The sequence below is a fragment of the Periophthalmus magnuspinnatus genome, chromosome 13 (assembly GCF_009829125.3).
Source record: "Periophthalmus magnuspinnatus isolate fPerMag1 chromosome 13, fPerMag1.2.pri, whole genome shotgun sequence".
Lineage (NCBI taxonomy): Eukaryota > Metazoa > Chordata > Actinopteri > Gobiiformes > Gobiidae > Periophthalmus > Periophthalmus magnuspinnatus.
In genome coordinates this window covers 8,847,536-9,129,242 of record NC_047138.1, presented here as the reverse complement: position 1 = coordinate 9,129,242, position 281,707 = coordinate 8,847,536, and the positions used below count along the sequence as shown (strand labels likewise).

The following is a 281,707-nucleotide window of genomic DNA, read 5'->3' as shown; positions in this document are numbered from 1 at the left end:
CTCCCAATTTTTCCCATTCATGGGAACAATATTAGTTTCATGGAATAATGTCAAATTTTGCACCAGGACTCTCTAGTTTTCCCAAATGTTACCAAATTTGACACAAAATTCCATTGGGTCATCCTGATCAAAAAAGTCAATCAGACCCATGTCATATTTTTCACTGGGTTGCCATGGTGATGCGCAAAACAGCCCATGTTATCCTAATGGGAAAATTTCCAAATTTTCATACATTTCAAACTCTTATAACGACTTATTACCATCAATGACGAAAATAAAATTTGGCACAGTGATTCTTCAAGTCGTCCCCGTCAAAAAAGTCCAGGGGGCAAGTTTGTATTTTGCACAGTGTTGCCATGGCGACACCTGGAAAAACCCTTATTTTTCCATTTTGTGCATCAGCACTTCACATGTCTTTTGACTTTGTTTGGTGCCAAATGCAGCCCAAAGCCGCAATAAAACAGAGGCAAGTGGCGCGTTAGCGCCACCCACAGGGAGTGCTGGGTCGGCCGAGTGCAAAGCAAAGACCGCGAGGGCCGTTCGATGCCGCTTGCAGCTTTAATTTTTCTTTTCTTTTTTTATTTATTTTTGCTGTTTGGAGCAAATGAAATATACAAGAAATAGTATTCAATTATAAATATAGTGGACAAATGATAAAACTTACATGTATCCTGCAGTCATCATCGACAGGAAACGAGCCCAGTAAAGCGTCATTATCTTCAAGTTTCTGCAAAAACTCGTCTCCAACATTAAACAGCTCCAGCTCCATGCTCGCGGCAGAGGCGCCCACAATCATTTCCAGCTTTCCCTGAGAAAGACCACAGTCAAATAAACGTAGTAGCGAATAGCAATGATTTAGACCACGTTACCTTTAATTCTGCTATAGTTATGCCTCTGTTAAATTTTCCTTTCGACTCAAACGTTGAAATTGTGCTTGTGAGTCGCACATTTACAATAGGGTTGGTAATAATCACGACACCGTCCATCTCGAAGGTGCAAGTACAGCTTGATTTCTGAAAATGACAAAATATGTTTAGTCAAACATGAAACCCAATGCTCAAAGCATATAAAATAAAGCATGTGTTGTACAATTATTTAGCTTGTTATAACAAACGAGCTCGCTTTAAAAACTTGCTATGATGCTACGCAGTTCGCAGCATGCAGTCACGTTGGACTGACTACGTTTAACGGCTGCCATAGTAACTTACAAATGTATAAATCTGTCGATCGTTTTATGTCTATAAAGTAACCAATGCACTTCCATCAGTCAAATGCGAGTCAGGTCGATGAAAAAGCCATGATAGCTAATACAAAAACCGCTGCAAACCTTGAGACGGGACCAGATGTACAAAAACAAAATGTCCAATTCCTGCTACGCCCAGATCTGGAACTTTCTACCCGCCCACTAACTGTAAACTGCCAATCAAAGCCCTAACTGGCGCTATCAGCCAATGATGTGCGTGTGTTGACGAGGATGGGCGGAGACCTGTGTGTGTGTGTGTGTGTGTGTGTGTGTGTTTATTTCTTGGGATAGGTGTGTTAAGATGTTTTTTGTTTTTTATTAATAGTTTATTATTAATTCTTGTCTTCTATATGTAGGCTAGATTTATAGAGTGAAAATTTAGCCTAATTCTGCCAACTGAACAAAAGTTTTCTCCAATTGACTTTATTGAGCTTTCTTAGTGGAATGGGACCATGAAGGACTGAGGGATTGCAGACACTGTTTTGAATAATTGCACTAGTACTAACTGCACTAGTATTAACTCCAATTATAGTGTTTTTAGGATGGCAATTTTACCATCTTTCCACCTAGAAGATGAAAATAAATAGTAGACACCATGACAGATTTTGAATCTATGGATTAGTCTGACATTCGCCGTACAGAGGTCCATTGTGGAAATACCTGTTTGCAGACGAAATGTGTAGTATTGCAACAAGTCAATAGAAATAAAAATCTTTAAATCATGATAGGACAAGGGCGTTGCGAGACTGTGGCCTGTGCAGACTGTGCGGTTTGGTCCAGTGGCAGCCCGGGCGAGGGAGGGGAGAGAGGCGGAGGAACTACTGCAGGGAAAAAAGTTAAAAGTAAAATGGCTTCCTTGTCTTTGGACTCTGAGGAACAATCACCAAAGACCAAAGACGAGCATACACCAGCACATGTCAAAGAAGAGGAAGATTTCGGCCGATCTGTTGCATCGGAAAAACAAAGTTTACAGAATTCGGAGCTGAGCTTTTCCACTGACCAAGTGTCGTGTCTGTGCGAGGCCCTTCTGCAGGCGGGTAATGTGGATCGCCTGTGGAGATTTCTCTCCACGATTCATCCCTCGTCCGAGCTGCTACGTGGCAATGAGACCCTTCTCAAGGCCCAGGCTCTGGTGGCTTTCCACCGCGAAGAGTTCAAGGAGCTTTACGCGATTCTGGAAAGCCATGACTTTCACCCGTCTAACCATGGGTTCCTGCAGGACCTGTACCTGAAGGCTCGCTACAAAGAAGCAGAGAGGTCCCGGGGCCGCAGCCTGGGTGCTGTGGATAAGTACCGTCTCAGAAAGAAGTTTCCCTTGCCCAAAACAATATGGGATGGAGAGGAGACCGTGTACCTGCTCAAAGAGAAATCACGTAATGCACTAAAAGAATGTTATAAAAGCAACAGGTATCCCAGTCCGGACGAGAAGAAAAACCTGGCCAAAGTTACAGGATTATCTCTCAAACAAGTGAGCAACTGGTTCAAAAACCGGAGACAGAGGGATAGGACCCCGTCTGGGACACACAGCAAAAGGTAAGTTTGTTTCAAATTGAGACTCTAATAACATTCTGGCGAGCACTTGCAACAAAACTTCTCAGAAAAAGTCTACGATCGATCGAGCGCGTGAAAGACAATTGTGTAATTAGTTTTAAGAAGGTGTCTCCTGTGCCACACACAGGTCTGCAGGAGCATGTTGCTTTGTTGTGAAATGTGAGCTTCAGGGCCAGGAAACTGGTCGCAGCCTTTTGGCTTATAGCAGAAAAATTACGATTGCACCAATGATATGCCATTCTCCACAACAAATATATCAGAAGTCAACTTAATTATGAGCCTGGCCAGAGTTAATGATGCGTCTCTAACCTATAGAAATAAAATGTATTTTTTGTTGTATATTATATATTTTTTTATTATATTATATATATAATATATATATTTATTTTTTTTACATTTTCAACATTTAATTATCATGTCATTTCCTTTTAGTGAGTCTGATGGTAACCACAGCACAGAGGATGAAGCAAGTGCCATGGACGATGTCCCAGAGCAGTTAGAGGAGCCTTCATCTATCATCTCTTTTTCTGCAGTTTCTGGTAACACAGGAGGGCCGCTCATTCTGAATGGATCCAGTGGATTTCTCACTGCTCCTCAGCCTATTCTCCTAAATGGGAATTCCCTTATTTCTGGTGCTGGAGGTGGAGTCCTCATTAATGGCTTAAACCTTGGGGACTGTCAAACTGTAACACTAAGTCCTGTTGCAGGGAACTCTTCTTTGATATTAGATGGTTCTCAGGTAATGACAAAACCAAATGTACAGCCACAGCATACACTAACAGTAGCAAAACAGGAGGATGAGCTTGATGTAGACAAGCCTGTCATTGTTGCCACAAATACAACACATGCCTCAAACCCACCATCAGTTATTTCTATGCCAATCAAGACAGACAGAGACACATTGGACTTCATCAGCATTCCTAAAGAAAGGCAGACCAAACCTAATATACTACGCCACCATACTGACTCTTCGTCTTTTTTAACATCTACACCCTTTTCATCCACTGTAAACAGTGCGCCAAAGTTACTGTTAACACAAACAACCAAAAATCAGGAACTGATCTCTCTTCCAGCATCTATAGCATCTGCAAGAACAGTCATTTCTTCATCTCTCTGCAGTCAGGAGGGCAACTTTGTTGTTTTTGCCACTACCAGCTCCACAATAACCGCCTCTAGCTCAGTTGTTTCGTCCACTCCCTCCCCCTCTCAGGTCCTCTCTCTCCCCCAGGTAGTTCCTTCTATTCAAGGCATACCTGTCTCCCAGCTGGTACAACATTCTTCAGCCACTCAGGGGTCCCAGTGTCCTCAGTTGGTCCCTGTGTCTCCACTTTCACCCCCAACTTCACTGTTGCAAAGCACAATAACTGCAGACCACAGACTACATCAGCATGAGGCAGCGTCAACTCTGCCTGAAGTTGGTATAACCACAGTGTCCATTTCACAACATGCTACAAATCAGCTTTCACAGCAGTTAAGTAGTCAACTGGTGGACCAGAATGGTCCAATTGCTGCAGTTGGAAAAATACAAGTTCCACAACTCCTTTCCATTTCTTCTCCAACACAAGTGTTTCCCACTCCCAAAGGGGCTCATGCACAGTTGGTGTCTGTTTCACTGCCACAGCTGGTTCCAGTTTCATCCATCCAAACATCTAACACAATCTCGTTTCCACAAGTGGTGCCTGCCACCCCATCACTGACCGTGTCTTCTGCTGGACCACCTGTACAGATTCTGGCATCTGGCCCCACTGCTCCTAGCCTAGGACAGGCCCCCCTAAGGATCAACACCATCAGCCCTATTCAAACTGTAGCTTCTCCAGCCAGTGTGGCTCCCAGTGTGCAGCTGTTAAACTCTGGGATCATTCAACTCCCTGCAACTCCACCAGGTACTTTACACTTTCTATTGTATTATTAATGTAGTGATTGATGGGTAATTGTATGTTTCTCTTGTAGGCAACCTGCTCCTCAGTGGAAGTCCATTCTTAAGTGTTCAGCAAGGCAAGCTAATATTGACAATTCCAGCGGGAATTCAACTTACAGGTTTGTCCTCAAAACCAGAGGTTTCCTCTGTGTCCAGTAATGGGGTTGGCCCTTCAGTTGCCTCACAACCTTTAAGTATGCCAAGTTTAACTAGCAGTTTTACAACATCTGCCTTCACTACAAGCCAGACACCAATCCACTCTACTACAGCATTAGAGCACTCACTTTCCACCACCCCCCAAAATGCCCTCACCCCAGAGAGCATGCTAACCCTTTGTCCCACATATAGTGGATTGACATCAAATGCACAACTGTCTCATTCTGCCTCTGCCTGGAGCCCAGCATCAAATATGTCTCAGCTGTTTGATGTCCGTGGCAAAAGTGATCTTCATGTTGATCCGTCTTTGTTAGCAGGCCTGTCTGGAGGGGAATCCCTGCTTCTCGGGAGCCCTTCTCCTGAGCAGGGAATGGATACCAGCTCACCACTTGCTAGCTCAGAGGACATTGAAGGCGAGTCCAAAATTCTTACACAACTACAATCTGTGCCTGTTGATGATGATGATTTGGGTCTGTAGACCTTACTTCATCCTCAACAAAAATTTGTTAGTGCCTGTAGAGTCAAACCTTTTGGTAACATCATTATAAAGCACTGCTCACTCAAACCTTAGTGGCACTTTTAAGTTCTAAACTTAAATTTGTGGTGACCAGAATATAAAAATCACAGGATATTGTGTACCTTTATGTATGTTTGGTGTGCATTAACCATTTTAATGTCAAAATGGGGAGAGCATAGATTTTTCCCACACCTGCATGATTATTATTTATGTTACTTGGGTGACTGATGTTGACCCGCCACATTGCTATTTTCTATGAAGTAAATGCAATGTTTTGGTACTACATAGGATAAAATGACTTCATAATCTTTGATGATGAAATCCTTTAGGAAACACAGTGGTGCATTACAATTTGATGTTTGCAGTCTTGTTGATATTGTGATTTTCACAAGTGCCTTAAATTGTATTATAGGTTTGTATATTTTGCACATTGCATTTTTAGTGTTTACACTAAAGTTCACATGGTTACAAAGGGCAGATTTTATACTGACTGTTTTTTCCTTTTTTTTGCCAAAGCAGATTTTTTTTTACCTGTCCAAACCTGCCAATCTTTAGAAGTAGATGTTAATATGGCAATTTTAATGTAAAGTACTGTATATGTTCAGAACTAAGGACCATTAACTTCATGTACTGCACATCAATCTACATTGATATCAGTACACGGCACTAATAAGTTATAGATCAGTACAATAGGGAAAAATGCTACATGGTAAAAAATGTTCACCAAAGCTTTCCTTCAAGTTTTCAAATGGCCTTGGAACTAACAAACCTTGCTTTATAGTTCCAGCCAATAATGCTAATGCAATCTCGTTATTCAATACGACTGTGTGCTTGTTGTGTCTTGGCACAGTTCATATCTGGTCAATAATGGTACAAAATTATTATTATCCTATTTAAAACGTTACAATATATATTTTTACAAGCTTGTTTATATTTGTGTATTCTATGTACTTTGGTTTTGAAGCATATGTCAATCAATTATGGTCTTACTGTCAAATGAGAAGGTCGGCATCGTGGCCAGTGTGAATTGTGATAGTTTTACACTTCATCACAAATAAAGGGAAATGTATCCTGTGAACTGTGAACGGCATGCTAGGTGTCTGAGATGTAATGTACTGTACATTTCTTGCCAAAAGAGGAGGATGTTTGTATGCACATGTTATGCACATTTTATCCAGTTTGGTCTTGCCAAAAACTCCAGTTTTAACCAAAGATTATGTTTGATCTTTTACATTTTACTTTTGATAGTTTGAAATGCATTGTTTTTTATATACATGTTTAATTCATTATTAAAATTATATTTTTTATATTGCATATTGTAATAATAAACTACATACACCAACTACTGTTGTACATTCTGTTGTAGAGTGTTGCTAGAAGTTGTATTGTTCTCACAATGTGATATATGGATTCATGAAAAGCTCATCCTGCCCTCTTGTGGTTATCCAACGACACAATTATTCCTATTATAGGCATGCGCAACATTTCTGCTTGCTGAGAGCAAAGTACCCCAAACCTTGATTTGATTAACATATTGAAATAATCAAATGTGATCATTCAATTACAGGTTTTATTTTTCTTTATAGCTTAATTTAATTTAGGGTTTGGGGCTGTGGAGTCCATAATGCGATGAGCATAAGGGTAACCCTGAGTAACGCTGGCTTGTTATTGGAGGAAATCCTTCATTTTTAAGGATGAACTTGTATAAAACATTTATAAAAAATGACATACCTGTAACAAGAATATTTATGCTCCTGCAAAGTCACATGATTTAGATTTTAGGAGAAATGGTCTATTGTTTTTGTTAAGTTTAGCACTCCTTTTCTCAAAATCTGATATCATTACACTAATACAATCCCAAATATTCTGCCAGGAAGACGGCAAGAATCTTTGTTAGGTTTTCCACAGTGGGGCGATGCATATTCTCCTCTGTGTCATCCAGTGTATGCCAAAACTGAGGGAAAGGTGTAGCAATGACGTGTAGCACGGGAACCCCTAGGTACAAAAGAGTATATGTTTACATTAGAGGCCTGTAAATAATCATGTTGATTATTTGATATAAACACTATAACCAACCTCTGTGAAGAAAAGGGATATGGTCATCTTGAACAGGCCCTAGATACACGTCTTTCCTGAAGTAAGCTTGTTCAGAAGGATGTGAAGCCAGCAGACCCTGTCGATGGAGTCTCTTTTCTTTAAAAGATTGAACCGTTAGAATATTAAATAGTTTCTTATTGGTTCTAACTCACTAACTTCTAATATTTACCTGCTGTAATAAGACGATCGAACCAACGGGCAGTGTTATCAAAGTGATTTACAATGAGAGGAGTAGGGGCTCCGAGCAGATCCAGAAGCACAAAAAGATCCTATAAGTACAAAATAAGTTAAAATACTATATACAGTAAGCAGGAGCAATTTTTTTGTTATGTTAAAGATGTAGTTTATGCAAAATTCTTGTACCAATTTACCAAAGTTTTTAATTTAATTTCTTTATTTAGTACTGTTACATTTTTCAGTAGATTTTTATAGTCATTTTCCGTAATTTGTTTAACCTAACTTTCTATCATTCATGTCTTAGCACGTTTTGTTTTGTATTTCCTTTGATTTGGTTTAATCCATGTGGCGCCTACTGGATAGAGTGGGCTATTACAGGTAGATCAATGACCACTTGGGCGGGCCTGTGGTTTAACCTAGTTAGGCAAGAGAGGCAGCAAGTAGGCCTGAAATCACGTAACCTCGTTGTTTGCCAGCCAACTTGGAAGTAAACTCTATGAAACTGCATTTCCAAAGGACTTTGATTGTGTATTGCATAAAGTAAAATGAAGACAAATATTTTAACACAGACCAAAATATGTTATGTTTTAATGAAGTATGGTCAGTCTTTTTTTGCATGACTTAACTGTCAGATAAATATGGATGAAAGCAGACCCGTTCCTTACCACAGCCTGAAGCATCGTGGTGTGTGCAGAGCCCCTGGGGTGAGGTGTGGTGGCCATTTGTTCAGCCATGTACCGAGAGCCATAGAGTGAATCACTATCAGTCCATTCTTCAAACGATTCTTCACCATCAAAAAACACCAGCTGAAGTGTTACTGGGAGTTTCTGTGGTAGGAAAATGAACTATGATTAAAAATTGACAGTGTATTCAACAAGAAAGAAATAACCAGAGCCAGAACCAGAGCCAGTCAGAATCAAATATTTTAAAAAATCATATTTGTCTTTCACATTATGGAATGGGTCTCAAGAATTTCAAGAAAGCAGAGAAAGTGTCCACACACCTGCTGTTTAAATGTTTTAAGTTGTGCATCTAACAATGTTGCAAGCTCCAGGATCATGGCACAAGGCACTGCTGAATCACTGGCACCCAGAAATACCCTCTTTGGGTTTCGCGGGTCTGCGGGAAGGGATTTAGAGTCATAGTGGCAGGCTAGTAGTAGTCTGCGAGGTGCTGCAGGGTCCAATGTGGCCACAATGTTTGTGAATGTCACCCGGCCACGTGGAGTTGGAGACTGGAAAGAGTCTAAATCAATACTCCAGCCTGCCGACAGTGAAGACAGTGTGGAGGTGATATGCTGGAAAGAGATCATTGAAAGTGATTAATACGTGGATCACCCAGTGCTTCTACAAATAAAACATTATCAAAATGTACACACACCTGCTGCACTGCCAGGCTGCCTGGAGTCCCAGGAAGTCTCTCTATGAGAATGGGCCTCAAATGGGTCTCCCATAAACGATTTCCATCGACTTGAGAGGCCAAGTACCGAATTTGAGCAGTGGAGCACTTACTTGGCTTATGAGACAACTACAGAATATAATAAGATGACAATAAACAAAGGGATCACTAGGCACACATGTTAGTGATAGACAGGGCATGTGAAGCCTGAGAACTGACAAGTAACAGCTGTTAAAAACAAGCATATAATGTTCCCTTCTGACCAAGCAAAGACATCAAAAGGAAGAATAGGAATGAAGGAAAAACATGTGCACTTACTCTGCCTTTTATCCAGTCTGTTTCTGGAAAGCGGTTCGCAGAGTTTCCATCGATGGAGTTGTTGGATAAGAATACCTCCAGCACCATGGCCAGCACCAAGACCCCGATTAGACAGAGCAAGAGAACGCGGACACGAGGCATCCACACGCGGTCACAGCCGGGCACAGAGGGGCTGCTACAGTCCTGCGGCGGAAGCTTGTATCGTCGGCTGTGCCGGGACATGACTTGTCATCTGACAGCTTGGTTGTGTGCTAAAAGCTACGTGTCCAATGCGTAGTGTTGCGAATAGGAAGAAGTTAGCAGCTATGCCAAAAAGTAAAGCTTCACAGTATTTCCCCAGGTCTTCACTATAACGATGTGATGTCATTTACGTTACCTTCTGAGGTTTGTAACTCATGGGACGATTAGCCTGTAGTCATTTTGAATCGCAGGGTGCCCCACACACCATACTATTATAAATACAGATAAATAGATTGCCAAACTCAGAGGGACCCATAAAAGCTCACATAATCACATTCTAACAAGTTGAATACACACGTTAGGGGAAGTCATGGGTGCAGACTTCCATGCGAACCACAGTGAATCGTGGTTAATCGTTTTTATGTGGCGCATTCTTTGGGCTTTACTGCGACCTACAGCCGCGGAGTCCAAACGACAGATGCGCTGCTACAAGATCCACAACTCAAGTTATCTCCGCGTATTTTCTGACAGGATAAATCAGGATAAATGCAGTTATAAGTAATTACAAGCTACAAAAACAAACACCGGTGACCCACTTTTTCACATTCTTACTGGATCCCGCCCTCAGCACCTCGCGCTTCCCCGCCACATTTCAGTTGACGTAAAATCCAACGGAACGGAACGTCACTTCCGGCCGCACATCATTGGTCTGATAAAACACAGTCCTACATTTCCTTATCACCGATTGGTCAACGGAGGCGTCAATTACAGTTTCACAACAGTTTCCCAAACGTACAAATAGCGTGTTAGCGGGTTTTTTAGGATATTCGCGCTTTCTTTGTCAGTGGCACTCTGGTTGGCGGTGTTAACTCCACTCCATCTGCGGATAAGTTGTATTTTGTGTCTGTGGTGGAGCTGCATCACTCTTGGACAGAATGCATGTCATCAAAAGAGGTCTGTTTTCTTTAGCGTTGAGTAGCTTCCGCGTGTATTCGTGTTAATATAGATAACTCTAGATTCACCAATATAGGAAGTCCAAATTGAAAACGTGTATTTCTTGTTTTAAAAAATGACTGTTGGAACTACAGCGATTTTGTTAGCTTTTGTTTGTTTGAAGCTAAACTGTTGTAATTTGCGCAGTGTTGGCATGTCATCTTGAGTAAATCTGTCTGAGCTGTGCTAACTGCTTCAGTTGGCGCCAAACACTCTGATGCTTTGTATTGTTTTCCTTTTTCGTACTTGTGTCCCAATTATTGACAGGTTTTACTTGTTTGGTTATACATTATGTATAATCATATACATTATGTATAACCAAACAAGGAATTTTGTATAATGTATTGTCCACTAGATTTATTATGCTTAAATAATGGATTTTATTTTATTCAAATCTACTGAATAAACGAACCACCGTTTCCATCTGTCATTTGTCATTTAAACATGAAAATATGGCATAACGTAGCTTGAGAGATATTTTACAATAAATGTATTAAAATATTCATCCAGTCAAAATGAGGGTGCAAACTATTTATATGATTATTGTTTTAATGGCATTGGCAATCTTGTCGTTTTTCAGATGGACGCCAGGAGCGCGTCATGTTTGATAAAATCACCTCTCGAATCCAGAAGCTCTGTTATGGGCTCAATGCGGAGTTTGTGGACCCCACACAAATCACGATGAAGGTGATCCAAGGTCTGTACAGCGGAGTGACCACTGTGGAGCTGGACACACTTGCTGCAGAGATTGCTGCCACACTGACCACGAAGCACCCAGATTATGCCATCCTGGCTGCACGAATTGCTGTGTCAAATCTCCATAAAGAGACCAAGAAGGTGTTCAGTGACGTCATGGAGGATCTGTTCCACTATGTCAATCCTTTAAATAAGCGCCACTCCCCCATGATCTCCCAAGACACCCTAGATCTTGTCCTTGCAAACAAAGACCGCCTCAACTCTGCTATAATTTATGATAGGGATTTTTCTTACAATTTCTTTGGCTTTAAAACGCTAGAGCGCTCTTACTTGCTGAAAATCAATGGTAAAGTGGCTGAGCACCCACAGCACATGCTCATGAGAGTAGCTGTCGGAATCCACAACTCTGATATAGATGCAGCCATTGAGACCTACAACCTGCTGTCTGAGAAGTGGTTCACTCATGCCTCTCCCACTCTGTTCAACGCAGGCACTAACAGACCCCAGCTCTCCAGCTGCTTCCTGCTGGCCATGAAGGATGACAGCATTGATGGCATTTATGACACACTGAAACAATGTGCTCTTATCTCTAAATCTGCAGGAGGGATTGGTGTAGCAGTTAGCTGTATTAGATCAACAGGAAGTTACATTGCTGGAACAAATGGTAACTCAAATGGTCTTGTGCCGATGCTGAGAGTGTACAACAACACTGCACGCTATGTGGACCAAGGTGGCAATAAACGACCGGGTGCCTTTGCCATTTACTTGGAGCCATGGCACTTTGATGTGTTTGACTTTCTTGAGCTGAAGAAGAACACTGGTAAAGAGGAGCAGAGGGCGCGAGACCTCTTCTATGCCCTATGGATCCCTGACCTGTTCATGAAGAGAGTGGAAAACAACCAGGACTGGTCTTTGATGTGTCCCAGTGAGTGCCCTGGGTTGGATGAGTGTTGGGGGGAGGAGTTTGAGAAGCTGTACACACGATATGAACAGGAGGGTAGAGTGAAGCGGGTGGTCAAGGCTCAGCAGGTGTGGTATGCCATCATAGAGTCTCAGACAGAAACGGGAACACCTTACATGTTGTACAAAGATGCCTGTAACAGGAAGAGTAACCAGCAGAATTTGGGCACCATCAAATGCAGTAACTTGTGCACTGAGATTGTGGAGTATACAAGCAAAGATGAAGTAGCCGTCTGTAACTTGGCCTCAATTGCTCTCAACATGTATGTTACTCCAGAACGCACCTTTGATTTCAAAAAGCTTGCCTCAGTCACTAAAGTAATTGTAAGAAATCTCAATAAGATCATTGACATTAACTACTACCCAGTTCCTGAAGCAGAGAATTCAAACAAGCGCCACAGGCCAATTGGGATCGGTGTGCAGGGTCTTGCAGATGCCTTCATCCTCATGCGTTATCCATTTGAAAGTTCTGAAGCCCAGCTGCTGAATATCCAGATCTTTGAAACCATCTACTATGCTGCCCTGGAGGCAAGCTGCGAGTTGGCAGAAAAGGACGGGCCTTATGAGACATACCCAGGCTCCCCAGTGAGTAGGGGCATTCTGCAATACGACATGTGGGAAAAGGTGCCCACTGAGCTCTGGGACTGGAAGCTGCTTAAGGAGAAGATTGCTAAACACGGTGTGAGGAACAGCCTGTTGTTGGCCCCTATGCCCACAGCCTCCACAGCGCAAATACTTGGCAACAATGAGTCCATCGAAGCCTACACCAGCAACATCTACACACGCAGAGTCCTGTCTGGAGAGTTTCAGATTGTAAACCCACATCTGCTGAAGGACCTAACTGAACGGGGGCTGTGGAACGAGGAGATGAAGAATAAGCTCATTGCTCAAAATGGATCCATACAGGTAATCTTTCATAGACCATAATCTTTTGTAACCCATATGTAGCTTTGAGGTTTAATGTGAACATTTCCTCCACAACAGGATATTTCTGAAATCCCAGATGATTTAAAGCAGTTATATAAAACAGTTTGGGAAATATCACAGAAGACTGTACTCAAGATGGCTGCCGACCGCGGTGCCTACATCGACCAGAGCCAATCCCTAAATATTCATATTGCAGAGCCAAACTATGGCAAATTGACCAGCATGCACTTTTATGGTTGGAAACAGGTGAGGGGAAAAAGTGTGCAAAGTAAAATGAAAAACTTAAATGACAGTCAAAGTAATGTTTTTTTTTTTTGTGTTCCAGGGTCTCAAGACTGGGATGTATTATCTGCGTACCAAGCCAGCGGCTAACCCTATCCAGTTTACTCTGAACAAAGAGAAGCTGAAGGAAGTGCATCCCACCAAAAAGTCCCAGCAGGAGCTGAAAGAACTGAACACTGCAGCCATGGTGTGTTCACTGGAGAACAAGGATGAGTGCCTCATGTGTGGGTCATAGGCTTTCTAGGCCATTATTCACTGTCACTCATTACTGTATGCACTAAGAAGACTATCTTAATACTTATTTCAATGATGATATGCATTTTGTACATTAATAAATGTTTTAAGCTTGGAAAAGTTTTCATTCTATTAAAGTTGCAGGTTAATTTAAATGGAATCTTTGTACCGTCAGAGTATTTAAGGGATTCTGCATGATGCAATGCAAATGAGTACCTCTGATGGACTAGATATCTGGCAAGTGAAGCAATACACATGAAGCAGTGTTCAAAAGTTAATTTTATAAAATAAAAAGCAGATTTACAGTTTAAATGTACACTTATTACAACCCAAATAAATTGTCATTGCATCTGATATAAAATGCAGTCAACATTTAGAGCTCAGCAAGAACAGTACCCTCTTCACAAATTTGCAACATTGGCCAACAGGTTAAAATAAATTATCAAAATATTTACTAGCTATTAACATCCTACTTGTACAATACCATTAACCACAATGCAATGATTGGTTTAATGAGTCATTGTGTATGCTATAAATATCTTAAAATTACAACAACGTATTGACCCCCTTTACACAAATTACATAAAAAGTAAGACTGAAACACAACTGAGGTGAGGGGGTAAGACTGAACTACTGTTATGGAGATGTGGAGCTGTATGTCCAGCTTTCTCTTAAAGCACTTGTTCCCTATTTAACCAAAACACAGTCACATTTGTATTATGTATTGACAGCTTATCTCGAGGAACCTGAGAGTTGGGGAAGTTTTAATAAAACAGTTCCAGTCAGACCAGGGAGTTGTGGTGCTCCACAAGTACAGAAGAAGGCAAAATTCAGTACAATTTAGTGATATTTACGGAAGTACAGCAGTGAAATCGATTTTTGCACCAACTGCAAAAATATCCAGTCACCACCAGCAAATGGAAAAAACAAGTATTAAAAATAGATTTTATACACATTATAATTAGGCAGGCTAGGAGTATAAATAGTTCTGTTTAGGCGTACAAATTGGTATGATAAAAGCTTCAGTGTTGACAGGTTTTGTGTAAAAATGTTATACTAGTTAAAAGGAGATTATTTAATTGATGTGTATGAAAATACAGCATTTTCCTACTCCGTACCATGGCTTGATTTCACATCACTGGACCGCTCTCATCCGTGTAAACAAAAACAGAATGCCATGGGCTAATAAGAAATTTACAATAACTTTCATTTATTCTCATACTAACTCTTCCATGTCTCACACAGTTACAGAAAAGACAGGTGCACAACCACCTGTGCAGTAATGCTTCGGAGTATTTAAACTACCCTCAGTCTCACATAGACAACAAGGGACCATTTTGACAGTATTGGTTGTTTCCAGTCGTACCAGTCACATTTTATCTGCAGTACGCTGCCTGTGGAGCATTGAAACTCTAGTGCATTATGGGATATGTGGTTTGTAAAGTCTTTTTTTTTTTTTTGGCTGATAAGAAACAGTATTAGGCCTCCAGGAAAAGTAGTGACTATGGTCATACTCTTATTGGTGTCCTTGTGGCATAGCTTTATATCACAAGACTTGAGTCTCTTTATAGAAAATAATGCGGCTCAGACAACTGGGATATAGTCTATATGAGGGTCTTTAAGGCTGTCCAGTCAAATCTGAAGTTGTGACATCATTGCCACCAAGTGTGCAAGAAACCATGAGCAAAATAGAAGACAAAAATTTTGCCATGTCCCATACATACACTTTTTCCTGTGCAGCGGTTCACTCCCTTTGTGAGTCTGTTTCATGTCCTACAGTGTGCTCTTCATGCTCACTTTCCACCTTATTGAGGTTGGTAAAAAGCAAGCTGAATTTCCGCAGTTGCTCACTGGCCGTGTGACTTTCCTCTTGAAGGCGCTGATTGTTTTCTCTCAGATTTGCCATCTCTGCCAGCAGGACAACTTTATCCTTTTTCTCCTGCAGCAAAAGGTCAATCGTAAAATTTTTATGATAAACTATGTTTGGGAACTTTCAGTTTAGGACAAACTTACTCTCTCCAGATCGTTGTTAAGTTGTTTCAACATCACTTCCAAGTGGAAGAGCCGTCCAGACAAATCATTTGGCGTTTCTTCTCTATTGACAGAGAATTAGTTTAATTCACTGAAATGTGATAATTCAAATAGAGACCTCTGTGTAACCTCACGGTCATCCAGGTGGGATGCATAGCACATGGACCAAATGTTTTCTGTTTATTATAAAACTTGGCCCAGTTGACCTAATGCAACCTTGTTTTGCTATAGAGTAAGTAGACTTACCCACTGAGGGTTGGAGTTGTCCGTGGAGTCTGAGGAGTCTGAAACGGGACCGGACTACTGGCTGGTCTCAAATCTGGACCAACCAAAGGCTCATTCAATGAAAAGAGAGACACGGCTCTTTGTGCTGTCACAAAAAAGAGACTTTGGTTTTATAATATTTGAATTTTGGGCATTCTCATTGGTGAGGCACAGTGAACACTTACCTTCATAGGCTTTAGCAGCATTCACCAAACTAGACCACTCTAGCCCACAGGCTGTATCGGGCAGAGGCATCAGGCCAGGGTCTAGCCTTCTCAGAGGGGGAACCTTGTCTCTCACTTCAGAGAGTGACAGTTCCGACGCTGACAGAGGGACTGCGCACAGACAAAAATATTAGTAGAATTAAGTAGAAACCTCAATCTTTGTACAGTAAACATACCCTTCTTGTTCTGAAGTTGGCTGGAGTGGTTGTTGGAGGAGGCTTGTCTGCGTGTGGGTAGAGTACAGGTGAAGAGCACATCAGTGGGTGTGCTTTGATTCTCAGAGTTGGCAAAGCTAGCGTCTCTGCGTCCACTGCACAATGACTCGTCAGAGAAGGTACGTTGCAGTGTACATCTGGGAGACTGAGAAACAGGAGACCAGTGACTTTCTGTCAACATTTGAAATGACAGATCATATATTATTGTCGTTCTCACAGTTTCTCTCTCTGGAGCTTCTCCAGGGTTATCCATTATAATGAGTTTCTTCAAGTCATCTTCTATTGTACTCTTGTATGTTCGTCTTGGAGATCGCAAATCCCTCAATGATGCGCGCAATCGTGGCTGACCAAATACATTCTTTGAGTTTGTGTCAACTTGTCTGGAGACAGAGAGGCAATAAAAGTCAATGTTCGTACATCAATATATAGTACAGAGAAGATATAGGTCTCAATTTACTTTTTTTCAGAAGTGGAGTCTTCCACCTGCCAGGTTACAGGCCTACTTTTCCCATAGGAAGACTTTGGAGCAGAGGTAGACAGAAGGGTGGAGCTGTGTTGAGCTGAAGTTGGTGTTGTGGTAGCAGCTCGCACAGGCCGCGTCTTCTCTGCTGCCGGAGTCTTGTAACCCTGAGGAGTGTAGGCCCTGAATGGAAAACAAAGTTTTTCATCTGAAATTCACCAACAACATAAGGAAAAGAACATCTGCCAGAGAAAAAAAATCATAGTCAGGTTTACTGCCAATTGTGGGAAGTATATATGATTTTGATAAGAGACAAAACTGTTGCTGTAAACGCAGAGTAAAGTAATGCAGCAGCACAGGATCTCTTTGGATCATCAGTAGTAGGATTAAGTGGTTTTAATCCCTGATGTATCCGATGTGAATACATAATGAATATGCATATCTGATTGATATGTTATTCTAATTACTTTCTTCTGGAGATAGTAGTAATTACAGTGTCATAAATTCTGAATAATAATTTTACCTCGGTTTATACATGTCCCTTTTCTCAACACTTGACCCTGGAGGTGGAAAGGTCCTTGTGCGATAGCCTTTGGGTGATGATTCCCTGCTCTTGCTCTCCCCTGTGCCGCTGCCCCGTCCCACCGAAAGCTCTTGGATGGCATTATAGGTGGCTGAGCTGTGCATAGCTTTATGTGGATGGTTGTTGGGCATGCTCCCGTGTAGACTGTTATTGTAGTGTGTGGAAGCGTCGATGCCACTGTCATTGGAGCCCCCCTTGTTTAAGTCTGGGTCAGTCTCAGATGGGTCAACTCTCTCTCCAGCTCCATCAAACCAGCGCTCATCACTGTGATTACTGGAGGCGTTACTGGACAGTGTATTACTGCTAGAGTGGCTGGAGTATTGAATCTCTCCCTGCAAAGATGACACATTTTAAGCAAACTCACATTCAAACATCTATTTAAAATAGATATAACTAAAGAGGAGGCTATACTAACCTTAGAGTGTCTGTTCGGAGAGTCTTTCACAGCAGCATCCTGCCTTAGTCTTCTCTGCCCCGCACCAGGCTGACCACGGGACGAAGAGGATGGGACATGCCAGAGAGGCTCTATACACAAAACACAGACCCACAGGATTAACGCAAATTACACCAAACCTCCACAGTTGGCAAAGAGGATTAAATACTTATGGCACATTTTAACTCTAGCGTCCCCCACCAACAAACACACAATTACACTCAACTATTTCTACATGTAATCACTCAGAGCAAAATCCATGAACTGAACCTGTTTTGCAGCGCTCCATGGTGCTGTCCTGACTAGTGAAGCCAGATTCACTGGAGTTGATGTCCACACTAAAATGGGGCTCAAAAGGCAGAGCTCGAGGTACTGTTCCAAATCTGATAAGAAAAATGTTGACATAAGTCACACAAACTATAGTCATCAAATACAAACATGACGGGGAATACAGTTGAAGTTTACATACACTATATAAAAAGACACATTTGCTTTTTGTCGCCGTCCAACATAAAATCAGACTAAACCTTTCCTGTTTTAGGTCAATTAGGATTACCAAAATTATTTGCATTTGCTAAATTCCATCCATCCATCCACACACACACCCACACACACAAACATACACACATACATACGGCACCATTGCCTTTAAACTGAATGACTTGGGTTAAACGTTTTGGATATCCTTCCACAAGCTTCTCACAATAGTTGGCAGGAATTTTGTCCATTCCTCCCGACAGAACTGGTGTAACTGAGCCAATTTTATAGGTTGTCTTGCTCACACATGCCTTTTTAGCTCTGCCCATACATTTTCAATAGGATTGAGAGCAGGACTTTGATGGCCACTCCAAAACATCGACTTTGTTATCCTTAAGCCACTTTGTAACCAGTTTGGCAGTATGCTTCAGACTATTGTCTGTTTGGAAAACCCATTTGCGCCCAAGCTTTAACTTCCTGGCTGATGTCTTGAGATGTTGCTTCAGCATTTACACATAATCTTCTGTCTGCATGATGCCATCTATTTTGTAAAGTGCGCCAGTCGCTTCTGCAGCAAAACAATCCCACAAGATGATGCAGCCACCCCCATGTTTCACAGTTGAGTTGTTGTTGGGTGGGTTTTTTTCTCCAAAGATAATGATGCTTATTATGGCCAAACAGTTCAATTCTATAAAAGCAGTGCTTGTTTCACTGTGGATAATGACTTACCAGCATCAGCAAGCATCTTCACGATGTCTTTTGCTTTTGGTCTTAGGTTGATATGCACATTTCAAACCAAACCGCATTCATAGGAGACAGGACAAGTCTCTTTCCTGAGCAGTATGATGGCCGGACATTCCTATGATGTTTATACTTGGGTATAATCGTTTGTACAGATGAACGTGGCACCTTCAGGCATTTGAAAATCGCACCCAAGAATGACCCAGACTTGTGTCTCTTCCTGATAGCTTGGCTGATTTCTTTTGACTTTTCTATGATGTTACACAAAGAAGCAGTGTGTTTCAGGTGTGCCTTCAGATACATCCACAGGTCTGTCTCTAACTCAAATGTTGTCAATAAATGTTGTCTAAAAACATGACATCATCATCTGGGTTTTCCCAAATTGTTTAAATACATAGTAATCTTACTGTATGTAAAGTACCAGTATGTAAACTTCTGACTGTGAAGAAAGTGATAAAAAAAAATTCCCTTTGGAAAATCCTTCTCTCATTATTCTGGCTTTTAGCAAACATAAATAACTTTAGTAATCCTAATTTACCTAAAACATAAAAGTTTAATCGAATTTCATGTCAGACAGTGATAAAAAGTGTATGTGTCTTTTTTATAAAATTTTGTTATATTTATTTTAGTAAATATCTGGTCTCAACTGTGTCTTGATAAAAAAAAATAAAAAATTCTGCAGGTGGAACTAAATCGTATTAGCCGCCAGATTGTCAGGAAGAGCCACCCACACAGCAGATCTTTTATTTCAGTGTCTCAAAATCAAAATCATTAGACCAGTAAAAGATTAAAAATATTAAAATTCCATATTCAATATGTGAATGGTCAGCAATACTAATGCACACCCACCTGTCAGGTGAAGGCTTGTAGCGTACAAATGGTCCAGGTGTGATTCCTGGGTGTACCAGTGAAGAGAGGCCAGAAGAGGGGGAAGAAAAACTGGCTGAAGGATTTCTGTACGGTAGCATCCGGTCACCTCCAACAGGTGACAGGCAGTAGTGGTTTTCTGGGTAACTTACTGGCCTTGAGACAAAAAAGCAGACCAAGGTTTAACCAGAGGATAACATTTATACATATTTGAAACATGAGGGTGGTGAATTTGACTATAAATATACTGAGCTATGATTTATTTACTAACCGAAAATACACTGGCATTTTTAATTACCTCTTAGGATTGGTGTGCTGAGGCTCCCTATATGGGATGGGTATCATTGCCTTATGTTGTCGTGGTAACGCTGGAGGTGGAGGTCCCATGGGCGTCCAGCGCTGTGCATTAGGTGTGCTTTGGAAACCTGTGGGAATGGGTGGGCTATCCCAACGCCACATGGGTCGAGGGGACGGCCGGTACCCAGCTGCCAGGGGCTCGGGTTCTGGTTTTTGTTCCATGGTCTTTATCTCATACTCCTCAGTGCAGCCCCTGACAAAACATCCAGTTCATTATAAATTAAAGAATGACAAACTAGCTGTTATTACTTTGATCTCAAGCTTCATTTCTGCGCTATATACTTGAATACATTACGATGCTCTCATAACGTACATTTTATTTTATATTTCACAGCTCACAAAACTATATCTATAGATTCTTCCCCTAAACCTTATCCATCTGCAGTATATTCATTAAGTTCAATGATAGATATAGTCACACAGGTCAAGTGAACATGTTGGTGATCAAAGGGAAAAAAGTAAAAACAAACAGACATTCACGACAGTATTTTCCCTTTGTCTTCTATGACGTAATAATATTATGACAATCATTCTCATCAATTATGAAGTGCCTAACCTTATCAAATATAAAATTGGAATACAGACTGTAATATGAGAATAGAAGCATTGTGCTGCACACGGCAAACAAATTGGGGTGGGCAAAAAAGACAAACCAGATGGCTGACAGGAACAGTTGCTGCCCAGGCAGACAAAATGGGAAATGCAATGTTAATGAGAAAGATTGTAGAAATTTTACAACAACTATAGCACAAATCATTTCTGAATAAAATGCTGTTTGCAAAATAACTAAATAAAATAGCCTGACAGTACAGACAACATGCATACTTAACTACAATACAAATTTGCAAAATCAATAGATTTTGCTACTTGCACCTGACAAGTGGAACACATATGTGGAGATGTCCAGCCTCGTGTCGTTGTTTAAAATGGCCAAAATGATGCACAAGATTAATCCCATATTCTCTGGTGCAGGATTATCCATTGCAATTGCCCACAACTGAAGCAGCATGCATAGGAAACACACTAACAACTCTTTCACTCTTCCACCCACATCTTTCAGTCTCATGGTGCTGAGACACATCCTCCTCACAGAGCACTCCTCTTCCTAACTATATGCTCCAGCCTTCTCCTTTTTTTTTTTTTTTTTTTAACCATTTTTCTTCTGTATAACACAATTATGTGCATAGTTTTGTGTAGATATGATGTAATGTGCTTGCCTGTCACACAAAGACAAACAAGTCAAAGCGAGAGAGAGAGAATGCAGAGAACAATAGTTGGCATTCATGTTACATCACAACATTTTTGAATTTTAGTTTAAAAATGCTGTTAAAAATCTGATGTTTTCTCCTGATTTATTGTCTCTTTCAAGAGAAACTAATTAAGATGAACCTTATAAATGTGGTGGTATTACTAAAACATAAGCATTATTGTTGCCTGTTGAATGGATTAGGTTTACAAACATGCCACATAAAACGCGGTCCAAACAAATAATGATATGGTTCAATGTTTGAGGATCTGCTGTTTGGATCATTCCTTCAAAAATGGTCATACTTATACTTATTGTGTTCAATACAAGACTTATGTATTGTGTAAGCCTGTGATGTGGTCTGTATTTGACAATCAAAAGCATTTTACAATTACCAAACTTATTATATTAAACTATTATTTCAGTCTATTTCAAAAAATAGCAGTCACAATGTGAGAATGTATATGGTTTGCAAAACATTGATCCAGGAAGCAACAAATTATGCTAAAATAATAATGAGTGTGTTGAATTAAAAAAATTAACAAATGCAGTTTCACATACATGCTTACACTAGTTACAAAAAGAAAAAAATCTCCTTAACCCACCTGCGAGGCTTTCCTTCTTCATAAGGTGGGATAATGACCACTTTGACAGTGACTGAAGTCCTGAGGAGGTCAATCATCTGCTCATGGGAAAGCGTCACAGCTGCAACTTTGCAAATCTCCACTAAACGACTGCCTTGCCTCAGTCCTGCCTGCCACGCAAAGCCATACTCCTCAACCTGTATAGCAAACAGAATGCTCCTTTACACTGTAGTCTATGAACTGAATCAAAGCACCACAACTGAGGATGATGGATCATACCTCAGCCACTGTTCCATCCAGACGCACATGGAAGCCCAACTGGCCTAGACCATTTCTTCTCAATGTCATATCGACAGTCTCACATCCCACTGTTAGAGACTGTTCAAAAATAGGCAAAGGAAATTAAATAAGGTAATACATTATTTGAATATACTCAAAGCAACTTCAATATGGATTACGCTTGTTTGGATTTCACAACTGAAAATAGGACCCAACCTTTAAGCGTTGCACAATTTCCCTGATATCTTGTGCACAGCCTTCTGGGACTCGCACAGAGATGTGGTCCCCTCTGCCATAGAAAATCTTCAGAGAAAGTCTCTCTGGTGTCCAGCCGATAACATCGGCACAGAAACAGTTGAAAACCACTTCTTTGGTGGAGCAGTCGATTAGAAGCACATATTCTGCTGACACACCCAAGGCACAGGGCAGCTCAGTCCCCCCTCCACTAAAGTCCTGAGCCTGGACCCTCCAAGCCACTGCTCCAGCAGCCCCCAGCTCGGCTCCCTCTCGAGCCTTTGAGCGCTCACGTTTTTTAGATGCCAGAGAAATAAGGTTATTCAGTTTACCCACTGAGTCCAGTGGTGTGCTGCTGATATAGTTTTCTGCTAGGTCACGAAGGTATTCCTGGCGTGTTCGAGTTGCCATAGTGTGAAACTTCTCTGATTTATGGGCAGCATTCTCCGCATTGATAACTTTGGCTAATAAGAAGTTGCGAAAGGTTTCTGGGTCACGAAACACAATGCCACTTGGTACAGGTGGCCCAAAAGGTGGCACATCCTTCATTCTTGTCACAGCAACACTGAAAGCATAAACGTAAACACCAATAAAAAATGTCCAAAAATAGTTAATACACATTATCAGTGATTAGGGACTGTACCTGTAGCAGGTGTTTTCAGAGCAGGGATTATGCACTCGGACGATGACAAAGACGTGTTGGAAATGTGAGCGTATGTTCTGAGGGGTAAAGGGCAAAGCTCCAGGTTCTTGAAAGATGATAGTCACTATGTCATTGCCTATGTGTCTTTTTCTTAGGAGCTGAAACAAGACAAAAGCATGAAATATTTTCTCATTATACTATTAAGGACATCTTCAAAGTTCTGTGATAGATCCTGTGATTGAAAAGTCTGTAAATTAAAATGATCCAGACATTCACTACAGGACTGCTATTTTAACAACAGCTCAGTGTGGGCTTCTGTGTTCAAGCAGGATAATGTGAGGCCTGCCAATGCACTTCATCTGCAGCGGGAAGTGTGAAAAAAAACAAAAAACACTTATGTAATCTGCTCCACTGTGGACTGACACAAACCCCTACTGCACATATTTGAGCACTTTTACTCCCACACCAGAGCCGATGTAAAGCTCTGAATTCTTAAAAATCTAAATTTTTAAGTAGGATTAGGCTCTTTTGTACACAGAAAAATACAGGTAGACAAACTATTCTCATAACAATGCTGCCATCTAGAGGCTCTAATTAAGATATGCTACTTGTAGCTGTTACTTTATTAAAAGCACATTTTTTGACATATTGTTATGGTATGCCGATACATATGTATAGGTTTTGCCTCAAATGAGATATACAATAAAAATGCAGTTTTCTTAAACACACAAAAACTATATAAGTCAAGACGACAGGACATGGTGTTTGAAATAAAATATGAAAATTTAATAGAATACAAACTCAAAAGTAAATTTTTACCTGCTGTGGGTTGTTGGGCATGTATGGTAGCATTGTGGATACATGAAACATGATCTCATAGCCTTGATAGGAAGTGTATAGGGAGTGAGTACCAGTGGAGTCAGCTAGAAAGATGACAAAAATACATTATTACCTAATTTGACATTTTGTTTGTAAATAGTTCTTATACTAGTGCATACTTTTTGTGTCAAGCTGCGCAGCATATTTGGTAAATCCTTTGAGAAGCACCTGCTCCCCCAACAGCTCCAGGAATGTAGCGAAGGCGGGGGACGCCTCCTCATTGTTGTACATCTCCTCTTCTGTGCTTTGGCCGGCACGGCACAGCAGTACACCAACTTTGTGCTTTTGACTCAACTAAACATATCAGAAACATAGTGCACAACATATTATTAGCAACATATATTAATCTAATAGTGCTCTTGTACTTCTCAGATTGTCTAGCGCCATGTTAAGTCAACACACTCAACCCAAATGTTGCCTTGTACTACACTGGTTTGTAAGGCAAGATAATGTAGACAAAATGTAATAAGAATAATAGTAATTATTATTAGACAAACCAATCACTAGCTGATGCAACCCAGTGTCTCAATTATGGGTCAATAACCTACCCCTTGTTCGTCGAGTTTGAGGAGCTGCTCCGTGGCTTTGGGTGTGCCCAGGGAAAGTCTTAAGCAGGACACACTAAGCTCTGGGACCACCTGCTCCAGGACCTCCTTCAGGGGCAGACCCCTCACAGTGCCATGTCGTGAGGTGGATGCGACTGCATCTTCTAAAATAGACCCTCGTAGAGTGACCAGCTGTAAAAGAATATATACCAGCATTACAAACTTTTTTTTTAGACACACAAACAATAATAATAATAACGATACATGAACATATGAACATTGATCACATGAAATCATGGCAGTCAATCACTAGTCAGATCCGGTAGTACTCCTTTGTGAAAATTGGTTCAAAAGGCTTATGACATAGAGATGCACTCTAGAGGATTTTAAGGTGTTCTTGAACAGAACTACACACACATGGCTTCATAAAAAATTACATTGTAATAGTAGCAGAGGCCATAGACAAGAGTGTGCCACAAAGGAGCCAAACCTGAGTGAGAAGCTTTTCTACTCACACTTCAGTCGAGAACAGTGCACTCAGCTGGGTGTGCTTGTGTAACATGACTGAGGCCTTCCACCTTGCTGTGTCAGGACTGTTGCACACAATTAAATGACTTATGGTAGATATCTAAGACACAGCTTCAAATGGGAGGGAATAAAATCCACACTCAATCACTGGCTCAATGTGGGAATAGCAGGCCCAGTGTGTGCTATCTGAGCTCTGTGTACTTAGGCAGTGGAGAGGCTCCATTGTTAAACGAGAGCTAAGATGATGAGGCCAGGCAGCTATGTAATCCACCTAAAATAACCTGGCACCAGTCACAGACAGGTCTGCCACACAACAATAAAAGTGACCTTTTTAATAAAACCATATTCTTTGGTATGTTTAGTATTCATTGTATTACAGGTAATCCAAATTGATCATGGAGCTTTGGTTTCAATTAGGGCTGGGTGATATGGTGATAAATACTGAATTGTGATTCCTGTGACAATATGCTTTTTTGGTGAACTCGTCATCTCATGATTCTCAAATTTGGTCACCGTCAACATTTTGAATAAGCAGGTAACTTAGCTTACCTCTTCATGGCAATGTAAAGATACAAGAAATAAAATGTGATTATTAGCTTTATGTATATTTTTATAATGTATCCACATACCTCACTTGTTCTGACAATTAAGCGGTACTGGTACTGGTCTTTAAGATCTTTGGTGTCGTCCAGTTTCTCTCGGCGGATGCTCACCGCCACAGGGCCCAACTTATCATCTGTACCAAAATAGTTTGAATGCTCTGGGAAAAGCAAAAATAAACATGTAATTACAGTGTTCATTTTCAGTTGAACAAAACTCAGTATATTATAGTATAATATAGTATATCAGATTTTTTACGATTTCTGGATAATGAATGATCAGTGGCAGTGGTGTATATTCAATAAAAGGTGACAAAACTGTCAGAAGTGTGCATTGTGCATTTCTTTTCTGCTATCTTATAAAAAGGAATCTGGACAGACAAGTATTCCTCCACAGTTAATTAGACTAGAAGACCAAACCAACCAGGTGCTCATGAGCACACAGCACTGCGTAGCTTCTTTTAATGTCTTTAGACAAAATATGTCAGCCAAATGTCAGCGGACAGAGCAAAGAAACTTGTTTTTGGAATGATAATTTTTATTGCAGTGGCTCCAGGCCTCATTCATACTCTCATATATCCACTGTTTCTGCTTCTTACATTTTCTTTGAAATTACCAAAACAGTTTGATGTATATTTTCTAAGAATGTGAGCAGCAAATGCACACTGTTGTATGTTTTCATCATTTGGTGTTATGCAAGGTCATGCTAGCTGTATGCAGTGAATGAGTAAAAAAAATAGCCTGTAAACTATGAAGTTACCTTTTCCATGGAAACAGTCTCTGTAGTAGCGAGCCCCCAAGTCTACATGTTCAATGCAGTACTGTTTCAATCTTTCAAGTCTGGTTACTTGTTGTTCAATAGGCACTTCCAGCACCGAGACACTGGCATTACTTTTCCTAAGCCAGCCTCTCGTGGCCTCTCCACCAGATTCTCCTCCTCGCTCGGAAGAGGAGCTCAGAAAGCTGATGTTACGCTCCCAGTAGTCCCCCGTCTCATTGAGGAAATGGGGACAGGACAGTAGCATTTGGCTTGGGCTATGTGCTGCAGTGGGCCCATCCAGAGGGTCCAGCCCCAAAGATGATCCATATGATCCGGGGTCAACACTTAGGGGAAGATCCTCAATGCTAGAATAAATGGGCTCATTGTTAACAGGGACTGACGATTTAGAGACAGACAGGGACGCTGAGGCAGCAGAGGCTCCTGTTGCGGTGTTCCTTCTCTGTGCCACATAGCCACGCTGAGCTGCAACCTCATGAAGGTCAAACAAGATACTCTGAGCGTCAAAGTGAACTAGACTCTTTGGACAGACCCATGGCCTGTAGGAGGAGTCCAAAGCAACTCGTCCATCATCTGTCTCTCCTCTTCCTCCGTCAAGCTCTCCTCGGCTCGAACTCCGAAGTTTACGAAACAATGAGGAGGTTCCCAGTGATGACTCTGTTCCACCACTTTTCTTCCTAACTCTTTCTGCCCCATCCCTCCTTCCTGTCACTCGATCGTCCACACTGGGAACAGGTGAGGAGGACGGGGGGAGGGGTGCACTAGGTGGAGAGTCTGGGGCGCTCAGGAGCTCTCGGAGGCGAACGGGGGCAGAGCTGCGCTGGTCAGGCCTCTCCTGGTGAAACTGGTTGAGCATGTCAAAGAAACTCTGCTCAGGAATGCCTTGGATATCAATGGAAGAAGTGCTGCCATATTCTCTAAAAAGGGCCCCCATGCTACCTCGCACCTCCACCTGAAACAAACCAGTGGATAGCAACGATTCATCCTCTTTGTTTAATGCTCTAATGTAATTTCGCAGTTATTTGTAACAATGAAAGTAAACTCTTGAATCTTAACTTACCTCATTCTCATCTTGTTCACTGAGTGTGATCTCACTGTTGGAGCGCTGTCTCAGAGGGGGAAAAACACGCAGGCTTAATGGGGAACCCCTATCCATGACAAACCCTCCACCTCTGAACTCCACGTCTTTTGAGCGTCGCCTTGGCAACCGGGCAACTCCTCCCCGCACAAGTCCGATTTCTGATGAAAGAACCGATGACGTAACAGAAGTGGAGCTGTCGTCTCCATGGTGGTTGACTCCACTTTGACCGTTTTCCAGCAACGACTCTCTGGACTGAGCACGTCGGGGTGGCCATTCAGCAATACGGGCACGCACACCCATTTTCGGCACAGAGACGCGTGGCTGGAGGGAGGGGTCAGTGGCGTTAGGAGCAGAGTGGCCATTGGACGTGTGACGAAAGGGAGTCTGTGCCCCTCCGCCTCCATCCAGAAGGTCCGAGGAGGTGCATGTGACTCCTCTGTCTCTGTAGCTGTTCATAGCACGCCAGGGGAGCTCAGGGCAGGACAAGCACTGCGTCCAAAGGGGGCCAGCAGCCCATATTAGATGGGCTTCTGGGAGAGAAGACGAGCAGGGGCCCCAGATGCACGCCGCGGATGTAGCAACAGTCCTCGGCTTGTAGAATCATGCCTTCACGTGACGGGGACTTCAGGGGTCCATCAAAGACCAGCAGAACAGTCAACCCTCTTCTTCTTATTAAAACTAAATAACTACAGATCTGAAAGCACAGAAGAGAAATGACTATTAGCTTTCACAAACATTTTCTACCTTCAACAGTCAGTCTAAAGGTGGCAAATCGTGATAAAAGCAAGTGAAGAGAAAGAGAGTGTGGTGAGGGAGGATAAGGTGAGGTGAAGTGACGTGACAGGGGATTTCTTCCATTGAGACTAATCTCCCAAGTGCTGATGGGTCTAATATGACACACTGTAATGGAACACACAGTGAATACATACAGAACTCTGTACACTTGCAAAGTCAAAATCAGGAATAAAATAATTATAATCCACTTCTATCAGTACATCATTTCTAAAGACCACAGAGGGCGCTTATCCAAGATTCACATTTACATTTTTTAAATGACAAATATTTCAAAAACAAGTTGGATTTGTTTCAAAATTGACAAGATTTCATAATTGTATTCACTCAAATCAGAAAACCGCACAGTAAATAAAATCCCTGTACACGTGTTAAAGTAGATGTATCATGCCTTTGTTTTGTAGGCCCACGCGCACAACCAGGCCAAAGACTCCAATTCTGACAAAGTCCTTCCTCATCCGGAGCACTGTCCTGTGATCTACTCTCAGGACCAATCCCAGATTATCCAGGCCCAGCTGCAGAGGCTGCAAAAAGGCTGCATTGTGAGTCTGAGGTGCCTGATGAGAGAGCCAATGGAGCGCGCCTCAAAGTCACTGCATAGTGCTGCTTAGTAATACAGTCCTGAGCCTCTGTCAAACTATACATGGTAGAAAAAACCTAAACAAAAGGTTTATTTAGTGTTTGGTTTCTTTCTAATTTATTAGAAAAAAGAAGAATAGTTACATTTTCGATAAACTAGCGTAAACTGACGGTAATTAATGCACTGTCATAGTGACCTAGGTAAAAGACACTTCACATGCCATCTGAGTGTTCTTTCAAATGGATGTAAACATGTAAGTTGGGTCAAAAGGATGTCCGCAATAAACTGGAAAACATTTTATTAAATGTAGTACTAATCACGATGGCTCCAATGAAGCATTTTATATAGGCAGACATCACAAGGTAAAACTATGAGCCATGCCTTTTAATTACTCAGAGGGAATCTTGGCCTGAGGTATACCTCCTCATTCAAGCTTTTCTTCCCGCGCTCGCTGCGACTTGCAGCACAGAATAATGCCAGCCCTTCCCAATCACCACAAACACACAGCAAACTGCCTAATTACACCAAGACAGAGCTGGTAATGACAGAGTCAGGAGAGGATACGACTTCCACAGGAATGACTGTACTTGTCAAAATGGAGCTTATGGGTCACACCAGCAAAAGCAACATCTGCATGCTGAAGAATCTGAGTGATGATCTTACATGCAAGTAATCACAATGTATTCACTAATAAGTAAAATTGATAAATAAAAATATACCTTGATTCAGGTTCATCTAAGGTGGTCTAAATATTAAAGCTTAGATTTTTCATAAATACTTTCTATAATCGATTAGTGGTTCCATCATTGAACTGTGAAAGCTGCCGTTACTATTCTACTGCTGCTGTCGCCCTGTACATTACTCACAACCATAAAAGGAAAATTCCTGATTATTGTAAAAATTTCTTATCAGTTCTGACAAAGACATAAAAGTTTGTAGTCGTAAACAAGGGCGTGTGCAGAGCAGATGAGATGGGTTTCACGCACACTGGGTCCACTGGACTGATTTGTCTATTGCTGTGGAGACAGAGCAAAGATGCCCTGGGGCAGTCAGTGGCCTCAGCAAAGATACCCTGCATTAACACTGTATGCCTCACACAAGAAACAGGGGTCTGCACACAGGGTGCGTTAGGGCAACTCAAGAGTGTCCTCACAGGGGTCTGCACACAGGGGGCATTACAACAACTCAAGTGTGTCTGAACGGGTTTGTACACAGGAGGCATTAGAGCAAATCAAGTATGTCTACACAAGCAAAGATATGCTAGGAGAATGAGAACCAAGGGGAACATATATATTTTGGGGGTGGATTATTGACAGATACTGAAAGGTGAACTGGGGGCTGCTGACATCTTGTCTTTAGGGGGAGGCTGATTACTATCTAACAAATACAATTTTAATCAATATAATCGTTAGATGTCCACTTACTCTTCCACTGAACACACTGTGTCCAGGTCTATGACCTGAAAGGATCAATGAGGATTTGAGTGTTTTGCATTAAAGGGCCTATATTACTCTAAAAGTCCATACACCATCATTTAGATGATTTCAGCCTGGAAATTGCCTATCTCTACAAAAGGTAAAAGGTGGCTGTTAACTTGAAAACTACAAGCATTTTGAGCTTTGAAGATGTAAACAAATAAATAATAAAGGGTTACTCAAACATGTGTGAATGAAACAAAACTCCAGATATGTTTTTGATGAGATGAGGTAATATTCTAACGTGGCTTAAAGCTCACAAGAGTCAGTTTTGTGTAATATAGGACCTTTAAAGTAACCATCTGCTGTATCAGTTCGTTTTGAGGCAGTAGTTTCATTCAGCTGCACTGGGACTCAAATTAGATTGCAAGTGAAAACTTCACAACTTTTGCTGCAGTAGAGGCTCCATTTAAGAGATTACTGTATACAGCTACTCAGAATGGTTGTACTGTGTTAAAAGTATGGGGTACCACAATGTAAACAGAAAAAGTCATAACAATTTCATTGAAGACCTCCTGAGTGCATGTAAATGCCAGACTTTTCAAAAAAGACATCCACTGAAGCGGTGCGTAAAGTAACCAGACAAAACAATGATTGCACAGATAAAACTGATTAGGCACCAATTCCACTATCTACTGATAAAAAACACATTTGTGACAAAAAAGGTTATATTAAGTATGATACTGTGAGAGTTTAATTTGCATATTATCCTTGAATGATACTGGATATCATAATAAGCTCTGTACTTTGGAGGAGTGTACCCCCTGCAGAGGGGGTGGGCTGCACCATTCACTCACACAGACTGGCACACTTGATTTCTTTTAGGTCGTTTTCACACTTATTAGTGGCTCTGCGGCGCGACCCTAGTGCACACTAGGTGTAGTTTTGTTTATTTTTGTGTCGGTCTTGTTCACATACACCGCGCATCATTCACCCCAAACACCATGAGTGAGGCCATCAGCGCAGAACGCGCTTCAAGCAGACCAAATATACATGCACGCGCTTGCTTCTGCTATACATGATAATCTTTTCTTTCCCCTGTGACTAATTACACCGTGAGAACTGTACGCGCTGGTGGCGGAGAAGAAAAAGCTTTTTGAACGACACAGACAGACCCACTCTCCCCTGTGCAGACAAAGGCAGGAGGAGACTGTCGCTGATATTAAGTTGATCCAAATTGCCTTGTCAGACGAACATGTGAAACAGCAGCTCTGCGGCGCCCATTCATACAACTATATACGATCCCAGTGCTTTTTTTTTTTATCCAATTCCAAGCACTTTTACTTGCACTGCGGACTGCATAGGTCGGCCCGAGTTTGGCCGTGTTCACACCGCACTTGCCTCGCTCCAAAGTGCGAGTGGAGCCGCTCCGAGACCACTTACTTCAAGCGCGCTCGGAGCGCTTTTAATGCGGTCCAGAATGTGACTGTTGGGTTCACAGTGGCCCAAGTGCACAGCACTCGGAGCAAATGCTTTTTCACGTCGATCTAGCTAGTGCCAGTGTGAAAACAACCTAAGCTAATATAAAACACAGGTACTGCATTTAAATGGTAAGCAAATTTATGACTTTTAATCTTCCCTTCTCAAATCCTCAGAATAATTACTCGCTTGAAAACTGTATACAAAATAAAATTATGCATAAAACTGCACCACCACATATGGTCAATAGACCAAACCTCTTAGAAATGCTCCTGAGCTATGGATGGCTATGCTGCTGCAGGTTCCCATAGAAACGGGAAGGTGCGCCAACAAAAGACACAGGATGTAGGCGGTGGGCCACAGTCAATCAGGACCCAGCACCTGAGAGCAGAGCTGTAAATAATACCAAACAAGGCACATCGCGGCAGCATCCACCACTTACTGTGCAGACACACTGCTGCACAATGCACAGGCTCTCTGTTCTTAAACCACATTATACTGAAATATCCTGTACAGTTGTTAATTATTATCGAAAGATCAGGAAAAACAAACAAAACCGTAACCTTGAATCCTCCATGGTGGCTGACCACAGTTTGTATCCAATTAACTGATTGGGTCTAATGTAGTCTGACTATGAATGACCATACGCTAAAGGCATCATAGCATTACTCTGATTAAACTCACAGCAAAAAGGGTCTGTGCCGAGTATGCACGTTTCTCCCGGTGTCTGGGTGAGGTTCCCCCAGGCACTCCCGTACTTAGTGCTAAGTACCGTAACCTATGAGAAATTTATATGGTTACTAGCCAGGCGACAAAAAGATCATCTGGGATTACCTGGAATTAGGTGACTCTATACAAAAGATGAGTCATCTACTTTCAATTGTTATGACAACAATTAACAATCTGCAAAAGTCTTTCCTGGGTCAGCATTTTCTCGTAGGAGCATTTTTATTTGGTCTTGATGAACTAAAATATAAAACATAATTGTCAATACAAAGAATTCTCCCATGTCACCCCAAGTCATTGGGGTCAGTGTCAATGACAGGTGACTCATCTTTGTTCACAACTGTTAGTCCCTGACTAATCATCGAGGTGTTGAATGAAAAGGTCCAGCTAATGGAGCGACACATTTTTTCTTCTAATATGCTTATTTGATCGATTTTAACTTTAAAACTAATTCTAGTTTATTCATTATCGTATTATTTCATTTATTCATTCAAAGACGTTTTGTGTTTTGTGAATGCAAACTCTGAGATTAAACGCAGATTGCGGGATCACGTGTGAGGTATAATTTGATCAAAAACAGATATTAACTTTATATATTAATAGAAATATTAAGATGTGCAATTAATCAAACATGATTCAACTGATCAAATCTGATTTGCTTGGGGCACTTTAACAGACAGGTCTACAAATATGTTTGGAGCACATTTCAGACTTGAGAAGAAAAAAAAAAGCAACTGGAAAGCACTCATTTGTGTAAGCTGTTGTAAAAGATCTATTATAACTAGGCTATAAGAAATAAAATCTAACTGAAAAATAATCATTATAATTATTGTAACTGTTGTTATTATTAATAGCTTTGCCCTATCTCCTAGCCCCATCCATAGCATACATAAGGGTTAGTAAACTGACACAGTTAGGAAAGACACTGTCATCTATGCGAGCCAGAGCTCCCTGTAACTTTATCGGGACAATGACAGACTAACAAGTCTAAATGATGAGATCTTAAGCGAGCGACTGCAGCGGGAGAGGAGTGCCAAAGAGCTGGAGACAGGCCATGGCTCTGTTCAACACATTACAGACCACTATAAATAGAACAGGACAGATTAGCTCAGGACTTTATTGATCCAGTGCGACAAGGAAAGTCCAGTCTAAATAATGATAATGATCAGTGTGAAACTACGGTGTATATTAATTTTTGTTATTGAAGGCCATTAACTACAAATCTTCATTCTGTTCATAGCCTGCTCAGGAGTGATCAGCTTTTACAAGTACAAGTTATCAGTATAATGCAATTAATAAATTATTAAATATTAAAAATAAAGTTGGGATCTGTAAACATTTGAGGATGAAATGTTTAAGAATATGGCCTGGTGTGTAAATTTTAAACTTTAAAAAATGTTTAATATAATAACAAAAATTACTATTTTCCATAGCAGCAGCCTTACAAATATGAGCTGTTAACATTGCCTGGTCTGACAGTGGGCATGGTGCTTGGTGACATTACACCTTTAAAAGCAGATGACAGATAGTAGCTGCGTGAACTGTTTTTAACTTGTCCCATAAATGTCTCTGCTAAACACTACACAGTACACCCACAATGCCTCTGGAGCAATGGGGTCATCACACAAAGAGGGGCCTCAGCTCTTACCCGACCCACCTCACATGGACTTGGTCTTTTTTCCACTTTTCTTGTTTCAATAGTGCCATTGAAAACCAACTCCCAGAGGACTGGGTTGGTTTTCAGTGACAAACTTTGCAATGGACTCCAAACTGACATACGTTACGTTGCCATAGACAGTGCAGTAAACTCAGGATTTTACATAAAGAGGAATGACATTACGGTAGTTCTTCTCTGGTGTTGGGAAGCTGCCTGGGCCCAGCATGTGCCGCTTGGCTCAGATCAGACAGATACTGAGAGATACAGCAGTCAAATCAAAACAGAAGATTTCCGGGCGGCGCCTCTAATGTTGGTGAAATCCTAAAAGCTCCTGGGGATTTTTTTCAGGCCAGTTGCATCAAGTCACTAAACAAAAACATGTTATTACTGAAAGAGGAACATTGAAAATATGAAGTGAATCATTTGTTACTTTCACTATTAAATTTATGAAAACCCTTTATGTGCACTGTATGATACGTTTACATGATATAATCACATGTGTTCTCCAATACAAAGAAAAATAACTAATTATTACTCTATTTAAGTACAAACATTTTGTGAAACATCTATTCGCAAGTGTCACAAAACATTCCTAGTAAAATATATTAGGTTAGACTTTTTCTACAGATTTGAAAGAATAGAAGTAATCGATTCACATAAGTGATTGAAATGCATTATAATCGTAATTTATGATTATATTTGTGCCATAATCAAGTAGAGCTACAACAGGCCTTACTTGAGGAGGACAGGTAGATATGTACCATGTGCCATCACAACCTTTTAGGTTCAAAGTGGAGCTGGAAGGTGCCCTCAGCATGAGGGGGCATAGAGGAGGGTTGGGGATGGGGGGGCGTACAGGGGGTGTGCACGCCGCTCACTCCTGTCACATGTTTATCACAGACTCACAAGAGTCAAGGCCTGAGCCTGGAGGCAATAAATGAGGGCAGCACAAACAAGAGCAGACGTAAAGGGCAAGTTCAAAAACAAGACATAAATCAGGCACAATATCACAAGACTTGCTTGGTGAAACATTTTATTATTGTGTAGTTAGTATGTAATTTAATAATACTTATTAAATAAAACATCACAGGCTCATTGTTTTGACTGTGTGCCCATTCGACTCTTTTTGCCCATGGACAGAAGGTATACATTTGTATTTGTATGTGTCACTGACTTTGTTAGTAAAATGTATTGTTGTGTTAAATTAACTATATTCCAGAATTTTAGAAACAAATAATTTGGAGTTTGCTGTGGTCAAAAGACCAGAGTTACAAGGCTTATGCCACTTCTATATGCCACTTCTATATGCCACTTCTATATGCCACTTCTATATGCCACTTCTATATGCCACTTCTATATGCCACTTCTATATGCCACTTCTATATGCCACTTCTATATGCCACTTCTATATGCCACTTCTATATGCCACTGGGACGAGAGAGGAGCTGGAGGTTTGGAGGAAATTAGAAACACATCCACCACTCCCTGGTTCCTCCCTCAGCCATGGCTCAGCCAACCACTACAGTGAGCTTGTAAAGTCTGAGCTCCCCACATCGTATATTTAGACTTACCAGCCCAGAGTTGGTAGAAAAGCACTAGACTAGAAGAAAAGGAGCAAAAAAGTCCACAGTAAATGTATGTAAACGTCACACTTTCAAACACTGCTCCAGCGGTCAGGTGGAGGGAGATACAGTACAAGATTCCCTTTAAGCCAAAGAAAATGAAATGTGAACAAATACAAGGGAGCCAAAGAAGAGGCATGTAAAGTATGGAAGGCTCGGGGAAACCCTAAAGTATGAGCTCCAATATTTCCACAGCAGTTTGCTGACTGTCTGCTTTGCCTTGCTCCACCTTGGCCTAGTGTTATTTAATAGTAAGTATTTTATATATGATAAGATGATTACAATCATGGTGGATTGAAGTAAACAACAAGGGTAAGTGGCCTCAGACATCAGAGAAAGCCAAAGTAATCACAGTGGCTCTCATTTTAATCTCAGTGAAACCACAGACTGTTAATCTTCAAGTTTGACTCATGCCTCAGTGTGTTAAACCATGTACACTGCAAATCACTATTCAAAGTATGTTCAGGCATACTCCAAAAAAATTATGTCCAACATTTCACTCACATGAATAGATTCAAACCATTCAACGCCAAGTCCAAATAAAGGTGCATGCAGTTGAAAACTTGGCTAACAGGAAATACTACTTCATGCAGAAGCCTGTACAATAGTAATGACTGTGCAACCATGACATTTGTTTCACTGATTCACACACCTCCAGCAGAAAGCACACTCAGTGTGGGCCTACATCGCAACACAAAACAGAAAACATGGGGTCTGAGGTCTAGAGGAAACATTTAACATTATAATAAATGTACAGTTCATCATGTCAGTGTGTGTACACAATCTACTGACGTTTACACACAGAGCGGTGTGGTGGAGCTCAAGTGAAACTAAAGCATACTTTAGTTCAGGTGTTTCTTATGCACTCACCAGGAGGAGAGATGAGCAATATAAGAACACTGGTGGGCGCTGGATGCATGCAAAAGATGTGCTCTCACTTCCATGTTATAAATCATCACAGGTTTATCAGCCATAATTTTTCACGTACGCGTGCACACACGCACACACACACACACAATGGCAATGTAATCACACCACTTGAGTTTACAGAAGTCATTCATGTTTGTTCCTATGAAACTGCCATTTGATTTGCAGCAGATGGAAAAGGTCACAGAAGGCAGATGTTGACTGGTTTATACAGGCTCACTTTCAAACAGGCTGCAACCACCTGCACCTTAAGTGACTGATACAGGATTACATACAGTAATTATGGACCAGGCAGCTGTGCATATAACCACCAACGACTGTAAATAACCTTTTATGGAGCTATAGCAGTGTAGCACATAGCATACAGATAATGTAGACTAAAATGATCAATGAACAGAGTGCAGAAATGTGTATTGAGCACCAAATTGAGTGTGTCCAGGTTTAGTTTAGTGGGCAGGTGTGAGGCATGGACATTAGAAGTGTCTACGTCACTCACGGTGCAGATGGTTCAAAGTGTAGAAGACTGTGGGGCCATCTGTTTACCCGGCCCGGCCCTGCTTCATGTCACTGCAGCTCTGCTCATGGACAGAACTCACATTTAAATGTGTTTGCATTCACCGGGCCACTGAGGAGCAAAGCATGCAGATTTAAGAGATTTTGTATATTTGGGGTATAGTAAAAAAAAAATGTGTATACTGTAAACACGACTTTACAAAATGGGGGAAAAAAAATCAATGACCACTACAACAGCCTTTAGCCTTTCTGCAACTACACATTGTTTTTTCCACAATGTAATGCAAAGTACATAGTAAGTTCAAATAATGTCACTTAGCATTTGTGAGTAATCAGTATCCTAAAGAAGACAAGATGCTTATGCCAAGAGACTGTACAGTTGTCTGAAAACATGTACACACTACAGGCTGCAGAAGTTGATTGCTGGTGAGCAGTTTAAGAGTTGCCATCATATGTGATCATATGTGATCTTACAAGCTCTACACAGTAGGCCTCTACTTGATCTCTCCTCAGACAGTTGTGTCATTCACTGTAGAAATCAGCCATTGTTAATAAACCTCATTGTCTGTTCTCCTCTTAACGGGTGGTGGGGGTGGGGATTTCCCACAGCCGACGTTTGTGAAGACAAACAATGTCAGGAGATACAGAGGGTGAATAAAACCAGTTTTCTGAACGACAAGGTCAAACAAGATAGCTATCATAAGAGTTTAACACAAAAAAGGTGTGATTCATTTGGTCAAAGGAGCTTTAAAATGCAGAAATAACACTGACCCCAATTGTAGCATGAAGAGGGGGAGCAGACGTAAAGCTATAAAGACAGCTCCACTATCCACAACACACCCCCACCTCTGAGTCAGCCATGCCCTATTTGCCCCTACATTACATCAACAAGCTACATTCAAACTGTAGGAAACATAAAAGAAATGCTGGTGAAGTAAAATACTTGAAAATGCAACAAAACCATTATTATATCACCAACCAAAAAATACTGCAAAATTGTGGTCTACAAACATTTAAACGACTACATAGTAAGAGCTTTGTTCTTTTCATAGCAGTGTTAATGGTCTATCCAAGTTAGCCATGCATGTGAGGACGGCCCGCACATGAAGAATGCGAGGAACGTAGCACTAGGAGCCTGTTTTATTAAGAGGCAGCGGTCGGCAGTGTGTGGGGGACTGACTGCTGATGCTGCCTGTGAGCTAAAGAGGAGCTCAAAGTGGAGGCAAGCTGGACCCCTGGGGCAGAGGCCAGATATCCACAGCACTGGAGCAGTCTGAGAGGGGTGGATAAACAGGCCTGCAGGCAGACAAGGCTGCAGCCAACCAGGAAACCCACTACAGAGCTGGGCTACTCCTCACAGTTCTGATCAGGAAACTCCCAGAAATTAAACAGAAACATGAACAAAAAGATAGAAATCTGGAAAGTAAGACAGCTGCATAGAACCCTCAGACTGAACTACTGGGGGATTAAAAGCACAAGCTCACTGTTTTGGCAAAGACTCAGTATGGTGTGGTAAGTGGGTTAAGACGCACCCCATCTCTAATCGTTCCCCCACTCCCCTCTTCTGCCTTTAGCTGCCAAACCCAGCTGAGGATTTCCACAACAGAAAGTCCAATAGAAGTGAGCAGAGGCCATCAGAGCACATCAAAATGATCAGGACAGTACAATGTATCACAAATGGATCAAATATTCGATTGCAAAATGTAAAGGCAGTCATTATTTATGTAATGAACTCAGCAATATGTATGCATGTAAGTCTATGTGATACTTGTGTTTTAGTTTAGCATTTCATATCTCAGTGTTTAAAATGTGCAGTGTGAACTCAATCCTGATTTGAAAAGATAAAAGGCAATTCTAATGAGAATCACAATACTCAAATTAGACTGTTACGGCTGCGCGATTTTGGGTCTACGAGTCCAACTTCACCAACTGTAAAAAGCATCCACTATTATTCCTGCCTCCATGGCTCTCTTTAGTCTTTGCATGAAGGGGACACCAGTGCACCAGGCCCTCACCCACTTCTCACACAATGTCCCAAGCCAACAGTGCCGTAACTTGAGGCACGATTAAACCGTAGCATTGAGTGGAGCAGGCCCTGGAGAGAGCAGCCACTGTTTGTCTGCAGGACTGAGAGCAGGGAGAGCAAACACAGTACAGTAGGTCCATTGAGACTCCAATAAAACAGAGCAGCAAAAAGCACTATACAAACCAGCCGTGTGAGAAAGAAGGAAGAATGCTCGTTGAGTGAGGGGAACAGGGCCAGAGCAAATAACACCAGTCGCACATTTTTCAAAAGGCCACTGCCAACTTAGCGCTCTGTACCCGAATGCACCAAGATCATGTGGAGTTCAGTCAAGGCTTGCACAATTTACAATTGCCTTTAATTCTTCAAAATCAAGAGTCATTTACAGTCGGTGTTCAAACAAGTCCAGGAGGATTAACGGTATAATAACATATTGACAGATATGAACTGCAAAACAAATTCAAGAATAAAATGTTTTTACAGTGTGTTTGTGGAGGTCCAAACTGCAGGACATTTTATTATCAAATAAATGTATCCTTTGCTACAGCAGTTTCAATTCAATCGTAATTAATTTTGCAGCCTCTTCAGTCTCTGCTAGCTGAGGCATTTATAACCATCAAAACTTGGTTATTATCTTGAAGAGTTGTTAGTAAGACGTTAAGACTGAGTCTTAACGTCTTAGATTTGAGTGGTACTACACTTTAGTCTGAGTACAGCAGCAGCTTAGTGATGGTGAAGTCCACAGAGGACAAACCTGAGCCACATAAGGGCAGCTGGTGAGCACAGGTGAACAGCCTATTCACCAGACGTTATAGAGAGGGGTTTGTCTTCACTCAAAGAGGATTACAGCAGCAAGGTGTGGTCCCTTTAGCCAATAGACGCATTGTACCCTATGCAAAGAGCCATTTGAGCGTTCAATAGAGACACGGGATCTGAATGGCAGCAATCTTCGCGTCTAGAGGTCAAATCCACACCGTTTTTCTTTCTGGAAATAGAATATGGGTCACATTTTACATGCAGTTGTTGATTTACAAGTCACATGATCAGTGACACTGTGCTTTACTCGTGTTGTAAGATCAGCCTCTCAAAACTATCTTAGGCATCTGGCTTGACACCGGCCGGCGTCCTGTGGTGGAATTTGGCTCGTAAAAACAACTGAAGAGGTGTGTCTGTTGGAGCAGCGTCAAATTCAGCTTCAGAGGGACTGCAACAACACATCACCGTGTTTGTATAGACATGGCAAACATGTCACATCACCTCTATGTTTCTTTTTAGGACAAAGCACTTTCACAATAAACTGGATTTGGGGCACATTTAGTCTCACTTCCTTCTGAATATACTGAATTTTATTATCAGGTAATTTGTTTACACACTAAGATGTTTGATTAATAAGTAAAGATGAATTAGAAACCACAGAAATTAGTTTCAGTGTTACTTCAGAGGGTGAGCTAACCATTGTTTTGCTCATTTTTGCCTCTGAAATGAGCAAAACAGTGGCTGAACATAATCTTATAAAAAAGTACGATTATGTTCACATTATCAATGATTCAGCATTAACATTTGAAATAATAATATGAACTGATAATACTAATACAAGAATGAGATACATTTCACAGCATATTTGTAGAGGTCTAAATTACAGTTAGAAGATATTTCTAAAAAAGACAGAAATTCTATCATCTAAATAACTGCAGCCTTTGTCATAAGTTAATTGTGCCAACACAAAATTGTGAATTTGAACGCAATATATTGTGTTGTCCTTGAGCCAAGACGTGTGTCCATAGTGCTTTGTAAAAAGACAGCTTGACACAGTGACATAATGTCTTTCTGTCTTGTGCTGAAACTAAGCAAAAATGTCAAGGGTCAATTGAGTGAGTGTCGAGGGCATGAGGTATTTAAAAAACAAGGGTTAAAACAAATGTAAAACAGCACTGTATTTCAGCTATTGGAGTAAATGTGTGGAAGATGAAGATATCAAAGATTATAGAAATTTGAGCAGTTTCAAAAGTTTGTATAAAAAGAAAATTATAACTTCATACAGTGATGCTGAATGCTGAATTATGTTATTTTTCTTTTTTCCTTCTCTTTACTGTGTACATTGTGAATGCAAGACAGAAATGTCTGGAAAAAATAAAACATAAAGTCATAAATCATAAGTCATAAGTGTCCTTCACAGCACACACCTGGAGCAGCAGGTAAACAAATGTCCACTGTGAGACAGGCCTCTACTTTGACAATGTTTAAATCCAGGCTCAAAACAGTTCTGTTTAGCTGTGCATACGACTGAAAGGTTTTTATTCTGCACTTTTGAACAAGGCAGGGGGACTCACTTCTGTTTTATTCACTGGCCTAACTGGGAGAGCCATTGCTTTTATCAGGGCTTCATTTTATTTTATACTGTCAGGTAAATCTCTCAATAAACCCCCTAAAACATCATTGACTAAAGCTCGTTGAGAAAGTGCTGAACAAAAAGGGAGGATGAATCAGTAAAGAGAGGAAATGAGAGGAGGAAGATGAGCCCAAACATGAGGCGGTTTCTTGTAACAGAGCTCTCCCTCCCGGCACTGCCCTAACTGCTCCTCTCTCTAACTTATCAGGTTATCCCTCGAACCCTCTCCCACGATGATAAGAGGCGTAACTGTTGTGTTAAGAAACACCCAAACTTCAGCTGCCTCCCTCTACAGACATCTCCACAGGGACAGTTCACAGGGATGTCCACGCTGCTGTGCACAAGTAAACATTCCCGTGGATAAACTTTTCAACACTCTTCCAATATAGAAGACAATAGGATATTAGCCTGTCCTCCTGGTACAGTACAACTGGAGAGGTCTCTCATTCCTCGAGGGCTGTCAAAAAGTATCAAAACTAGATACTCAATTTGCAGTATTAATACTGAAAAAAACCCACGAAGATATTAAAAGGTGATGTACAAGAGTTTTAACATCTTAAAAACATGAAAAACTAAACTAGTTTATTTTAAATAGTTTACGGCAGTCTAAAGTTATTTCTCACTTCTGTTATGCATTTATAGCATCCTAGTTATTCCCCACCATTGAATTATAAGTCCTTTCATAACGTTCAAATGACAGAGTAGGGTTTTGTTTATGCTGGCAGCACACAGGGGTCTAATTTTTTACTCTAAGAGCGATTTTTAGAATCTGTACAAATTTTACTCTATTACATGACAAAAATTTGGTACAGTTCCTTTAAGATGAGATAATAAAAACAGACAATTAACATAAAAATAATATTAGTTTTATTAATATTAACATCATGGTATTGCAATCGAGTTTCAAACCTTTTCCTCAAAAAGCATTACCTGGCCAGACAGATCCACATGCTTTGACAAAACCTTACAAAGACTGTCTCCCTGATTCCAAATGTGTGATAGACAAGAGATTACCCAATCAGAGAGAGGCATGCTTCACTCCGGTAAAAACAAACCTGGCAGCCTGAGAAACAGCGGATTTCAGCAGAATCAACAATTAAAGGACAACGCTGTTATTTATCTCATTAGCTCATTTATCTCAAAGAAGTTATAGATTTTGCTATGAATGGTAGAATTTTGCGCAAGGATGTTTTCTGCATTTGAAAGATGCGTGATACAAATGAGCAGCTGTGGTCGGACCGTCCTATATTTGGACATGGCTTTTTCATGCTCTATGGTCTGATTCCAGACTGTTCTGGATTCTATAAGAATGTAGAAGAGACTGACTGGTTAGGCAACAAAAAACAAATACTAAAATCAAGTTTGAAATTTTAGTATCATGACAACACTACTTTCCATTGCAAAAGTGAAATAGCATGTGGTATCAGAGCAGTTTTATTACTCATTTAGGCCCTTTATTCGCCAGTATACTGAGTGCAGAGATAACAGGGCTGTCTTAGGTTGATAAGAGTGAGGAATTAGATTTAGCTTATGACTGGACTAAATATAGACATTTTATATTAAACCTAATTTGAGAGAGGAGATTGTATAGTCCAATGGAAATTGTACTCATAAAATTAAAGAAACCACTGTACTTTATATAACTGCCAATGGTTTCAAAATTATAGGTTCATTAATTATAACCAAGCAAATTCAGCTTTCACTATTATTTCACCAACAATGTTCAAAAATCTAAAAAAAAAAAAATGCATAAAACAACGCACAGCTCACATTTTTATGTCAGGTCATATCCAGTCCTATATCACAATGAACATTACCTTTGAGATTTGACCACGAAGTCATAAAACACACTCTAATCTGTGTTGCATTTTTCCAGCATCAAGTATGTAATAGCATTGCTGATATTCCTTTTGTGTGATTCCTGGTGCCCCCACTCATGGCCACCATTGCACGCATCCTCCATAGCTCAGCCACTTCCTGTTCTAACATCAGGCGGGAATGCTCCAAATAAAACACAGATGGACTTTAACAAGCCGTCAGAACAACAAGGAAGCTTTTATTGCTCTAGGAAGATACAATGAAGTGACTATACACGCATTACTCAAATCTCATTGGCGCATTTGACGTAGAGGGGAAGATGAAGATAAAAGCTATTGTACAAGAGTGATTCAGTGCGTGAGTCAGAAACAAGCCTTGAATACTTTCTCATTTACACAGAAAAGTAGTTTAAGCAGTGCTGCCTTAGTCACTTTAAGATCCTGCTGGAAGGTAATTTACACCATCTGACACAACATCATGGCCACTGGCAGGTGGAGGGAACAGGCCTATAGTTTCTTCAGACATTATCATTATACAAATAACAATTTTGCTACTTTAGCTTTTACAATGTTAACATGTCATAATATTAAAATGTCAAACTCAATTTTGATACTCAGGAAAAGGCTCATGAAAAACTGTAGATTACTCTAGATTAGATACTTTTTAAAATTCTTTTTATGAGCGGAAGACCAAGCCCCTGTATCATTCACAGCAGAATTGAATTATTATTTCAGATCAGACCATATTTTGCTATTAATTGGCGTAATAATTGATATCACAATGAAGTATCCAATGATATCCTCTTTGAGGAAGTGTGCCTTTAGCATGCAAGTTGTTGTAAGCATTACAGTAATGGCAAAACTTCACTCTGGCCTCAGGAAGTTGTGAAGTGCACCTATAAACTTATTGCAATAAATCATTTGGATGCTGGAAATGTGTTAGGAAATTGAGGAATAACTTTAAACTGTTAAACAGTTTTTCATGTTTTTGGAAGATAAAATAAGACAAAAAAGAGACAAGACAAAAGGCACAGCGTCTTTAACAGCATACACTAAACACATGTAATATTGTGATACATTAATGATGAGGCTCAGACAGTTAACATGAGCATATGATCTAACAGGTGTGTAATGGCTGGGCCTCAGTGGAAGTGGGACAGCCAAGGTCAATGGTCATCTCTCCATAAAAACAGATGGAGACAGAATCAGCTGTTTGTCCAGGGCTTCCGTGCAGGATTTCCTCTTTCCAGGACATTTTGGTCATGTAGCCACACACAACAGGCCTCACTGTGCACAGACAGAGCACCTGCCGGCAGAGGCCAGTGAACTCAAAAAATCTGTATTGGTGCATCGCTATATGTTTCAGTTTCGATGCCGATATTGATATTAAGGCTTTAAGTATTGGCTGATACCCGATATCAGTCATTATATATCTATTTTAAATTTATTTCCTTTAAACACAAACAGGATAAGATAAACTTCAGTGACAACAGAACAGCTATGTAAAAATATACGTCTAATATTATAAGACATTTTTGGCTAACACTGGCCAGTAAATCGTCTCTACATTAATTAATAAGCCAAAATGTAAGCTGATATCCGATCCACCCAAATTTTCAACATTGGTGCTGATATTTAATACCAGTATCATATTGGTGCATCTCTATATATGACAGAGGCAGACACAAGATCATGAATGTTAACATGCAAAGAAGGAAAGAAATAAAATTACGTTCACTGTTATCTGAGCTTGGTATAGGTAGGATTTTTCTGGAATACAGTAGTGTAACAATAATTTATTTTGTTATTTTGTCTGTACTATTGAACTTGATAACAAACAACAAAGTAGCCTTTTAAGCTGTTAAAAAAATGTGCATAGCGACTGTACGTCTCAGGCACACATTAGCGGGGGCATTACAAAGCAGGAGTGATAAGCACTCTTACTGTTATGGAGATAGGTTCATTTGGTAGTGTGGGCTCTCTCCATCACCGCAGTGCAGGCTGCAGTCACCATCCCAGAGCAATACTTTTGGTTTTCTGCTTCTATGTTTGTTGCACTTTGTTTTACTTTTTCCTTGCATTTATTCCTTTCACTTTTAAGCAAACTATCATCTTAAATTAATAGTTATACATTGAACTGAATGTCAAAATCTTGTCCAAAAGGTCTGGTAAGTGCATTGTGGTCAAGATGAGCGCTGACCAGGCCAAACTGTGGCAAGAAAGGGCTCCTCCACATCTGTGTTTATCCTCTGCTCAAAGCAGCAGGCTATATTTACCCCGGTCAAACAGCAGCACACAGGTCCAGAGCAAAAGGATGTGGCTTCAGGACAGGGCCCCTGCCGAGGCTATAGGAACTGCCCTGTAATATATTTAGCCTCAGAAGTCCATCTTCGATCACATCAATAAACACACAGCTGTTTGCTTAAACAAGCGCATTTCAATCATGTAATGCCTGCAGCGCCAGTCTCTGATTCATTTTTGTTCGCAGATTGGTAAACAACACCTTGAGGGAATCTGACCTCTGGGGGAGGATGAGGAGGCGGCCTTCATAGATCAACTGCCTACTGAGTGGATGTGTTATAGCCACACAAGGGTGGTAAAGCATGGGCTCATTTCAGAAGCCTGCTGCTGCGCTCTATCCCTGTAAATCTCAGACCTCCTCACACTGAGAAGCAGACTTATGAGTAGAATCCTCAAAGGATGTAAATATATCACGAAGACCAGACTCAGGGAGTGCAACATCACTGTGTGTCATCTATAATGATACCACTGTGCATCCACTCTCACCTCAGCAACTATTCTGCCATTCATTTGTTAGTATCAATTTTCACCATTAGCGATAATTCAAATAGACTTAATTTCCACAAGGGCATTGTCTGACAGAAAAATGTGTAATGTGGGCCATAAGCCAGCCACTGTTGCTAGAGTTTACTACAGAGCAAGTTCAAGGCCACATTCGAGCTTACTTTGTGCACTCGTAATGAAACTGCTGACTGTCAAGAATCCAACAGTTGATGAGTCACAAAAAATAGTAAATTGATTTGATGAAATGTTACCACCAACATAAACCACTCAGTGGGCAGGATTGACATGCAGTGGTAGTAAAAAAAAAAAAAGAGAGATAGAAAATCATCACAGACTTGTAGTAACGTGTTACTGCACACACTGTACACATGCAAGTCAGATTCAAGTCAGAGCCATCATATTAATATTTTTCCACTGAAAATGAAAACAATAATTGTAATATTAATATTATTTAAATGTCATAACAAATGGGAAGTATGGCAGAGCATACTTATAAATTATATTTGTGTGTTAAATAAAATTAGAGTCTGACACTGTCTGTGCATTATAATGTATTCGTGAAATGGGTCTCTAAATGACATTTCCATTCTAACAAGAAAACAAGAGCTATTGCTGGGAATCTCGACTTGTCCAGAGGTCAACAGAAATGCCTACTATGGTTATACAGATCTCCACAAACAAAGCTAAGTCACCTAACAGCTTTCTCTCATGGGTGGTTTTCATCGAAAATAATTATTCCATGGATTCCGCTTGGTGTCCATCCAGAGTAAATGATGCCATGAAAACGTGCAGAGGTGCAGAGCTCTGCAGAGCTGGGCTGCTCGTGCACATCCGTCATCCTGATAGCCGCGTGTCATTTCCTGATGTCTGGGGAATACAACAGAAACCCGGGGGTCTCCACCAAAAGAAGCGACAGGTACAGCCATAATCAGCCCTCAGTCAGCATTAGCACGCCGACTGCTGTAGGGAGCTTTATAAAACACACATGCAGCATTTGGGGACCTCTGTAACCACAGCTATCTGTATATAACACAACATGTTGCATACCAGACATTTATTAAGAGCACCTATCGAGCCATGGACCCGAAACAAAAGCAAATATTGGTGTAGGCTACTCGAGACAAATCATTTACCAAGACAACTTCCGGTTGCAACACAACTACTCGAAATTCAAAGCTCGTACAGGCTAAATAGCTAGCTGTTTAACCCCCAAACAAAGCATCTATTGTCTGGAACTTGTAGTTTTACGGGTTACTCTTGGACCCCACAATTGTGATTAACTTATGTACAGAATACTACAAATCAAAAGCCTGCCGAGCACAAAGAGAAGCGGATTGCAACCACGATGTTGGGGAGATTTTGTATTATTTTGTAGACTGCTTTATTATTTTGATCAAAGAGCAGTAGCTTTCATACAAATGGGTGTTATAGAAAGCTAATAGCCAAGTAACCACGAAGAGGAGCAGGCCCTGGATCCGATCGGAAGGAAAACTCACAGAGTGGAATGGTAGTGGTGAAGCTACTCAATCCCTAGACTGAAGTTCCTCAGGTTGGGTGTTTGTGTTGGAGGCGAGGGTTTACTTCAGTCACTAGCTACTTTCAGACGCTTTTGAAAAACCTGCGCTGTACGAGTGATACAGGAGGAGAGATGAAAAAGAAAACACCCTACCTTACGACGCAACGTTGTTTTAACTCCACTCGTAATCCATTAAAATAAAGCAGATGACATTGTGGAAACAGTCGTTGGCCGTCGGTCCACCGCCTGTTCAACGAGCACTGAAACCACGGCTGCGCCCGCGCCTTCTGCGCATGCGCCAGGTCATTAGCGACGCCAGCCCACTGTAGTAACGGAGTAACAGCTCCACGAGCTCAACGGTACACACACCGCACACACACCGCACACGCAGCTCAGACACCCCGCACACACACCGTATCCCACATATGTATCACGGAGGAAACAGCGGATGAATTTCTGTTACAAACTTGACTCTGAATTATTCCGCATTAACAGTGGATTAGCTGTGCAACGCGCACGTGTCTAGCATCAAATTAAACGGAACGTGCCTTAAGGGGTGTGTTTCAAATGAGCAAACAGCGTCATCTTCTGGTTGAAATTAGTATTACCATCCGTCATTTATATTTCCCAATATGAAGTTTACACTATTCCTAAGCAATTTTGTAGGCCTAGACCAGGCTGCTTTAGATTGGTCGTTTTCCATCTCAGAGAATTTTCAGTCAGCCTAATGTTGAATCAATGGAAAATTTAAGTTTTAAGATTGCATCAGCACAACTTTCAGCGTTTACTTTGTGTTTACTTATTTGTGCAGCTCTCTGAGAAAACTTTGGTATCATTAGACTATGCAAACAATACATCAAAATGCCAAGAGGGACTTCGAGAGTTCGTTGTTTATTATCCTGCGATACGGCATCTGATGTAGACCGATTTCTTAATTAATAGACAGCAGGTGTCACTGTGGTGAAAGTAATGGGGAATTGATTTAGGTTATAATCCAATTTACTAGGTTATATTGTGTTATCCTCGTAAAATGTGTTGGAGATTTGAAATAACCAGGCTCTGTTTGTAGAGGACTCAAATACCCTAGCCCTGAACATCGGCCTAAATGTGTACTTTTTAATGTTGAGTCATAAAATATGGCCTCATTGATTTTCACGTTTTAAGGTACAGTCCTATTTAGGCGACGGCGTGAACTGTCCTTTAAGACTAGGTTATGTGCGCCGCTGAAAACATGATGATGTAGGTCAGTGACCATTAATTTAGAAACAACATAACCCACAATGCACTAGGGCTCTCTGCCTCCCGCACAGTCAGTGTCGCATGTGCAGATCTGCATGTGATGTGGATGGGTGGGGGGAGCTCATTTTTCCTCATCCACGTAGTTTGTAGGTCAGTGACAAGCCAGGCACTTGTCCCCGCGTCTGTGAACGACGCCCCGGTGCGTTTGGATGTGTTGGACGCAAAGTCAACAGACTGACAGCTCGATGCCTCAAATGTCAGGTATTGGGGACATACATTTGACAATCAATGGACGTGTTATGCTTTAAAGTACCAAGTCAAAGAAGAAACAAGGCTTACTCTTCGCTCCAGTGGGTTATCGACTGGTGTCTCTTATTGGATGCAAACCTCACGCCCATGCGACGGTGATAGTTGGATTGTTGCAGCCCTCCGTCTCCAGGTCGGGTTACACTGAGCGTTGTGTTTACGGATACAGCTGATCGTCAAGATGCGCTGAATTGCTGGCTGTGTGTTTATTGCGGCAATCCACAATTAGACTATAGGCCTATGATTATGATATTACGCGTTTATACGTCACTTGGTCTATGTAAGGACGGAAGGTTTTAAATCGATCCTAAAAAAAACACAAATGTAATCTTAGTCTACCCCACAAGGACTGCAGTAGTGGCTTTATGCCTTATCCTTCAATGACAGCCTCTCCAGCTCCTGCCTGTGGTCTGGGACACTACTTGCCTATACAGGCATAATAAGATAATGGTAAAGAGTGGACAACGCTTTCTCTTGTCACCGACGAACTATCTTTTTTCTCAACCAGGAGCAATTGCCGTCACAAATGTTACCCAGTGGAGGCGAGCGAACCAGGCCCAGACCCAGCGCCTGACGCGGGTTTGTTGTGCACAGAGTCGGCATGATGCGGAATATGGTGCCTCTTTGCAGCTTTGCGTCTACCTGCCACACTGCTGTCATCTCTCTGTAATTTCCCTGATGTCTTAAAATGGATGAGCGCTTTTACTGAGGGCGCTTCAGGGACGTGAACCAGCTCTCAAGTGGCCATGCATGTTGGATTTAGCCTTGGCCGGCTTGTCTGAATGTAGAGCGAAAATCCGGGATGTTTCTACACACTGAACAGCGACAGCAGCCCACGTTCATGGAGATGGCTGGCGGGGGAGGTGCACCAGCTCTGGGACTGATGAGGAATAATGAGGACCCCTGTCCCGAGGATTTTGTTCAGTTTATTCAAAGATTCCAGTGCTATAGGGAACACAAACTGTAGGCTATAGATATATAGGCTGTAGACAAATAAAAATCAACCTGGCTTTCCTAATGTAAGTCTATGTAACTGATAGTTTCAGGCTTGGCTATTTCATCCAGTTCAACCCTTGGTTCAGGCTTCTAGTCCACAAGCTACAGCATCAAAGGCAATTCATTATTTATTAGGAGCACAGTGTGTATATAATAGCAAGCCAAATTGCAATGTATTGTGTTCATTAGGCACCAGTGCACACCACGTATTTTTAAAGAACCTGCTGTTTCAATGTTTCAATCAGTGCGTCATTGGGATAGTGCCATGGATTTTAAGTGTCATTCTTTGACCTAATGCACATGTCCCTGGATGAACTTGCCTTTGAGAATACATGTTACTTAAACACTGCATAGTAACAGCACATCAGCTAGTGACAGGATTTGGCACTATTTCAACAGCCGGATGTACTGATGGGGGGGTCCCTCCTGTTTTTTTGATCCTCTGATCTCCACCCTCCCCTCGTGGTCCCCCATCTCAGTCAATGGGCCCTCTATGGATTTTGTGCCTGAGTTGACACAAGTGTCAAACAGCAGTTGAGCTGCTATGAATCCATATGGTGGAGTGAGAAGTACTGCCCCCCTGTCCTGCAGCAGCTGTGGGGGCTGCTGCTCCCCACCACCTCCAAGCCTCATCCCTCCCGGTCTCCCATCATCTAATACCTCTGCACCCTTCAACATGACCCCTTCACCACCCATGTTTCCTGCACCTGTTGTCCAAATAGAGAATGGCAGTACCTGGATCTCTTTGTCCCCGGATTCTGGTCACCACTGTGGGGCAGGCAATCCATATTGGACTGCAGTGTTTGACTATGAGGCCACAGCAGATGAGGAATTAACATTACGGCGTGGGGATCTACTGGAGGTTTTATCAAAAGACTCCAAAGTATCTGGGGATGAGGGCTGGTGGACAGGCAAGATTCAGGATAAGGTGGGTATTTTCCCCAGTAACTATGTGACAAGAGGTGATGCTGCCAGCTACCAGCTGACTGCAGGAGGCCTGGTGCCCAGCGGAGTGGGCGAGTGCCCCTTGGAGATAGACTTCTCTGAACTGCTGCTGGAGGAAGTGATTGGAGCTGGAGGATTTGGGAAAGTTTACAAAGGAATGTGGCGAGGAGTGGTGGTTGCTGTAAAGGCCGCCAGACAGGATCCTGATGAGGACATTAGTGCGACAGCTGAAAGTGTACGCCAGGAAGCCAGACTGTTTTGGATGCTGAGACATCCCAACATCATTGCACTTAAAGGTGTCTGCTTGAAGGAACCCAACCTGTGTTTAGTGATGGAATATGCTAGAGGAGGGGCTCTGAACCGGGCTCTTGCAGGAAAAAAAGTACCACCAAGAGTTTTGGTAAACTGGGCTGTCCAGATTGCCACTGGGATGGACTATCTGCACAATCAGGCATTTGTACCCATCATCCACAGAGACCTCAAGTCCAGCAACAGTAAGTGTCCCAATTCTACTATTCTATTACATAATGATGTGGAGAGTTTAAGGTGCTAAGACTGAGGTAAAACATATTATAAATTATTGAATTAGCCAGTTAGCCATAAATTAGCATACTCATTATTGTAGAGTAGCATTTTATAGATTCATTTTCATATAGTTCAGAGGCATGATATTTTGTTAGTCTGTGTCATCTTTCTGTTATTATTTTTTTCCCTGCTGCTCCTCCTGCTCCTCTTCTTCTGTTCTGCTCTGCAACTCACTGAGCTATTTTTGGTCCATTGTGCCACTTGCTGTTTAAAGATGCAGTTGCCAGCACTGTACGAGTTACAAAACACAAAATTATATAGTTTACAGGCCGTGGATGAATTGTGAAGAATGTTGGCCTAAGCTATTAGAGATCAGAAAGAGTAAAGGTTTGGTGCCTGCCTATTCAACTTATTGTCTGTTTAAGCTCTAGTAGATTTTATATGTTCTGAACATCTGAGTCAAGGCAACAGAACCATAGCACTAGGGCGGTGGAATTAATACAATTTTAATCCTATTGAGACCCAACCGCTTCAAATCATCACAGATCATCTTGGGGGTTTGAAATGGAGAGGTTTACCGCCACTTCTCTGTCAGTAAAGGAGAGTTTGGATTTTGGAGGAAGAAATTTCACTTATTAATGTTAAATGGCATTCATTTAAAATGTCTCTTGTCTATGTTGAAATAAGAATTCTTAATTTCTTTGCCATAGCCCTAGCATTGTCTGGGTATGAGCTTTGCTTCTGTGCCAGTGAGTCATAGAGCTGCTAGCCTCTATCAGCTGCTGAAAATGTCAGTCCACCAAATTAGAGCATTGTGCATGATAATAGCAACAAGTAAAGGCAGGAATGCATTTTATGTCGACTGAGACTGAAAAGTGTATGATAAAACCATGACTCAAGTCCACAGTGAGAGTACATTAGTGTGGCAGTAGTCATAATAGGAACAGCCAGTGGAGGCACACGAACTGAGAGAGATTTGGACCATCAAGGTGTTGGTATAAGAGGCTATAAACAAGAGACGGAGGGTGCGGGGGATAAACACCTTCGGTTAGGGTTACACTTCAACTCATTGTCCAGGTGCAAGAGTTTCAGGTGACTTCTCTAAACCACAGACCACTCAGCATCAGAGCTACAGAGCTGCACTGGCCCCAAGCTTCTACACTGTCACATTTCCTCTGTCAGTAAAGTCTTGTACTCCCACATTCTCTCACAGCGTTCAGAAGAAATTATCAAGTGCAAAACATACAAGCCCCATTTCTATTTTGTGCAAGACTTTCTAAATTTAGACTAACAATCTTTCATCTGTGTGAGTTTTTGAGTGTTGCTGTTGACAGGCTTAGCTGTAAGTGTGACTGTGTAACTTTGATAATCTCATTACACTTCTTAGGAATGTTTATGGGCTGACAGGTCTCTACCTCCTCAGTCATGTCATAGCTGCTCTGTACCGCAGTCAAAAAATAATTCTGAATGTAAAATAGGACACTTTTTTTTTCTTTTAATGTCACATTACCTTAGTAAGTTATGCTATACTAGAGGTCGTATTAGACAATGGTAATGAAAGTGAGAAGATTGTCTTGGTGTCAATAATTGTGAATAATTATAAAATTGTGATGTTTATTCTCACAATAATTATAACACTCAAAATGAATGTCCCAAATATTGAATGAACATATTTAACAAAAAATATAGTTCATCATAGCCATTTTGATTATTTGAAAATACAACTTGAAAATATATGATTTGATCACTTTAAGTTTATCTAAGTGATATATTTGTTGTTCGTGCTCATTTATAGATGAGTCATTGTTAATTACTAAAGTACCTGTGTTATTTGCCAAAGAGAGTCACTGATACTGTTGTGCAGAGCTCTATAGAGTATTAAGGCTGCTAAATGTAAGGCAATACATCTGAACCTATCACCTGTTGCTAACAACACAGATGCTGCCCAGCCACCAGGAGTTTTACAGTAAATATTCTATGGAGGTCCTTTTGTATTACGGAAAACAACATTACATCGATCACATAAGCACTGAACTGCTGTTATCTACAGGTTAAAGTGCAGTAGTTTAAATTGGAAGTTATGTCTACATAGTCAACAAACACCAGAATTGATAGAGCCATACTCACCTTTCAAGTCTGTTCACACTGTATTCCTATTTTAAAAATCACCAAGGAAAAGTATTGCATATTTGATTTTCTTTACAATCCTTTTTAGTCGCAGATTGGCCAGGTCAGTCCAAATTCTTGTGTTACATCATAAAATATATGATGTGTTGTCAGTACACACTTGACATTGTCAATACCATGAAAATACTATAGCCATGTTATTATCACAATATTACATACACGATACAGTTTGTCTGAACCCAGTTTACATTTGATAACTACTGGCATCATGTGATGTGTTGTACTATTGTTGTACTAATAGTATACAATTTCCATAACATTACATTTGTCATGATAATTAGCACTATTTTTTCAGCAGTATTTGGTGAGCCAGGCCAACTACAAGGGCAGTTCTTCAGCCACTTATGTTCACTTATGTTTAACCATGATAATAGAGCAAAGATTCACCCTGCCTGGTGCACTGATTGAATTATTTAAAAATAATGACTTTTCATCTTTTTGAGTCAGAGAGTAGTTTCCCACTGCAGCATGATCATGACTTGGTTGTATAGTTATTGACCATGTCTAGCAGCTCTGTGCATGTGCACTGCTTGTGGTTGTAGGCTGTCCAGTAGGGAGGGCAACAATGACCCCATTCTCACAGAGCAGCGTAGCCCGGGCGCAGGCAGCTCTCACAATGGCAGGAGTCACTGCAGGGGAGTGGGTGCACGTGCAAAAGACAGACACTACAGACCTCACAGGGGCAAATAGAGGAGCTATACCGTGTTATGTCAGTATTTCAACTGTAATACATCTTAACAGATAACTAGGTGAATGAATGTATTTTAAGCTAACTGAACAATAATTTGTCTGTATTATCTGAATAAATACATCTAAATTGAACTGGGTCAAAATCTGTAAAAATGTAACCTGAAATTAGCACCATATTCAAGTTACAATGACACTTTAACAAACATGAATGATATTGCACCCAGATAGATGACAGTAGGGTGGGTAGAGGAGGAATGCTGTGGATGTGGAGGAAGCCCTCCAGCCTTCAGGGGAAAAGAAACACAGAGATGGATGGGGGAGGGAGGATTGTGTGTTGGTTTAGCACTGGTAGAAGACCAGTTTATGAAGAGGTCAAACTAATGTTTGTATAAAGCACTATTGGATTGACTATGAATAATTATGGTGAATTATTTAATTCTTATTGTTGATTATACATGCTGCATTATTCTTTTATTACTCAGTCATTCCATGTAAAGCTACTTCTGTAGTAGCAGCGGCTCTGCAGCAGACTGACAAAAATGTAACTGCCCATAGCATCACAGCCTCTCTCACCACAGTCACACTTATACACAGACATGAAGTGACCAAATACACAGTGTAGGGCCAGAGTAGGGCCAGCCTTATGACCACTAACCACTATATCACCTGATCTATGACCATCTTTTATATTTTGTTATTATTATTATTATCTTTTATGATTATAGACAATTTATTTAATCTGTAAAGATAATAGCACACAACATGCGTATGCTTGTTGTGTTCGCATTATATACTCTCTCTCATGTACATGCACTTTATTTAATAGCTGCATTATTGTGAAAGAGAGGCGGCCTGGTCCCACGAATCTGCCGGCTGCATTTGTTCACAGACAAAGTGAATGGCTGCAGGGTGAAACTGTGCCACTGCACGGCTCAGGATTAGAGCCACAATGGCCTGTAGTGGTACGAAGAGAGAGCCAAGCCTGGGTATCAGTGACAGAAGCAAAGTCAATGCTACTATATCTATTTTTTTATTTGTGGAACTCTGTAGTGCCCTACACTAGACTCTTTGTTGTTCAGGGGTAAATGCTTTTATCTCTCAAATCTCACAAAATGTTCTAAAAATGCCTAAATCATTTTGTGTTCTTTTAGTGACTCTTTAGTGTCTCTATTGAAACAAAACTGTGACTGGAAAATAATTTCAGGTATTTTGTCTTTCCTGCATGCAATAAAAACAAAATTATAGATTACATTTACAATTTTTGCTACCTTGAAAAAAACATAATTGCTTGACACTCTCACTTCAACAAAATCTAAAATATTGAGAGGGGCAAAACATGGTGGTGTACTGCGACACAAAGCCTTGTGGTATGCGCTGCTAGTACAATGGCAAAAAATCTCCCTGCAGTCATTTCTCTCTACCTCCATTTTTTCATCCAGTCATTATTGGCCTCTTCCTCACTGCCCCCCTCTCTCTACTCCTCCTTTTTACTGCAGCTGCCTCTTAAACCAGCTCTTCATTCCTCATCCCTGGCCTGGATTCTGCTCCCTTATTTTTTCTATGTGCCTTGTCATTTTTGCATCCCACCTCCTTCACCGCTCTCCTATGCAAGACTGCTACTTTCCTCTGCCACCTCATCTTCGTCATATTACACACACAATTGTGCAACTACTTCATGTTTTTATGTTTTTGTTCTGACCAGCTTGTCACTTTGTATAAATTTGAGTCAGCATAGTGACACTGAACACTGAGCACATATGTAACAAACAAGTCATACCCAAGATCTATATGTCTAAAGCACTATGAATACTCATAATTACAAATGTCTTATTCTAAAATCATTCAATTGGTGTTCTGGAAAATAATGACTTGCATAAGACTTTCTGACACTTTGACCATTCTGATTGAACTTTTGTCTAATCTTAGAGGGCATTTGCAAACATGATGTTATGATTTGGCATTAATTTTTTTCAATCATTTCATTTGAATGTGATCTGTGAATCTAAAGTGATGCCATAACATTGAGAACACTAGTCTTTCAAACAGGAGAAGCTCTTTACATTTTAACTCTGATTTGTAATCTGTCTCCGGTTACATAGATATATCGTTTAATTACATAATTTCCCTGCTCTGTGAATAAGAAAGTCGGGAGTAAAATTGTTTCATAAAACTGTCTATTTTTACAGAAATGGAATATTATACACTTGAATGAAAACTGAACTGTTAGATTAGTTTGTAGGCATGTTTAATGTTCTGAAAATGTTAAAATTGTATAGATATGTCCAGAGTATTCTGCGAGCATCGTGGCTGCTTCTGGGCCGTGCTGTGACCTCTGTCCTGTTGCCATAACGACGGTTAATGACACAGCACAGTAGATTGATCCTTGGGCAGAAAAACACTTGTGGCATGAGCAAACTGTGTGCCATTGTGTCCACATCAGCCCTGAATGCCTCCTTACTCTGAAATATGGGCATTAAATACTGAAGAGTCTTTTAATGGTACTTGGTATAGACTCTCCACTAAAGAAATAGACCATTTTTCACTTCAACCTATATTTTTTCTTTCATTCAAAAGTATTCTCACAATATTGAGTGATGAATGTATTTACCAGTAGTGACCCAACAGTTTATAGGGTTGTTGTATAACTCTTTTGTTTACATTTTATATTGTTTTTATTGTATTTCTATGGACATTTGGCATGTCTAACCAAGATAAATTTTTTACATTTGCTTCCAGCTCTCTAGTTTAGTTTTGAGCTCTTAATTATTGTCTTCTCTGGACGGCTAACTGATAAGAAACTGAGACAAAATCCAAATGTCTATGGTCAAATGCGTGTAACGTCAAACAGCTGATAGTAACTAATTTTCCACAAGCCACACCCTCTATGTCTCTTTAGTTTGTTTATTAAAGGAGTGTTCTCACTTGGTAACTTATTTGGACCAGGAGCAGGTGCATTCCTGTAGACTTTGAACTTTTTGTTCTGGTATGTCAAGTTTGTGGGCTAATGTGTCACCCGTGTTTGATGTTAACTTATCCTTATCAGTGTTTAAACTCTGTCTGGGGGTATTTCTGTGCACTCTGCACAGGGCAGGGTTCAAGGACAGAAACTACAAAAAGTTAGGCACACATTTTTATCATAGGAAAAAAGCTGGAGGAGTCAGTAATATCAAAGTGAGGTTTTCACAGCTGATCAAACATGGATTTGTTGTTGATTTAACTTGTTCATCTTTTGACATCTGATGCTACCTATATATGAGAAGAAATTAATATGAATGGATACTTTCTATGACAATGATATTGCTTGACACCCTCATGGTGTTCAGAGTCTGTTCTTCAGGTTTCTGCTGTGAGCTAAAAACAAACATGTTTATCTCTGCATAGGAAGAAAGGAGTAAATGCGGGCTGTAGTGGAGAAGAAGCTGCTTGAAAATGTTGGAGGAAACTGACTTAACATATTACAATAAGATGGCTGCCGAGATCACTACCAGAATACCAACATCAATACACTGTTCATTTCACTCTTTTAACCTTCTTTATACGCTTTATTTCTTTGTAGTCTATTCTGCTAACTATGCCTGAGTTCATATACAATAAGCACCATGTACTGTCACACGCACTAGACAAACGTGGAGAAAGAGGACACACCCAACTAAACATGCAAACATGCTGATTTAGCCCTGACCCTGACTGGCTCCAGCTCTTACTCCTCAGGGAGCAGACAGCTATCCTTCAACAAACAGCAGGTCTCTGAAGATGATGTGAGGATTGTAACGAGGAGTGTGACAGTGAATATTATAATATAGCATATGAAAGTAGTAAGTGTTTACCTTGATTTTAGTGTAATATTACATACCAGTACCTTAAGGCTCTAACACTGTTAACAAATCGAAATGCCCATATACCCCATGTGCCTATCTCAAGCCTAAAAAGAGAGCTGTGTGTGTATCAATAGGAGCCAGGACTGTATATATGTAGCCCTATGTAAAGTGGGGGTGACTGGTGATTGGTGAATGGTTGTGATCGGAGGAGCTGATGGTGCAGATTGGTAGCCTTGTTTCTGCCTGTCTATCCCAAGGCAGATGTGGCAACAGAAGTATAGTTTATCGCCACAGGGTGAAAAAAATAATGAAACTTTTGTAAAGTGCAGTCCAAGTGTAAGGCATTGGACTGCTAGCATTACTAGCATTATTAATATGATGGAGTTTATCAAATACATATTATGAGCTGCACACTAAGATTTCATTAAGCAATAGGTACAAATTAATACAAAAATCTATTTCAAATATTCTGTCATTTGATGTTTGCTTTGAGCTATTATGGAAACTGATGTGGAGTGAAAGACACACCTTTTGCTGAGTGCGGGTGTGTGTGTGTGTGTGTGTGTGTAGGTGTGTGTGTAGGGGTGTGTGGGGGTGTGTGGGGGTGTGCGGGGGTGTGCGTGCGTGTGCGTGCGTGCGTGTGCGTGCATGCGTGTGTGTGTAAACAAAGACAGTGCTGTGTAGAGCCCTGCCCTGAGCCTTTTGCATACGGCTGTAGATAAGTGACAGAGAGCTCCACCTGCTCCTGATGCCCTGTACTGTGTACACTCCAAACATTTCCATAGCCAGCACCAACGCAGAAACCAACAAGGAAGTGCCACATGCAGAGAGGGACAGCAAGACTGTATAAACCCATGATGTGAAGAGACAACTTTTGTCTAAACATCGGAAAATTATACATACATGATGTAATGCAATGATTTTGATGTAGAGTGCTGCACCAAAAAGCTGCTGGCAAATGCAGTGTCAAAGCAGAGTAAATTTGACTACAGTTGTTCTGTCAACAGATGCAGTGCATTCATATGACACAATTCATATGCATGTTTTTATCACATTACTTATTAAATACAAGAATTTGACAGTTTAATATGTATATACTTACATAATATAATTTATTATTGATATATTTATTATTATAAATTCTTAGTCTGTGTTTTTTTTCCTCCCTTTTCCCAGTACTGATCCTGGAGCCAGTGACATGGGACGACTTGAGCGGTAAAACCCTAAAGATCACAGATTTTGGCCTGGCACGAGAGTGGCATCAGACCACCAAAATGAGTGCTGCCGGGACTTATGCCTGGATGGCCCCAGAGGTCATCAAACACTCCTTGTTCTCCAAGAGCAGTGACGTGTGGAGGTAAGTACAACTATGCACAAAATGAGAGAACTCAGTACTCGTACCATTCTGTATTGACGTATGTGGTTATGCTTATGGTTTTCTACAGTTTTGGTGTGTTATTGTGGGAGCTGCTGACTGGAGAGGTCCCATACAGGGAGATTGATGCTCTGGCAGTGGCATATGGAGTTGCAATGAACAAACTTACTCTTCCCATTCCTTCTACTTGCCCTGAGCCTTTTGCTCAGCTGCTGACAGGTAAGAACTGAAAATATAAATGATTACACATTGTAAGCATATTTTATTGCATTTCCACCCAACAGCAGCTACCCATTCATTATTGTTCACAAATATAAAAGGGATAAAAAGGTTACAAAGAAACAAAAATCAACTGCACATATTTCATCATATGCATATTTTTGCATATGATGCAATATATATGATACTATATGTCTGGTATGAAACCAGAGTAAACTTTTCGTGTTTAGGATTACCAAAATTATTTCCATTTACTAAATGCCAGAATAATGAGAGAAAGATTTTTTTTTTTTTTTTTTACATTTTTTCATTACTGCTCATGACAGCTTGCCCCAGTCACATTGAATGGTGTGTCAAATGCAGAGAACAAATTTCCCTATCGGTACAATAAATAAAGGAATTGTGTGTAGCTCTCCTGGTAGATCTAACAAAGTTTCTGTTTAAGACATTCAGGCATAGAAGATGGTCCAAGATTATCACTTGTGCACTTATCGCTTATGTTGTCCAGAGTGCTGGAGTCCCACCCCCCACAGCAGACCCCCGTTTAGCAGCATCCTGCGGCGCCTGCTGGCCATTGAGCAATCGGCCATGTTTCAAATGCCCCTGGAGTCGTTTCACTCTCTGCAAGAGGACTGGAGACTGGAGATCCAGCAAATGTTTGATGAGCTCAGGGCCAAAGAAAAGGTGATTATTGTCAAACATTGGTATTGTGAAGCTTTCTCTGAAAACGCCACATAACCAAAACAAAATAGACTTATTAGTTGTATTTTTGCTGTTCTTAACATTGACTTAAGTAAGAAAATGTGATAGTGTAGAAATGTATTGTTTGAACTATTACTTGCAGGATGTAGCTTGTGTTTTTTTCTCATTCTGTTACGAGAAATTCATGATAGACAGAGGTGGTAGCACTTATTAACACCTTGTCTGTGCCTGTTAGAGGTGTCTTTTTCACTTTACGTTACCTTAACATTGAGAGGCTCATCAGACGAGGTGTAAAGAGAGGTGGTGCTGTGCTAACTGTCTGTCTGATTCTGTTTCCACTCTAGGAGCTGCGGTCCTGGGAGGAGGCCCTGGCCCGTGCTGCAGAGGAGCAGAGGGAGCAGGAGGAGCAGCTCAAGAGGAGAGAGCAGGAGTTGGCTGAGAGAGAAATCGACATTGTAGAGCGTGAACTCAACATAATCATTCATCAAATGTATCAGGAGAAGCCCAGTGTCAAGAAAAGAAAAGGCAATTTCAAAAAGAGTAGGCTGATAAAACTGGGCCGAGACAGCAACTGCATCAGTCTGCCCTCTGGTGGGTGATCAATCAAACTGCATGTATCAGTTCTTTTTAAATATCTTGCATAAAATACCTCACAATAATTTAAACCTACATTACCATGAAGCCAATAACATAATGATACCAATCATGTAATTTGAGCATGTAATGTTTCATTAAAATTCTAAATGAAAACATATCTGCAAGAAATTCACAATGAATTCTTTCCATAAATAAACATTTTTAAGATCCTCCCAAAACCTCCAGGAAGTGCAGTTAATAACAGTTTGCTATTTTATTCTTAAAGTTTTAAATAAACAATAATAAAACAATAATAATGATGTACTTTTTTTTACATCACGTTACGTGATATGGTTCATTCATCTATTAATATCCTAATAGTGCTAAAAATGTATTGTATTTAAATATTGTCCACATTGGTTGCATGTATCTTTACAGAAATTATGACAATAATTTTTTCAAGAATTTTCAACTCTTTTCAAATGTATTTAACGTGAATAAAAAAGGTTATAATAATACATTAAAAGCCCTCTTATTGTGAAACAATGTTTAAATATGTCTGTTTCAGGTTTTGAGCACAAAATTACAGTGCAGGCCTCTCCGAGTGTGGACAAGAGGAAACCGCAGGGCAGCGAGAGCACCACACCACCAGCTAGTCCTGGAGTCATCCCTCGCCTCAGAGCTATTCGATGTGTGTGACCATTGCATTCAAACTACAAACTGCACTGTTGGAGACTGTACACGGTCTTAATTATTGTCTTTTACTTTATAGTAACCCCCAGTGATGGCAGTAAGACATGGGGCCGCACTGCTGTGTGTAAGAAAGAGGACATGTCCTCAAGCAAGAAGAAGCTACGCACTTGGGGCCCGAGCTCCACACAACCAAAGGAGAGGGTTGGAGGAGAAGAAAAGTATGTGGTCTTTTTTTCTTTATACTTTATGGTAGTTCAAATTAGATGCAGATGAACAAGACAACTGATATTTTGAGTTGTAAGGCAAATAGATTATAATAATGGAACTCTATATTCTTTGTCTTTCAATGTACAGACTGAAGTCTCTAGGAGAAGGTTCTAAGGTTTGGTCATCCAGTGCCCCAAATCTGGGAAAGTCACCCAAACATGCCCCTATGACGGCAGGGTTCTCCAGCCTCAATGAGATGGGTGAGTTCCACAGTGTTTGAAAAGAGAGAAGCAAAAGACACAGTTCTCATGTGTGTATTTTCACAGAGGAGGGCTCTGAACTGGAGGAGTCACCCTGCTCGCTCATGCCCTCAGACAGCAGCAGTAATGGGGCAGTGGATGACTCTGGGTCCATGTGGAGCTCACTGGGCTCTGGCTGTGTGCACGCTCCTGGGATGTCCATCGTGGGGGTATGCCAGGGGGACACACTGCGGCGCTGCAGCCAGAGGAAGAAGAGTGACATGTTGCTGCTTGGCTGTGCCTCTTTGCTGGCCTCTGTTGGCCTGGGACAAGACCTCTACCAGATGGGAAAACTACAGGTATCTGACACTTTTCTTTAATGGTCGCTGGTAAACGTACAAAAATTCTCTGTAAACATTTGTTCGTTACCTAATCTGATGGTCTGTGTCACTCAGGTGCTTCAAGATGAACAAGATGTCAGAGAGAAGAAGAAAGAGGGTCTGTTCCAACGGACAGGACGTTTCCGCCGCAGCACGTCTCCACCGAGTCGCAACCTGTCCTTGTCCCTATCCCGGCACCAGGACTCCAGTCTGCCCTGTCTGGACCCCTCACCTTCTGTCACCCTCCTTTCTCTGTCCTCTCTGTCGGACTGCAACTCCACCAAGTCCCTGCTCCCCTCTGACCCAGACGAATATCCAATGACCCCGGTGACAGGGAAAACACCAGCAGGCTCTGCTTCTGCTCTCAACCCACTTCTGGACCTGCGAGCGGAGAGCTTCAAGAAGGAGCCAAACCAGTCTCTCACTCCCACACATGTGTCGGCTGCCATGGCTATGAACCGAGGACACAGACGTACGCCATCAGACAGCGCCATCCGGCCTCGCGCCCAAACGCTGGGACACCGGCGGTCCCCATCAGATGGCAGCATGCCCATGCCTCCTCCGCCAGGAGCACAGATTTCCGGCACAAGCAGAGGCAAGATACAAACATTTCAATAGATGTTAACTGTTTTATACCATTTTTTTCTGCAATTCATGCTCAAAATCATTTGCAAAATGTTTTTTTTAACAGGTGGGGCATCATTAGACATTCCTCGACTCCCTGACCCTTTCCTTGTTCATCCAGCGCCCCAGAGACGTAAAGCTCCTGCTCCCCCTCCTCCTTTGCCTGTCTCAGATCCGGACCCTCTCATCAGTCCCTTGGAAAGACCTAAAACACTAGAGTTTGCCCCACGGCCAAGGCCCACACCAGCCCGGAAAGCAGACCCCTGGAAGTTGAGCTCCCTTTCGTGGACTTTGAGCTCATCTCCAGGCAGTGGCTGTGACAGCCCCTTGGGGTCTGGGGACAGTAGTGCGAGCACAGTCAAGCCCAACCTGATGGACATGGACATGGAGGGTCAGAGTCTGGACAATACTGTTCCTCTATGTGGACAGCTACAACCAGCAGCTCTTTGTGGACAACAGTACCTATAGTAGCACGCTTTAGGTTCAAGTGCACTACCTGCTACAACGTCTTACAGCCATGTTCTTACAGTCAGAATAAAATGCATACTGATGTCTGAGCCGAGTTATCCCACTCACCACTGTTGGTGAAAATGAACTGTATGTTAGACACTTACTGGAGTGCGTCCTTGGTGTATGAACAAGGTGTGAAACCTTAAACAAGACTTTCCTATTCATTACACATGACGTGGCTATCACTAGGGCCATAGACACCTTGTCAGCCTTTTAGTGCTCACCATTCTACCTTACTGACACTCCTCTCCCACCCTGAAAGCCATTGCTCTGCTCCACAAGGTTGCCACCAAATTGCACCTTCTCCAAGTCTTGTAGAAAATACTCTAAAAGCCATTGAAATGCTTAACAAGACTATTTGACTTTGCTGAAATGTACTTACTATCTGCTTGTATCTTTGCCTTTCTTTCCATTGCTTGCATCTTTCCATTCCTAGTGCGTCAAATGTAGAAATATTTTCATTCACAAGTTCATTCTAAACATTTTGTGTTATAAGCCCAACTACAAAACACTAACGGATTTGATTTTTAGGCAATATCATGCTATTTAACATGCAGATGTATGTAATTTCTCCAGATTGGTACCCCCTTGGTAGTGGACCCTATTTAAGTTATTTTTGATGTTCATGAGTAGAAGCAGTTTTACATGGGGATTTTCTAAAACAAAAATTATTTTATGAGGGATGGTGCTTTTCAGTGCATGTCATTTTTGTAAGAATGTTGGACAGATAAGTACACCCACTAATTCAACATTGATAAATTCCTCTGCAGTTAGTAGCATTTGAACCTATCCATTTCATTGGACAGAATTACTGTATTTCCATTAATTCCCCAAATCCGATGGACAATAACTATACCTGACAACTTTGACCTCACATTGATGTCCCTCAACTGCTGTATCCAACATCAGTGGCACTTTAGGAGCCGTGCTGTGCTCTGGTCATGTCTGACAAATCAGCTTTTGCGTCTGGAGACGTTTTTTGGACAGTGTATTCTGCAGAGTCCCTCTCGGTTGCAGATGGTATTTACTTGACTGTGCAAATATCTTTGCGTGTGTGTGAATGTGTATGAGGCTATAATTATTATTTCAGTGGGATCCCATTTTCAAGTGAGTCCAGACTCTCTCTCTTTGTGTGTTTATCAACACTGAGTATTTATTATTAAATTTATTGTTATTACTGAAACATAATATTATTGGGGATATGTGTATATATATTTGAACCAAGGAAGTGGACTACTTCTTAAAACGTCCATATATTGTCTCATATTTCTGATCTGTGTCATGTCTGGTGAAAAGAAAGTGTGAAATGTGATGAATGATCGGAGAGTTGAATAAAAACAAAGACATTTTTTTGTTGGTCAATGTTTCCTTCGACAGACAAAGAACACTGTAGTAGCAGCGAAAGTCCTCTAGATGGCAGTCCTTTGAGCGATGATGTCATTTTTTCCTCCCTCCTTGCATTCCTGTAGTGTAGTCTGACCATAGGCCTGACACTGCACTTCAAGAAAGACGCAGAATGAGGCAAATGTGGTGAGAAATGAGTGTATATGTATAAGTATGGAGCGTATGTTTGCCTGATTAGAGTGTATTAGGCTGGTTCATTTAGGAACACCAGCTCAAAGTGAAATAAAAGTGGGACAGTTGTTGAATGTGGCACATGGATCCAATGACTGCAACAGCAATAACGTTATATTTATCATTTACAGTTTTTACCAACACAGAGAGAAATTGGATTAGCAATAGTCTCAACATATTACAACCCTGAAAACCTCAAAAAGTCTTGATTTCCTTATAAGAAAATACATTGTAGTATCATGGAAAAAGAGATATAGGTGCTCACCCTAGGTTAATTACGCCTGACAGTAATCATCCTTGTTTCTTTATTCTAACATGAGTGTAGATTTAAACATATGGTGGTGATTTTGGTGACACAAACACGCTGTGCCCCTCACGTGTCTCTGTGGCCGCCAATCAAACACCTCCTAGACGCCAGCCTGTTCCCTAGCAACCTCTCCTCACTTCTGCAGCGATGCTATTAAAAGCCCTAACAAAGAAAAAGGATCAAAACAATGATAATGTGCCTGAAAATGGAGTGAAGAGCAGGTAGAATTGTTAAATAAATGAGCCGTGTGGCACTAACCTACATCTTTGTCCAGGGATACAGCTTTTATTAAGCCTGCTGTCATGTTTGTCTTTTACTCAACCTCTGAACTTACTAAGGACCTCATGCGACCTTTTCCCTGCAGTATTCATCCTTCCATTTCGATTTCTGCATAATAATATACATATTTGTATCTTTTCAGGGGGCTACTGCGAGGCTCCTGTTTTGTAGATGTTAAGTTACAGCTAAATACTTGAAACGTGCTTGTCAGTTTGTTTTTAGGATGTCTTCTTTGCTCAGACAATCCATGGGTTTTAGGGTGATGATAAATTAGGACTGTTTTCATAGCAATAAACTATTAAAAAGTAAATATATCATTTGAATGGTGAAAAGTCCTCAAAATATACGCATATAACAGGAAGATGAAACCCATGACTAGCGACAATCTCTCAAGCATACTTTCATTTATCACATGACACTAGGTTTATACAGATCAGAATGGTGTGTGTCAAAAGCAAAAGCAGACAGATTTTTTTTTTATGCCAAACTTTATTCATTATTGATATTTACCAATCAACAGTGCATTCTCAGGCTAGCGGTTCATAAGGACCAGTGAGGGAGGCCTCTGATGTTGTGACTGGAAGAAGGCCTCAGCAAGAAATATTCAGTTCAATAATCCATTCACACTCTGGATTGTTCAAGTTCAGGTCCCTCCTCACATCTTTTTTTTTTTTTTTGCAAAATTCTTCAGAAAAGTTCTTCAGAATGTTTTGCCCCTGTTGGCCGTTACTGATGAGTCCGTCAGTTGTGTCAAAGGGCGTTGCACAAACTTTGAGCTGGCTTGATATCCCATTTTATCAAAGAGATACCAACAAAAATATCAACACATACAGACACAGTTACAACAGCTCTGCAGTGTTGAGCCTTTGAATTCTCTTTTGTATCCACTGATTTTCTATTCAGTTGATGAACTAAGTTCTGTAAAGTAAAGCTTTACAACCATAAACAATACAACCATAAACCTTTCCATTTTTATTTATTTATTTATTTATTTTGTATATTTGTATTATATAGTCACAAAAACTACTTTTGACATTTGACAAACATTTACCTCAAATGACATCAACATAAAGAGCCAAAAGTATCACAACAGTAGTGTGACTCCATCTCATTTTCTTGTGCTTCTCTCAGAGCTACACAGATGAACAGGTCCTGTAGTGTGTAGTGTGTTGTCAGCTCACTATTACAGCCTCTGAGTCAGTTTTGTGTTTACAGGGAGAACCGATCTGTCCTCCCTCTGGACCTTCATTGCACACTGGACTGACTTAGCACAGCAAGACATAAACAAGATGGCTGCCTGGTGCCATGGAGAGAGGGACATGATGGGAGGAGACCAATCCCTGAGAGGCCTGTTGATGAGTGAGCAACCATAGAGACAAGTGCTGCTGTCCCAAAGTGACTTGAACATCCTCCTCTGGGGCAGACACAGGAACAGGGCAGCAGGCTTCATCCTGATTTTGGTTCAATATGTGCGCCTACGCCATATTTACTGGCAATAGCGATATTGATAATAATGTGCTACAAGGTGTGTGCCAATAACCACTGTCCTTTGTGGTTTGAAAACCATCCATTTTTGTCTGTTACATTTGTGCAGTTCCGTGACTTTACATGTCTGCCAGAGCTGACTATGGCCTCCTTCTCTCTCCACAGAACCTCTCTGAATCATGCCGGTCTCCTCAGCATATGACACCATCTCTCCAGAGTCTCATTGACACACATAAGTCTCTCTGTACCTCCTACCAGTCCACTTAAACGGAGAAATCTTTCAGAAGACTCATTGATTTCTATGGATTGGACTAGTTCTTATCTCAAGCCTTGGCAAAGGCACATGGAGACTTAATTTCATCACTAACTTTTTGTAGATATGTCCTTGATTGTTTGTTACACTAGATACCACCTGCTGTGTCTCTATGAGTGGAGAAAGTACGGGAGGATTAATGAGAAAACTGTTGAGTGGCAGCATGCCATGACAGAAAGCAATACACAGTTCTATGGCTCATACAATGAAACTTTCCACAGCCGCGCTTGTACATGCAGAAGGTGGGCTTGCAGGAAACTTCAGTACAATATGGTCGCTCAGCTCATGCGCTACAATTTGACATTGCAACCTTGTTTTCACAAGGCGGGTAAATCTATGCCTGTAAAGGTATCCTATAGATGCTATTGATGAGTAAAATTGTACAGGAGAAGCAATTGTCAGTATTTAGGATGCATGGCACTGAAAGCCACAGTATCAACAGCAGAAGTGGTAGATAGTTGTATTATTATCAAATGAAACTGTTAATATTTGTCAATAATGAATCTACCAATTAAAAATAGGGATAAGAAATCTTACTTGGTAGACTGATTAAAGTACTCCAAGGCTTTGTGTCAGACTCACAGGTTTGCGGAACTACCACACTATGTAGTATTTGGACTGTGAAGTCAGCATTTGAAATTGCAGGTCATTTCTCATCCTCTGCCTCTTGTCTTCCTCCTATCCGTATGCAAGTACATGTAGATAGGTCACTCTCTATGTAGCTTCCAGGGTTATGTAGCAATGCTACATTCATGTACTACTAAAACATTTTTCAAACATTTTCAAAGTCCAAATACTATACTATGTTTCTCTCATTGCTTCTTTGAGAATCGCATCATACACATTTCTACCACAGTTGCTAGGACAGTTCACAACCCTAAGAGCGGACTTGGGACAATTATTAGAAGACAGTTTCACCCCAGTTCACTTACAACCAAGACCTGTACATTAAACGCAAATTAAAACACTATAATTATAAACAATAGATTTAGCCCTTGAATAAAAAAAATGTCCATTAACTGAGACACAAGTCATTCAATAGAAACAGAGACGCAATAGTATCAAAGAAATGCAGGCATTTCGACTCGATTGAAATATGCAATGATTTCCTGTGCCAGTTATCCATTCTGTACTACAAGTAGGATCCATGGACAATCAAATGTGTTGATGGTTTTGTGGTTTGAAAATCCCCCACTCTAATTGGACGTCTTAATCCGATCCAAAATTTCCCTTTCCATCCGAAGGCAGAAAAAACGTTGAGCTAAGGCATGTAATTGGAATCACACCTATTTTTCTATATCAAAGCTCCTTATCCAACTGCTTACTACTATTATAATACAGAATTCTTGTCTCAAAAGGGAAGAAGACCGAACCACTGCACCTGAGGGAGGAAACGAGGGAAATGGAGGAATTTGATCGGTTTCCTGTGCGTCCAGTGGTGGCGTCGGATTGTGACTGTGATCAGAAGGTATGTGCAAGGAGAGAAGGGAGGGTCAAAGTCAAGGGAAGTCATCAGGGTTAAAAAATCAAGGGTTAGCTGGGTTCTCTTTGACACTCTCCCGCTGTCCGTATTTGCTCATCTTCATCTCTGTCAGCTGGATGTACCGGAGCACGTTGGTGTCTGGAGAAATTATATAAAATGAGTCATGTTGAAAATGTACTAAAACACACTCAGAGCAAGATGTGCATGTGGCAGTTAGATGAAATGAGTAGGGCTATAGTCCTTTATTTTATTAGGATTAAAAGGTTTTATATGGATCACAGCAGAAGGGAGAATGCATGGAGTGAACTAGCTGGAGTTGTGGGTTTTACTGAACCTTTAACCTGCTTTTTCACTCCTGAAGATTTTTTTTTTACTATTACTTGTACTAGTCCCCTTTTAGTTGACACATCGATGCACAAGGCATGTCTTTAGTCAACCAAGAATTTCTTTAGTCAGCTACAGCCCTAGAAATGGGTGGTGAACCATGTCATGTATGAATGGAAGAAAGGGTGGACTGCTGTGATGATTTATTTTACATGGTTTAGAGACAGGAGCAGAGCTTGACGTCACGTGCAGTACAGATGAGAGAAGGAAGCACTGTGTCACCTGTTGGTTCCCGGTTCTTGGCCTCACGCAGGTAGCGCAGAGCACATTCGTAGTCTCCCAGGTGGTAGAAGGCGATGCCAGCTCGATACATGGCCTTGAAGTGGTCCCTCTGGTGACTCAGCACCTTCAGACAGTACTCCTTTACTCTCTCATAGTTCACCAGCTCCGACTGCAACAGGCATGCTGAAAGACACCAATATCAACCAGACTGTTGAGTGAGAGAAAAATGACACTGACCCTGTGCAGAAAACTGGACTCCAAAGATCTGGTGACATTTGCACTGGGTGTAGTCACCTTAGGTCTACCCCAGATATGTTACCTAACTAAAATAAATAACACAGCTACCGACAGACCTGTTTTAACCCTCAAGGCTCGCAACCAAATGTCTCAAAACATTGAGTCAAGGAATTTAGACACAAAGATTGCAGTATAAATATATGAGTACTGAGTTGTTCAGTGGTTATTTTCTCTCAATTTTTATTAAGGAATAGACACGTGTTTATTTTTAAAGAGGTAAACAAAATCTGGGAATATTTTAATATTAAAAACAACATGATTTTTAAATTTTGTAAGATTTTAAGATGATTTACTTTTGCAAATGACAAAACATAAAATTTATGTAATTGTAATAATAACATAACAGCTTTTAATAGCTAATAAGAGCTTTTTCTAATAATTTGAGTGTAGGTCTGCCTCTCATGATCTATTTTTGTTTTGTGTCCAGTCGACATCTCCTTACACAACTGCCCTCTGTCTCTCTCCTCTGTCCTTGACACCTCAGTAAGCAGCATGAGTCAGAGACTATTAGCCGTGAAGTCAGTGATGGAGGTGATGGGGGGGCAGGAAACACTATTGCCCTGTTAGATTTGAATGTGCTCTACGGGGCCACTACAAAATGAGATCTGTGTTTAGAGGACATGAAGGAGATAAAAACTGGGAGGCTTTGTGGCATCTAACCCTCTGTGTCTACAAATGATATTTAACAGTATAACTGGAATGGTGTAGTATTTTTTACCAGTGCATTTAAATAATTTATTGATTGGTCTTAATTTACATCCTGTTTATGCTTTTGTTAGTTAGATTTGTACGCCAAGATGGTTCGGACCAGGATGTGGAAAGTTTAAAGTTTATTGGATCAAGCTCTTTATACACACAATGCATATAGATGCTGTTTCCTCGAGCAATACACCTCACACACGTGGCCTGTATGAATGTGTTAAGACTGATTGTTGGAGTCATGTGTGCCTAATGGCAGCCACAGTTGTATCACATATTGTTCATACCAAGTTAACATATATTGCACTAAATGATCATACAGCCTAACTGTGTAGAGTGCATTGTTATTATTATTTTAACATTTATTATTATAACAATACATTTATTAACCTGCATTTTGTTTATTATAAAAATTTAAAAAGCAAGTTTCTGCTGCATTCTTTTGCCCGTGAATACAATACCTGAATACAGGTGTCAGAGTAAAATCAACCCCTTTCATTTCTCCTCAATGCAGTTTAAATGTGTTTCACTTTAACACTTGTACAATATGATCACTGCATGTTTCCACTGATAGTAGCAGTGGGTTTGTGTTTGGCCTATGACATACATTCCTTCATTGTAATGGCTCATACGTTTAGAGCTCCAGGAAGAACAGCGGCAGCACTATCATCTTATCATTAAAATTCACCATGACTCAGCCCTGAGTGGAGTCGGCAGGTTGGTATGGAGCTGTGTCCTTAGAGGACCTTTTATATTCTTCTCTATGCCACTGATAGACACTTTTTGTTTTCACCACTCATCCATACCCTCCTCCTCTGCCTCCAGTCGTGATCAACATGCTTTCAGAGGATTGTGTTACAGCTCATAATGATCTGATGAGCTTAGCCGTTGTAGGGATCAGTATCCTTGATACACAGAACATACCCAACCCATTTTGGATTCAATCTTGAATAGTTTCTGATTTGCAGTTAGATTTCTGCTAATGGCAATGCATACTTACTGTTGTGTCCTTGGGCAATATACCTTAGACATCGTGCTTAGAATGTTAGTGTGATTGTGTTTTAAGGTGGTTGGTGGTTTGCAGAGTACAAAGTCATCTTGATGAAAATGTAAAGCATGAGAGAATCAAGAAATCTTTGTGCAGTTTATAAGATATGCCTAATAGTTATTAGTTTATTTGAGGCATTGCAGCATAAGAGTGCATTAATAAAACATGTAAGGTGGGGACTGTCTGACCGCGCCCTACTGGTCCATTAGGCAGATGGATATCAGAAGGGGGAAATGTGGAGCGTGGTGAAATGCATTAAGGGTGTAATAATGACAGGGTCATATGAGGGGCCAGGATCAGACTAAAGGGCCAATAAACCAGGGGAATGGTCTCAGTCAAAGTGTCGTGGCTCAGAGACACAGACACATGGATATTGACTCTTGTTCATAACTTTAAGTTCTCTTGTTGCTTTTTGACAGAGCCCAGCTGCTCATCACAAGCACCAAGTGTAAAAAGCAGACTTTCATTTGTCTGACAGTGAGAGGCCAGCAATAGGCAAATATGAATGAAACAAGAGAGTGCCTGTGGAGATTGGTAACTTTAAAGCCATATTGTGGTACAGTGCATGCAAAGCAATAACATTACCACAGAGACAAGTAAGTGCTGGACACTCCACCAGAAAAGATATATATTGCTCCTTTTATAACTAAACAAATCAACATGGCAGACATGCATGACACAAAAGATGTTCTGAGCTCAACATCTGCTGTGCTGTATCCCGTTCTTGTTATGATTTGCCTCACACTTCTGAGACAAGACTGTCACTCTCACAATATCCCAGATGCTAGTTGGCGCTCATATAAAACACAGATATGACGCAAATGAGTGATTCAATCTAACACAACAAGAGCATTTCCACTCATTACATTCATTGCATTGGAAACAAATACTGCAGATGATGCTTTTGTCACTGAAAACAAAAAACAAACAATCCCATGAAGCGTCCACCACCTTCTAAACTGTCTGTTCAAACACAACACACAGGAGGCTGGAAAATGTCAATGCTGAGCTTATTGCACATTTTAGCACAGAACTTAACACAATTTGTATAATTTTAAATGTATTTACTTTCATATGTTCAGGGATTTGGATCTTTACATTTTTGAGTACAGATTACAAATGATTCAGTGACTTAAAATAACTAAGAAAAGTTTTAAGGTAAGTATTTTTAGATTGTAATTTGTATTGAATGTAAAAGACACTTCTCCTTGCACTATCAATTTGCGTCTTCCTGTTATGTTCCGCTGCCCAAATTAGTTGCTGACTCAAGATAAATTGAGGTCAGCTCTTTAAATATTCATACTGTTAGATAGATATCCTCCTAGTGGACTCATAAATCATGTTTCCTAAAGTTTCTGGGAGCGGCAGTGGCTCCGTGGTTAGAGTGCTCGTCCACCAACTCAAATGTGTTCATCCCACTTTGTCTGTGTGAGTGATCATAATCATAGGGGTAAATGATGCAGATTTGAAGCCTTGCTTTTGTCAGTGTATGCTAGGGCAGCTGTGGGCAGAAATATCTCAACACTGAGAGTCTGAAAAAGTGCAACATATTACTATAACTATTATTATTATTATTATTATTATTATTTATTATTATTATTTATTATTTATTATTTATTATTTATTATTTATTATTATTATTATTATTATTATTATTATTATTATTATTATTTGGATTTAGCAGAATGAGCACAGAATGTTACTCGCTTCTATCCAAACTGTAGAGTAAGAGAATAATACATTATCCATTGCTGTTCGGGGAACAGACTTGGATTCAAATAGGAGATAAATGCAGTTTAATAAAGCACAGATGAGACATTTATTGGGTAATATATCTATAGTTGAGCCTGGCACAGATGTAATTTAGTTGTGGGCCAAAGCCAGCCTATAATATGATTGGTATCATTTAAGACACTGTGCAGATGTTTCCCTTTAGCACTGCAGACCTCTGCTTTGTTTCATTACTTTATAGAAATGCTACATTTTAGATTTAAAAACAATACATACAGTTTTGCTTGTTTACAATTCTTTCAAAAATGATTTTTATGTGCTTGAAAAATAACTTGATCCAGTGAGCCAAATTCTTTGGCACTGGGTGTATGAGAGTCAGCCAGCAAGTATAGTAAGCATAAATTTAAAGTTGAGGCAGGCCTTAAAAATACAACACTTTTATCATGTTTTCTTGTTCTAACACAATAATATAGAGCTCACCAGATACTGCTCAGCCAAAAGTAAACAAATTTTCTCTAGTGACTTGAGAAGGTTATAAAAGTCACCTTGAGCTTGAGAGGTTAATACAGAATCACTGAACAATTCACAATAAAAAAGACAAACCAGAAGACTTTGTGAGTGAATGGCTGTAATAACAGATGAGTGTGTCATTGCTTCGACGTGTGTTACTTGAGTGAAGGTCCTTCACTGGGCAAAGGCCCACCAACCCCAGTGCCATCAAGGACACACTTTCAATGTCAAGGCCTGGCCCACAGAGATGATGAAAGCTGTCAGGCCCGGGTGGATTAGCTCAGACAGGACACTGTCTGTGTGGAGAGGAGTGGATAAATATAAACAGCAGTGCAGCACTAACTGTCATGAGCCAAGGACATGAGCTGATTTGTCATTAAAAATATCAGTGTTTCACTACAGAGAAACTTAAAATATAATTGACTGATGATTTCAAAAGATAAAGATATAAAGTATAGTGTTATATAAAGTTATATAAACAAATGGAATTTAATCCAATGCTGGTAGCAACTTTAACTAAAGGCAGTCAAGATATTTTGTTATCAGTAAAATGTGTCCATATCCATAATGTTATAAAAGATTACTAGACTTGTGTGTGTGTACTTTCTGAGCAAAAACTTCTTTGGGCAGCTGGCCCTTTCTAGAAGAGTAAATGCCTAGCTAACTTGTCAACATTCCAAAGAAAAAAACAATCAAATATCAATAAACCAGCAAGTGAACATAACAAACATAAATATTTACTTTTGTTATAATATTTAACCAATAACCCACAATGACCATGGATTAGCATTTTCTTTCATTGTAAATCTGTGAGGTCTTAACTGACTGACGACATCTATTTTAAGTGTTTGCCTGTCCTGTTCCTTTGCTTATGACAGATGACCCTCTTGACAGGAGTCATCTGGGCCTGCCAGGACTGCTATATAAATCAGTTTGATCAGCTGGCATTTTACCTCTGAGTTATAAGACATAGTACATATCACAGCTCCGGTTACACCTAATCATTTGCACAAAGCCCAAGCACAGCTCTGCTGCTCATCAATAGCTGATATAGCAAAGACTTCAGTGAGTGGTGAAGTACAGAGAGTGCTCAATGCGGTGCCATCTGCAGCTCTGGCACACCACTTCCTACAACCCTCCCCCTCTCACCCTGTCAGAGCCTAACCCACATCCTCCTTCACAGACAATTGTTATATTGTTTTCTACTTATGTTATCAATTCAGTCAAAATTTCCCTGGTGAAGTAAGGGAGTGTCAAGTTTTCTTTGAGATTAGAAGCCATTGGGAGCTGATGTAAAAATTAAAAAGTTGATTTAGAGGATTGCGCCATTTGCGGTTCTACACATCCATGTAAATATAGGATTGGGAGAAGTATTAGTATTCCATTAGAGAAGATACTGCAAATGGAAAAATGCAGGAGAGTTTTTATTGTCTTTTTGCCTCATAGTACAATTGATGCATACCATTGTTCCCAGATTTATTGAAAACATGCACACATAATTAGTAGAATATTGATCATCTGTTGATCACCTTGTTTCTTCTTTGTCATTTCACATGAAAGTCTTGTTTTACCATAAAGACTATTTACTAAAAGAAGCTACTGTAAAGAAGAGATCGGAGCCTCCTTGCCTTTGGGCCAATTTCTGTGAACAATGCAACCCAGTTAGATTAGCTCTAAAGGAACATGGGCTTGAGGTGTGCTCCTATTAAGGTCAACAAACTTTTTCATCATTCATCGCTCTCTGTATGACACAATGAGGTGATATTTCTGTTGGTGCACATAGCAATTTGTGAAACATATTTAAACATATTACCATTGTACCTAGTAACGACTGAAGCAATGATATTTCTGCAGTGAAGTCATGCTAGTTTCATCATAACTGAATAATGCTGAATCACATGAAGCACACGCATCCTGTAGCATGTGAATGTGATTATAAAGGGTGATAGTGCAAGAGTAAGTTGGAGGAGAATCACCATGCCAAGGCAGTAGTTTATCACCACTGAGGGTGGCCAAATTTTGAACACCGTGAGATGCTTTTTATAGATATTATCTGGAACAGCTTGTCCCCTTAAATGTTGCCGTAACATGTATGAGAGTATATAACTGAACTCCTGCTCACACTGTCCTGTTTGAAGCAATGCTGGGAAAGGCCCACTGATGTTGCCATGGTGATTTAGGCCCCCTGTCGTGTGGTGCCTGTTCCTCCTGCCCCTTTTCCTCTTTCACTTGGTTTTACACTATAACGCTCTACACTCCTATTTCCATAAATGATCCCCGTTTCCTTCTGCTGACACCACATTCACCTTTTTATTTTCCGACTACAATTCTTGTTTTTCTGCTTTTTTTGTCCCCCACCCCCACCCTTTCCTTCATGCCACGCTGGCCTCCCCAATGTCCCCAATGGCCACAGACAGGCACAGCAGAATGGGGCGACCTTCACTGTATCCTATGGTGAACTGGCATAGAGTCAGGTTACAGAGTTATTACCCAAAGAACCCATGCTCACAGGCACAATGGGCAGCAATGGATTTGGGGTAATTATGCACTGCTATCTGCAATCTGAGGGTCAGTTCAATACACTGAATATTAATGATATTGAAGTCCTTTCTTAAATACTGAAAGGGGTAAAATAAGATATGATCTCATTTGACCTTTCATAACCAGGCTTTATTGGATTGAACAATTTGTACCATGACATGCTCAGGGGAAAAAAACTGACTGGAAGTATTGATCAATGATATTACATCAAACAATAAATGAGCAAGTACATTTGTATCTATGGGAATGACTGTGTATTGCTTTGTGTAAAAATATATTGCAATTCAAATATACTGAATCCATCCTTCTTGTAATCAGATGACTGGCTATAGGTTACTTTTTTTTTTTATCTTAAATTAGCATTAATAGAGTTGTGAAGAGCAGAAGATTGTGCTTTTTAGGTAGCAACTGCACTGATTGCACTGATTGTCAGTCTTGCAGACTCATAAAGCTGCACCTGCTTTGTCACTTCCTGTTTTCAAACTGTGCCTTGGCCTCAGCCTTTAGACACAACTATAGAAATAATCTCTCCAAACTCTTCATTTATACAACGAATCTTCTAATGTGTCCCTATATAGTCTTATTTTTAGTTAAATTAGATGGCTAGACTTGTTGGGGTCATGGAAAACGTGAATTTGGATCGTCTTCACAAAATGTCTTTTATAGCGTGAACCCAGTGAAGCTGGAACAGACACAGCGGTAACAAACAACATATTTGGCACGTGTCTCACCCGTGAGGCTGTCGTAACACTCGATCTCTGTGCTCTCCACGGCATTGCGCTGCTCCTCGGTCAGCTTGGCCGCAGCTTGGTTCAGCAGGTTCACCTCGGAGCCCGTGGTGTTGTCGACCACATGCACACCTTTGAGCTGGAGCAGTGCGCGGTGATATTTCCCAATCGCTTCCCGAAATTTCTTTTCTTTATAACAACGATGACCCTCTAATTTAAAGTCGATGGCTTTTTGAATCTTTGCCTCCATATCCATTTCTGCTGAGCCGCCTCGGTACCCGCCGCCGTCCCCTCCCCCGGCAGCTGCTGCCAGGCTCCGTCCGCCGGTCTCGGGATAGCTCTTCAGGCTTTTGATCTGGTGTTGTTTGGCCTCCATGTCTCTCAGTGACAGCGGTTGGAGCGGGCCATGCTGCTCGGACACATAAGCGTGTTTTGGGGATGACCTGAGCAGCGTGCTATGCATAAAGGATAACTGGACACAGCCTCAGAAAACGTCCAAAAATAAGAAGCAAAAATGAAAAAGGAGGTGATTTAAAGGCGTTTGAACTGAACCGCGCTGCGCGTTGATTTAAAACAAAACAAAACTGTATCGAGAGACACAGAGCAGCGGACACCGAGAACAACAGTGTCAGGGAGGCGCTTTCGCCAGAGATGCTCGAGGTGCGCGCAGCTTCAGCACCACGGACAGCGCACACAGCACAACCCCTGCCGCAAAGCACTGTGGGAAAAGCGAAAGTCGTGAGGGGATGCTGCAGTCGAGCTTTTACAACGAGGCAAAGGCGGAAGGATATTATTTTAAAAATGACTACTATCCTTTAAATGTCAAAAAGCGTGGTGAATCACCAATGTTTTCTATAACTGGATGTCGTATTTGTAACAGTGACTAAAGCTGACTTATGCTCCAAACATTTTACTGTAGCAACTTCATTCTGGCCAATTATTAATAAAGTAGTATGACGTCACTTAGTTGTTGTTTGGGAGTACAGCCGTGCAACACCGTGTGAACTCAGTTTCTATGTCCGTATCTTATAAATGTACTAAAACATTGTATTACGGTCAAGAGTTAAGTCTGAAAATGCATCAGCAGGAGGCTGCAGTGAAGGGCAGACAGAAAGGAGGCAGTGACATCAAGTGGGCAAAAGGTTGTTCTTATAATGCGATGAGCGCTTAATATTTACTTAGTGGTTAGGAGTGGTAGTCAGATTAAATTGTAGTACCTGTAGTACCATACTAGAGATATACACAATATGAAGGATTTAGACATGAATCTTTTTTCCAAATAAAATTTATTTAGTTTCGCTATTTATTAAGCTTTTTTTTTCAAACTCAAAAACTTCCTGCACAATAAAAACATGGGATGCGATCTTAAATAAATTTCAAATGTTTAGGTTAAATCATACACAGGGATCACTTACAGCAGGGCGTTATATTAACGCCCACATAGGAAAAAATAAACTATATTTGTTCTGGATAGTCTGTAAGGATGATATGACAAATTCAAACAAAGTCTATAGGAGGTTAGGACTATGGTGCATTTCTTCATGAACATGAATAAAAAACTATTCATACAGAGGTAACTATCATTTACAAGTTATCCAGAAATCACCCAAGTTATTCTATAAAAGTCCTGTTTTTCTTCTCCACTTAATCATATACATTATTACTAATGTCCTGTAAGGACAAATTTTTATTTTTATTTACCCATCTTAAAAATGGGATGCTGAAACAGAATTAAACACAGGTGAAAATGGCTTAGGCCAAGGGCATCCAAACCTTCTCATCAAGGGAAACGCATAAGAGCCATAGACTAGTGGTCAGTACAGTGAATAATAACAGTTAAATTTAACACTGACTGTACGGAACCACCAGACCTTTAATTGGGTTTGGAGCCTCAATGAGACACATTTGATACTTCTTATAAAAAGGTAGATGTTTAAAACTTTTGGGCCAATTCACTAGGAAACCTGAGGGCCAATAAAAATTGGTCTGAAAGCTGCATTTGGCCACTGGGCCATAGTTTAGACATGCCTGGCCACATAGGTAACATTAGGCAACATCATGCAAACATTTTTTTTTTAGTATTAAACAAGGTGTGGAAATTTCTAAATAGAAATAAAATCCACCAAATAAATGGCAATATAAATAAAAATGATCTAAAAGTCTAAAATAGGAGTAACCGTGGTCTAAGGCAGAATTATTACTGTCCCTTTCGCTCATTGAAACTCAGTCAATGGCGAACACTCCAGTCAACAAGTTTAACCTCTTTGTGATGCCAGGGAAAGAGGTGACCGGATCAGTCTCTTTAGAAAGACGCATATCAAATAATGTTAGGTTTTTTTGTTGCCAAGTCTCTTGAAGACACTGACAGCTCGTGCATCCATTTGAGCGCCATGCCCATCGCCTGCAGCTCCAGTGCTGCTACTCACTTTGGAGCTGGCAATGATCAGTCTCTTTTGGGCTCTGGGCTTGGTGCTCGTAACACGGTTGTCCTGTTCGTCGTTAGGAGGGGAGGCAGCGCTCGGAGGAGTGCCCAGTCTCTGGAGCACGCTCATTTTTGCCGGGGGAAGGCCGTTTATGGTGGAGGAGGTAGGCATGTCAGATGGTGGCAGTTTGAATTTGCCTCCCAGTCGTCGCAGGGTTGTGGGCTTTGAAACCACAGGCTCCTTCTTTGAAGCAGGAACTGTTTTTTTGAGGACCCCGGCATACTGAAGCACAGATCCTTCTCCGTCGCTGTCTTCCCCTTCGGCCATGCTGTATGCTGGCTTTGTCTGGTCCTCTTCAAGGGTTAAATCCAGTCTGCTGAACACTCCAGAGGGCTGAAACAATAATAGCACAGTGATATCGTATATCTCAGTATTGAAAAAGTTTAATGGTATCACCTTCAATATTGTCAGTTAAAAATAATTCCCCCTTTAAGTTTATATTTAACACTGCAGCCAATAAATTCCTCCATTCAATAATATTCTCAGCTCTTTGGCAGATATTTAACCTTCATTTTGTTGCTTAAATAGCTTTCTTTTAATTTCAGTAAATAACTAGTTTACAAAACCTGAAAACATATTGCCAAGTGCTGCCAATTGCTGTCAAGTGCAAATTACGCAGCGACTTGAACTCATCATCACACCAGTAGCATATGCATGGCTCCTTCTGCCCATCAAAACAACTGTTGGGGCTAAAACAGCACCGTCTAAAAGAAAGTATACAACTTTCTAACATGGGGACATAGAACAATGTGTAGGACGTATGAAGTGATGTGGACAGTGTGCAGCTGGGCTCAGAAGGTGGACAGATTCTGACTTTATAAACTTGTGCGTTGTGGATACACATTCGCTTTGGATGTGCTGTTTGGACATTATTCTCTTCATGTCCGTGAAGGACAAAGCAGGAGGTGCTTGGACAAAACAAACAGGTGAGTGACCCAAAGTCATAAACTGCTCCAATACACAGTGTGAAGTGTAATGTCACTGAAACACTTTGTATATCCACACACGGAGACGCGTGTGTGTGCACATGTCAACTGCAGACCATTGATAAAACACTACCTCCATTTCTGTTATAATGTGATCGCACAGTCAAGGGACCAGAGCCACAGACCCCCCAGACGCTGTATTTGATTAAATTGTGGGCATTCGCGGTCATTAGAAACTGATGGTGAAAAAGCGCGTTTTCAACTCAATTTGGGTTCAATTTCAATCCGATAAATCAGGTTTACTAGTTGAATGGATGAAAATCATTGAAATAGTTGCAGAAGATTATGGATCTATAGATGTGTAATTTCTTTTACTTGTGAATGAAAAAGAAATTACGCCTGGCCTGCACATCTGACACAAAATGAAACAAGACTTCCATATGATCGATGTGTATTTGATGTCTTAAATGCAAAGCAGTCCCGTTAAGGTCACTCACATCCTTTTGCATTTACAATCCAGTTATGCTTTAAGTCTAAAGGAAACTGTTAGCTTGGTTGTGTGTGTCCATGTGGCCATGATGTACGCAGAGTTTTGTGTGTCCTGCGAAAGACGGGGAAAAAAAAACAAAAAACAGCAGCCTTGTCAATGCATCTTCATGCACTATGTTTCGTGCAATAAAACCAGTGTTTTTTACAGTCACAATTTCACAGACTTACTCATGATTTGTAGTTTAAATAAAAATAAAAAAAGGCAGAAAAAGTTGTTTAGTGAGAGTCTTGTTCATCAATTAATTATGTATTTTGCATTTAAAATCAACAAAATTCACATTACTGCTTTTATGAAATCATTAACTTATTATTTTACACACCATGTATGTGCAGTAGAAGGAAAAATCCAAATGTGGCTACATTTGGTTTAATTAGTTGGGACTGGCGATAATACGGTCTATCGTGGTATAATTTGAAGATGTATGACAATATAAAAAAATTCTGTAAACTCAAGTGAGCATCAAACTGGGACTCTAAAAGAACACTAAAAGCAAAACAGACTATCTCACCTTATTATTGGTTGTAGTGGTATCCGACTTTGATTCAGCTCCAAGCCTTGCAAAAACAGATGTGCGCTTCAGACCTGTAAATACAACAAATTCAGGAACAAAATGACTCAACTCAAAACTAGTTTTGCTATATCTGTCCCTAAACCAAATGAACTGTTAAACAATTTTTTTTAAACCATTTCATTAGTGTTTATTAGTAAAAAGTCCCACACACTAAGCTTTGTCCAACCCTGTCTTTTTTTAGATAGATTTGCTCTATTCAAGAAAGAACATAGAAGGAAATGTAACAGAAAAAAATTAAAGATTGTTTTAATCAGCACACCTTCTTAGGTTTGCAGTGTTAATACTGATTAGTGGAAGTGAGCATCAGCACTAGCACTTAACTGCAAGGTGCTCACTTCTTCACAGGTCGGTCCTACCTTTCTTGGCCTGCTGAGCCAGGATGCGGCGTGTGCGTGCCGTAGTGCCTTTGGGCATGTTGACGATGTACTTGCCTTCCATCTCAGCTGTCACACGTCGACGTTTCACGGCAGGCACACTCTTCCCCTCATCTGCTGGTTGACTTACAACTACCAAAGTGCACAGCATTTATTCAACTGGTGTGAGGGATGTATGCGTTAAAATAGATATGATGAACAGGGGATAATACAAACCTGCTTTGTTCTTTTTATTTCCTGGCACATTGGAGACCGTGACAGAAAGGCGGTTGTCACCTCGTCGTACTGGAGTTGCTGGTGGAGAGTCATGGCTTAGAGCATTGGCAATCATGCGAGTGGCAGCTAAAAAAAAATTAATAATAATTACATTGGTCTTAGGCAGTTTACCCAAACAAAAGCTTTTAAAACTAATGGGCCTTACGAGTATTGGCAGTCCTTCGCAGTTCAGCCTGCACACTGGTCTGTCCTGAGGAGATGGCTTCTGTGGCCATTTTGCACATGTCCTATCAAGTAATAAGTAATTTAGTGAAGCAGGATGAAGAGAAATGGCGGTATCTAATGCCCAACTTTAATACCTGCCGGTAGACTTGTTTGGCATGTTTCAGAATGGCAATTATGTCACCAACAACTGTGATTCCGAGGTCCATCATTATGTCTTTACTGAGGTCCATTAGCATATTCTTTTGAATTCTGCATAAGAACAAATCCAATTACAGAGTAAACAAGTATTCAAACAATATTCATAAACAATTTATTTATTTTTATTATTTATTTACCTGTTGTCTACAAAGGAAACTGCATATGTAACAGCAAGGCCAGCAGGAATGCCAGCATCCTTGAAAAACTGAATCCACTCTGACGTAGCTAGAGTATAATTATAGTAGTAAACATTTATTAGTACATTTATTGCAGAAAACAGCAAACTACATAATCTGTAGGTTGATATTTTAAACATTTACTGTATGTTTTAGCTTCTTTTAATTATCATACACGATGGGGAAACTACCAGTGGAAGATCAAAGTGACTGAATTCACAGCTGAGAGGAGGAACAGCTGTTTAACACAAGGCACTACCAAACAGAGACTGAGGAATGTGAGGGGGCAATGTGTGAGACACATACGGCATCTGTGACTTACATCTACATTTAGAATAAGTAAAAAAATTACACCGAATTAACATCTGAAAAACGAAACACATATAATCTACAATATACTATTTACATATTATTGTTTTCATTGAATCAAAAGCATAGTCCAAGGTCCTAATTTAACCCATTTCAGTGATTAGGTGCAATATAGGGAATAAATAATAGGCCTGAAAATGTGGAACCCTAAACATTTTTTTAATTAATAAATTATAAGCCTCTCGCATGCATCATAAGAACAACACACTAGCAATAGCCACATTAGCTTTGTGTGCAGGGCTACGCGTTGTGTCCTTTGTATAATCCACTTTTAACACAGCCAGCATTTAAATCTACTTTTAAATAATACAACCACAATATAATATCACGTCTGCTTAATTCTCAGAGTCTGGAGCCATACACAATTGTTTTTTTATTCGGTTGTTACCTGTGCTCTCGGACGCCATGGTGGTTGGAACAAACGGACACAGGCGTCACGGACCGGACACGCGCGGTTCTGTTCCTTACGTAACTTCCGTTCTTTATCAGCAAACACCTCAGACGGCAGGGGGCGACAAAGACCGCGATCTCAGAATTAGGTCTCTTCTTAGGTCACAGTCATGGATCTATCGCATGGATCTATTAAAATAGCTGTTTCTATATGTAACAGTGCGTCTTTTTTCACACGTTTTTCCCAGAACATATTTATAATGTTCAGACACTAAGACATATATAGTTTAAATAAAACAAAGATCCCAACATGTTTATTATGGGGCCTTTCATCAGTAACTAACATAACCAATCTTTGTGATGAATTACATTTTTGATTATGTATTGCCAAATTGAATTGAATAGGCAGCAAGATGCCTTAAAACATAGTTAAATGAAATGAGAAAATTTCTGCGAATATCCTGCCAGCTACGTCAGTATATATTTGAAGAGATGTAAAAAAAAAAAAATAAAAATAAATAAAGTTTACAAACAAACAAAAGTAAGGTCAGTAAGATTTTTTTATTCAGTAGGTCTAAAAGTAGTTTACTAAATATATTTGCTTCTTTTCAGTTGTTATTTGTTTTGACTTGGGCCTAAACTGGCTTGGTTTGTTGGTCACATGGAACTGATGTTTTTGTTGCGACTTGGAGTCACACTAAATCTGGGACTAAACCAGGACTAAAACAGGATCAGACATCTAAACTTGGATTCAGTCAGGCTCAAACAAGGACAAAGGTAAATCCGTATTAAATGATAACTGCTGTGCCCTTAAGGAACACATGACTACTACCACATAAGTAGCATATTTCCATTGAAGACGTTTGTGGTTTACACAAGAAATTTTGACTCTCATATAACATGTTTGCATAACATTATTTTTTTTTTCTTTTAAAAAAGAAAGAAAGCAACATAACATAGTAGCAGACAGATTGGCTTTAAGTTCTTTGCTACATTATGTTAACCCAAAGTGGGTGGTATTGCATTTATAAGGAAACAAATCTAACAAAAAGCGAATGGTTACACACAGTAATATGCTCTATTTATAGTATAGAAAAATAATTATTTTCATTTTCATCAATAAATCAAGTAAGTTACAATACAGTACAAATAAATGTGAACAGTTTCACTACTGTAAAAGAGTCTTCATATACTTACATGTTTTCTACTTATAAATGTATACGTACACAGGAAAACAACAGAATAAAATTCATATCGTGACAACCTCAGGTTTTAACCTGAAGTGCATTTCCAGAACTGAGGCTCCTTAAAGTCTGCATCATGTACAAGGCTTACCTGAAATCTGTTTTTTTTGTTTTTTTGTTTTTTTGTTTTTTTTTTAACAAATAATTAGTCTATTATGGGGCTTCAGACCTTGATAACTTGTTGCTTCAAAATTGTTTCCATATTTAATATGAACCTAGAGCATCAGAAATCAGGTAAATATGCATATAAATGGTGAACCTCTATTTTCATTGTTATAGTACATTTATAAAGTAGCACCAACATAATATATGAGAACTATTCAATGTGTTGTATACTTTTTTCTTTTGCAAAAAAAAAAAAAAAAAAAATCACATTTACATTTGATTTGGAGACAAAAGCGCATGAAATCTCCAGCATCTGAACAACACTGGTCATGTTCAACAGTTCCAAGGGTCCAAGGTCTGCCCCATTTCTGACAACCGTGCGCCACATTTGAAGTCAAACATTTGTGTCCACCAATATAAAAACATATTTATTTATTTATTTATTGAAAATAAAATATTTTATCGTTCAAACACAGTTACATTTTCTATTTAACATATTTGCTTTAGCACATGTACATTGGCGCAACATTGCACAGCACAGGTCATTCAGCTATGTTATTAAATGATATGTTTATACCAGCAGTAATGCATATTAAATATGATAACTTATTTTAACATTAAACGTGTGTATGTAATAAGACAATCATTTGCTCTAGGTTTACTTTTTGTGCAGCTGCTATATTAAGTGGCATTAAGGTGTCAGTAGCTCTGGGACAGACCTCACAGAGAAAAAACAAGACAAACAAAAGCACCTCTAATGTCATCATTAAACCTATCTTGAACTGTGTTTAATGCTATACAAAACGAACATAGAGACACTGATGGAGGCACTGACATTGTGCTTCACGTTAGGGGATGGGGCACTATTCAAATTTTTTTTATATATATATAGAAAAATATTCTTTTCAAAACTAAATCTTTGCAATGTAGACATTCAAACAATACAATCATGGCACAAATATGTACATGATACATGTCTATATGATGGTATAGACAGATAATTTAATTTTGTTATGGTTAAAACAATTTAGTGCGCAACATGCCAAATTATGATACAAGAAAAACAATCGATATGCTATAATAATGGTAACAGTTTGTAGAGACCTCTCCTTAAAATTAACAGCAACAGTACAAGTGAGAACAAAAGTCATTGTAAAACTATAAAACACAAACAAACACTCAAATATATTCATTTCAGACATACAGGAAAAGAGAGTTAAATTCACAGGTAAAGACCATATACTTGCTTTACAAGATTAGCCTGTTTTTTCTGGTCTTTTTGTTTTAGACCTTTGATTACAACAACCTCTATAAAGAAAGAAATAAATAGACCAGGTGTCTCTGAGTGGAGGCACTCAGCAATATTTCACCCCTGCCTCATCCTGATGAAGGAAAGGACACCACCGGGCCCAGTATTTAGAGGTTGTTTCTGTAAAATGTCTTCTTGAAAGGCATTCGTTCACATCTGAATGGTAAGCAGTAAGGCTGGAAAAAGAGCTGGTGTGCAACATCAACAAAGTTGCCATCCTCAAATAATGGAAAGATACTTTTGTTAATATGCGCTTAGGCTCTGTGGCATGAGGTCTTTTTAATGAGGTTTCCCTCTCAACATGTTTTGCGAAAGCATGTTTGTTTTCACTATTTGGCTCTTGGTGTTCTCATTTGGTTTCAAAAGTCAGATGAAGGGTATCCTCCTTTAAAGGCATCTCCATTTGCTGCAGGGCAGCCCTCTCTTTTCTTCATCCAGCACTTCATTAAGTGAACATTGAATATTGGCTCAGCTGTAGACAGCAGCTGCCATCTTGTGTCTTTATGCAGAGTGAAGTTCCTCTTTAGATTTAGGATGCATCTACTGGAGCGTAGTTCACCAAACAGGACTCAGCTCTTTAGGTGGTTGCATCCCAGTCCTTTTGTGAGAAGTTGGTAAAAGGCGAGTTAGTTGGCTCTGCATTCACTCAAGCTCCCAAGGGCTGGAAGGAGTCTCCGGGCTCTCAGGGGTCGAAGACTTTGAACACAGGAAGAAACAAAGACAGAATAGGAGAAACAAAGATGGGTAGAGATGGGTCGCATGGCAGGTAGACAGACGGACGCAGTTGAATATAAAAGCAGAAAGTACTAGTTTAAGTGCAGACTGATCAAATTCCAGGTCCAAGCAAATGAAAAAGCGGGGGAAGTTGAGCAGATGCAGAGTGCAGTAAATGAGTCGGAATCAGATCCCTTAACTGGACCAAGTGTCCTATGACTCTATTTGATATTTGAGCTAATACAACCAGTAAGAGCAAAAGGAGAATAAAAAAATGAGAAAGATGAAAGCCAAGGCATTGGAAAAAGGCAGTCAACAGAGGGAACAAGATTGGGGCACTGGTGCTCAATAATTAGATCTTTTAAAAGTGTACACTCACACTGTGAGTTTGTGTGTGTACACTGGTACATCCAAGATGATCAAGTTCATCAGTAACTAACGGAATATGGCTATTCAATTTTATGTTAGTATTTCTTCACTTCAGAAATGTGTGTGGGGTGGGTTGAGGGTTGTATTTCAACAATCAGTTTGATTGTTTGACTATTTTTTCAGTAAACTTCACCCCAATATGAGTTAAAGAAATACTTTTCATTGGAAAGGTGAGGACTAAGCACTATGTACTTGTCTCACTTTGTTAATGCATCTTGTTAGTATGTGTGTGCGTGTCATCAGTCAAAGCGCAAGCAGCGAGGGTGAGTTCAGGGAATCAGACGACTGCTCGCTACTGCTGTTCCGCTGGTTGGCACTGACCCCGCAGGCTCCCTCTGGGTAGGTGAACACAAATGAAGATGTGTATGAGGTGTTGTAGCCAATGGCCGCACCGTCATGGTTACCACCACCACTGTCACTGGCCATAAGGCAAGGCCCACCAGGTGCTGGCTCGCTTGAGCCATAGAAAGAACTAGAAAACTCTACCTCCTGCATTAGTCCGGGCTGAGGCGCTTGCTGCACTTGCTGCTGCTGGACTGCAGGCTGGGAGTGTGCTGAGGCTGGGTGGGTGGAGTAGGCAGGGGGCAGGTAGAATGAGTCTTCCTTCATGGTCAAACCCACAATGGACACTGGGCCTTGTAAGGTTGGACCTGGCACCTGTATTGAGCTCTGTGATGGCTGCTCCTGGTACACCAACTTACAGTTGGGCTGATGGGCCACCAGCACAAACTCCAGACGCTCCTTCTCTTTCTGCAGCTCAGAGATCTCTGCCTCCAACTCTGCCTTCTCCTCCTCCAAAATGTCTGTCTCCTGTGGACAGGTACAGAGAAGAATAGAAAAGAGCTGTGTTAAAGGTGCACTATGTACATTTTCTGGGGGAGTATCCATCACCTGCTTATCTCATGAAAATGTTAAAAAAGGAAAGAGAAAAGAAAAATGGTTTGGGAGAATATCTGCTTGTATCTATGAAGATTGCAAAGTTGTATGCATTGCAGGCAAAACAACATCTGGATAAAGAAAAGAAGGTTTCAAACCTTGCACTTACATACACTTACATAGTGACCTTTTAAAGAACTGAATAAAGAGGGCTTAATCATACAAGATGGGGGTATTGATTTTATTCTAATTTTATTTTTTGTTAGTTCCAATTAAACACATAAAAATCAGGTTTATTCCTCCAACATCTGAACTCCAAGCCACATGCTTTTACAGCAAAAGGACTGACTGACCTATATTCATAAAAGTGACCACTGCGACTCATTGATTGTTCTTGCGGTTATAGTTTACATGGAAACATTTCTACAGCTTTGGAGTTATATTATTATTGATAATAATTAAGCTGATATTAGATAATGACTCACCGATTGAAGTCTGTCTGTTAGTTCTCTTCGGCGATTTCTGCATTTAGCCGCAGCTAACTTGTTTCTCTCCCTCCGTACACGTCTCTTCTCCTCTTCCTCTGGTGTTAACTGTAGTAAAATATAGTGAAAAGAAATCATTATTAGTTTTGCATTTTAGCGTTAATCACATTTATACTTCCAAGATTTTATGATTTGATTAAATATGTTTGTAATGTAATGTAATGTAATGTAAATTTCTCATATGAAATTACTATATCCTTAAACTCTCACAAAATCATAGCAAATGCCAAGGAATGATAATATAAATACTTTATAATAATTACACACTAAGTAGTGGGTTTTAAAACACAAAACAAGTCTGTCAAGCACACACACTTACTAACACACCAACATCTCCATCTTCACTCACAGACACGTCTCGAGTGCGGCGGCTGCGGGCTCTAGACTGGCGCACTGGGCCTGGCCCTGCAGTGTCTGAAGCCATGGGGGTCATTCCAGAGCCAGAGGAGTAACTAGTGCCGGGCAGGTCATAGGGATCAACCAGTGACACCGGCTGGGTCATAGTGGAAGTGGCGGTGGATGCACTCTGTCCAGAGGCCTGAGAGGAGATGAGGGTTGGTTGTACCATCCACTGCAGGTCCTGACTGGTGGTGATGGCTGTCACAGTGGGCACAAATGAACCTGGCATCTCACCTCCAACACTTGTCCCAGGCCCGGTGCTCACAATGCTCAAGCCAGCTCCTGCTGACACACACTCCTAAACAAAACAAATCAAGAAATTTGCCAAAAGAGAACAAGATAATTGTTTATTGAAAATTATTTGTTACGCCCAGTAAATAAAATAGTCAATTTGAGATAGGCCAATGTAGTACTGGACTTAAGTATAATTTTTATGTATCTGTATTTTACTTAGATTAGTAGATTTTAAAGTGGATACTTTTTACTTTTACTTCACTACATTTGAGAGAAGGTATCTTTATTTTCTACTCAACTACATTTTTGAATGGGACTGAAAAGTAAAAGTATTTATTTTATTATTGTCTGAGACTTGCTGAAAAGGCTGATGGATTTATTTTGAACACATTTGTAGTTTGAGGAAACACAAATATACAAAGAAAAACTAATAAGAAAAAAAAATATTATTTCTGCTGAACACAAATCAGCTTAAATCTTTATCAAACTCAACCACTACATTTGAAGCTTTATAAAACCTCAAAATCTGAGCGAAATGCGAAGTGCATTTTTAAACGAGTACCAGATTTTTTCATGCGATACTTTACTTTTAGTGGAGTATTTCTTTGCTCTGTTATCTGGACTTTTATTTAAGAAACAAAATTGAGTACTTCATCCACCACTGTGTAATGTTTTATAATAGTAATTATAGGCGCATATGTAAGCTGTAGTTGAGGTAGGACAGAAGCTCTAAAATCAGCAGCGGCAGCAACCACGACCAATCATCTTTCTTTTTCAGTCTTCTACTCCTTCCTCCTCCCCCGTCACGCCTCCGGTGTTCCCCTTGGCAACGCGACGTAGCGCTCCAAAATAGAAAGCGCATTTACGTCACGCCCGGGCCTGTGAGAGGACCGCGCGCGGAGGGCGGAGCCAGGACACTGACGTAGGAGATTTCCAAGACTGTGATCATCCGTTTGCGGCGTGTTGTAAACCCAAACCATGCTCTATCAGCATGCTCTGTGCCGGGCGCTCGCAAGCAACGGGTCTTAAAATATACCCTCTAATTGTTACGAATAACGTTCATAGATGTGCTAAAACGATGGTAAGAAATGATGCTTATATAATGGAAAAGTACAGCTACCTAGGCTTGAGATTTTTTTATAGCACAGGACTAAATAAACCTACCTGTGGAGCACTGGTGGTTGGCGGGCTCCCGAAAGAGTCCACCGAGGAGAGGTATTGGGACTCTATGGACGGTGATGAGCTCCCTCGGGATCCGCTGTCAGGGTCGCCGGGGAAGCCTTGGTACATCTCCCAAGGGGAACCTGTAGCGACCGTACAGAGCGAGGTGTCACCTGCACGTCAGGGTAGCGGCACACACAAGAAGTTACTAAAGAAGGGGTACTGTGGGAGAGACGTGGTTTTGTTAGCCTAATGTAAGCCAGTGGTGCTTTCTAAGATCTCTCCATGGTAGCTCCCTACTTACAGAGCACATATCACTAGCAAAAGTTTACCCTATCCATTAAAGTTCTAACACGACCTTTTAATTTAACTTACCGGTTAATTTCTTGTTATATCCCGGGGAGATGCTCCTGGTTTCTTTCCAAAAAAGTTGCATGAAGAAGATTAATCCAGTTTCCTGCGTTTAGGGAAAATGAAAGCCCGTTTAAAACATTCGCTTCAAAGAAGATCTCAGATCAAAATGTGCTGTAGTAGATCCATGTAAAGGGTGTCCACAGTCCGTCGGTATTACGGTCTTGTAGCCGATCTTGTCTTATGAATGAACCGTCCTCTTACAACCAAGAAGTCTACATTGAGTCCCGCCTTCGGAGTTCCGCCATGCTGACGTACATGCCCATATTTGTCCTTATGTGTTGTGTTTGGTATCCTTGGTGACGTTGAGGGAATCCCTCTCCCACTGAAATGAACCAGAAGCATCTCGCCGACGGATAATAATAGTTGTTTTTTACTATCACAGGCACAAGATATTTCTAACCACCCAACTATTTATGGATGGAAATTTTAGGGTTCTTTCAATGTCAAATATCGACAGTATTTAGATGTATCTGTTTTAAATAGTCTCCATTTACGTTTTGGGGATCATGCGTTACAACTGCAGATTACGGTGCGCCAAAACCGATTATAACAATAGGATATAGACACTAAATTCAATTTACTGTACTGTGTAAATGTTTATAGCCCCATAGTAACATACGATAGCCATGCGCCTATAGGCCTTTATAAGGACATTTGACAGTGTTTACAAGGCCGTTAAAAGTCTACTTAGGCAACATCATGTCTTCATTACGAGGTGGGATTCCTTCAGATAAACCTATGGGAAGAGGGAAATCCTACTGAAAAGTTTCTCAGGGCACGCCCTCGGGATTGCCCTAATCTGAGAGATTAACGACTCTGTTTAGAGTAGACACACCTTTGAGCTGGAGTGTGGTCACACATGCCCATGATAGCTAAAGCACTCCAACATGAGAATTACAATCTGAGTTAGCCTAGGGTGAAATGTGAAGTGTAGCCTAAACATTATGTGAACTGGGCAGTGGTGACGGTTATCTCAAAGCACTCACTTCACCGGTGGCTCGTGTGATTCATTGAGCTCAGGAGTGTGGCGGGTAGGAGGCAGGCTGTGGTGTAGAGATACACTGCAGGCTCTGTGAAGCTTCAATAAAGGCTACAAGGCAGGCGTTTAGCTGTGATGTCAAACAATGTCACGGGGCGGACATGCTGCAGTGTATGGAATACAGCCTCACTCCATGTGTGAAAAGGCGTGAGCAAGAAGGGAAGAGTAGGGGATAACAAGTAGTTAGTCAGCGCGACAACAACGTCAGAGACGGATCGGCGGAGGACGTTGTGTCCCATTCGATTTGCCTTGTTGAGCTACTAAACGGGATGACTAACCTTACCCTGTCGATGTAAGTTTCACAGGTATTATGAGTGCATGCTGTTGAAATCATTATAACAAATCTTAATATCATAGTTTATTTGTTAAAATATGGCTCCAACTGCCCTAGGCACGATGATTTGTAAAGAACAGGCTAATAGCTAATAATTCAGTAACAAAATAGATTAGCCTACGTATCCTAAATATTAGGAATAGTTTAGGCAGCGCTATTATCTTATTTATAGATAGTTTTCGATGTAATAGTCAATATGGTACAGCTACAATACAGTCGCCATGGACACGGAAGAACGTATAAACTTGTTGTGCCGCCTAGCAACCGGTTTCCTTGGTTACTGGTTTCTCCAGTTACACACAATATGGCTTCCGGGTTGTTGTTGGAAAACTTCTGCTAACAAGAATGCAGCGATAGTCTCTGTAAAAGCACAAATGTAAACTCCACGCAAAACAGTTTACTCTTTTAACTCAAGGACTACTACATTTGTAGTCATGTCTGACTTGATTTAACTTCTTAGTATGATTAAAAAAAAAAACCCAAATCTAGCATAACCCTGCATCGTAACGACTTTGTATTTAAATAGGGAGGGAAGTTTCATGCGTTTACACGGAATGTAACTGGCCTATACGTTTTATGTTTTCTGCATAAAACGTCGCGTAATTGCTATTCTTCAAACGTAGCCTTACATTATTTATCTTTAGACTCAGTTCAGACCATGTTTTCAGGTTGGATGAAAGCGCGAAAGTAAACATGCAAAAGTCAGTGACAAAATCACTTTCTTATTAAATTAATTCATTGACAAATTTCATTTTTAAAATGGGTTCTACTGGGGATTCCAACTCGCAGTTATGAGAACAAAGTTGCATAACTAGTAGTACACAACCAAAGCAGGCGTAGCTTTTTTCATACGTGCAGGCTAACTGTGAAATAGAGTTTTCTTTAAGGCTATTCTAATGAGTTATTTAAGTTGTGGTCGTCTAGATTGCAGATAGGGCAGGTAAAAATACCCTGTTGTAAATGTCTGATGTGCTTTGTTTTGCTTGCCTCCTGTCTCTTAGCATATTTTCGGGAAGCCACCAACTTTTTCGAGCTCCATAGGCCAGCCCCTCTTTCCCTTTGGAAGGCGGACCGTGTTTGCCTGTTCTCCTGCCCAAAATATTGTTACTAGGCAACTGTTAGCCTGGCCCACTTCAGACTGGTGTTGTTTACATTGCTTCTGGCTTCATATCATAACAATATTACATAACTCTCTGGTTGTTCCACTTTAGTATAAGATACTGGATCTATGTTTCTTTCCCATAGTTTCTCAACCACTCCGTGGAAACTTAAAGTGTCAGCAGCCAAAAGTTGACATTCAGACAGTAGATCTTGATTATTCAAAGTCAAGCTTGTATTGACAAATAATAGCAAAATGTCTGATTTTTTAATAATCAAGACCGATTTAGCAGTTCATCCCCTTCAAACATTTATTTTATTTATTTTGTTTAGGCTATTTAACATGGGCAGGGTACATTAAGCTATTTTGTAAATGTATAAGAGTTATCCAGAGAGCCTATTTGTCATCTGTAGTCCCTGGGCAGATAGTAAAGTGATCACCCTAAAAACACAACAATGCGAGTTATACAAAACAGTGCAATTAAAATAAAATAGTACTGACCATTAAGTACATTATCTTTTTCGCCATACCTGCTTTATTGAACAACATTTATGTTTACTGCATTCCTTTGAAACCCACTTTCTGTGCCTCTATTGTTGTAATTGCTGGATATTGTGTCAGTTGAAACAGCACAAGCGTCTGGATGGCTGTGTTGTGTCATGAGCTTCTGCATGGGAGTCAGATGCCTGAAGTCTGATGCTGTCAGTGGGCTCAGTATTGCACAGCTCTGTGTGACTCAAGCAGCGTCACTCTTAACCCACTTTAAGCATTTAGAGCGAGAGGCTCAGTGCCAAAAGGGCTGGACAGGCAGGCTAAAAGTCCCACGAATGCTGAAGAAAAGGTCAAAATAGGAACTGCACATTAAGAGTCTGTTTTGTAATGAAGTGAGTTCTATAGAGTGCATTTAAATTTTCCAGAAGGTTGCATGATTGTTCTAATCTAGAATAATTTGATGATGCCATTTGATGATACCATAATCTCCTATTTAACACTATGGGGCAGAAAATCCACAAGTGTTGCATCTGATTTCATTTCACATTTTTATACTATAGTAAAAAATGTGACCTTAGTTATGTGCTGACAGAGAAGAAGAATTTTTTGCCAGTTTAATTTAATCTGAGTTAGTTTGTTTGTTTATGCAATTGCAACAAACCAGGACAACATCTTGTATTGACTCAAAAGCTATTGCTGAGATTTAAATTATAATACTCCTTTTCTCTCCTGTTTCCCATCTCATCCCTCTCACCCCACCCTCCATTCCTTACATAAGGGCTGCCCTATTTTTCAGGGACTCTAAGATGTGGGAATACATTGTGTGGGAGCAGGCCTAGCAGGCGGACGCTGGTGTCTTGAATGGAGATGGAGGTAGGTCTGGGGGGTAGGACGTCAACAACACGTGTTTCTTTCTCCCCCTTACCTTGTGCCCACACACTGCACCAGCTCTACAATTACTCACCACTCCCAGTGCTTCCACCGCCTGATGAACCATCTTGGCTGTATCATCTTCCCCCAAACAGGATTTTTAGACCCTTGGACTTCCTGTTAGGGTATTACTCATGTTTGGAGGAGCTGAGGGATTTAATTAAACAACATAATAATAAATAATATCCTTCTATTTTTACATAAATGATAAATGATAAATTGCGTACATTGGAAGACAAAATTAGCGCCAGCCTCTACAGTGACAACCCACTGACCCTTCTTTTAAAACCCTGTTCTTCCTCTGAGCCCTTTTAGATTCAAATATGTAGGTTGTCACCAATCATACTGTATGTCCAAGAAGGACTACAAAAATAATAGAATTTACCTTTTTTTATTCCTGTATTGCATTGGTTGTAGTATGATAGTAAGTTATTAAAATGGCCTAAAATGCTTTAAGATGAAGACTTTTTTGTTATAGCAATAGTCCAGTGTCCAAACTGCAGTTGACCTTTTCCCATTCTTTAAGTAGAATTCCTACCTATTTAGCAATGAAGATTTTAGCTAAATTTGATCACACTATGACACATTATTACTTTGTGCCAAACAAACATTTAAGAAGCCAACAGGGTCTGGGGAACAATTACTTGAAGTCACTATTTTAACTAAAGCCATCATACAAATTTTCCCAGTAGAAAGTCAGCACTATTCCAGAAAGCTTAATGTTTTAGCTTATATACTATTTGTATTACATGTAGGTCAATTGTGCAAATCCAAGCAACTTAGTGCACAAAATACAAACAAAACTTTTAGGTTACATGAATGTCAAACCTGTTTTTAATCCAGGGCCTTGGATTACACAAGTATGAGCCACTGACGCAGCATAGTACTGTTTAACTTTCCTGTTTTCTTCAGGTAACAGGGAGAGTAAACCTTGTTGCCAGTGGTTTCTGTCAACATATTTGTGCAAATTTATTGAAATATTTTGCCAGTTTATCCCAGTTTGTTTACATAAAATAAGTTGCGCTCATATATGTTCCAGGATTTAGCTGTAGACAAGACTAGAGATAGAAAACTCCACATAAAAATATATTTATATTTATTTATATCACGTGATTAAAATATTCCTAACCAACATTTATTTGTTAATTTTTTTTTTTTAATTATTATTCCTATATCCACCTTTTCTGGGTATGTAATTTCTACAATTTAATTTGCTCAACTTTTTTTTAAATTAAATTATTGAGCTAACAGTGACTGACTGGTAATATATGTTTTTTTGTCATTTCCTGTTAAAAATGAATTAATCAACAATAATAATAAAAAGATACATGGTAAGGAATAATTAATGTAGAGGAGAGGTGTTGCACTATAGATATTAATGTTGTTCTTTGCGTCTGAATTCACGGCTCCACTCCTCATCCTGTAAATAAACACGTACCATAAATATGTGCTATGCCAACACATCTCTAAATACCCCAGCTCTGACGACTGTGATAGTACTGCTCATCAAATTTATGCGTGAGCAAGCCCTGGCTAAATCTGTAGCTACTGCTTCTACTTACGCAATCCTCGGCTCTGCTTGTCTATACGATTGTTTGAATCTCCCAGCCCTCCCCAGATTTCCACCCCCACACTAGACACTACAACTCTGCCTCTATTCCTGTAGCGGCCCCCGCCACAGAGACACTGAAATACCAGCACCTCCAAGAACAGACGCCAATCCTGTCAAAGCATCATCACATCCCACCAGACAGCTGGAGGGTGAGGAGGGGAGGATTGATGAGGAGATGAGCAAGGGAGCAGGTGCAGCTTTGGACATAGTGGTTAACTAGAGATACAGGGAAAAAGCTTTATAGATACTTCAGTTGAGTCTGAGTTGTGCAGTTTGTTTGACTGGTCGGTTTTGGCATAAGGTGATTTGGAATGGAAATTTGGGCCAAGTGCTGATCTACTGCAAAAGCCCCTTGTGCATTCTTAATGTAAACTACACACCAATGATCACATTATCAAAATTAGTATTTTTCAAGTACATTAAGATAAAAAAAAAAAAAAAAAACAGAGGTAGAAATATGGTGAAAGTGTTGTGCTTTTTTTATTATTTTTATTTTATTATGCGGCTGTATTTGTTAGAAAAGGTCTTTTGGAATGTGTCTGTCTGTAGTTTGGTCAATGACGATTATCAAAGTAAGATTATGAGTGTTTTAATAGTCAACTAGTCACAAATACTTTTGATTAAATGTTATAGCCCTGCTGACAAGTAGATTTTTCATTACCCTGCTAAAGCTCAAGAAACTTTATGTGTTAAGACCTTGTGAAATTGCACAATTGATATTTCCTGGAGCGATGTGTCCATGCCAAAATGTTGGTTGCTGATAGATTCATAAATAACCTGGATGTTCAGGACAGTCAGATAAATCTGACTTGGTGGTGATGAAGAGGCCATACTTTGAGTGGAGTCGGAAACACTCAGCCAACCTGTCCCTGTGTCTGCCTCTCTCTCCTGCTGTCTCTCTCTATGCCATGGTGTAGATGGACCGTTGCTGAGGGCAACCTGTGTATACTCACCTGACGATGAACAGGAAGTGTGTGTGTGTGAGGGAAGGATCTATTAATAGCTGCATTGGCAGAAAAGGCCATTTGCTCACTTGTAGATGAATGTGTGAGCACCTTTGTATATAACAGGGTGGTGATTGTGAGATTCAGTTATTTGATGGAGTGGGAGAGTGTATGTGTGGTGGTGGGGAGTTTGTAGCGGAGGAGGGGGGCGAAGTGTGTTGACGCTGTACGTGGCGTCACGGCGATAAGAATAGAGATGATGGTGCGTGTAGCAGTGCTGAGACATCACCCTCACACCCTCAGCGGGCCTACACTACTCACTCTGACTGACTACCTCTGTGATGTGTGTGAATGTGGAGGGGGGGACTTCAGTCAATTTTAGGTTCAAAGACATATGATAAGTGTTGAAATATTTTAATATTTTTCTTATGTAAAAGTACTGAAATATGCTCACGGGTATAAAAGTAATATATCAATGTAGTTGCATTTCTTGTGCTTAAATGGTACATTGGGTTAGGATACATGTCCAATAACAAGTAGTGGTGTTACATTGTTGGCTGAGTCCAAGTAGAGCCACTTGACTGAAAATTCTCACATCACCAAGAACTGGAGCAGCCACTGTGAGCAGAGAAGACACAGAGGGAGTGAGTGCTGCTGTTATGGTACATAGTACAGAAAGTGTATAAAGATAGAAGATAATACAGTTGTCACTCACAGCGTTAATGCCTCTGTCTTTTACCTCCTGGCTGGTCTCTGAATCATACAAAGCTGAAAGAGGAGAGGAAATTATTACTTGTACAACACATGTCTTTCTTTGTCTGTTCTTATAATTATTCTGATGAATAATAACTCCACTGGGTTAATATTGTGTTACTTGTACTTTCACTTTGATCTAATTGTTATATATTATATATAACTGAGTGTTTAATGTAATGTAGCATGTGCACTATTAATTCTGAAATGAGTTATTTAATTGAAACTATGATTCAGTTTACATGTTTCCAGTATTATACATATATACCATACTGTACATTAGGCAAGAGCAATATTGCCCAATTATTAATATATTTTAGTATTCCAATAATAATATTCAGACACACTTATGTCAATCCAACAGAAATGTAGAAGACACGTGTGTGTGTGTGTGTGGGGTGTGTGTGTGTGTGTGTGTGTGTGTGTTTAACAATTATAATAGGTATTCAATATAAAAAGTTTGCCAATTTTTTCATATTATAGATATTTTGATAATCTGCTCACTTCTACCATACATATTATTTACAATTACAGTACATATTTCTTAATCTGTATTGAAGTTTGTCTTTCCAAAATGTGCCTACAGTGTTTTATAGATGAATATTAGTGTTATTAGAGTTACCAAAAAGCTTGTTCAGTCTAGTCACACTGGCCACAAATCCATGGAAGGGCATCTGAAGCTGTCCAGAGGCAAATCTCTCACACAGTAACTGCACCACTTTGGTATCACACTGTATACCTAAAGCAAGAATGTTCCAGAGATCAAGCATAGGCTATTTTATTTTAGTATATTCTTGTGCATACCACATGCATACCAACTGCTGTCAGAGCATTTCCGAGTTCAAAGGAGCTCATGGTCCCAGAAGAGTCCTCATCGAATTTGAGAAAAGTATCCTTAAAGATTAAAATTATTGTTAATATTCTGGACCACCTTCTCATACACGTGTCTGGCCAGTCCAGTGGGGACAATGTACCTGTAGAGCGCGCAGCCTGGTCATCACATTCTCTGCTTGTTTGCGATTTAGGCTGCCATGCCCTTTGGTCTGGAGCCAAAGTTAGGGACACTTTAATAGGCAAAAACAGTTTAAGCTGGAAATGACACAAATGATATGGCTTAATAACTGGCCCAATTTTTATAGCCCACTACTTTCAGATGACATGTTTGAAAGTCTTAACCCTTTGTAACATATACCATGCTCCACAACACTGCAGGATAGAGACAATTTGTTATAGAATTCAGATGTATTAAAGGATACATCTTCTGCAAATATGAGCTGTCTGCAGGTGTCTAATGGCAGATGGTAATCCTTTTTGAGAACTGCAATCATAGAAAACAGAACTCTGATTGTGAATGAGAGCAGGTTAGGTAAGGACAGAAGTTCATTTTTAAATAAGCCTCAGTCATGTCTGTGACCCCTTAGCTCATAAGCTTCAACTCCCTCTTGTGGTCATTCCTTGTATTACAGTCAAATGTGTATCAGAATCTAAATGTTGTTAAACTTATGATAAATGATTGGTCCAACCAGAGTTGAAGAGCTTCCTTAGCTCCTTGGCAGATAGCTTGTCATTCTGTAAAAGCAGAGAAACAAAATTACATAACAGTCACACTTTTTTTCAACTATTTTTTTTTTTTACTTTTTAATATTCTTACTCCAGCAGCTGTCTCATCAAACATCTTCTCAACATGAGCGTGGTCCTCTGGAGAGACAGGAAGGGCCATAACCTGACAAAATAATCAAACCACATCAAATAAATGTATATGTCAGACAGCAGCTCAATTTAATCATTTTGAGAACTCACCTGCAGAAAATCTGAAGAGCAAATAAAATCCTGAGTCCTGAAACAAAACTTTCATCAGCCAGATCCAAAAATGTGAGGATTCAGAATCACCATAATATTTTGTTCAGCTATGAAGTTATCTTGCTCACTGGTCTCTTACCCCAGTGTGTTCCCTGCCTTGGAGTAGATGCGAATGAAGAACTCTCCTGGTTGGTTTGGTTTGTACGTGGAGGCCACAATGACATAGTAACCTGGGTCCAAATGCACCTTTCTCCACACACCCCTACAGTCGGAGAATAAGACATGACCCAGATGTATAATTTATGCTTTACAAGAAGAACAGTGCTTACTATGGTTTTAAACGTTTTAAGATTCACCTTTGTGCTTTGTATTTTCCAGATCGAGTAATAGGACGAGTCTTGGAAAAGAAGGAGCTGTACAGACATTGGCCCTGAAGCTGTAAGTCAAATTTATATATTAAGTCAAATAGATATTTTTTGTGTATTATTGATTTGTGAATGTTAAATTATATAATGACTGACCTCAGGAGGAACCTAAAAACAGATAGTTGATGTAAATATTATTAAATTTTGACTGCCAACATCGCACAAAAAATCTAAGTTGTTTCACCTTGTAGATATGAAAAGCGATGTAGAGGAAGTTCACTCTATCTTTCTGCCTGCGGTCCTTCTGCAGCAGCTCCACCACCACAGTGCACTGTTTGGCTTTCTTCTCCTGTTTCTCAGTCATCTTATTGTCTGTTACAGTACTCTCCTCATTAGCTTCCTCATCATCTTCGTCATCCTCCTCCTCCTCATCGTCATCTTCATCATCCAAATCCTTTTCAGTGAGGACTAACTCGTACTGCGGGTTTGTCCAGAAAGTGCCTACTCACACATATAAGGTAATCCTATTGTTATTATAATGTCTATGATAAAGAAAGATGTATCAACAAACCAATAGTGCGTACGTCTGTATTGGCGGCTTCCTCCGGCGGAGCTTCCCGGCACCCAAAACCCTTCATGTTCAGTGATGGTCCAAGTGAATTCAGGAGCAGACTCTCCCTCTAGCATATCAGGGTTGACACTGCATAGTTCCACAATATTAAACAAGCGACTGAAGTCCTCAGAACTTATCCTAAACAGAATAAATGTTTGAACAACATGGGAAATAAACATTACTTGTCACAAATACCGTTGATAATAACATGTTTGTACCAAAACTCTCCGTCTTCAGTTCTTTTGAGTTCAACCCTCTCCTTCTCAGCTTCATCTACACTATCCCACTCTTTGCTTCTACAGTCATGGAAAACAAGTAAATCAGTGATAAGTCATTCTAATGCCAACCATATAGTATAGAGTATACAGTATTCCTTAGTACTTATCACTCCATGGCCCACGATATTCAACAAAACCCCAGGGATTTCTCAACTTATACAGCAAAGTCTCTTCCGAGCCTGTCTGCACCTGGATAAAACAAGACAAACGTATTGATGTGGCCAATTAACATTTAAAGTTCAAGCTAAGGTACACTTTATTTTAAAATTTACAATTAACAAGCAACTTATCCAATCTAATTTTTTTTATATTGTTGCCAAATGTTCAGATGGGCAATAGAATGTGGGAAACAGGAAAGAAATTAACAGGCCTGAGATAGGATCCAATGAGTCAATTAGATACTGTATGTTACCTAAAAATATCATACCAAGGTTTATAGTATTAACAATTTGAATGTTTATGTTTAAGAATTTTATCATGTGAAACTGTAAGATAGAGAACATATATATTTATATTTTTACACTGTATTCATTTAATGGATAAATGTTCTTTCACCAGCCCATAATCACAGTGTGAATAATAATAAAAAAATATTTCCCACATTGATATGGACAGCACTGGCAGACATACTAACTACATCTGCATATTGATAGTTTAAATGCAACGTGAACATAGGATTCTTATCTGCCCCCCACCTCAATTCTAAATACTGGGCTTTATAAAATATAATGACATGTAACCTCTTTTCTAATTGAATGTAAAATGAAATACCTTGTCGGTGTCCGTTATAGCATAGGCATGTCCCTTGATCAACCCTTCATTTGTCACAACTCCAACCTCCCTGTAGCTTTGTGCCTAAAATCCAAAGATTATTTTTTAGACCTGTATGTTCAGTAAAGGATTTTATAATTGAGAATAAGTGAATAACCTCAATAAAACAGCTCAGTAGACTGCCTCGGGACAGGGCACTTGTCAGCAGCCTCCAAAACACTGGAGGTGTACGAGACAAGACTGGACGGGAGTATGCAATTCCACCGGTGAAATCCTCCATGCCTTCTGAAATGTTGCCCCCCTTCAAACACCCATAAGACCCCATGAGCCTGTGCATTAGAGGGGAAACATTTGGGTGTAAACATAAAATCATGGCACAGAAAAACATGGCAGACACGATGAGGCAGAGACATATGCTGCACTGACTTGGCATAGGCCTTCTCCACCAGGGCGCTCCAGAACTCATTGCGAGTGTGAGAGTAGCTGAAGAGCAGACGGCCCTGGCGCACTGGCAGTCGGTCATCCACCACCACTTCCACCCACTCACCATACTGCCAGAACTGAAACAGGGACAGGCACAAGAAAGACACTGGACACTAATGCACTATTCTACAGTTTACAGCCTAAATCATACGAGCCTATTTGACTTGGCATGATTTCAAATTGTCTGTTTGTATCTTGTTTCTTTTGCATCAGTGATTTACAATGTTTGTGAAAAAACTGTGATGTCATTCTTGTAATTATTATTATTATTATGTAATTATGATATGGACTTTCAATTAAACACACCAAAAAAGTTATATTATTACATTTTTTTTCTCTTTTATATTTTAAATCCATTAAACAGGGGTGTGTGGCAGTAGCCATAGGTCTGCAGCAGCTGTTTGTGCTACATGTTAGAACCCGCACTTTATAGACTCAGGCATGCTGGTTTTCTTTGTGCAAGTTAAGTCATATCTCATTTGTAGTAACAGCATAACATTTATTATATGAAAAGCTATATAAATGTGTATAAATTGTTATATCTGTAATGAATTAATATATCACATGTCTGAATATGTAGGAGCATTACTGAAATGACAAGTATTACTGATAAAATCTTTAAACAGTAGACCTCTGTTGTGATGACATCTTAGCTACTCACAGGGATGAGTTGATACCTGTTAATTACAAACTCAGCAATGTACTTTCATAGCTATGCATGATTGAAGCTGTTTCTAATATTGGTGGGTGTGTTGAAAAAATATGGTCTTATTCGTAGAAGTTGAATTTCCTCTAAATGAGAAGTAAGAAAAACTAGCATTCTCTAAAAGTAGAGGATCATCTCTTTTGAAGTCTGTTAGAGTCATATATCATGACAGCATGTAGTTATTACAGTAGCTCAACAGCTGTTCTCTACCTTCTGCTCCTTTCACAGTCTGATAAGTCTTATGAAATTGCCACATTTACTCTCTCATTTTTGACAAAGTAATACAGGTAATACAGTATGGCAATAACATTTGTGCGGCTTACTTGTGTTTACCTTGAGAATGTGATTACTCAGATTTACCTTAAAGCGAAAGATGCCTGCGTACGGCTCTGACAGACTTTGGTTTGGTGGTACCACTTTGACAAAGAGCTGGGGGTGCATCGTCAGACTGGACAGGGCAGCCAGTAACCAGCAGTTCCCTGAAAAACACAATAACATTAAAAGATGTCATGACTAAATCATTATCCTCACATAAATATCAAGTCCAAGATGGGAAAACAAGTACACATATTGTTTGTATTAATAACAAACAAAGAGACACATGTGCCAGAAATCTAACAGATGGAGAAAAGGAATGTATTTGCAAAACAGATTTAACAAGCTAGCTGTGCTCTTGGTCTGTGATGTTTTAAACGACAAGCCTGGAGCATAGCTGAGCAAACCCTTGTGAGGAGACTGTACCACTCCCATTTACCCCCTGCTTTGCTTTAACTCAGGTCTCCTGGGTTTTGTGGTGCACACATTTCCTCTTTTTCACAACCATAAGGATTCCATTTAATACATCAAAGTTTCTGCCGCTTTTCATGGTGTTGCACTGAGTAAAAACTTAAGGAGATATGTTCTTAGGGAAAATAAACAACTACTCACCAAGTTGGCCCTGGCAGATGTCAGTGGTCCCAGTAGTCCCCTCAACAAACACTGCAGTCTGAGTGATAGCCTTTATGAACAATAAAAACACAGATTAGCAAGACACAAGTTATAGTATAAATATATACAGATAAAACTGTGCCACTTTTCTTTCAGTACAGCAGGCTGCTAGAAATAACAGGAGAGAAAATTGTGTTTAAATACCAGTATAGTACAGTATTTTATTTTCAGAATCAGAAGATTTTTAATTGCCATTGTCAGTGAACACAGCTCACAAACTAGGAACTTACTTCAGTGATAAAGTGCAACATAAAACACTGAATAAATACAAATAAGGGCATGCATGAAGTTAAAAAAGATATGCTTAAAAATTAAATAAAATACTTTGAGGTAGAAAATATATACACCAGTAGCATCAGAACACCAGTGCAAACATGGCTTATTAAGGTGACTGGTATTATAAAGTGTCCAATTTAGTGCAGATATTCTAAAGTGTCAATGGTGCAGATACAAACAGCAGAGGGGAAGAAAGTGTGTTCCTGTTTTTATTTTGTTTAATTTGTCTTCTGTCTCGGAATTGACAATTTTGTACTTTTATTTTTATTTTTACTTCTACTGTATATATAATATACATAATAATTATGTTGGTTTGTTCATTTGACATTTTTCTTTTTTTCCCCCTTGAGACTTCTCTTTACCTGACTGGCCACACCTATGCGTGACGGGATAAGGAAATGTTTACCATCACGGTAATGTAGTTGCACTGGAAACTTTCGTAAAATACCATGAACGTGTGCGTGTTTTAAGATAGTTTTGCAATGACGACACAAACAAGAAACTGTGCTGCAGACCGGGCAACTTCCAAAGTGGATGTAGACTACTGTAACGTGCCCATACTTGCGTCGTACCTTTGGCCGCATCCACTTGATCACCTTTTGGGGGTCGGGGTCTTCTGGCATCCCGATGGACTTGTGTTCTGCGGGAAACCAGGGATCGGAAAAGAGCTGGCCGGACGCGAGGCATGTCTCCAACAAAGTCTTATAGTCTTGTCTTTTAAACTTGATTGGATTGTCTATAGATCCCAGCGCAGCCTCTCCCTCAGCCGTCATGTTGAATCTGTGTGAGGAGAAGATATACTGAAGTCGTGTGGAAGATCCGCGCAGTGGATGGAGCATGAGGGAGCAGCCTGAGCTTAAATAGTCCCACACACCCACTATTGCATGCGCTCTGGTCAGGTATGTGGTGCCTTGAGGTCCACGCAGTAATAGCACTTTGTTACTCCTAACTATCCTTTCATCTAGTAATTTACAGCCGCCGTGCCCTCAGTTAAAAGCACAAGGGTGTTGCTGGACATCCTTGAACGCCAAAAACACTATTGTGCAAATAACAACCAGCGCAAATCCAGCTGTTTTGTTTATTAGAAAACGCCCTCAGGCTGCTTCATTACAACGTTCAGACTTAAGTGTCACAAGAAAACATTCTCGGATTCAGAGAAAAACTAATTCAAACTAACCCAACAAACTGTCAGTCAATACGTTTCAGCTCCATGGACTGTAGGAGGCGCAATTGCGTCTTGTGCGACCTCACGTGGATAAATACATAATCAGACGCTAGATGGCAGTGTTTCTGTACAGCACAACCATGAGGGGAAACATGTTGGAGAGCACAATGTGAAGGAGAGCAGCTAGAATGCATAGAATTCGTTTAAAAAGGTGATAATATTGTCTAAAATACTCCCAAAGCATCAGGTTTGCAATTTAGGTCGTATAGTCCTAGTAGTTTATATAAAATCAGGGGAAGTGTTGAGTAGCTCATGGCCTAAGGAAACCACCCAGCAGAAATTAGAAACCTTTTAACCTTTTATAGACACACTGCTACGTATGCCTTCTCTTCAGGCCTACTTTATCTTAGAAAAAGAAAAAAGTAGCTAACACCAATAAATAAAAATGAAAGCTGAGACATTTTTGAATAGGAATCCTGGATGTGATCAAGCCATGGCATGGACCAGATAGTGACTGCTCGTACCTTTTCTTTAAATACAGCTGTACTTTTCTTTACCACAAATGTCTTAAGAAAGAAAGGCATTTGTGAGATGCACTGGACAAACAAGTCTGATGGACAGGCTCTGGAGCTTCAGGACTTACTCATGTTCTGCTGCTCACATTTTGGTGCCAGATACCACAGAGGTCAGAGTCCAGACCAATGTTAAAATTTAAAGTAGAACAATTGTGGACTTATAAGGTTCACTTTTCAGTCTATCTATTATTAGAATGTCGTTTTCAATAGCCTAAATGTGTTTTTCATTGACTCCAGTCGCTCTGATGGTGCTACTCCAAACCCCGAGCCTTTGACTGCTTTTTCCACTGTCAGGTTTAGACTAAAGTAAGACAAAGTAAAGGTAGAAGCAACTTACCCATGGGCACAGCAGCATTATAGCCCACTGCAAGACCAAGAGATCTGTTAACCGGGTTAGTGGGTATATCCCTACATGTTAAGGCTTCTTCTAATAAATTTGAGATTATGCTTGTTTTGCTGTAGCAGTCTCCACATGGATCAATATATTTATATAAATGTGACTATAGTCTGGACACGGGTTGTTGTTAGTAGCCTACATGGTTAAATTTGAAGGTTTTTAGATTGTTTCCTATAGTGGCAGAGCGGTCTGACAAAGGCGGATGTCCTGTATTACTGACAGGTTTGGCGTCTATTCTTTAGGCTCATGGCCCGTGCTCTCGGAGAAGCCTCTGAACAGAGCACTTGTGAACTCATGATCAGCCTCATAATGTGAAGTGGACATCCAATTAGCACCACCTCCTTCCCCTCTCCGGCCCTAGCTCCGGCCTCTTGTGCCCCATGTCTTTCACGCCGTACAGGTTAGATATCCGTGTCCAATAAGCGCCTGTCCTCTTCAGGCCTCTCTGGCCGTCCCTCCATCACACGCCTGATTACCCAGAGAGACGCGCGAGGGCTGGCGCTAAACAAACACGAAGGATAGCGACACAGATCCACCTAATGGTCACCATTTAACTCCATTCACGGCCTCTCCATTTTGTTGTATAGCGCTTTGACGCGCGGATTATAGGAGACAGCGGGGGACAAAGGTCACAGGGCTGAACGCACACACCCATTCCGACGTGACATGCTCTGATCCCACGACCCGAGGAGCTGCGGCAGCATCTGGGGGTCCCACTGGTTAACCGCCTCCTTCCCAGGACGGTTAATGTTGGGTCGGCCTTGTTTGTCTCTGACTGCATCTGTAAGCAAAGAACAATAATAGGCTACATGGCAGTTCAAGCTGAGCATTGAATTAGGCTGTAGGCCTTACGGCGCCTTCCTTAGATCAAGGACTCAATGGAGTTTACTCAGACTAGGCCAAGGTTATTCAGACCTAGATCAAATGTAGAACTATAGGCCACTGTAATGTTCTGTCACACTAAAGTTATAGTTTGTCTATTGTGAAATTATAATGTAATTTCTGCAACTTCTGCAACAAATTCAGTTTAAATTTGGACCTTTATAGGCCTATTTTGTTTGGTAAGATTATGTTAAGCCTGTACATTACAAAATAATTAGAATTATTTGACGCATGTTGGGTCATTTTAAATAGTCCAAGACATAAACAATCACAGCTCTATGTGCTTCAATGAATGTAGCTTGAAAATTATAATGACAGCATTTAATGTTTAAATGTTTGAATGAAAGTTTTAAAAAACAAAAACCCAAAAGGTCAATAAAAACTGTGACCTAAATTAACCCATGGTTGACATCACTTTAAACCGTTTAACTGATCTAATGTTGAAGAATTTATTGGAGGCCTGATTTGTGGTCTCCATGAAGTAACTGTAGCTATAAAGATGTCAGTCCCACAATGTCATGAATACCCACCCTTTGCTGTATTAGTGAAATAGTATGATATTTATTTGTGTTCATAAGCAGTTTCTCAGAGTTTGAAGAGACAAACCCTTGTTGACCTGTAATTGTACAGAGCAAATATGAGTGGAGCACAAGACCCAAGTCTTCATGTCTATCTGCAGCTGAATGGCGTCCAGTGAAAGATCATGTGAAAGAGCATGTTGAGTCAGTGCATGTGGGCAGTCCGGTTGAGGCGGTTAGGAGCTGTACAGTGCTTACCTGCCCCAGGGCCTGCACACCAGCGCACATGAAAGCAGTTTCACATGCAGCAGGACTCTTCTCCTGCCTCCACTCAGTGAACCTGCATGTGACTGAGGGAAGTGCATGGTCTGAGCCAGTTTGACAATGTATTTACGAGCCAGGCCGGTTAACCAATGTACAACATGACCTCAATAGTTTTTAGTGCCTGGAAAAGTTTAGATGCGTGGCAAAGTAAAGTGAGTTAATTAGTTGGTATCTATGAGTTTTACTGTTTACACCCAACATTTAGAGGAGATTTCCCCATTCAAAATATTAAATATTTAGTTTTTAATTGTTAACTGCTATAGTAAGCCATGCCGTAACTGATCATTGTCCACAATGTACACAGCCCAAAGGACAAGCTTTATAGGGTCATTTTATGTAAAGTCTAGGACTGAATTTAATTTGCAAATTCACAAAAAATATTTTAATGAGTTGTCAGAGAGACATTTCTATAAGAAACATTTGATGGTATCAACACAGTGCTAATCTCTGTTAGATGAACTGTACTATTATTGTATAGGTTATATTTTAAATTTAAAAAGTGCAGCACTAATTGCATTCTGGCAACACTGCCCGGACACACCTTGGTCGGCTTCCTCACATAAGTCCTATGTGAAAGAAGCCTCTTGTCTTTCTCTGCTCCTATTATATGAAGGTGTTAAATAGCATGAGGAGAGGCTGTGGACTGACGGATGATTGCCATGGATCCGTTCTTCTGGTCCGTCTTCTCACACTCTCACTGTCAGAGGGAGGCGAGGCAGGGTGGCAGGGCAGGGGGAGGCCGGGGCAGTAATTTCAGGTTTCAGATTTCAGTTTGCGGTCATTGTGGATCGGGGACTACCAGGGAAAGGTGTCCATTGTGGGAATCTTAACATGGGATAAAGAGCGGCGAGAGGAGTCCTGTGGTTTTTGTGTCCCGAAAGCATCCTTCTCTGTTGTTGTTATACGTGTCTTCGTGGTCACGTGAGAGGAAGGGGGTGGGTGGATCGGGGGGTAGGGGTCTTCACACAATATATGATGAGAGCTGTAATTAAAACTTATGGTTAATTGGCTTTTTACATGATAATGCACAATCTTCTCATAAATAAGTGAGAGCCTCTTGTGGCTGCAGGCCTTCCCTTGCAGGAAAGGGAGCCCACAGAAGAACATTTTTATTCACTTCTTTTTTTAATAAGCACAAGTTTAATAAGAATTCCTTTTTATTTATTAATCCTAAATTTTTTTTTGTTTTTTTTAAAAAACCAAACTCAATGTGGCCCAAAAATCCCATGATTTCATGTTTTTCAATTGTAATTTATATTGTAATATTAACAGTCAACATTGTGTATGAATTTTTCGTTTCCGAAGCCTGTAAAAATTGAGCATTATTCAATATATGTAATCGCTTGATACTAAGAGGAAGGCGATTGATATAGTGATGCAAAATATTAAGGATGAAATACAATACTGTTTTCTTCAGGAGCAAATGACAAAAACTGCAAAATTCCCCTTTCAAACCTTTTTGGAGTATACTAAGTTTTCTATTTGAAATAAAGTGTGCCTCAGTTTGGCAACAATTAGGCCATTCCTTTATGAAGCGGTGCTATAATTTACATGTGTGTTGCGCCATCTGCACTTCACATCATTAAAGGTTTCAGGGGTTTTGTTAGATAAAGGAGAGAGGGGGCACAAGAAGGAGCATTTGGAGTAGAAGCAGCTGCTGAACCAAATCTTGAGTCCGAGAGCGCACTGTCTGTAATTATACTTTGTCTGGCCATTCAAGGCATTCACTCTTATTCACTCTTTTTATGTGTTTCAGTGGTGGTGATGGTGATTCCTCTTGTAAAGTATGGCAACATAATTTAGAGATTTCTTGGAAAAAGTGAACTTCATTGATTAATAAAGCATTAGAGAATATTCTGTTGACCTTTTTTTTTTACTTAAAATTGAATGGAAATTTCAGTGGTTGTGAAGAGCTCTACTAAAGGCATAAGATAAAGGATATAAAAAGTGTATATTGAAATTATTAGTTTGGAGATATAACAAATTAGTATATCAAGTATATAGTTTAATTCAATTCAGTTTATTTAATTATTATTTAACAGCAGTTGCCTCTTAGAGCTTAACAAGATCACTGATTTAACCAACAGAAAGTTAGAAAATCCAACAGTGAAACAGACTTTTGGTCAACAACAGACAAGCAAATGAACCAACATTCTGTCCCAGACCCTCCTTCTCAGCAAAACTCCAAAAAAAAACCCGGTAGGAAAAAGAGAAACCTCGAGGAAAATCACAGTGAAGGAGACAGGCAGGCTGCAGATGTGTCTAGGACTAACACGCATCCATTTGCAGATAAAGTTCAAATCTGTAGGGCCAGAGCCCAATAAAAGGAAGGGACAGAGGGGGGCTCATCCAGGATAGGGTAGAGGTCATCCAGCGAGGTGTTGGGTCATCCAGCCAGGTGAGGGAGGGGATGATCTGGGTCCAGAGAACAGGATAAGAACATGGGAGGGACATTTAAGGTGCAGCCATCACTGGGTGGTCAACAGCCAGGCATCTGAAACAGTTGCACTCCCCAGAGGGGAGTGGGACAGGGAACAACCTGTGAACACACTACAATTGAACTGAAAAGTAAATGTTGTTGACAGGGAAAGTGGGAGGAAACAGAGTATACTGGTCAAGAAACCACACTTCTCTCAACGTAGTTGCTCCTAAGGTAAAGTAAGGTGCTAAACTAATTCAAAAAGGAACATGTTAAGCCTGGAAGTCTACTGTGCTTTTAGGCCACCAGTAGTCTAGCATTTAGTTTATTGTTTACAATAAAAGTGGTCTATTCAAGTTTTATACAATACATGACCCTCATCAATTGTACTCTTTTTTTCTATTTGGATGATCCCAAAAAATGCTGAGGTATTCAGTTCTGTCAATATCACCCACCCCTGGTTCCAACGCTGTTCCTATATTACAAACCAAGTTAGTGACCAGATATGGAATCGAAGTTCAGAGGTAAATCTCTCTTTTTTTTGCAGAAAATTACTAGTTAGAAACCTCAGCTCATATCTTCTCCAAAATATTTTTTTGTCTCATCACCTCATCCACAATCTCCTGCATATAAAACAACTGTATTTCAGTTAATCTGACAGCATGGCTCTCACTGCACTATTTTATCTGTACAGTTCTCTATTACATGCCCTGCCAGCTGGTCAAAGAGACAAACATTTGCAGATTTGGTGTCACTGCATAGCAACAATATGACAAGATCTTGATGGTCTTCTTTTGGGCACAGCAGGTATCGGTCTGCACAGCAGAGAGGTGTGGACCACAGGTAGACAATGGCCGAGACAAAGGCCAGAGCAAAACAAGGAACAGATATCCACTTGCTGTAGGGGCAACTGTGTTCTGTTCTGGATCAACTTACCTGACATAATTGGGTCCTTTTGCGCGGACCAAATGGTGTTGCATGGCAGACATGGGGACATATAGGACCATGTTACCCGTCACCCTTGACTGTCCTGTCCCTACATGTCTCTATGGGATGTTGAGGTGTATGTCCTGTCCTCACTTCCTGTGTTTTTTGTGCCATCACAACAGCAGTATAATTGGTGAGAGTAGGCGTGGATGTGCATCTGGTGCAATAACCTCCCGCCTGCCCCTCTCTTCATCCACCAGCCCCCACCCTGTTGAAAGCTCATTAAAAGACCTGCTGTTAATGAGCTAGAGCGATCACAGAACTTCATTTTCATTAGGAGGGCTGTTGTGGCGTAGGGGGTGGGGTTAAGGCCATGTATATTGCTGCAGAGGTTTCTATGCCCTTAAAATAGAGTCAGCAATTATGCCAACCCCTTGACGCCCCCTCCCACCATGCTCTCCCTCCTAACAATACCCCCACCTTACTTACATTCTGTATCCTGAGAAATGCTTCCTGCTACAGCACCCATCCCTCAGCCACCAAGTAGCATGACCAAGCAGCACAGTGGCACAGGCCGTTAACTGGCTGTTCTGCTCCAGATAAACTAGTACATGTGCAGACAAAGACACTAACATCACAAGGATGTAAACAAGGAATGAGGGTCCCTAATCCAAACACTCACATTAAAAATTAATGTCTCAGTGCTGACTGTGGCCCACGGAGGGACCGCTGCACTGACTGAGACGACATCCTGGTGAGATAAGAGCTAAAATAGTTTTACAAGCTTTGTTGTTAGTCCCTATACACAAGCTAGAAGAAGACTAAATAAATAAACATGACGTTAGATGAAAGAAAATCCACAAAAAAAACATGGAATACAAACTTAAGAGTTCTCCTCAAAGTCTTTATTGAGGCTCCTTGTTACAAGGTCAAATAGAAAATGGTGTAAAAATACAAAGCAGACAGTATCACAATGCCAGTGTTGTATTTGGAGATGTTTGCAACAATGCAATGAACAATATTGGCAGTAATAAAAAAAAAATAAAAAAAAAAAAATCATGAAAGCAATAATAGGAATTTTATATACACAATGTTATCCCTGAACATTTCTGTAGCTTTCACATTTCACTTTGACATCTGCATTTTCCCTGTGTCGTTCCAAACTCTTGCAATGCAATTTAATCACAGTCGTCACAAAGCAGTTTGTGCTTTGCTACAGTTCTTTTAGAAACAACACACCAATAACTTGTAACTTAACAATGACCTTTAGAAAGCACAACTCTGGTCATGCCCCCAACACAAGACGAGAGACAAATACAGTAGTGAGGACAGTGTCACTTATGTACATACACAAAAACACAACTCATTCAAGTGCTAGCTTGGGAGCTCTAGCAATGCCACCATCAATTAACTATGAGTGCACCATATTACCCTGTAGATCAGTATTTAGACTTTTTTAAAAAAAAAAAAGAAACATGCAGCATCCATAAATTAGGAAGTTTTAAACAAGCAAAAAGAAGAGTACTTTAAATAGATGCAAACATGCATAAGCTTTAAACAGTTCAGCACTTCACAAATGTAAACAATGGAAAGAAAAGTCACTCGCGTAAAGCACAAAGACACCCGTTTTACATACACTGCAGAATATTGCAGTTTCTTTATGCATAGACACTAACCACAGCAAACAGCAGTAGACAGGACTTGAAAGTTTTCATATTTACATTTATGAAATTATAAGCAGAGAAAAAGGAAACTCAAATTGTCCATAGATATTACTGGCACTCTGTCAGGAGCACAAGCATGCCAGGTGCCACAGTCCAGTAAATATTATGTGAAGTGACAAGTATTGAGACAAACCAGGCTTTAAAACAGAAGTGAGGAACTGCAGGCAGTTGTGGTAAGGTTCAGTATCACCCAGTGTCTCCTCAAACGCCTTTAATCATTTGCATATTTGCATAGAGATATTGTTGCACAATGACCCAATTCTGTGAAATTATGCCAAAACGATAATTTTGTAATTAAAACAATATGATGTGCTCATATATTTGTTATAAATATTTCATCGGCCTGCACCTGTACATAGGGTCACTAGAGAGATAAATCACTTGTAGTTTGCTTCCGGCACTGCAACGTGGGGATCAGTTTCCTGTGTTGGTGTGGACTGTGGCAGGGCACTTCCTGTTCTAGAGTTCTGGTAATCTCCCTGTTGAATGTCACTACCTTGTTTTTGTCTGTGGTCTAAACTAATGTAGGCACTTAGTTTCAACTAGCCCTTTGCATACAACAGTGAGGAGTGCAGGTGGGCGTGGAGTGTAGGGACAGTGCAAGAAAACTGTCTACAGCTGGTGCAGCTTCTCTTTTTCTGAGACGTTATTGTACTTTTGTCAGTTATAACAGTAGGAAGTATTTGTAGAGTGCCATGTTAAGGTAATTTAAGATCTATTTACGGTGCAGTGGTTAAAGCCAAGGCAATTTCTGCCATGCTTTCCACAGGTATCCCCACCTGAAGGCTGTTGTCCACAGCCCCACTGAGCATGTTGTGGTCAGTCTCCATGTGTTCCAGACTGGTCTCATCCTCCTCTGTCTTCAGGACTATGTTCCCTTCTTCTGCCTTTGCAGTGGACATGGAGTCTGTGGCACTGCTCTGTGTATAGGCCCCCACGCTGGCATGGCTCAAGCCGTGAACCTTCTTGAGGTGCTTTTCTAAGGTGGCATACACAGTGAAGGGCACGGCACACAACTGGCAAAGGAAAGGTGCTTTAGAGCCCTGTGCCCCATGCGTCTTCATGTGGCGAGTGAGTTTGGAACTCTGGGCGCAGGCGTAGTTACACAAACCACAGCGGTACGGTCTTTCACCTGTGTGGCTGCGACGATGCACAGTCAAGTTGCTACTGTTGCGGAATTGTTTACCACAGAACTCACAGGCTTCATCTTTCTTCTTCTTGGATCCTGGACCAGAGCTGGTTGTGGTGACGCCTATAGAGCGCCTCTCATTCTCCATCTGCCACTCCTGTACTACCTTACTCACTTTACTCCACTCCTCCCCCATGACCTCTGATCTCTCACTGTCCCACTCTGGCCCTCTTGTCTCGGGGCGCTTGGGTGTGCAGTTACCACTAGCGATGCCACTTTCTCCACTGCCCCCCGTTTCTCCACTCTCTAGAGAGCCCTCTGAGGGGCTGGCACAAGGTGTGTGTGGGGCTTCAGTTTGTCCCTCCGGGGTATCCTCATCATCCCCAACATTGGCCGGTCTCTGGTACAGCCTCAACAGCTCGCGGTGTGGAGCGGCCTGTGGGCTCAGCAGCATCATGCCTGAGGCCAGAGAACAGTGTTTGGGCAGGGACAGGTCCAACTCTGAGCCTCTCATATCTTTCTCTACTGGCTGTAATTGAAACCTGCTTCTGATGGCTGCATGCTGGGTCATCTCCTCCTCCATTACAGCCACATCTACACTCTCATAGCTGTTGGTGCTCGTAGCATCCCTATGATGACTCCTGATGTGTCGAGCAAGCTGTCCACTCTGTGCGAAGGCCTCTCCGCACACTCCGCAGTGATAGGGTCTGTCACATGTGTGGGTCCGCCTGTGTGCTGACAGGGCTCGGGGGGACGGGAAGTTCTGATTGCACAGCTCACACTGGAAGTCGTTCTGGGGAAAAGGAGATGCAGCAGGTGGAGATAAGGATGGAGACTGCACCAAACCTCCAGTGGAGCCACCAGCAGAGTCAGCTGTGCCCTCTGCCAGTTCTCTGAGACGCATGGAGAAGTTCATATCATGGAGAGTGCTGCTGGATGACGCCGATGTTATAGATGAGGGGTGTGTCTGACGGGAGCGGGACAGGCGAAGAGCAGAAGGCTGAAAGGCTGTGGCAAGGGCCTGGCTGAGGTGGCGTGGGTCCAGAGTGGCCGGACGATGGACTTGACTAGCTCCTCTTGAGTCCGCCTCTTCATCCTCGTCTTCTTGGTAGATGCTGAAGGAGTGTGTGTGCTGGGCATGCTGCAGGAGAGTCCACGCTGAGGAGAAGACCTCCCCACACTGTTGACAGGTGAATAAGCTCGGCTCTTCATGGGCTGCAACATAAAGAAAAGACAATCATAGAACAGTTTAATTAAATGAAGTTATAAAGAACTTGAAGTCATAAGCTTTTTTTATCTGCACCCACAATTAATGCCTGCATTTAACCCAATTATTGTGTTTTATAAAAGAGCCAGCAAAATGTATTGTACATGTATTCATCATTTAGAATGCTCTGCATCCATTTCTCCATTAATGCTGACAGCCATAGCACATCTAACCTTTGTCATTCAAGTCATAAACCCCTTGAAAAGTTGTTCAAGTTGAAAACAGCATGGAGGAGCTTAGGTGGCAAACACAAGGCAAGCGTTGTCACTAAAGTCTACAGATATTTTTAAATGTGAAGAGCGTTGTCTCTTAACAGAAAGACACTCTCCAATTAAGTTGCAAATTACTAATTAGCAGAACGTTGAAAATGAACGCTTTATGCAAATTAGCCCCTGAGTCAGCCTGCTTGACAAATGAGGCCTCTCTGCATAAATCAAAATTGGAAAGATCATCCCCAAATTGAGGGGGAAACAGTTTTCTTTTTCTTCTATCCTTCCATTTCTTTTCTTTTTTTTTTGGAGAGGTTCAAAGCAGTGTCTGGAATAAGCCTCTTTCATGTTTCCTCAAGTCAAATCCTTCTGTATTTTACTGGAGGGGGAGGAGAGTGCAGATGAAAAAGAGAGCAACTGTTTCTTTTTCTTTCTGCCTCTGTGTCGGGAGACGAGAGGAGCTGCTGTGTTCATGTCCTTTAGCCTAGCCTACGGAGGAAACCCAGGAGAAGTTGGAGATACTGTGTTATCCCCCCTCCCTTCCTTTTAAACTAACAGTTAAAGAAAAGCATAGGTAGGTCAGGGCTCAGGGGATAAAAAGAGAAATGAGATAAAAAGATTATAATGTAGTTCACGGGAGCCAAGAGACATCGCAAAAAATATGTCACCCCTTCAATTGTACTTGAGACCCATCCTCCAACCCCAGCACACCCTGAACCCACCAAATCTTTCCCTCAGGGGTGGGGGCTTTTGTCTCAGGGTCCTGCAGTGAAATACAATACCCAGACGGCTTCTCTTTCCCTCACTCTCTCCCCATTTTTTCTTTTTTTTTTTTTGGTAAGGATTCCCATTTGGCCCGGGGTAGCACTTGAATATTAAGCAGAAGCAATAACTACTAATTAAAAATGCAGATTGGCTGGGAGCACTAACGAGCAGCAGGCAGAATCTCTTTTCCCTTGGGACACAGGGGGAGGAGAGAAGGAGAGGAAAGAGAGAGGGGAGGGTGAGAAATTGAAAGAGGGCAATGCAAAAGTGTGTTGAAGATTGGGGGAAGAAACAGGGGGGGTATTGAAGACGATGAAAAAAAAAAAAACAAACAAGGAGAATAAATAAAAAGAAATGAGACAGATGCATGCGGCTCTTCAGTAATCCGTCCCACTCAACCCCCTTCCTCTGTTTGTTCTCAGACACACAACACAGGGCTGGTCTGCTGCGGGATAACTGCTCTTTCACTTTCTGTCAGCTTGTCTCTTCTTTACTTGTATGCTTTCCCTCCCACAACTCGTGCACTAGGTAAACTGCTCCCTGCTTGAGTAAAACGCCACTTCCTCTTACTCTTAAGATTGTCTGATGGCCAATGAGAATAATTCAGTTCTACTTAAAATATGCATATGCAAAATTGGGCTCCCTGTCAGTTTATAGGTCTACATATATGCAAAAATGGCACAATCAGGATCAACACTAGTGCAGAATAGAGCATCTAATAAAACTTTAAACCAATTCACCTATCCATTATTCAAATGCTGACATGCTTTTTGCTCAGTGTATTTATCTGTGGTAGATCCCCATGGACACCACTTGACCAAACTTATGTATGTAAGACATTCAGTAAAGAGCAGTACAATGTATCAAAAATCACATAGATTTTAGTAGGCACAATTATCACAAAGATTGCAGTTATTTAGTTTAAATTAAAAATATATATATTCTGATATATATATTCTATGCATAAGATTCTTGCATTATATTAGTTTATTTAATCTTAAATTGTGATTGCACTACTTGTCAGAAAATGTAATTACATTTTATTCTGAAATTCCTGCAGCCCTAATTTAGTCACATCAGCTCTCGTCTTTGAACCAGAGTCAAACTTTTAGATTTTATTTTAGTTCAAGTGGGGACTGAAAGTAGACCATGTAGTTGCCAATCCCCTGTGTATTACACTCAAAAGGAAGGAACTGTTAAACATGTGTCTACACAACAGTTTTAAAATATGCACTGGGTAAAAACACCCACTGAGCTGTAAGTGGCAAGATTCTCAGACATAGGCACTGTGCTTAAGCACACTCTTACTGGGAGCAGAAACATTAATATTTAGATTCCAATGAGAAAATCAAAAGACTATTTGATGACTGATGTTTGACAGGCTGGACATTAGGTGGCAAATGAAAAGTTAAAAACAAGTGTCTGAAGAGGCAGGGATAAGGGAGGAAAATGGCAGAGGACAGGAGATTCCCAGGAGCTCAGGTGGCTTGGCCCAGGGCAGAACACAGGGAGGCTACACATGATGCAACATCCTCCATTAAAGTGTCATGACAGCGAGGACTATTGCACCAACCGCTTCACAGATCTGCCCCTGACCATTTCGCACTGCAGTGTATCTTCACACAACAGTAGTTTTGTTCTGGTCTTGATCCTTCTAAGCATGTCTAGGACAGAGCATTTGAAAACTGTTTACCTGGCCACTTCACCTCAGAGACTGACATTTGGGAAGATGACAGGAGCATCGGAGCTCAGGTGCTGTGTGCGCAGCCCTCTGGGACCCACGATGCCCTCCGAAAGCTCCTGACGCCTATCCTTTCCACACAATTACCCTGTGCATCACTAACTCACACAGGTCTGCTAATGGCAACGGCTAGCTAATGAGACCGACCGGGGGGGGGGGGGGGGGGGGGGGGGGGGGGACTGTTGTTAAAAGAAGAGTTGGGCGGTAACTAAAAAAATTAAACTAAACAAAAAAACAGACGCTTTAATTAGCAATCTGCTGTTACTTGTGCTCACCTGTTTTGCCTGGCTCTGCCTTCACTCTCACTCCTGGCTCCTCCCCCAAAGCCTGACCCACGACGATCCCTCTCCTCAACTCTATGAAGCCAGGCCCTGGGTTACTCCTGGTGCTGTGCTGGTGTGCCCGGTTTGCAGGAGAGGGGGGAGTGTTGTTTGTGGGGACAGTTTGGTTTTTGGACTGGCAGCCCCCCTGTTTGTGCTGAATGAAGGCCAGGATATGAGCCAGGGGAAAGGCTTGACAGCACTGTCCACAGGTAAGGAGGTCCCGGCCCTCAGGGGGAGCCATGGGCTGGGGTGCAATTTGCTGATTCTCACACGGGACAGCAGTGTCTGCGGTGTCATTAGCATCTGAAAAACATTACAAGGAAAAAAAGTAAGCAGTGTAGAAATGTGACTTAAAAACAAAAATAAATAAATAAATTTTCAAGTGAGGTTTTGACTGAAGGGAAAGTTAAATTATTTCACTCGATCTAAATATTAACTATTAACGCTCTCAATTATCTGCCTTTTACAGTCTAGTAATTATAAAATTACAATTTTTCACCCAGCCCTAAAACAAGGTTAATAGATTTAACAAGTTGCTTTCAGTTGCAAGCTCCTGTCCCATAAAACTAGAGCAATATGCATTGCCAGAACTGACCACTTCCTCCGACTAACCTACACTCTACTTTGTGACACAGTTAGCCAGAGCGATGTTCAGTCAGTAGCCCACTTGACAGAAACTAGAGCCTACATTAATTATCACACAACTGATTTTCTTAAGTAGGACTTTCTGACCACGGCTTCCACCTGCCATTGAGCATTATGCAACACCAGCATGCAGCCAACAGTGTTTCTCAACAGGAAGTGATTTGCAATAAAAAATGACTGAAGGTGTTTGAGATAACAGTAGTTTAACAAGTACACTAGATCTGAACTGAGGAACATGCAAACACTGGACTACAGTGCAGGTTGCTGTATACTGCTTGACCAGATTTCAATGATTCAGTTTCCCTCACCTATTATGTTTAAGATCAATGCAAAGCATAAGTCAGTCACAACTTTCGTATGGTCTTTGGTACTAAAGGGGTGGGTTTTGTCAGAATTACATGTAGCAGTTTAACATAGGCACAAAGGTTGATTTCTTTCATTTGAGGAATGAATGTACCTGTGAATGTTTCAGCCAACACCAAGTCAGACATTTTCCTCATAGGAAACCTTTATCCTTTAACCTTTATGTTTTGTTATGGTAAAATTAAGTTCATCAGGACCCACCCGCAGAGAGGGCTCCTACTCTTGTAAAGGCTACTAAGAAGGTGTACCAGGATACACAGACCTCCAGCCTGAGGCAGGCCTGTTGCCTGGCTGAGTAAACTTGGACATTTCTCAAGATAGCAGCTCACCTGAGGCCAGGCAGGGCTCTAGTGGAGGATGGGGGAGGGTCATGCTATTGCACAACAACACGGTCACGGGCACACCTTGATGCCTGGACTGGATCCACCTGCCCAGGCAAGGACAGGTACAGACAGTACAGTCTGAAGTTGGATCTCGCCAGTTGTTGTTAGTCAAAAATGTCACCTTTCCTGTTTCGGCCTTGTGGTTTGTGAAGACTTGCAAAGCGCGGTCACACACACTCGTGCTCGCGCACGCACACAGTGGTGTCAGGGACTGTGGTCAGAGTCAGACACACCACTGCCCTCCACAAAAAATGCATAAAGCCAGCACACGCATGTTTGTTATTGTTTGCTCAAACTTTGAGAGAACAGCTCTTTCAAACTAGTCTAAATGGAGCTTAATCAAAGCACCATGTGATGTGGGGTTTTCAATAGCCTATGATGAAGAATCACAATAGCTTCACTTTCAGGAGCTTCTTGCATGTTGCAAGTGAGAGGCGGGAGGAGGAGACCTGTCCCGAAGCAGCCAGAGGCCAAACAAGAAACTTGATCATCGTCCAACTTGAAAATATTAATCATCAAGTTCGGACCTGTAGCCTTTGAAAACAACGTGCCTAAACCGGTCTGTCCTCTGCGAGGCTTCAACAGTAATGGACAAGGTACACAGAGCAAACAATCTATGCAATCATGTAACCCAATTACTAAACACAGGCTTAAAATAAGAAAGAGGTAAAATGTTGGGGCAAGTCGAAGAAAGTAAAAAATTAAAGTGCATCTAAACGACACAAAGCCCCCTATATCTCAGTTTTTTTTTCCCTATAACTGGACACTGCACTTTCAAACACAAGGCTGGTGAATTAGTTTGGGGGCCATGCCGTGGACCACATTACTGACCATACCTTGAATTGCACTCAGGTGTTTTGGTCGGCTTCCAAGTTTTCGCCTGGACATCACGTCGGTCGCCCTGCGTTTGTCTCCTCCTGGTCCCAAGCAGTAGTCCTCTGAAACTGAACCGCTCACAACTTCTCTTTGACCGTCTGCTGCCCTGGTTGACAACGGAGTGAGCGGACCCTGCCTGGACTCGTAATGACTACAGCTAACTGCGTTCAAGTTCACAGCACTGCCCCGCAGAGGGCAGAAGGGGTTTGAGAGACTGCACGTTTTGCCCGCCCCTTCACCGCGCTCAGGCGCTCCCAGGACCCTGACCCCGCCCAAATCGGGCATTGCTTTTTGAGGGTGTATTGGGCTTTTGTAAATAATTTGAAGTTGAGATTTAATATTTATATTCATTTAAATAGACCCATATATCCCATGTTATTTTACCTATTAAAATTGTATTTGGCTTTAACCTACATAATTAGAAAATGCATTTGAATTAAACTAGATTTGGATCTATGGTGGTCAAACTATTTCCCACCAATGTGTTAGGCCGCCACCTAGTGATGAAACAAGTTACAAGTCAGTTTACATAAAAACACAAAAACATTACGGTTACTATAATGTAATATTACAAAATAATATTCAAAGTATGTTTATTACAGGTGTATGTAGAGTACAGAATAAACAGATTGCTATTGAAAACTTGTGTTGGCAAATACATGTTCTAAAGCAGCATGTGTACTGCATATTTCATTCAAAGCTTTTGAATATTACTTGGCCTCACACACAAACTCAACTGACTATTACAGAAGAATGTTAACAGTGCAAAGCGCATAATGAATCAAGATCAGACATAGGGTAATAAGATAACCAGTTGCTCTCAGGGGCTTACAATGTTACATGGATTCAAGCATTTACTCAGTCCTGTTGAATTAATAACCAGCTAAATAAATTTAGTTTGTTTTATCATGGTTCTGAACACCTAAAATGTTTGCGCTTCTGTCACCAGAGTTGCTATGGGAGGTGATGAAAATAATTCAGATTTAGAAATGTACAAAGCAGATTTCCATGAAGATCAGGAGTAGTTCATGTCCCAGTCTGTATCAATAAAGCACTTTGGGTCCTTGGAGGAGGGAAGTTCACCTCAGTGTCGATAGTATGGACTCCGTGATCGAGACCGAGATCTTCTGAAACAAACAAAGAGGTGTTATTTATTTCGAGCACATGTATCAGGTACACTAAAGCACATTTCACAAATTAATCCTTATATAAGCTAGAAAAGGAGTGGGAAGAAGAAAACTTATTAAATCCCACCCCTATCTTGTTTATGTAACAAGATCAAATCTGGTGATTGGAGGTTCATCAGTGGGGTTCAACTTCACTTACTTTCACCAAAAATGAGCAACAAATGTTGCATCATCTTAAGAGGTTACATTTAAAATACATGAATATTGAAGCTTACTTAGATTTGAGGTCATTTCTTTTTAGATGAAAATATCCTCCAAATGAAGTGACCTGCAAATGTACTTTACTTACAGATCTTCTCTGCTCCCCAGTGGGGACTGGGTGTAGGTACAAAGTCCCACCAATGAAGTCAGTTGACCAGTTTCTTTTTTGTTTGTTGACTTACTTCAGTCAACATGAAAACACACTACTTCGTAACTGAATTATATTATGGTTGATCTTTTGCTGTATTGTATGCCAGAGGTGTCCAAACTTTTTTCATCGAGGGCCACATCTCAAAACATCCGAAGCGCAGGGCCACAGACCAGTGATCAATGCAGTGCGGTACTTTCAACACAGCTTTGACAGAGCCGCTGTGTGTTAATAAAGCTTGAAACACATTCATTTTAGGACTCTCTCACACTGCAATGTGATGTTTGAGGTTATGGCGATAGAAATAGTTTAATTTGCTGTTAAAAGTACTGCTTATGATCAATTAGGTCGGTTCAGCAGGAGGCTTGAGGGCCAATAAAAACTGGTCTGAGGGCTGCTTTAGGCCCCCGGGCCTTAGTTTGGACACCCCTGTTGTATGCCTTTTACGGCTATTGTTGTAAGTTGTGGTAAGAGAAGAGATTGACTGAATTGAACTGAAAAATATAACCTAAAGCAGACTAGGGATGGGACGATATTAAAATTTAGACTGACGATTATTGTGGCCAAAATAATCACGATTAACAATATTATCACAATAAGTATTAACCTGTTAACATTCCGACGGCCCAGGCCTATTTTACAACTTTACAGCAATGTGTATATATATATATATATATATATATATATATATATATATATATATATATATATACATACTTCTGCGTCACCCACACAAACAATCTACACATCAAATGAAAGCTTCGGTGCTCGTTTTTCCAAATATGCAAACCACCAATTACCACAGTGCTGACAGGAAAGCCATTTTTACATTAAAGTCAAAAATGTGGATTTGGACTTCACTTACCTTTGAAAGCTCTGGTTCTGTCAAACATCAACATATTCACACAAAGTTGGTCTCATTCGTTCCGTACATGTCCAGACAATATAATCCAGTCAAGAAATTATCTCCACAAAATAAGTTATATCCTCCATGTCCAATCTGCTGCAGGAAAGTATTCCGTGAAATCTGCTCCGTCACTTTTTTGCATTTCTTTTGTCGATTTCAGTCATAATAAACTTCTGACAGCTGCAACTTTCTTCTTCAGTGCTAAACACATGTGTTAGCTTCTCATTGACACCAATGTTCGCCAATAAGGTGGGGGTTTTGGGTTACTGGAGCCCCAGACAACAAATCAGTGCTACAGATGACTGAAAGTTTACGCCCCACTCTCCCCCTGTAGAATCAACCAATTACATTACACACATTTAGTGATGTTTTCCCCTTACAGCCAATGAGCAGCGGAACACGATGATGTATGACATGCAATGGTTTTGCATAAACAGATGTACCCAGCTATCTTGCAGGAATGGGACAGCCCTTGTTGCGCCAGAAGTGAAGCAGGTGCCCGTCGACAAACACTTAGAACGATGCATTTAAGGCACTTTGGCGAACTGGGACACAGCCGAAGCCGAGTGGATGCAGAAATCTATGCATAAGGACGCATTCCGCGCACTGTTGTTTTGCGTTTTAAACATGATGAAATGGACAAAACAAAGGAACTATGCGATCGAGGGCACTGTGGATGTTTGTAAAAGTTATACATCTCGGACCCGGAGTATTTCATGGCAAAGTGTGAAGATAGCGTTTGGACTCAGGAGTAGAGGACCTTATTTTTTGATGGACTGCGGTTCTCGATCAGTAAGCGAGGTTTATTCTGCTATTGACATAATTGTATGTAAAATATGTCGTGTGTAATCGTTAGCTTTGCTTCTGTGCACATAGTGCGCATTCGGACCATGCGCTCTAGCACATTTGTGTTCAGCTGTATGAATTAGACTTCATTTGTCTATCGTTTGAAAGGTGTTGTCTTATTCTGCAGTTTGCATTATTGTAGGTAAAAATATAAGATGTGCACATATTAGCATCTCATCTGTGTGCATGGGTGAGGCGCGCTCTCGCACATTCCTGTGGAGAGTTACAGATCAGACTTTGTTTATTGTTGATATCTGGCAGAATATAGTTCAGACAGAGATAAGCACAGACGCTAACAAATGTCATTGCTATGACAGAGTGGGCAAACACCAGAACTAACATCTAAACGTTGTATTGAAACTGCAAACATGAGGCAGACTGGTAACGTTAAGGCGATTATAATTGTGCGCGATGATCACGATTATTAAAAAATGCCACGAACAATTAATTGCAGACCTTTTTTATCGTGATTAGCAATATTATGGTATATCATCCCATCCCTAAAGCAGACACTGACCACAAATTCAAATCATTAACCAGTGTAGACTCCAGTGGCTTTCACATACCTTCTATGAGAGCTGTGTTCTCGACCTGAAGGATATAAAGGACATCATGAAAACACTAGCCTAACAAGTACTTCATCAATCACTATCAACATCAAAAGAGTCTAGCTCTAAAAAGCTCTAAAAATACAAATGTATCCAAATTATTGTAGGTATGGAAGTAATTAAATCTGTCTTACTATGTTTGGATGGAGAGGGCGAGTGACTGTCTCGGCCATACTGTCTTTCCCATTCATCCCGCTCCCTCTCGCGGCGCTCTCGCTCTCTAGATGTAGACACGGGGTAAGAGGACTGGTGCTACAAGTGTGACAAAGGGACCACACAAATTAACTGGCACTTACTTCATGCGTATTTTCCGTGCCATGGCTCGAAGCTCTCCCTCACGTTCCTAGAAAGTGAAAACATTTAAGCCACAAGAAGTTGAAAAAACACAGAATATAGGTATATTGAATTGTACACACCTGCCGCTTATGTTCCTGTTGTTGGATCTTGACTTGAGCAGCTTTCTTGTCAGCTTTAGCTGTGGAAGAAAAAAAACAAACAAACACAATGAACACAATTCCTCTATCCATGACTTTGATGTGGCCACTTTTAGGTACATCTCAGGCTGACTATAAAAATCAAACCTTGTATTACTTAAATTTTGATAAAATGCATACATTCTACAGACACTTTCTGGTTTCTAACAAATGCCCTTTTTTGTTCTATTTTATGCTTTCATTTGGCATATCCCTTGAAATCAAGATACCATAAATACTAATCCTTTCAAATCAATCATCAGCCTCACAATTTTTGATTAAGATGCAAGCATCTGTACATTTTGATGAGTTGGGCCAATGTGCATGTACTTGTTGATACTTACACTGCTTGTTAAGCGCCTTCTGCATACGCAACTTTAGCCGCTCCTGTGGGGTCATTTTGACCTGAAGGGGATAAGTTAAAGTTAGAAATATTCACAGGGATTGTGTGTACTTTATTATTATTATTATTAACTTATTTTAATGGCTAAAAACATGACTATATCAAACATATATCAACATTTTAACTGGCACTCAGGAATGTTGATAATGCCTGTGTGCAACATTTGGTATAAGAAGAAATCCTGTGTAGACTGCATACCTGCTGCTTGTGCATCACAGTTAAAGACCACAACATTCATATTAATTATGCCCACAATGTAAGTTAGGTAAAAGACAAAACAAAAAACAAATGTGGAGGCAAAAACTTGTTGCTACTAATGTTACCCTGTTTTTGTGAGTGGTGAACCTTTGTGCTATAATTAAACCTGGGCAAGAAACTAACTTGCAGGCAAGAGAAGAAAACAATTAACTATGCAACCTTCCGATGAGTTGCAAAATTACTAAATATCCTGAAAGAAGTCTTCTCCAATGAGATCAGTGCTCACAAATGGTTGTGCTGTTAATACAATAAAAATGAAACCAAATAAGTCATCATTTGTAAGTTTGTCCTTTCTCTTAATTACGCCACTAAACAAGCTTTGCCTGCAGTGTGTCCACTGTGATGTATAAAAAATATCTCTGGACATCAGCTTCTACATCCCAGCCTGGTAGACAATCATGACAGCCTGTCAGGTTTGAGGGGGCGCAGACTTTAGTAAGAAACCCAGTTAAATTAAATTCTTACTGACTTTGGCAGCTCCCGTCTCTTTACCACCCACAGTATCAGGCCTGAAGGCAAAGGAGGACAAATATTTATTTAAATTGGCTTATCTGGGAGTAAATATTGTACATCTATGGATACACAGATACACTTTAACAACTCACTTTCTTAGCTTGTCAGAGACAGAGGTGGCGGAGGGCTGTACCCCTCTGTGAGGAGGAGAGGGGCTATATGTCGGGCGACTGGGAGATTCTGATCGGCTGTTTCCTCTGCTGCTGCGACTCCCACGGTACGAAGCACCATGTTGTCTGGAGTCAGAACGTGATCTGTTAAGAGCAACAAGACAAGTTTAATGCTTTTGGACTATTCAAGCCCTCAAAATTATATTTCTAACATTTTGAATAACTCAGATTCAATAAAATGCATGCATGCCAATAAAATAGGTGGAAACGTCAGCTAAAATGAGAACACTACAAACACTACATTTAACTACATTTAATTGATTAACTCTGACATCCTGAGTTCCAACAGCACCTTGAGCGGCGATGTGAGGAGTATCGCCTCCTGTCTCTGTCCCGCTCTCTGTCTCTATCATTGGATCGAGATCTCGTCCTGTCACGTCTCCTCCATGATCCAGAGCCTTTGCTCCGGGAGTGGGATCTGGAGCGTCGCCTTGACCGTGAATATGAGCGTGAGCGGTTTCTGTCTCGGCCCCGGTCCCTCCGTCCCCGCCGTGAGTGCGATGAAGAGCGAGATGAAGAGTTGGATGAGGAATCAGAGGAGGAACGAGAGCGACTGGAGGATGACTGCCGTCTCCTGCACAAATAAACAGATTAGTTTATCAACGGTACATACCTAGCTATTAACCTATTTTCAAAATTGGTCTCTTGTGTCATCTCATACATGCAAACCTAAAAGCTCTTCCTTTTTATTTACACCACCTACCAATTTAATCTAAAATTTTCCTGTCACTTGTCAAAGACAAGTTATTATGTGAAAAGCCATGAAGATGGAAAGTTACCGACCGGGAGCCCCTGCTATGACCTGCTGGATGCGGCAAGTTGGAGGCGTTATGGCCCGACTGAGGAGCAGCTGGTAGAGTTGCGACTGGGGCTTCGTCATCACTGCCTCCAAAGCTTGTGATGAATGTGATTTTCTCAGGTCCTGGAGTCCTTGACCGAGATCGTGATTCTGAACTAGATTCAGACTCTGGTCTGAAAGATTTGAATGAATCAAATGTTAAGAACAGTAAATAATATTTTGAAATAGGTACAAAAGGGTCAGCATACCGCTTGTAAGGATCATACGTTGGACTGTCTCTTCTGGCATAGCTAATGACAAAAAAGAAAACAAAAAATAACCAATGTTTTTGTTGATCAAACTAAAAGGACATAATACTACCTGGGTGGGCTGATCTGTCTCCCTTTCAGCCTTTTTTCTCTAAACTCTCTTCTTTGACGACGGGAACGTCGGCCCTAAGTTGAAAAACAAAATAAAAAAACTTAACTATGTAAAGAAAAAGTAGTATGTAAAAGTAAAACAAAAAAATATAAATAAATGATCATTTTCATACAGAGTACATTGCTTTTTCTGCTTCCAGGGCCTTGGCATGTTTAATGGCCTCTACCTCCTCTTTGTCTTTCCTCAGCATTCTAGAAACAGCAGTAATGTAAATGTAAGAATAAGTAACAAACTGTATATGCAAGGTTTCCAACATTTATTCATAAAAGTAACAAGTAAATCAGAATGCAGTGATATCCCTTGAGTGCACTGGAATAAAACCTACAATTTTACAACTACTAAGTATTTATGATTACAAAAATCATAGGCATTTCATAATATGTTAAAGTATTAACAATAGAGACTGTGAACATCTTAATTAACATAATTCTAATTTATTTAAAATTTTAAAATTAAACAAAAAGGAGCTGTGAATTCAATCAACTTCAATGGTTTATATCTTAAAAACTTTCATTGGTATACCAACATGGGGATGCCATTAGTTGTGGTGTGACCTATTAATTTACTTTATATTATTAACACAATAGAGAACATATATGTTGAAGACATTAGCTTAATAACAGCTGCATGACACCTACAAATTGCACTTTTGGTAAAGAATCAAACCATGTGACAAAAAGACAATACCTGACAAAGTCTCCTTCAGCCATCCCATAGGGGGTTGCAATTTTATTGAGATCCAACAGCTGTTCTTCATTCAACTCATCAACATCTACTTCAACATCTGTGTATTAAGAACTCTCAAAGTTAGTACACATCTCAAATTACTTTTCTTATCCATAAAATACTGTTAATTTATATGATAAATGTATGTGTTGATTTATTAACATACCTATATCAGGAATACCCTCATCTTCCTCTGATTCACTATTTTCTGAGTCATCTTCCTCTTTGTCTGGCTGAGGTTCAGGCTGTGTCACAGTGCTGTCCTCATAAATATAACCAATACTCGCCTTCTTCTCTGCAAGTCTGCACAAAACCAAAAAAAATCCCAAACACTTAATTGGTAAACCAGCAAAGTCAAATTAACATTAACAATTTTAACCTACTTTTTCTTCTCATCCTCATTTGGTTTCGGTAGCCCTCCATAGAGTTCATCCAGGTAAATCTGGTATAAACACTGCTCTTCTGAGACTTGGAGGAGGAAAGAAAATTATAATAAATATCCCACTGATAGCCAGTAACTTGTTTGAATGTTTTTTGTAGAATACTTACTGTTGGCAAAGTCATTTTGCACTAAACCTCTATATCTTTCATAGTTGCACTTCCTCTCCTCCATCTCTTGCTCTGGTGTTCTGTAATTTGGATTATTGTTAATTTTGCAAACCTTTTCTACACATTCTTGAAATGTATTGTTTAAAATACACTTACTGGTCATCAGATTCTGAAGGATTGTAAACTGGGATGTAGTCCAGATGAGCCCTCACATCAAATCTGTCAATCATGTTACTGGTATCACCTTGCCATGGCATCCTGAGAGGACAAAAAAAACAGGCCTTGCCCGTCAATGTGTCTTCAATAAGAAATGTGCTCATTCTTTAATTTCTTACATGTTGATTGGACTTTCTGCTGCTAGAGCCACAGCAGGATCAAGATGAATCTTATAAGCACGGCCATGGACCTGAAGAAATTGGGCTGGATCTTTTTTCTGTGAAGGAATAAACAGTAAGTTTACTATAATACTCGTATATTTTAATTGCAAATTATACAGGAACTTTTCAGTGTTGCCCAAAGCATAGCTACTGTGTGAATATTATCTTTGAAAGCGTATTTAACAATAAAAGTTTAACTTACAATCTTTTCATAGTATTCTCGCCGTCGCTCGCCTCTGCGTTTGTAGTCAACCATCATACCACGAAGCTTGCGCTCATGTTTGCGGGCCTCCTGCCACATGACGGCTCCGCTGGGGGTGGGGGCGCGGCGGGGCACGGCTGCTATATAAAGTCACGACAAACATTTTAAAATAAGCTTTAAAAATGTGTGTGTGTATTTTTTATTTATACACACACACCCACACATATACATACACACATACATTTTTTTAAAGCAGACGTGAACCCATGTATTTGTCAGTTGCAGTGACACACAGAAATGCAACATCTCGGTGGAATCAAATCAAAAACCAAAAAGATTTATCCCCAAAGGGGAATTCAGATTGTAAGTCTCTTCAAATCTTCATCTTCATATATCTCCTTATTGTACAGTCTTAGGGCAGTCGGAAGGAGTTCTTGTGACGTTCTGTCCTGCAGCTCACTGATCTCAGAAATGTATCTAAAAGAGCCCCTTTAAATGCAGCAGAAGGGAACCACAATATTGTACAAAGATGTGTTTTACACATTTAGTATACCACTGTCTTTAAATGTAAAAGGGACTTGTTATATACTGGCCTGTAGCGTTTGTTGTGGAGTGGCCTCTGCATATGGCAGTGCTAACAGCTAACCTGTGCGCTCTTGTTAGCACAGTCTTCAAAATAAAGTGTTAACACGCAACTTTACACTGAAACAAAGGAGCTAAGCGGTTTATAAAATTATGCTAAACATGCTCCAGTAAAGACATTTAAGACACATTTATGTTAAAATGCGGCCTTATGGTGCATGTAGCTCAGCTTTAGCTTAGCATGATAAGGCTAACGTTAACCTGCAGAGATTTTAAAACCTTTCATACTGACATTTTATAATAAGGTGCAATGCACGCATGATTGTAATTATATTAAGTAGTTATATACCTGTTTTGTTGATCACTAACAGATAATGGATGGAGTTCAGCTTATAAACTACAGCGGTACTGTAGTCAGTGCGGGTGGGACACACACCTCCAGTTTGTCCTTTACACGCGCCTGTGTCTGCCGCACGAGGGCGCATCACTCTATAGTCCACAGTATAATATGATTCTCCTCCAAACAAACTGTTGTTGGACTTTCTTTACTCACCGTTAGCCTGAACTAACTGGCTTAAGCCATAATGCCACTGAATAGGAGTGGGTAGGCTATATAAGCAAAGATAGCCCTTTCCTGTGATTCACAATATTGTGATTCTCTTGTATTTATTGGGATAGGTTACAGCTTAAAAAAGAATGTCCACAAGATGTCGCTGTCAGACAGGTAACCACTTTTCTGATCATTTAATTATATAGACTACAGTAAGCTACATAATGCAAAAATAGTTGGTTACTATACAACAGTAGACACGTTTACAGTAGACACGCAATGAGCCATAGGCTGTACGCTTTTGAAGATGGTCTTATAACATAATGTTTCTGAATCTACACTTGTGCCAGGGATGGACATCAATGAGCAGTGCAAGAGCCATGCAGTTAGATTGTCTTATGTCTGTAGAAGTGCCAAGTGTTATGCTGTCACTTTCATTTACCGTCTGGCTTTGATTTTCACTTTCATAAACCACAGCCATTGTATATTCAGTTGTTGCCTTCACCAAAAGTACGACTGTTCTGGACTATAGATCTATCTATATAAAATTGACCACATCTAGTTGTTAAATGAACTTTTATTACAAACCACATGTGCTTGATGTAATACAATTATAATTTCAGACCAAACAGTACAAAAGGGACACCAATATGTACAATATATTTATAAACAATAACATCTTTACATATTTATGAAAAATCATACATCTTTCACAACTGCAGTTTTACAGAAACATTAGTCAGGCAACAGTGTATAATGTATAAAAACGGCTAGCAAGCCTTTGAACGTGCATTTATTTGACCAGTAATCTATTCAGATTTAAATTTCACTCTCCATACATTCATAAAACACATGTCAGTCTTTTCACAATGACCTACAGGTTCAATCAGGCAACAAAGTTAATTATAAATAAGAATTTGTTCAGTCCTGCCCAGAGACTTCCAGTGGCATTAAAGGCTGGCCATCAAACCCTGTCTTTTTCAGCGTCAGGCACTCAGTGGCGTAACAAAAAGTCTCCAGAAACAAACAGTTGTAGTGAAATATCACTGGCCTCATGTAGCCCATCACAATGATTACACCTTAAGATATTGACCTTATTAGCAGCATTTAGCTTTCATAAAGTCAATTCATTTTACTGCAACAGTGACCCTGTGCTCCCACATCACACCTCCAGCTCTTGGTTTTCTGTGTAGTGGATTCGGTTGAGTTTCTCTCTCTCCTGATTTGAAATGTCCAGTTTGTGGGAGTGTAGCGGCTTGAGCGCTGGGGAGGATTGTGAAGGAGCAGGAGAAGGAGGCAGGGTAAGTTCAATCTCTTCATAGCAGCGAGAGGCGGGTGTGAGAGCAGTAGCATTGGTCAGAGGGGCTGTAGGAGGCACGTTTGGTACGGGGCGGTCCACGTTTCTTATGAGGTTGACAAACTCCCTCTGGTTGTTGATGCCTTCCTCTGGTGGGACCGAGTGTTGCTTTTTCCTCTTGTGATGGAGATGAGAGGCGATGAGAGCACAGGCAGCACATCCACAGACAGTGACCAAAGCCAAAATACCCACAAGTACCATGTAGAAGCTCAGGCCACTGTGAGTTGTGTCAGACATAGCATCTGCACATAAAGTAAGAAGAAGTGATGTTACTATTTTATAATCACACCTTAATAAGCCTTCATGAAGAATGGACAAAGACTTAATAATGAACAAATAATTTAATAAGAATCATGTAGTACTAATTAATCAAAGGGTTAGGAGTTAGGGTTGGGTATTAATTAATTACTAAGCCAGAATCATTTTTAGTGTATTTGTCCATTATGAATTAAGTCTTTACTTAGTACCCACATTTAAATGTACTATGATGTTTCTTACCAGGACAATGGAGGCCAATACAAGGGTTTTTCAAGGTCATACATTCATTTCCATAATATCCTTCAGGACAGGCACACAAGTACCTGCCTTCTGAGCTGTGGCAGGCCGCGCCTTGTTTGCAGGGGTTGGGGTTACATGGATCTAGTGCAAGCTGAAGTAAAGACATTTACAAAAATGTTACCATGAGATTTAGTGAGATACTTATATGCACAAAATTGGAACAAATGAGAATGATAATATAACATTTCGGCCCATTCACTGCTAAAAGCATCCATATTCACCTCACAGTAGGTTCCTTCATATCCAAAGGGGCAGGTGCAAGTTGTATTCCTTCCATCTTTTGCGACGCACTGCCCTCCATTTTGGCAGGGAAAGCTTGCACATGGATTTTGGCCTTGTTGACAATATTTTCCAAAAAAACCAAGTGGACACTGACATCTGGACCCTGAGACGAGATCCTACAGTGGAATAAGTGGAATAAGTGGAATAAGTGGAATAAGCGGAATACATTTTATTGTCCAATCAGTAGTGTCTGTCTTCTTTTTTATGTGTTACGAGGTTTACAGTATGAATATTACCTCACAAATACCTCCATTCAAACATACATCTTGACAGCTGCTGTTTCCTGAAAGTTAAGCAATAAAAAACCATGAGTTTGTGTATTAGATGAATTGCCTCATCTTAATGTATAATCCACATCTAATTATATGTGTCCAGACCATTAAACTCACTTATGTCACAGTTAGGGCCTGTCCATCCAGGGAGACACTCGCACAAATATCTTCCAATCAGATTGCGACAGGAGTGGGCATGGACACAGATGTTGAGTTCACATTCGTTAGTGTCTAAAAAGAATTTTAAATAGATGTAACTGTCAAGTATGATTTAAAACAAGGGTAAAAAAAAAAACATATACATGGCTGAAAAACTCACTTAATTTTAGAATAATAATGGATTAATCATTGCCAATACAGTCACACATTTCTAGACTATTAAACATCAAAATGCAATTAGGAATCATAGCCATAATTAAACCATTACAGCAAACAAGCATGCAAATCTTTTTATCTGTGCTGTGGGAGGCGCAGCAGATAATATGGTGTAATCTTTTCTCCAAACTCACTGAGCCGTCTTTTAGCTACTGGTAAAATCCAAGTTAAATTTGTTTTTGAAGTTGTAACCTGAGGTCCATCAGAAATTATTTGAGAAGATAGTATATTAAATGTATTGTTTTGTTTATAATGTATAATCCTTATTCTGTTGCTCATGTCATTGGACCAAGTGGCCATCACTGTATGGGTCTAATGTTGATGGACTTCATCAGTGTCTGTGTGTAATCCTGGGGGCTGCTGACCTGTGATGTGGAACTACAGAGGGTTACCAAGTGTCACAGTGACATATTACTGTAAGAGGCAGCAGTGGGTTTAGGCTGTCACTCTGAAAAATGTCTTGCTTCTTCTCTCATACCCCCCCAGCCTCTGTATACCTTCAGAAGTTGTTTGTGCATTGGAGAGTTTATCCCCTCGGACCATACACATTAATATTAGTGAAAAGTGGTCCACAGAAACAAGTCACTGCCCTTTTATAACAATTGGCATGCTGTTGCCTAATAGTTTGCAAAATTTTTTCCCATGAGAATTTAACACTGTGGCTCTAGTTGAGGAAGCAGAACTATTTAGATAGAGTGACAGCCTAGAATAGACTATTAGCAGTTAGTATCCTGTATTACTCATGTAGTACTTGTGTTACATAAACATCACTTGTCAGTAACTTTCACTTCATACAGACATGGCTATATATTAGTGATTTATTCACTGAACAGAAAGTAACCACAAATATCATATAAAAGTTAAAGTAATTGTTCTGCGCCAGGCACTGACCAAGCTGGCACGTCCTGCCGCTCCACCCAGGTGGGCACAGGCAGCGGAACCCTCCTGGTGCCTCTTCACACGTGGAGCCTTGTCCACATGGCCTACGGTCACACTGCCTCACCGCTGCAAACACACACACAAAAATCACTCAGCTGTGTAATAGGATTTTGTGTGTGTGTGTAACTATGTGTGTGTGGACGGACACTGTAGGCTGTACGTGTCTGTGTCTATGTGGTATTAGCATGCAATGCTTTATTCATGTCTCTGTCACTCAGACTGCTGTGCAATCACTGATAAATACAAGTGTCTGAACTGTATATTTATCTCACACCTCTCTCCACAGCGGAAAATTGGTGTTTACCACTAAATAAATGAAAGCATCATGGGAATTCAGGAGAAATACAAGGAAAATGAAACAGGAAAAATATGTGTTTGTGTAGAAAAAATGCAGAAGCTGTTTCAAACATAAAGTGTGTATTTATTAGAATGTAGTATCCTGTTGTTTCCCATGCATCTCCAAATGTGTCTCATAATGTCTCTCATAACACACTTGCCTAGTCAATAATCTCACAGAAAAGCCATTTTCCACGTTCCTGGCCCTAGTTCACACAGCTCAATAACTGTCTGGCTAAAACCAGAAGCAATAACATACAAAGTCTTTAATTAATGTGTGTTATTTATAAATCCAGACTGAAACAGTGCTGTGTATGTTATGGTCATTCTTAACAATCTTCTCCTGTGTATTCCCCTGAGAGGCCCACAACATATACACATAAAGCGATAGACAACCGCCTCCAACATCTAATCACACACTGAGAAACAAATACCAACAGAGTCCATGCAAAAGAAGCTGCTTTTTCCCTGTTGTGCATGAGTGAAATACTTGTGGTCCATGTTGTTCACCATGATGGAGGTTAGGCAGATTTATGACCCGCACAAAGCATAGTTTGTTTGTTTGGGTTACATCCCCATTAACTACTCAAGTATTTGAATGAAAACAATGACATGATTGAGCCTATGCTAAATATAAAACATAAAGCTACAGGCCCTGGAGTGGATAAATCAAGAATAGGATCCCATCATTTCACTCATGAAGAACAGAGACGTTCTATCTTATCCAACAGGCTGCCATATCATCAAGTATTTCACAATGTAAAATGACAAACATTGTTGACTTTTCTTTATCTTTGACAAAATTTTATGTTGAGAATGAAATAGTGATCCTTGAATATCTGCAACGCAAATTAAACTTTTTTTTTTTTTTTTATGTAGAATCTTCATATTTCAACTAACATAGCTCAAAATTCAATTGCATTTAAACAGACAAATGCTCACTTACAAAAAGGTTTTACTTTTTGCCAAAAAACTACTACACTACAGTGATAGCTGTTTAAATGTAATGTTTTTTTGTGAAAATTGCAGGCACTTGCCAGTGATTAAAAATTGATAAGGGAACAAATTATATTTCAAGGCATCTGTGAGATTGCTGTGTGTTTTGGTGAACACTGGAAGCACAGCATTTTGCATTCCCCATAAAGAAACAAATGCAGCCAATCAGTCCCAAGAACAAACAAAGGTCTCAAAACATGGCTGAGGCCCTTTCCTCAGTGTAGCAAACATAACTGTTGATTTTGTAATTAATAGATGCTTTGTCTTGGTTTGACAATCACAAAGCATGAGAAAAAGGGCAAGGCGGGATTTTGATTAGTGCTGATTCTGTTTGTGTTTCCTGTACCTTCCTTTGATCAAATGGTGTGAGTGAGACACTGGCTTTGATCCAAAAACAACTAATCAAGACTTCCAACAGCAGTGATGCCTACTGATTGTTCTGCCTGTGACTCACCTTGTGCGCAAGTGAGTCCCGTCCAGCCGTCTGTGCAGATGCAGCTGAAGCCCGAGGGGTTCTCCTCACAGGTTGCTCCGTTCAAACATGGAGATGACAAACAGGCATGCTCCACTGACCAGAAGGATTAGGAGGAAGAACAATGAGCTTCATCAGGGACAAACTAAAGAGTTTGTCAGTAACAAACTCACCATTTTCACAGTTGCGCCCTTTAAATCCATTTTGACATTCGCACTGGTACTCATTGGGCTCAGTGTTAGTGCACGTCCCTCCATTCTTACAGGGCTGATGGGTACCACAGTAGTTGAGATCTGTAATATAGAGAGTAATGTACTTAATATGAACACCATGGAGACCAGTGTAACCCTGACTGTGCCAGCCTGTAGCTGCAGGCCTTTGTCTTCAGGCTGATTACAGCTCTGCATTAATGATCTCCTATGTGCCTGCGGTGCTTTTGTCTCACTGCAGAAACAGCACAGGACCCCACCTATTTGAGAGCTCTGCCCCGCTCACTTTCACCTCACCCAAGGCTATCGGCTTTCTGTCGTACAATGTGTTGTCCCGTGGGCAGCTCTCAGGCTGTGACAGAAGTGGGAGGTGAGGAGCTCCCATGCAGAGATAATGTGGGGGAACTTCTCAACACTTTGGTGCCTAAAACATGATGGCAAGTCAGGTCATGTGTGAGTGGACCACACCTTCAGTACTAACACTGTGGTCATCAAACAGTATAAGCACACATCTTTTATCTTTATAGAGTCATAATTTCCTGTAAAGATTAACCGTCAAGGATTTTAAGCATAATTTTATAATCTTTATGGCATGTAACAACAGATTCTACCTTTGTCACACAGCAGTCCTCCCCAGTTGATGTCACAGACGCACTGCCAGGGCTCGGTACAGCTCCCGTACATGCACCCGGGAAACGTCAGGCACTTGTCGCACAGTGCTCCCATCCAGCCATAATGACACCTGGATCACAACAGGCTGTTTGAACAGATGGCTAACGTCTACATCCGCCTCTTGTGTTGATATTTGACCAGACAGGCTTTTATAGGGATCCAATCAGAATGAAAATCACAACACTCACTTGCATTCACCGGGTTCGTTACAGAAGCCGTGGAGCTGGTTACATCCTTGCTTACACACAGCTGTGAGCACAAATAAAATAAAAAAAAAGATATTAAAGACACACTATGAACTAACATTATGTTTGTAGTGGCTTTACAGAGTGTGGAAACCTGTAATTTTGATTATGTTAGAGATATCACTAGATTTACTAAACACACAGTATAATAACAATAATCTAAACATCCAAAAGCATGAAACTTGCACCACGTGAATCCATTTGTAAAAGTTATGTGCGTGTAAATATATCATTAAAATCGTGTTCCTTGTGTGTAAATCTGCAGGGGGTAATAGAATGACAGTAACCAATGATTCAAATTTCCTGCTTCTCTCCGAGCCAATCAACAACCTGCTGAGGAGGAAGTCAAAGAAGTGAAAAAGGGGCGAAGTGGGCAGGACGGCAGGATGTCCTTAAACTAGCTGTGTGTCCTTCGGGGGTCCCATAATTTTCACTCTGACTTCCTCCTCTTACTTTAAACACTGGACTAATGGCTGTGGTCCAAGGTCACACAAGTGGGTCATCCAGCTGACAAGCCACAGACATGGAACAAGAGCGGCATAAGGTCAAGCTCGAAGTGTAGAATAGTACATTCGAAAAGACAATCCTAGTAAAAATATATTTAATTATTGTCATACCTCTGTTTTAAAAAAAAAAAGTAAACATGGATGGCAATATTGTGAGTTTCTGCTGGGATTACTCAATGCTGCCTATATTGTTACCTTAATATTTAGTGATTTACAAAAAGGTTAACTTAAATAGTGCCATGAGTAGGTATGCCAGCATTTTTCAGTAAAACAATATTTGTGATCATCATGAATAACACTTAACACTAAAGCCGATATCATGACATCCCTTGCCATGAGGATTGTTTATTTGTACCTTCTTTGCACTCGGGGCCAGTCCAGCCGTCGATGCAGACCTTGGAGCCGTTGGGGTCACATTTGAAGTGTCCAAAGAAGTCATCTCGAGCTCGGCAGAACTTGCTGCAGAAGGGTCCGTAGTAGTTGGAGTCACAGCGGAAACGCAGACGGTACTCCAGACTGAGGGTCCGGCCGTGGTGACGATAAACCTGCCACTGCTCGCCGGGGTTCAGCATGGACGACAACAAGACCCTCTCAATCAGCTGGCCTAGAGGAGTCAACCACCAACAACTATGAGCATCTTTCATACAGACAGTATATATGTAAACAGACAATAGTCACTACACTATCACAAATTAAGAACATAATAGCAAAAATATGTTTTCTTTTACAATTAATCAAATGTATTCCTATTTGAAAAAAAGCTAGTATATAGTATTAGTTATTCTAGCTGTTCGCAGTTAGCCTTTGAATTGGCATTGGTCATTGGACAGTTTTGTGAACACTGACTGGGAAACTTGTATATATAGCAAAAAACACAGAAATATCTAAATAGTAATACAGTATATACATCAAGTACACATATTATTAATGTCATCTAATGCTCTAAGTCCATGAGAGGGAATTAAATGAAGGCAGGGCTATAAATAGTATAAATATACAGTACATTAAACACGTAAATCTTCCATTAGCCCAGTAAAACAATCAAACTAGTGGAATATGCATGGTAATCAGATAAACTGACTTGTACTAAGTGGTTCATTTAATTTGACACAAAGCTGCCACTGTGGAGTACAGAAGACATTTATTAGCTGAGGACCATTATGTGAAGGATACTCCACCCCAGGGGACATGAGAGGCCCAGGGCAACTCTGGCCACCATGCCTCTGACCCGGGGGGTTTCCCAGAGGCGGTCTCATTCCCAACTCAGTCACTAATCCTCCACAGAGCATTAAAACACACAAAGCAATGAGAATGTGCTGCTCAGTATGTATGTTTAAGGAAAGGCAGTGGGAATACAAGGGTAATTCAGGAAGGTAGGAGCTAGTCAGACATATGAGAGGTTTTGTGTTTATATGATAGACTTAGTTACAACGTAAGGAGAGTTCTTAATAATATGGAAGAAAATAGTAATGAAACTCAAAATAATGCAAGCAAAAAATTGAAAAAAGCAAGTTTGTGTATGGAGCTGTGGCAATGCTGGCCAGATGTGGTCAAATAGGAGGCAGACTTACATAAAAAGTGTCTATTACCAGAGTTTATTAAAAGATGACTCTGGTTGAAATGCAAAATAACTAAAGAAAACAACATACACTGTTCACACAAATAAACAGAAAATAAGCAACTTAAATTAAATCTGCCTAATAACCACATACACACGACTACACTGAAGTCCCGTCTTTTGTTTGGACCATGTGGAGACTCAGGTAAGTAATGAATGTGGATGTATTTAACTGAATGACAATATAACTGAAATGAATAGGATTAGTTAATTGGTGGTAGTTAGCTTAAAGATGGACTATAACTAAACAAAGACTAAACAACACAAACCCAGGATAGTTATATAGGAAATCCAATTAATAAATGTGTGAATCAAATGCATGTGGGTTTACTGGGACAAAAGCCAACTTTGTCACAGGAGCCAATGTGTAACACACACACAATTTGCAGACCAATTATGCCTAAAGCATGACATACTATGGACTTATATGGAGAACAAACATTGCTTACGTTTTATGTAAAATTATTGCAAAACACTCTTGATTTGAATATTGGGCTGGCTCATAATGCAATTACAATGAATTCACAAGCGCTTCCCTCGTGTTGACTGTGTGTTTGATGGACAGGGCCAAAGAGGAAGGGAGGCAGCAGTAGAAGCTATTAGTGCTCATAACATTTCCACCTGAGATGAGATCACCAAGGCTGGACAAAGAAATGAAAATAGGCCATATCTACTGCAATGTGTGTGGGTTTAGGTGTGTGTGAGGACGGGTATTTATCACCTGATGGGGAAACAACAGCTCATGGGGACCTGTTATGGGGATAAAAATAATTTCCCTGTGACGTAAATGCTGTACTATTAGAGCATTATTTAAAGTACAGATACAGGTTTAACAGACGACGTTTAGGTTTTAAGTTAAGGTTAGGCAAGTAGTGACTATAGTTAAGGTTAGGATGCGTCGCCAGGAAATGAAAGGAAGGCAATGTAATGTCTCCAAGAAGAATGGAAACCCAATATATGTGTCAGAAAATATGGCAAACTGGGAGTGCTGCTCAGCCCTGTTCCTGTTCCACCTGCACTCCAAACATTCATTAGTCCAGCGCCTCGTTCTCTGGGTTTCCAATTATTACTTCATGACACTGCCAAGTCAAAAGACGATTTCCCCACAACAAAAGGAGACCAGAAGAGAATAGAAATTACCCATTTTTGGACTGACAGTGAAAGTGTGCCAAGTCAAAATGTTCTGTAATGAGATTAACCAAATGTCATCATAATAAGTAGGCACGATACAAGCTGGACAAAGCAACAGGATTTCAAATTTTACACAATAGCATCAGTGAGTGCAGCTCTTTAGAATTAGCAGAGAGGGCTTGACAGTGAAAGGGCTTTTTGTGGAGCCATTAACATAAGACTATATCACAAATTTGAATATTTTCCACTATGTTAGCAGTGGGGGCATAACTAGAACTAGAATAATGAGCTGTGAACAACAATTAGATCTGATTTTTGGTCTCTGTGTTTACGTGCACAGAAGAAAAATGACTATCAAAAACATCCAGTGAGATATGTCAGTTAATAATGTTTTGTTTGGAAAAAATACAATGAATGAATCAATAATTCTTTGAATCTATAAAATATGCTTGTTTATTTTTGTTTTTGCCCCATTTGTTTGGTATTTTTTGGATAATTTCCCTTGTCAAAATGTGTGCACAATCATAAAGAAATCAAATTACTCACATCGGAATACAGTTTACATGACATTTAAAAAAAATATGAAGCTCTAGAAACTCTCTCTAACCTGAAAACTATGAAAACCTATTTTAAACTTCACACAGTAAAAAATCAATATGCCAGCAGCTATAGCTTCTGCGTAAGTAGACTGTGTGTCTCTGATTGATGTCTGGTGTGTTGTTATAAATGTACAATATAGGCTGTATTTGTTTTGACAAAGGCACAAAGTGTAGGTATGTGGGACAAATGTTTCAGAAAACACTGTAGCATTTATTTTGAATTGCTCTCTCTGAACAACAGGAGGCAGCAATCTTGTGGCGATAAGTGTTTCGTCAATTTCTAACTGCACTGAAAATAACCTAGGCTGTATATAACAAGTTTATATATAAAGTCAAATCAATCTGAAGATAAGGTTAGAGGTGGGGAATATATCTAAAAATGTATAATATTGCCATTGTTGTTTTGGAAAATTAAAAAACTACTACTACTACTACTACTACTACTACTACTACTACTACTACTACTACTACTACTACTACTACTACTACTACTACTACTACTACTACTACTACTACTACTACTACTACTAATAATAATAATAATAATAATACACTTGCAGGGTAATCTTCTAAATAAGGGTATAAGTGCAATCATATCACATAATAGTATAAAGTTACAGTAGAATGTTGTTTATATTCAGTTTTACAGAACAGTTATGTTTTGTGCAATACTTAAACTACACCATTTGCTTTCCAAAATGTAATACTGGTATCATCAGATGAGTCACTGGTTTGTCAGGCAAATACATATGTCACTCCCACCCAAATGTAACCAAATGTCAATATGCAGTTTTTACTTTGTCTGGTTGGACGAATGGTACCTTAATTAAAACAAATCCTATTGAAGGTCAGTCAGTTCGATCTCAAATGAATGTCATATTTTTCATTATTCCCAGGAGCTGGTTGAGAAAGGGTACAGAGGCATTATGCTAATCCTTCTTGAGTGACAACACTTGGTAAGTAAATTCAGACTGGTGCCGCATGGATACCACTATTTAGGATGAGCTGCCCTGTCAACCGCAGTGAGCAGCTATAGAGTCTGAAACCTGCCAGGAGCTCAGGTGGAGACAGTATATAATGCAAACAGGAGAATGGTAGGCAAACTGAAGGAGTGTAGGAGTAGATATAGAGGTTCCCAGTTGTACAATATTATATAAACATATTTTTGTGATAATTGTCCTCATATTTATATACTAAAAAGAGCTGTACACAATTTTTTGACAAATTACATGTAACTAAATGATCAGTTTTATTATTTGAAGAGGTTACTTGGTTCACATTAAAGCATTGGATCATATAAGACTTAAACCAGGACTTAACCAGAACTAAACATAGCATTAACAAAGGCCAAACTAGTATCAGAATAAGCACCAGATCTAACAATGCATTTTATTATACTTAATGTATATGTATAATGTGTATATTGTAGACCCCCTCTTTTCAGTTTCTCATTATCTCGGGCAGCCTTTTGAAGGGACTACCATCCCTGTGAGGATCAAACAGTGATATTAGAAGAATGAGGAAAGACATGCCTCTGTGTGTGCTCTGTCTGCACTTTTTATAGCACAAAGCTCACGATGTCGGTCACAGAGATTTAACTGATCAAGACAAGAAACAACAAGGAGACACGCAGGAAATTAAAGGGTCCGGTTTAAAGACCCCTGAACTCATCACTGCAATACAGGCAATGAGAGTTTCACAGGGTTTAAACCACATATAAACTGCTGAATATATGTGGGGTTGAAAGCTGTTGCTTACTGCTAAATGTTTTATCTGGTCTTGTGTTTTGTGGTTTAAACATTTCTTTGCTTGGTTCATCCATATAATAATAAAGTAACAATAAACTGTACCTTGTAGTTAACTATTTTCTACCATTCAAACAACTTAAAATTAGGCCTGTCACAATAATCACTACTGTATCAATCCAATAAATGAGAACTGGGGGCTCTATTGATTTTTGTAATGCAATAATATCTGAGCTGTAGACAATCAAATAAGTAACTTCTTCTATGACTCATTATAGACTATTTGTATATAAGGCTTGCCTGCTTTAGGGTTATTGTCTCAGTGGCATAAAGTAGTTCAATATCATCATTTTGTGTAGAACTAAGCTTCAATCATGACAGGCCTACATAGAATGATTAGTAATTGTAGTCTGAGCACAGATAAAGACCGACATCAGTGTTCAGCTTATTGTTTACTTCTTCATTTACCTGGTTCTGATGCTTCTGTCGTGTCATTGTCAAAGTCCAGTGCTTCCAAGACCAAGGAGAAAGATTTCTGTGGAAAAAGACAAAAATGAAAAGTCATATACGGATGACAAATATACTATATGAAGACAACACAAGTATAAAAAATAAATGCATGTAGAGTTTATTTAGGTTTTTTTTATACCATGTGTATAAACGTGACATTAGAAAAAGCCACTTTGAAGCAAACAAGAAACAAAACTGATTCATTGCCCAGACAATTCAAGGCTACACAGACAATGCTGACTCAAAAATGTCTTTACAACACTTTAAAAATGGACACAATGGTTACACTGAGCACTTTTCAAATAAATCGAGAGAGTAAATATGTTAACTGCATATGCCTACAGTTAACTACATCATATTATAATACCATAATACGTCCACGTAGACCCTTTAAGCCTCGCGTTTAGTGGGAATATGCACAGATGGATTAAGTTACAGCGGCGGCACACAAAGTAGCAGTACAATGCATATAATCAAAGGGCCTATTGACATACAGTAATGCTCGCAGCTAGACTAACCTCAATCACAGCTCACAACAGTAAGGTAACTCTCCTCCTCCTACAAAAGGGAATATGAGCTTGGTTGTTAGAAAAGCCTCTGACATAACTCACCTAAACACAAGCCTAGAGTTTCATTTGTGCTTCAGGTTGGACACAGTAAATGGCTGATGTCATTGACTGCAGTGACATGGGAATACAGGAAACATACAGTATACGTAATGTTACTTTTGTGAATAGTGTAATTAAGATGGTCACACACTATTACGATTTTTAACCTAATTTTCCTCAGATTTTCAGTCACATTTAGTCACTCCCAGTCATCACAAGGTACAGTTATCTTCAGTTGTCTGTCAGAGTCGTGTAGTGCTCTGTCATGACTGTAGTTGTTAAGTGTGGCCGGACAGTCTCTCTGTAGTGGTGCGGACTCCATTCGTGTAGTAAGTGCCCTCCACAACATTCTAAATCTCTCACCACTTAGAAAATCGTGTGTCCTTAGCTAGTCCCTAGTCCCTAGTGTTTTCATAGTCAAATTTTCCACTTTTAAACACTTAAACCAACAGGTGACTCTTTTAAACATTTTAATGTCAGGGTTTGTGGAGTACATACAGCTGAATTTCTTTTCTAGTCACAACATAAATGATGCAAAATGTTTATGCATGTATCAGATGACAGTCTCACTTGGGATTTGGAACTGCAGTTTCTAAGAATATAATTTCCCTTTTATGACCAAAAAATTCAGAGAAGCAGTTACAGCGATATCAATTAAAGTAGCATTGAGCCAAATTCTCATGCTGGGCACACAACCCACATGGCTCCATGGAGACAGAAAGTTAAAGCTAAACTTTGCAACCTTCTTAATGGAGATACACAGGTTTTGCTAAACTTTGGAATGTTCTCATAGACATTCAAATTATATTCTAATTAATTAAGTCTATGGTGGTCTTGAAGTTACAAGTCAGGTCTGTGGAGAGAGAAGCCTGCTTACAATGAGTACATTTGTTTTCTATACTGTTATGCTATGTTCTTCAAGGTGCTTTAGCCATAATGGAATAAATACTTTTATTGCCATTTATAATGACAATTTAAAACCCCAATATTAATATTCTTATCTGGTCAAATGTAAGTTCTCTCCTACACTCTCCTTTCCTGGTCAAGAACGGACTCGCTCTGAAGACGACTTTGAGATAAGAAAAACTATCGCAATGAGGACATATGTTTATTCTGTTTATTCCACAGCACATTCATGAATAATTCAGACCAATGCATTTCCCATAACATAATGTCTGCCTTTCCTCTTCTATAGCACCTGTATGCTTAGCCTTTGAAAAATAAACCAGTAAGAACCATGCAAATCTGCCTCTACCACATGCTTGTGTTGTCGTCTTAAAGGGGCGCATAGATGTGTGGTCACGTCTTTGCTCTGACAGTATAGAGCCTGGGGGGCTGTGGGTGGAGGATGAGCTGTGTGTAGGTGCACAGTGTGGTGGTCTGAAGAAATGCTGAAGTTTGGCTTGAGGCTAAATAAGACATGCGAGCAAGAAGAGCAAGATGGGGCTACTGCAGTAAAAGTGTAAAATGTTGCACCAGAGAAAATTGGTGTGTCAGAAAGTCCTGAGTAAGGGGTTTGCTCAAAGTGGAGGGATATTAAGTACAACTCGCAATCCTATCTGCTGCAGTGACAGGTACAAGCCGTTTTTGGACATTTACAAAGACAGTAATAAAATATGCATATGTCTGATACAAACACTTTAAAAATAGATAGAAAAAAATAATGTCTTTCATCCATACAATTATGATAGAGGTTTTAAATGAGATCCCTTGTCGTGCTGCTGTTATGTTGTTAAATTAAATTGTAGCATTTTATCAAATTATAACTGTAATATGCTAGGATTATAGTAATGCTTTTTCATGCTTTCTGAGGTAAAAGTATTTTTATTTTATGGAAAGCATCTATAAAACAGCACAGATGAGAAGCCCATATATTTTTTGCAATAAAAAGATAAGAAAAAGCTACTACAGACAGACACGTTAAGCCGTTGATTAGCAGGAGCCCTGTGGCTAGTCTGAGTTTGAGATGTGATGCAGACTGACAATAGGTCAAAGTAAGGTGAACCGAAAGGATGATCTGATACATACACATGTAATGCACTAGATTAAAGTGAGTAGAGAATACAGCGATAAGATGAGAGGATATGGAGGTCGCCGAGGAACACACACCCACATGCAGCCACATAGAGATCTTAATGGTAATGAGCTGTGCACTACGAGTTCACCATCAGTTCATTAAGGCCAGAAGACAGCGGGTCGCTCTGTCACTCTGCAGGCTCCACACATCACTTTCAACTACGAAAACCAGTACAGCACAAAAAGAATGAGATTCAAAAATATTTGTTTGTACTACAGCACAGTTTAGAGAAGCAGCAAAAACACAATTAAACAGATCACAGTAAAACAGATTAAATGAGAAGTATATAAACCCACACATTGGTACTATGCAAATAAGTGCAGGTGGGCGGCAGTAAGTAAGTTCTAAAAATACACATTATGAACTAGAACTAAGCTAAAATAACACACAGACTGACACCAAGATAGTTCACATTCACTTTTCTTGATTTGGAGGGTTTTTACCACATTTTTGGCACATTACCAACCTTATAGTTACAATCAAAATGAGCTAGAGTAAACTGCAAATGGACAGTACATAAGACAAATAATCTATGTTGAAAGAATGTGATGAAATTGAAAAAACTAAAGGCAACTCAGTTCTTGTGCCTGTCAAATTTGGATGAACTGAGGGCAGTGGATTTGGAGGAAAAAGACCTACATTTATTTACTACTCTCAAAGTAGCCATCTCTCTCAAAGTCATTGTCAGATAATGTGTTACTCAGCCATGGAACTAACTAGACAAAATATAATGTTGTTGGTACATTCATTCACGGAGGAAGGGAGTATACGCTGTGTTAGGGTCATGCCAATTTTGGTTTCCAAGTTACAATCCCAAAACATGAAATAACCATCATGTAACGATAATGGACTCCTGATTGGGAGAGTGTGATGATGCCATGGCGACAGTGCAGCCCGGTGCAGAGACTTGACCTGCAGGAGGGGAAAGAAAACACCAAACAATGAAGCCCCACGGTGATAAGATCGAGGTCCGCTCTGGAGGTGACGTTTTAGCCTTACACAGGAGCAAACAACATCTCTGTGTTATTTGGACTAGCCATTTGGGGCAGTAATGGCGGCAGTGATGACAGCGGGGAAATGACATAATGGGAGAGGTGTGTGGATGGAGAGGGCATGCAGCGTGTGTGTGGGAGAGATTGATAGGTATAGAAAATACTGTGTTTTTTACTTCTATAGCTTCAATTATACACACTTTTAGACTTCTCATATTTGACAGAGAACATAACATCAAGCATGAGCATCAGTGTTTCATTTTGAACTGTACAGATTGTATTTTTTTCTGTACCGCTTTTGTTTGGGTTTTTGCCCATGGCGTAATTAGCTTTAATAAATCTAAATTCTTGGGACACTAAAGACATGCTCTGTGTATTTATTTATTTCCTAAAATGGGGTCAGGCATGACAAGCAGACACAAGATCACAACTTCATGAGTTTACTCGATAACAAAGTAGATATTATATAGAAAAGTACTAGCAAACTGAAGACAAAAATGAATATGTAAAACGTGTGTTGAGTTTCTGTTACAATATTTATCTTCAAAATGTGCCATCAAATTGTGCCAGATAGGGCTAGTCGATTATGAAGAATTTAAATGATTATATTTATTTCATGATTATTTGAAAGAGCCATTCATGTACTGCAAAAATTTACCTGTAGAGGAAAAATAGACTTTGAACAGAGTTTGTGATGTGTGACTCCGATCCCAGTTTTTGTGGGGGCAGATTCAGCAGCCATATTATTGAGAACAGAATTAATTGTTGATTGATACAATACAATACACTATTCACAATTGAATGCATTGTCTTGGTGCTAGTCCTCAGTCTCTCCAGTCTGGGGGTTTTTGACAATGAAGGCACATTATACGAATATGAAGCTGAGGTTACAGAGTCATGTCTTGTGCATAACGCTGTTCAAATCCAGTATGTTAATCAATATACGATACACAATACATAAAATGTCGCAGTTCACTTCTGCTATTTGAGCTCTATTCTCTGGGGAAATGTTAAAATGATTATTGATGAACAGATGTCTAGTCACATAAGGTAGAAAGGTGGTGTAAAATGTAGACATACTTGAGGCAGTGACCGTCTGACCGGGTCCTCTTTACTCCAGTCTAAATGCACTAAAGCTCAGGATTAACTGTGGCCTGTGCTACTTCAAACCACTGTGCAGACATTTGGGATGCCAACGTCAATTACATGAACCCATCAGCCTTGTCCCTACCACTCCTCCTTTCACCCTCTTCTTTAGGGTCCTATCACAGAGTCTATGCCCGCTGTCTGTGCCCCCTCCCTCTGCCATGCCTCTACTCTCTCAGACATGGGCAGGGTAGGATATCCCGACAAAGCCTGGCTGTACAAACACATCTCTACGACAGGAAGAACTCCCAGCCCTGAGAGAGGAATTTCCCCTTCACTAGCGCACACAGACACACACGATATCGCACACAGGTACACAACATTGGACTGCAGTAACAGTTACTCATAAAGACATCCATCATTTTAACATTTGTTCCTCTTAAGTACAGTGTACACCATAAAGAAAACTTGTAATCACATGTAATCCCCTGTAATCACTATTTATGCCTGCGTGGTATGGCCTGTAAACTAATAGGATCTGTGTACTCTTTGTGCCAGTGACAAGGCAAGCAAATTGAAAGGGTTGTGTCCAGAATAACAAATAAAAAAATAATAAAATACTACCACATCAGTTTTAACGTACTGCAATCAAACATTTGGGAAAACGAACGTATTCCTGGATGTCCGTGGAAGTCTCCAGTAAGATATAACTCATTCAATATCCATCCCTCATGTCAGCAAACCCCATTTAAAATCTAAAAGCAAAGGTAATTACTTCCTCTTACATAGATAAACACATGTTGTACACAAACTCAGGAGCGTGTAAACAGTTGTCATGACAGCAGCTGCAGCTCACACCTGAACTACAAATGAGAAGTGGCGGTAACCAGAGTAACAACGTCATTACCATGCAAAAAACGCAAACCTATTTTACATCAAATCAAAATAAGTATTTGCACTTAACATGATTTTAAGAAAGAATATACTGGCATAGAAAAAGAGCCACTGATGATTACTGTGTTACTACTATATTCTGTCAGATGCTCCCAGAGGACGACTTTCTCTCTGCTTCTATTACTGTTTAATTGACTCAAAGTTAGCTCATGGTGACAGAGACAAAGAAAGGAAATCAATGTCTTAAAAACTGCAGAAGGAACTAAAAAAGCATAACATCACAGAGTATCTTTTTCTTGAATTTCAAAAATCTTGGTAAATATAAGCCAGCGCCTGACATCTCTGAGCCGTGAGGTACGCTCTCATTATTAGACAAAGGGTGGACCCCTGGTGTGCTGCCTGTGTCCCACCTCCCCATGACCTCAGCTGGATAATTACATGTCTCTTCAATTGGGACTTAATTTGGATCAGACTCTTCCTTTGCTCCTTCATGACTCGCTCTGTCACGGTTATACCTCAAACTGCCACTGTCTCAGAGCAGCATCAGACAAGGTTAACTAGCTCAAATGATCTAGCTGTCAGTGTATTCCATGAAATGTGTGAAATGTAGTCTACATAAATGTACATACACCACATCACACCTGAGACAAAACCTGGGACTAAACCTGGACTAGATTAGATTTCATTCATTTATAAAACTTATGAAATTCTTATTGTACCATAGACATAGCTAACGTCTCGCTCCAAATAAGAAGTGATCAGGGCCGCGCTTCTAGCTCCTAGACTCTGACTCCAATTCACATTGGAAAATTGTCATCCCTCTCTCTATAACAGCTGCAGTGAGAATCATCATTTTGGTCTTAAAATGTTTGCATTAACCCACTTGACATGATCCTGGTGTTTTTATTTCGCTATTTTGTCCGTAAATCAAGATATGAATATTAAGAACTCTAAAATCAGGTGCTTTCTTTCCTTGAAGTTGCTCTGGATAGTATTAGCAACAGGTTTGACTTGACACTGCCCGCTCCCTGCTAAACCAGCAGTGCGAGTGGGAAGGGGCGTTACCTTCAACAGTCTCGCTCCGGATTGGCTCTTTAGTTGCTATGATACTCTTGGTAGGAATTCCAAATACAGGATTCGGCTCCAATCCGCTATAACTGCTGGCCCCGATGAGCTTCCTTTGACTGGAGCAGAACTCTATGGATAACATCACACTCACTTAGTCCACTTCTTTATACAGTCTATGGTTTGTACAGACAAAACACAAACTCCCTCAGATTTGCTCACTCCTCATCTCTCTTAGCACTAACCTTCTTCTGTCTCGCACCGCCAACACATTTCTTAGTTTTCCAACCGGATCACACATTTCCAGGTCTGGTTGTCAAAATGTTAAATTACAAACTTAACATGGAAAGTCACATATGTAAGATTTTTATTTATAAACGAAACCTTATTACACCCTATAACAGGCTTCAACATCCGGTCACACTATAAATAATAACAAGTTGTTCTCATTGAGCAACTGCTAGCCTTGTATTAGAAGGGGCATGAAATCTATCTGACAGAACAATAAATAAACATAAAATATATTAAATGCTAAAAACGTAATAAAGACCAAAAGATTAACGCTTGATGACTGCAAACCACGGTAATACAACTTTTTACGTGAATTACTCATCATGCATGAACCCATCAAGCATGAATAAGTCAGTCCCTCACCCCACCCAAACACCTGCTCCCAAATGTACCACCATTGTCCTTTCTCTGCACAAACCACCCACTTCTTGTTCTTCACTGTTACTTATCTCCAGTTTATATTGACTTTTACCCTATGAACATTAATAACCTTCTCAACTCAGACTCAGTGGCCTCCTCCAGCCACGCCCCCTCCTCTTCCTCTTGACTTCCACAGGAAATTACCTTGTCTAGCCAACGCTTGCTTTATATGTGCAGAAAGTGAAAGGGCATCTCTAGAGAGCTTCAGCCTTGTGTGTTTTTGAAATCAAACTATTTATAATTATGCTCTCTCAATTCTCAGTTTTGTATGTTGAAAGTAAAGTGCTTCACATTGTCATAAGATAAAAAAAGACAAGACAAGACAATAGAACCTGTATTGTCCCATGAAGGAAACACTAGAATATAAAAAGAGGAACTGGACTATAGTTATGTGCAGTACATACAATAAATATCAGGAAAATTGCTAACTGGATAAAACTACATTTGCTTGGAAATAAAGCATCAGCAGGTAATGTTCTACTTTAACAAACAGTTGTAATCTCAGTGGGACTTTTTGTTAAATGAAAGACAACAATGATACGTAATGTGGTGCTATACACTACTGCAGCAGAGACATGTGTAATGCATTACCCCTACCTTATTCTCAATAAGTAAACGACATACATCAGAAAGAAAGAGCTTTGGAGTTTAGAGTATTTTGTCAATAATTTTTGGAGCCTCTATCCACAGAAGTGACGACTTCAAAGGTTCACAGCTGCAAGGACAAATCTGAGAAACACTAATCCTAAAGTTTATATCAAAATAGTCTCACAGAGTTATGAGTTATAACACATCCATTTATATATGTATCTGGTAGCAGCATGTTTTCTCACCATAATCCTCTGTATTCGTCTAACCCTAACAATAATTAGTGTGTTCTTGCCCGGAGATGCTCACCATTTTACAATAACCACATCACATTTACATACATTTAAAGGGTGAAAGCGAAATTATTTACATTATTCTATTTGTAGATGGGAAACATTGTTATTATGTAGGGAAATTCTTCAGAAATGCAGTGCACACTGGATGTTATTATGACAAAATTAGAATAGTTAAAATAGTTTGGTGGTTTGTGTTGTAAAAAAAAAGGTTATTGTTAAGCGTAGACGTGTTATTTTGTGGTTGTGTTGTGTTTGGTGATAAACAGTTTTAAAAGAATCTTATTTGGTCCTAATTATGATTATTTCAACATGTCGACACCCATTTTGCAGTCGGTCACCAGCATCTTCAAATAGACTGGGGAGTAGTGGGATTACTGTGTTAATGAGACCTCAGTGCTGTTAGCCAAGTGTAAAACTCAGTGAACGGTGCCACACATGTGAGAATGACATTGCCGCACACACCAAAACAATTTGAATGCACCAGAGTATAGGCTATATACATATATACTTTATTCAAGGGCACAGACATCTACAGACACACACGCTAATGTCAGACTGATCATGTAAATCATTGTTCTTTTCTCTTAGTTAAATAGACTTCCACTCTAAATCCAATTTGCACACAAATGAAATCATTAAAAGATGCATCCCTTGAGACGTTTACCCTCGAGTTATGAACTTATCTCCACAAAACACAAGCGCCAAATCCTCAGTGGAATTAACCTGCTTTGTATTTGATGTGCATGGATTGGCTCAAGCATTCAGCTATAATATGAAGAGAAATGGTTAAGCATTGACAGTCCATGTATACCTATAGTACTATCAGGAAGGAATGTGGGACTGCATAGGTGAGTCAATTATCAGACAAAAGACTAGGAGAGGACAAACGGGAAAGGAAAGAAAGATACAACTATGCTCTCCTCTTCCCTTCACTGATTTCACAAACCGCTTCCCACGTTACAAGAATGCACAGGTTTTTCCATCGTGTGTGGGTCAAATAAGATGCAGTAATCTTGTGAGACAACAGCGTAACAGGTTGAATATATAATGCCATTTGGATGATCTTGGCTGACTACTCTGACTGTATACGTACAGCCAATCATTTGCATGAAGGCAAAGTTTGCATGTTGAATGAGACCTCTGATGGCCTGAGAGCTGTACAGAAAATGCTTTGTTCAGTCTGCTTTTGTTGGCTTTTGATTTTTAACAGTTGTGAAATATATACTTGTGGTGAATGTTGTTCATTCATTGTGGCTGCAGTTTTAAAAACCAAACACACTACATTATATTGCTCTGGTAAAAGCTATGTGATTTACTTATGGCTAAAAATGTATGGCTCTATTATAGGTAAACTAAAACTACACATGGCCACACAAACAGATCAGAATGAAATGGACATGACAGATGATTTTTTTATTCACAAATTCATTGCAAATCCAGCTTTATGTTACGTAAAAATTTGATGAACTTACTATATTTCCACAGAAATCTGCTTATTAAAAATAATATCCATTTTACCTGCACCCAACCATGTTCATTAAAGAAAAGAAATGTCACCATTGCCATAGCAGTCTTTTCAATGGTGAAAGTCATCCAAATAATGCTTACAGAAAGCAGAAACCCATGAATAATAGGCCTATTCATGGGTTTCAAATTCTTATTATATGTGACATTCTGGGAACTAGGGGATAATATTTTGTGTTGAATTGTTGATTGCTATGACAACAGTCCTAATTGATCATGATCAACCTATAGATATGTTGTAAGAATATGAACCCTATAACTTGCATGCCATGGTGTATAATGTGTAATTAGACAGTAATATCTCAGTATTTAGTGAACAAGTTATGAATGTTGTTCTATAATAACCATAGACATGTCACTGTACAAAGCAAGCATGTGTGTGGTAAAAGTACATGTTTTTCCCACGAGCAGCTGTTTCTGGTCTCTGGCACTAAACCGCAATTCCGTTTTTACACATTGCATGAGAATTATGAATGGCTGGGATGTCACCCACATTTCTTTAGGTTAACAATATTTCTATAGCCGTGACCACAGTGTCATTTGTCAAAGGAGTTTTCACAGCCCTAAAGACATCTGACAAAGAAAATGTCTGAGTTACATTGAATTATTAGGGTAATTCTACACTCACTTCCATTCACTAAATCATATCCTATACATCCAATAATGATTTTGGTCTATCACAAGAATGAAACCACTTTATCGGCATCTTGGTGTGGCTCTTTTGTCACCCAAACACATCCAATAGTGAAACCATGCAGGGTTTAAGACATGACACATCAGAGTTTGTAAAAAGCCTTTGAACTTTTCCACTCTCCAGAGAGGCGCCAAAGCTAACCATCCTTCACCACTGAGTGTCTGTGATTTACAACCAAAAGCCAAAACAACACAAATAATGGACAAAAAAAAACTGTGTATAACATAACAACAACAAAAATACTCCTTTGTTGTTCTAGATATAAAATATAAATCAGCTTTCCAGAATCACAATGTCAAATTGTGGTCTCACTAGGCAGTTGAGAGACAATCGTGTTTATGGGGTCATCTTCTACTACACAGTCACATTGTTCAAGACTGAAGTCATAAAACCATGTTACGGTAATGCTTTGAAATGTGCTTTCTGAGGGCTTTGAATGAGAAGGGTCTAAATTAGATTTTGCCAACTTCCCAAAGATACACATTTGTACCATAGGCTTATCAGACTGAAGATTTTTCTAAAACTAACTTAAAAGACTAAAATGTGGTAAAGCAACATGAACCAGACTACATTGTGTGGCCATGTTTTCCGCAATGACATAGGGTGGTTTGTTGTATACCCTATGCAAGCAGTGTGCTCTATTTCTGTGCTCTAACTTAAACAGTCTTTGATCAGTGCAAATGTGTAAACTTGATACACACGTATGTACTTGGGTGATAAGTGGAGAAATACCTTGAAAAAGAGGCCAAACAAACAGGCAGGCCATGGGATGGATAGAGCTCACCTTTCCCCATAATGAGTGCGTTCACCTGTTCATCCCCTCACCTGGGGCACAGGGATCACTCTCCTGCCCCAACATAAAGCAGCTCTTTGAGTCCAAACGGCAAAGGCCACACCCATCTCTAGAAGCCCCCTTCAGCTCCGAGCTAAGCAGCCCTCCAGCCCGACCCTGTAACTGATCCTGCTAGGCTTTCTGACACCAGAAACTTTCTCACACTCGCACACCATCCACAGAGAGGAAAAGTGTGAACAAAGTGTGTATGCAGCACACACACAAAAGTCAACAGGACAAAGATAAGCAAGGATAATTGGCTTTGGGGCACAGGATCTCACAGGTAAATAGGATGATACAAGCTGTGATGTAGAAACTAAGCTAGTGCCGCATCTCTGCACTGGTGTGGAGACTTCAGTAAATCAAACTTCCAGTTCATTGTGTACACCAAAGATGAATACATCATTAGCGTGAAATGGCACAGTGCTGTGGATCTCAATGTTTGGTCAGATCCAAATGTTATTACAACAGCATGAACTTTAAGCCATTAGGCCTTACTGTGTCTATATTTGTAATACTTTTATAATGAAAACAAGCTACGCTGGAACGACTCTGAGTAAACGTCCAAGCATTTTTTTTTTCTATAAGAATAATAAATGAAATAAATAAATTAAAGTACTTGTTCAGGGCCTAAACAAACACAAATTAGTGGAAAGAATTTGGAACTTGCCTAATGGTCCATAATTGTGAAATGGGTTGAAAACACAAGCAGACCATACATTCCCACAAAACCTTCAGACAGTTGACACAAGACTGCATGAGAAAAGGAAAAATACCACATACGCAGGACAACAATCAATATATGCCCCTCGCATCGCTCACCTTTGGTTGTTATAATGGAAAAAGTAATTGATCTGTCTGTTTCAAGACGATTGTTTTGACATCAGAAAACCTGGATGCTCCATCATTGAATAATACAACACACACGGAGGGAGCAGAGAGAGACCCTCTAAGAATTCTTCTAGACTGAAAGCAGAGAGAAGACTGAAGACAGTGAGAGGTTTGAACCCACTAACGAGAAAAAAATAAGACAGCCACACATTAAACACAACTGTTATTTAGATAATATTACACAGTAACCTATTTATAACATAACAGCATGTATGTGACATTACCACTAATATACTTTTCTATACTGGTATTCCTTTATTTCACTTTGAGGCAGCTACATGTTACCACGCCCCATGAGAAATAACACAATTATGTACCATAGAAAACAATCAAAGTCATCTTGTTTCTATTTTCACTAAACCAACCATCAAAAGCCATAGTATCTTGGACATGTAAACCCTCTTTCTTTCAGTGTCATTATTATTCAATGCTCTGCTCAGCTAGAGTAGAATGTTTTACATGAAGCTGAACTGGTTCCCTTGGAAACCACAGAGATAACCCACTCGGCCCCTGTACTCACCGGCCAGGCATATTTGAAGGGAATGACAATGTGCCCATTAGTGTTATCCTCCGCTCCGTGGCTTGGGTGGTAGAGTGAATGAGAGTTCCCACCCAGGACCCCCGTGGTGCCTGTCCCAAACGTGCACGGTCCAGTTGGAAAGACCCTGGCCTGATACTCCTTAAGACATGCCTGGAAATAGGTATCACATTGGTCCCTGGCAGAGCACCGCTGACCCCCGTTGGCCTGCAGGTCGCAGCAAGCCCCATTATGCAGCAGTCCATGGAGATTCTGGAAGTTGCGGATCTGAAGCTCAAACATTCCCACTGCCAAAACAATCTGCGGAAGCAAACAAAATTCATTATTATTTCAATGTTTAAAACAACACCAATGAGTCAAGTCAAACTGCCACTTTTGCAGTCAAAGATCCTTGTATTATGTGTTTTTGGAAGGTTTGTCTATCAAAACAAATATTTTGTCAAGCCCACGAGGTGGAAGTTTATGAAATGTTGCACATCGGGTACCTTCCCATTTGTTTTGGTACCAGTACTTGAAGAATACTTTTTACAATATTGAAAGAAATTCCATTAAATACAATTTGTCTATATTTGTAGGATACCCACAAATCGAAATCAAATTAACAAAAGAAACACGGAGAAACCTTTTGCTCCTCCAGTGGAGTGAATAGTTAGTATTACTATTTAGCTAACATTCTGTTTATTGCCTTGGCCTCCTGAGAAACAAAGAAAATACACATTACCCCCAGAGTGCCATGTTGTGATTTAGTCCTGTTTCCCCAACATGCTACATTTATCTGATGTTTCAGACTGCTGTCATCATGCGAGAAACAAAAGAAAGACAAATTTTACAAATTTGTTAGGATGAGTTTGCCTAGTATCATATCACTTTGTTTTCTTGATTCTATTTTATTTTTTTATTTTTTTTATTTTTGTCTGCGTACCACAACCTCTCCCATCTTATTTTTCTTCCCAGGGGACTATAACACTGAATCTCATTCATATCTCTCCTCCTTTTACTTCTCTGTGTGACAAACAGATTCTACTGTTTTGTTTCTTTTTCTGGCTATCACAGCCTCCTCACATTGTTACAGCTATCTGCCAGTTTAAAGATGAGGTGGAGGTGGTACACACTTCAGTTAACAAGGCCCCCAGAGAGTCCCGGGCCACTGAGGTCAGGTGGGAGTGCTACTGTCTGTCTGTATATCACTGTCGAGGAAACAATAGCTTTTGGTCTGTATCTGGCAAACAGTACATTTTGCCAGTATTTTCATCATCTGCTGCGTAAATATATCTAACAACGCTACACACACACATTCCTGAAATCAACTATCCATTCATAAACTGTAAATACATAAAAATAATTAGATGCTGAGCTGAATATGAGTCAAGCCTCATTGTGGGAGGATGCCCCCCTTTTGCCCCTGTCCCAGAGCAGAGGGGGTGAGGGGGGAGGGGTGAAGTCCCACTCCACATCAAAAGGCTTATGGAGATACAGTGGCGTTCATCACTCGGCATGGTCCTTTCTTCCTCTACTGCACTGTGTGCCCAAGCCATTCCCCACATACCAGCGTTTCAGCGCTTACACGGACCAGACACACACCAGATACACAAGCGGGACCAGTCCAGAGTGGCTTCGTATGAAAACCTGAAGCAACTAAAATTATATATATATGTGTACATGCCAATAGTCTGTTCTGTAATTTTCTGTAGACTATAGTCCAGATTTTTCATGCCCCAAGCCTGCATGGAGTTTTGTCAAGTGGTCTGATTTATATTACCCCAATAAATTATTGTAGTGACACCAAAATGGGGAAAAGGCTAACGGGGAAAAAAATGTAATCCTGCAACAAGGAACTACAAGTCAGTTCACTTTAGGAGCCATGGAGTGATTCAATTGATGATTTTCCCTGCATAGGTTAGTGAACCTTCATTTTAATGCCCGATTGTGCAAAATACAGCTAACAACTATCATATTTTAAGTAAGATTTCTTCGTGCTCATGTTCATGTCCAGAGGCATGTCCTGGCTGTTTAACACGGTAGGCTCCACAGAGAGCAGAGGGAGTGGACAGTGTTGTGCTTCAGCTGCAGGGATGCAGTGAGCTCACACAGACATGCTCACGGTTCACACGCCCCAGAGATGATTTGGCTGTGCCCTGGACTCCACACACCCAGGATGGGGATGCCTGGAGGTTTTAGGGGGAATAACACAGCCACAACATAGAGCTGAGCCCATTCAATAATACTTGATACGTCAAGGGGAAAAGGCATTATCTTGGTTTGATTGACACTGATAGACAATTTGGGGAATAAAATCACCAAGCCCGTTCAGACAGCTTTAGGCAGTGCACAACTAACTGAATCAATACATCCAATAAAGCAGTAGGCAAAATGGCTTTAGGGTGCATGAATTAAACATATTTTGGTCTATAAAATCTATAAATTGACTGTTTTATCCAGCATAAAAACACAATGTGTGCCTTTTCCATGCCAGGTACCGCTGAAGTGTGGGATGGTGTCCGGAGGGCTGAAACAACAGGTGGGCAGAGCGCTATGCAGGGGCTCAGAAATGAGGACAACTCAACAAGAAAAGACTACAGATAATTACAGCATACTAACGCGCAGCTGTGCTCAGAAATGAAGCACAGTCAAAAGTCAGCGTGGGAGCTTTAAGTGGGGTCCAGGAATAGACCTTAATCGGTGCTTACCTGCGGCTGCATCGTGAGCGCAACCAGGAAAATCACAGTCCGCTGCAGGTGGAAGTGTCCTCTGTGGCCCGACGTGCCCATATTTGGGTCTACAGAACATTTTATGGTCCTGTTCCAAGAATTGATTCCAGTTCCACTACGCGCTCCTGGTGTCTCCATCCCTGCGTCAAGTAGCGCGCTCCTCCGTGTCCGCAGTCCTCTCCACTTCATCATGTCCAGTTCAGAAAAAACATAACGAGAGCTACTTGCCCACAGTTTTCACGCGTTGCCCTAGTTCCACTTGGGCATAAACACTCCACTCGCCTATGGGCAAAGCGCTTCCTCCCACCACCACCTGCTTTAAGAAGCTTTAAAGGTCCAATCTGGCGGCTCACTTCACTTGAACTCTCATCCCAATTAACAGGCGCAACTCTCTCTTGGACACAATAGAAAAAACACGTGACAAAGAGGCCACTTGTTTTTTTTTCCTATTCAAAGTTGTGTCCAGTAGCGGAATGATTTGAGGCGCTCCTCTCATCTGAGCGGTGCCCCATCACTTGTCACTCCGATACGAAACCTACCGGCGGCCGCTGAGCCACTGTGGGAAACAATGAGTGCGCGCGAGAGCGGAGGGTGTGTCCTGAGGCAGGGACTATCCGTCTCTTGTCCAAATGGCTCCTCTCTCTCTCTCTCTGTATTTTATAAACTTCTTCTTTGGTTATCTCAGTTCTCAGATTTTCTATTTCTCCTATATAAGTGAATTCTAATTTCAGTCCCATGTGTGCCCAACAAACATCAAAGCTTGTCATCAGAAATAATTAGGCTAAAACGCATTACCAGGTCTCTGCTGGTACCCTAAAACAATAAACGAAACGTGTTTTTTGTTTTGTTACCTGTAGTGTGTTTGTATAACCTATGCTTAGACTTGCTCAATGGATGAGAGCATAGACTGTATAAAGATACACATATATACAGTCTATGGATGAGAGGCATACACTAATAAAGGATTACTGTTCCCCATTTGGCAGATCAAATTAAAACACTGCATATTTTCCAAAGTTTAACTTCTTACAATGTATTGCCTTTATTGCAGCCAATCTATAATGAGATTCTGCACCAACCCCTTCCTCGCCTTCGGTCTGGTCTATCAATGGCGTGTTGCTCAAGACCTTCCCTGACAACCGCTGGTGTTTCCGCGGCTTGGCACTCCGCACTGACCCGGGCTCAGAACAGAGTTACTCTTCAGGAGCCGACCCTTCATTTGCATAGAGCAGAGGGCAGTGACCTTCAAGCACGGACAGAGTTACAGGCGAACCAATGGACGTACACATTTCTTAAGTGAGAGGAGGAGACTTTTATTATGGGCGTACTCTGGGCGTACCTGGAGAAAGGTTTAAAACGTTGGCGCCTAAATAAGGGCTTAGTGGCCGTTTGGCGCCATCTAGTGGCCACTTTCTTTAAGGGAAAATGTAATGTCGTGCACTGTCCCCGTTTCAAATAAAAGCATACCATACCATACCATACGTAGACTGCGGACTTTTCTTTCCACAGAAACGTTCCTTTGGCTATAATCTTCCAGAATATGTCACAAAAAGTATCCATATCCATACTGAATGTTTAAAAGTTTGTTTAGGATTTAGCTTTTGCAGATGAGATTTGTGAGCAGCATTTACCATGAGGGTAGGCTTTACCAAACTTAATGCTGATGTTAGCAACTTAGATAGCACCCTACTCTAAACCAATCTATATTCAGGAAGGTTTATTGATTTTCAACCACATTTCGGTTTGAGATTTTCACATACTAAAAAAAAAAACAAGTATTGTGAAAACAGTTTAATGGTCATATATAAAAAGCTCCAGGTACAATGTCTGGGAAACCAGACTCTGGGTGCAATGCTTGAAATAAAGACTGTTGAAACAAGTGTGTATACTTACAGATGGATACTTGCACAGTATCTTCAAAAATATTTTCTAAAAATGTGGATAGAAAGAAAAAGCACTCAAAGTATGAAGTCAGTTTTAAAGAGTGACATTATTTTTTGGCAAATGAGATCTTCATGGCATTAGTTTGCGTGATCTTAAAGCCTTGTAGAGCCTCTCGTGCAGCTCCAGCCTGTACTTCATTATCAAACTCCACAAAAGCGATATCGTGGCGGCCTGGGACCAAACGCACCTCCTTGAACCCTGGGAACCTGCATGTTCAAATGAGAATGATGTTGAAGCTTCAAAGTTTGAAACTAAAATATTGCAAAATGACAGATGACACTGACTGGTTGAAGAGCATGGATAGCATGAGTTCGTTTGTCTCTTCGGGCAGGTTGGTTAGGAAGAGGATATGATTTGGAGGATTTTCTGACACCTGCAATGGAGCAATTTCTGAATATAGGCTCCTGAACAGCAGTAGGTCATAATTTGCTGCCAAAAGATGCACAGTACCTGTTGTGGCATCTGTCCAGGCATCATCTGACCAGGAATTGCCCCAGGAATTTGGCCAGGAGTCATTCCGGGAGGAGGCATCATACCAGGCGGGGGCATGTATGGGGGCTGACCAGGCATGTGCATCATACGAGGAGCCTGGTTCAAAAAATAATTGCTTGATTTAATAAAGGTGTTGTCATAATTTGAACTACAGATTAATTGTATTGCCAAATGGACATAAATGTAAATGGTTTTGCTCATAACCATTGATGCTGGGACACCAGCCACCATGCCGGCTGCAGCAGCCTTCTTGGATCCTTCTGGTTTAGGCTTCTTGATCCTTTCCATTTTGCGGTCACGCTCTACATAGGTTCCCTTCATTTTAGCAATAATGTCAGAGTCCTGTTTAGCATATTGGATTCTCTGAAGAAAATAAAGTTGAGGTCACAACATTAATTAAAGCCATACACATTATTAAGCAACAGAGTGATTTTCTAAAACGCTTTGTTCTTACCATCGGCTTGTCATAAAAAGGAAACCCCTGCATCGATCTGAGAGCATTGGAAGCACTGTTAACCTCTTTGAATATAACAAAAGCCTGTCCTTTCATCTTTATGTTTCGTGCGACCAGGATGTCTAGAATTTGCCCGAATTGTGAAAAAATGGCGTACAGAGACTTCTTCAACTCTGAGAAAGAGGGAAACACGTTTAAGCATAACTTTGAGCCCATATACCCGTTTAAGCCGCAACACCGCGTACCATCTTTCTTGATCTTCTCGTTTAAGTTGTTGATGTATATTGTGTGGTTCAGCCGCACCTCCGCAGTTGCCATTTTATTACCTGTGAATGACAATAAGAAAGTATTGACCTACTAAGTCTTGTAACTATCGATTGAAGCAAAAAACAAAACAAACAAAAACTAAATCGATTTGGTTAGCAATTAGCACTGGGTTAGCAAAGAAGCCTTTTTCGACTGGTGAACGCTTTTGGTGTCCACAGACCAGACTTCTATAGATGTATAAATACCTGTCTACTTATAACAACGTCTAATACATCCAATGCGCATTAAAAATAAACAGTAACAAATACATTAATCCATACAAACAAACCTCACCGTGGACCGATCCGATGAATGGAGACAACGTTCACAAACGCTAGCGTGTGTAACCTCGCGATAGTTCCTGTTTTTCTTCTTTACTGTTATAGGGTGGGAGAAAATTATATTAGTGCACAACCGCCCCCTTCTGGACTGGGTGTGAACAATCTAATTTACTCATTTCATATCATAGGCTTAGGCGTTTTCTTCTGAACTTTTGCCGTCAAGTTTTATGTTTGTGTTTTATGTACTAACTATGAATCACCAAAAATGTTGTTTACGCATACACACAACGAGATAATATGAAGGCACAGACAGTCAACAGATGGCGATATAAGCTATTTGAGCTAAACTAAAGAGCAGTGGCGAGGGCATTTGTGTATTGGCATTTGTCCCAAAAGGCTTTAGAAAACATACACTCAAAAACATAAGTGTTCTGTCGATTCAGTATTTACATCACAGAAAGAAAAAACAATTGTCATCCATCACAAAACGCTGTCTGAGCAGTTCTTTAGAGAGGTATATGCCTGAAAGACTTTTAAAATGGGCTTCCTTAGCTTTAGAGGGAATGGCCGGAAGTGACGTAAGTGCCTTTCAACCCACCCGACTAAGTGTCCAACCTTAAAAACAAAAAGCATGCGACCGTCGATTTGGGACAGTAATACAACTTTCTGGATATGATCCATCATTAAGCTCGACAGAAGAAGAAGAAGAAGAAGAAGAAGAAGAAGAAGATACAATGAGCGGCGTTATTTTAATAGATCCATGGCCACGGGCTGCCAAATAAGGGTAGGACATGGATTAAAAATAACGAGCCAGAGAAGGACCGCGTCTGAGTGATCAATATCAGCGAGTACGCGACAAGTATTTTATAGTGTAATTTGACTTTATTCAGTCATTGTCCTTTTTCGCGCAAAAATCCTGATCTTGGTTGCTATTGAGGTTACTGTTCTGTTCCTGCTTACTTTTGTTTGAGTTGTACTTTAAAGTTCTTAAAACGAACTACTTAATATTTGCACCAGTTTTATGCACCAAGCAGCCTTTGACATGTCTCAGAATGGATGTTGTCCAGCACCCCCTCCTCTGCCTGCGAATAATTTGATGCAGTCAAAGAAGCTGTATCAAATTATCGCCAGCAGCAAGACTGCAGTTGAGGGGGACTACACCGAGGCTCGCATACTGCTCAGTCAGCGACAAAGCAGGTGAATGAATCATGAAAATACCCACGTGTATTTTACATTACATATGCATAATAGTTTTTTTTTTTTATGTTTATGCTTTCTTGTTTCAAGTTTTAGGACTGACCTGATGTGGGTTTTAGTGAACACCTACGTGCCTTCCCTCATTCAAGATGGTCCTCAGTGAGTCTGTCATCTTGATATGACCATAGTCTAGTTGTAGGCCTACAACACATCTATACAACTAATAGGGCGTTTGCGTGATCAAATTTAGTTAATTTTTCAGTCATTTCCTTATCCAATTATACCTGTGCAACTTGTATATTTGTATTGCGAGTATCTGAGTGTATTTTATTTTATTTACCTTGAAGGTGTGGTTTGGTGGCATTGTGGATGGCAGCACACCTCCGCCAGCCTCAGCTGAATATTGACATGGAAACTGTTACACAGACAGCTCTGAGCAAAGCATACACTGCTCAAGGAGAAATGTTTTCAGGTAACTTTATGCACTACACTATGCAGTTATAATATAGTATTTTCAATAACAAGTTTATCTGCTCTTATATATCAGCTCAAAATATGGCACTGTTGGCAGAAGAGATTTGTGGCTGCAAGGCTCAATTGCTGTCAGGTGGTTTACGAGATGACAACGCATTAGCAATTATAAAACACCTGTGGGATCGCCAGCCTGTTCTCATTCCGTATCCTGCTCTGATAGATAATGTTGTTGTTGCATGTTGTTTGGTTAAGCAGAACAAGTCATACATAAATTAAACAACATCTTTTGACTGAAAACTCAGCTATGATGAGGATTTTAACCACGCACCGTGTAAGCGAAGTGGCGTCAAGGCACACTGGGCTGTTGCATCAGGTAAGTGATTATGTTGATTATGTAATTGTATTTTTATTAGTGAGTGTAAAATATATACCTTTTTATTTAGGTGTTCTTCTTGGATTAGACCATGGGAGCCTAAATAAACAGCACCTTGAGTCTGACTCATCTTTGCCTTGGCTGTACCTGCCTACTGATGCATCACCATGTCCCCTGAGCAGTTCCCAGCCCAGAGAGGTTTATATATTGGCCAAGCAGGGCAAGAGCCTCCGTTACCAGATATGGAGTTTAGACTGCATAGCTGAAAGCAATGAACAGCTTAGGACGCTAGACCCCAAAAGAGAAAACAATGGGACCTACTATGTGCTACCTGAAGGAGGGGTGGAGGCCGGATTATTGGGCCAAGCAGTATTGCTTCATACAAGGTCACTGAAGCAATAACTGCTAGATTTTCCGAAGAGAAGAGTGACTGAATAGCTTAATTTATTCATCTTAAAATGTACTGTATTCTGCTGCTGCAAGTTTCAAGACATCAATGCTTTATTTATAACTTGTGGATTTCTTTAAGAATAAATCTCATTTACATATAATTCAAACGTTGCAAGTTTGTTTTCAGTTTGTTATGGCCAATAAAAGAATTTAATGTTTCTTTTCATCCTGTAAATGAATTTAAAACTATAAAATTACCATGCAGAACACAGGCATATGGTCAAATAAAAGGAACAGAGTGCCATAAATTAACAAATCTGTATTTTTGTAAACATTTACAGAAAGTTGAACCCAAACAAATCATTGCTTCAATTCTGTATTTGTTAGTTTTCCAGTTTTCATTTCCAGTTAGTACAAAAGGATGAAACTTCACATGTTGAACGCAGGCTTTAATCAGCTCACTCACTTTGAATACAAATTTTTCACTGCTTTAATCCCAGCTAAATGAAAAACACTGATCAAAAGCTGACCATGTTCATTACTGTGCTTTAGTTTGTGTGTAAACCCAGGACTGCTCACAATCAATACACACAGAGGCACTACTTGTTTGTTCAATGGCTTAGTCAAGATCCATTGTGCAACAGTTTAAGCAAAAACAAAATCTTGTATATCTGTATGCAGCTGTATTAACAAAAAATCAAATTAACTACCATAAAAAACACTTTCATTTGACAGCTGTAGAGACACTTTGGGGTAATATGTTTTCTTTATACGCAAATGAACCTGAATTTAAAAAAAAAAAAGTTCACAGCAATGGAATGAATCTTAAAAATGATAGGCACAGAAATTGTACAAACAAGTTAAAGAAGCCAAATAATTAATTAAATAAATCTCTATTTACATATTAGGTAACATATGGTCTTGCCAACGTCTTAGTGTTAAAGTGGTTTATGACAAAAATAAGTTCATAAATGTTACTGGAAAAACAATTCCAAGTTCTTGTTTTGCGGTAATGATGAGGTGACTGAAGAATGCTTTCTCGTTCCCAGACAATAACTGTAGAATTTAAAAGTCCTTTGGCAAATTCCAGTAATATAAAGTGTGCCTGTTGTGCTTATAATTTAAGTCAATAAAGATATTTAATTATTTTAGATTGTCCACTGCTTTTGAGGAAATATTACTTGCATCAGTCTTCCTCGGATAGATCATTGGTACTTTTCTCTGAAGGGTTTGGTGAAAGCATAGTGCTAAAGATATCAATAAGGTTATCCAGTCCCCAAAGGTAGCCATCTTCCTGGTTACCTTCGACCCACGGTGTCCGGTGGTCGAGGGTCTGTTGGTCTGGAAGAGGAACAGTCTTCCCAAAGTCGATCATCCACACTCTAGCCTTCACCGATGCATCGTGTACAAACAATAAAGAGCTGCCCACAACCTGGAGCAGAGAAACAAAGTTGGCAAGTGGTAAATGATTTTTTATTTTTTTTAATAACTCATTTTGTCTAAAAAGGTAGTAATGGGTTTACCTCATGGGTCCTGAAAAATGGCGATTTTTCTAGTACTGATCTCAGTTCCTTTAATTGGTGCAGGTAGAGTTTCTACATAAAATAATGAATGAATAGTTACTGTGGCTGTAGAACAAGTGGATGTCAATTATTTGCGATATTATACACACATCCAAAATAAAGATAAAAATAAACACGCACCAAAATTTGATTATTTCCCTCGACAAAGTCCTCCAAAGCCTTCATCACCTGCTCCTTTTGCTTTGTCTTCTTGAAATTAGTGTTGCAAGTTCCATCAGCTTTCTGTGAATCATAAACTAATTATTTGCTGCACTGCTGTCAAATTATGTAAAAATATCCCTTATATCAACAACACACTTGAGCCAAGTCTTTGACAGTACTAATTTGACTGCTAAGACTTGTTAGACTGGAAATGAGAGCCAAATATGTGTGTGTCATATTTTCCGTTCTGATTGTATGCAAACCAAATCGCTTTAAATAAAAAAGTACAATTGAACACAAACAAAACAAAAATCCATCAGAGAAGAATAGAAACAAAAATAAGTATCAATCCACCCCCTCCTCCAAAAAAATAAACCTAAATGTAAAGAGTTTTTTTTAATCTTATGCTGTGTCACATTAACATGACTTGATTGTTCAGAATGTTTGATTGAAACTTGGTTATTTAATAGAGGAAAACTGCTGTTTCAGACATAAACATGTGAAAAAGAATTAGATATCACCGTTATTGGGTAATGGTGCAAAAAGTGTGAATGAATAATTGTGAAGGAAAATCTTGGTGTTCCTTCACAATTATGCTCTTAAATAATCTTAATAATAAATCTGATACTGATACATCTCGGGCTGTAGTTGATACAAGACATGCCCTGCTGATCTATTACGTATATGTGTATATGTGTATCTGATCCATCCTGCACTCACGAGACAACACCCGCACGGGAGTTCACGCAAAAATAATTATTTATGCAGAAAAAAAGTACTAGGGAACAATGTAGTAATATAAAGACAGATTACATTTGTGAGTTTAATCTGCCTCCTTACATATGTAAATACCTAAATATTCCAAATCTTCAGCTAACTCACTGACTTCTCCTTTCTACTGTTTATACGGACACCGCCGACCGATTAATCGACTAAATGACTAAAGGCCTACAGCCCTAGTGACGTCCCAAATAGAAATCTACACAAGTGGAGTTGTATCACCAAAGTTTTCTGTTAAATTCAAAGGCGGAAAAGAAACTGAAGGGTTCTGCTCACCTTGATGCCCTCTATGCGGAAGCCTAGAGTGGCCGTGGAGCTCAGCGTCTCTCTCCACTGCATGTATCGGGGTTTGAGGACCCCCTGCTGCGCTCGCTCCTGTTCAGTGGGCGCCTCTGGATCTACGGCAACCATCTTCTCAAACATGTCCTTCCTCAAACGTGGACGCTCTCGTGCTTTTGACAGTTCCTCCTCCAGATATGTTCTGAAAAAAGACATCTTTTAGACATTATAATATTTTATGTTTTTAATAACTGTCAGTGTTAATTTACCTGCTGCCCATTTTACAGTCCATGATTGAAGGGGATTCAAAATCAGCCAGGAGGTCATCCATCACATTATATTCCTGATCGTCTTTCTTCACCACGCCATAATACCCAGGAACATGTGGCTGTAGAACATCGTCCCTGAGCTTCTGTAAACACTGCTGCTCACATTCACAATATCGTTTCAAGACACGACCATAGTCTCCTGCCTGGAAGTTACCTGAAGCAGACAGAGTCAAACTATAATAATGTACATGAAACATGAAGGTGTGTAGTTAGGTTTAAATTCATACCTGCATGGCCTGCGAGCTGCACCCATGGGTAACGCTTCCTGAAGGAGACAACAAAGGGGGACCAGTGAACCATGGTCTTCAACTTCTGCCAGGACTTATTCTGAAAAAAGCAAATATAAGACATGTCAGTTCCTTTAAAAGTGGCTCATGAACCATTACATTATTTTTATTTATTTTTTATTTCCTTTAATTAAAACTTTATTATAATTATAACACACATATACATATATATATACATATATATATATATACACATATATATATATATATATATATATATATATATGTATATATATATATATATATATATATATATATAGATATATATATAGATAGATATAGATATATATAGACACATAGCTTTATACCAGCCAGTGTATTTATTAAACACTCCCTTTAGAGTCCACATTTTCACACACACCTCAGTAGACATTGGTCAGGTCCTTTGCCAAGGCCAGGTGCACAGTACGTGACAAAGCCCATTCATAAAACATTTACTAAACCTACCCATGTGGGAGTCGTAAAACAGAGCCATACTGTGTCTGTACTGTGTGTGCATGTGGGTGCGTACTGGTTATCTGCATTGGGAAACACCAGAACAAGGACAGTGTGCAAGAGGGCCTTTGACGCAAGCCATTTCAGAACAACATGACAATGATTAAGAGGCTTTTAGCAACCAAGTAGGGCTGCAATTTTGAAATTTTGATTGTGATTTTTAAACGTGCTTATGAGCACTAACATTTGAGACGGAATCATTTACTTACTGCAAATACAAAAATCACCTGAATGTCAGGACATGCTTGCAGAGGTTTGAGGTTTTTGTACATTTTATTATAAGCACAATATTTTGTTGTTTGCTGAGTAATTTATAGTCAAAGATTCACAAAGCTTATGTCTGTTTAAAAGCAGAAAATTGTGTTTAACATGTTTTCAGACACGTTTTTTTTCAGACATGTTCACTCTTCCATGTCCATGGTATATTAAAAAACAACCTTTAAAACCAACTTTATAAAAGTTCATCAATAAAAATAATTGTACCTTTTGCAAAATGGCTATTTTCATCCAATCAATGTGATTTATCTTACAGCTCTAGATAGATGTATGTGCACATCCTGTCCATAGAATATAATATAATTATATATCATTAATAGTGCCATGCCTATAATTACTTTCAATTGAAAAGCAACCCTCAATTATTTACATTGGCTATTGCTCAACCATAAATATTATGTAGCTACTAAATGCAAATCATTATTTTCCATAACCACATCAGATTAACACAATAATAAAGGAGCTGCATGATATACAGCAAATAATTTTCCTTGTGGATCAAAACACTTGTCTAAGGCACAGTCAGTAAATAATGGTAATAAAGTACAGGGCCATAATTGTAAAACTCAATCAATTTTATAACATGAGTAAACGCTTGCCTAGCCCTCTTAAGTCATGTTTACATGTGGCCTCTCCCTGTGCAATTCAGCTGCATTCTTTCCACAGCTGAGATATAATGCTAAACTGACAAAACAAAATTGTCTTATGAATGAATGTGTGAGACGTGAATGTAAACTGGAGACAGACAAATCGAATTCTTCAGGCTTATAATATATCTTGTGAAAAAAGGAACACATATCAAATCAGAGGGCGTTATTACCTGAGCTATTACCTGCACCATCAAACTAACATTGTTGTGGTGAACTAGCCATCAAAGTCAGTATACATAGCCTGAGTCTAGCATAAACATCTAGTCGGGTTTTACTCAAAATGGGATAGCGCTTCACTTACATTACTGGTAGATGTGCCATAGAGATACATTAGCAAAAGCAATAAAAAAGTAAACAAAAGAGCATGTAACATCCCTATAAGCTGCTACTACTGGTAAATACATTTATCAGGGTAGTGCCAGAATACTTTTGAATGGGTGTTATGTTTACATTTAATATTGGTTTGGTCTAAAAATTGGTTTGGTCTAAAAATTCAATAAATTGTGAGGACGCAATCCCAAATTGCATTTGTTTCATTAGAGTTTCTTTCAGTGAAACTAAATCCAGGTGGAGTCCACTTTAAAGTCACAGCAACTCCTCTTCACACCCATTTGCATTCTGTATGCACTTTGTCTCTATTAATACAGGGTTAATTATAGTGAAATACTCAATGTCTTTCCTCACATCACATTGAGCAATACTCACTCAAGTAGTCCTGGGAGTTGAACACACACAACTGATCAGGTCACGTGACAACAGATATGGTTTAAAAGGGGCAGCCATGTTTACTAAAGAGCAACAAGAACACATCTTTGCTACTATATTACCATGTCACAATTGATTTTAAGTTATAATGTGCAATATCAAATAGCAGATATTTTAGGATTTTTACAAATCCTTGTCAAAGGACAATATAGGAGAGAAAGTTAGAAGCTTACCCTCACTCAGATTAATCCACAATATCGTCACAAATAAATACAATTCAAACTCAGGATCTCCTGTTTAACGTATGCTTTTCTCTCCCCCAGAGTTTGGAATTGTTCTTTCTTGTAGTATTACTTTTTTTCTTCTTACACAGCAGACAATACTGTGTCTCTCTTCCTGAAGCCACCTTGTCTTCCTATCACCTTTGTCCTCTTGTCTCTCACATCCCCTAAACCCCACAGGGCCTATCCTGAGCCCCACACTGAGGCATCTGATGTCAGATTCATGACAGACATGCTGTATGGGGGTAGGGACACACACACACTGTTTTTCTTTTGTCCACTTGACAAATTCCTCAGTACTTTGTAATGTAAAGGCAGTGTTTGGATATGTATGCCGACAGTGCAGAACCTGCTGAACAACAGCTATTGACAACCCAGAAAACTCATGTCAATTCACTGTGTTTTTATGTACCATCAAAGCTACAGTACATTTAACTCGGTTTATAATACAAACCACATCCTGTACAACACACTCTCGAGAGAAGATTATTGTCAGCACTGCTCACTGACAAAGAAGACATGGCTTATAACAGAAATCAAACTATGTGGTGTTAAACACAAGACAGTAGCCCCTTAAGCCAGGCTCTATGTTGCCCTGACTGAAGAAATTACACATATTCAGAATTGCTGTTGGAGTGATGTAGGGAACTGTATGGTTTAAAACAAAAATATAACTGATCTTAGAGAATGAGTGTTGGTGTTATTTTATTGGGACTTTACACTGAAGGATAAGCTATAGGCGAAAGTTCAAATATATGTTAAAGCATATACCATCTTATTGTATGTGTGTGTATTTATTTATATTAATGAGGGGGTCATTTTAAGTTTAATCCAAGAACATTTGAGTGCATTTATTGTATTAACACATTAACATATTACAGGCATGTCAAATAGAGATAAAAAAAAAAATACTACCACTTATAGTAGGGATGTTGCCAAGCAACCAGTTTTCCATGACACAGAGTGAACTCTGAAAAAGAAGGTATGGTGGCCTCATGCGTGTCTCAATATGCATGTGTGAGCAGGTATCTACTCACGTCACTCTCATTCAGAAGTAACTGGTTTGGCCAGGAGACACTATGGCTCTGTTTTCAATACGAACAACAACATACCACACGCCCTTTAAAATGACACTACAAATTACAACATTACATAGGGTACCACGTACAAACCAAACCAATTCTTAACAGAAGTTCCAGGAAAACGTCACATCACAAATGTGTAAGCGAGCGCAAGGGCTGCGTGTTTGCTGTTTGAGCAAAGTCCTAACAGCAAACATCATTAGGCCACCTCCAAAAGCAGAGTTTGACACTAGTGATGTAGTCTGTGGGACACTCTAACATTCAAGATTCACACAGACAAAAGAAGGACTGTCTGCAGTGAGAGCATCCTGTTTTTAAGACATGTCTCATTCCTTGCATTTCAGAGCCTCACATGAGTGACCTGAGCAGAAGCACCAAAGCTTCCCATTTGCAAACTTTAAACACATCCTTTTCTAGAGGAGACATATCTGGGCAGGGTTCAAACACACTAAATACAGTGTCAAACTGACAATCTGTGAATCACGCTGAGCTGGCAACTATAATGACATGACACATAACTCAGGCAGCCAGACGGCCTTTTCACCAGCACACAACACTGTAATTAGTGCTGATAAGCAGCAAAATAAAGTGGAGCCCGAGGACCAAGTGAAGTTGGTCCATGCACACTTTTGACTAATGATAGGTAGCAATGTGGAAGTTATTTTCTTGTACAATGCTTTCTTTGACCTGTTCTGTTTTGTTGTAACATGCAACAGGTCTTACTCAAGGTTGCCTTGAAAGACACTGTTTTGTTTATGGGCAAAGTTGAGATGTTTAACAAAAATAAAAATATCTGATGTCTTGTTTTATTGGTGGACTAACTAAATTGGGATAGTCATACTCACAGTTGATCCATCTTCAGGGCTACACAGAGAGGACAGGCGTCCAGGGGAGAGGCTGGACTCAATATCGCTCCCTGTGAAGTCGTCCTCAGACTCCTCAAATGAAGAAGCAGAGGACAAGCCAAAGGAGGAGGAGTTGGACAGCTTTCTGTGGGAGCGCATCAGGGCAGGAGACCCTCCACACCCACTGTCCGAGCAGGGAGACTCATCATCAGGCTGAGGTTCCAGACAGGCCCCGCTGTTCAGGTGCAGCTTAGCCCCATCCTGTGAACAGCTAGGGGTCAGGTCTCTAGTGATGATGAGTTTTGGTATTGTTCCTGGAAAACATTGTCCTCCTGGTGTACTTTGATGGCCAGTTTTGTTGTCTGTTTCAACTGAACACGTTTTATCCCGTGCCATTGTGGGAAGACAGGAAACCGTATCACTACAGTCTGATTTTGTCATCGTGTCCCAAGTGAGGTCCTTTAAAGACTGTTCAGTAGCCAAAGTTCGCTCAGTCTGAACAAGCAAGCCCCTGTCAGAGAGTTGTGTGGAGGGACTCTCGGTGACACCCGTTATTAGTTCCTTACTCTCAAACCCTGCCCTGTCCTGCTGGTCTTCTTTCTTGGGTGAATAATTCTCCATGGCTCTGATCGAGGGAAGCGCGGCATTGTTCTCAGGGCAGCCCACACCGCCGACTTCTCCGCTGCGCTTTCCCAAACGTGACGCATCGGAGGAGCCAGCGGCTGCCTCCCGGTTCACTGTGCGTTGAACAGTAGGCCTATCTGTTGTCTCATACAGGCCTTGGTTTGCGTTAACAGAACCGGGGGCCGATGCGCGGGTCCCAGCCTCAGCCACGAACTCGTCCCTCGGTAACTTTCCAACTCTGTGTTCGCTGCTGCGCGGGTCTGTTTCCTCAGCAACGTTTACGTGGTCCAAATCTGTTTCGGTCCAACTCGAGTCCCTCTTTCTCCTTCCCAAACATGACAGGGCCTTGCTTTTCATCGGATATCGTCTTAAGTCTTTGTTTTGTCGCTTCTCTTTGCCTCTAAACCTACAGATTCCGAGGCGTTGTGCCGTCCCGCTTGTTTTCCATGTTGCTCTGCCCGTGCTGGCTGTGCATTGAGAGAGCTCTGAAGGAGTTTGACCCATCCTGCATTCCGTAGTAGTAATAGCTCCTCAGGCACGCCCTTTTGTGGTTAATTTCGAGATTTGTTGAAAGGACTGTGACTTACCGTAATGTATCATAATGCACTAGTCACAGCGTGTGTCAATTAAAAAAGTCAAAGAAACCTGAAATTGAAAATTTCCTGTCTTCGTATACTGGAAGTGAAACAAACACATCAGTCAGTGAGCAATAGTCTAATAAAACATCATGTTCCACAAAGTAAACCTTCCTATTCTTCATGGTGTAATGATTAACAGCAGACAGAGAGCACAGCCCAGATTGGCAGTGAGGGGTTGTTGTTTTTTTTGTTGTTTTTTTTGTTTTTTACATAAAGGCTATTTTACAATCAGGAAAACAGGTGGGGGAAAATCAAAAGAGATTGAATGGACAAATATCCTATTATGTCCCTATACTATCATTTACAATAACAAATGTAACACTATCAATTTCCTGGGCCTTTTAAATGTAAAATTGTAGATATGTAGATAAATTAAGTCATGGACTGTGACAGCACAGTCCGGGCTTAAAGAAAGGAAATGAGACAGGAAGAATCACAGTGGAAAGAACAGCTCATATATATTTGAGAACATTCTTGTGAAATGCATTTCATAAATAATCCTACAATTGTATTAGCACTTCATGACAAAGAAATACCTAAACAACGTAGTCCCATGTTTCAAACAGCTCATAATTTCCTTTCATCAACACAATTTCACACATTTTATGATTCTAAGTGTGTGACTCTATAGTCTATTGAACCGATTAGGTATTAGGGCTATACCCCAAATAAATCTGTAGCTGTTTTAAAATACATGTACAATACATGAAGGCTATTGTATGCCTTACATAGACAGTAGCCTAAGTATTGTAAGCCTGTATGTATGTACCAAGCCTACATGTTTTATAACAAATCCACAAAACACAAAATAAATTTGAAAAACAAACACAATACCTGCATAATGAATTAAATATAGTGTACTGGAAAACTTACATCACAGTAATATGCAGAGTTGACCATGAGAAGTGAATGGCATTTTTGCAGCAGCTTTGTAGAGAAATGTTGGATGTGTTGCTGCTTCAGTGGTGCCTCTTATGGTCTTTTAGCAGAGCCACCAAAAAGAGGAAATGCTGTCAAAATAAGGGTTGGTGTTGTCTATCTCTATCTGTATCTATCTATCCATCTATCTATCTATCTATCTATCTATCTATCTATCTATCTATCTATCTATCTATCTATCTATCTATCTATCTATCTATCTATCTATCTATCTATCTATCTATCTATCTATCTATCTATCTATCTATCTATCTATCCATCTATCTATCTATCTATCTATCTATCTATCTATCTATCTATCTCTATATCTATATCTATCTGTGTGTGTGTGTGTGTGTGGGGTGTGTGTGTGTGGGTGTGTGTGTGTGTGTGTGTGTGTGTGTGTGTGTATATATTTATTTATTTATTTATTTATTTATTTATTGTTATAGATATCATCTCCATACAAGAAGGTGAGGGACCCTCCACCAGTAAGATTATAATTAGTTGCTGGATTGTGCGATCCAGTACTGGCATGTGGAATACTGCCATTTGAAACTTCAGTTTGGATATCCTTCAAAAATGCACGTTTTCGAGTTAAAGGCTCAGGCAATTTGGTCAAAATTGCTTCCCGTACAAAACCCGGAAGTAATCGCACACCGGTCTGGGGGATCTGGCGTGACATTCACCCAACCCGTGGGTCGACATCTAGACGGGGTGTTGTGTAAATATTAAAAACGCAAGGACACGGTGTGGAAAGGTAACTGGAAGATGAGAGTCCTCAAAGCTAGCCTTGCACTGGCGAGTCGTCATCTTTCACCAAAAAGGAGTACCTCTCTGAAAAAGGTAGTGTATCTTTCGTAATGCTCGGTCCTGTAGGAGTACTAGTATCACCGACTGCTGTCTCACGCACTGCACTAATGTTACCTCACAGGTTCTCATAATCAACTGTCGGTCATCCTCATCTGGTGTGTTTTGCAATGAGAAAATAAGAAATATTGGGATATCCGCGCACATTGATTCTGGAAAGACCACGCTTACAGAACGCGTCCTCTATTACACTGGCAGAATAGCAGAGATTCACGAGGTGAGACCCTTTTAACCTCTATTGTGGATGCATGGAGCAGTCTGTCAAGGAAATTGTTTATCTTCTTTAGGTCAAAGGAAAAGATGGTGTTGGTGCCACCATGGATTCAATGGAACTGGAGAGACAGAGAGGCATCACAATTCAGTCAGCTGCTACATACACCGTGTGGAAAGGTCACAACATCAACATAATTGACACGCCAGGTACCTAAAAACTCAAGCTGTCACAAGCACAGATTCTATAAGTATTACTTGTAGTAACATAACTGTTAACTGCGGTCATATTTTCTCAAATCCCTTCACGAATGTGTACAGTTAATATTGATGGCACCTCGATTTGATACACACAATAAACTGACTGGGTCAGTTTTAAATGATGAAATCTTATGTTTCAAGGTCATGTTGACTTCACCATTGAGGTGGAGCGAGCTCTGCGAGTGCTGGATGGAGCTGTGTTGGTTCTGTGTGCTGTTGGAGGAGTGCAGTGTCAGACCATGACAGTCAACAGACAGATGAAACGCTACAATGTCCCATTCCTCACATTTATTAACAAACTTGACCGAATGGGTGCCAATCCATATCGGGCCCTACAACAGATGAGGTACATGGTACAAACATAAAATTTTAATGTATAAAAGTGATTTTATGCACCGTGAAGTAATTTATTTTTTCTTCCCAGGACTAAGCTTAATCACAATGCTGCTTTTATAAATATCCCCATTGGTCTCGAGGGAAACATGAAAGGTATCATAGACCTTATTGAGGAGCGAAGCATATATTTTGACGGACCATTTGGGTGAGCATTGATCTTGGAACAATCTGTAAGATTCTTTTGATTTCAGAAATGTAGGGTATGCTTAATTCTTTCCATAGTCAGGTTATTCGTTATGATGAAATTCCTGCTGATTTTCGTGTTGAGGCTGAGGAGCGCAGACAGGAACTTGTGGAGTGTGTGGCCAACGCTGATGAAATCTTGGGAGAAATGTTTCTTGAAGAACAGACGCCAACCAACAATGACTTAAAGGTTTGTATTTGATGGGAAGTGAGGGGAACATTTCTAATTGAATATTTAATATTTTTAATAATTCCAGTATTGCACCATGTCATCATATCATACTATCTGTATAAATGTCTGACCGAAAGATTCAGCCCAAGTTTGTATTATTTATTATTGTCCTGTAGGCAGCTATACGCAGGGCCACAGTACAACGCCTTTTCTCCCCAGTGCTGGTGGGAACAGCACTAAAGAACAAAGGCGTACAACCTCTGTTAGATGCCGTGTTAGCTTATCTGCCCAATCCAACTGAAGTCGAAAACTATGCAATACTCAATCATGAGTAAGTATTAAGAGCTCAGTGTTGTAATGACATTGTTGTAGACAATCTCTAGCAATACTGTTCTTGTATACTGTACATGTTTTTTGTTTTAGAGATTCAAGTGAAAAATCTAAAGTTAAAATGGACCCTGCAAGAGATTCTGCTAATGCCTTTGTGGGTCTGGCTTTTAAACTTGAGGTAATATATTCACAGTTTCTCTTTCAGTTATCTTCTGGCATTTTAGTCATGATGTTTGTTTTTCATTAGGCTGGACGATTTGGCCAGCTAACTTATGTACGTGTGTACCAAGGCTGTCTGAAGAAGGCAGAATACATCTACAACACACGCACCAGCAAAAGAGTCAGAGTGCAGCGGTTAGTGCGACTACATGCTGACCAGATGGAGGTGAGAACTAAAAATTGCTAATATAGACAAACAACATTTGTAATAACAAAGCATATTTGGGTTCCTCTTTTGTGATTTGTCAAGTGTACATGTGACATATAAGTGTCTTGCCAGCAGTTTCCACATGTCTCATCTTATCAACTGCAGGCACCTTCAGGTGTTCTGCATGTCACACAAAATGTGTATGAATATTTGCTTGAGCATAGATGACTTTAAATTTAACCATGAACACCAAGTAGCTTTGCATTGTCTTAAAGAGATAACTACAACAACCTGCTTCTTCTGAGAGTTTCTGATTATTATTATAATAGAGGAATCATTTCCTGTATCATTTCTTTTTTTTCTTTTTTTTTGTAGGATGTTGATGAGGTCTACGCTGGTGATATTTGTGCTCTTTTTGGGATTGACTGTGCAAGTGGAGACACTTTCACATCAAAGACCAGTGCCAATCTTTCAATGGTAAATGCTTTCTGTGATCTTAAATTTAATGTATTTTATTTTTATTATTTTGGAGCTTTTTTTTTTTTTTCAACCTTTGTCTTTTCCATATTTATTAATTTTCATCCCAACAGGAATCAATTCATATCCCAGAGCCTGTTATCTCTATGTCAATGAAACCAGTCAACAAGGTATAGTCCTTTACTTTAACCATTTGTAAAGCAAAAAAGCTTGTTTGTTACCTCTTCTTCACTCTGTAATAGAATGACCTGGATAAATTTTCCAAAGGCATCAACCGTTTCACCAGAGAAGATCCTACATTTCGAGTGCATTTCGATACAGAGAGTAAAGAGACTATTATTTCAGGCATGGGGGAGCTGCATTTAGAAATCTACTCACAGGTAATCTTAGTACTTTTGTTTAATTTAAACCAATGACCTTTAATAGTCTGACAGTTTTTCTGTTTCAGAGAATGGAACGGGAATACAATTGTCCGTGTGTGATGGGAAAACCTAAAGTTGCATTCCGAGAGACAATCACCGGCCCTGTGACGTAAGTAGATTTATTCTCACTCAGTTTAAACAGCCATTTACATGTGCCATTTCAAGACATCCACAGTAATCATAAAAAAAACCCAATAAGAATTATGTCACAAGTTCATTCTGTGTTTGGTGGCTTTTTACATTCATGGCAGTGGGGCATTTTTTCCATCTGCTGTACTTTAACTCCCTCCAGAGGAGACCAGTTGATCTGCAGTTTCCAACGAATTATTTCCTGTATAACATTCAGCTCATGATAATAGAAAAATTTACAGGAATGAATAAAGGAAAAAAAAAAAATTTGGCTAGTTGATTACCTGTGACACCATATCATGTAGTAGTATGAAGTAGTCAAACTTCAACTCATCTGTCTCGGTGGCCTACATGAGGCAACATAAAATATCCATGATAACCAATTATCACAAATTAATACATGTTTTGTAATGATAGTTATGTATCATTACATACAAATGAACACAAACGTGGAGTAGAAACACAAAAGTACAGTTTAATGTAATAAAACTGACATACCAGTTGTGTGACATTGCCGACCTGAGCCATGTTATAGAGTGTATTTTCAGTGGATTCCTTCAGCATGATAAAACTAGATGCCACGATCCCCAGGTACCAAAGAGGCTTCATGTCTGGGTCTATGTGACCATGACTGTCTAGTGAGGAAAGCAGACAGTTTAATATGGCTGTATTGCACCTGTAAACATGTTATAGCACTTAATGTCCACTCATTATACAAGGCATAAATGCATACCGGGCAAGTTCTGTGCCACCACCATGCTCTGCCTTGTCTTCAGTTTCTGATATAAAGCCTCATCATCTTTTGTTGTATTTAATGTTTCAAGCTCCTCACACAACACACTGACTTCAGGTGAACCTTGTATTTCTCCCCTTGGAAATAACACCTCTGCAGAGCATTTGTGAGTGCTCTAAAAAAGAAGGCATGGGCACAAGATAAAGTAAGCAACTACTCCATACTGAACGGCTGTTAGTTCAGCCAAGTAATGCACCAATAGAAAGGAGTATGTCAAAGGCGTTGTCTAAACCATGTGACCATGATGATAAATGAGTCCGTATTGCACCACAGTGACAAAGATAGAGCATAATGCAATGCTTCTTTAGGTGCTCCTTTTAAAATGTGACACACCCGGTCCAATCATTTTATTCTTAAGTGCTCAACTTTCAACTTATTTAGTTTATTGTAATACGTATAAATGCTGCTGAATGAATGTTAGTTGGGCTAGCATTGAAATGAAAACATGATTTATTTTAGTATAAGTGTGTTGAAATTAAATGTCACACAATACTTGCATTACTGATTATTTCTTGAAATGAGATCTCCAACTGGTACTTTCTTCCAGCATTGTTTATATCCTGAAATATGAAGTCAAATGTAATAGTCAAGTCATTTTGTATGCATGCCTTTAGTTAGGTGTGTATAGATCTTATTACCTCTGCATTTCCACTGTGGACCTTGTTGATCATAAACACTTTAAATGGGGAGCCATAGCGGGTGTTGATATAGTGCTGCACTGCCCTGGCAGCCCTTTGTGCTGGGTAGTGATGAGGGTTCAGCTCCCCAGTCTGCATCGTCTCCTCCACTATCTCTGCCTCCACAATAACCTGTTGAATAAAAGTGTATATTAAAGCACTATAACGGAGCCTCCAGGTGGACTGGACTTTGACCATAAGGAAGGTGCTACATATAGAAAGTGCTGTAGGTTGGTATTGAGTAGAAACTACACCCAAATGTTAATAAATTAAGTATAATGAATAAAATATAATAACCAAACATTATAAAAACACAAAGCCAGCATTCACTTTAAAGCAACATCATCTTACTCTGGTCTTGCTTAATGGAAACTTCTCCTGCCTTCTTCTGTCAGCTGCAAATTACGCATGGAGAAACCATTTCCCACTTCCTAGACTTGAAGCCCTGCCCATTTTTAAAGAGACATGCACTTTATACCTGACTGGTGATTGGTGGTTTACTTTACATTTTTGAAACAGAAACCACAGACCTGATCATCAATTATGTGATATAATGTGTCCTTTGTTGTTATCTGTAGATTTGACTTCACCCATAAAAAGCAGAGTGGCGGCTCAGGCCAGTATGGTAAAGTTATTGGGGTCCTTGAACCTTTGGAGTCTGAGCATTTCACCAAGTTGGAGTTTGAGGATGAGACAGTTGGAACAAATGTGCCAAAGCAGTTTGTTCCTGCTGTGGAGAAGGTAGATCACTAAGGTTATTATTTTATGGATTGTATTTATAGCCTTGACACTGACCCTTATTCTTGTCACAGGGTTTCAGAGACTCGTGTGAAAAAGGACCTCTGAGTGGACATAAAATCTCTGGAGTACGGTTCATTTTGGAAGATGGAGCCAACCACATGGTTGATTCCAATGAGATCTCCTTTATCCGTGCTGGAGAAGGGGCTTTAAAACAAGGTGCAGGGGACTTCTTGTATTTTTGTCACTGAATTTGCTTAGTGGTACATGACTAAAATAGTGTTTTTATTTTCCTACAGCAATGGAGAAGGCCAATACGATCATCCTGGAGCCCATCATGGCAGTAGAAATAGTTGCTCCACAAGAGTTTCAGGGCGCGGTCATCTCTGGAATTAACCGGCGCCATGGGGTTATCACAGGACAGGATGGGACCGAAGGATACTTCACATTGTATGCTGATGTGCGTTCAGTTTAATTTGCCTGTTTACATTTTCACAAAGTAACAAGTCCACAAGTTAAAGTTTTTAAATGATTTTCACAGGTTCCTTTAAATGATATGTTTGGTTATGCCACTGAGCTTCGCTCTTGCACTGAGGTATTGATCTAATTACAACTACAACAAAGCTTTATTTTATCATCTAACTGATTTTTGCATTTAATTCTTTTTAGGGTAAAGGAGAATACACCATGGAATACAGTCGATACCAGCCCTGTTTGCCAGCAACACAAGAAGAACTTATCCATAAATACTTAGAGGCTACAGGTCAGCTCCCTGTGAAAAAGAACAAATGGAAGAACTGAAAAAGAAATCATGGTCAAATGGACTATAAATTCTAATTTATTGTGTTCTCATAATCCTGTAAGTTGTTTTTAGTTGTAGATAAAAGAACCCTCACTGCCCCCATAAAAAAAAGCATAAACTACAGAATATTAGGCATATGACAGCTCCATTCCTCACATCCGAATGACAGTATACACCTTTATATATATATAATGGAAAACCTGATCGTCATAATGGCTTTTGTACTATGTACAACATATTTTTATGACTTTAACAAATACATGTAATTTTACCTCAAGCGTTGTTTATTTTTTCGATGAAATGATAATAACAAAATGTTGTACCACAATCGTGTTGCTCAAAGGTACATTTAAACATTTTGACTGCTGTGAAAAAAAAACAAGAGTTCTTAAAATCTGGGCTGACCTTCACTGTAGCTGGAGAAAAGTTGTTATCCATTGAGTCTTCAGGCTTTTGCGTAGCTCTGGCATTTCCTATTGTCCATGTTAACAGTGCCAATGAAATGATGGTTTGTACACTCATGTTTTATTGGAAAACTATAGTTAAAACTAATAGACAAATAACTGCAAAATGCAGAGAGAAAAACAGTCCTTCCTCCAGTGTGGAGTTGTGCAAGAGAAGGGGAGATCGGAAAAAACAGGGAGACTGAGTACATCCTGCTGTCGTTTTGGCACTTATTTATCTTATTTATACAGACTGCAAATGCTTCCCTAGCACGCTTTGGTGAACAAAACAGCATAAACTAAAAATGTATATGGCAACATGTTCCAACAATTCAGAGCAGAACAACAATGGTGGAGACTTACTAAAAAATAGTGCACAGCTCTCTCACATTGCTTTTTCTCCTTCCCATTCTATGTTTGTGCTTTTTGCTGGTTGGAAGTTGCTGAATGCTGTGTGGTATATTATCTATGAGCTCATACAGAGTAAAGATACTGAAACAGATCTGATCATAAGCTGTGTTGGTGCCACACTCAAACAGACAGGCAAAGGCCACTGCAGGTGGAGCTTCAGGAGATGGTGAAAGCTCCAGGTAGGCCAGGTCAGAGTAGGCACTGGGACCATCATAAATGACCCAGGGGCCGCACCAACTGTCCGGATCACGAGGAAACAAGCTCAAGAACACACCCAAATCTTTGCGGGTAGTGTTCCATGTCGGGTGGCAGTACACTACCCAGGTGGGGGTAAGAAAATTTGAAGGACCAATAATTGTCCTTAAAGGTGAGGCTGTGGGTTCTGGGGCCTGGCTGTTTGTTAAGTTGGTTTGATCTGTACAGTCATGTTCCCAATATTTCAAGTGGTGGTGAGTGCGTTGACTTAAATCATTGCTGAAAGAATTATGCAGATATAAAGGGGCAGGGAATCCCACTATGCTCCCATGACAACCATTTCGAGGCTCTACCAGACGTGGGACAAGCTGCCCCTCTTGAAACACAGCCCCATCGTCCAGACTGACAGACTGCACCCTATAACCAAGAGGACTGCGAGCATTACAGTACAGTATGTTTGTGCCTTCCTCTTCATCCACAGATACAACCTGACACTCCACACTCTCTGGTCCTGGCACGGCCTCCCCAAAGCGCCATGTTCGCCCATGAGTGTCACTATGGAAGCAAAATGCATGGGGTGTAGTCTGGCAGAGCTGTCCAAAGCACTCTTTACATTCAATAAAGTAAGCATAGGCAGGAATCAGCAGGCGCCCGGACTTCAGCTGGATGCCATGACCTGGGCCAAGAGCAAAGGTGGCCCACTCTGTAACAAGATTAATGCAAATTATTAACAAGGTAAGAATAAAACAATATTTTTTATTTATTTTTTTTTTTGCAATTTACAGTATGGTTGAACAATCCAAAACATTTAAAAATTATTATTCTGACCTTTAATGGTTTCTCCTATCACTGTTTGTGTAAGGTCAGTGACAGGGCTCCAGGTGTTTCCGTTGTCTGTGCTGGAGATGTAGCAGAGTCGTGTTACATTTTTGCCTGTTATCAGCTGATGGGCCTCTGACGTGTGTCCCAACACAGCAATGAAGAACAGAAAGACTGTCCCGGTGAACTCATCATGCACTGGGCAAGGATTCATAGACCTATGGCCAGGTAAGAAAGCTGTGCCCAAAACATGCATGTCCTCCCACTGAAAAAGAGCATGAATGTAATCACCGTTCACAATATTAATAGGTCCTACTTGCTTTTACAATCCACAAGCATTTTTTAAAAAAAAAGGTCTCCCTGAGTACATCTTCAAGCAGTTATTCAGTTATTCAATTCAGTTATTTTATTTGATGATTTTCATGATTTTCTGGAAATATTTTACTAAAGAACACTCTTTTAGTCAGTAATTAGTAGAAAATAGTAACAGAAATTATAACAGTAGAAGCAGTTTTTGTAGAACGATGGCAGTTTGATCCTGCAAATGAATACTGTCAGTGTGTCCAGAGCAAGACACTTCAAGACACTTTTGTTTGTCTGGTTTATTTATTTTACCTTACGTAAGATAAGAACAACTTATTTGCAACATTGGCCTTGGTGTGACAGGGAGCACATAGGGAGCACTTAACAAGTTACATTAACTACACATAGGATCAACCAATGTATTAGTAAATCAATTACACAAGTAAAAATGTCCTTTAGTTTACATTTAAACTAATAAGTTGATTAGTATTGTGAGAGGTCAGTAGTTGTGGTTACAGAAGTTCCTTACCATTATTTGTCAATGAGGAGTGAATGAACACTTGTAAGCATTTTTTTAAGACAGACTTGTTATTTATTAAGTCACAGTAGTGGAGCCGTTAGAGTAATAGCAGTATTATTAATTATTATTTATTTCTGCAACTGTACAGCTCTGCAGTATTGCAGCATTTTAGTTTTGGTAAGAAGCGTAACATTATGTAACATTATTTCCTCTACCTCTATTTCCTCCACCTCTGAAAATAGTAAACAATAAACTAAAAAAAAAAGAAAAAGTAAAGCCAAACCTCCACATAATTCCTGTGAAAAATGCCTTTCCTCATGACAAGCAGATGAGCCTGGGAGTCCGAGGGGCTGAGTCTCTCTTCACAGAAAGCCAACATGGTTTTGGACCGGGACAGGTAGAGCAATGCAGGGATCCTGTATGTAACTCCATTGGGCTCCTTGTGGAAAAGGACAGATCTTGCTGGATAGTATGGAGACTTCATGCTATTAGAAGTGCTGAAATTGTTCTTCACAAGGCCGGCCTGAATAGATCTTACACGGTGCAGTACAACATGTACAAAAACATGAATATCATTTAAAACTTACAATTTATAAACGTAAAGTTTGAATATTATCAGTAAACTGTCTAATAAAAACATTTATGCAGTGATGCCTTCCAAAGAAGCCCTACCAACTACTGCATTTCCAACTCTGTAAAAGATTGAAGACCCTTAAATAACCACAAACTGTTAGGACATTTCCTGACTAGTTAACACAATTTTTGCAACTGCAGTGTCACATACAGCAGCTTCTAGTTAATTCTCACATGAGACATACAAGAAGACTAAAAGTACTTACATTAGATCTGTAGCTGTCACAATATACAGAACATGTCACCACTGATGTGCGTTATTTTCTTGTATAAGAGTGTGTGCGCTTTCTGAGTAATTTGTGTGTGTTTTGGGACTGTGGCCTCTTCTCTGTGCCCTATTCAGTGGAGCAGGAGCGCTGTTCACTGACCCAGAAAGGACCACACTCATCAGATCTACAGCTTTGGATGAGTCAGCAAGAGCAGCCTTTGTAGAGAGAGGATGGATGGCTCGGGACATGATTTAATGAGCTGACCCACTGAGAATATGACCCTTGTTTTGTATAATTGTCTACATTGATTCAACAGTTTTGTATGGTCAGTAACACAAAAGATAATTATCTCAAAATGCCATTCTCAGATGGTCAGTTTCCAAATAGAAAACACAAATAGCTGTCTCCAATACAAATTAAACAACTAAAGTTTGCCAACAGCAATGCCTCACAAAATACAGACTAGTTATGGTTGAAGCACAGTGTTACAGGCCCAGTGCCAATTGTCATACGCAATGCCACATACCTTACAGTTAGTACCACTGGTCAGTAGTGTGTCATAGAAGTATGTCATAATATTACAGTGGTCAGTCACCCTCCCGCCCCCCTTCCTCCTCCTCCCCCTCCACCCCCTCCCCTTCCCTTCCCCAATATTTTTATTACGTCATCAGTAAGCGACTTCGTGAAAGCGTGTTCGAAGGTAGGGTAGAATTTGTTATTTTCTTTGAGCTTTTCATATAATACATTAAAACAATAACACAATGCATTTAAACGATTACATGAACTCTTAAGTCCGTTTGTTAGTCATTGCTGTCGTATTCGCCATTTGCTGGTCATCAACTGTGTAGAAAGTGATCTTGAAAACTCGATACTCGAACATCGTTTTAGGCTTTTGTCAAGGCAGTTTCTTTCACGGTAGCCACATAAATGCCGTGACCCTATCTCTGATTGTGACAGTGCACTATTTTTCAGGTGAGGAGTCCGCCACCTGCTTGTCTATTTTACCTTGACTAAAATGTTCCATTGTATGGCATTAAAAGTGTATACCATAAAACAAGCAGCCGCAGGTGACCTCACCAGACCAAGTTAAAGGACAAAGGCAATCTCGCTCACAGCTACAATGCACGTTTATGGCATTGTTGGCAATAAACAACCTACGATTAAATACCGTATATAGACAGATCTTCACGGAGACCAGCAGGGGGCATACCCTCTCCAAAAAAGATAATGCACAAAATGCACCTTTAAGTGGGCAAAGGGCAAGTCATACACTGGGACACTACCTTATGGGTTTCAAGCAGATTATTCATTCCTGATTTGAAGGATTTGTCCGGATATTTCCCCATTCAAAAGATCGTACTGTAATTTGTGATGGCTTTGTGTAAAACGATGATGAAATATGTAAAATACAAAATAATATTGGTGTTAAAGCGGAATTCTTTAATGTAAATTTGTTAACTTTTCAAAATATGTTCAGATGATCTACATTTCTCTATTGATTTTTATCTTTTTAGAATGAACATTGCCAGACAGTGGTGTGAGGGCCACACTACTCCCATCCTATGTGTGGGGGCAGCTCCTGGTCCAGAGGGTCTTGTTGCCTCAGGATCAGAGGGTGGACAAATAACAGTCTGGAACCAGGAAGGTGTCATAATTGGAAATCTCCAACTACCTGGTGAAGATGACTGTACTAGTGTTGTTTTCTCACCGTCTGCTCCAGCACAGCTGTATGTGTCTCATGGAGAGACTGTGAGTGTAGTGGACTACAGAAACTTGAAGAGCACTGTGGAGCAGTTTGAAGGTGTAGGTGAGGAGGAGATCAATGCTCTTGCACTTAATGAGACCGGCTCGGCTTTGGCTGTGGCTAATGACTCAGGAGCTGTCCGTATACTGGATCTACCAGGAGGGAAAGTATGCAGGACCTTACGCAGACACACCAACATCTGCTCCTCACTGGACTTCCGACCTCAAAGGCCCAATAACCTTGTGTCAGTAGGACTAGACATGCAGGTGTGTAAACTCAATGTTTTATTTGGAACTTAAATCCTATGTAATTATTGTAATTTTTTTTGCCTAGGTGATACTTTGGGGTTTACAAAAGACCCGGCCTCTGTGGACCCTTAACATTCAAGACAGTTTGGAGGAGGAAGAGGTCCTTCACCAGCAGCCTGGTCAGCTCTTCAACCCACCACTGGCCCATTGTGTTACAGTGTCCAGTTGTGGAAATATAGTGAGCTGTGCAGCTGAAGATGGACGGGTACATCTGTTGAGAATCGGTAGTGGATCAAAACTTGAGCAGCAAGGGTCAGTCAAAGCCCACAGTCAGGGAGCCTCGCAGGCACATTTTGTGAACTCTCTTTCTCATCCATACTGGCTTATCAGTGGGGGTAATGACGGCCATGTTGCCCTGTGGGATCTTAGTAAACACCCTGTAGTGGAGGGAAAATTGAAACCCCTATCCACAGGAAATGATGGGAGACGGAGGAAAAGCAAAATCAAAGCTAAGCACAAGAAACAAGACAGAACAGAGCCATCACAAGAGGTTGAAGCGCAAACGAACACCTGCAAAGATACTGAAAATATGGATTCATCTGAGCCCAAACTAAAAATCAACCACGGAGAGAAGGTGAACTGGCTGTGTCCAGCTGTATTGAAGGGGGAGCCAATTGTGGTGGTGGCTGATCAGAGCTCTAGTCTTACCATCTACCCACTAACCACACAGTAGACTAGTTTGACTGGACATCGGGAAATATGGTTTAGTGTGTGAACTGTATAGTGGAAGATATTTTTACAGTAATTTATCAGAATTTCATATACTTAATTGTAATGTAAATGCATTATTATGCATATTTTCATAGGGACATGTTTGCTGTGCTTGTCTAACATTAACTTATGAATTGCAAGTATTAAAATGAAGATGTAACTCCCATGTTTTAATTTGTTTAACATTTAGTATATCACACCAGCAGACAAGCAAGTGTAATTAGTTTTTGTTATCTTTTTATTAACCATCTTTTGAACAAGCAAAAACTATAATGTAAACAATACAATCACTTTAAAAGCTGTTTTAAACTTTAACACAATTTCAATTCAACTCCTGCCAAAGCAGTGAAAAGGCACTAGTAGTCTGACCTTTGTTCTTCTTTTTTAAATTAGAGTTGGTAAATCTTAAAGTCTTGAGTCTTTCATGTTCTTGATTTTAAAAGTGGATATAAATGGTTGTGGTTTACAAAAATAAGTTGCGCCAAGCATTTTATTTAACCCACAAACTGCTTGGCTGTAATAAACTTTCTATTCACAGTACTACCAAAAATCCATAGAAAAAATGTTTCACACATCAAACAAACTTTTTTTTCCTGTGTTTTTAAATAAGGTGACAGTGGATGTTGAAATGATTGTGTAATTGGTTGGTATTATCTTACATTTCTTAGATTATCTTCATGGATTCTACAGCTTTGCCAGACTTTTCTCTAGATTTTCAATGTCTGCTTCTCCCTCTTCACCTTTGTTACCACGGGCGCTACACTCCACAAACTCCACCTTCATGGGCAGCTGGCTGAAATCAAAGTCCTTCCCCTTCTTTCCCAGGTACACACTGCCACCAATAGAGCCATCCTGAGAGCTCAGAGCTGCAGATCGAGTTACTCGCAATGTGTTCCTACAAACAAACACAATTAACACATTTAAATGTACAGATTTATACATAACTAATGATTAGTAACAGGTGGCCAATAGAAGATGTAGAAATAAATGTCTTGAATGCTTACAGTTCCTTTTCTAGTTGTTGTTGAATCAATTTAGCGGATTTTGCCATTGTGATATCTGATAAGACAAGGAAATTATGCAGTGATATATTAATGACAAAGAAATAATAAAACAAAAGAAGTTTTACCTTGTTTGTTGCATGCTACCAAAATAGCTGGAGCATTTCTGTAGATTACATTGTCTGTCAAAAGCACGTACAGAAACTCAGCCACATCACGGACTTCTTTCTGGAAAATGGCACTGTCGACTACAAATACAATAGCTCTGAAAAAGACAGAATTTTTAACAAAACATTCACTCTAAATACATTTTGATACACATTTTCAGCAGTGTCAAGGGATGCAATAATATTGTAGATTATTATTAACATTGCCATAAAGAATACAATGTATTTTTAATAAATATCAATATTGCCCATTCTTCCCAAATGTGTCCTTAGAGCTTACCTGGCTGCGGACTTGAACTTTTCCAGATACTGTGAACGAAGACTGTCATGTCCTGGAAGATCTATGAGAGTCCAGGTGCTGCTCTGGAGGTAGAAGGCAGATAATTAATAGAGTTACCTCTAATGTTGACTCTGTCCAATGGTTTTTACTCACCTTGTCATTTTTGGTTTTATATGGAGCACTGCTGTCAGTGATGGAGGTCTGGGTTCTTTTAAACTTTGCTGACAGTAGCTATAATACAATATAAGCATAGACACCACATTAAACATATATCCATGCTACTGTGCAATGGCCATAAAGGTGATTTGGCTTTACCCGGCTGAAGAGGAGGGTCTTCCCTGAGTCACACAGTCCAACCAACAAAACTGAACTCCGAACAGTTTTACTTGTGAGAAAATATTTAAGAAAAACTGAAACACAGAGAACACTTGTGTATTACTTACCATAAGTAAACTATATAAGCATTTGACTGCCGCTCATATTTGATATAATTTCATATAATGATGCATAACTGTACAGTTTAACACATTTTTGTTGATTAGTTGCAATCAAGACAACTCTATACTATATACATTTGACCGAAGTGATTGCTAAGCCCACTTGGCCTAGCATGGTAAGCTAATGTTAGCATGCTAAGGTAAAATGCTCACCGCACGTGACAATAACAACCGCCAAAGCGACAATAATTGATATGAGGAAAATGGGATCTTGTTGTTCCAGTTGCTGTCGAAGAGTTTCAATGTACGGCTCTAACATTGATACAGCCGTTTCCTCGTCTATCTGGTCTCCCATACTCAGTGTGTGTTCAGCCTCCATCAGTGAACGGGACACGTCTCCTTCCACTACGGCGCGGCCTGTCTGCCACAAGAGGGCGCCTTCCTACAACACGCGGTGCCTGCATAGACTTTATTGTACGCATACTACACTTTTACTGAGGACACCTAAAACAAATGAGGTCCAATATTATTTTGCGTTGTTCTTTATGTAAAATAGTTAAGATTGATTGTGGTGATAAGCAAAAATAAAGGTTGTTTGAAATACAGACCAGAGAACACTAGGCTGTTAGGCCTACTTTTATTTTCAGATAAACATATTTTAAGTTTTTTGTTTGTTTTTTTATCGACTGAAAATTCCTCTTCACAGCTTCTTCATGACTTTTGTCCGTCTTCATGAGTAACTTGTGCGATTGTATGGCCTATTTTCTTTATAGGGACCAGATGCGCGACTTGTGTTTTACTCATTTTGACTCTCACTCCTCGACGTACGAAAACGTTCCCACCAATCTATAGCAAGTGCTCGTGTGTAATTGATGTGCTGTTATTAAAGCTATTTCTCGGTGGGAAGATACAACCAAGTGGTTTTCTGAGGAGTGAGTGAGACTTGCTCTCCTCAGTCCATTTCTGTTGCTATTCTGATTTGTCAAGGAGGAGCTGAAGCAACAGACTTTGTTTGAGCATCGTTGTTCTGTGGACGAGGAAGATGGTGGCGTTTTCGTTTCTTTGCGCTCTGTGCATTTGGATGACTACTGTATGCAATTCTACAGGAACTGGAATTATTTATCACATTCCAAGCATCACTTTGCCGCGTCCGCGCATCAAGTCAGAGCAGACCAGCACTGGACCACCGGGCACCGGGTCCCGTACTCAGCTCAGGTGAGTGCCTGCTCCTTTTGGAACATTATTTACAAGAACAATCAAATGGACGGGAAAGGGATTCAGCTGTGTCTTGAATGTGCTTTTGTAAAGCAATGCTTAATTTATTTTTATTTTTTTCAGAAACTGGTGTCAATATACAGTTTCCAAGACAGTGACCTGTCAAGTACACAATGGAACAGAAACTTCTGTGCAAAGAGTGGTTCAAAGTTGCAGATGGCCCGGACCCTGCTCAAAAGTTGTTAGGTAGGAAAATGGTATTGTCCTATTGCCTTTACTGAAGCACTACAATTCTCCATACTCATACTCTGTCATAATAATAAGTAATAAATGAAGTATTTGTTATAGCTTATTTGTCTTCTGGTGTTTCTGCAGTTACAGAACTGTTATCCGACCATCCTTTAAGACCGCCTATAAGCAGGTCACTGCTCTGGAGTGGCGATGCTGTCCAGGGTTTGTTGGAGAGGAGTGCAGAGAAGGTAATTTATGTTTGTCCCATTCAGTTTACTATTTACACCATAGAACTTGATCTTCGTTTACCCCCCAAATGTTTCCTTTTATTGGGCTTAGTTAATTACTTAATTGTTTAAACTGATGTACTTTGTGTGTAATCATTTAAGTTCACCAGCTGTACAACATACCCAGTGAAATAGAGATGTAATGGACTCTCATCATGGGCAGAGTAAACAGACTGAGCCGAGTGTGGGCCAGTGTAGGGCTTGGTGATGGGCAGCACTCTTCTTAGAAACCACAGACCACAGATGTTAAGCCTAGAAAACACAAAAACTTTCACCCAGGGGCCAGACACCACAGCTAGACTCTGAGGCTAGATCAAGGTCCAGCAGGCCTGTCCCAACACATTTATTTCTATACCTCATGTCTGCAGTGCGCACCACCACAAGCTTTAAACATGAGCATAATGTCCTCTGAAGGCATGCCTGAGGTTGCAGCGGCTTCAACATGCTTGTTCTAAATGGACAGCCATTCAGTGTTGTAACATTTTAGCAGCATATAGATTGTAAAGCAAGGCAATATGGCATAGCAAAACATTGGCATGGTAAATTCATTTGTGTCCAAGATTAACAGTGACGTCAGTGTGAATGCTTTTGGTCACAATTACCACACCTTGTTTTATTTTCCTGAATTATTCAGTGTTGCACTTGGAAGGTTAAAATGCAGTTGGTGATAAATAAGCACTCATTTGCTGTAATAGAAAAAATGCTAGAATAATTATCAAGCCTGGAGAAATAATTTTGTGCCCAGATTTTGGTATTATTGTACATAAAGATATCCTCTAAGTTGATCATGGCAGACATTATGGTTCACTTGAGACTCAATTGGTTGCAGCAGTGTGAAGCAGTAATGCTTGTTGTTTATTTAATGTGAAATGTTTGCACTTTTGGCTAAGCAGTATGGAGAAAATTACCTCCATATGGATAATCAGAGCGCCAGGTTTTATGCTGTAAATAGGCATTAAAAGAGTGGGCTGATGTCATTGGAGTCTGACTTTACAGTGTGTGGAGGTCAGTGGGTCGGTGTTACAAACTTGGGGCTCAAAGACAGGAAGAGCACGTTTTTGTCCCAATGAGCTCCATCTGCTGTGAGCTGCCCCAACACCAATGAAGAGGGAACTGTGGGAACGTGGGCCCCATAGAGATTAATGAGCATGTGACTCCCCAAACCGGGTCCTTAACATACATGACCACGTAAAGATCAGGCCGTGGCTTAGAGGCTATGACTGGTTTTCCTTATGTGCACCAAAAGTATGCATATGAATAGCAGTGTAAAGGACCAAAACTCCAAGTGATTTGTGTTTAGAAATAATGTAACTTATGAAAAAGCATATTGTAAGTGAATGTAGTTTAAATTTTAGGCCGAATCGTAAAGTGGCTGTGCCTTAAGCCTTATCAGAAACTGAGCCTCAACCAGTGACATCAGCTCAGCAGGTTTGAGTTTGTTGGTAATCTGGTACGGAGGCCCTCAAGGTCACTAGAGATGTAGAGATAGGGCCAATAAAGGGATCTAATGTTAGATTTAGCTTTTGGTAAACTGAGAAGACTTTTCCTCTCTCCACCTTTACACACTGGTTTCATCTTCTGAGGCTCAATGTTTATATGTTTAACTCTACCTATGTACGATTGTAATAGACTTTACAGGAGCACTTTGGATATCAATTGCACTATTATCTATTATCTGTCTATTTGCACTGCTAGTCTTGCGCTGCTTATCTGTCCATACAGATTTTTTAAATTTATACTCAGCCAAAGTCTATTTTTATCAGTTTGCTATGTACAGTGCATCATTTTATTTGATTTTATCTTGTCTTATCTCATCTTATTTATGAATTATGTTATTTTGATAGCTGCAGATTGACTGCAATGGCCTTTAGGGAGTCGTTTCGCACAGTCTGGGTTTGATGGGGTTTTTTTTTATAAATTGGAGGGAGGACGTCAAAGCATAAGATATATATATATATATATATATATATATATATATATATATATATATATATATATATATATATATATATATATATATATATATATATATATATATATATATATATATATATATATATATATATATATATATATATATATATATATATGTACATCGAAGTCTCCTTATCTTCTTTTATATCATTGTATTTTAATAGTTGCTCTTGATCTTTTTAATTGCATTCATTTGCTCTGAACCGCTTGGCTATTTTTGCTCTTTTTTAACCACATCCTGCTGGTTTTGATTTCTGGCTTTCCACTAACCTGACTTCCAACATGATAAAACTAAACTAAATCCCTTCTGTGCTCATCTGGGCCAAAGTGTAAGTAAGTGATATGTCTGATGTCTGTTCCACCTCTGTTTGTGTTCAGATATAGGCCAGAGCATACCCCCTGACCCACTGAGAACCTTGGGATCTCCCAGTTCCTCTCTCCTCTTGATTTGAGTGATGAGCCTGTGCTGTTACTCCTTGTATTCCTTCCATTACATGACATTTCCCACTTGACTTTCTGTCAGTTTGCTCAGACATCTGGCAATGTAGATTCATGTGAGAGACAGTAATGATGGGATTATGTACTTTTGTCAAAAAGGCCTCTTCAATATATATTGTACTATTGATAGTTTTAAGGCAGGCATTGACGTTATTGTGCTGCTGAGCTATCTCCCTTGTGGACAATGTGTGATTTCAAGACTTTGAATAGAAATGCTGTGGTTTCTTTATGCTGTGTTCCACCTACTTCTTTCTGGTTTACAAGCCATTGCTGTCAAATTGGCCCACACTACCACCTAGTGAGGCGCGGTTGGGTTGTGGGTTAAGTCTGATTGGTGATTGTGTGCCCAAGCCTAAGTCACTGTCTAAACTAAGACATGCATGTAAGCATTGTAGCATTTTGATTTAAAAAAATACTTGTTTTAACTGACTTTTTTGGAACAAAGCAATCTATGGTTTTGTTCCATTACATATGGACACATTTTATATCAAGCTGAAGTTATCTTTTGGTCTGGATTCTAAGGTATAGTGTGGTCTTGGAGTTTGTAAAAGCTAAATAATCTGTCTTGAGATCTTTCCTTGTGCAGTTGCCTTTCTTCTGTGGTGGTTGTCCATCAGGTTCCACAGTTAAAGCCACTGCTGACTTGGTGAGTGACAGAGCATGTGTGTAAGGTGGGGGATAGTTTGTACCAGCTAGTGTCTATAGCCACCATGACTGAGGCAAACACAGCCAGCTATTGAAGCTGAATGAGAGTGGACAAGTTTTTTTGAACAAATCGCTGTTGTGTCTCACTCAATAAACAGACTGAAAACTGTGTTTAGCTGTTTTGAGTGGCTGTAGTGTAGTCATTTGTGTCATGATTTGTAATGTGGTTGTTTTGAAGAAAAATTAAATAAAAAAATAAATAAAAATCCTGCTATCCACTGGTATACACGTTTCCCAGCTTGAGCTCAGCACCAAGAATACACATACTTGTGAGTCCTTTAACTTAATATATATTTGCTCCATGGGATTGCATATGATTTTACAGTCAGTGGTTTTGCCTGTTTTGATATAAGATATAAAAGATAACACACTTGTCTGTCTTATGAAATTATGTAGGTAAAAGAACATAAACATTTACACTATTAATATTATTCTAATAGTATTCTGTACATAAATGAATATGTACAGTTTCTTATTTTCTTCACCTCTCCATCAGAGAACAGATAAAGTTAAAAAAAAAAAAAAAGTTTTTTTTTTTTTAAAGTTGGTGTTTATTTGGTGTGCCCTCAAGACAACACATTCTGAATTCTTCCCATGAGCTGAGCACAATCCAAGAAAAATAATCAGGACCTGCTCTGCCATGGTGTAATTATGGACCCAAACAGACTGTATAGCCGTTGTCCCATTTTAAACATAAGCTTTAACACAACGGAAGTTTGGTTTTCTAACCCAGCATAATTAAATTCCAACACCAAAAAAAGGGATCCCGCACACCGCTTTGTGAAAAAATATCACTGTTGTTTTGTACCGCTGGACATATCTGGGAGCCTAACCATAAGTTCAGCAGTGGGCGTGTGTTCATGCAAGTGATGACAATTATTTGGAAACTGCAGCAGTTTAAAGCATGTTTGAATGAGTCGGTATTTTAGGTAAGACAGGGCAATTAATGAATTGATTAATTTGTGTTTTTAATAATCAAGGTTTTGAAAATGGAAAAATTGTGAAATTGAGAATTATTATGAAACCAGTTTACTCTTGACTTTCTTGCTTGCAAAGCAATTATTTTGCTATTAAACAATTGAAAATCTAAATCGATCCAGTGTGTGTAAAAAAAAAAATCCAGATTTTACTTTTTGGCCATATCGCCCATCTCTAATTTTCGAAAATGGACTCTTTACACTGGGTAATACATCAAAAACAACACAGCAATATTCTAAAGTAATTTGTAAGGGTAATTGATATTGTTAATGTCCATTTAATTTTACTCTCCAAAATCTGCCTACAACACATTTTTATAATATTTTGAGTCACTTACACAAAGGCACAACAAATGTTTTTATATATATATATATATATATATATATATATATATATATATATATATATATATATATATATATATATATAACGCAAAAAGTTACATAGTGCACCTTTAAGATGTAACAGCATTCTTTTTATATTGATACTATAGCACAGTGGAAACCTGGGTTCGATCGAACCCTAGGGGTTCGGTGAGTCAGTCTCAGGGGTTCAGCGGAGGTCAAGACACGCACCCGAGTCATATGATTTGCGGACTGCGAGTGTCTCCAGAAGCCGGCCGTGTCCCAATTTGACAAATGCACCCTTTGATGCACCTATCGAAGTACCAGCCCGACTTAAATGCGCCATTCGAAAGCAGCAAGCGTTTAAGGGCACTTTGGTGAATTGAGACACGGTCAGAGTGATGCCCCGGCATTGACTGAGAAGATCCCGGTGAAAACTGTGCTCTGCTTGGTCATCTTCAAGGGACCACGAAAGCACATTACCGTAATGACAGTAACATATTTAAAGAGCCCCATGCCTCTGCTTTGACATGAATTTACATGAGAGCAGAATTGGTTGTGGAGTTACGGTGTGTTAAAATGTTAAAATGTTAAAAATGCTAAATAGCATAAATACAATAAGTTCATTATTGTAATACATAAGGTTAAAAATTTTAATTATTTCAGTGTGGTAGTATTAAAAAAAGGTCAAGTCTTTGTGATAAGGTATGTATGTAATTTGTTGTGAGTTCATGCATTGTACTGGTTTTATTCTTTGAACACAGTGATGTTAATGCACGGTTCATTTTGTGCACTAGTAAAACATACATGTGTCTTGAATTTGAAAAAAATCATGTTTTATTTTTCAATAAAGAAGGGTTCAGTGAATGTGCATATGAAACTGGTGGGGTTCAGTACCTCCAACAAGGTTAAGAACCACTGCTATAGCAATATGTCTAGTTTGTCTTCACTGAATGCGTTAATTTTTATTTGTTGCAAATGCAGTATATCACTGTAAATGTGGAGTTATGGGGAAAATGTATTTCAAAAAGCTACGTTCTGGGTGCAATTTCTTCATGTTGTTTTCTCTTTGTGAATCTCTGTTTGGCTGAAAGAGCTTATGTTATGTTGTAGTGTAAATTTCACTACATCTCAACAAACAGCTCGTGTGGGGTCACCACGGGCGCAACACTAGGAATGCGTTTTGGCGTAACTTGTTGATTGTTGTTTCCGTTTGTGGCCACACTCCAAACTTTTATTCAGGATCTTAAAGTGAGGCATCTGGTGTGGAAAAATACGCCCCAGATGTCCAATATATCAGTGTTTGGTCCACCTATATTATGTTCACATAAATGACCACCATCATCCTTTTATGTAATTTCAAGAAAAGAATTACCTAGACCAAAGTACTTCTGTTTACTGTGTATTTGTACGTTTTTATTTTTTCAAGGTATCCCTGCTATGACCGCAATGTGGGTGGGGGAACAATTCTGGGGACTGACAGCTTCATTCCATGTGTCTTATGGGCCATTCTCCAAAGTACATGGCTTACATTTAGAGCAAATCCATATGAAATTGGCCAGCACTGTTTTATGGGTTAGCACTCATATAAAAGGATACAAAATTGCTGTCCAAACAGGAAATGTGTAGTTATCTGCGGGTTTAGCAAAGCTGGGTTTGCTAAATGAGAAAAAAGTAAAAGGCTTGAAATAGGCAGTCATCTCAATAATGTTTTCCAGGAAGTGCATCTCTAAATATAGAGCTAGACCACATTGACCATCTTCATACAAGTTTGTTGTGCCCTTTGACCTTACATCTGCATGGGTTTTTTTTGTTGTATTCTGGTTGAAGCCACTTTGCGTAAAATTGTGTTTGTTTGTGTTGCCATGGTAATAATGGTTTGGGCATAAGGGAGTGGATGTGTGTCTGGGTGCACAGGCCATTGAGACAAGTGGGCAGACAGGAAAACATGCAGAGTCAGAGCTCAGGCAGGTGCACTGTGGGTTGCATTTGTGTGAGAGTTGGAGAGCGAATAATAATATTTATCCTGCAAGTAAATTACATGATTTAAAGAGGAATTCCTAATAACTTTCAAGGTCTGGTTTCAGTGGTCATTATTCTTGTGCATTTTGGCTTAAGGTGTGTTTTTAAAAAAAATGCATGTGGAATGAGAATGGCTTATTCTAATTTATATACCTTTTATATCATTACAGAGTGCCTGAACTGCACATCATTCTCTCAAATGAACAACAGAATTGACAGCATTGAATTAAAGGTAATACGTATCCTTATGTGTGTAATAATGCTAAGGAGTCCTCAGATTGATTATGTTTTATATAGATCAAAAGTTTGGTGGACAGACTTCCATTGGGACCAGCAGTGAACAGTTTATCTCAGGGGTCCACTGACAACGAGGTGGATGCACATCATCCTACACCACCATCATACGTGCCCTCAGGTAAGTATACTACAAATAAAAAATAGCTTTTGTAAAATATTATGCAACCATATCAAATTCTAACTTACGAAAATGTTTAAAATGTTTCAGTTAGCAGTGGATCCCCAGGACCAGTGGGTCCACCAGGGCCTTCTGGTCCTGCTGGACCTGCAGGTCCTCCAGGTCCTCCAGGAAGATCCGGCCTTCCTGGAGTCATTGGTGAGCAAAAGGATTTGCAAAGCAGTTTAGTTCTACAAAACAATATTATGTTTTAAAAATATATATTTGTGTTGTTTTTACCATCAGGACCTAAAGGAGACAGGGGTGTCGCAGGCGAGAAGGGTGTTCCAGGACCTTTAGGTCTTCCTGGTCCTCCTGGTCCTCCTGGTCCCCCAGGACCTGGCTTCTCTCCCATTCAAACCAGAGGCGATGTTTTTCAAGTGAACACCCAGAGTAAACATGATTTTTGGTCACATCTCTAATATGACATGAACTTCAAGGAAGGATTCAAATTAGATCTGTCAAACATGTTGGAGTTACACTACTTTGTAGAAAAATAAGATGGAGATCTCCATAAACCACTATAACCTCCAGGTTGTATGTAACTTGTAATGTAATATTACTTTTATGTGTAAAATAACAGGTAATCTGGTAATGGAACAGAAACAGTTCCTTTACCTTGAGTTTAGTACTCCTAGTTAGCAGCACACAAGATGATATAATAACAAAATATTAAGTACGCAATTAATTAAAGTAATTCACTAATAATAATGTATAATTTGTTTATATATATGTCCGATTGCCTTGTGCATACTCCCAATCAACGGACTAAATAATTTGTAATTTGTTATTGTACAGAAAATAACAAGTACGGTTTTAAGGTTTTAGGGTTATGAACTACAGATGAGAAGTTTGTCCATGTGATGATTGACCACAGGGAGGCAGCAGACGACCATATACTCTACAGTGTATGGTTCACAGACCTGCTGGATCTCATTACATTTTGGCTGGACCTGCCTCTGAGCCGGTTCTGTGTCTGCGACTCTGGAACTTTGTAGATTTGGGTCTGTGGGAGCATGTTAGCGAGGGGGCTGGGGTGGGGGGCACTGGCTGTAAATCAGGCCTAATTTGTTAGCTGTCAGCACAACAGTCTGTATTTTGGGGAACAGGCCACGGCTCTAAGCCAGATTCTGGGCTGGCTATGAACAAGGGAGGAGATAGTCTGCCACTCATGTGGAGTTTCTTGGGGAGGCTGCCAGGGACTGTGAGAATGTAACATTAGAAAATTAGTTCCAGAGGGAAATCTGCTTCTAGACAATTTCTAGGGACCCAAGCCATGTCTGAACACGGGGGAAGACTCTGAGCATATGTTCAAGTGGTGAGAAAGTGGAAGTGTGGCACAGATTCAAACAAAACTCACACTCATAAGATTATTCTTAAATTCTGACAAGACTTACTTTTCGTGTATCCATTTTCTATGGATAAAGATCAATGGCAAGTGTGTCCGGCTCCAGTACCAGGCCTCATTTAGACTGAGCAGCTGCTTCTGCCCATCACTGTCACATTAGACTGATCCGGCTCTGCACTAATGCTGAAACCAAAGCCTCACTGTTGACCTGATGTCTTCACTTGCTTCAGTGCTGTGGTTTTGGCTTGTGTTGTATGGTTAGCATTAAGATATAACTGACTAACGTCAGTGGCATAACTTGTTCCCTCAATGCTTGAATGTGCCCAATTAAAAGCCACTTTTACACATGTTTTGGGTGTCAGTTGTCTGCAAATGATGAAAGGGAGTCACATTAATAAAGTCAAGCACTTTACTCTTTCTTTGAACAGTCTAATTTGTTTTGTTCCAAAATTAAAACAGTAATTGGTATTGTATGTGTTCTTTTTTAACACTGAGTCTATAAAATGTGTCTTACTGCTTTCTACAAATGTTTCTTAAAAATTGGACTTTATTTAAATCTCTCTGTTTCTGCAGCTTTCCCCCCTCCTCAGGTGGTTGTTGGTCCAGCTGGCCCTACCGGCCCTGCAGGTAAAAATACAACAGTTACAGTTAATTTTGTCACACAACTTAAACATGACATATTAACATCTTTTCTTTAAAATTCCAGGTCCTGTAGGACCCAGAGGACCCGAGGGGATACCAGGGATTCCTGGACAAGACGTAAGTCCTGTACTGTTAACGATATATATATATATATATATATATATATATATATATATATATATATATATATATATATATATATATATATATATATATATATATATATATATATATATATATATATATATATATATATATGGTATTATATATATATAAATCTCTTTTTCTGGCCTTAGGGGAAACCAGGTCCTCAAGGCCTAACCGGTGTCCAAGGACCCAAAGGAGACCAAGGGGAAAGGGTAAGACTACTGTTCAACGGTTTAATTTTGTTTATTAATCTCATGCCTCTATAAATTGAATCATGCCAAACCATTTGTTTGTTTAACACATAAATATGAACATGTTATTTTCAAAGCGTCCCTCTGATCCATGACTAATTGTGCTGTCGCCAGACAGGTTTTGTGCTGTAGTGGGGTCCCCTCTGCACTTAGCTCTGAGCCACACAGCCTTTTAACCTGATCCTTTTCCCCACACAGAATGATTTAAGATAATGACGACATGAAGCACATGTAAAAGAATACACATTGTCAAGTATTATTTTCTTTACAGGGGTCTCCTGGTGTCGCCGGCGAGAAGGGTCTACCTGTAAGTGCGGTACAAAGTCATTGTATTAGTGTTTTTTACATAAAAAACTAAATGTGTTTTTTAACAGGGACCACCAGGGTCAAAGGGTGAACCAGGAGAAGTTCTGAATGAGGTGAGTTTTCAAAAACTGAGTGATACCACTTCATTTTAAATCATCCCTATAAAAATGTGTTGTTTAGAGTGAGGCTGTGCAGCAGCTCAGGGAAGCTCTGAAAATCCTGGCGGAGCGAGTTCTGATACTAGAACATATGATTGGTATTCACGGTGAGAAGAAGACACAGTTAAAGGACAGAAAAGAAACAATCAAATTCTAATTTTTTTTTTCCTTTTTTGTAGAAAACACTGAAGGATCTGGTTTTGGCAGTATCTCTGACCCTTTGTCTTTGCCGTCCATTAAGATTAAGCGCCTGCCACCTATTCAAAAGCCTAAAAAAACTCAAGTACAAAATGAGAGACAGAGACGAACCTCATTCTAAAAGTAAGCTATTTTAAGTGTGTATTTAAAGTACTTTAAGTATTGCAAATTACCCTTTCAGGACACCCATTTTTTAGGATGGATAAAGGATGATGCATAATGTATTGTTTTCTGTTTTTTTACATTTTAGGATTTATTGACCTAGTTATGATAATAGCCATTGTATATCTTTGTATTTCTTTAAAGACCTGTTGTAAATATGGTATTGTTTTTTTGTGTAAACCAGTGCAGTAATTATATGATTTTGAACATTGAAATATAATATCATAAACAGTATTTAAGGGTTTCTGTCTGGAGATAAAAGACTGCTTACAAAACACTCCACTTTTGTTTAGCTGACGACACTGTTTAATGTTTTGGCCCAAAGTGGAGGTTCGTCTCATGTCAGCCGTGTCTATTGTCTATGTGTCTAGTTAAAGTGATGTAAAACAGGACAGTCTGCCAAGGAGATCTGCCTCAAATCTGGGGAAAGCGTTTGCTGGATAAAAACCAAAAGGATGCTGGATCTTTTCCTTTGGACAAGTCCTCACATGCTCTTGGCCTAGACCTGTTAATGTGCTTAGGGATTTGAAACTTAATGATGTCTCAGTTACTACATAGAAGTGTCTCATTCAAATCAATGGATTGAGGGTGTCTGGGAGGCTTTTTGAAAGTAGATCAATCTTTTTTTACTACGTGTTTACTTCGCCTGGCTAGAAATTCGGCTTGTATAGAGAAATCTATAAATGTATGGCTGATCTGGATCGCATTTACCCTGTTTACAAATAGTGTGAAACAGAATTTTTTGTATTATTATGGACCTTCAGTATTGTGCAAGGTGTATGTGTTTATATGGAAGCTCATTAGGTGTACAAGTGAGCTACTCCTTTATTAGGATGTGAAAACACAACACTTCACTAATTACTTTAAATGTCAGAAAACGGCTCTTAATATTTTTTTCTTGCTTGTTTTGAGGTTTTGTTTATTTTGATACATTGATGTGCCTGTGTTGGTTCATAGCCTCTTTTATTAACAACCTCCAACGTTTGCATAGTGCTGTCTTCTTCAATGTTGTTTCTGTCTATCTGAAACACATAATGAGGGCATGACTGCTGGAAGAAAAGCAGTCACTTAATTGATTCACTGCATGTTTCATTATCTTTTATACAACATCTTCAAGTCACTTTGTTTTTCTTCCATTTATAGGACGTTGTAACCACGAGATATTATTCTGTGTTGATTGAATGATTAAAGCACACGACAACAAAAGGGTTCATTTTGTTGTGTCGCCTCTTTATTGATCATAATTAGACACTGTACTCTGCAGCCTCACCACATGTCTGAGCTATTCACAACCAGACTCCACCCTGCTTTTCATTCCTGCTTTTGTGTAAGCTTTTTTCAGGTCTTCGCCTTGTTTAAAGGTGATGACATAACACTCTTTTGTAGTCAAGGTTTCAATTGACATTCAGAGTTATAAGAACAAAAGTGGGAGGTGTCAAACTTTTACATACTTAACAACAAACTGACGCTTTGTAGTAGTATAACAATAATGGTCAATTCACTTGTCACTTTAACTATTTGCTTCCTGCATGCTGATATGTCTTTAACGTGTTATGTTTTTGCTGTGAAATCTCACAATTGTATTACAAGCCAAACGGCAGTATAACATCATCATTTTGTCATTTTTTTACATGATCCTATATGTTCTATTCTATACATCCTTTCATCCACCCCCTTCCCTCTTTCGTAACTCTTGTTTATCCTCTCTACTGAACAGAGACGTGTTGATGATATGGGGCCCGTATTTCCTGGTCAGAAGGGAACAAGTCTCTGGTGCTTTTGATCAAGTGCAAGATGAGACATGTCTGCTGCTCCCCAGTGTACGCCACAGTGACTGATCTAGCAGTGTAATGGGCAGGCACAAGCAGACCAAAGCAAGCCAGACACCCACACATATTTCACCCAGTGCATCTTGCGCATGGATAAAACATCAGATTGGGCATGTGTAGTAGCTTTTGCTTGCAGTGGGGTGGCTTGTTTGTCCAACACAAGGGAGCAAAAAGGAGATGTTGTGTGTGATTTCCCCTTTCTTGGCCTCTTTTTGCCTCTGACAGTAAGATGGATGATCGCAATCACAGGAGCCATCACTGAGACAGAGTGGAGGTCTATGGGGCAGGCAGACACAGCCGAGGGAAGCCAGCCATCACATTACAGCACAGTGCTGCTATGGGAACACCCCAGCCTGTTTATTTGTCAAAAGGTTCAGTGTGTGTATGCATTTTTATTTGTTTTTCTACCCTTTCTGTGAGGCTTTTTAATGTGACATTTCAGTGTTAAAAGAGTAGGGACAATAAAATGTATAGGCCTAATTACATCTATAAAATTAAGAGAACACAACAGCAAAGACCAGCAGCAAAGACCAACAATAGACTATATGGGTATATGGGATGCTCAACCTACTACTAAATTAATTGTTACCTATTCATTGTATCTCAAATTGTAATTCTATAGGCTTTGTGACATGCAGATGATTTTTGCTTTCTCATAATCCACGTGAATGTGTAGAATAGAATATAGGGTCATAAACACACCATGGATAATCAATATCTGTTAAGCTAGTACACATGTAAAAAAAAAAAAAAAAAAAAAAAGTACAGTGATTAGCCTGGTGTCTTTGATCCCTTGTGGGAATGAGAGAGGCAGACTTTTGTCTCCTCCGGATGTTTTTAGGAGAAACATCTGTTGCTGTACAAATGAGATTAGTGTGTCTCCAGAGGCCCCACTTATGAATGGCAAGGTTATTGAAGCAGGGGTCTGGTCAAAAGCTGAGGCAAGGATCTAAGTGCCTTAAATCAAATTAATAGAGCCTTATTATGAGACTTAATCAATATTGTAGTGTTGTAGACTCATCATTGTTGACAAACTTTTTTTTAACAACTTTGATAATGAAGAAAAAAGGTTTAGTTGTGAAGATATTTGGTTTACTAAAAAGAAAGAGGGTACTTAAAGTGCACTGTTTGACTACTAATTTCACTAAAGCATAATTAGATTTGATTTAAAATTGTATTTAATTGTATTTAATTGTATTTATTTTTAAACATTAGTGGAATTCATAGTTTTACTTCCAGCAAATATGACATACAGTACATAGAGATTACTTTAGATTCCGTTACTGCTACCTAGCAACCATAAAGTAAATAAGGGCTAAAACTTGTCCCCAAAATATACAATAGTTGAGTGATTGGACTAATTAAAATAAATGACAACACCTTATTTATTTTGTAAAATGAAGGTTTACACTGTCAGAAAAATGCCTTCCTTGCTTGTAAATTGTTTATTTTTGATGTAATTTTCTGTGTTGATCACATAAATAGGCACAGAGGTATTCCATTTCGGAACTTACTGCTGCTTCCTGTATTGTTGTACTTTTCTTCTCAACCTTTTTCCCCACAAACTGCCACATAACTGATGTAAATCTATGATAAATATTTACCACAGGCACTATGGCCAAACCAAGTAACTGATACATATTTAGGCCTACACTTTTTGTTTAGGTTAATATGGTTATTCATTATTCTGGGTTTCAGAATGGTTAAAAGCTAGGAATGTTGCCATAGCTATAACAATACAAAAAAAAAAATAATAAAATAATAATAATAATAATAATAATGGATTGGTACAGTAAACAAGCTTGTTCAGGTCAGACAGTTCTTCAGTATATGAGTTTGCTTAGTAAATATTATCCAATTACTTGTCCTCCTTTGGATCATTTCTTGTCTAGAACTACAGTGGAAATGGTGTAGTCCACTTTTAGACCTGGTTTAGTCCTGTTATATACTTGATTTAAGTCAGATTTTTTCTTTGGTGGTATTAGGTGTAACAAGTTTGAGAGCCACTGACATATGCCCTTATCACTTTTTCAATATTGTTGTTATTGGCCACAAAAATATGGCTTTGGACAGGTCGTGTTTATCACCTGCTCTAAAGCCAATAGAAGGGTGAAACACAATACTGGGGCTTTATTGACACAGGCCTATAGTAATTACCAATCGTAGTCCATTGTAAAAAAAAAAAAAAAAAAAAAAAAAAAAAAAAAAGCATCAGACTAGGAAGGAGCAACATAGTCTAGTGTTTCACAGTTTCTCAAATTACTCACAAGCTGCATTTAAGCTATATTTGCTAAAACACATTCTGTTTCCACATGGAATCATTCTGCTCCCTTTCACAGTTTCAGGTTTCAGATAATGTTTATAAACTGAGGTCATCAGATTTGCAAATACAAAATGATTTGTTCAGCTATATCCCTGAGTTGTACACGTAGTCCTAAATCATAACAAGTGCAAACAAGAGTACACTTTTAATGTCAATGAAAACCAAATAAATAATCTCCAAAATATTAAACGAGTTGGACTGGTCTAAAACAAATGTGGGGGTGAGATTAAAGGCGTCAGGTTTAGAGACCTCGTCTTTCCCAGGAATGTGAGTGTGATAAGCCTGGATCGGACCAGAACCACCGCTCCAGACTATGGACCACCTGTGTGGTGCCAATGCTTTTGCGCACGGCCCTGCAGGCACTGCAGTAGTGGTGGGCCCAGAACGAGGGCTGCACAGTGCTGTACCCTTCCCTCCAGTCCAGATGGTGCCATAGTCTACTTGGGTTACGGCGGACCATGAGCAGGTATCGGGCCAAGCCGCGCACTGAGGGGAAGTCGTTTACGTGGATGAAAGCATTCGGCGGCAGAAAACGCTCATAATTACGCCGTGACGCACCGAGGACTACAGGCACTGCCCCTGCTACTACTGCGTTCCACAGCTTCTCTGTGATGTAGTCAGGGTGTTGAGAGTTCTCTAGTGCAAGGTAAAACTGGTAGCTGGACAGGAGTCGTACAACGCTTCCACTACCCGCAGCCAGTGGGAGACCCACTCGTCCAAAAACGTCTATGCGCACATAACGTTGAAGCTCGTAGAAGAAAGCCACGCGAGCTTGTGAGTCTGACCAGTTGCTGATGACCCATGCCACAAGGTGAGGACGTTGGAGACGTGCGCGCGAAGGAGCATGCAGCAGGTGCGCGTCAGGGTTCCGTGTGATCTCCGGTTCTAGATAACCATAAGGCAAAAAAATGTTCGAGTCCGCGCGATAGGTCAGCGTCAGGTTGAATTTACCCTCAAATCGCCACAAAGCAGGTGTGTGCGTGGGAGACTCATAGTTCATCCAAATCCATTTTTGCGCACGAGGACGCGGCTCCGCTGGAAGTTCTGCAGCACCTGTAGCAATCTCCCGGTGATGGATAACCACAGCGTCCACGTTAGGGTACTCCAAAGGGTCGTCTGTAAGCGTGCACCCCTCAATCTGGTACCGTGCCCAGCAGTCCGGAAGCTTACGATAGTGACCGAATGGATGCGTCCAGATTAATAGCGTTACGCCCCTGTTTGCAGCTGAATTCGGGGGATCTTGATGTAACTCTGGTAGGTAAAGCAGACACGCACAAAGAAGCAGAAAGAAAACTGATGTGGCCACAGGCACAGAGGAGCTTGCTCTTCTCAGAGCACGCGCACCATGTGTGAGTAGATGTCGGAGAGCACTAGCCCTAACAGCCAAGTTCCACTGCATCTCCAACTCGTACAGCGGCTCATGCGTCTGTCCAGTTATCCATCATGGGAATGTTTGACCGAGCAATTTCAACAGCATGATTACAAGGTTAATCTGACAAAAAGTTAGATCCGGTTTATAGCTGCCCAGGGTCAAAGTCTGTCGTCGCGCCTTATTGTCTGAAACTTGATATGTGAGGTCCTGTAGCCTAAAGACTGTAAGCTACACAAACACACTGCAGCGGTGCAAACATGACGTGGCATCGCCGCTTAGAGATCCACTTCCCGGTTGTGAAAGGAGCCTTTTGTGAGCCTTTGGCCCTCCTGCTCTTTGGCTGGGAAGGCTATAGGTAACCACCTTATGTCTACATGCCTGCATGAAACAAGCAAACCAAGAGAGTTTTCCTTCCCAAACATTTACCGTTAAAAGAAGAAACTCAATTCTAGTATGGAATAGCCTAGATGGCTAAAAGGCCGCTGGCCTTCGGCTGCTCCATAGAACGATCCAAAAAACTTAGTAAACTTGACAACACTTGCTATTTCGCTATGTGACCACTAGGTGCCTCTCTACACTTATACAAAGCTGCAGTATGGGCCGCAAAAGAGATTCAGCCCACCTCTGACATGCATGGTTAATTTGACCAATGAATAAACATTTTTATTCAGAATTAGCCATGCAGTAGGGAAAGTTTTAATTGGAATTTGTTTGTAATGTTTTATATAGGCCTACTAATTACAAGGTGCTTCAGTTTGCCTAGGCATTCCTGACTCTCCACGTTATTATTCTGGACTTGCCAGAGAAGCTCAGTTGCCACAAACTGAGAATGTAAATTGTAAATAGCCTACGCATATGAGTCACTTCAAAACATGGATTTAAATCACAAATTTGTTGAAGCAAAATATGTGCACAACAAACAGAGTCTTTGTGTTACTTATCGCTGTCGGGAATGTATTCTGATCAGAACTCATGAAAGAATGATGAGAGAGCAGCTGTGTTGTATAGCCTAGTGTTGTGTCTGTAGTTCTGGTGGGCAGGAAAAACACAGCCAAAGACCGGGACAACATTATTCCTCCCCATAGACGCAGAGTGTGTCCTGAAGTCTGGATGTAAGTGGAAAAAAACGGTCGACAAGGAGGAGTGGGAGGAGATGAAGCAAGAAGCATGTGTCTCTCCACTGGGTCCTCCTCCTTCCTGCTCCATCCATTCACTTTTCTTCACCCAGAAAGGAAAAAGAGACCTTTGTGCATGTGTGTGTCACTGCTAATCCCCATAGGTTTGTATTCTCAATGCATTATTTACTACTTTTCAAATACTGCAGTTTTACTCACATTCAAACATGTACTGTACTGTTTGAGGTGGTCTTGTGTTTGTTAACATTACTGGTTTTAATAAATATGAGAGGTTTAAAATCACACTGTATTTGTATTATTATTTTAAGAACAGCTTTTTAATAGAATTTCTGTTATTGCATTTATACACTGTTGATCAGGTTGAACATTTTTGTCTAATGAATATCTGCATTGGATTTACAGCCAAATTATATGTGATATTTACACATATTTGTATGTTATCATTTTACGTAATGTGCCCTTTTGATATCAGACACATTTGCCCTCCTCCAAAATGTTTTTTGTAAAAATTTTCACCCATCTATATTATTTTTAAGATTTTTGTTGTTATGTCTCCTACATTGAATCATCTCTAGCTCTCCCTGTTAAACAATCACATGGTAATTCAAACAACAGCTCAGGCAAAGATGTAAAACAGATGTAAAATCCTGTCAACTTTTATGTAACCTAGTGTATGTCTTGGCAGTCAACCTCTGAGAATTAGTAATGGTGCAGACAACACACAAATGCAGTCCACATAACAGCTTTACAAATCATTTATGATATTTTTGTCCATCTACCATGCTAGGCACACTGCTATCTTCTTGTTGTCAGAAATAACACCATTGCGTTTGGGAATGTGTGTGAATCAGGCCAGTGCAGACAGAAACATTCAGTTTTTGATGGGACCCCCAGGTCTTCACTCATCCACCCTATTGATTTTCTCTTACTTTCCTTTTTGCACACCCAGGGGAAGGGATGTCTCAATTGGTCTCGGCCAGTCAAGGAGAGTGTGAGTGATAAAGAAATAGATAGAGGAAGAAGCAACGACAAAACCGGGCAGAGCAGGAGGAGGTGGCGAGTGGATCAGAGGCCCTGGCTGACCCTCGACCTTGATCATGACCTCAGAGGTTGGCCCTGGGGTCAGAGGTTGTGTGAAAGTGCCACTGTGGCGATTCACTCCACTGCTGGCTGATGATGATCTTATGCAGCCTCCCCAGCCTGTCTGACATGATCAGTGTTGCTATCTGCCTGCGGCTCCCAGGGGCCACACATCCCGCTCTATAACCCGGCCGCACTAGGCCCGCTAAAAGCACCTCACAGGCAGAGTCAATGAGCACAAGGAGAGGGGACACAAACGAGAAAGTGGGAGAGCTTAAGGACATCAGGCTATCTAATCTGTGTCTCTTCTCCACTCTAATTTCACTATGGAGTGTTATAAAACAAGAAAAGAGAATGCTTTCTGAAGTCTGATGAGTAACTTGTGTTGCAGGAACATGATAATTTGTAGGTGGATAGAAAACTGGAGAGTGTTACTTGTACCAACATACACCATGTACCCCCTACCGCTTCAAAGTGGTTCAGAGCCTATGAAGTTTTAGCCAAGTCCTTATAAGACAAAACATGTAAAATTGAAAATAAATAATGGGATTGGGGGAAAAATAAAAATATATGGTTTAGTTACAGCAAATGTAATTGAATTTGAGATACATTTTTCTTTTATGGTAGTCAGTATTGGTGACTATAACAAAAGGTGAGTAACGTAGAAATACTTATTTACAAAAACAGATTATCTAATAATCTTGTTTACATAATATTTACAAAATAAAATGAGAATGAATCTTGAATGAATAGTTTTGATTTTATGTGAAAAGTTATTATTAGTTAATTATGGGGATTCAATTCAATTGTTGGACTTAAATTAACATCGCAGATTATTCCCAAAAATAAATGTGATATTGTGAAATATTCAAGCCAAGTCCGTTGCACCATTCAAGTTGTTAAAAGAATAAGTCACAGACTGCTTCAAATCAAGTAATGATCTAAAATGAGCTTATTATCTGAGAAAAATACCCACCTTTGTATTCACACCAATGCAGTCAAAGAGCTGTTATTATCTATGGCAAATTCTTGTGTTATTTTTAGGGAATACAATTAAAGGGCAATGGGTGTGAAAAATGAATGTGATTGGGGTGGTGGAAAATAAAGCCATAAAATATTTCTATAAAAGCTAAGCTGATAGACCTTTGTAAAAAAGTATAAAAAGTGCAATTTAGGCCTGCAAATTGAGCTTTACAGCACCCTGGATTCGCAGACAAGTCAAATTTGGGAACCCACAAAATTAAAAAAGAATGTGTACCAGATGTGGTGAGTATATACGTGAGCTTAGGCGTTGGTTTTGTGTCGGTGTGCAGAGGAGCTGGAGGAAGTAAGGCAAAGTGTATTTTAAGGTACTTGCAGCTGCATTTTGACACAGGGATTTTGGATGATACATTTTGTACTGTGCAATTACAAATTCTTTGCATATCCCACTGAGGTACATCCACAAACGGAGGGGTCAGAGGACAGGGTCTGCAGGAGGGATGCCTCAGGAGCAGCCAGGGTTCAGTGTGTGGCTCAAGGTCAATGCAAAAACAGACACCAACACAGTCTGTCCCCTGCACGTGGGGCGAGGAGAGGACATGTATTCAATATTTATCCAATTTATCCAAGTTCTGTGGCACTCAAACCTGTAAGCCAATTGTTTTCAGATGATGACATTCAATAAGGATATAATATTTATTTGAGATGGGTTGGTAGGTCAAATGCAGGCCTGTAATGTGCAGGCTTTTGGCATAATATCATAAATATAGTTAGATCATAAAATTATCTAAACATTTCAGTTTTGGATATTTTAATTTGGGATATTTATTATGCAAACTGTAGGCCTATATAACCAATACACAACATACAGAAAAAAGAGACTTAATTTTTTTTTTTTTTTAAACGCTTGATTATCTTTAATCTCAAAAAACAAACGGTTGCTTGTTTAGACTGGTTAATACAGAAATAATCAGTTTTGGATATTTTAGTTTGGGATATTTATTATGCAAATTATAGGCCTATATAATCAATACATAACAATACAGGAAAAAAGAGACTTGATGCACTTGCACTTGATTAGCTTTAATCTCAAAAACAAACTATTGCTTGTTTAGACTGGTTAATACAGAAATAAGAGAAGTAATATTAATGCATTAGTGTCCATAAGATTAATTTTTAGATTTGGTATTTTATGTCATCTCTTTCAGTAGCCTTTAAACACCTTTGCCAGAATAAGTTCTTATACCAAAACTAAAAATGAATAACCTAATTGCCACGCAGTTGTACTTTCCTGTGTGTTGGGGTTAACAAAGGCGCTTGGTGTTGACGCCACTTTGGTTATTTACCTGTAATATGTGACTGTTGATAAAATGCTATTTAAGCAGTTATAATGGCGTTATTAAGGCAACACTCCCGTAGGGTGACTCCATTCCGGACATCGGCCCTTTCTTTAACACGGTGTGGGCGGAGTCCGTTCCGGGTCTTCCTTTCGGCCGGTCCTCTCCACTGAACTCCAACCCCCGCGCTCTCTATCAGCATCTCATTCCTGTCTCAATATGTCTCAAGATGGCGGCCAATGCAGGATCGATGTTTCAATATTGGAAGCGCTTTGACTTACAACAACTACAGGTCAGTGTAACCTCTTTTTAAATCGGTTTTACCTATTTCGCTCCTGTCGTTTGGTCTCTTTTGGAGGCTGCGTTTCGTGGGTATTCGTTGGCCGTAGCGTTGCTGTTTCGGAAGAGATTTCAAGACCTCTTCCTCACATTGATGAAAGTGGCTCTCTCGCTGATCAGAAATTGATCCTCTTTGTTCAATTCTACATCGATCGGACACTGCAACTGGGCAAGCCGGAGCGACGCGGTGGGGATGCGCTGAAATAAAAACAAAACAGCAGGGCTTTTAGCTAAACCTTTCGACTTTGTATGTTTATTGCGTGCTCTTCAACTTTGAGTAAAGCGAGTAGCCAGCCGTAGTTAGCCCGACGCTTTAGCCGCTGGAAGGTTGGATAATTTGGGGGAAAAATAAGTGCGACTCATTTACGGTGGCGCTGTGGTGACAAGCGCAGACACACAACTGCGCTCTGTTGGGGTTTTTACTGCCTTTTTACTGCCAAATTGTTGGTCTAACTAAAGGGAGAATAGAAACATTAGCAACATTATCGGCTAAGGGTTTTGAGACACTTTATGTTGGAGCAGTTTGCTGTTGTTAATTGATGAAAGCGGCCGTTTGTCTTCCCTTACGGTGTTTTTACGGTCATTGCCACGTCTTTGAACGCGGACGGGACACATTGTAAGACGTAGCTACATAATTAGTTTAAAAAGTAAAATAGTATATTGATTGTCATCTTTAATGTAATTTACCACCCTTTTACCGTCTCAGGCTCATCACCAATTTGACATACACCTTCTTAAAGCACAGAGTATGAATAATATTGGGCCGATCAGTGCGAGTGAATATAGCCTTGTGTATATTAGGAGCGTGTTTGACCTATCACAAGACATGTAGACAATGGGACTGTGTTTCCCGTGGCATTTAACGTGCATTGCTGAATTACAAATTACAATTTATGATTATTTGTGGGCCAGTGCGTCGTTATTAACATACGATTTCATTATGCAGCATAGCACAATTGTTCATACAATATTTTCTAAATTATACAAGCTTAGGATTTAAACTTTTATTTGGGTCATGATGCCCCTTTGACTGGGTAGACAAAAGGACAGTGAACAAGTCTTCCCAGCGGGCTTTGTGTTGCACTTATGCCACATCATCAAGGCTTCACTTCTTCTATTTATTTGATCCTATTTGGTCCTCCTACTCTGCCTCTATGGTCATGCATTATGTAAAAAATACTAAGACTGCTCTCTCCTTTCTTTGCTCACTATCTATCTTCCACCCCCTTCATACCCCCCTTCCCCAATCTTTCTCACCTCCCCCTCCCGGACATTTTTTCTCCACTCTTCTCTGGCCCTTCACCCTGCATTCACCCATTTCTCCCCGTTTGAACTGGTCGCTGTGCGCATGTGTGTGTGAATTTGTCTGAGATCAGTCTTTTTTCCCCTTGTAGATTGACTGCCAGCATGGACAGTAAAGGCACCGCCAGCAGCCAGGGACATGAAAAATGCATCGCATAAGTTTGTGATAAGGCCCTGGGTAATTACGGCAAAGGCCCCTATCACAAGCGATTAGTCAGGACAGTGAATCTGAGCGTGTGCAAAAAGGCTGGCGGTTGGCAGGCCTGTCTGCAGGATAGAATCAGCCCGAGCTGGTGTGTGTGTGCGCTGAAGTGCTCAGAACATTCACTGTCTATTATTGATGACATCTTATTTACTCTCCCTCCCACTGAGAGGCTCCAGAGGAAAGCCTACAGAGAGAAACTCATTCTTTCTCATCCTTTCTTTGACGATAATTTGGTGCTCATATGATACCATTGTGGTCTACACTTCGCCTTGTCAGCTGATTTCACTCTTTTGCACCTCTTTCTAATTAAATGGACATTGGCTGTGCACTTTAGCTCTGTCTTTTTCACTTTATAGACTCCAGTGATGGAATGTTTAATCTGTCTTTTCTGACAATGTCAAAAATACAAACTAATCTAGAACCCAGTGGCTTTAAGATACCACTATTTGCGTTTATTCCTCTGACTCTCCCGACTGATGTTCATTAAAATCCTATTTGATCAGCCTGTCCCATTTACTGTAAGTAGCTCAGTGGATGTTATGGGACAGAGAGAGCTTTGAAACTGCACCACGCAATGTTAACTTGTCTTCATGTGTGTTTTTCGCTCCTTTTCCCCCATTAGGACAAACATAAATGACCGCAACAGAGATGCTTTTAGCAAGGTCTTGCACACTTGCAAAATGGATCAGTGATTCAGAGATGATGGCAGGGTGACAGTGAATTACAGATGCAGGAGGTTTTAACGTCTGTAATCCCTGTCCTTCCATTACAGAGCCGACTTTCTTTTAAAGGGATCATCACTCTTCTCTCCTGTTGTTTTTTCTTCTTTTTTTTTCTTTTTTGACCCAGTCGAGCAGTTAGCTGGAACATAGTGTTTCTACTTGAGACCGACAAGAGATTGCTCTTCATTACTGCAACCTTAATAAGAGATGAGCCCAAGCTTACACTTTATATGTATGTGTAAGCTAGCTAAGAAAGAGGAAGAGATCTTTCTGTTATGCCTAATGTAGGCCTCAGTCTGCATCTCACCTCATAACATTTCCTTAAACAAAGCGCCCTCGAGCCATTTAAAAAAAAATCTCACTATGTTAGTGGTCAGCTAAATAGTGACTTAAAGGAAAATGGATAGAGCACCTTCTGGTCCTAATGGGTAAATTTAGGAAAAGGTTTTGTAAGATGATCCCGACTCTGTGGTCGGTGGCAACCTGAGTGGTTTAAATCTCTCAGCGACTGGCCCACTGTTGTCTGCAGGAGTTTTAGTGTTAATTTATGAGCTGGTTGTCTGAACTCACTGGTGGGATATTTTTACTTCTCTGTTGCTGCACAGGCTGGGGGAGCACAGAGGAAGGGGCATCACGTCATGCTTTTACTGTAGCCAACTGCATCTCTGCCCAGTGACAAAACCTGGCATTGGGACTGAGTTTTGACTGTGTTGGTGGGTGGCGGGCGACTAAGCATGAGTCAGAGTGAAGGACGAGTGCATGTCAGGTCTTTGCTATAGCCTTGCTCCACTGCGGCCTGGCCTTTGTCCCTCTGGTCTCTACCTGGTGTGAGTGTTTTCACGGGGAGAAGATGCACAGCATGACTTGACGTAACTTAAGTCTATAGAACTCTTACAACAGACTCAGTCACTGATTTCAGGTATATCCCAAATTATATTTTTGTAATTGACTAGACAAAAGTTTTACATTCACACATACCAAATAAAAATATAGACACACCCACTCGTTATTATTATTATTATTATTTAGTAGTAGTATTATATACTATATTACAAAATATTGACACTAATGTACAGATCAATTCTGTTGTTTTGACAATTGCTAAAAAGAATAACAATAGCACAGGGAGCATTGTAGTCACCCTCCTTATAAAGCCATACATAAAATAAAATAAAAACATAGATTACTAAAATCTTGTTGTGAACCTTAAATCAGAGTCTTGCTGTATTGTGTTAATGCTTTTCCATCTGACTAAGCTGCTAGGCTCCACTACTAGAAATACAACTTCCCCCAGAACCAGCAACAAGAGCTCAGGGGGCAGTTTCCAGAGACCTATTTTCAAGTGGCAGGCATTATTTACAGACCCACTTGGAGTCTCTCTCACCTCCAGCATCATAGAGTTTCAGTGTATCTCATGACACAAGCATCCATTATCCTACTGCTCTGTATTCCAGCACAGAGACCACAGGCCCTACTGGCCGGACACCTCGGCAAGCAAGCACACTTTGGAGCAAACTTGACTACTGCGCAAGTAACTATGAAGACCTGGCTATGATATTAAAAGTTATCACATTGTTCCTGTTGCCCAATGTTCTCAAGACAAGTTCTCCCAGTCCAGGAGCAAACTGTGCTCTATTGTCCATAAATAACTTTGACTATTAATAATGGCAATGAAGTCACCCAGCAAATCTAATCTCTTGCTAACAAAATACAGAAGAGTGAACAGAGTATGTTACAGTGGTCCCTCGTTTATTGCGGGGGTTACGTTCTAAAAACAACCCGCAGTAGGCGAAATCCGCAAAGTAGTCAGCTTTATTTTTTACAGTTATTATATTTTTATATTATTGTATGCTTTAAGGCTGTAAAACCCCTCTCCACATACTTTAAACACTTTTCTCACACAGGCATTAACATTTTCACACATTTCTCTCTTGTTTAAATGCTCTCAAAGTTCAAGCCTTCGTAGGCGCCTTTGTTGGTGCAGAATGTTTCATCGACATTGTGGGTTTTGGCGGGGAGAAAACTCGCACCCATACAGCACTTCAGAGCCACACTGCGATCGAACATTTATGTAAATTTGGCTGAACGCATTCTGTACTGTACAGGAGACACGGTACGGTGCAACTGATCATAACACAAAATTAGACCCATGCACTAATTTTTACAGTTTTGGCTCTAGGGTCATCCAAACCGGCCATGAATGGTGCTCTTACTCAAATCAGACAACGGAAAGAGAAAGACGCTCTAAACATTAACCAAAACACACAATAATTGTCAGAGTGAACCATCAGCTGAAAAAAAAAAAAAATCATAACAATATTTTACATGTTCCACACAAAATGGTTCTATGACACCAGCTTTTAAGTGACCTCTATGGGATGTGAAACACATGTACTTTGGAGTCTATGGGATGTGAAACACAAAGGAATTTGGAGTCATAGGACACATGAAAACAACACTAAAACATAACTGGAGCAAAACTCTGTATCAAACAGGAAGCCGGCCATATTGAATGGGATTTCTGACGCTACTTTGACATACGTTTACATGAAACGTAGTTCTAGGTTTTTGAACCAAATGAATTCACACACCACATGTCACATCTAGAGATGCTGATCATCAATAGTTATCTTTATTTCCTGTTTCTCTAATATCTGCTCATGGCCACATTGATCAGCCTGAAGAGCTAAAATTTTAAGCAACAATGCAAAATCAAAGTCTGAATAGAGCAGACTAAGTAGCACATAAGCAATGGTGACTGTAGCTATAATAAATTATATTATAAAATTATCAGGCTAAAATTGTTTGTTATTGTCCAATTGTATTCACCACAACATGCAGAAAGGTCAGTTGGACCAACATCATATTCTTTATTGTTTGGACTGTGGGAACATAAACATCCACTATATCATATTCAACTTTCCACATCTGCATAGAGAGACAGAAATTCCTTTATACAAAGTTATTGAAAATTGATATAAACATTGTTTAGGTCACTCCGTTGGAAAAAAGTCAGTTACACTATAGCTTTATTATACACAAGGTTCCTAGTTCAAAGCCATGGACCCCATCAGTATAATGAGTGTTGCGTATGTAACTATGGTTCTATGAATCACGGATGCAAACACAGACGTTATTTAGGTTAGTCCAGTCAATTATTTAGGTTAGTCCAGTCAAAAAAAGCCTTTTACACCTAAGGAACCTCGTGTATTATGCACAAGATTGCTGGTTCAGTGCGCTGGACCATACCGGTATAAGTCAATTGGCAGACTTCACTGTTGAAATAGGTTGAAGAGCAGATAGTGGCCTGAGCAGTTGTCAGGAATGGAGAATATAATGACGGGCCATCTCAATTCTGAGGCAGGCTCATGGGAGGGATGTGAGCACAGAGGTGAGGCCATCAATGCCGCTTGCAGCTTTAATTTATTCTTAATGGTGTATATCTGTTTATTTTATTTCTCAGCCCTGTGTTGTGGCTTGGATGCTCAGGTAGGAGGAATATGAGAGTTGTGTTGAACTACAACCTTAAGGTAGAGCTTGACAATTAATCAAATTAATTTGATCAATTGAATTGAAGGTAGTTTACAATTTCTTAAATAATAGAATATGGAGCTTCCCATGTTTGAAATTCTAGCAGTCCCTGCTCTGACTTTGTAATTGTTCAGTGTGTTTGTGTGTGTGTGTGTGTGTGTGTGTGTGTGTGTGTGTGTATGTGTGTGCGCGCACGCCTGTGTGCATGTGTGTGCGCGTGTGTGTGCGTTCAGCAGCTGAACATACTTAAAACATTTGAATGATCAGAAATCTGCCAATAACGACTCGACCAAGATTTTTATGACTTGTGACTTTAGATGTTAAACAAGATGTTAACAACATGGAAATGTAAACTGAGGCAGTTGACCTGAAAATGCTGGAGTCCCGTTACCATCTGGTTCTACAATGTGATAATTCAGAACAACTGCAGACAGACCAGTATAGTTGATACTTTCTGACAGGTTTGACTTTAGTGTGCTACCAAGTCGGGGTCAGCTCTTGTGTGGCCAAGCTATTGGTAAAGCACTTGATCCACCTAATTTTAGTGTTGTTTATCGTACTGTGCTATCAGTCTAGGCTAAATAAGTCCTGAGGATGCTCATGTACGAACCTTATCCCATATCAACCCATGACTTCAGTATCGATGTCACGTTGGATCATTGACCATAAGTATTGAATTCTAATAGGCCTATTGGTGTGTTCTAAATGGCTCAAGTATTGAGTTATGATATTGGCAAAAGCCGATGGCCTGAGGGTTGAATTATGATATTGGTGTGCCACTGGCTAATGGTTCTACGTATTGAATTATGATATTGGTGCACTTTGATGGTGTACAGATTGAATTATGATATGACTTGCTATCTGCTAATAGCTCAGACTGTGTAATTTCCAGTGTCAGTCATGCCTTCGGTTGCTGAATCCATAGCCTGTCTTATGGCTAACTCCATCAGTCATATCAAATGGGAATAGCTTTCAACCTTTAGCCTTCAGCTCTATGCTCAATTTATTTATTTTTCCCAGTCCTTTCTAAACTACAGCAACATTTATTTTTGCAATCCTCAATAATGTTTCCTGGTCTGTGCCTCCATTGCCTCCTCAGACATTACCTTTTCTGTTTTGTGTTTGGTTTGTTCACCCACCCCTTCTATTATAAGCAGTCTAATTTCATAGTAATGACATTATAATAGCTCTCGGTTCAAGCTTACTTCATTTCTACAAGTGTCCACACCTTTACTGTGTTTATGTTGAGCTGTTGCCCGTTTCAGTACTTTGAATGAGGCCGAGGCTTTGATGGTTGCACAGGCAGCCTGCATAGTAAATGGACGATGTGCGTCTGTGTCAGCCCTCTAAAAATAACGCAGACTGCAGGCTGGGCTCAGCAGAAAACTACCTCTGATTATGATGATTCAACTATAGCTAAAACTTGCAGGTGTCGTGTGGCCTGGATAAAGGTGGGCAGAGCTTACAGCTTATAAATGTTGAATATTAAGTTGGCTCACTCTAGTTAGGTCTGTATAAAATCTTACCAAAAATATTTGTCTTGCCTAATTAGCATAATTGCCATTAAGTATTGTGAAAAGTACCTAAATCTTTTTTTTAAATTTTTTTTAAATTTTAATTTGTGAGAATTGGGAAAATGTGTCTGCACTACGTATTTGTTAATTCATTGGCCATTCCCAGACAAGACCTTAACCTCTCTCTGACCTCTGACCTGAGCAGCTGTCAGACCAGAGACCTAGTTCAAAGGTGGTGTGACCCCGGTGACCCTGCTGTGACCTGGTCTGTCTGACCAGTTCAGCAGATGATGACTTTACCATCTGTGCTGCCTCGTCTGCCGCCTCCTTGAACTTGAACTTCTGTGTGTGTTTGTGTTACAAAGGAAGATGCAGGAATAAGCCTGGGCATTGAAATATGCCTCAGGTTCTAAGAATCACAAAAATTAACCATTATTATTTGATTTTTTTTTTTAAATTTGCAGCTTGTAAGAAGGCTTATGCTCTCAAAAGCACAAGCCTTCTTACAAGCTGCAAGTGTCTCCACTGTCCAAAGTGAACCGTACTGTCCCGTGTGAGAGGCCTGAAGTGGACCCTGAAGGGTACTAGCTCCTAGAGGGGTCTGGGGCCATTCTGGTATGACTCCAGGTGTGGATAATGACCAAACAAGATGATTGGACAAGAAAGAAAAGGCAAAAACAAGACAGCAAAAAGCAGATATAAACATAAAAATAATAATTTCATGTTGACGTGATAAATTGCTGTATTTCCAACTATGGCCGCTTAAATCTTGAGCCGCAAAACAAAGCTAGCATGAATGCAAGAGCTGTTTCCTCTTTGTTGATGCTGGCTTCTCATATAAAGATTGAATATAATATTTCCAGTGCAAAATGCACCCAATGCATTACATAAAGAGACATTAAACATGACTCATACATAAAGAGACACTAAAACATGACTCATACACGCAGAGAATTGAAATAAATGCAGAAAAAAAATTAAGATAAACCATAAGAAGTTTTGTGTTTTTAGCAACTTTAGCCTTGTCTCATAGCACCTCAAACTTGGAATTGCTAAATGTCTTTTTGTGAATTGCTGAGATCAGTACAATTGTCAGTACAATACAGATATGATTTAGATTTTATTAAGAAAACATGAGTTATGTTTGGGTGACGTCAGTTGCTCATGGAGCAGATACCTGCCCCAGGACCCGGATCCTTGATTGAGCCATGGAAAAGCAACATGACTGGAGGGACTGCACCAAACAGACCTGCTTCAAGGTGGCCCCAAGCAAACCGTGCCAGTGTAAAGAAGCTATACAGAATGTCTCACATAATTTTTGAACAATTTCAGATACCCTCAACAAGTTTTTGTTCTGATCATCTTGTGCCATTACATCCCTCCTAGTGATACTTTGTTTATTGCCTTGTTGTGTTACTGCTGGCACCTCTTGGAGTAGGCCTTGTAAAAGACTGAAACTCAATGCGCAGGGCTAAACTGGAGTGTGTTTAAAAGTGAGAGTTGTCCTCTAGAGGAAGGGAGGGGGAAGGGCCTGGTGTTTAGTAGACACAGACTCATCCGCTGACTGCTGTCTGACCCGCAGTTCAGCACTATGGTTATTAATAGGCCCAGAGGCCTGGGCTTCAGGAGGCCCTCTGATCAGCTCCAGATGTGGAATGAGAACAGACAATTTGGAGCTGGCCCCTCCATGTTTCACAAACTGGAGATAGGCACTGAGTGTGTGATAAAGAGTGAGGCAGAAGGACCAGACCTTTCCCCAGCAGGAGTGTGTTTGTGAGGCCTGGGTTCATCTGTTTGTGTGTTGTTTCATTTTTATACACTCTGCCCTCAGACCACGAGACTGTAAAACGTATGGCATCACCATGGCAACCATAATAAGTACCTATAAAACAGCGTGTAAACTGTGAAATAAGACAAACAGACCAGAACAGGGCTGGCTGGCAGGCTCAATGGCTGCCTTCCTCCATAAAAGTATCTGAGAGCCAGACTGAAGGAATGCCTCGGAGGCCGCTGTGGCTGTCACGACACATGAAAGGATTAGGCTGTGTGTTTTATCTCCTCTTTATCTGATGGTAATGGATAAGCTGAGTGTAGCCTATCATCTGACGCTCGGGCCCAGGGTTTGATGTTTTAGTAGGGTGACGGTTTGTTGAGTTGACCGCTTTGGTCTATTGATTGCTGTTTGATGGTTTTGATATGTAGGCTGTGTGGAACAGGTCAAGTCTTTTATGCAGTGAAGGCTCCAAATAGCTTTTAGCTGTCCTTCACTCCCGCCATTACTCTAGTGGTTCGTTTGATGTTTGGATCAATCAATAGAAAGAGCCCGAGCGCTTACACATGCTCCATCCCACTTCCCACTGAGCTGCTCTTCCTTCATTTTGTAAAGCTGTATATCACATTCTTTCTACACAGAATAAATGATACAATTACGAGCCATTACTTAGTCTAGTGCAAGCTAATTATTCTGTCATTACTTTAAGGATTAGCTATGCTTATTCTCTCTGTCTCACCACATTTCTTTGCCTTTCCCCTTAAAAGCCCAACCACCGGAACAGAACAGTCTTGCTCATAAAGGCTGCGTCAGACTTGGCCCCAGGAGAAACTTGTTTGACGTTGATTGTATAGACCACGGGTGTCAAACTCACTCAGAGAGAGACACAACACAAAAAGTGACAGCATCAGTCACTAGGTGCCAGGATGTTATCGAGCTTAGATAGAACATGGAGATACATGGAGATAAACACATGGACATAGACACGTTTAGAAGTTCTAATCTATGCATTTAAATTGCAGTGTTCTTTTATAGGCAGTGGCAATTATCAGACATCAGAAAATGACTGGGAACAATAAATAAACTGAACATAACTGAGCTTGGAGGGGAAAAGGGAACCATACAGAACATTAACTTTGTGTAGCAGAAGCACATGAGTGAATTACTGGCAAATATAACTGGAATGTAGCGTTGCCAAGAACACAAAAGTCTAACTAAATTATAGCAAATCAGATAGGGCCGAAAATTTAGATCAAATCTTAACTGAATCAACAGATTTTCAATAGGCTTACAACTTTCCCCGAATCAAAACTCCATGTAAGCCATCGCTATACAACATATTAGCATTCCATACTATTGCCATTATTATTTTGACCAGTAATGTGTGTTTGATGTCATGTTAACTATAATTGGATGTCCGTTGTTCTTCCTTGGCACTGGTCTGGTGCAACAGTCTCAAGAGAGTCCTACCGTTCCTCAGACTTGATTAATCCCTATCACCCCACCGCGTGATCGCAGTTTCCATTTTTTAGTCCATATCTGTGCACTCATCCCCTCCCCAATCTCCTCTCACTGGCACCGAATGGCTTCCTGGCAGAATGGAGGCATTAATTCAGGGATGAGAGGTGTGATACTCTCCCCCTTTCTGCTTCTCCCTTTCGCACTCGCTCTGTCTGTGCGCTGTTTGTAATGCGTGGCCTTTATCGTAGCCGAAACAGCTCACTACCCTCTGATCCTATCTCAGATCTCAATATCCTAGCCGTTCCACCCTGTAAACGCACGGATGAAAAATCTTGCCCTTTCGCCAATGCATTACACTCAAGCATATCGCCATATTGCCCTCGCCTCCCAATGCACACTCTACACCACTCACCCTTTGTGACATGGGCCTCCAGCTACATTCAAACTTTGTAAAATACGAGCAAGTGGGCTTCACTTCCTGGACGCTTGAAACCACCTTAGTCTCATTAGACTGGAGTTTAGGCTCAGGCCATGCCTCTCATAGCCATTGTCAGACACTATGTTGGGCAAAATAATGACTAGCTCACAGTAAGCTTCAGGAGACTTAACGCTTGGATGTCGGGGAGATAAAACAACAACCAGTCTCTCAGCAGAGAAACATGGATCAATACGAACAAGGCTGCAGTGTAAAAGGCTGTTTTTGATCCAGGCTTGCGTCAGCGGCGGCGAGGTGAGCCCTGACAGCTCTTGTGCTGTTGGTAGATATAGATCTGGAGCAAAATGTTCAGGGAGCACTAGCATGTTGTTAGACTGAGGAGAGCGGTTCCTGACCCCCACCCAAGACCCAAACGTGTATGTATGCACTAGTATTGAGCTCCTGATACTATTGTGGTGAAGAAAAGTTTGTGGCTTCTACTTCACTTGGCAAAGCAGAGATCCAGAAAGATACAAATAGCATCTTCAAACTGGCTGTGGTTTGAGCAAGCGGCTGGCACATTTGTGACACATTGCACCGTGCAATGTCAGGTAGGAAGCAGACAGCATCTGGGATGCTCGTGTCTTATCTGCACCGCTGTGGAGCTGTGTTTGAGGGGGTGTTACTGTGATCTGTGAGCATGTACCGTGTCGCTGGAGCAAATGTGCTGTGCCTTCTCACTGAACAGCCCCCCCATGACTCCACCCCCATCCCAAAGGCGGGCGGGCATGTAGAACAGAAGAGCCACATCCAAAGAGGAGGAGCTGTGAGGGGGAGTCAAAAGGCAGGGCTCATAGATTTCAGATAAGACATCTTTCCAGACGCCTCTACTGTTTACTATCAAAACCACATAACAGCTTCAGACTTGTCGAGATAAAAGGGAAGATTAGTGACTCCAGTGGCAGGACAAACTAACTATGAAACACCTACAATGTGTCTATGACGAGTCTGCTCTTCTCTGGATGTAGACTGTTTTACCTGTACCTCTTATGAACTGTGACTAATATTCTGTTAACATAACAGAGTAAATGAATCTGTTTTGACCATCTCATGGATTTGCTGCTTGGCACAATTTCAAGTGTTGTCCTTCATTAGACAATGGTGTAAACCAGTTATAAATGTGGATTAACACATCCAAAGCATCTATCTATTCCCTCTGCTTTTGTAGTCTGTGTGTTCCGCTCTCTGTGCGTTCCTCACAGCAGCAGATCAGCTTCATACTGTGTACATAACAATAACTTTGTTGTCATTCCAGCAGCCTATCTGTCTGGGCATCGCTGAAGCGTGAGGGCAGGAGGAATTTCATGTAGTTTTGATATCTCAATTAAAGTGCGTCTGTCTCCTGTTATCTCATTTAGTGTGTAGTGGATATGATTGGCATAATCAGACATGCCTGATTGGTGCCTCCCATTTAATTAATCTGTCTGTATCGTCACCTGTGGCTCATTAGAGTAATTAGAGTGAATTAGTCTGATAGAAGGTCTCTCTGCCGGCACACTAGCTGATTCATTACGAGGCACAAACATACAAATACACCTTGTTGGGATAGTCAGTGCTAATAGGATTTGTTTAGCTGTGTCCAATATTACTGTTTATTACACCAGTGATCGCATGGAGAAATGCTCACTTTATCTGGTCCAACTTCTTCTACTCCTTCTTGCACTAACAGAGCTGACTGTGCCAAACTCTGCCGGGTAAACATGGAGCACGCTTCTTACACTAAACAGTTCAAAGAATGTGAAAAGACTGGGCTCCCAAATGTACAGTGGCGGTCGACAGTGCACTGATGTGAGGGCACACGCGTGCAGAGCAGTGTGCGGCAGGCTACTTGGCCAAGTCACTGTTGAAGTCTCTCTAGGGAGTGTTGGCAATCTGTTCCAATCGTCTTTACAGCTGACCAGACGACCAAATGAACCAGGACAGGGACCGCTGCTGTGGGCCAGTCCAGCGAAGCCAAGCAGGGCTGTTACAGCAATCACACATTATGGGCTGCTTAATGCTCCCCTGAACACACCACTTCATCCTCAGCTAAAACTGCTAGTGGAGCCCTAACAAGGAGCATCACTAAACTTCCCTAAAGAGTCCCTTTGAATTTTTGGGGCCAAACACATTTAATTTCCTCTTAATTCTTTGTTAGCGACATTTCTTGCAAAATTTTCTGACCCTTAGAAGTGATTTTTAGCACAGCACTCATAAGAGTCTTAAATACTTTTTACTATATTTATTACATATCCTAATCCTTGCTGAGCTTGTTAATTTGCAAAGCTTACCAGCCTATCACAATGTCAGTCATGACGGTCAAACATAATGGCCTGTAATTCCCTGTAGTATGGCAGATGGTGGGAAGTTTCTGAGAACCCAACAAAGTAATGTGCCCACATGTACTTCTCTAAACAGTGTTCAACAGTTTAAACAGTCTTTTAAACTTAATCAACATATTATTTTATCTCTTCACTTAACTGGAGTCTGACGTGCATTTAGTGTTTTTTTTCCTGTCAAGGGACACAGGCCATATAGTAATATATGTTGCAGTAGTCAAAAACAAAACCTAAACATGACATTCCACAAAGGCAATGATGCCTCATTAATTACACTATGTCTCCTGTTTAAAACAGTCTGAGTGTGTGTAATGGCCTGTTTGTGTTTCATGTGTGAGGCACCCTACAGCAGGGAGACTGCACTTTTGGATGTTCCGCTCTATCAGCAGGACGAGTGTAAAGTCTGCCTGTGTCTGCTGATGTGGGCCCCGCTTTGCTGCATAGTCAAAAACCTGCCTGACTCTGAGGGTCTTTTAAGCAGAAGATCATGCCCATAATTACTCACTCACTTGGCACTGAATCAATCCGTTCATTTGTGATGTTTTCATTTGGCCCAGCAGTGAGGTTTTTTGGTAACACATTTGGATGTATTATTGGAAAGGGATTGGTCAGAATCAAGGTCATCTGGGATTGGCCCATGACCTCCCAAAGCATGTTATTTGTAAATTTGTTTTAGTTTTATAGAGAAACAGCTTATTAATCACTTTAAATCTATATGGCCAAGTAGGCTTATAGATCCCATATTTTTAAGAGGCCGCAGTGACTGCTATTAAGAATATGTAATGCAAGCCACGCTTTATTTATGATTGTGGGTCAGTGACGTAATAAGCAGCTTTTTAATGTCCTTTGCAACCATTTGTTCAGATCTCGTTATTTGTTCAAAAATCAATAGATTATTGTATTCTGTATTTTTTATATGACCAGACTAAAAATGTTTGGGTTTTTTTTTTCTTATGAAAATCTTTGTATCTCCAGTTTCCACAAATATGTACTGAGGCTTTGCCAACTCAAATTACTGGCATGGAAGAACCAAACCAAAAAGTGAAAATGCTTTAAAACATTGGTGGAACATTAGGAGAAGCCTTTGATAAATATGTTTAACTTGAATAAGATAAGTGCTGTGGAATGAGTTAATGTATAATTGCATACTTGTATATTGTTTTTAAAATTATATATCATTATGTGACTGTTTAACCTGTGTCATTTTGCTCCTGTACCTAAACTGATAAAAATGCACTCAAATTTGCCAACTAGAGCATATTCTTTTTGACAATTAATTTCACATGATTAAAATTTATTAGGTTCCTCTTTTTTATTGGCCTTTGTACAAGCTTGTGCGCACGCTCGAGTTCACTAACACACAGTGCAGCTGCTCCATGGCCATGGGCACACAGGCTGCTACATCAACGGCTTCCTGGGCACTGAAACCAAGATGGCAGAAAAGCAAGCGAGCAGTTTCGCCCTTGTCTTTTTGAGCTCCTATTTAAAGAAACAAACAAGTACACAGTCAACCATGTTTAACTGGATTTTGAAAATGGTTGTGAATAAAACAAGATCAGAGACAGTCTTGGTATTGAACTTAACGCTGATGGGTAAAGTTGTCTAATTAGCTTTTGATCACAGTGAAGTGTATTTTTCAGTGAGAGCTGGTGTGGGGCGGTGGGCTCTGTGAGAGTGCTTTTGGGACCTTGTCAGCAGACTGAGCCACAAGGGCCCCTGTGGTAATGTGTGTATTAAATGATTAGTGTGTTAGTTAGCATAACGGCCCTTTAGCAGCGTTTAATCACTCTCTGGGGTGGGCGGCCTCACAGGAGGTGTACTGGAGGGGGGCGAGGGGTGAGGGGGGTTTAAACACAGAAGATGGGATAGCTGTGTGAATGAGGGAGTTGAATCATCTGTGAAGTGAATGGAAAAATGAGAGGGGGGAAAGGAGCGAGCATGACAGAGGGCAAGAATCCAACAGAAACATAACCCAACAACACTCAGCACAAAGATATAATCTTTACAGGGCCTGAACGCCTTGTTAATGTCAGCACTTGGCGCATCATCTGGAACCAGTCCCATAAATAACTATTAATAACAAAGAAAGAGTGTACGAATAGACGTGGGCCTTGCCTCAGCCCTGACGATGCTGTTGTTTTTGATAATTGTGCTGTCATTGTACTGGGGAAGGGCTGGTTTAATATACACTCACTGTGTGCACATGAAGCTGCATTCTTTTGTTTTGGGACTTAACTGACATGTTACCAGGCTCAGATGTTTTTTTGCACTGGTAGCTAACAGCTGGTGCAGAGGGGATTTCTTTTACAAATGTTATTGTTTTTGGTCGGACCTCAGCTGTTTCACAATTTTGGAGACATAAAGAATTATTTTCCCATTAGAATTTGTAAAGACGGTATTCATTGTTTTTCATTGAAATGGATATTTGCCCTTGACTAGGTGTTGTGTATATGAGTAACAAGGGCTGGGGAGAATACTGGTTAATCAATAATTGTGATTATGCAGGTTACAATATAATTGCAAGAACTAAAAAATAAGAATAGTTTGTGACAGCAAACATTTCATTAATTTTATTCTGCAAAAAAGTGAAGGTGTTTATTGTGGTATTAACTTTACTTTATCATTCAGAAAGTTTGATATTATACAGCTTGTGACATAAGTGGTGTCAATAATCATGTAAATTGTTTCCCACAATAATTGTAAAACACAAAAATTTGATAGGGTGACATCCCTATAAGTAACATATGTTAAGAAGAAAAAAAAGATTTGTTCAAACTGTGAACTGAACTGCTTGTTGTGTTACAGAAAGAACTAGACGCCACCGCCACACAGCTTGCCAACAGACAAGATGAGAGTGAACAGTCCCGGAAGAAACTAATTGATCTGAGCCGTGACTTCAAAAAGAACACACCAGAGGTAAGTCCAGCAAAAGCCACACTAATGTGAATCCAACAGTTCTTTGTGTTCCCAGAGCAGACCTCAGCGTTCACGGCTCCTCTCTACATCATAAATGTAGGAGTGATAATTTACTCAGAAAGCAGGGGAGGAGGAGACGGAGGAGATGCGAGCTTGGTTCCCAAAAATAGTCCCTCCATTAGTTTCCCTGAAATCCTAAAGAGACAAAACAGAAAACCCCTCAGGAGTTTGTATTATCTGACCTAGTTTTTTATGCGTGCAGAAAGTGCGGCCCTTTTGTGTGTGCGTGAGCTGGAGAAAGACAGACAGTGAGCAGCAGAGCCGAGCGAGAGGGAAAAAAAAAAGTGTGTGACAACACTACTAAGTGGGATCAGGAGGGAATTCTGCCCTGTTCCTGTGTTCCCAGCACTCCTCATGGGAATATTTGTTTCATCTCTGTTACCAAGGCAACATATTTTAAACCACACTGCAAAAACAAAGTATTGTTGTGTTATTATTGGTAATGTCACCATGGTGAATTATTGATGGTGCTATGAATAATGTATGAAAGGAGTAGACAGTGTATAGAAAATTGTCAACCCTCAATGGACTTGACAGTCGGCTTATTATAGAGGGCGACCAAAGGGTGCAGATTGCGATTCTGGACTATCACACTGAGGTTGAGCAGTGTACTGCACAGCAGAATACCTGATTATGATTTCATTACCTACATGAATGTGAATAGGGGTGAACACAGACAAAGATATGAAGGTGCACATATACATGCAGTGCGTCATGTTTACAGCAGATAGGCTGGATCAGAGGAGAGGACACACACATTCATCAGTGTAACAAGGCTATGATTTAGGGCGGCTCGTCTGGCGTCTGTGTGGCCCCTGGCATCTCTCTGGTATGTGGAGGAGGAATCTGAGCCTGGTCAGACGAGCGACAGGATTCATTACAGGCCTGTAACAGGCTCAATAGGAATCCCCAACAAACACTGTACAATTGGAAGGTTATTGACATTCACAACTTTGCCTGTTGTTGCTTGTGCCTGCGATGGCTGGCACTTGATTATAAATGCTCTATAGTTCTTTTGCAGAAAGTGCGTTTGGAGTCTCTTGGTGTGTGGGTGACCAGTCTGTAGTGCGGGCTGTCAGCTCTCCGTGGTCCGCACCAGTCAGTGGAGATCACAGTCACATCAGATCAGACTGCATTAAGCTGAGTGGGAGTCCGTCTCTGATCCATTATTCAACAACCAGGAGACTGGCCCACGTTGACTGTGTCTAGTCTGCTGAGCTGTACTCGGCATGAACCGCACTCATGGTCTGCATAATAACGCACGTGGTGGCACACGCACACGCTTTTGTAGCATTTTTAAAGTAGTGCAAAGAAATGCAGCGTGAAAACAAAGTTTTCATAATTCATCAGCTCTGACACACTGTTGAATTTTTTTGAGACTGCGTCTAAGCTTCCTAAGTTTACTCAATTATTTATCCACATCTTAATTTCTTTTTCGTAAGTAAGGACTCCCAGGCTATGGCGTTGTAAAGGCAAGGGTGGGAATGGCTGTAAAATGTCCCAAAGATTGCTAGCCAGAGGCAGTGGTAGTAAAACAACTTGGTGTGTGCACATGCATGCACATACACACATTTGTGTTTAGCTGCAGGCCAGACAGACAGCGAATGGGAGTTCCATACTCCCAGGAGGATTCCTCGGGCTGGCCTGTCTGCTGTCTGCCGGCAGCTTACACACCAGCCATCCATCTCCTGCTGCTGGCCCCTCCACTCCCCTCTGCACACACAATCAGACACACACACTCACGCACACAACACACAGCCAGACTGACCATAGTTTCTCTGTGCATTGTTATGTTATATGCTCATAAATCTTGGGAGCAGTGGGGGCAAGTGGGTGGAGCACTGAAGAGTGGACCAAAGGGTTGAGAGGCGAAGAGCTGGAACCAGACTAGTGGCATGCCTCTGCATCTGATTTGAATGTTGACTAATCTTATCACTGACTCCACAAAGTAGCTGCTCTAACAGTCTTACCAGTAAAATGCAAACATTAAGAACAACTTTGTTAGTCATCCATTAGCCTTCTCCAGTTAAATAAACTGATATATTGAAAACATTAAGCCACTCCAAGACAAATATTTGTAACACTGAAACTATTTGTTTTGAATAATTGTTGTTACTTTTACATTATTAATGTTAGGCTGCAAAATAAATATGCACATGGGTTTCAGTGTGAAATGTCCTCAAAATGGCGCCTATAAAAAGGAAGCTGAACCCAATCAATCGAATTAAACATTCAAGCCATAATCAACAAATCTCAAGGACTGGAATTATTTGCTAATAAAATATCTTGTCCTGTACGTAAAGTGAAAAAATTAACTAACTCTGTAGTTCAGCTTTCGCTAAATAATTTAGCAGTTTGTATTTCAGTCTTCTCTCAAATGTTTAGGGCCCTGGATATGTTTAAAATGTAAACTAAAATGTAAATCACAAATCTTATTGCATTTACAATGCTTATCAATAAAGTTGTAAACTAGATGTTTGACCCAAATCATCCAGCCTCTGTTCATGTGATCATAATTGATAGGTTAGTCTGCCTGTGTGGTGTGTTTTGTTCATGCTGCTGTGTGAGAAAGCAGAGGGGGATGGGCCATTCCAAGTGTAGGTCATTATCCTGGTGGGGGAATATTGAATTGGCCTAGACAAACAGCTCTGGTGACCCCTGATGAGGTAACAATAGACTAGGGTCACGGGGGTCACGGCCTGTCCTCAGCCCAGACAAGTGGCCTGTCTGGCCCTGTCTTGGGGAAGTGTAGACCCTGTCCTAGGTCATTTTGAGTTTGGCTTTTAGGCACAGAAGCTTCTAAAAGGAGTCTTTTCGGATAGCTCTGTCTTTACCCCACTTTACATCTTCATTAGGCACTTTGGTGAGTCCACAAAGTGCAAATCAGATGTTCGTGTACAGAATGTTCTGTTTGCCTGTGCTTTTACCGTACGCTCCAGTTCAGTTTGTCAGGGATGTAGGCTCAGCTAACAGCATGGTGATTTGCATGTTCCCCTGATACATACTTGACTGGCTATCTAATCTTAAACCAGTGACCTATACTGCAGAGTCATGCAATGGGACAGGCAGGATGTAAAGCATTTGCTTTGCTGAAATAGTTTGGTGCCCTGATGTCCTCTGCAGTAAGTGCAAGCCTATTCTGTGGCTCACACGCACTGGAGATGCCTCTGGGTGGCCCAGGTGGTGCAGCACCTGTTCTTATGAGAAAGAGTCCACAAAGGTACTTCAGGCTAGAAACTGCCCCCTCCCACCAAAGCTCATTATGCACCAGACGCTCACTGGTCATGATTTTCTCTATGACCATACAATCAATGTGATCAAGTGATCAAGGCTACACAACTGTACTTTAACTATTTAAAGACTTGATTGTGATTTGTTTCATTTATTTTTTGCAGGATTTACGAAAACAGGTTGCACCATTACTCAAGAGCTTCCAGGGAGAGGTGAGTTCATTTTTCAAAGTTAATGTATCTTGTGAGAGATGGACATATAATCTAGGGCATATTCAGTATTTACTAATCAATGACCAGACTGCCATATCTTCCTCCATCATCTTTCCTGTTCTTGTAATCGTCCTTTCTTCTGCCACAATCTCATTTCCCCCTTCTCCTCATTCTTTTCTTTGCTCTGCTCTTGATTTTCTGTCCTATTCATGAAGTCCTGTAGCCCGAGGATGTGTTTAAATTGCATCCTGCAACAAGGCCTCACAAAAGCTTTTCTCTGGCCACTCAACTCTCTAGATGCTTTAAACTGTCTTTGATTTGGATTCTGTTATCATAGTGATTTTGCAGCATTTTTATCATTCTTACACATTTACTTACATATTTACCTACTTTCAAAAGTTCTTTAAGTTATGTAGTGGATGACTACTTTGTGCGCTATATCGTACTCCCAATGTTATTCCCATCTCCTCTTCTATCATTTTGGCCTACTTCCATCAAGGCTCCTCCTTTTTGGCAGTCATGCCTTTCTAGTTCACTCCCATATGTAAGTCAGCTCTGAGGCTGGGGCAATATTCGGGGTTGGAGTGGGTGGACACTTAGCCTAACAGCATTTGTGCTCCTCATCGAAACACACAACATCAACCCAACAGTTTTTGACAAGGCCGCGTGGCTACTGGCCTTAAAACCGCTCAGTTTAACACTCAGTTATTCTCCATATTCTTGTGTTAGAGCAGCGACCACAGCTAGTGGTTATGTAAAAATGCTGTAATTTATAGTGGTTCTACCATGTTCTGCTGATCATCCAGAGTCTATTTAGAGAATAGAAACGGCAGCAATATAATTGGGGCTTTGTCAGCTGTTTCCACCATCCGCGTGTTGACACACCTCGGCTGTGTGCACACCAGAATACATGGAGACGCAAAGTGGGTGGTCGCGGAACTGAGAAAGACATTATCTTATGATTATTGAGATAATACCTTACACCCGCGCCAGTCTTGGAGCAGCCCATCAATCAGTCGACTATTCTGTGCGCTTGCATGCCACAACACGAGGAGCTCTGAGAATGTAATTTTAGCTTGCCTTTGTTTGCTTACTCTCCATCCCTTTGATCAAGGACAAGACAGCATCAGTAACACTGGATCTTCCCGTTGGACTAACTCCTCCTTTTGCATTTCACCCTGGAGCTCAAATCCTGTCCAAATGAATATGGACAGTATCACAACAATAAAGTCAAAGATTTTAGCCTGACTAATGGCAGCTGCTGATTTTCTGTTTAATCTTTGTCATTGAAAGGTGCATGCCCTGTGGTTATAATTTTTACCGGTGACTGTAGTTTTTCCACAAAGCTCAAGTTTGGTAAACTGGTTCTGCATCTAAGCGTGTTTGTGTGTATGTTGCGCTGTTCCTTGTTGGTCCATTGATCAGATAAGCTTTTCCATTATCCAATGCTTCAGTGTGTGCTTCCCATAGCCACCCCTTATCTGACTCCACTGGGGCCACACACACATAGAACAGGTCAGCCCGATGCCCTTCACACACGGCGGCTCAGATACGGGACCGAGGCAGTGCTGAGTGATGGTGGCTAAGGTGCTGACGTACGTGCGTGCGCGTTTGTGTGTGGATGTGTCAGGGAAACCTTTTGCAATTGCAAGCACTTCTCACCGGTAACCTTCTGATACTGGCTATATCATTTGTATCACTTCATTTGTTTTTCTTGTTCCATGTAAAGGGTGTAGAGCAGATGTCACTGGGATTGGTAAAAAGATCTGAAGTTAGAAACAGCGGCCTTGTATTTGCAAATTCTGGGTGGTCTTTTCTAATGGCTCTGGTCCTGCAGTTAACCTGCCTCTAACTGTAGGGTGTGTCCTACATTAAACATCTATTTCCTGCCTCCCATGTTGGACTATATAAAGCTGCTGTACCACTGACCTTGGCCCAGTCATTGTAGAGTCATGCAGCTGGCTTCCTTCATTACTTTTCAGTTGATTTGTGAGATTGCAAAGATATACAAGTGCTAGATAGTCACTTTATGAAAAAACACAAATCATATCTTTGCAGAATAGGTTTTAATGTTCTGTGAGTGGGGCATTAGTGCTTAAATTCAGTAATCTCCCATTAGTGGCCCTCAGTTAAGGATTGTGATTGTTCAATGTCACTTAGCAGGACAGGTTAAATGGCAGGGCACAATGTTGCATGATGAAAAAATTAAAAGGGTAGTACACAGTTTTGTCTGTGTGCATGTTGGAAAGACATGTGTGACTGAGATACATGTGAGAGAGATGGTCCCAGAAAAAGATTGAGTCAGAAAAGGGAAGTGACAAGAGGGAGAACTTGCAGAAAGACATGGAGGAATAAAATGGGGGATTGCGGGAGGGGAGCTGGCACCAGCATAGACGAGTCCAGATGTTTTGCGGCTAAAAAACTACAGATGAATCAAAGCCATGTGAGGAGATTTATTAGGTTCCCATAGGAGCCCAGGCAGTATTACATGTAGCCTGCTCTGTTTACAGTGGCAAGAACCCCTAAACCACCCATCAACTGCACTACTGGCTTGGCTGGGAATGTGAAGACTTTATATTTGGACTTGTACAGGCTTTTGTCCTCACTCTCCCAGTCGAACGTGCTGGAGGAGTTGGAACAGAAGCGCAGGCCTGTTTAGTCTGTGTGCGTGAGCCAGAAGAGTCAGCTGTAGCTCTGCCCAGTACAGTAGCACCATCTGAATGTCTTTATTTGGCATCTGCTTCCCTCAATTTCAACTCGATTTCAGATGTCTTTTCGCCTACTCTGTCTGCGCCTCATGTTTAAGTGTGACAGTGGCTGCTGCAGACAGTGCTGACGCGGTAAAAGTTCTCCCAGTATGATTTCATAATTAATCTCTTATGGATCCATTCTAATGCCTGTCCATTTCAATAATATCGGTGATGGAACGCACGCAGTGGCCCCTTGTGTTAATGGCTGCATCAGTAATGGATCTGCGCTGTATTGCCGCTAAGAGCTGACTGAATAATCTGCCCCCGCTGTGGCTGGAAAGACTGAGCCAGCTGTTTAATGATGTCAGCGTGCTGGAGGGGAAACGCATACACACACCGTGGCACGCACACACAGTCCACACTAACAGAAGGACTTGGACACTTTTAGTCTCGGATAGACAGGCGGACGTGCACAGAGCAAACCAAATGCATCACTCATCAGTGGAACAGCTGAACTGACTTTACGGGAAGGAAACACCAATGTGGCTACCGTCAAGACATCCCCTGATAGCATGCAACATACCACCACATAGTGAGGAGAGACAAATATGCAGACCACTCTGTCGCTGACCGTACTAATGAATGACCTGCTTATAGTTTGTGTGTGTCACTCTTATCTAACATTATTTTTGTTTTTACAGATCGATGCCTTGAGTAAGAGGAGTAAAGAAGCAGAGGCCGCCTTCTTGAACGTCTACAAAAAAATTATTGATGTCCCAGGTAATTCAGTATAATATAATCTGGTTTGGTTCCATTTTCTTTGTACTCTTAGACCAAGACAGGTGTATGCATCAGTACTAATAATTTTAAGTGGAATGCTTTCTGTATTAAGTAACATTAGGAACACAGCAAAATGTGCACTGGGTTGTAAGTGACATGTTTAGCAAATAACAGCAATGAGTCATAATAGCTAATCCACAAAATGCTATTGTCTAACAATAAGATTTACTAAACTAAATGTGTACCATGATGCACCATCATACCCTTATTCTCATTGCAGCCACCATGGTAAAGAAGCCCAACTCTGACACTGCCCCTCTAGTGCATGTCGCTGTGCATTCAAGCATGTGTAACACTTTAATGTTTCCCCACGAGATCTTATTCCCACTGGTGTTGCCTTTAGTGGATCTTAGCAGAAGGTGGCTCCTGATACAGTTGACAAGTACACCCACAATTGGCTGCTCCAAAGAGCATTTCTGAACAGTCAGGTTCAGAGCATAAAACTGAGCAGGGACACATAGAACGCACTGGGGCTGGCTCCAGATATTCAGTAGTGCAGGAATCCTAGAGGGGCTGTGCATGTAGGAATGGGAGAGGGAGTTGAGTTCATCTATAGCGTAAGGAGGTCATCATATTCCCACATGGATAGACCTACAGTAATATCTTTGGATTGTACTGCTCCCAATAAGTCAGCGGCAGCCCTGACGGGGCTATTCTTAACTTGCAGCGAGACAATGATGTAATGCTTGATGCACATACGCACACAGACACAGAGCAGCCTGACTAATGCAGCGGTCTTGAAAGAGGAAACGGTGTGTTTTGTTCTGTCTTCTATCAGCTGAAGGCCTGGTTAGTCAGACTAATGTGCTCTGCTTTAGATTAAAGGTGTCTGGCGAGAGTGTTCAGCACCAGTGGCCCTTAAGTCAAACTGCTTTTAACAAACTGTACAGTTGATTTGGAGGGAGTCTATGAGAAGGACGAACGTTTGATAACAGAGAAAGTTGATTTTCAAGGGCGCCAAGGCCGATAGGAGACCAAATTCAAGGCGTACAGTTGTGCCTTGATGTTTTATTTGTATCAGACTGTGTAAAGCGTGAGAAGGGCATGTGTGATTCTGAGAGCGCATAGCTCTACATGCTGTGTCACCTTGACAGCACAAAATCAGCATGAAATTCCCCAATCGTTCTGTGCTGATCTCTCATTAGCATAGTTAAGATATCTAACTGCGTCAGACATGGGCGCACACACACGTACAGTCCTTACCCCCAGCTGTAAGCTGTCAGTTCCTCTTATCTCGACAACACGCACAAACACACACAAACTGCTCTTTTAGCTGGCATGCTGATGAGCGTCGCCCGTGTCTCTTGGCTGCCTGTCACCAGTCTGCCACCCATGAGCACCAATCAGATGTGATTGGCCTGACTGACAGGGCTCTCTTCATCACAATGACAGTTAACCCTGCTGTGTGTTCACACAGACTTTGGTGAAATGTCTTCTGAAAATTGTTTTTGTGTAAATGTTCTCTTTCTTTAATTTCTTGTTTACCTTTTGGTACTCCACATGGCGCTGTGTTGTTTTTTACTACTCCACATGGCACTACTTTGTCCACATGTGGTTGTCTCTTGTTTTTACTAATCTGCATCACTGTCAACAGTTGATCAGAGTCGTCTCATCTGAGCCTACCTACAGGTGTGTTTTCACATTTCTGCTCTGTCAGCAGTCAGCTCTTTGTTTTTCCATTACAACCTAAGAGGTTTATCTGGCTCCCTGACAATAGTCTGATGATACAAAGCATGATGTGTATTGTTCAATAGAATTAATGGATAAAGTTGTGTGATACAGTGCGTGAGAACTAACAGTGACCTTCCTTTTTGTGTGCAGTAAACAGTGTGGGAGTTCTTATTTCTCTTGTACTAATCAGTCAATTGTAAGCACTGTACAAACTGTATTTGCAGTAGAACCAGTTCACAGAGCTGGCAACAGTTAGCCTGATAAAGAGCTGATATTGTTTCAGTTTGAGCTGTAGCAGTTGTTAACCTTATAACGGAGGCCATATTTGTGATATTTTTAGTCCTTGCACTGTTGGATTCCACAGGGAGATCATAGGCCAGGGTTGTCCTCAGTACAGTGCTCCTGGACTTGTTAGATTCATGGCCTCGCTGAAGGACATTTCACCAGGGCAAATGCGGCTCTCACAGGGGCTTGGACACTGTTATTCCCATCGAGCTCTAGTAGTGTGCTGCTCTTGTTTGTGGTATGTGCTTTGACCAGTGTTAATGTAGTGTGTTTGTGTGGCAGATCCTCTACCTGTGCTGGAGCTGGCTCAGCAGCTGCAGCTGAAGCTCCAGAGGATGCACGACATTGAGACAGAGAACAGCAAACTCCGAGAGACACTGGAGGACTACAACAAAGAGTTTGCAGAAGTCAAGAACCAAGGTTAGAAGAAGATATGTGTTATTCACTTGATGCATTTAAATTTGAAAATAGATGTACAATGTATATTCAATACTAAATATGTAATTTTATCAAAGCTTGTTTTCAGTTTGTACGATCTCCTTTACTAAAAAGAAGCCAATCTGAGCATATTTTAATAGTCAATCAATTATTTACAAAGACAAAATCTACAAGGTTAGGGGTGTAATGATTATATGCATTGTGTAAGAGCTATGATGCACAGTTCAATTCATTCAGATTATAAAACTTTATTTTATTTTTTTTAACTTTATGCAGCACCGCCCAACTTTCCTTTGCTTCACCTTTACCTTTCATCATCACCGTTGTTGTGATCAAGTAATTGCGCCAAAGAAATAACTACTAGATTATACCAGTTCATTGACAAAGACCAGTCTCTGCCTCTGCGTGTGCAGTGCTGTCTACCATCACTCTCCCTCCCTCTTCCTAATCCAGCCACAGCACCTCACCTTCTTTCCACTCTTTTCTCTCTCTGGTACTTCTTATCATTATAATCCAAGTTACGGACAGTAAATTGCTATTTTCTCACCATTTATAAGTGAAACTTAACACCAAACTTAGTGCACGGTCACTTGTTTCTGCGTATAGGCCATGCTTTTAGGATTAATACATTGTACAAACTCATTCCAAACTTTAAACAGTTTGGAATAAAAATAGTGTGTGTGTATGTATGTGTGTGTGTGTGTGTGTGTGTGTGTATGTATGTATGTATGTATATATATATATATATATAGCCCTACTTGTCGGTTATTGTCACTAAAGTTGTAATAATTACATGAATTAGCGTAATTTTATGTATCATAGTGAATCATGATCAATAGAGTCGTAGAACCTGTGTCATAGAACAAACCGAATCATAAGATTTCTGAATTGTTACACCTCTATTTTAAATAGATTTCAAGGGAAGAGGTACAGTTGCGTGAATAAAAGACGATAGGCTACCTCGGGATATAAGAAAGATGGAAAAACTGACAAAGGAGGCAAGATGAGTGAGAAGCAGCAATAAAAATTGGTGTAATTTCAGTCAAAAAAGGAGGAGGTCTGAGTGAGGGAGCAGGGAATGTTTTGGAATCCCCCTTTCCTCCGTGAGAGTTAATTGGAACAGCTCGATAGCGGCAGGGTTCCATTCTGCCATTGATTTTCCTGTTCCCTCATCCTTTATCCCTCCTTCCCGCCTCAATAGATGGGGGATATTTAAACCCCAAAACACACTGTGGAACTCCCACTCCTGTTAAACACACGCACACCGGCCCACACACATGCACACGCACGCACACACACATGGCAAAAGTGCAGAGGCCATTGATCCCTGCAACCTAAATGTTTAAAGTTCAGTTAAGCAGTTAAGGGGTAAGAGGGCTCTGAGGGGACTCTCCTCTATTGATTATGTGTCATGGCGGTGAGACTGGAGTTTAAATCACATGCACATACACACACACAGCTAGTGCTAAGAGCCCTCAGTCAAAGGCAGCAGGCAGCCTTGCTCTTTATCATTGTCTCACTCACTTATACATTTCACTGGGAAACTCACACACATATATCAAGGCCTATTTATTACCCCAGTTATGTGCTGGATTTATTTCAGGCCTCTGTATACAGTGTTTAGCCATCAGCAGGTTATGGGGTTACACAGTTAATGTAGTGCTAATGAATACAGTCTATATACCTTTAGAGAATGTTGAATATTCTATACTATGAAGATTAAGCTGCTGTCATGAGGTAGGTGCTGACAGGGGCTTTTATGGGATATTTCCAATCAGGGCATTTAGATTTTCTTTATATATATAGATGCACATAAATGTATTGATATTTTTTGCATTTTATTTTCCAGAAGTCACAATAAAAAATTTGAAGGAGAAAATTCGTGAATATGAGCTGTCACTAAAAAATCAAGCGGAGAATCTGGCCCAGGAAAAACAGTTGCAATTACACAACGACTATGCAGAAAAAGAGAGGTGGGTGCACTGTACTGTAACTTAGTCTTGTTGTTCTTTTCATACCACTTGCGGTCATTGATCTCATCTTTTGGTGTTTGGTATTGGTTGATCCAAGTCCCAATTCTGATCCTTTTTGTAGGGTATGTTTCAATAACATAGTAGGCCAGTCATGTGCCTGGTGTTCAAAAGTAAATTAATATAAATCTTTGTCAATACCACTGTTTTTAATACTATAATAAATGTACCACTGTATTGAAGATGCTATTCGGTGGATCACTCCAATATGATAGTTTTAGCTTGGATGTGGACACATATATACATATAGTTCTTATGGGCACAAATATCTGGAAAAGATCTTGAGGTAATAATTAGACAATAAAATAGTCATTATATATTTTGCTCTTATTAAACTTGATAGTATATGGTGGAAAGGGGGTAGAACAGACTCCTTTAAGATTAAAGCCCACTGATACACAAGGGATTAGTTCAGATTTGTTAACATTTCTTCTACTTGATCACTTTGTTTGCCATCTTGAGTTCATTCCCGCTTTTAGATATACAGTTGGAGATCAATTGTCCAACTGTATTTCCTGTACGTCAGTGTTTTATAGGCTTCTTCCTGTCTGCCGAGAGCTGACTTCCTGTGTCTGAGAGGGGCAGTAAATGGATGGCACCTCAGATGCATTTATCCTGCAAGGAGCAAGGGAAGGAGGGAGAGGGAGAGATGAAAGGATGAAGTAGAGGGCAAAAAAATAGAGATGACAGGAGAGACAGATTGGCGGAGAAGGGGGGCATCAAAGAGTGCCATAAAGACCGTCTTTGTGCTAGATTATTGATGTTTTTACACGCAGTGGCAATTTCTCTACAGAGCCTAACTTTTTATATGGTAAGAATGAATATATTTTATCCTTGTGGTTTATGTCACTTACCCATCCCCCCTCCTTACTCAGTCTTTGCTCTCTCTCTCTCCCCCCTGGGTGCAGTGTGCCCCAGTGGCCAGACATTCCTGCCTAATAGGGCTGCTTAATGAGGAGTGGGTTGTGTTGGGAGGATTTTAGTGGGAAAAACACTTCAGAAATGGTGGGAAAATTATAGTAAAGTTGAATTTGTCACAAATGTTATGTCCAAGCTTCACTGATTGACAATATGTGACTTAGTGTACTGTCTTCATTACTGTGTAGGAAACTTCAGGAGAGTCAGGACTCCATGTCATCAAGGTTGGAGGAGGCAGAACATAAGGTCCAATCCCTGCAGACAGGTACCCACCCCCTCCATTCAATTTAACCCTTGTTCACAAAAGGCATTACAGATGTTATTTTGACTTTTTATGGTTGTGTTTATTTTTTCCTCTACAGCACTTGAAACAACTCAGGCCGAACTCTTTGATTTGAAGACAAAGTATGATGAGGAATCCACTGCAAAGTATGTACTTTACTGTGTGGTGCTTAGGAAGGGCCCTCTTTTCCTAACTACAGCATAGTCTTTCATAATGCATAGTCATGACCAAACCCCAGCACAGTAAAAACACACAGGCCTAAAAGCACTCAATACTCAATAGAGAAACAGGGTAGTTTAACAGTGTAAATAAATCCAGGGCTCTGTGATTACAATGCTAAGTAATATTATTTTTATTTTAATCTTTACATTTTTTCCTAATAAACCCCTTTAAAGGTTATTGTAAGATTGTTATTTTAAGAAAATCAGACCTGCACACTGGCAAAGATCTCAAAATTAGGACAACTATACTTCTCCTTTTACGTGGTTGGCAGCTATGATTCTCCAAAAACATATAAATGAATTAGTTAGTCAGATAATATTTATAAACAATATACTTTAGATCCTTAAAGGCACTTTGAAAGTACAGCGGTATCAACTTTGCTTTTAAGGTTTTCCCTCTCCCTGTTTACCATGCCCCAAACTCACTGTGTCTCCATTAACAGAGTTGTTAAATTGATTGGCTGTTAAAAACAGATCGATCTTTCTTCTCTTCCCCACTTTTTCCCTTTTCTTGCTTCCCCAGTCACACGAAGCGTCTTTTCTCCTGTGGTGTGTTAGTGAGCGTTTAAGTAAAGGCTGCAGGAAGACATTGCGTGCAGTGTAATTGCATCAATCAAAATGTTTTATACACTGATGCTTTTTCTTCTTTTGCTGACTTTTCCTGAGTCTTTACTCTTGAATCCTCCTTTTGTCCATCTTGGCTTGTTTCTTTAAAGTCAGAGCACGACAAGTTGTCCGGTTGCTTACGGAAGCTAATAAACACATGCCTTCTCATTCCCCACACACGCTCCTACACACATTCAAATACACACGCGCTCACTCACTCATAAGCCTCAGGCAGTCAGGGTCCTTGACTATGTGGCGTGCTGTGATCTGAAATTTTAATGCAACGCTTTAAAGCACACACAAACCCTCTCTAACCCTGCACCCTCCCAGTCCTTGGAGTCCTTCCCCCGTTTACTGCTTGGCTGAGCAAATCGCCTGTGTTTGGCTGAACACAACTTTTAACCCTTTAAGAGTATACATTTTGGTGCAGCAAAACACAAATTCTATAGCTATAATAACACTTATTTACACAAACACAAGAACACACTAGTATATACACACTTGGTTTAAACTTCCCACTGAAGAGGACATTGCGTGACAAATCCTCCTTCCTCTCACTGCATTTGGGTAATCTGCGTTTTAAAACGCACACACTCTCTAGTGGACAGACTGCCTGAGAATTTGGTTGCAGCTCCTCTGGTCTGAAGCTGTGAGCTGCACCAGGCAAGGGGTGTGCAGATGTACTGTAACCCCCTCCCTGTGTTCGCACTGTGAGGGTCTGGCTGGCCGCATTTTACCCGTTTAGTCCCTGTTAAAGATTAATGATCTATTGATCCCCACCCCCACAGGATGCTACATGTGTGCAAGCCTCCCCCGTGTTTATGCACTTTCGTGTTTGTGTGTAGGCTCTTGATACCACTTTTGGGGAAAGCATTTAATTGCTGATAATTAGACTGCAGTCAATAGGCCTTTTTTTCCCTGTGTCCATCTGAGGCGAAACAGACAAAATGGCTCACACACAGATGCACTCTCACAGCTAGCTTCTTTTTAAGCCTCCTTGAAATCCCCAAGGTAACACGCTGTGAAAACGCAATGTGGAGAGAGTCAAGAAAGAAAAGGAATGGAGCGATGAAAGCTAGAGGGCAAAAAGCAAGTCAGGGTCTGCAGGCTACAGTGAGGAAGAGGGGATAACGGTGTGATAGAGGAGGGAAATGAAAATCTAAATCAGGGGAATATCCTGCTGGCGAGGAGGATAGAGGCTGAGGAGTAGAGAGATGGAGGTGGAAGGAAGAGGGATGAAAAGACCCAAAGTGTAGGGCAGAGGGAAGGGTCGAGGGGGAAAGGACAGAGAGTGAGTGAGCAAAGAGAGGGGAGATAAGAGATGAAAAGGCCTGTCTGAGATGGAGCAAGTACAGTAGGGGCTTAGAGGCTCTGGGCTCCTTTCAGAACTCCTCTGATGTCACTGGGTGCACCCACTGGCTTTCATGCTACAAAAGAGTGTAAGTGACTCCAAGTATGTGTTTGAGCACTATTTGAAGATTGTGTTGTGTGGGTATGTGCTATTCTGTATTACTTATTATACACAACTACATTTAACAAGTATAATATATAGCATAATAAATTGTATATTTTCTGATATGAACTGATGCCTTTATGATGGCATTATTCAAGGTTATTAACTCTTTTTTTTTTTACTCTTTTTACTTTGCCTATTTAGAAAACACACCAACAAAATGTGTGTCTATAAATTGTTTGGCCTTCAGTTCTATTCTTCAAAAACATTTGTAGTTGGCTTTTATATGCAGTATTGCAGTTGATATTTTTTCATGAATTATCTCTTAATATTTGTATTGGTTAGACACCAACATGTATCGGGATTGTCGAAAATCCCTTCCCTGTGATCTGCTTTGGCCTTCAGCCTCTAGCTCTGCCTTTATAATTCCCAAATACAACCAAATCCAAAGGTTATTTAAGACTTTGTGCATCTGTACTTTGATTAAATGATCACATTTGGAGCAGCAGCAGAGGGGAATTTGGGTTGCATTACTACCCATAAACACTCTCCATTACAAGCTTTTCTGGCTTGTTGGCTCTCTGACCTTGCATTTGTGTGTACGAGAGCTGGGCACAACGCGGGTCCTGTGCACTATAGCTTAAGACAGGATAAAAGCTTGTGAGGTAGTGAACTATTATGTTGCTTAAATGCATACTAGATCCTTTTAACTGTTAGGCAAAGAATAAAAGCACAGAGTGAAAAGCTCCCACCCACATCAGATTCTTTTTGCTGCATTGCCTGTGGCACAATGTTGACCTAATATCAACTGTGTCTGTTTTGTTAAACACATTCAAATCAGTTGTACTCAAGCCTATGGGACATAACACTGTTTCTCCTACTGTGACACACAAATACAAAAGCAGCATGGGTTATTGGGTTCACCATCAAAGGGCTGAAGTGAAATAAAACGTCTTAATGGAAGAAGCAGTGCACATATGTTTTTGCACTTGTGCACTTAGTATACCACACTGATCTTGTAAATAATGCTCTAAGTAAAGTACACGATGCATGTATAACAGGCCTGTATAACTGACACACATACATACAAAAATCTATCATTTTTTATCATTATTATTTGTTCAGCCTTAATTTCTGCTAAAAACAAATGCAGCAAATAAATGCTGTAGAAGGTTTTTTTTTTTTTTTTCAATTTTTTTATGGGATGTATTTTTGCTCTATGACCTCCAGCAAGTGAGAGGTGAACCACGGCCTCCATCCAGACCATTAGTCAGACACAATCGCACAGCTTCATAGCAGATTAGTCTGCTGTATTAGGACTTAGAGCTCTATTAATGTAATCCCTCTGTTTTAGTGTGGCCTGGGTTTAGGGGCTTACATGGTGCATGTCCACACACACACGCAAAGGAGCACACATTTAAATACAGGAGTTCATGCACATGTACAAGCTGTTTGGGTTATGGAGTTCACAATCAATGGATTAAGGTGAAATTTAGACTGTTGAAGTTTATGGGCCAACATTCCTCTAAACATCAACTTGAAAGCACTCCTTTAATGCCTTTTTGCATTGTTTTCGTATCAGTTTTTATATTCCTATTTATGTATTTTTACTGAAATAATGGTATGTATTTGCAGGGCTGATGAAATTGAGATGGTGATGACAGACCTTGAAAGGGCAAATCAGGTAACTTTGAATATTTAAATTTATATAGTTTTGCCAAATCTTTAGGTCTTTTTGAAGATCCCTATGGAATATGGTAATCATAAAAAAACATTTTTAAGCCTGGCCTTACAGGAGTATGAATGTCATTTTATCTCACACCCCTGAAACACATCGTCTGAAAATGGTGTGCTCTCTGCCCCTGTGTTGTAAATATTCTTGTGGTATCTGTTAATGTCATTGTTGTTAACTTTCATTAATAGCCCAAGAGGATGATTTGTGGCTAAAGGGGTAGCATAGGCATGTAATGTTAATATTAGCCTAAAGGTTGTTGCTCAAACCGAAATATACACACACACACACACACACACACACAAAGCATTTACGCATTCAGCACTGTTCACACTCTGACTTGAGGTTTACAGAGGATGACAACATGGCCTCCAGCTTACTCTCAGACTTTTTGTACACTTTAATAAGGAGAAAATGGAAAACAGGATTTATTTTCCTGTGAGTAACAGTACTGCTCACACCCTGTCAATAACAACTCACAGTATGGTAGCAATTAGAAACACAGTGGAATCAGCTCCCTGTAACTTCTAATGATGGCAACTTGGCACTGTTGTCTGTTGTCTAGTGGTTTGGGCCTATTTTATGTGTCACGAGTAACTGCTGTGTCTCTAGAAATATTTCAGACAAACAAAAATAACTATTGTTCAGTTCTGGTTTGACATGTTTCAACAAAGATATAAACATACAAGGATGGCCGGTGTAATGTGGGGAGGTGGATGTCCATTTAGAATTTTCGTTTTGTCTTTTCAGCGGGCTGAAGCAGCTCAGAGAGAGGCGGAGTCACTCAGAGAGCAGATGTCCTTGAGTAACCAATCTCAGCCTCTCAAAAGCCCAGCCAAGGCCGATACTGACATGGTAACATATCCTACTGATTTACTACTATGTAGCCACATTGGATTTGATATGACAACTTTAAATGTTTCATGTGATCAGACTGATTTGTTTTTATATTGTTGATCCATGAGCAACTAAGCAAAAATTAGCCTAGAATTCAATCACTGCTGTCATTATGTATACGTTGATTTACTGTGTTACACAAACGTTTCAATTTAAATGTTACACTACTTTAATTGGGTACTTAGGAGGAATTTATACATAAAATACAGTATTTATTCATGGGTTTCAGCTAGGACTAGGCAATTAATGGAATTAATGAAAAATTGACATGACATTCCTGTCAAATGTATGTATGCATATGTATATGTGCTGTATATGTGTATATATATATGTAGGCACTGATCCTGTGTGTGCGTGTGTGTTTGTTTGTATGTATGTATGTATGTATGTGTATATATATATATATATATATATATATATATATATATATATATATATATGTGTGTGTATATATATATACATATATATGTGTATATATGTATGTATATATATATATGTGTGTATATATATGTGTGTATATATATGTGTGTATATATATATATATATATATATATATATATATATATATATGTGCGTGTGTGTTCATCATTTTGAAACTTTCAGATGATATTTTGGCAAATAATAAAACTGTTAAAAAAAGTTCTTCTTGGTAATAGAGTGGCATAATTGGATACCATTGACTGATTTGTTTTTACTGTAATTTAGGAGCAAACAACCGAGGTAGCATCACACTCAAATCTGGAAGCAGAGCTCAGGGCCAAAGAGAGGGAGACTGCCCAGTTGGTGGAGGACGTTCAGAGACTGCAGGTCAGCCTGACCAAACTCAGAGAGACCACTGGCTCCCAGATCACTGAGCTCGAGCAGCAGCTCAGCAGCAAGACTGCCGTTCTGAAGGTACCACCCCAGAAGTAGACTTGTGACTATTGATTCAGCAACACTGAGTTGTGCATACTTTTACAGATATACTTAAGTAAATGTATTTGACAGCAATGATGGAAAATTTAAACACTGACTGTTTTAAGACAGTATAAATAATACATTATACAGCAGTGTTCCTCACTGACAACATTTTGACAACTTTGTATGTTTTTTCTTTTCTAGGAATTGGAGGAGAAACTGCAGAACCAAGCTGACTATGAGGAGGTGAAGAAGGAGTTGAGGTGAGCTGTGTTTTCAAGCAGTCCTGTAGTATTACACAGCTACATTACACTTTGTAGGTATATTCTGTGTGTCTGCCACTTGACCTTGAGTTCCAATTTCTGCTCATAGTATCCTCAAGTCTATGGAATTTGGCACTTCAGACTCTGCCCAGGTAATCATCAGCAACAACAAAAGTTGCAACCTGTAGTGTAAGTTATGTTTCACACTAATTATTGTGCTCGTAGGACTCCTCCAAACCACTAGAGGTGCTGCTATTAGAAAGGAACCGTAGTCTTCAATCAGAGAGTGCTGCTCTGCGCATTGCCAACACCGAACTCAGTGGTAAGTTCTTTTTAGCATTGTTTCACGTGAGAAAAACATATCTATCTTACAAACACATAGCCACAGCCTGTGTTCACACTGCATGTGTGTTATGATATGTACATTTTCCTCTGAGAATATTTGATGTATTAAAGTGTGATTATGCAAATTAGAAAGAAATCCTTTATGATGACAAAAAAGGTTAAAAAAAAATTGTGTTTTTATTTTCAATAACAGTAATAAAAAGGTAGATGGTAAAAGGGCAATATTATATGCCCCCTACATGAAAACCTCTGCCCTCTGCAACACTGTGTTTGAAATGTCATGGCTTTGGGCTTGAATAGTTGAATAGCTTTGAATTGATTAACATTCACCATAAGAAAAGCCGACTGTCTTATGTCATCATGTCAACGCTCAAGTGGACAAAACAGATTTTTATTTTTTCTTGCCTATCAATGTATTGTCTTTACTACTTTTTAATACATGTTATTAAGTTGTACTATTTCAAAAAAGGGAATTGAGAAGTGTGTTTGACTTTTGTGTTTAGCTTTTTGTATATTTAAAGAGACTGAATTAGGTACATCTGTAATAAAATGATGATCCAAGTGAGAAGACTCAGCGGCTTTCGGGATGTGTGGACTTTTTCCTTTGGGTCCATATACCTGTGTGAAGGAAACCAACTCATTTACCTAATTGCACTCTGTCAGTTGTTTTCTTTGCCCTTTGTTTCCTTCCAGGCTGTGGCTTACAAGAAAGGTTAAAATCACAAATGCATGGGCACTTTGTCTGGGGGGGGTTGGCAAAAAAGGAATATCGGATGACTTGATTAAGATAACTTTTTTACATTTGTATTTTTTTTCTCGCACTCTTTTTGGAATCCCTTTTTTGTTGACTCCCCCATAATGCATGGTGTGTTTGACCTTTCCTGTAGGGTCAGCCGGGGGAAAAGGGACAGAAGAGCCTTTGCCAAAGGAGGAGAACATGTCTGGCGACCCATCTTCGTCCCCTCCTCCCCCTCTTTCTCTCCCCTCTTCTTCGCTCCCCCTGTCTCGTACTCATACGGACACCCTCAACACTGCCACCTCAACCAGCAGCGAATCGCACGCTTTCACTCCCACGGGCATTGGACAGGACTTCTACTCGCCTGTGTTCCCTCTGGTGGGTGGTAAGATGGCTTTGAACTCCCTTATCCAACGGCAACTGCTCCAGACCTTCTACTCCAAAGCTTTGCAGGAGTCATCTGGAATCCCAAGTGGGGCACTCCTGTTCACCCCATTCACTCCAGCTCTCAGCTCCATCCCAACCTCCACACCTGGCTCTGCAGCTATCCCTCTAGCCGCCAGCAGCCCCCAGCCTCCGCCTGCCAGCCCAGACATGGCTCCTGTCAATGGGAGCAGCACAGCTGGCAGCGCCCCCTCTCCTTCTCCAAGCCACTCGGACGCCACCAGCGGAAGTGTTCTGGATGGGGAAGACATGGATACGGCTGAAATCGCCCGACAGGTGAAAGAGCAGCTGATCAAGCACAACATTGGCCAGCGTGTCTTTGGCCACTATGTGCTAGGACTGTCCCAGGGCTCTGTCAGTGAGATATTGGCCAGACCAAAGCCGTGGAATAAACTAACTATCCGGGGAAAGGAGCCCTTCCACAAGATGAGGCAGTTCCTGGCTGATGAGCAGAACATCCTTGCACTGCGCAGCATCCAGGGACGACAAAGGGGTGAGTGCATGTCTCCAGTGTGTGTGTGCGATTGTGTATGGTGTGTGTCGTCTTGTATGGATGTAAAACTCTGCACTGAGCCATTGATTAGTGTGTCAATATAGACTAGCTTTTTATTTTTCTTTTCTCTTTCCTAACTCCCTTCCTGTGCCACACCTGTGTGTTTTGAGTGAGTTCCTAGTCACACACAGATCCCAAGAGCCTTTCCAAGCTATGGTGGTCAATACAGAAACCTTTCACACATCAATAGTATTGACTGTTGGAAACTAGGAGGAAGGCAGGGGTACTGTTAACTACGGGGAGATTCGATTAGCCCTGGCCTGCTTTTGTTAACACATCAAGACATTTCTGATTGAAGGTGTTCTCAAAAGTACAAAAACAACAGCATCAGAGATTCAATAATATGAGTAGTATTGTTGAAAGTATAGTAGGTAAATGCTTTGTATATAATGCCTACATTTATTTCAGGCATCTGAATCTAGATCCATTCTAGATAATTTTTTCTGACTGAGCATACAGTCTGTAAAGCAATCCTTTTGTTGGATGAAGGAAGCTACACTGTTGAACAAGTATATTTGAAAACCAGTATAGGGCATCAAATAGATTAGCTAGTAGAGGAAACACACATCTGGTGTAACATAGTGTGTGATATATTGTTTTTAACAGAGGGCTCAGGCCAGCCCCAGCTTAGCCGAGTGTTTCAGGATGTTCCGAAGCGGAGAACCCTTTCTGATACAGCTTCACATGCAGGTCTGTCCCCTTCACACAGAGATTGTAGCACGTTTTGTCTGTGTGGCATGTTTGTGTTGAGGTGAACCAATTCTATGCTGTGTGTGCAATCAGGCTTGTGTGAGAGGTTTTGTTTTTTTTAGGGGCAAGCTTAAAAATATTCCCATGACATAGAGGTAACCAATTCCATAACTTTTATTAAAAAAAAAAAATCAGCATGTGTACTGATTTTACTGTTTCTTTCCTGCTCTAAGGGAAGTGTTGATTGTACAAATGGAATAGCTTTTTTGTGCATGTGAGAGCTGCTAGGACACATGATGATGACAACCCCTCCAGTATAGTTGCCTTGAAACTCGGCAATGGGAATGTATTTTTTGTGCTGTGGTACAATGTGATAAAATTATGTCTTTAATTTTTGCTCTGACATTCATCTATTTGTTTTTAAATCTGAGTGAATATTTAATTTCTTCTATATTTGGCTTTGCTTCTTTCCAGGAAATATTACAGCTCGTGTCCGTACACCAGAGGCAGGTTCAGATGAGGCGATCAAGTCCATTCTGGAGCAGGCCAAAAGAGAACTGCAGGTGCAGAAAGCTGGTAAGTTGCAGCTTTTATCTCCAGAGCCCAAGGTGATACATTGTTGCTATGTTTTTCTTATTTTGGCTCCTCCTGTCTTCAGCAGACTTGTCCCACACTCAAACCTCATATACTGGACTTAAAGGAGGTGGAGGAGGCAGTGGCTCAGATGAGGCTATCCGCTCCATCCTCGAACAGGCCCGAAGAGAAATGGAGGCCCAGCAAGCAGCTCTAGAGCCTATTCTCAAAGCATCGTCTTCCTCATCCCCTGCTCTGTCTCAGAGGGACCTCTTGAGCTCTCCCCTCACAGCCCCCCTCCCGCCTTACAACCCCCTTGCACTGTCTCTCAAGAAGCCTTCCAATTCCATTCTGTCTTCTCCTTCATCCCCATCACCGGTTCTGGACTTTAGCTCAAGTGGAAAAAGAGAAGGAAGGCCTTCTTCAGGAGTCGACATGTCTGCCGATGGAGCACTCAGGCTGGGACGTGATGGTACAGTCCGCTCTGGAAGTGCTGGAGGAGTGGGTTACTGGAGAGAGCAGTGGTGGAGCAACATGCACACTGAGCCTCGTAAGACAACATCTGGCCAGACAGGAGAAGAGAACCACAACCAGGAAGACTCCAAAGAGGTGAGGTGTCTGCACTCTAATATAAAAAAAAGTAATGTCATTTGGATGTTTACTTTAGGCGCTTATTGTCTACATATCTGTTCTTGCATGTTTATTCAGTTTGTATTATGTATATTTAATAATAGGTTATGTTTCTTAGGGAATACTTGGTGATAGTCTGTCTCGTCACAAACCCTGGAACAAGTTAAACCAGAGAAGCAGGGAGCCATACCTTCGCATGCAACCATGGCTCAATGGAGACCAAGGGCAAAATGCACACATCCAGCAAGCTCCAAATCAAGGTATACAATTTACACATACAGCGATTGTGTCAGACAAAAGATTTGGAATTAAAGAGAAGAGATCCTAATTCAAACCGATGGCTGGCTGTTTCTGTCACCATGTCACTCACCCCACATACCCTCTGTGCAGCCAGCACCCACCCCACACACCAATGCTCTCTCTTCCCACCATCCCCCCCCATCCCCAGTGCCATGGCAGTGTCAGCCAGCAAGCTGCTGGTTTGTCATGTCATAGACAAGTTAGTGTTGCAGCGCCAGATGGCAGCTCGGTGTGTGTGTACGTGCCTCTCTTTCTCTCTGGGGGTGTAAACAGCAGCTAATGTACACTGACAGCTCCTCATGACTGCTCTCTTCCAGCCTGCTGAGCCGCACAGCAGTACTACACAGACACAGACAGCAAGATGAAGGAGTAGGGCAAGAAAGCCAAAAAAGCTTCAAACCACAAACTTAAGCACCTTTGCTGTTTAACTGGAATTAAATTTGCTAATGTAGTGTGACTGAAGTTCCTCCTCAGCTCAGCAGGACTGAAGAAGAACCTTAGTGTTGGTATAACATGTTTTTGAACCTTGACTGCTTTTTTTAAACAGAGGGTACTCCCAAAACATCAGCCAGCTGCAGCCCTGCTCCAGAGTCACCCCTGAGCTCAGCAGAGGAGTCGCTCAATGGTCTGGCTGGGGATCCACTCACCTCACAGTCGTCCAGTGGTAAAGCCCCTTCCGAAGACCCTTCTGGAGGGGAGTCTCAGCCTGGTACTCCTCTGCCCATACCTGGCCACTCTGGTCTAAGCATCCAAGAAATGGTCGCCATGTCCCCTGAGCTTGATACCTATGCCATCACAAAGAAGGTCAAAGAGGTGCTGACAGATAACAACCTTGGTAAGTCTCGCCGTCTATTCTCACAATAAATGTGTTTTTATTTTTATTGCCTTGTAGTTGTAGATATTTATATCTCTTTTTGTATCCAGGCCAGCGCCTGTTTGGGGAGACTATTTTGGGCCTGACTCAGGGTTCAGTCTCAGACCTGCTGGCCAGGCCCAAACCATGGCACAAACTTAGTCTAAAGGGCAGGGAGCCCTTTGTTCGTATGCAGCTCTGGCTCCAAGATCCTCACAGTGTTGAGAAACTTATGGACATGAAACGCCTGGAGAAAAAAGGTAAGTGATAGTTGACAGAAATTTGTGGTAACTGCATTGTATCAATTAAGTGAAAAGCTAAAATTCTGGGATCTTAATTGACACTTTGGCTCTTAAATTCACTGCATGTGCATATACACTCTTCTTTGTGCATGACAACACAGCATGTTGTGCAGATCACAGTCGTCTTGGTGTGATGTCAGTACCAATCAGGGCTACAGACATCACATACAGTATTAGATGTGACAGCGAGGGGACTGCCAGGGGGCTGCTTACTCAGTCATCAGCACTCTTCTTCATCAGCATCATCGTAATTATCTGTGTCTATAATGTTTGTTTTAATGTTAGTTAGCCATACACCAGTTTATCACGTTAATCAAACATTAATCTTTTTTGTTTTGCTTATTTTCACTTTCAGTAGCTCTAACAACATTTGAGTTTAAAATATGTCACAATCATTTTTGGTTGAATTTTTTATTTTTTTTTATTTCACTGATAGCATGTGATACGACAATTTTGAGATCGTTTTAGTTCAAAACTATTAAAATTATAATGGACAAGACCATTGTTTGAAACAAAATAGCCCAGAGGAAAGCATGAACCTAGTCCGGACTAACCATATTTGACCTTTCATCCTTTTGGTTGAAGCCTACAAGGCAGTGCACTACTTTCAGACTGATCTAACCTTGCTCCGAGTGCTCATACTCTGAAACACATCTAGCAGCATATATTGGGGTTAAAAATGTCAACCTTGTGTAAGGCGGCCATGAGCTGTTTTTTTAAAGCCTCTGATGCTGGCAGTAACCACTGTGTACTGCATTTATACCTCATGTCTGGTGTGACGATCCTATTGTTTAGGTTCAACTGAAGAACACTAGCACCACCTAGTGGGTGTTTGAGATGTTGACAAGGTGTTTTCACTGGTCTGTACTTGGGCAATGACATTGTTATCCATGTTTTGTGCAGCTTACATGAAGAGGAGGCTGAGTTCTTTGAGTGATGGGCATTCAGTGGATGGAAGTATCATTGGGCAAGACTACATTCAGGGCTCACAGAGTCCAGGACAGCAGCAGCTGAAAAAACCAAGAGTAGTGCTGGGCCCTGAAGAGAAAGAAGCCCTGAAAAAGGCCTACCAGCAGAAACCCTACCCCTCACCCAAAACCATTGAGGAACTGGCATCACAGCTCAACTTGAAAACCAGTACAGTGATCAACTGGTTTCACAATTACAGGTCAGTTTTAAAACAAAAATAAATACATACATTTTAAAAATGGCATGTTCACAAAATGGGGACTGATTATTGTCTATTCTTAGGTCACGTATTCGACGAGAACTCTTCATAGAAGAGATCCAGGCAGCTGGAGGGGTAGGGCCTGGCAGCGATAGGGGCTCTCCTTCACTCCGAGGATCCAAATCAGGAGAGGGGGACAGCTGTGATGGGACCGAGTCAGAAGGCGCAGGCCTTGGGCTGGAAGATAATAGAGGAGTGTGTAAAGACCAGGACATGGAGGATTCTGAAGCAGGGGCCTCCAATAACTCCCCTGGCCAGACAGACTGCAGCACCCCCGGGCCTGGCTCCAGCTGTGGACAGGGTGGGCTGGCGCTCTTCAGCCTCTCAGAGGCTCCCAGTAGCTCTGCTCCCAGTACAAATATCCCAGCCTCTGGCCCAGCCAGAAACCCCAGGGACAACAATCTGCGGAAGAAGAAAGCAGCCAATCTCAATAATATTATCCACAGACTGGAGAAGGCTGCTAGTAAAGAGGATCCTTCAGAGTGGGAGTTCTAGCTCCCTCTTCACCCCTTTCGTCTCATAACCTCACAACCTCCTGCTCTGTTCCATTTGGAGAGTGGACACAGCCAAAGTCAAGCTCAGCAGCCATTTTATTACATTAAGCTTTCCTCAAAAAGGAAAGAAACAAAGAGTGGTTGGCAAAACCTTAAAAAGAAGATTTACTGAATAACTAGAAGAACAAAATATGAGAACTTGTCTCTCCTTTTTTTAAACTGAATTTTGTTTTTGTATTCAGAAAAGCACTTAGCCGTCCTGCTGGCCTTTGGCCCTGCTGTACCTCCCCTATCACCAGCCACTGGTGCACCAGACTGGTTGGGCCTATGCTCGGGTTTAACCCGCAGCTGGGCTGCTAACCTGGACTCAGTAAAACAGGCAAGGCCTGACACAGCAGCTGTCACAGTGATAGACACTGATAGATGATAGATAGAGACAGGAACTCTCTTACAAGAACACTTACTTTCTTAAAGGAGATTTATCCGCTCTTCTCACCTCCCAAGTGTCCACAGACCTCCCCTCACTCAGTGAGATGCCTCATTTTCACACTGTAGAGTGACTGTTACAAACCCTTTGCCTTTTTCACTCACTGCGTGTGTGTGTCTGTATGTTAGGGTTACGTCAGTGTGCACCTGTGTGTTCACGCGCCCAAATTGTTGGGTGTGGTCTTTCTCAAAGGCAGCATGTTATACACTCTTAGAGGGTGGCAAATAGACCGCCAGCTGAGCTGCCATGGTTACTGATTTTTTTAAAGGAACTTTAACCTGTTATGACCCTTATCCTTTTCTCCTGACAGCCATATAATGGCCCAAAGGATATTCATGTCCTCACAAACACATGCACTCATCTGAAGAGGAAGGCTGGAACTCTTTTTGCTTCCTTAAGCCTTTCCTCAAGAACGAAGGATGATCTCTTTTTTTAATTATTGCAATTTGGTTGCCAATAAGAGATTGCACAGTCTGTTGACTCTAAAGAGTACAAAATAGGGAATTTTAGAAAAGCATTTTAATTAGTACAAAACAAATGAACAGAAATGTGAAAACAACACATTATTGTTAAGAAAAAATTAATTAGAGTTAAATAATATTTCATTCTTTCACAATACTATACTTCACATATTACTTTAGCTGTGCGACATGGTGATACCACACCTGTCACACACAGCACTGGACATCTGAGTGTGTGCTCAAAGTTACTGTTCACAATACACGTTATAGGCCAAATCAGGAAGAGAGAGAGTTTTTGTGGGTGTGTGTGTGTGTCTGTGTTTGTTTTTAATGCCTGCATGTACAATAGGGTTGGGTTAAATTCACTTTTATGTTAAAAACAATAATACAGTGACTGAAAAAATGGTTTAGTAAACGAGCTAGAATAAACAGGAATTTATTATTTTGTGTTAAGAAGTGGATTAACCCCCACCCGTTGTAAGCAGTAACCACTCTCCTCCAGTCTATCCTGTATCCAGGGATTTGAATCTTTTAGCATTGAATTCTACTGTATACACTACAAATCAAAGGCATATCACCTCCTCCCTGTCCCACACAAGCCCTCAGTGCCTGTCAGCCCACTGCCTCCCCTGTGTGTGTGTGTGTGTGTGTGTGTGTGTGTGTGTGCGTGCGCGCGCACATGCGTCAAGATGCGTGTTTGCAAAGCATGTGTGATTGACGAGTGTTCAGTGTTTTTTTTAATGTGTGGGGTCATACTTCGTATCTACTTGCACACACTACTAGTGCACAACTGACACCCTTCTTTAAGCTGTTTGATGCGTTACCATTACATTAATCTTCTCACAAAGTAGTGTAATACTATGATTTACTGTAGTTTGGTTTTTATTGCTTTTTTGCATTTATAGTTTGGTTTTTATTCTGCTTATTTATAGGTGCTGTATTTTTTCATGTAATGTCTTATCATTTGAGTTGTCTATTATTAAGGGATTATACTGTTCAGAGGGCAAGTAACATTTTTATTAGACTTATAGACTGCCGGCAGTATTGGTTAATATTTACAAAGATGTACTAGTTCTCATTTGTTTTGTATATTCAAGAGTCCTAAAGTTTAGTGTCATTTCAATTGCTTATAATGTTGTGATTGCTACATGCTCCCATTAGCATTAAGCTAACAATACAGTTGTGCTCTTAAATTGCTTGGTAGAGTATCAAAAGACATATCAATCTTAGTGCGATAGCTTTTCTCTCTTCAGTTCTAATCTCCAGGTATAATTTTGGATGACTGTGCCCAATGCCTAAAACTTAGCAGGGCTTGCAGTTTTATTGCAGAATTTACCCATAAACTGTTAACATTTACATGTTTTAGAAGGTCCAAATGTGTACATGTTGAAAAGGTCAAATGAAATTATCTAAACTTGAGAATACATTTTCACTTGAAAGGTCATATCTGCCAAATTGAGATTAGAGAAGTGTACCAGCGAGCAGGTGTGCTACGCCAGATTGAACAGATAGCCAGCCTATGATTATGCAGAATTTGTATAGCAGTCTGTAACAAAGCACTTAGGATCTTTATGAAGATTTATTCTGGGACAGGGTCCATAAACACTATCACTAAGTATAATCCCAAAATGCTGGGATATATTTGCCTTTAAACGTGGTTGTGAACCAAGCACAGACACAGTATCCCAACACTAAATAAATATTATGCTCTTGCTATGTTGAAGTAGAATTTATGAAGCCACCCTCACTTCAGAGCATCAGATACACAGTACAGGCATACTCATTGGCCTTGATTTTCATTTTCTAATTTTTCCATGTCAGTTTCTTGTGTAATCGCGCAAATTAGGACCCTTCCCTTAAAATATACACACATCAGATTATAATTCATTACACTGGTAACAGATCTATTGGTCAAATTGGATTTTGTAGTGTGTCTGATATTTGTAAATCCCTGAAGCATATGCTCTTCCTGTGGACGGCTGATGTAAAACATGAGTCTTCTGCAAACTAAAGGCATGTCGCCTTCTGCTGGACTGCTTGAACTGATTAACCACCGTGTGTTTTATGGTGATAAATAGCTACTGTAAAATTTAAGCACTTGACCTATTTTATCTAATCCATCAACTCATCTCAACCACATGAGATCATCAGATTTGTGCCTTTAACTGCCAAGCAGGGCACCAAACTAGTGATGTCATTAGACTTTCACCTCAGTTGTCCATATTCAATATGTATCCACACACGACTCAAGTAAACATTTCTCAGCTCTCTGGAGAGGGGTGTATATACCAACAAACTGCAGAGCGCAGTGAAAAAGCAACTTCAACATATGACTGACCTGAAGACATGCTTTGGTCCAGGTCTTATTTCAGACAGTCTCCCACAGTGCATTTCTTCTGTTGTACATATCTAGCATCGAAAGGCCAGAGCATTGAATGAAGGAGGAAGCATGCAGAAACAGCGTACACTGTAATAACACTGAATTTCTTCATAGGGCATTTTGTATTTTTCTGTTTGTGTCAGGTTTGCTGTGACATTTATAAGGGCACTACAGGTATTAATAAAAGGTGTGCCAATTGTAATGGTTATTTGGAAAAGAGAGGTGTAAATACCGTCGCTCCAGTAGCTATTGATTCACTTTTGTCACGGTATGCTTTTGTTTGAAGGCAGGAGAGAAGGGACGATTCAGGACTTTTCCATAATCCAGATATTTTTCTACAAATTTAAATCAGATTAATCTATACACTGTTGAATAACATTGTAAAGGTGTAACAGATGCTGTATATCATTATCTTGTTTTCTGAAGTCGTAAAGCTTTACTGTATGATCTGTTGAAGTAGTGGTTATTCATTGACATTAGTTGTAATGGAAGCCCGAGCAGCAGCACTGGTCACCATATTCAGGAAAAAAGAAAGACGAACCTCAGACGTTTTTGTAATACTTTTGAAATATAACTTATGAAGTGGGTTTTATAAGGAAACACTTTCCGAATTAGTGGTGCTATATACATGGCACACTCAGTAATACATACACGTGTGATACAGCACAATGATCTCACCCTCTAACTACCCCTTCACTTGCAAATTGGCTCCAGCTAACTTCAAGTCTTAAACCATATCCTTTCATTTGTTCAGTTGTCTCTACTGTACAGTTTAACATTTCACTGAAAACTTGTAAGACTTAAAAGAGTGAGCAAAAAGCCAAAAAGTGAAGTAGTTGTCCACTTCTGTTGAAATATTGCTGACACTTTTCTGTGTGTTGCTACCTAGTGTCGTTGCTTCAGTTCACCCAGGGCTTCAAACACAGTGTAGTCTGAACCAAAAGACCTGGGGACAAGCTCACCCCACCCCTTGGAAAGCTTTAAAATGCTTGTTGAGGCTTTAGCAAGTTCAGAGTGTTTTTAGACTATTTCCCAACCTGTCATCAACAATGTTGAAGTAATAATTGTCATAACCTCTCCACTGCTTTCTTGGTGCGTTTGCGAGTCTGCGTGTATGTGTGTTGTAGATCAAAAGGCTGCATGACTGTAAAGGGATGATTTCAATGTTTTTGAAAGCTGTTTCCTTAGCACTTCTGTCACTCCTGAAAAACTTATTTTCTCTTTGGGGTTTCCCATCTATTGTTTTTCTTCATGTATCATTGTTTCCTTATCTTTATATTTACTAAATGTACCATGTTGTTTGTTCTCAGCACTGTAAAACAGTCCCTTTTACGACATTGAAAAGCAATATCACTGTATGAAATGTTCACAATGTATTTGTTATGATTGACATTTGATTCATCATCATTATTCACATGCACCCTAGGTGTGATAATTGAAGTAAATCTCTTTTATACAAATACTAAGAGTCTCCTTAATGTGTTTGGTGTAGTTTTTAAATTATAAATTCAAGTATTCTCAGAGGAAAATTTCACATCTATTATTTTTTAAGTTGTGTTGTACTGTAGTCTGTGAGATGAGTCAGAGGTGAGTACTCTTTGACACCATACCTTACACAGTGCTGAGTATATGAACAGTACCAGTAATGTGTCTGCTGTGTCTTTGGACAGGGCGCTATGCTGAGCTGCAGGTGGAGTTTTCTGCTGCAGTCAGGACCAGTGCAGAGCAGAAAGAGCTCATCCTGAAGCTGGAGCATGATCTGAGCACGGTCCAGACCATGTCCTCCTTGACCCGTCCCAGCGCAGACGGCTCTGAGGTCACTGATATGGGCAACATTCCGGAGCCTATCAAAGAGGCCACTGCTATGTTTTCTGGCATGTTCCATTTAAAATTGTCACTAATATTACAAGAGAATTAGTTCTGCTTTTAAAACCATAGCTCTTCCAGGTCCAGGCGTGAACCCACACCATGTTGAACTTCCCCAGGGCCAGATGGACTCTCTGCTCTCCATCATCTCAAGTCAGCGTGAAAGGTTTCGCTCCCGCAACCAAGAGCTTGAGGCTGTAAGTCTTGCAATGTCATTCCAGCCAAATAAAAAAACCCTACATAATTTTTTTTACTTTTATTTTATTTCCTTTACCTGTTCAGGAGAGCCGCTCTATGCAGCAAACAATGCAGGCACTGCAGAATGAATTGGACAGTCTGAGAGCAGACAACATCAAGCTATATGAGAAAATTAAATTCCTGCAAAGCTACCCAGGCAAAGTAAGCATCCAGATGTAAAACCACTGTTAAAAACAATGTTATTGTATTTGTACCTTTGTTTAAAAGGCTGGAGGAAGTGATGACACAGTGATGCGCTACTCCTCACAGTACGAGGAGAGACTGGATCCATTTGCCTCCTTTAGCAAGAGGGTATGTCACCCCACCTAACCATCATAAGAGAGTTTGATTACTGTTCCATTTTTCACTCTGTCATCTGCATTGTACTGTGGTCATAGGAGCGCCAGCGCCGCTACCTGAGCCTAAGCCCTTGGGATAAAGCCACTCTGAGCCTGGTGAGAAAATCATAAAATCATAGAAGCATACGAAAGATAACATCAACAATAATAAGTATAATGTATGTATATAATGTATAAAGTATAATATATAATGTTACAGGGGCGAGTGATTCTGTCCAACAAAATGGCCCGGACCATTGCTTTCTTCTACACCCTCTTTCTACATTGCCTGGTGTTCTTGGTATGCCTAATATCTTTTTGCAGTAACTTAAAACATAAAAATATATCATGTCTTACAATTGTATTGCAACTATTAGGTGTTGTACAAGACTGCTTGGAGTGAGAGCATTGGGAGGGACTGCTCTGCATTCTGTGCTAAGAAGTAAGTAAAATGCAGTACTGTAGTTCTTGCATCATGTTATTTATTTGTGCTTGTCACTTTAATTCTGTATCTTTTAGGTATGCAGACCATCTCCATCGTTTCCATGAGAACGACCAAAACCTCTAAACTTTCACCCTCTGATTATTGGGCAGTCTCTTACATGAAATAATGTAATTCACCCAGTAGAGGGCGCTTATACATAAATTCATAAAGTTATGGGAGATGATCTTGCTTAATATGGCATTAGGTTAACACTGCAATTTATATTATCTTATTGTAAAAATTAACACACATTGTCACAATGACAATGAAAATATAACATAGACAGGATTAGTTTTGGAATTAGTAGACACTAAAAGTAAATTGTGTTAAAATATAATCATTCCAAGATGATTTGATATTATGTTAGTTTTTCGTGAGGCGATGGCAGTTGGGAGCAGATTTTAAAAGGAGTACTTTAATTTTCTATCATAAAATGGTGATGAATATCATAACAGTTACTGATTTGGGAAAATGTATTCTTTCCTTGATATATTGCAAATAAAGATGTATGCAGTGCTTGTGTTTCTCTTGTGAATTAGCACTATGGTTTTTGGGAGATCTGTGTAAGCCATTGGTTTATGGTAAAGAACAGCATAGTAACTAGTTAAAAGTATATAGGCCCTATCATTTTACACCATTTATATTTACATTAAACTCTATAGTTTGCTGTACGTTAATCAAAGATCAAATCCAAAAGAAAAGGAAGTTGAGCTTTCAACAGAGGTGAAACAGGTGAAATATGTTCACTGCTAGGTGGATGGGTACCAGTTTTAGAATTGACATTGTAATTATTGTACTGCTTAAGTAAATTTTAAGAGCTTGGGTTTGTATAAAAGGCACATTGTCAATCCAGTGTAGGCATAGGCTACTTAAAGGTCCTATATTGCACAAAATGGATTCTCCTGAGTTTTAAGCCATGTTATAATGTTACCTCCTCAAAAACATACCCAGAGTTGTTTTGTTTCATTCACACATGTTTGAGTAATCTTGCATTATTGGGCTGTCTACATCTCCAAAGTTCAAAATCCTCTGTTCCACCTTGTGATGTCATGAAGTGGTAGTTTTCAAGTTAACAGTGTGAAATTTAAGTATATTCATGTTGTGAAGAAAATATTCTTATATGTCTTTGTGTAAATGCAGAGACCCAGACCGGACATTAACATATGTGAAGGCTTCGCCCCATCCTCCAGAAAAGCCTTTGTCATCTTGTCTGACCTCAGGGGTAAAAGTTCATTATCTCGTGAGTGTGAAACAAAAGTCACTCTGCTTTGAAATGTATGTAGCTTTGACTAAGGACCAGGGTGAGAGATGCTCTAGGCTGAGACTCAGAGAGCCTTGGGATGCTGGAAGGCTACCAGTCTGGCCAGGGCAGGTCTGGGGCCTGTTCTGACTGTATCTGATGTAACTAAGAATAAAGCTTCAGCCCTGGAATTGCCTTTTGTTTTCTACTGAACAAAAGGTGAAAGATAGCTGTTGTAGTGGAAAATCACAATTCTAGATGAAAAGTAATACATTTGCGAAGCCCGGTGAGTTATGAAATACAAAGGATGATTGTGAAGGTGTGTGGAGTTTAAAAACATAGTGGAGCACTTCCTGTATTACCACATGACATCACAAGAGGTGTTTTCTGTTTGAGAGAAGAACACAGCCTAAATATAAAGGGTTTCTGTTTTAAATGTGTGAATGAAACAAAACAAACTGTGGGTATAATTTGATGAGGAAACAACAACATAACTTAGATTGGAAAATGGTTAATATGATAATTTTAAGTAAGTGTTTAAATTAAAGTAACCATGTGACTTTGGATCTCACGGTATATCCCAACAAGCAGTAGGCACTGGATAAGAAGACTGTGGTGTAGAAGTTTTGACACGCTCCGTTGGTTGTCTGCTTTTTAAGACTGAAAAAGACTGCATCATTAATGAGAGGCCTCGTCGCGGTCATTAAAAGCCCAGAGGACTCGCGGGTCATAGACGTGCTCTTACACCGTGTGCACGCCCCAGAGGCCTGAGCAAACCCGTCCCGTTCACCCCTTCACTTCAAAATGACACATCTGCGCAGCTCTTTTACATCTCCTCTTTACCACTTTTGTCTTCATCAGTAGCTGTGGCCATACATTTAAGGCCACATCCAACAGCATAATATCAAATGATCTGAGTGGGGCAGTGGACGTTTACTTTTATGACCCTTGAAAATGTTTTGAGCAGACAGGTTCAGGGCAGTAGGGGGCAGTAGGGGGCAGAAGTAGGCTAGGCACAGTAGGAACAATCGGTAGGAGGTGTAGGTGTAGTTAAGTAAAAGTAAAAACTTCCAATGTAGCTTTGACTTAAGTAAAGTACAGATACCAATTGTACTTAAGTGCAGTACTTTTAGTTTTGTGCTTACTTAAATGTTTATTACTTTCTACCACTGGCCAATCCACAAAATGGATGTGCAATACAGGTAACTTGTTTATCTTAAAAGGGCTGTAAGCGGAGAAACTCATGAAGAAATTAGTGAGCAATTAATGCTCACCTTCAGGCTTAAGTCCTGCATGACTGAAAATGAACCCAAACCATGCCCATTTTGTGAATAACATTGTGTGTGAGAGGGTGTTTTTTTCATAGGTCTTCTTCATGATGCGGGTAAATGATGTGAACATGCTCATGACCTGATTTATTTATAGTTGAACATTGTTGAGTTTTGTGGTGTAATATGGAAAGCCCAACCAGAGATGGTAATTTAGTTGCTGCAAATAAATAAATAAATAATGAAAAAAATGAACTATCAGCTATTGAAACAAGTGAAGAAAATGTGACTGTTCCGTCTAAAAATAATACACTTTTAAAATATGTTTTACCCAATTAAATTGAATGGTAGGCTAAAATATATAAGGTAGGTATCCTGTCAAACAAGGTCTCACTGTCTCCAATATCTCTGTGTTTTTATGTTAGAAAACATCTTACATTACCTAAGTCAAACTGCAGAGTGTCCCAGTTTAAACCAACTCACCATTGTACTTCTTTCAGTCCACTTATGGAGGATAAACAACTGTACGTTTATTCCATCTGAACATACCCCATTACCTCTACCACCCTCACTGTCGTTACCATAGAAACTGTTCCTTTGTCATGTGACCATAGGGGAAACGCCCCCATACAACAACAACAGTGAGGACTTAACCACGTGATCCCACATGCCTATCTGAGAGGTCACTGTGGTACAAAAGGGTTTTTTTTAATTGATATTTTTAAGGTCAAAGACACCATGTAGTGAGCACCACCAATTCAAAATAATGCAACTCAAGTGAGGATTTCAGGATTTAAATAATTAATCAGGTTAAAGTTCTAAGGTATAACACCTGAAATAGGTTTACAATACAATAGTGCAAATGATGGCATTTTGAAGGAATAAGTGAAGAGTTTAAGTTTGAAAAGACTGCTAAAAGTTCTGTGGACTATTTCAGTTTTGTTAATGTTATGATACACTTTATTTGTCCTCTGTATTTGACCCATCTTTCAAAGCCACAGTGCAGCACCAGGGGAATCAAGGCCAGATCGAGGTTTAATGAGTTTAATGAGGACTACCATACCTGGAGGATTTTGCCTAGGGTCCATGTTTTAGATTGATGGGGGAATGTTGACTCCAATAATGCTTTAGTTATCTTTAGTTTAGCTGGACCTGGGCCGAACTGTTCACAAACAAGTCAAACTCTTCACCACTTCCAGATGCTCTGAGCAGTGTAGGCTGCTCTCTGTCACTCCCAATCTGTGTGTAACAAAGATATTATCATCCAGAGGCACCAAGCTAAAAACAAAATCAATAAGTGAATCACTGCTCTCTTTGGGAACAGGTGATTTGCTGGTGACTTCAAAGTAAGAAAAACTAAACAGAAAAAGATAAGACCATTGTTTACTTCAATTTCAAAGAAACAACAAACGTGTTTTCATATCTCTTTGTGTTTTCAAGGCTAAGTCTAAGCATAAGTTAAACAGGTGTAGTCACCATGTAAAGGTGTTAGATGCTTCAGAGCTTTACTGGCGTGGAGAAAGAGAGAGGCAGCACCTATTAATGCCCGCTGACACATTGATTCTCAAACGGCCCCATGAGGCCAATCTCCAACTCCAGCTTGAAATGCTTTCGCAGGAAATCAACTGAAAAGTGCCTCTCTTCTCTCGTTTGTTTCCAGGCCCCCTTCATCCTGCAGCTGACCCCTGAAGTCTTAACCTGGTATATTTTTTAACTTGGAATCAATGCCTCTCACCTCACTGCATGTTGTTTGTGCCCCATCGTGATGGATAGAGTAGGGGGGTTATGGGACCATGGGTAGAGCCATGTACAAAAACATGGTGTGGAGGAGGCTGAAGTGGCTCCTGCCCCACAGGGCTCTGTCGATTCTTTCTTCCGGCAGGAAGTGTGTTGCGATCAATATAAAGTCTCAGAGGAGAGAGTCAGACCTGCTGTGCTTCAGTTTCATAGGAACCTCCTCACTACATTTAGGCCATGAGCTGACAATCACTCAATTTAACACACACACCCACACACACACACACCCACCCCCACACCCCCACACACACACACACCCCAACAAACACACACCCCCACACACACACCCACACCCACACACACACACACACACCCACACACACACACACACACACACACACCTTACTTTTGGTGTAAAGACAAAAGGACTTTTTGAATGCCTCATTTTGTTATAAATTAAACTGTCCTGTTTTTACACCTGTCCCAGTATAGCTCCTTGTTATTATTTTGACCATCAACCTTTGACCTTGGTATGTGACCACAGAGTCAATCCTTTCAAAGAGGATTATAGTAAAGGTGTAGGTCTACACTATGCTTTGTGGTTGCCTACTGGCCTCCAGCAACACATCTATATATCCTAATATATCAGCATATCATTATATTAAACACAGGCTTTAGTGGCACTGGCCTCAACATTTTTAATACGGTGGCCTAAGTGTTATAACATCGACACAATGAGTGTTCGAACATAATGTCAATAATTAACAATATGGGGACAATAAAAGGGCGTGGCTCCTTTAAAGTCAGTCGGACGCTGTTAAAAAGATCAGTGACACTGAAGCAGGGATCAAGTCATACCAGGCATACCTCTGTGAGCTTGTCTTCAAAATAAAATGTAATATACTATGAAATCAAAAAAATATTCCAATGAAGAAAATAACCTCTTTTATTTTTCTTTTCTGTGTATAGCCTGTGTATGTATGCAGTGTGTGTAGCCTTTAGCGCTTGATATTGAAGTTTCACAAACAAATAAACCATCTATTGTTAAAACATTGCCTAAACCCATTGACTGTATATAATAACCAATCAGACCTATTAAAACGCCGAAAATGCAGATCAGTGCTTTTACTTTAGTGGTTCGTAGCGGAAGTGCAGTGTCTCCTCACTTTGTCAGACTTGTGTGTTGATTGGTTCACAACAGAGAAGAGGCAGCGGTAAAGCAGCAGAAGCGGAGTGGGTCTAAGAGATGGAGGCACAGACCCCCCGAGAGCGCGTCCAACACAGACACGAGCCCCTGAGCTGAGCCACCAGCCTCTGGATTACATCTGAGGAGCAAACGAGCCATGCTCGTGAAAACCGTGCCGTATTGAGGTGAGAACTCCCTGTGTTACCCATTTCGTTTCTTATTCGGGACTATCTTTGTCTAATCGCACAATGTCCACCTCACGACCCGCTCACAGTCCTGCGGTGCAGTGAATGTTGTTTTATGTTATGATTTTGTTGCGTTGCGCGCAGTGATGGTGGTGTGATGGAGACGGCTGTAGTCCGGTGCTGAGGAGAGGCTTGTGGCGTGCTTTCGACATCCCCCACTGCGAGTCTGCGTGCTAATGTTCGCCTCTTCATTATGACAGGGGTGTGTGCGGCGTATGGGTCTTGCATCTGCTCTTAACCTCCGTTTGGTTGTAGCCTTTTGGGGACAGAGTACCACGAAGTGGAGGGGCGGCAGCGATGCGGGGGGCTTTTCCGATAATCTGTTTAATGGCCTTTGGGGAGTAGCCATGAGTGACAGTGACTTGGGCCCTCGTCTGCGCTTGGAAGTGATGTAGCCACACGTTTGTTTGGATGATCCAACAATGACACAATACCGACGCACGCTCCATTCATAGGCCCTGTGCCGAGCTGGATGTGGGAGCCATTCAATAGGATTTTCATTCATGAAGTCCAGCAGCAGACTGCACAACGAGACTCTGTTGCCTTTAAATAGGCCCAGCACCAGCCCTGCTTAGGCCTAATATTGACTTTGTCTCATATATCTCTTTATGGCGTACACTGGACAGTTCATGTATTTTGATGATGAAGGCTTATTTGAACTGTCTCAGAGCCTTTCACTTCCTCTGACTTGGACTATTGCATTATTGGATCACATGAAACATTTGGGTGTGAAAAAGAAAATGAAAGAAAAAAAATACACACAGACTTTCATGGCACACTTTAAACTACTGTCAGTGCTGTAGACCTTGACAGACTAAACAAATGTAGCCTATTAAAATAAAGATGATGCAGATTGAGATTACAATACAGTTTGACTAATCTATGTGGAGCTAATGCACAAACGTTTAATGGCATGAGACTGCTGCTTTGAAACTGTGGTTATTATTTATTCATTACATGCAATAATTTGATCCATCCATCTAGAACCACTGTGTGTCTGTTTCTCTCAACCAGGCTAATAAGCCCAACATTAATGCAACTGACAAAAAGTCGTGTCTAGCCTACTTAATTATTTACTCCGGAACACTCAGCACATTTTTAATTAGGAATTATTAACTCAAAACATATCTCATAGTTGGAACTGAGAAATCATATTTTATTTACATGATGACCTATCTGTGTCTTGAGGTGAACATGTTCAAATCAAATATTGCTTTTACTAATAACAAATGTTATATTCAGTCTTTAAAACACTGTACATTATGGCACAGTTGTTTTTGTTGTCATTTGATGTTTTGGTTCTCTACACAAATATCCAATTGGAGAGCAGAATGAGCCTCACTCATTTGGGTTGCCAACTAAAATCAGAAAAACATGAATTGATCTGAATACCTCAGCACCTGCAACCAATCATTAATCAGTGCTAGTGCAGCCTCTGCAGCTCAGTGAGTGAATTCTGAGTGATTTCAGGGAAAACCATCTAATATATTTGACACTGACAATGGAACCGATACATCGCATATCTTTATTTAAAATCAGTAAGAGCGCAAGAGTTGCTTGTCTTTTAAGGATATTATATACATTTTTCATCAATAGTGAGATAATACTTTGAGTTCAATACATCAGTATAATGATTACAGAACATTAGCATCACAAGCACACTTGCTGCTCCTGATGGCTTCAAGCGGGGCCTGTGGTCATCTGTGAAAGGAGTTAGACCTGTGGTGGGTGAGAGACAGGAAATGGAGCTCGGTGTGGCGGAATGCACATCTCCCACGCGCTCCATCCTTTATCACTGACTGCCATATGAATTTGTCGGCTCACACGCTATTTACATTGTCACTGTTTAGCAGAGCAATGGAACAGGCCACTGCTCAGAATATGTAATGAGAGTGGTAATGAACTTTAATGACAAAAACATATACACACAGGCAGTGGTGGGCGACATTAACAAAAAAAAAAAAAAAATATATATATATATATATATATATATATATATATATATATATATATATATATATATATAATTTTTTTAAATTATTATTATTATTTTTTTTACACCCCTGACCCTTTGTATGAACTCTTTCAGCCCCAATTTACTTCTGTAATTTACTATTGGTTTTAATATTTTTACTTATCCCTCTGTATAATGTTTGATTCAATAAGGTGATAGTAACAATGCAATTGCCATTAATTTATGAACAATGTTTAAGGAAGAAATACTACCCCGGGCATGTAGAATCTAAAAGCAAGTGTTTGCACTGTATTGTCCATGTTGTGTTCTAGAACGAGGCTAATCTTAGAAAACATGGCGGGGTCCAATCTCCCTGGGGTGAGAACACAGCATCACCAATTGTCCACACAAGCCAATAAGAATCATCATGCTGCTGTCAAGAAAAAAAGTGTGTATTTAGATATAGGACACTGCATAAACTACACACAACACGCAGTCTGTATACTGTGGCACTAGTTTATATTGCATTCCTAGTACTGTGATGTTATACGCCATAGCGTATAACAATTTAAAATAACATGGTTTATATTTTGAATGGTCCTCAAAATGTTGCATATAACAGAAAGGCAAAACCCACGAATATAGTGAACGTAGAACACAAAATTAATTGTCCATACACAGCTCCTGGCTCAGCTCAGTCCCACACTCTGATATGATGCGTTTTGCAGTCTATGTAACATCTACTTCCTCAGTTTACTGTTACCTTCAGAACCTCCAGCCATCTGATGGAGAAATCAACCCTGCTCCCTTGGGTCTTGTGCCTAGGGGGAAGTTAAGCACTTTTTATACTTGAGATAGGACTAGATAGAGCATATACAAGAGCTTATGAGAATCATGAGAGCAGAGGTCTGTTTAGAGACACTATACCGTCTTTATACTGATTGTTTTAGCAGCTGCTCTAAAGAAGTAACAACATCCCCAGGCATTTATACACACCTACACAGCCCCTCCCTCCTCTCGTGTGTCTTTTTGTTTCATTCATTTATTTGGTCTCCCCTTCACCTATTTCCTGTGTAGCACTTTTCAGTATGTGCAGTTGAGAGAGTGTGCTGAGCTCCAGAAAAGCCTAACACTGTCCACTTCCTCCACCATCCACAACTTAAGTTTCATGCTGACTCTGTGCTTGTGCGGTCTGCTTTGTGTGCTAGCTCAGTGTGATATCCAGGAAAAGACGCATCCTCATCTTGGGAAGTCACATTTGAGACATGCACCTGTGTTGATTGATTGGCTGAGCGTGTACTGGTTCAAATCTGGCACGTTTAATGTTTTATGCTGTTTTATATAATTTATTGGTATCACTTTGTAATAACTACACTTTAATTAGCCTTACTAAACGACTTAGTGAGTGCTTAATTAAGGGGCTGGGGTTATGAGTTAGGTTATTAATAAAGTAGCTACTAAACCTGAATCCTTCTTAAACAATTTGTTTATTCTGAATTAAGTCTTTGTTTAAGGTCAGTTAAGGTATAGTTATTATATAATGTATCCATGTATTCAACTAATATAAAAAGATATGACCTCATCTGTCAGTAATGGCTTTGAATGGGATAGTAAGCAGACTGGAGCAGATTGGAAGACCTACACAACCCTGTACATATGTTTTACATACATGAGCAACTTCACAGAGGGCTGCGAATCTTTGATACTATTTCTGAGGAAACTAGAGTTCGGGGATCCAGATGTAGTGAATTATATCTCATCAAAGTGACAAATCAAAGAGTGATTTACACATGTGGAATACTTTGACTTGGTTTAATAATCAAAGACAGAAAGATATGTGCTCACACCCGAGGCAGAGAAAAACAGCCTCAAAGATCTTTAGGGGCAAAACAATCTAAAAAGTAATCAATAAATAATATAACACTTAAACCTACATTTGAGGAGTTTCTCATCATGCACAATTCAGTTATGAACTCTACTTTAAGGATGTCAATCCTGCCACATTTGAGTCAATGTTTTTAACCAACTTCCCCGGTGAAAATGTGGAAGCTGTCAATTTATTAGCTATAGGTAGGTAGTGGAGGGCAACATTGACAAAAAATATTTTGGTTGAGGTTCAAGTATTATACAAAATGTAAATGAGCCATAAAATTAGCCAAAAAAGTGCAGTAATATCTGTATATTTCTGTATCTGTATAATTTTCCATGTGCATCTATTTATTTCAATATATCTCCCATCTCTACAACTATGTACTACCCCTGACTCTTTGTATGAACTCTTTTAGTCCCATTCTACTGTTATGAGCACATCTGTCGATGTCATTGGTTCAATCCTCAACCAAACAGAGAGATTTTTACACATCAGAATAGACAAACCACCCCAGTCATCTAATTGACTTTGAAAAATGGCAATTATGCTATGAGACGTACTGTTTTTGCCATGTTCCTGTTTGTGGCATATTTATACAGATAAGACAATAGTTATGCCCGGTCAATCTAGTACTTTTTCTCTACCTATAGCAGTTTAGTACTACAGTACTAAACTCAGTGACTCAATACTCAATACCTCATCACATATTGTGCAGGTATTTTACGTTCATTTGCGTTCAAACCCCTAATTTTTATATATTTTTTTACATCTGAGGGGTTTCTCATTATGCATAATTCAGGTATGAAGTCTACTTTAAGGATGTTGTTAAGAAAAAAAAGAAAAAAACCTCATATTGATACATTTTCTTTGTCTGTGTGCAGCCTCTCCTGGTGGGTTGGCATGGCCCAGTGATGAACGGAGCCGTGGTGCCTGGTAGCCCGGAGCTTTCCTCCTCATGTCCACTGCCCGACTGGCGAGAGTTCTGCGAGGTCCATGCACGTGCCTCAGCTGCAGATTTCGCCGACAAGTTTCAGCGCTTCCTGTCCGAGAACCCATGCTATGACTCACCTGGCGCTGATGCCAGCTTCTCACAGCACTTTTCCCAACATTTCCTGGAGTGTTTCTCCTCAGCTCTGACCCAAGTCCGGGAGAACCAGGCCTCCTCTCCAGGAGAAGACGGCTCCACCTCTGCAGCCAAATACAGCATTGTTCCCTTCCTGGGGATCCAGGGTTGTCCTCTGGCCTACGGCCAGGACCTTTATCAGAGACGCAAGGACGCTGGGGCCTCCAGTGAATCCCTGGACAGTATGGACAGTGGGGGTGCAGGGTTGGATGTGGGGGGAAACACTAACCCTCGAGGATCCCAAATGACGCATAAAGTGTCTGCTTTGGGACAGTCCCGCAGCTCTGAGGATGTGTCCATCAGTCACCCAAAGGCACGCTTTAAGAAGGGCTTCTCCCTGAGGAACATGAGTCTGTGTGTGGTGGATGGGGTCAAAGAAATGTGGCACAGACGAGCCTCTCCAGAGCCGGATGCTCCCTCTGTGGCCAGGAAGTCCAATGGGACAGTAGGACCAGGAGCAGCAGGAGGAGCTGCAGGAGCAGCTGCAGGAGCAGGAGGAGCAGGTGAGGCCACTGGGAGTGAGAAATGGTCCCAGAAGTTACGCCTTCCTCGGGGCTCTCAAGGTCACAAAGCTGAACTGCTTGAGATTCAGAGGGAGGGAGCCCTCAGATACATGGTGGCTGATGACACAAACTGTATGGGGGCTGCACAGTGGCAGAAGTGTCGCCTGCTGCTCCGGAAGACCAAACGAGACGAAGGAGGGGAGAAGTTTCTGCTGGAGTTCTATGTCCCACCAAAGGTATACTCATTACTTAATGCTTATATTTCTTTGTATTTATTGCTGATGAACAAAACATTCTCCCATAAAAAGCAGAATTCTCAAACATACTGTCCTCTTAGTGACTGCACTTAGCTGAGTGTGATAGCTCGACCTCTGTGACCCCGTATGCCTTGCTCCGCACTGCGCACTTGTCTGGGTGAGGTTTCCAGATCAGTGCCCTGACCTTAAGGAGGCCACAAGGCTGTTCAGCTGAGTGTGTAAATCTGCCACCGCTCTTTAATCATGGTTGGTGGGAAATGTAAGGATAAGGATGTGGAGAGGGAGACACAGGTGCAGAACAGGCCGCCAAGAGAGGAGGGGGCAGAGGAAGTCAATAGGAAGTAGAACAATGAGACAAGGAAAGCTTTTTCATTGATTTCTGTTGAAGTTAACCAATCAATGTTACCATTTCAGACACAAAAAATAAATATTGATTAGTTCGCTTTATCTTTGGCATCATTGCAAGATGTACCAACGTGGTTCATCAAATAAATAAATGCATAAATAACTTTGAACTATAATTATTATTATAAGACTGTGTAGCATCATAAAACCATTTATATGAATGCGCTTAAGTTTTAGGCAGATGAGAAAAAAGCTTTCATTTGGTTTAGAATACACAAGTAATGGACCAACGACAATGTTATTCAGTATACAAAAATGTCGTGGTTAACTGAAAAGGTCCTGAGACTTTTGCTTTGCTAGTGGCGGAGAGGGCCCACTGCAGCGTTGCAACTGTCTGCATTATGACACTCGAACTGCTGCACTCGCACAAGCCTCATGGTGACACAGCATCCTGTTATAAGCCATGATCAGACCTTCACCCATGAATACTATCACTGTCAGAGCCAAGACTAAGACTAGCAGATTGAGACTAATACTTCAAGTCGGTAGAGGTGATACGGTAAAAAAAAAAAAAAACTCATATTGATTCATTTAAATTTTTGATTAGATTGTCTTTTCTACAACGGAGTATAAGGGTCACTTTAAAAAAAATAATTATGCGGGCACTATGAGAATAAAATCATAACATTTTAACATTAAAGTTGTAATTTTGCGAGAATAAATTCACAATTTTATGAGAATAAAGTAGTAAAGAATAAAGTCGTAGTCAACGTAAAGATGCAATTTTAATCAGATTTAGGGGCAAGAGCAGTTTGCCACTATGACCAGAGTTTAAGAGAATGGCCCTTATTTGAGTTAAAATATGAAATAAAATCTACGTATGACAGTAGAACTTTATATTGCTGGCCTATTAAACATTACCAACTGTTGAATCATTTCCCCAGAAATGACCCCCATGTGCCTTTGCGTGTAGCTGAGCACTCCTGGGCAGAACACGGACAGGTGTAGGAGTCTTTGCACACAGTGTACCTGGAACTTCCATGGATACAGAGTGTATGCAGTGCTTCAGACCCTGTACTGGGGAACAGCGAGGAGAGTACGTGGTGTTGATCCCGCATAAAGAATTCGGGGTCAGGGACTGAAACGGGGTACAGCTCTGTGTATTAGACTAAACTGTAACTATTTGGACGCAGAAACAGGACAGTGCAGTGGCAATAGAGATTATGAAATTAGGACTTTAATCTCATAAAATGATGACTTTATTCTCGTAAAATTTTGACTTTATTCTCATAAAATTATGACTTTTTTTTACGACTTTATTCGTATTAAATTCAAAATGTTACGACTTTATTCTTGTAGTGCCCGCATAATAATAGTATTATGTGACCCTTATACTCCGTCGTATTTTTCTTTTCAAAAACAAAATAAAAAATTGCTTTTAATTTTCTAACTTGTACAAAAAATAGTGTAATGTTTGAACTCCACTCTTTTTCCTCCAAAGTCTGAACTCTGCTCCTAACTGCATGAGGGCAGGCTGTAGATCTCTCAATTAAAAAACCCCAGGCATATCATTCACAATTAGACTGAATTTCAATTTAAATTAAAATTAGATTAATTGCTCAGCCATAACTTCAGGCAAATAATCTTTAGTCATAAATCCAATTAATTGATAATATGAGTACAAATACTGTTTTATTGTGCTTCACTTTGGGAAAGCACAGGCATTCTCTTTTTTCTAATATTGGCAATGTTTTATAAATGTTTGGTGGGATTTCTGATCACACACTCTGCCTGCTGTTGGACATGTGATCTGGTCAGCTCCAGGAAATGGTCAAACGGTTGAATACAGGAAGTGTTCTTTTACATCTGATCCAGGGAAAGGAGGAATGGGCGTGGATAGCAGCAGCGGCACAGTGTTCCTCCGGACAGATGAGCTGATAAGCCTGACCCACAGCATCAGTCAGCCCCTGGCTCACATTTAGTCTGAGCTGTACATCCAGTGGCACTCACTCCATTGGCTGTGGGCACATATGCTGTGAATAAGTGGTCTCCAACCTTTTTCTCCTGGAGAGCTACTTTTACTAAACAAAAATGACAGAATGTTACTCTTGTTAGCGGATGCAAGAAATTGAAGAGTAAAACCTAAACCATTACTCATTTGTCAGTGCACAATGTTAGGCAACTGAAGTATATATTCATAATGATAACAGGCATGCGATGAATCAAATTTGAATTCAGCATATGTGTGATTCCTGAATCCTTTGGGGAGATACCACAAAGGGGATGGAGCCCCCTGCTGTAAACACTTCAATGTGATGTTCATAACAACTAAGACGTAGAGCAAATGTTGTATTTATATTTTATGCACACTTAAGACAAGAGATGCACAACACATGTATTTAACTCCATGAGAATGTTATGTGATAACAAAACCTAAACATGTCTGCAAATATATTCTTATTATTGCTCATCAACAAGATCAATATAATTGATTATTTTGTGGCAGATATATGTTTGAGACATAGTGTCTTATAGAACAGTAAGTGGAGGTTGTGGGTTTTATTTCCCAGGCTGTGATACTGTTTTTTTCTGAATTACCCCAAGTGACAGTAACAGTGAACAGTTGTCTGTGTTTGAAGCAATTTGAGGGTTTTTTCTGCAGTCCAGGCACTTAACCTCTCTGCTGTAATGTTTTTATACAGCTATTATACTGAAACTAAGATTTGTTGTTTTTCTTTAGTCTTCAAAGCCCAAAGTCAGCGTACCACTGTCAGCCATTGTGGAAGTGCGGACCACTATGCCGCTGGAGATGCCTGACAAAGACAACACATTTGTACTTAAGGTAAACCACTATTATTTTCACATTAGTTTGTTTGAATATTTATACAGTACTTAGGCTGTGTGTCTTGGTTGTATCCTATAGGTGGAAAACGGGTGCGAGTATATCATGGAAACCATTGACTCTCTGCAGAAGAACTCGTGGGTTGCCGACATTCAGGACTGCATAGACCCGGGGTAAACTCACTCATAAATATTTGCTGTTGGTTTTTGATGGGATGGAAAGAAGGGGGAAACTGGAGGGAGGTAGACCTAACACACATTCATTAATCATTCAATTAGTGGACTTTTTGACAGGTTGCTTTGCACAAACACATGGCTTCTGACTACTGACATTCCTTCTCAGTTTTCGCAGAGATCATTGGTGAATCTTGGGGACATAAACAGCTTATTTGTAGAGAGAGTTTGGCTGTGATGTTTGTGTGTGGTTCCTCTGACTGGCCTATTTGTGTGCAGGGACAGCGGTGATGACATTGAGCTGGCATCCTGTCCCCATGGACAGGTATCCAAGAACTGCTCCATGGTGGCCTCCTGCAGCTGTGAACTCCTGTCTGAAGGCACGACTCTTCCTTGTTAACAGTAGATGTATCAAAATTTGCACTGTTAGGACTACATGGTTAACAGATTACTAGTAATGAATAATTAACTAAAAGAAAAAAGAATTATAGGTCAGACTATCAGTCCTTTGATATCTGCAATTCATCAAAATTCATGTGGCAACAGAGGCAGTTGGTAAGCATGTGCTTTCAGTAGGTAGCCTGTTTTGTACTCCCTCGAGGTCCCTGCAGTGATTGTCATTAAGGGAGGGAAGACTCTAATTTGATACATGCCTGCGCAAACAAACGTATTACATATCTAGCCTAATTTTGCCCACGTATTTTTAAGTCACTCAATTTTAACTTGGCTGGACCAGACTTAAAATTAAGGTACTTTGTTGTCACTGGTGGAAAATGTGTCATCTGCATTTGACACTTCTCATTTAAACTCTACATAATAACTAATGCTTGTGTAGGAATCTACCGGGCTCCAGAAAGGTCTTGTTCAACAGCGGCAGAGCACTACAGTGCCCCCTCTGTCAGATGCAGGGAACCCCCATTCACCCAGCACCCATCTCATGTGCCTTTAGAGCGCTTCCTCCAGTCCCCAGAGGCACAAAGCTCCCATAATGCAGCAGGTAAAACAATCAAACTGGTATAGGTCCAACTCATTAAACTAAATGTACTGACAAACCATGTTCTGTGTAGGTGGCAGTGAAGGAGCTAAAGAGTCCGAGGGGGATGCCAGTCTGGTGGGGTACCCCTGGTTTCATGGGACCCTGTCTCGTGTTCGTGCAGCGCAATTGGTTCTGGCAGGAGGAGCCAGGAGCCACGGGCTTTTTGTGATTAGACAAAGTGAAACCAGACCAGGAGAGTATGTTCTCACCTTCAACTTCCAGGGAAAAGCCAAGGTGAGTCATATCCATAATAAATAACAGCTAAAATCGTCAATGTGTTGTTAATGACATGACAATTTGCAATATATATTTTATTTTGAAACAATACCTTCTTTTAGCCATACAATTACATATAGAAAGGTCCCATTAGAGTACATGGAACTTCTACCCTAAAGTAATATTAGGCAGCAGTGAGAGCACTTCATTTGAAATGACACACCACACCCAGCATGTCACCAACTCTTGTCAATTTGATAAAATGTGTTTTCAAATATAATTTTGCTATATATAAATAAATGACTGAGGGAGTAAGGATTTCTGTTTCAGCCACCAAGTTATAACCTTTTAATATTTCTATTCAGTATAGAAAGTGTATTTATTTATTTATTTAGATTTATCTGATAAGGAGAAGTATGTCACACACTGCAGCATTTTAGGCAAAGCTAAAATTGTGATTTTAAATTAAACAAGATATTAAACCATTGTCATTAGTCATTATTTGTAACCTTGTTTGTATGAAGTACATTCTCCACTCCACATCACATCCGGGCAGAGCTGTGCAGAGGAAGTGTCATCCTGCACCTCTTCCTCTAGTGTCAGCCTTGGCATTCATTCCCACAAAAAGGGCCTTGAGGAGATCTGATCTCTCACTGTTTTTAGTGTTTCGATTTTTTAACCTTCACAAAATCACAAACTGTTCCTACCATGTCTCCTGTTTGTTTTCTCATTTCCAGCATTTACGTTTGTCAGTGAATGATAACGGCCAGTGCCACGTTCACCATTTGTGGTTTCACACGGTTTCTGACATGTTGAGGCACTTCCATGCCCATCCCATCCCCCTCGAGTCAGGAGGCTCAGCTGACATCACACTGCGCTCCTATGTGCAAGTACAGAGGAGCAACAACACAGGTACGTGAGGTAATGCACAACAACCTAACCCTAAATATACTCTACATTCATTATTTTTATACTCCTGAGATGTTATGTAGAAAAGATGCCATATACTTTAAGTTGTTTTTATGATTTTATTAGACACTGTAAAGTAGGCTATATGTTATATATGTTATGGTTCTGGACCAACACTATACCAACAACAAAAACAGAAGAAAATAGAGGATATACATATAATTCTAGTCATAGTCACTTTTGAGTATGAGACTTGTCAGATTCCCATGTTACTCAATACAAAGATGTGTCCTTAAAAACAGGAGAACATTTACTAAAACATTGGGGTTCACTGGTGAGTGCCTCCCTTCCTCTTACACTGCCCTGAGCTTTGCTGGCAAGTAATGAATGCCCTCCTGTACAGGGGAGTGAGGGGGCGATTATACCACCACAATTTAGCATGCAGGCCCTGGAACTGGCCACAACCCACCCACAACCCACCCTGCCAGTCACAAAGAGCCCCTGTGTGCCTGCCTGCTGGACCTACAGAGTTTCACATGCGCATATAGACTATGCATTTGCTTCATAGCGTAAAAGACTTTATTGATACACTTATGGCGTGTCATTGCCTTGTTGGTGTAATTGCCCATTTGGGAAAAAGGGTAATAAAAGAGCCCTACTCTGACTTTGTGTTTATTAGCTGCAAACAAAATAATGTATGCTTACTTATGAAACTTTGTGACGTAAGTAGTAAGAAGTTAGTTCATGTGAAGTAGCATGTAAACTTTATAGTTTTAATATTATATACAGTATATTTTTGTGAATCAGAAAATTCTTATTTACCTAAATTATTTGGGTAGTTACTTTTTAGTTGAGTCTGTTTATTTTGCAGTAACAGACTTCTTAATTTCCTGTATTTTTGGTTACGCAACTCAACATTACTAAGGTGTCATTTTTTCCAGCTACAGATGTCCCGACAACTAGAGCCCCTACTCCCCCCAGAGAGGCTAACTGCAGGACAGAATCATCTCAGTCGGCTGCCCTCCTGTCCACAGTCACTACAGGACCGCCCCAGGACACTCCACTGTCTTCGAGCACCTCTTCCTCACCTACTGCCCACCCCTCTCTGTCCCGCAGTGACCCGGGCACAGGAGGGGGGCTCCAGAGTCGCAGCAACAGCTCAGAGCGCCTCCTGGAGGGCTCTAGTGGGGGGTCTGACGACTATCACGATTCAGATGGGACACGCAGGACCCGCGCAGTGGAGAACCAGTACTCTTTCTACTAAATATCCCATTGGCTTGAGTCTCTCACTCTACTCCCTTATTTGGTTTGTTTATTTGCTTGTGTTTATGCCAAGGCATTTCCTGTTTCTCTTATCGCAGAGTGAGGGTCAGACTGATAGATCTCTGGAGGTTGATCACTGCTTTATATAATGTAGTGGGAACTTAAAGAGAAAGGTACTTTAGAAAGCTTTAACTATAGATTTAGGAAGTTCTCTTTGGGGGCCATATGGCTTTGATTCACTCATCCAACCACTTCCTGCTCATTCTTACCCAGAATTCCCTGAGAGCATGAGATTGTGTCACCACCCAGAACCAGAGGATCAAGAGCTCAATGTCTGTGCGCAGAGCATATAAATGTTTAGAAAGCTGCTTCAAGTCTATTGTCTATTTCCTATGAGGCTTCCCTGCTCTAGCTCTGATGTCCACCAGAATCAGAACACCAATTCTTATCATGAAGTGTTAATTTGACAATGTTTTTCTTTAATATATACCATCTAAAATGTCCCAGTGCCTGTCAATTACCTCTGGACTTGAAAGGACTGTTGCCCTTAGCGACAGGAAAGCTTTTGTCAGTGAAAATGATGTGGACACTAAACAACCCATGATCAAATGCAGGGGATAATTTGTGATCAGTTTCTGCTTAAAGTGCATCGAACTGGCTAAACTTGTTTAGTTCTTACCTTTGATGGCTGCAACAGTGACACAGGTTCTCTGTGTTACTCCTAAAATGGTAGAGTGTATGAATGCCCACTGTGTTGAGGATGTGTGGTGATGTATTAAAATTCATATATTTTTCATCGGTTGGTGTGTTATGATAGTGAATCTCTAAAATATATTTTTGGACTCCCTCTGTCTGATCCTGACCCTACTGATCATATGAAAATCACAGAAGCAAACAATTTTACCAAGTCCAGCATTTATCAGAGGGATGGACGAGGGATGTTTGGTTATTTTAGATAGCAGTATTTTAAACTGTACATTCAAGTTTGTATCACTTAAATGAAAGGGCACTGAATGGCCATGCTTGATAGGCTGATCAACACCATGTGGACTGGTTTAAAAGTAAAATAACAGGAACTCATACTTAGCAAGCAACACAACAATGCCATTGTCTGTACAACATTATATGCAATGTTAAGAAAAATAAACATATCATATACACTGAGGTAGCACCTTTTGTTCCTGCAAGCATGGTCATTAACCCTTAAATGAGCTGATATTTTCTGTTGTGGGGTAGAAGGAGCTAATGTGCCAATCTAAATCTTATTTTTAAACATATTTATTTCAGCTGTTGTAAATTACATTTTTCCTGTTGAATCTTATTTATGTACAAATTTTTGTTTTGTTTATGAAGTCCCTCTGTAGACTGTGTGTTGCAAAAGCCCATTTCACATGTTTTACAGCGTTTGCTCTTCTCTCTTGGATTTATTTTCTTGTTGTCTGGCTGAGTTTTGAAGAGTCTGTGCAATTTTGTACAAAGTGATGTACTTGACATACTACTTTATATTTCTGTCAATAAAACGTGAATAAATTGGACAGTATGTGATTAGCATTATTTAATAAGATTTAAAAAATTCTTTAGATAACGCAGATAATCATTCTGCTTTACTGAATGACAAACAGATGCAAACTATTCTAAAATGAATAAAACGTGTATTAGAAATTTCCAGTTTTGCAGAATTACTCACCCAATTTGCGGTTATTGCAAATTTTAGGTGTGTTTGGGTGCCTTCTACTGGTCAAATGTTAGATAACATTTTATGGCATGATCTTTACTGACTTTAAAAGCCTTCTTAATATAAATGAATACACATAGCTGCCACTTTTATTTCAAACTCTGTTTACGCCAGCATTGTATAAGGAGAATGCACTAAGTATTTTAATATATTACTATGTATTTTTTTATTTGTTTATAGTGAGCTTCTCAGAGCTCACTTACAATTCTTCATCTATAGCTGCTCTGTCGTAATCCTTTACTACATAAAATTAATTA

General features: G+C 40.3%; 25 protein-coding genes across 41 annotated transcripts in view; 9 read left to right on the top strand and 16 right to left on the bottom strand.

Moving 5' to 3' along the window:
• tbcb (tubulin folding cofactor B) overlaps positions 1-1,386 on the bottom strand; it is a 4,205-nt gene extending 2,819 nt beyond the window's left edge. Inside the window, exons 1-3 of one of the 2 annotated variants that reach the window (XM_033976494.2) lie at positions 1,209-1,386; positions 870-1,013; positions 665-808 (exon numbers count right to left, since the gene is read on the bottom strand). In XM_033976494.2, the coding sequence (XP_033832385.1) occupies positions 665-808; positions 870-986 (261 nt within the window). In that variant the 5' untranslated portion in view covers positions 987-1,013; positions 1,209-1,386. The remainder of the gene's footprint in view (positions 1-664; positions 809-869; positions 1,014-1,208) is intronic. The other variant, XM_033976495.2, reaches the window with a different exon arrangement.
• Positions 1,387-2,045: 659 nt separating this feature from the next.
• On the top strand, positions 2,046-6,728 carry six5 (SIX homeobox 5). Its single transcript, XM_033977209.2, has 3 exons — positions 2,046-2,776; positions 3,227-4,677; positions 4,745-6,728. The coding sequence occupies exons 1-3, from the start codon at positions 2,091-2,093 to the stop codon at positions 5,344-5,346; spliced, it is 2,739 nt and encodes a 912-aa protein (XP_033833100.1). The 5' UTR covers positions 2,046-2,090; the 3' UTR covers positions 5,347-6,728.
• Positions 6,608-10,241, bottom strand: qpctla (glutaminyl-peptide cyclotransferase-like a). Its single transcript, XM_033977563.2, has 7 exons — positions 9,376-10,241; positions 9,040-9,186; positions 8,663-8,956; positions 8,325-8,486; positions 7,652-7,751; positions 7,462-7,578; positions 6,608-7,380 (listed from the first exon to the last, which is right to left on the bottom strand). The coding sequence occupies exons 1-7, from the start codon at positions 9,595-9,597 to the stop codon at positions 7,232-7,234; spliced, it is 1,191 nt and encodes a 396-aa protein (XP_033833454.1). The 5' UTR covers positions 9,598-10,241; the 3' UTR covers positions 6,608-7,231.
• Positions 10,242-10,315: 74 nt separating this feature from the next.
• On the top strand, positions 10,316-13,842 carry LOC117380271 (ribonucleoside-diphosphate reductase large subunit). The gene is made up of 4 exons (XM_033977051.2): positions 10,316-10,509; positions 11,129-13,110; positions 13,189-13,377; positions 13,457-13,842. The coding sequence occupies exons 1-4, from the start codon at positions 10,491-10,493 to the stop codon at positions 13,646-13,648; spliced, it is 2,382 nt and encodes a 793-aa protein (XP_033832942.1). The 5' UTR covers positions 10,316-10,490; the 3' UTR covers positions 13,649-13,842.
• Positions 13,843-13,908: 66 nt separating this feature from the next.
• sipa1l3 (signal-induced proliferation-associated 1 like 3) lies at positions 13,909-48,249 on the bottom strand. 2 transcript variants are annotated; one of them, XM_055226146.1, is made up of 24 exons: positions 48,110-48,238; positions 28,854-29,011; positions 27,675-28,389; positions 26,597-27,566; positions 25,867-25,997; positions 24,713-24,901; positions 24,284-24,458; positions 24,105-24,208; positions 23,286-23,443; positions 22,625-23,207; positions 22,409-22,507; positions 22,151-22,326; positions 20,241-20,492; positions 19,925-20,098; positions 18,128-18,240; positions 17,840-17,949; positions 17,365-17,756; positions 16,839-17,024; positions 16,599-16,761; positions 16,343-16,526; positions 16,128-16,277; positions 15,925-16,048; positions 15,661-15,742; positions 13,909-15,586 (listed from the first exon to the last, which is right to left on the bottom strand). In XM_055226146.1, the coding sequence occupies exons 3-24, from the start codon at positions 28,149-28,151 to the stop codon at positions 15,392-15,394; spliced, it is 5,187 nt and encodes a 1,728-aa protein (XP_055082121.1). In that variant the 5' UTR covers positions 28,152-28,389; positions 28,854-29,011; positions 48,110-48,238; the 3' UTR covers positions 13,909-15,391. The 2 variants fall into 2 exon arrangements, with proteins under 2 accessions (XP_055082121.1, XP_033832941.1); XM_033977050.2 differs by lacking the exon at positions 28,854-29,011 and having other exon boundaries at positions 48,110-48,249.
• A 1,084-nt stretch (positions 48,250-49,333) lies between these two features.
• Positions 49,334-65,537, top strand: map3k10 (mitogen-activated protein kinase kinase kinase 10). The gene is made up of 11 exons (XM_033976726.2): positions 49,334-51,936; positions 59,839-60,019; positions 60,108-60,256; positions 60,765-60,940; positions 61,303-61,549; positions 62,103-62,225; positions 62,307-62,445; positions 62,582-62,694; positions 62,761-63,032; positions 63,129-63,648; positions 63,745-65,537. Exons 1-11 carry the CDS (start codon positions 51,042-51,044, stop codon positions 64,143-64,145), a joined length of 3,216 nt encoding a protein of 1,071 aa, XP_033832617.1. The 5' UTR covers positions 49,334-51,041; the 3' UTR covers positions 64,146-65,537.
• Positions 65,538-66,864: 1,327 nt separating this feature from the next.
• Positions 66,865-78,566, bottom strand: ttc9b (tetratricopeptide repeat domain 9B). Its single transcript, XM_033976775.2, has 3 exons — positions 77,793-78,566; positions 70,236-70,418; positions 66,865-69,767 (listed from the first exon to the last, which is right to left on the bottom strand). The coding sequence occupies exons 1-3, from the start codon at positions 78,250-78,252 to the stop codon at positions 69,673-69,675; spliced, it is 738 nt and encodes a 245-aa protein (XP_033832666.1). The 5' UTR covers positions 78,253-78,566; the 3' UTR covers positions 66,865-69,672.
• A 498-nt stretch (positions 78,567-79,064) lies between these two features.
• c13h19orf47 (chromosome 13 C19orf47 homolog) lies at positions 79,065-84,350 on the bottom strand. Its single transcript, XM_033976773.2, has 8 exons — positions 84,266-84,350; positions 83,470-83,557; positions 83,269-83,383; positions 83,115-83,196; positions 82,910-83,035; positions 82,676-82,825; positions 82,257-82,330; positions 79,065-80,605 (listed from the first exon to the last, which is right to left on the bottom strand). Exons 1-8 carry the CDS (start codon positions 84,282-84,284, stop codon positions 80,117-80,119), a joined length of 1,143 nt encoding a protein of 380 aa, XP_033832664.1. The 5' UTR covers positions 84,285-84,350; the 3' UTR covers positions 79,065-80,116.
• Positions 84,351-86,031: 1,681 nt separating this feature from the next.
• On the bottom strand, positions 86,032-91,901 carry fosb (FBJ murine osteosarcoma viral oncogene homolog B). 5 transcript variants are annotated; one of them, XM_033976772.2, is made up of 6 exons: positions 91,659-91,901; positions 91,287-91,456; positions 89,809-90,186; positions 89,430-89,537; positions 88,555-88,878; positions 86,032-88,403 (listed from the first exon to the last, which is right to left on the bottom strand). In XM_033976772.2, exons 1-6 carry the CDS (start codon positions 91,717-91,719, stop codon positions 88,338-88,340), a joined length of 1,107 nt encoding a protein of 368 aa, XP_033832663.1. In that variant the 5' UTR covers positions 91,720-91,901; the 3' UTR covers positions 86,032-88,337. The 5 variants fall into 5 exon arrangements, with proteins under 5 accessions (XP_033832663.1, XP_055082124.1, XP_033832659.1 ...); XM_055226149.1 differs by having other exon boundaries at positions 86,032-87,523; XM_033976768.2 differs by having other exon boundaries at positions 86,032-88,878.
• Positions 91,902-98,580: 6,679 nt separating this feature from the next.
• On the bottom strand, positions 98,581-106,161 carry capn12 (calpain 12). Its single transcript, XM_033977669.2, has 22 exons — positions 105,752-106,161; positions 104,844-104,913; positions 104,277-104,395; positions 103,154-103,287; positions 102,885-103,056; positions 102,728-102,811; positions 102,060-102,145; positions 101,897-101,974; positions 101,650-101,816; positions 101,310-101,566; positions 101,222-101,233; positions 101,057-101,136; positions 100,840-100,962; positions 100,701-100,737; positions 100,552-100,623; positions 100,424-100,469; positions 100,157-100,218; positions 99,875-99,943; positions 99,716-99,794; positions 99,523-99,639; positions 98,863-98,915; positions 98,581-98,765 (listed from the first exon to the last, which is right to left on the bottom strand). Exons 1-22 carry the CDS (start codon positions 106,016-106,018, stop codon positions 98,739-98,741), a joined length of 2,211 nt encoding a protein of 736 aa, XP_033833560.1. The 5' UTR covers positions 106,019-106,161; the 3' UTR covers positions 98,581-98,738.
• Positions 106,162-113,269: 7,108 nt separating this feature from the next.
• znf296 (zinc finger protein 296) lies at positions 113,270-122,008 on the bottom strand. Its single transcript, XM_033976673.2, has 3 exons — positions 121,772-122,008; positions 119,497-119,847; positions 113,270-116,454 (listed from the first exon to the last, which is right to left on the bottom strand). Exons 1-3 carry the CDS (start codon positions 121,821-121,823, stop codon positions 114,830-114,832), a joined length of 2,028 nt encoding a protein of 675 aa, XP_033832564.1. The 5' UTR covers positions 121,824-122,008; the 3' UTR covers positions 113,270-114,829.
• Positions 122,009-122,387: 379 nt separating this feature from the next.
• Positions 122,388-131,663, bottom strand: clasrp (CLK4-associating serine/arginine rich protein). Of its 4 annotated transcripts, none has more exons than XM_033976674.2 (21): positions 131,530-131,663; positions 130,599-130,738; positions 130,355-130,452; positions 130,176-130,277; positions 130,020-130,099; positions 129,854-129,938; positions 129,637-129,773; positions 129,432-129,528; positions 128,857-128,935; positions 128,685-128,758; positions 128,573-128,614; positions 128,309-128,497; positions 127,818-128,099; positions 127,448-127,609; positions 127,312-127,351; positions 126,526-126,586; positions 126,125-126,183; positions 126,005-126,051; positions 125,843-125,928; positions 125,667-125,691; positions 122,388-122,938 (listed from the first exon to the last, which is right to left on the bottom strand). In XM_033976674.2, the coding sequence occupies exons 2-21, from the start codon at positions 130,695-130,697 to the stop codon at positions 122,896-122,898; spliced, it is 1,887 nt and encodes a 628-aa protein (XP_033832565.1). In that variant the 5' UTR covers positions 130,698-130,738; positions 131,530-131,663; the 3' UTR covers positions 122,388-122,895. The 4 variants fall into 4 exon arrangements, 3 of the variants coding, with proteins under 3 accessions (XP_033832565.1, XP_055082123.1, XP_055082122.1); XM_055226148.1 differs by having other exon boundaries at positions 122,388-122,935; XM_055226147.1 differs by having other exon boundaries at positions 130,599-130,735; positions 131,530-131,658.
• A 634-nt stretch (positions 131,664-132,297) lies between these two features.
• On the bottom strand, positions 132,298-160,605 carry LOC117380417 (protein jagged-1b). The gene is made up of 14 exons (XM_033977220.2): positions 160,036-160,605; positions 157,331-157,648; positions 144,511-144,577; positions 139,305-139,553; positions 138,387-138,447; positions 138,138-138,268; positions 137,491-137,610; positions 137,300-137,413; positions 135,466-135,579; positions 134,317-134,430; positions 134,164-134,210; positions 133,867-134,043; positions 133,586-133,736; positions 132,298-133,329 (listed from the first exon to the last, which is right to left on the bottom strand). Exons 1-14 carry the CDS (start codon positions 160,246-160,248, stop codon positions 132,893-132,895), a joined length of 2,313 nt encoding a protein of 770 aa, XP_033833111.1. The 5' UTR covers positions 160,249-160,605; the 3' UTR covers positions 132,298-132,892.
• Positions 160,606-161,832: 1,227 nt separating this feature from the next.
• snrpa (small nuclear ribonucleoprotein polypeptide A) lies at positions 161,833-163,606 on the bottom strand. The gene is made up of 7 exons (XM_033976881.2): positions 163,547-163,606; positions 163,192-163,272; positions 162,947-163,119; positions 162,697-162,855; positions 162,451-162,588; positions 162,285-162,373; positions 161,833-162,206 (listed from the first exon to the last, which is right to left on the bottom strand). The coding sequence occupies exons 2-7, from the start codon at positions 163,262-163,264 to the stop codon at positions 162,047-162,049; spliced, it is 792 nt and encodes a 263-aa protein (XP_033832772.1). The 5' UTR covers positions 163,265-163,272; positions 163,547-163,606; the 3' UTR covers positions 161,833-162,046.
• Positions 163,607-164,129: 523 nt separating this feature from the next.
• actmap (actin maturation protease) lies at positions 164,130-166,126 on the top strand. Its single transcript, XM_033977046.2, has 6 exons — positions 164,130-164,730; positions 164,821-164,889; positions 165,078-165,202; positions 165,278-165,407; positions 165,507-165,577; positions 165,648-166,126. The coding sequence occupies exons 1-6, from the start codon at positions 164,555-164,557 to the stop codon at positions 165,977-165,979; spliced, it is 903 nt and encodes a 300-aa protein (XP_033832937.1). The 5' UTR covers positions 164,130-164,554; the 3' UTR covers positions 165,980-166,126.
• A 273-nt stretch (positions 166,127-166,399) lies between these two features.
• On the bottom strand, positions 166,400-175,016 carry itpkcb (inositol-trisphosphate 3-kinase Cb). The gene is made up of 7 exons (XM_033977682.2): positions 173,701-175,016; positions 169,307-169,406; positions 169,020-169,233; positions 168,748-168,952; positions 167,671-167,772; positions 167,491-167,562; positions 166,400-167,399 (listed from the first exon to the last, which is right to left on the bottom strand). The coding sequence occupies exons 1-7, from the start codon at positions 174,826-174,828 to the stop codon at positions 167,154-167,156; spliced, it is 2,067 nt and encodes a 688-aa protein (XP_033833573.1). The 5' UTR covers positions 174,829-175,016; the 3' UTR covers positions 166,400-167,153.
• Positions 175,017-176,517: 1,501 nt separating this feature from the next.
• On the top strand, positions 176,518-182,984 carry gfm1 (G elongation factor, mitochondrial 1). Its single transcript, XM_033977681.2, has 18 exons — positions 176,518-176,726; positions 176,815-176,967; positions 177,038-177,170; positions 177,363-177,567; positions 177,646-177,762; positions 177,840-177,990; positions 178,149-178,303; positions 178,396-178,480; positions 178,550-178,687; positions 179,045-179,146; positions 179,260-179,316; positions 179,389-179,526; positions 179,595-179,677; positions 181,746-181,908; positions 181,980-182,124; positions 182,205-182,365; positions 182,447-182,500; positions 182,575-182,984. Exons 1-18 carry the CDS (start codon positions 176,652-176,654, stop codon positions 182,704-182,706), a joined length of 2,247 nt encoding a protein of 748 aa, XP_033833572.1. The 5' UTR covers positions 176,518-176,651; the 3' UTR covers positions 182,707-182,984.
• Positions 179,768-183,333, bottom strand: lxn (latexin). 2 transcript variants are annotated; one of them, XM_033977684.2, is made up of 7 exons: positions 183,113-183,333; positions 181,129-181,299; positions 180,988-181,050; positions 180,431-180,605; positions 180,196-180,332; positions 179,982-180,044; positions 179,768-179,899 (listed from the first exon to the last, which is right to left on the bottom strand). In XM_033977684.2, the coding sequence occupies exons 1-7, from the start codon at positions 183,227-183,229 to the stop codon at positions 179,783-179,785; spliced, it is 843 nt and encodes a 280-aa protein (XP_033833575.1). In that variant the 5' UTR covers positions 183,230-183,333; the 3' UTR covers positions 179,768-179,782. The 2 variants fall into 2 exon arrangements, with proteins under 2 accessions (XP_033833575.1, XP_033833576.1); XM_033977685.2 differs by lacking the exon at positions 183,113-183,333 and adding an exon at positions 181,519-181,621.
• Positions 183,334-183,512: 179 nt separating this feature from the next.
• neu4 (sialidase 4) lies at positions 183,513-185,931 on the bottom strand. The gene is made up of 3 exons (XM_055226190.1): positions 185,682-185,931; positions 184,585-184,840; positions 183,513-184,459 (listed from the first exon to the last, which is right to left on the bottom strand). The coding sequence occupies exons 1-3, from the start codon at positions 185,880-185,882 to the stop codon at positions 183,513-183,515; spliced, it is 1,404 nt and encodes a 467-aa protein (XP_055082165.1). The 5' UTR covers positions 185,883-185,931.
• A 985-nt stretch (positions 185,932-186,916) lies between these two features.
• On the top strand, positions 186,917-189,464 carry wdr53 (WD repeat domain 53). Its single transcript, XM_055225787.1, has 3 exons — positions 186,917-186,940; positions 187,755-188,250; positions 188,318-189,464. Exons 2-3 carry the CDS (start codon positions 187,756-187,758, stop codon positions 188,963-188,965), a joined length of 1,143 nt encoding a protein of 380 aa, XP_055081762.1. The 5' UTR covers positions 186,917-186,940; position 187,755; the 3' UTR covers positions 188,966-189,464.
• Positions 189,397-191,305, bottom strand: srprb (SRP receptor subunit beta). Its single transcript, XM_033976935.2, has 7 exons — positions 191,102-191,305; positions 190,767-190,861; positions 190,605-190,682; positions 190,452-190,534; positions 190,133-190,269; positions 190,008-190,062; positions 189,397-189,898 (listed from the first exon to the last, which is right to left on the bottom strand). The coding sequence occupies exons 1-7, from the start codon at positions 191,265-191,267 to the stop codon at positions 189,688-189,690; spliced, it is 825 nt and encodes a 274-aa protein (XP_033832826.1). The 5' UTR covers positions 191,268-191,305; the 3' UTR covers positions 189,397-189,687.
• Positions 191,306-191,828: 523 nt separating this feature from the next.
• On the top strand, positions 191,829-204,017 carry LOC117380602 (collagen alpha-1(XXVI) chain). Of its 2 annotated transcripts, XM_055225918.1 has the most exons (15): positions 191,829-192,103; positions 192,227-192,349; positions 192,479-192,582; positions 199,313-199,374; positions 199,440-199,557; positions 199,648-199,755; positions 199,843-199,989; positions 201,518-201,571; positions 201,651-201,703; positions 201,883-201,945; positions 202,256-202,291; positions 202,359-202,403; positions 202,471-202,555; positions 202,628-202,769; positions 202,897-204,011. In XM_055225918.1, exons 1-14 carry the CDS (start codon positions 191,931-191,933, stop codon positions 202,765-202,767), a joined length of 1,311 nt encoding a protein of 436 aa, XP_055081893.1. In that variant the 5' UTR covers positions 191,829-191,930; the 3' UTR covers positions 202,768-202,769; positions 202,897-204,011. The 2 variants fall into 2 exon arrangements, with proteins under 2 accessions (XP_055081893.1, XP_055081892.1); XM_055225917.1 differs by having other exon boundaries at positions 202,628-204,017.
• A 3,165-nt stretch (positions 204,018-207,182) lies between these two features.
• Positions 207,183-208,494, bottom strand: LOC117380601 (4-galactosyl-N-acetylglucosaminide 3-alpha-L-fucosyltransferase 9-like). Its single transcript, XM_033977432.2, has one exon. The coding sequence runs from the start codon at positions 208,357-208,359 to the stop codon at positions 207,202-207,204; it is 1,158 nt and encodes a 385-aa protein (XP_033833323.1). The 5' UTR covers positions 208,360-208,494; the 3' UTR covers positions 207,183-207,201.
• Positions 208,495-213,021: 4,527 nt separating this feature from the next.
• On the top strand, positions 213,022-262,064 carry cux1b (cut-like homeobox 1b). Of its 6 annotated transcripts, none has more exons than XM_033977042.2 (23): positions 213,022-213,158; positions 229,310-229,420; positions 232,876-232,923; positions 236,315-236,393; positions 238,692-238,829; positions 240,697-240,820; positions 241,984-242,060; positions 242,158-242,224; positions 245,994-246,042; positions 246,841-246,945; positions 247,693-247,881; positions 248,089-248,147; positions 248,257-248,299; positions 248,373-248,469; positions 249,380-250,165; positions 250,832-250,915; positions 251,390-251,491; positions 251,577-252,097; positions 252,237-252,378; positions 252,966-253,253; positions 253,343-253,531; positions 254,477-254,741; positions 254,825-260,083. In XM_033977042.2, exons 1-23 carry the CDS (start codon positions 213,096-213,098, stop codon positions 255,294-255,296), a joined length of 4,098 nt encoding a protein of 1,365 aa, XP_033832933.1. In that variant the 5' UTR covers positions 213,022-213,095; the 3' UTR covers positions 255,297-260,083. The 6 variants fall into 6 exon arrangements, with proteins under 6 accessions (XP_033832933.1, XP_055082233.1, XP_033832935.1 ...); XM_055226258.1 differs by having other exon boundaries at positions 251,574-252,097; XM_033977044.2 differs by lacking the exons at positions 249,380-250,165; positions 250,832-250,915; positions 251,390-251,491; ... (4 more) ...; positions 254,477-254,741; positions 254,825-260,083 and adding exons at positions 260,294-260,497; positions 260,571-260,686; positions 260,772-260,888; ... (3 more) ...; positions 261,442-261,506; positions 261,584-262,064.
• Positions 262,065-271,933: 9,869 nt separating this feature from the next.
• LOC117380418 (SH2B adapter protein 2) lies at positions 271,934-281,250 on the top strand. The gene is made up of 8 exons (XM_033977222.2): positions 271,934-272,910; positions 276,017-276,118; positions 276,200-276,291; positions 276,571-276,671; positions 277,127-277,288; positions 277,359-277,561; positions 278,281-278,455; positions 279,394-281,250. The coding sequence occupies exons 1-8, from the start codon at positions 271,960-271,962 to the stop codon at positions 279,714-279,716; spliced, it is 2,109 nt and encodes a 702-aa protein (XP_033833113.1). The 5' UTR covers positions 271,934-271,959; the 3' UTR covers positions 279,717-281,250.
• Positions 281,251-281,707: the final 457 nt, after the last annotated feature.

What these genes read in the sequence shown, in the direction of transcription:
- six5 (XM_033977209.2), top strand. Translation starts at nt 2,091, where the DNA reads ATGGCTTCCTTGTCTTTGGACTCTGAGGAACAATCACCAAAGACCAAA. An exon ending in TCTGGGACACACAGCAAAAG is followed by an intron (nt 2,777 to 3,226) that starts GTAAGTTTGTTT and finishes ATTTCCTTTTAG; the next exon opens with TGAGTCTGATGGTAACCACA. An exon ending in ACTCCCTGCAACTCCACCAG is followed by an intron (nt 4,678 to 4,744) that starts GTACTTTACACT and finishes TTTCTCTTGTAG; the next exon opens with GCAACCTGCTCCTCAGTGGA.
- qpctla (XM_033977563.2), bottom strand. Translation starts at nt 9,597, where the DNA reads ATGTCCCGGCACAGCCGACGATACAAGCTTCCGCCGCAGGACTGTAGC. An exon ending in CGATCGTCTTATTACAGCAG is followed by an intron (nt 7,579 to 7,651) that starts GTAAATATTAGA and finishes AATCTTTTAAAG; the next exon opens with AAAAGAGACTCCATCGACAG. An exon ending in TATCCCTTTTCTTCACAGAG is followed by an intron (nt 7,381 to 7,461) that starts GTTGGTTATAGT and finishes TTTTGTACCTAG; the next exon opens with GGGTTCCCGTGCTACACGTC.
- LOC117380271 (XM_033977051.2), top strand. An exon ending in CTCAAAATGGATCCATACAG is followed by an intron (nt 13,111 to 13,188) that starts GTAATCTTTCAT and finishes CCTCCACAACAG; the next exon opens with GATATTTCTGAAATCCCAGA. An exon ending in ACTTTTATGGTTGGAAACAG is followed by an intron (nt 13,378 to 13,456) that starts GTGAGGGGAAAA and finishes TTTGTGTTCCAG; the next exon opens with GGTCTCAAGACTGGGATGTA.
- sipa1l3 (XM_033977050.2), bottom strand. Translation starts at nt 28,151, where the DNA reads ATGAACAGCTACAGAGACAGAGGAGTCACATGCACCTCCTCGGACCTT. An exon ending in TGCCCAACAACCCACAGCAG is followed by an intron (nt 23,444 to 24,104) that starts GTAAAAATTTAC and finishes GTCTTGTTTCAG; the next exon opens with CTCCTAAGAAAAAGACACAT. An exon ending in TACAAGCCTTCACCTGACAG is followed by an intron (nt 18,241 to 19,924) that starts GTGGGTGTGCAT and finishes TTTTCTTATCAG; the next exon opens with ATTTGGAACAGTACCTCGAG.
- map3k10 (XM_033976726.2), top strand. Translation starts at nt 51,042, where the DNA reads ATGAATCCATATGGTGGAGTGAGAAGTACTGCCCCCCTGTCCTGCAGC. An exon ending in AGACCTCAAGTCCAGCAACA is followed by an intron (nt 51,937 to 59,838) that starts GTAAGTGTCCCA and finishes CCCTTTTCCCAG; the next exon opens with TACTGATCCTGGAGCCAGTG. An exon ending in ACCAGATGGGAAAACTACAG is followed by an intron (nt 63,033 to 63,128) that starts GTATCTGACACT and finishes TGTGTCACTCAG; the next exon opens with GTGCTTCAAGATGAACAAGA.
- ttc9b (XM_033976775.2), bottom strand. Translation starts at nt 78,252, where the DNA reads ATGCATAGCACGCTGCTCAGGTCATCCCCAAAACACGCTTATGTGTCC. An exon ending in GTGTTACGACAGCCTCACGG is followed by an intron (nt 70,419 to 77,792) that starts GTGAGACACGTG and finishes GGTGTCTTTCAG; the next exon opens with CATGCCTGTTGCAGTCGGAG. An exon ending in CAAGAACCGGGAACCAACAG is followed by an intron (nt 69,768 to 70,235) that starts GTGACACAGTGC and finishes TAATTTCTCCAG; the next exon opens with ACACCAACGTGCTCCGGTAC.
- c13h19orf47 (XM_033976773.2), bottom strand. An exon ending in CCAAACAAGTCTACCGGCAG is followed by an intron (nt 83,197 to 83,268) that starts GTATTAAAGTTG and finishes ATTACTTGATAG; the next exon opens with GACATGTGCAAAATGGCCAC. An exon ending in GCGAAGGACTGCCAATACTC is followed by an intron (nt 83,036 to 83,114) that starts GTAAGGCCCATT and finishes ATTTTTTTTTAG; the next exon opens with CTGCCACTCGCATGATTGCC.
- fosb (XM_033976768.2), bottom strand. Translation starts at nt 91,719, where the DNA reads ATGCAACTTTTTTGGAAAGAAACCAGGAGCATCTCCCCGGGATATAAC. An exon ending in CAACCACCAGTGCTCCACAG is followed by an intron (nt 90,187 to 91,286) that starts GTAGGTTTATTT and finishes TGTTTTGTTTAG; the next exon opens with GAGTGTGTGTCAGCAGGAGC. An exon ending in TAACAGACAGACTTCAATCG is followed by an intron (nt 88,879 to 89,429) that starts GTGAGTCATTAT and finishes ACCTGTCCACAG; the next exon opens with GAGACAGACATTTTGGAGGA.
- capn12 (XM_033977669.2), bottom strand. Translation starts at nt 106,018, where the DNA reads ATGCTCCATCCACTGCGCGGATCTTCCACACGACTTCAGTATATCTTC. An exon ending in CTATAACGGACACCGACAAG is followed by an intron (nt 102,146 to 102,727) that starts GTATTTCATTTT and finishes TGTTTTATCCAG; the next exon opens with GTGCAGACAGGCTCGGAAGA. An exon ending in AGCTCATATTTGCAGAAGAT is followed by an intron (nt 99,944 to 100,156) that starts GTATCCTTTAAT and finishes CTTTGGCTCCAG; the next exon opens with ACCAAAGGGCATGGCAGCCT.
- znf296 (XM_033976673.2), bottom strand. Translation starts at nt 121,823, where the DNA reads ATGTCCAGGCGAAAACTTGGAAGCCGACCAAAACACCTGAGTGCAATT. An exon ending in ACACCTGAGTGCAATTCAAG is followed by an intron (nt 119,848 to 121,771) that starts GTATGGTCAGTA and finishes AATGTTTTTCAG; the next exon opens with ATGCTAATGACACCGCAGAC. An exon ending in GGCAGAGCCAGGCAAAACAG is followed by an intron (nt 116,455 to 119,496) that starts GTGAGCACAAGT and finishes TTTATGTTGCAG; the next exon opens with CCCATGAAGAGCCGAGCTTA.
- clasrp (XM_033976674.2), bottom strand. Translation starts at nt 130,697, where the DNA reads ATGTGGCAGGAGGCCCGCAAACATGAGCGCAAGCTTCGTGGTATGATG. An exon ending in GCAGAAAGTCCAATCAACAT is followed by an intron (nt 130,278 to 130,354) that starts GTAAGAAATTAA and finishes TTGTCCTCTCAG; the next exon opens with GATGCCATGGCAAGGTGATA. An exon ending in TGAGGGTATTCCTGATATAG is followed by an intron (nt 129,529 to 129,636) that starts GTATGTTAATAA and finishes CTTAATACACAG; the next exon opens with ATGTTGAAGTAGATGTTGAT.
- LOC117380417 (XM_033977220.2), bottom strand. Translation starts at nt 160,248, where the DNA reads ATGATGAAGTGGAGAGGACTGCGGACACGGAGGAGCGCGCTACTTGAC. An exon ending in TGGCCCCGAGTGCAAAGAAG is followed by an intron (nt 138,448 to 139,304) that starts GTACAAATAAAC and finishes TTGTGCTCACAG; the next exon opens with CTGTGTGTAAGCAAGGATGT. An exon ending in AGGGCGCAACTGTGAAAATG is followed by an intron (nt 137,414 to 137,490) that starts GTGAGTTTGTTA and finishes CCTTCTGGTCAG; the next exon opens with TGGAGCATGCCTGTTTGTCA.
- snrpa (XM_033976881.2), bottom strand. Translation starts at nt 163,264, where the DNA reads ATGGCAACTGCGGAGGTGCGGCTGAACCACACAATATACATCAACAAC. An exon ending in CGAGAAGATCAAGAAAGATG is followed by an intron (nt 163,120 to 163,191) that starts GTACGCGGTGTT and finishes CCTCTTTCTCAG; the next exon opens with AGTTGAAGAAGTCTCTGTAC. An exon ending in CTGGTGTCCCAGCATCAATG is followed by an intron (nt 162,589 to 162,696) that starts GTTATGAGCAAA and finishes TTTTTGAACCAG; the next exon opens with GCTCCTCGTATGATGCACAT.
- actmap (XM_033977046.2), top strand. Translation starts at nt 164,555, where the DNA reads ATGCACCAAGCAGCCTTTGACATGTCTCAGAATGGATGTTGTCCAGCA. An exon ending in CGCCAGCCTGTTCTCATTCC is followed by an intron (nt 165,408 to 165,506) that starts GTATCCTGCTCT and finishes CTGAAAACTCAG; the next exon opens with CTATGATGAGGATTTTAACC. An exon ending in ACACTGGGCTGTTGCATCAG is followed by an intron (nt 165,578 to 165,647) that starts GTAAGTGATTAT and finishes CTTTTTATTTAG; the next exon opens with GTGTTCTTCTTGGATTAGAC.
- itpkcb (XM_033977682.2), bottom strand. Translation starts at nt 174,828, where the DNA reads ATGGGTCAAACTCCTTCAGAGCTCTCTCAATGCACAGCCAGCACGGGC. An exon ending in GCCCTGAAGATGGATCAACT is followed by an intron (nt 169,407 to 173,700) that starts GTGAGTATGACT and finishes TGCTTTTTTCAG; the next exon opens with AATAAGTCCTGGCAGAAGTT. An exon ending in GACTGTAAAATGGGCAGCAG is followed by an intron (nt 168,953 to 169,019) that starts GTAAATTAACAC and finishes GTCTTTTTTCAG; the next exon opens with AACATATCTGGAGGAGGAAC.
- gfm1 (XM_033977681.2), top strand. Translation starts at nt 176,652, where the DNA reads ATGAGAGTCCTCAAAGCTAGCCTTGCACTGGCGAGTCGTCATCTTTCA. An exon ending in TACATGCTGACCAGATGGAG is followed by an intron (nt 178,688 to 179,044) that starts GTGAGAACTAAA and finishes TTTTTTTTGTAG; the next exon opens with GATGTTGATGAGGTCTACGC. An exon ending in CCAGTGCCAATCTTTCAATG is followed by an intron (nt 179,147 to 179,259) that starts GTAAATGCTTTC and finishes TCATCCCAACAG; the next exon opens with GAATCAATTCATATCCCAGA.
- lxn (XM_033977684.2), bottom strand. Translation starts at nt 183,229, where the DNA reads ATGAGTGTACAAACCATCATTTCATTGGCACTGTTAACATGGACAATA. An exon ending in TTTCTCCAGCTACAGTGAAG is followed by an intron (nt 181,300 to 183,112) that starts GTCAGCCCAGAT and finishes TTTATTCAACAG; the next exon opens with GTTATTGTGGAGGCAGAGAT. An exon ending in TCCACAGTGGAAATGCAGAG is followed by an intron (nt 181,051 to 181,128) that starts GTAATAAGATCT and finishes TTCATATTTCAG; the next exon opens with GATATAAACAATGCTGGAAG.
- neu4 (XM_055226190.1), bottom strand. Translation starts at nt 185,882, where the DNA reads ATGAAGTCTCCATACTATCCAGCAAGATCTGTCCTTTTCCACAAGGAG. An exon ending in TTCACAGGAATTATGTGGAG is followed by an intron (nt 184,841 to 185,681) that starts GTTTGGCTTTAC and finishes GCTCTTTTTCAG; the next exon opens with TGGGAGGACATGCATGTTTT. An exon ending in GATAGGAGAAACCATTAAAG is followed by an intron (nt 184,460 to 184,584) that starts GTCAGAATAATA and finishes ATCTTGTTACAG; the next exon opens with AGTGGGCCACCTTTGCTCTT.
- wdr53 (XM_055225787.1), top strand. Translation starts at nt 187,756, where the DNA reads ATGAACATTGCCAGACAGTGGTGTGAGGGCCACACTACTCCCATCCTA. An exon ending in CAGTAGGACTAGACATGCAG is followed by an intron (nt 188,251 to 188,317) that starts GTGTGTAAACTC and finishes TTTTTTGCCTAG; the next exon opens with GTGATACTTTGGGGTTTACA.
- srprb (XM_033976935.2), bottom strand. Translation starts at nt 191,267, where the DNA reads ATGGAGGCTGAACACACACTGAGTATGGGAGACCAGATAGACGAGGAA. An exon ending in AGACCCTCCTCTTCAGCCGG is followed by an intron (nt 190,683 to 190,766) that starts GTAAAGCCAAAT and finishes ATTGTATTATAG; the next exon opens with CTACTGTCAGCAAAGTTTAA. An exon ending in GGTAGCATGCAACAAACAAG is followed by an intron (nt 190,063 to 190,132) that starts GTAAAACTTCTT and finishes TTGTCTTATCAG; the next exon opens with ATATCACAATGGCAAAATCC.
- LOC117380602 (XM_055225917.1), top strand. Translation starts at nt 191,931, where the DNA reads ATGGTGGCGTTTTCGTTTCTTTGCGCTCTGTGCATTTGGATGACTACT. An exon ending in CGGCCTTCCTGGAGTCATTG is followed by an intron (nt 199,756 to 199,842) that starts GTGAGCAAAAGG and finishes TTTTACCATCAG; the next exon opens with GACCTAAAGGAGACAGGGGT. An exon ending in CCGGCGAGAAGGGTCTACCT is followed by an intron (nt 202,292 to 202,358) that starts GTAAGTGCGGTA and finishes GTTTTTTAACAG; the next exon opens with GGACCACCAGGGTCAAAGGG.
- LOC117380601 (XM_033977432.2), bottom strand. Translation starts at nt 208,359, where the DNA reads ATGCAGTGGAACTTGGCTGTTAGGGCTAGTGCTCTCCGACATCTACTC.
- cux1b (XM_055226258.1), top strand. Translation starts at nt 213,096, where the DNA reads ATGGCGGCCAATGCAGGATCGATGTTTCAATATTGGAAGCGCTTTGAC. An exon ending in ACCTTGAAAGGGCAAATCAG is followed by an intron (nt 246,043 to 246,840) that starts GTAACTTTGAAT and finishes TTGTCTTTTCAG; the next exon opens with CGGGCTGAAGCAGCTCAGAG. An exon ending in ACCAGGAAGACTCCAAAGAG is followed by an intron (nt 252,098 to 252,236) that starts GTGAGGTGTCTG and finishes TATGTTTCTTAG; the next exon opens with GGAATACTTGGTGATAGTCT.
- LOC117380418 (XM_033977222.2), top strand. Translation starts at nt 271,960, where the DNA reads ATGAACGGAGCCGTGGTGCCTGGTAGCCCGGAGCTTTCCTCCTCATGT. An exon ending in ACAACACATTTGTACTTAAG is followed by an intron (nt 276,119 to 276,199) that starts GTAAACCACTAT and finishes TGTATCCTATAG; the next exon opens with GTGGAAAACGGGTGCGAGTA. An exon ending in ACAGAGGAGCAACAACACAG is followed by an intron (nt 278,456 to 279,393) that starts GTACGTGAGGTA and finishes CATTTTTTCCAG; the next exon opens with CTACAGATGTCCCGACAACT.